Source organism: Pholcus phalangioides, unplaced genomic scaffold (genome assembly GCF_987345545.1).
Source record: "Pholcus phalangioides strain wild (caught in Gottingen) unplaced genomic scaffold, Ppha-v1.0 ptg000015l_1, whole genome shotgun sequence".
NCBI classification, from domain to species: Eukaryota; Metazoa; Arthropoda; class Arachnida; order Araneae; family Pholcidae; genus Pholcus; species Pholcus phalangioides.
Genome location: NW_028301608.1, coordinates 88597724 through 88828466, shown reverse-complemented (window position 1 = coordinate 88828466; position 230743 = coordinate 88597724). Strand labels below are relative to the sequence as shown.

The window sequence follows — 230743 nt, the reverse complement described above, 5'->3', positions numbered from 1 at the left end:
TATGTGAGACATAATTCCAGAATTTTTTGGGTGAGGGCATGAGCCTCCTATTCCCCCCTTCACGCACGTTTCTGGTCATGACGACACACCTTTTCCTCTAAAATCCTCCTAATTTTTCCAACCTGAGAATTCATTCAAAAGCATCATGCAGATGATTCATTAATGCTGGTATCATACGTTTAAAAGTTTTATGAAAAGTCTTTTATAAAACTTAAAAATTCAGCCAATGATCGTATCGGTTATATTCGAGTGAATGTATGTACTTCCGAAGAATACATTCGAGTGAATGTAAAAATTGGTTATTTTTTTTTCACGTTTTAAAAGAAATCTTTTATCAAACGTTTATAGTGTAATCCCGGCCTAATAAGAGGAAACTCAGAAGAGAAGTCATGCAAATGAATTATCTCATTATAATCTAAAAAAAAATCCACTTGATGGGGCAAATCCAATGATAAAATATATCCCTGAATTTCTTTTAACACGAAGAAATATGTGTTAAAATTAAAAACACATCGATAATTATTGTAAAGCGTAAAAAAATTGTATTTTGTTTCAATAAATTTCTGATATTTTTGATGACAAAAGTATAGTAGTATGTATGTGTACAAATATTCAGTACAATGAAAACGAAGCTGCCTACCGATACCGTCCATTATTATCTTTGTATAAGAGAAGAAAGAAACCTATAATATGATATTTATATGATATAAGTGTACGCAAATAGCAATATGTTCACACAATCAATCAATCATTACAAAACTGTTTTCATACGGAATACAATTTTAAGTGATTTCCGTTTATAACGTTTTTAAATTATGTGTAGATTTGAATGATGTAATTCTTACGTCGTTGCTTGTGCGAGTGAGCATTGAATGTGACAAGCGGTGCCATCATTATCGGATGTTGAATTCATGCTTGTAATTTATTGTTATCATCCCCCAAAAATCTCAAAACATTGAATATTGCTCCGAGCTTTATATTTTTCATTATGCAAGATATGGTTCTCGTTACATTTGTAATTGTAATGAGAACATTTCCGAGTATTCACTGTATATGCCTTATACATGATGCTATATGTGAACCAGCTGAACCGGTTATTTGTTTTTAGACCAGGAATACCACTTGAATCTGTGTTTTTATTCGTTAGGTGCTAATTTAAAACTTAGTAAATGCATGTTTGGTGAATACTATGCAATCTGTTCATGTTGCTACAAACTCCTTCAAGCTTTCTAGGCGTACTTGTCAATTGGAATTTACGTATAGGTAACATCAGTAGCCCAGCCCTGATGTTATGGAGAAAAAAAATCTTTATATTTGTGATATCATAGTTCGTGGCCTTCTTTAAATTCAAAAAAATCATCAGGGAATGAAGTAATCAAGCCTTTTCTCGTATTCAAAGAAAATATTGAGAAAAAAAATTGAAATGGATGTATAATGTTCTTTATTTTTCCTATCAATGTTCTCGATGGAATTTTTTTTTTCTAGGGAAAGCTGAAAAAAATATATATTGCGAATACAACTGAGTCCAATCCATGTTTGTTTTTTTTGGAAAAATAAATATTTTTCTATGAATTTGTATTAGAGTTTGTTCATTGCAGTTGAGGTGCTCGTATGACATTATTATTATTCATTTTCTATACGTATCGATACGACGATAGGGTGACATCCATCATGACAGGTCACATCAATAGGAAGACTACGACTCTTACTTTTCCGTAGTAGGATGCCTCAACTATTTTTATAAAAATGTCTCGTATTTTCACCAAAACCTACTTATAAATTATATACCGTAAACGCGGGTTACTTTGGCCCTAGAGCCCTTCTTTGACCCAAAGCGATGAAATAAACGCACTATAAGTACCGTAGAAAAAAATTTCAGAAATAGTTTTTTTGTAGTTTAGCCAAAATGTTTTCATTTTTTAATTACCTGAAGTTGAAAAAACCCGCTTTTCTAATTTACATACACATAATGATATAGCCTATCGATATAACAAAGGTTACTAGAACTTAGGGTTTGGCGCACCCCTCGATGATTATGAAACACACTGCCGTAAGGAACCGCCAATAAATTGTAGGTCCTGGTCTAATTAGCCTCAGTGGCGTCTTAACGCATGAGCTCACCCAGGCACGTCCAGGGGGGAGGGGCTCAGAAAAACGAGAAGAAGTTGAATGTTTCGTGAAGTTGCCAGCTAGGGCATCAGCCGCTGTGATGATCGAGTGGTCATAGTGACGGACTCACATCGCGGGGATCCGGGATCCCCACCGTTGCCGCAGCGGTGTTCGACTGAAGTTGGTATTCTGCGGTTCCCAACTTCGAGACGCGAATGCGAGTCGATATCCCTTTTAAAATTGAGGGCCGCAGAGAGCAACAGGCCCCTACAACATTACAATTATTCATTCATTATACTTCACTAGCTATGAGTTCAGAAAAAAAACTCATAGTTTAAAAAATTGATTAAAGATGGCAGCACTACACATAACAAGCATTACACAGAAACAAACTTCACGGAAGGTTCACTATACATACACCATTCCAACATGTACATACCAATTCGTTAGAAGTTCCGTAGAGGAATATGGACGAGGTGCATGGCTGGTTTAGTAGTAGCATCAGAAAAATCACTTGGCCCGAGAGCCCATGATGCTCTTAAGACGGCCCAGATTAGCCTTCGTGAGCAGATAATGATCGTGATGCGACAAAAATGATCAAATGTTTCCAGAACTAATAAGTTGTAATAATATTGGGTTTATATTGGAAAGTGAATTTTTGAAATTGTTTAAAAATGGGCCAAAGTAGCCGGCATTTATGGGTTAAAAATTGGTAGGAAAAAAAAAATACCACATGAAGCTTACACATCATGTATTTTAATATTAAAAACAAAATGAACTTCTCTTTAAACCCTTGAAAGAATAATCAACATAATGTACAAAATTTGAGTCTCTGCGATTCGCAGTAATGGACACATCCCACCATTCGCAATTTTAAAGTCAACTTTAGAACTTTGCTTCCGTTTGGCATAAATTTTTGGGCGACACACTGTGTGTGTGGTTGATTTCCCATATTTTAATCAACCAAATATGATCATCCGGGTAAAGTACCATATTTTCCCTCATAAAATATGGTCAGGCAAGCATATCTGTTAATTTTGTGCGTCCCAATTGAGATACAAAACTAAAGCTGCCATCTAGTGATATATTGGAACACTTGAGCTTCTCACACGTGCCACTAGATGGCCAGCAGTTCAAAAATGCGCATATCAACGAGCCAATTTCAAACGGTATTAATCGACACGATTTCTAATCCATAATTGATTCTTCTTTTGGTATTAACATAAAGAAAAAGAAACAACTTTCTGTGAATATTTTCAGATAACGCTAAAATTTCAATTTGAAGAAATTAGCACAAATACGTTTGAGACATAAAATTTCCATCTCATAACTTGAAAATAACTAATTTAATTATACAAGTTGTATGTATGTATGTGTTACGGTAAACGTGATAAATGTGGTTATATACATAGTAATCGGTTGTTATACATACTTACCAAGCATATAAAGGTACTAAAAAATTTTACCGGTGATTATGCATAATATCGAAGCACCGCGTCCTTGGTAAACATGATAAATCTTACTATATGATATACTATATACTAATATACTAGACATACAGGATGATTCATCCATGTAAATTGTATCATTATATTGGGGAGCGATCGTAAAATTTGTTATCATTATGTCGGGGTCCGATTATATTTATCACACATTCTTCTAGAGTCTACAATCTAGACTAATTTGGAATTTCTTTCGCATTTATCAAATTGACCAATTACATTTAGGTATGTATTACTAGGGTATTATGGATAATCTCAGATAAAGCCGATAAAATTCAAGTATTTATCAAATTTATCAACGACGCTTGGATATTATGCATATTCGCGGGTAAAAGTGATAAATTTATCAAATTTACCAAGATGATTGGTAAGTATGCATAATAACCGGTTATTATATATAGCAATTGATTTATCACATATATTATTAAATTAAGTATTATCATTATATAATAAAGTAAATGTTATCATTATAAAGTAAATATTAATAAATCGAGGGACCCGGGTTCGACTCCCGGTAGAGGCAGAGATGAGTTTTTTTCCTTCCTTAAAAAAATTAACATCTCAAATAATAAATATCTTCACAACATCCAGTCTTCTGCATATCTTGTATTAATAAATCTAATAACTTCATTAATTGTGCAGTATGTAAATTATCCATTATTACTAGGACTAGGATTCATTGACGCTGTATATGCCGAAAATGAAGACTTTTCGCAACTGCAAATTTCTTTGTCTCAAAACCAATTCAATTTAATGGGGTTTTCTTGAAAAATGAAAGCTAGCGCTAGCTCAAATTGTTTGAAGAAGTGTTCTACAAATATTGAAACTACTCAGAAAGGAAAAAAAGAACTGTTTCTGTAATTTAGTAAATTTTTCAAAAGAAATTTTTTTGTAGAATTTCATTATTTGTATAGTACAGAATTATAAAAATTGTAGAATATTTTATTGTACAGGGCGTCCATAATTAAAAAAACCCTATTTTAAAGCATCCTACAGGTGAAACCAGTCATTAGAAAATTGCGAAATTTTGTGGAGGACTTCATGAAGTGATGGGAATTTGTTTCGGGGGGGGGGGGGTTAGTTGCACATGTCACCACCAGAGGGCGTTTCACTTTGAATACCTGTAGTTAACATGTAAATTTATGTGATGTCACGCAGCAGCTGTTATAAAACCTAGAAACATTCGCGGAGATCCTGTTTCTCAATGTGTTTGCTGCTCACAACGACGATAAGTTTAGGAAATCGCGTTTTCTTGGCCAAATTGTTTTACAAAAACAGCAATTGCGCAGTAACTGCTGGTTAAAATAAAATAATAAGCCATTACGTTGTAGTGAAGCAGTTTGCTTCATGAAACTGAACGGAAGTTTTTGTAGAAAAGCAGGCTCTTCTGCGGGAGTAATCAGTGTAAGGCCGGGATTATACTATAAAAATGCAGCCGATAAGCGGTAAAAACTGAACACGGCCAACATCTATAACTCTAGCTATAGATGCCGTTGATATGACATCCTCATTGACAATTTTAGGGAAAGTAAAAAGGAGCATATCATCAATTCAGAAGAAGAGTATGGGGGTGTTTTATACAGATGCTGCATAAACCTGCATAAATATTTAGTATACAGTAAAACCTCGATAAGTCGTCACCTCATGTTATCGAAAAATTATGACGGCTTAAGCGAAGTGCCGTCAGTTTCAATGTGCAATATTGTAAAAATCGTATAAATTTAAAATATTATGACATTTATTAAAATATGAATAAAAATTACAATAAAATTATAAAATTTATAGATTTCAAAAGAAAAAAATCTTGTATTACTTAACTTATTGTGGTGAAATGGTACCGGTGCATTTTGATTAACACAAGACCCACTTTTGACTTGAGGGGAGTCCTGGGCAGAGGGAAAGTAAACATTAGAAGACCTCAATTTAGGAAATAATGTCTGGTTTTTCAACAAAGATATATTTCTTTTTAATTTGAAGCCCTAAATTAGTAGGGCCCATAGAGAAATCAGGTCTAGCTTGAATAGTCCCTAACGTTTCAAAAACCTCAGTCGGCAAATAGACTTCCCCAGCGTAACTTTCGTTACTTAAACTGTTCAGTTTTGGTGCATAGGCTTCTATGGTGACTTTTTAGCATATCTGTTCCTCTCTCTCAAACTTTTTCATAGTGACAAGTTAACCGAAATTGGCGACGAATAAACAAGGGTTTGATAACATTGTTGTCTATGAGAGCTGGAAGGGCCGGAAGAAAAACGACGACTTAACCGGAGTGACGACTTAACGAGGTTTTACTGTATTTATATATGTCCTGTATAAATGTTTAGTACTTATAGGGTAAATATTGTACACACTAATTTATTTTTATTTTATTATCAAATAATTTATTTTTATTTCAATTATGTACGAGATCGTTACATAATTTTACACATTATGCCAATTGAACCTTTACTAAGCGGAAACCTGTGTTCGACGGAAAAAATCTCGGTCCTTTGTGATTCCGTTGAAGAGACAGGATTTACTGTATTACTGTAACTTTAAAGTAATACATCCCATACGTACAGTAATACATACCCATTCATCAAAATATGAGTTGAAATTTCAATATTAATAAAATTTATAGATAATAAGATAACAAAACAAATTTTTGAACTTTCTGAAGCGTTTAGTATTCAACTGTATTATGATTAAATACACTAGTAAACTTACGGTTAAAACCAAGAATTTTTTTCAAGTTATCTCGAACACGGGGCCAAAAATTTTGACTTTCAAGTCAAAATTTCTTGAAAATCAAAATTTCTCAAGCATTCTCAACTGAGGGAAAAATGTCTGGTTTCTCAACAATGATATTTTGTTGAAATTTGAAGAAACAAATTAATGGGGAGTGGGGGGGCATGCAAGTATTAGATCCAGATCGAACAGTCCTTAATGCTTCAAGAACTTCTATCTTTTTTAGTCGGAAAATGAACTTGGTAGGTGTCACTTTCTTTGTTTGAGCTGTTCCGTTTTGGTATATAAGGATCTTATGGTCACATTCGAACATATAGCTGCGTTGTTATCAAGCTTTATCTTCAAAGGAAGCCATAGAAAAATCCTCTGTTACTTTCTTTCAAGCATTTCCATAGTCACGAATAACCGAAGTTTAATAACACTGTTATCTATGGAAACCAGACGAGACCGAACAAAAATGACGACTTAACCGGAGTGATGACTTATTAGGATGACGACTTACCGAAGTTTTACTGTCTACTAGTACACAGGAAATTTTCTGAAAAAGACCGCATAAAGAACTAGCTACTAGAGGGGAATTTTTTTCAATTAAATGGCGGAAAAAAAAGACGAGATCTAGTTGAAAATACCAAGTTGGCAACTAAGTGGTGGCAACTTTGTAGTGCGCCTCCGTTCTACCAATAAGGAAGACCCCCCTGTATGCTGACTCTCGTGGTGTTTAGAATAGCTCCTAAGTTTTGCTAAAAAGCCGAAAACACAGGGGGGGGCCTTCCTATCATCGTAAGGGACCGTTTATAACAATGCAGTACCGTTTTGTGCTGAAGCGATTCCGAGGATGCGAGTGATATTTTTAATACCGTTTCGAAGGTATATAAAAATCACAAATTAAAAATTTCTGCGCTCATTGTAACATCATGTTGTAGACACTGCGCAGCCTTGATCTTGCCTAGAGCGTAATCCCCGCGGGGGTATAGCTCAGTGGCAGAGCATTCGACTGCAGATCGAGAGGTCCCCGGTTCAAATCCGGGTGCCCCCTACCTTTATGATATTTTCCCTCTACGCAGAAACTACATTGGGAGCCCCGCAAGCTTTTTTTTTGCACACTAATATTAGAAAAAACGTAAAAAAATTTTAAAAATAATTTTTTTTCTTGTTGAATTTTTCAAATCCCTTGTGCAATTTCTCCGCAACGTAAATACCATGTGTTATAGTGCTGCCATCTGTAGTTGCATAAAAAAACTAAAGATGCAAAAAGTTGAGTTTACTAAAGAGAGAGACAAAACAAGGGGGAATTTCCCCCCCCCCCTCTTTCCCAACAGAATTGAAAACCAATAATGAACAAAAAAAAAATCATGGAAATAGTATATATACAGTCGAACCTCGTTAATGAGTCACTCTTGGGAGAGCGAAAATATGACTTAGTAAGCGGGGTAACTCGTTGAACGGAGTAAGTCATAGCTGTGCCAAACAATTGGGACTTCCAAAAAGTGACCCGGTAAGCGGAGTGATGTGTTCACCGGGTGACGCACTAACGAGGTTTGACTATATATATATTTGCTGTTTTTTTTCCGGACTTATTTGTTTATTATTTATTTCAATTTTTTTAGAAGAAAAGGATGTATATACAGGGTGATTATAAAAAAACTATCCCGACATATGGGCCCCTAACTATGATACCATTCACAGAAACTGAATGAAATTTTGGCATAAGGTATTTTTAGGTATGCGCTCAAGAATGATATGGAAAACAACAGTGTCACTCTAACAGTTACGGTTACAGTGAGAAAATTTCGAAAATATCAAATGGCAACACCAAGTTTTTTGTATTGGAATGCGATCTCCATACTGAAAAACACTAAATAGCGTTGGAATGGCACCTCCCATAATTCCCCGGAGCTAGGCAAGGAAAAAGTAAAAAGGACTTTGCCGTGCACCAGAGCATTAATGTTCGTTTCATTCGTCACAACGAGATCCCAGCCTGATTAGTCCTCCACAAGGTCATGTGGAAAATTTGTGAAACACAATAAAATGCTTTATTTTATGCTGCTTCTCTGTCCTTATTGGTTGTCCTCACTTTTAGCCTATCTACCGCCGGTGATTTTCATGCTACAGTTGCCGTTCGAACGCTATTTAGGGTTTTTCACAATGGAGATCACATTCCAATACAAAAAACTTGGTGTTGCCATTTGATATTTTCGAAATTTTCTCACTGTAACCGTACCTGTTAGAGTGACACTGTTGTTTCCCATATCATTCTTGAGCGCATACATCAAAATACCTTATGCCAAAATTTCATTCAGTTTCTGTGAATGGTATGATAGTTAGGGGTCCATATGTCGAGATAGTTTTTTTATAATCACCCTGTATTTTGAGCGTTGCATTATTATAGTTAAAAATATACAATGCATGCCACGTTAAACGAACGTGGGAATTTCTGATAACAATAATTGATAATAAGATAGGTATAACCGAATAAAATCCTGTTCGTAAGTATGATTAGCTTACTGAGTAAGCTTGATATTTTTGAAATATATGTCATCCATATTTTTATGGCCATCTTTTTCTCAGCCACCTCGTTTTGCCTGTTGTGGCGTTGTATTTGTATTTGTATGATAACCTGTTTGGTTGAACAAGACATATGAAAGCGGGACACTGCTTTTCTTTCCAGCGTAACAGGATTCGGAATGCCGTCGACGCCGCTTATTAAAATCACAGGTAATGTTATAATTCTCGTGATGTTATCACTTTTGCAAAGAATGGAACGGGAAAATATCATAACATGGGAAAAAATTCGGTTGTAGTTATTGGGACTTCGGATAATGTTATCAACTTCTTAACTCTGCTGCCGTTAAGTGTTTCAGGTCCTATTATTGTTTTATCAAGTTATCGTTATGAGTCTGCAAGACTATGTAGGAGGCTAGAAATTATTCTTCAATCCTCCCCCCCCCCCCTCCCCGTTGACAAACATTTCCGTACTTAATGTCACAATCAGTTTGTAGTAATCGCTGTGATTCACGTACGCGTAGAGCTGCTTTTTGCAATTGCCTTTCTATGGTGAAGACACATATATGAAAAAAAAAAAGTTCTTTCCTTCAGTTCTTGATCAGTTTCTTTCAGTTGGACCAGATGCAAATTTCTTTTCTCGAGAGTCTTTCTCAATGGATCTATGAAACACGTTGAACGTTAAAACAATATCGTTATTTGTGAAATACATTACACAATCAGGGCCGTCTTAAGAGTATCATGGGCTCCGGGCCAATTGTTTTTTCAGAGGCCCTACTAAACAAATTCTCGAAAATTTCAACCAGATCTCATTTTTGTGAGGCCGTTCTTCGCTTGAGGCCCCCGGGCCGTGCCCGGGTGGGCCCACGCCTTAAGACGGCACTGTACACAATTCCATTCTAACACCTTACAATGGATGAATAACGAAAATGCAGGATTTTAGCTTGTAGAAAAAAAAAGTCCCGTTGTAGAAATAGAATTTAAAAAAAAATTGGAAATAATTGAACGTTTTGCAACCAATTGTGTGGGAAGGAAAACCAGAGTTGTTTTACCAATACCCGTTTACCACACGTTCTTCTCAAGTTCTTATAACAGTCTCATTTGCATATTTCCACCGAAGTCGCTCGTACCAGCGCCACCTATCACCTTTTTCGAGTTTTTTTCCTGTCACCTAGCGATGCTAACCCTGGAAACCGTTTTCTATTTTGGTTTTTTTTTTCCAGTTTTTATTCATTTTTAAAGTTTCTACGGATTTTTTGCCCACCCTGTATACTTATTTCAGTCATCAGCTAAGTGATCTATCCCACCGTCTTAGTGCAGTTGAGGAAAAACTTTCCCCAGTAGAGGAACTCCAAAGCCAAGTCTACGACCTCTCCTCTAATCTCTCTGAACTCCAATCCTCCCTTACCAATAAAGTCATCGATCTTGAGGATCGTTCTCGACGGGATAACTTGATTTTCCGAAACATTCCTGAAGAATCTGACTTCGAGTCCTCCTCCACCCTCGAATCCAAAATCATCCAATGCTGTTCTGATCACCTTGACGTAAATATTACACCTAGTGAGATAGACCGCTGTCACAGATTAGGTTCCAAAAAGACCCACGGATCCAGACTTACCATAATAAAATTCAACAAATTTAAAATAAAAAGTGAGATTCTAAAAAATGCCTCGAAACTTAAAAACAGCAACATATCTATCTCAGAAGATTTCTCTTTCGATACACGCAAGCTTCGTGGTCAAATTTGGAGAGCCAGTCAAAAATACCGTGACGAAGGCATTAAAGTAAAACTTATCCACAATTTTGCACTCATAAATAATACCAAATATGTCTGGGATCCCGATATTAATGATATCCGCCCCATCTTCCCCGCTCATACTGCTTCGAACCTTTCTATGCCCTCCCTCTCCTCCCATATTTCCTCGGTACCCCCTTTAGGCTACTCCCCCCGAGCAACCCTTCCGTCTACACAACCTCCAAATTAAAAAATACCTACCAGTTGGGAACTATTAACACTCGCAGCCTGAAAAACAAAACTGTTTTTCTAGAATCATTCTTACTCATCCATAATCCCCATTTTCTTGGTGTTACAGAGTCATGGCTAAATAATACAATCTCTAATTCCGAAATTTTGCCACCCGATTACAATGCTTTTCGAAAGGATAGAAACTCTCGGGGGGGGGGCGGGGTCTTACTTATTTTCAAAAAATCTATCCCTTTAACTGAAATTCTATTAGATTCCGAACTCGAAATTGTTGGAGCCGAATGGCTTCAACCCAACTGTCCCCCACTTGCCATCTTTTCTGTCTATTTCCCTCCCTCTCCTGATTTCCACCTTTTTGAACAACTGGAAATTATTCTTGAAAAATTTTATAAAACACATTCTATTCTTATCTCCGGAGACTGGAATCTTCCCGGCATTGACTGGAAAAATATGGAATCCCTGTCCGGCAATCACGGAATTAATAACAAAGTCCTAGATATCTTCCTTAAATTTAACTTGGTCCAATCCATTTTTGAACCCACAAGAACCACCCTCTACTCCAGCTCTACCTTAGATCTCATTGCTACCTCCAATCGAATTTCAGTCCTTTCCACCTCCATCTTTGAGGGTTGCTCCGACCATAATATCCCAGTCATTAACTTTTCCCTCCGCCACTCTATCCCATCCTACAAACTCGCCCCTAAACGTAATTTCAACAAGGCAAATTATCCACTTATGCAAAATATTTTTCGCTCTCACTTCAATGATTTCTTATCCATATCCTCTTCTAACAATATCCACACCCTCTGGACCTCTTTTAAATGTATTATAGACAAATGCTTAACTACAGTTCCAATTAAAAATGTTTCTCCTAAGTCTTTTTTTAATCCATGGATCACCAGAGATATTATTCATTTAAAGAGGAAAATCCGCCGAATCGCCTTCAAATATAAAACTAACAAATCCAATTCACTCAAATCCATAATTTCAGCCTCCACCCGAGACCTCAGAAACCTCATTTCCGTCCAAAAGTCCAGATACCTCTCTCATTCTCTACCCCATTACTTAAAAACCAATCCAACAAAATTCTGGAGTTACCTTAGACCTAAATCTGTTGGTCCCACTTCCCTGAGAAGTTCAAATAAATATACATTTTCTCCTTCAGAGATGGCTACCGAATTCAATTTAGCTTTCTGCTCGGTTTTCTCAATAGACCCCTCTCCTCCCCAATACTCTTTTTTTGATTCTATCCACAACTCACCCCCTATATCCTTCTCCAAACAAGGTATCCTAAAACTTTTGAAAAAACTGAAACCCCATTCTGTTGGCCCTGACGACATCCCAAATTCTATTCTTAAATTCTGTGCTGATGAAGTCGCCGACTATCTTTTAATCCTGTTCAATGTTTCACTAAATTCTGCTGCCCTCCCGAACGACTGGAAAATCAATAAAATTATTCCTATCCACAAAACGGGTTCACTTTCCAATCCCCTTAACTTCAGGCCAATAGCAATCACTTCCTCCTGCTGTAAAATCTTCGAGCATATTGTAGCAAAAGAAATCCGTATCCACTTAGACTCCATCAGCTTCTTTTTCCCCAACCAACACGGTTTTAGACAATCTCTCTCTACTACCTCTCAACTGGCCCTCTTCATCCACGACCTCTCTGAAGCCATTGATAAAAACCTACAAACTGATGTCGTATTCCTAGATTTCTCTAAAGCCTTTGATAAAGTTCCCCACGATAAACTTCTTCTCAAACTCTCCCGCCTTGGCCTTAACGTTCAATTACTTAATTGGGTGGAGGCTTTCCTAAAACACCGTAAACAGTTTGTTCATTTTAATGATCATAACTCGTCATCCGCCTCCGTAAAGTCTGGGACCCCTCAAGGATCGGTCCTCTCCCCGTTACTTTTCCTAATTTATATCAATGACCTTCCTCAATCCCTCAACTGCACCACTAGACTTTTTGCTGATGACTGTGTAATTTACCGTATCATTCACCATCAATCTGATCAAGAACTTCTCCAACATAACCTGGCTTTCATCGCCGACTGGTGTTCCCTATGGCAAATGCCAATGAATATCTCAAAAACGGTTCACATGAAAGTTACCCGTAAACTTCTTCCTCTTGAATACTCCTACTCCATCAATCATTTACCGTTATCCCAAGTTTCACATATCAAATACCTTGGTGTCATTATTTCAGCCGACCTACGTTGGAACAAACACATCGACTACATTTACCAGAAGTGTCTTAACAAACTTTTCTTCCTCCGCCGCAATCTTAAACACTCTACTCGGGATATCAGACTCCTCTGTTACCAAACTTATATATCCCCCGTCCTCTCCTACGCCGCTGAAATCTGGGACCCTTACACCTCCAGTAATATAGACAAACTTGAATCTATTCAAAATAAATCCGCCCGATTTGTTCACGACTGCTGGTCATCTTTCACTTCTGTGTCCGAACTTAAAAATGAACTACATCTCCTCCCTCTCTCTACTCTTCGTCTCATCTCTCGATTAACATTGCTTTATAAAATTTTCCATGGTCAGTTCAACATGGATACTTCTGGTATCTTAGCCAAACCATCCTACATCTCTAGAAGACTCGACCATTCCCTTAAAATAAAACCTATTTTTGCTTCCACTGACTGCTTTAAATACAGCTTCTTTCCTCATACCATTGGTGAATGGAACAAACTCCCAAGCTCTATTGTTGAATCTCCCTCTATCACTAGTTTTTTATCCAACATCAAACAATATCTTTGTCATTCTCAATCGCATCCTCTTGTATAGGCCCAAGGGCCAACAATATTGTATAAATAAATAAATAAATAAATTTCAGAAGGGAAATGAGAAAAGAGTAGTGATAGAATATTTGCACTGTTTGTGAGCCTGTTGCTCTCTGTGGCGCGAGACTTTTTAACGGGGAAAATATCTCGCATTTGCGCCTCGAAGTTGGGAACTATATAAAACTGATCAACGTACTTTTGCGAACGGGATTTGTTTCGGATATGCATACCATTCGGTGATTGTTAATTAGAAACTCAGCTTCCGGATGTGATCACTAGATCCCGATGTCAAGTTCAAACTATTATTGCCTGAACATGTATATATTTTTTTGTAAAAATGCCTAATTTGAATTTCTGGTGCCGTAAATTCCTATTTCGATATTGTTTTATGTTTATTCTGAATTTTAGAGGCCATATTCTGTAGAACTCAGATATTTTTAACATTGAGAAAATTTCAAAAGAATTTTGAAAAAATAACAAAAATTTAACCCTCTTAGTATTAAGGGGCTGTGTTGATTGCTCTCCAGGTGGAAGGGTTTGAATTTCAAACGTGTTCTCCCGCAACAAGTCGATTGCTCCCAGTCTGTGATTTTCCTCATTGTAGGTGATCGAATGGAAAAAGGGGAGATTTTGGAACTTCTCAAACATGTTATTTAAATAATCAGTAATAACATGTTAAAATTATGCGTGATTTCGTTAAGAAATCGAATAGGACAATGTATAATTTGTTGACTCGACTACCTGAAAATAAATGTCCTACCAGCGTTCTCTGCTGTTGACTTAAAACATTAATTTCTAAATTAATGAATATCGTAGAAATATTTTTCCTCTGTTTTTAGAAAAATTTATGTTCTTTAATTGTTATTTTAATAAAATTCACTGCAGTTGAGTACAATTATAGAGAGATTTGATGCAGTCAGATAGTAGTTGATATAATTTTTACTTTTTATTTTGGTCAGTGGACGAATTTTGTTTCATTTCGAGTCAGTTTAAGTTTCGATTTTGCGCACGCATGAATGAATCAGTTTCGGTTTTCAGCGTCATCTATTATTAACTTTGAATACTACTTCCTAATTGTACACAATTTTGGATTTTTGGACATATTTTTTTACATTCTATAGTATTTTACTTACCCAAGAAATCGATCTCATAATAATTTAAAAAATAATTGATTATTTTCATTAGCTGTACCCACTTATAAAACAATCGGTTAAAGTAAAATATCGGTTAATAGTATATTATTTCTTTTTTTATGAAGTATTTTTAATACTATAATTATTCTACAATGTATTGTATCGCCCTAACTGTACTTGCAGTCCGAATTTCGCATTGCGGAATCCGCAATTTGAAGTAATCTCGTTACGCGGTGTGTGGGTTATATTAAATCTTTTCTCTCTTCAAATTGTACTTGTGGAATTTTTCTTCTTGGAGCTGAAACTATTTTCCTTGTTCAGAAATTGTGAGGAGTTACAAAGGAACTTACTGTCTAATGCGATAATAATGAATTACGATGCTTTTTTTGTAATGTACAGTGCGTTCCGTAAATTCCCATATAAAATTGTTCTATCCGAGGAACTATGAATGCGGTCAGTTGAAAGAAATTGACCATGAACTGAAGAAAGGGACTTGGGAATCGAGTTTGGAAATTTTTTTAAACAGGAGAGACTTCTGAGAGAGAGATCTCCTAATCAAAGGGTGCTCAACCTTTACGAGAATGCGAGCCACTTCATTGTTCTGGAAACGTGCCGCGGGTCGGTCGAGTGATCTGTAAATATGCCGCGGGCCAATTAGCTGATTTGAGAATGTCTTGCGAGCCACTTAAATCTTGTGGAAATGTGCCATGGGCCGTTTGAACGAACCGAAACTGTGAAGTCGGTAACTTGAGTGATGTGGAAATGTGCCACATGTTACTTGGGTGATCTGAAACTGTGTTGCGGGTAACTTGAGTGATGTGGAACTGCACCGTGGGCCGCTTTAGTGATGTGGAACTGCACCGCGGACCGCTTTAGTGCTCTATAACTGTGCCGTGGGTCGGTCGAGTGATCTGTAAATATGCCGCGGGCCAATTAGCTGACTTGAGAATGTCTTGCGAGCCACTTAAATCTTGTGGAAATGTGCCATGGGCCGTTTGAACGAACCGAAACTGTGAAGTCGGTAACTTGAGTGATGTGGAAATGTGCCACATGTCACTTAAGTGATGTGTAAAAGTGCCGTAGGTTTCTTGTTCAGTTCAGTGTGAACTGTATCACGGGCCGCTCAAGTGCTCTGGAACAAAGTCACAGGTCACCCAATATGTCGCGGGTCAGTTAAATTATCTGGAAATGTGTCGCAGGCCCAGTGATCTCTGAAATGTGCCACTCAGTTTATTTCTTGCAAAATTAGGCTTGAGGTCGCGGGCAACTTCAGATGACTCCGAGGGCCACATTGGCCATTGGTTGAGCATATACGTCCTACATAGCCTTTCAGGTTAATAACGATAACTTCTAAGGGAAAAAATTAGTCTGGTTCAACCTTAGCTTCTCAAAACATGCGATAAAAAAAGACTTTCGACGAAAAGAAACTGTGTGTGTGCGTGAGTGTGAGTGTGATAACATAAACTGAAGATAAATCTTGATTACTATAAAATAATTTTAAGGAAAAAGATATTTTCTAGATCTTATGCTGAGGTGATCTCGGAAAGAAAAGTCTCATCTAGACTCCACCGTCTATCTCTCTACAACGAATTTTTTCCCATGTGATGATATTGGACCGGTCCGTACTGGACCAACAACTTCTATAGCAGAAAGTCTCCGCGCGAAGTTTTGACGTCACTAAAGTCGTCCATTTCACCTGTAGCCACTGGATATATCAGTCCCACGTATGCCAAATCTTCATCTTTTTTGCAGTATATCCAATGACTATAGGTGAAATGGGCGACTTCATTGACGCCACAAACTTCGCGCGGAGGCTTTCTGCTGTAGACGGTGTTGACTGAGCAAACGTGATAACAATACCCGATTGTACGTGATTATAATAAGCGGCGCCTACTGTAATTTTAAATTCCCTCACGAAAGACGATAATTAAATGCCATTTCCTCCGGAAACAGTTAAGGAAATTGTAATTCGAACAGGAAATCTGATGTTATAAGAATTAGGTAGGATTTGAATTAATAAATTTCTTTTTCTTCATTCAATATTCAATTGTACATGCTCCAGTTCTCTCTTTTAGTCACTCACTGACATGTTTCCTTGCTTTATATGTCACTCTTTTGATCATTTACACGTTTTCACGTGCTCTAGGTCATTCTTTTGGACATTCATATGCTTTTGCCTTTTTTTAGATCAATTATTTGGTCATTCACATCTTTGCATACGTTCTAGGTCACTCATTGACCTGGTCCCTTGCGTTGTATGCCACTGTTTTGGTCATTCACATGCTTGCTCACTCCCTAAGTTATTTTTTCGATCACTCACATGCTTGAAAACTCTCTAGACCACTCTTTTGCTCACTCACTAACCTAGTACCTTGCTGTCTGAGCAGAGGTGGATTTATTCAGATTCATACAAATTTCGCAGGCAATTACACTATTTTTTGATAAAATTTGAATAATACAACTAATATGCTATTCGGCTACATTCGAGCAAATGCAACCGATTAGCTTATTGGTTGCATTTTCAAGTTTTATAAAAGTATTTTATAAAACTTTTATACTATAATCCTAGCCATATTCGTATATCAAGATCTTTGTAGCTCCCACTGACCCCACCTATCACTCATTTTTTATAGTATAGTTTTTAAGTGCATAACCGGCTTATTGGATATGCACTAGGGAAATCGGATAGGCTTATTGGTTGTAAAGCAGAGATAACGAATGAACTCAATGAGGTAACGAATACATGGATTTGACAGAGTTCAGAACTTTAATAACATTCAAAAAATTTTACTTCCTCTTTTCTCTTTACTTTTTTTTTTATTTGTATAGCTTAAAATACTTTGCAAAATTTCAAAATTTTTTCATGAAAAATTTTCGAATCCCACGAAGTATGTGCGTGCCCTAGATTAGCCATTCCCATTAGAATCGCTATACAGGAGTTTCACTATATTGAATAAGAAAATCAGTTCTAAGTAGATGAGAGTAAAGTCAAGATTTAAGAAAAACAAAACGGGTATAATCGTAGCTTCAGCTGTTAATTTATAACGCTAATCTGCTGAACGGGTCTTATGGTGTAAGATAGATAACATTAATACATGAAATAAATAACCTTGGGATATTCACTTTTTTTTCCTTACGAAAATTGTTTCTTTGAATGCAGTGCAATGAAGAAATCTACGCGATTTCAGAGATTACGCTCTTTTTTCTCTTGAGAAATTATTGCATATTTAAAACCCCCGCGAGATGTTTCCGAATGTTCATCTTCCCGTTTATCTGAGTGACGTTAGTGCTTCACACACATGATAACGTCAGTGAAGATTTTAAAGTCTTTCATCTATGAATATGGAGGAGAAGAAACGAATTTCGCGAATAATTACCGTTCTATTTTTTTTTTCTTGGAAAATTACATAAACGCGTCATCCCGTCCCACACGCGCTTCTTTTAGAACCAAGTCCACTTATATCCGTTTATGCGATGCAAACTCGTTGACTACAAAGAAACATGACATAACTGAAATGATGATTGTTTAGTAGTTCTTCCTTTTTAAATCGTAATGGCCGAAACTCATTATCATGAATTTTAATGATTACGCCCTGTCATCTACTCCGATTATGATTCTTGTAATTTGAGTAAAATGGAAAATATTTTCATTGAATGGCTGAAAGAAACTGCGGTCGCAATAAACTTCAGCAAACTGTTTCGTGTCCTGTGTCTCAAGGGACGATCAAATTATGAAAATGACGGAACGGTTTTTATTGCACAAAAATAGCAAAATTGTCTTCAACAAACCGTATTAAAATGTGTATGCTAGTTATTTTCCTATTACTACTACTACTACTTAACCGAACATGCACCTCGTACACATTCCTCTACGGAATTCCTAACCAATCGGCACGTGCTGGCGTATGTACTGTATGATTGACCCTAACGTATTTATGTATGCTGTCGAGTTGCGCTTGTTTCGTGTTCATATTCTGCCATCGGGCTTTCATTTTCTGAAGTAAAGATGGAAATGCTTGAATTTTCATGTTTTGTCAGTATCGTGTTGTAGACCTGCCTGGTCTCTGCGGGGAGATTTTTTCAAACTGTTTGTTATTTGTCTACTGCGATTTTTTTAATTAAAAAATCATGGTTCACTATGGAAAATATCTTCATTTCTAGTTTTCTCCGCGTATGTTTTTCGTCACAAACTGATATTCAAAAAATACTCAAAATTCTTTTTGAGTATTTTTTAAATCGGATTCATACCTCTCCGACGGACGGTTGCTGAGATAAAGGCCGCACTAGCACTTACAGTACATCCTGTATACAGATTTTATGTTGATCGCTATTGCGAAATTTTTGTAATGAAAAACTTGCACGAGTGGAAATTCTTTTAGTTTTTTCCAATGTTCCTTTTGCGACATTCACTTCGTACCAGATAAAATAGATTTGTTTTACGTCTGATAACGTCTTCACGTGTGACGTCGACCAATAACCCAGTGCTTTCGTACGCAAAACATCATGATTACGCCCACCCCCTTACACAACGATTTTCCAACACCTTCTATTCCAGCATTTCCACTCAGTGCCACCTTAACGCATGGGCATACCTGGGCACGGCCAGCTGGACTCAAGAAGAGGGGCCTCACAAAAATTAAAACTAGCTAAAATTCACGAGAGTTTGTCAGGTAGGGCCTCAGAAAAATTGTTTGGCCCGGGGGCGGGGGGTCCACAATGTTCTTAACACGGCCCTGCGGTACTGTAATTTAGTTCTAATTGAAAATTGATAAATTGTAGTGATAAATAGTTGTAAAATTGATATTAGCAATACCGTTTTGAGTTCAAATGGGAAAAAAAATGAAACTCCCAACTTCTGGGATGTCATAGGTCATAGGGAAAAATACGAAACATCGGTAGTTATATCGCCAGGACATGTAGCGTCGGGTAAACCAAAAACACAGCAACGTCCCGTAAAAAAACGGGTTGAATAGACTCACAACTTACTGTAAAGTGATCCGTGGAAATGTTCCAGACATTTCACTGATCACTGGACTCAAAAAGGTTGAGAGAAACGATGTTCTAAAATTACAAGCTGCAATTATTTCCTATTTGTATTTTCGAATGAGAATTCATCGCGAAACCACAGTATTTTAAGAAACTCGTACGGAAATGAAACGTAAAAGGTTTTTCAGGTTGAAACGAATTAATGCTTTATTGACACGTGTTTTTCACACAGATTATTTTTCCCTCTCAGAGAAAGGATTGACGTCTGATTAGGAATAATAATACGTATTACACTATACGCGGGACGTAAGTCTTCCTGCGGTTACTTATTGCGGCAATCTTTTGTTCCCACGAGTTTCGAAATTCAAAAAAAAAAAAAAAAAAATTAGGAGGATTTCATACAAAAAGTAGAGAAATCGGTCGGATCTTAGGATGAATGCAGATCCCAATGCTTTCTGGTTTCTACTATTTTCAAGATCTAGAAAGTATTGACAACTTAAAGCTTTCGAGTTTTTCTCAAGGAAGTGATTTGAGAATGAAGTGACCATATTTGACACAAACAAAATGGGACAAAGAGTTGATCAATACGGAAAAATATGAAATTGCTGCTGAAACAAACTATTTGAAAATAGTTTTCCTTCACTCTATAATCTGTATGCGTGGTCCCCTTTTTAGTCCCCTTAGGGGAGTCAGTATTATACGAAATTTTTTTTGTGACGGGTAATTTCCCTCCTCTCCCAAATTTTGAGGGGTATTTTTCAAAAATCAGGGGTAATTTTTTAAAGGCCAAAAATAACTTTAAATTGGAATTGAAACGCCATGAAAACCATATGAAACACCCTGACACATTCGTAGTTCATATAAAGTTCATACTACATAAATGAAAACAAGAGTCAAAACTATCAAACATTGAAAAATATTTAATTGAAACACTTATATTAAATATTGATTTGATACAAATATATAAAGAAATATGAAATAACAAGAAGCAACTTAATATATACAGTATATGTATATATTTATATACTCATTGCATTTTCGACGACCGCTACCCTCTACGAGTACCGGTCAAAGGTGGATTCGAACAGTTCAAGGCACGTCTCGTTATCATCGCGTCACGACTGCTATACTAGGCATGAGTGTCCTATTACTTATAGGAAATATCGGAATATGTCTCACTATGGACTCTGTACCCTGTGCTGTTAGATAAGCATATGATCCGTGAGAGTCCTTGAGGTCTTGATCAAAGTTCGTGATAGGGTTATATAAGAGCCAGTTCAAACCCATATCGCAGTGTACGCCTTCATCAGTGACTGTGAAAGGAGGACTTTCGCACATGATAATGTTATCAGAATGTCCAGATGGTCATCACCAAGTTGGGACCTCTTTTTGATTTTATATGATTTATTGTCGCAAAACCACGTTCACATGATGCTGTTGAAAGCGGCAAAGTTAAGGCAATTACAATCAACTTTCTGTATTCTTGATACATAAAAGGCGTGTTATCGTCACCTTCTCTGCACCCACTGATATATTTGCGAAATTCTGTCATTTTCATTCCTTTATATATTTATGTATATATAATAGATATTTTACAAATAACCATTCTTCCCTAGGTGACTCTCCTTTAGAAAAAAAAGAGAAGTATATTTTTTATCTTTATACAAGGTATTCTCATTTCTGTATTATAAAAACAAGTTAAACTGTCCATTACTTTATAAGATCTTGGGTTGTAATTCGTTTTTGAACCGTTATACAGAGGGTTATTTTTTTATCATTGTACTCGAAAGGTTTTGCACACGTTATGTCATTCATAGGATTCAAAACTGCGTCAGCTAATGGAAATGTTTTCACTGTACTTTCTTCAAACCTGTTGTCCAAGTTTTCAACCAGATGGTTTAAAAACTGTTTTTGCTTCCACTGAATTTTTTGATCTAAATTGAGCAGTTTTAATTTTTATTTATCTGTAATACTCATTTCATTGTGAAGTGAAGTGTTTCAAACACATTTCAGGCTTGTTTAGATATTTTTCTATTCAGAATTTTGTTAATTTTTCAAGCTCTCAATAAGAGTTGAAAACCTAAGGTTGTCGGCTTGAAAAGCAACCGATAGTTCGTCGACCAAGTCCAAAACATCTTTAAAGAGACAAATGCTTGCAGCAATGTTGAACTGTAAAGACTGCTTCTAAAGGGCTGGAGGATATGGTGTCAGCCCCCCTTTTTAAAAATAAAGGTAGGTAACGAGCATTATACAGGGATTAGAGCTAAGTTACAAACAAACCTGTATAATCAAGTTGAAGCTTCTACACGGCTAACCTCTAAGCCCTTGGTATTTCATTTTATGTTTATTGTCTTGTACATATATTAAAACAAAAAAACAATGCAACTTAAATTTTGATGAGTCTTTTTACCCCCTGAGAGAATTTCGGGGGTGAAATACGCATCCAAATGCATGATGGCGAACACTGAGGGGGAATGATGGTAGCGTTCTAGCCTGAAATCCCGGGAATTAATCGTTTTTGGATTTCAGGTAAAAAAATCTAATTGGACAAGGTATTCTAAATACACCAAAGCTTCCTAAACTTTTTTATTCTACCACCTCCGGCCTTCTTCGGGAATTTTTCTGTCCTCATCGTCCCATCCCCCAACCCACAGGATCCCATGTTGTATCTGTAGCTTCTACCTTCCCCCTTGAACTCTTCAATTACAGCCCAATTCGGGAAACACTCATCTAGGCTAAGAAAATCCATTATATATGATTCATCCTGAAACTCCAAGCTGAGGGTCAACGTCTTAAATATTGGGTATAGGGCAGTGGTTCTCAAACTTTTGTTACCTGAGGATCCATCATTCTGGTCAACTTTATTCTCGGCTCTCCAGGTTTCTCCCGTTTTCCCTCCATAATATGGAAAGCAGATGGAAGCACCTGTATAACAAGAAAACAAGCACAGACAACATAAAAAGAGTAATACCCCCGACTTACGTCACCCACATTCACGTCGTCTCCTTCTAAAAAAAATGATTTTTTTCCCAATTAAATCCATTTTAAACAAAGTTTGAAGACTGTACGTTAGGGCCACGCGTGTATGCACAACCAACACCATCTATAGCAGATCTGTACCATCTATAACACCAGCTGCTAGAGATGGTGTTGGCACAACACACTCCGGCATGTACCAATTTGTTAGAAATTCTCCAGAGGAATTTCGACAAGGTAATGTACGGTTAAGCACAGTAGCTGTCGTAACAGATGCAGTCAATGTGTTTTGATCCTTTTTTACAGCCCCATAATATGCATATCCCCCCTTCCCCACTGCCCTAATTACTACCGATATCCATAATATTCATGTCAGATTCATTGAAAAAAGCGGGACATCTCTTTATTAACAGCCAGAAGGTCCAAAAATTACGGGACTGTATTCAAGAATAATAGGATTTATATTTTAAGATTCCCGCTTCGTACACACCAGGGCCACCATACCAGACGTGGGGCTAGGTAAGAAAATGATAACTATAGGCCAAGTGCATTTCAACAATTTCGGGCACCGAAAATGTCTAGGTCCATCATCATCCGGCATCAAGACCACTAGGCTAGGCTCTTTGGTGGGCCCCAAAGGTTAGATGTTCAACGGACATCTAACCAGGACCTCCTAATAGAGTGAATTTATAACGGTAGAAAATATCCCACAATTGATGAAAATTCAGAATTAATGAGAGAAATTATTCCAGAATTGATGAGAAAGAAATTATTCCAGAATTGATGAGAAAGAAATTATTCCAGAATTGATGAGAAAGAAATTATTCCAGAATTGATGAGAAAGAAATTATTCCAGAATTGATGAGAAAGAAATTATTCCAGAATTGATGAGAAAGAAATTATTCCAGAATTGATGAAAGAAATCTTCCAGGATTGAAAGTTCAGAATTAGCGGAAAAAGTAAATTACTGAATTGATGAAAATACAGAATTAACGGGAAAAAATGATTCAGAATTAACGAAAATTCAAAATTTACGAAATTTCTTAAAGTACAGAATTGATGATAGTTCAGAATTTACGGAAGAAGTTGATTCCAGAATTTAGTACAGAAAATACAGAATTAAGGTAGAAATAATGACGAAATTGATGAAAATTCAGAATAAACGGAAGAAAATGTTCCAGAATCGATGAAAGAAATAATTCCAGAACTGGTGAAAATTTTATCACAATTTACGAAATTTTGAAAAATATAGAATTGATGAAAATTCAGAACCAACGGAAGAAATAATTTCAGAATTGATGAAAATTCAGGATTAATGCAGGAATTAATTTTAGAATTACTGAAGGCTTCCAATAATTTACTGTGAGTGCGGACCCCGGCACCTGCAGCGGTCCCGCACACCGCCCCCTATAGGCACCGAAAAATCACGGAAATCTCTTCAGGAATGATAGGAATTCTATTTCACGATTCTCGCGTCACATACACGCCTCGACTCGCTTCACTCGACTATACACTGTGACGATAATATCCATTTTCATTCACTGAAAAGAAAGCCCTTTTCACTGTCAGCATCCTTTCACCGTCGACGGCGACGGTGCTACACAACTGAAATCTTGACCCAGTTGCGTACTGATCAGTTGATTTACTCTTTCAAAATCATGCATCAGATCCATATCACCTGGATTATAGTTCTTTTACTCTCCCCTCAGTAACTGACATTATTATACATAACAGCATTGAATGCATCCGTAGGGAGGAAACAGCAAAAGAAATCTTTTGCGGCTCATGGCCATTCATTATTATATTAGTATTATTACTATCATTATTGCCAATTACGAACACACATGTATAACGAACGCTCTGATAAGTTTTGTTGACGATCCCGTGACCTACTTGAAATCGCACGTTGCCATTGTGAGAAAAGAGTGTACGCGGTATATATGAATATATTGAGTGAACAGTGGAATGATCGACTGATTGATTGATCGTTTTTGACGTAAGGAGAGATATATAACGGCATCATTAATTGAACTTGATCCGTGAATTGATTACCGGATGTCGTCTATGAGTCATGGCCATCTATCGACGCTTTTCCGAACAGTAGCCGGAATGGGTTATAATATATGATGCGATGAAGAGAGAGAGAGAGAGAGAAGATGCGAACAAATATCGTGGATACGATGCTGGGAACAGCGGGTGGAGAACGTGATCTTTGGTTGAATGGAGCAAATATTTCTCGGATGTGAACTCTACGCATTTTATTGGATCAATTTTCTGTGTGTGTGCGTTTCCTGCAGAGCCGGATGCAGGTCGATCGGGATGGCACAAAGTGGAGAAGAATGCGGCACAAATAGATAGAGATAGACTAGTTAAAAATGGGTCATGGGTGTTTGTACTTTAAATGTCACCATGCATTTTAAAAATTTTCACCTGTAGTGGGAACCTAGAATATCTGATGCAGGAACGATCCTACGCCGATATAAATAGATATTTTCAGATAATAATCAGCATCATTTGAAATGTCAAGCATCGTCACAAAGATTACAGTCGACGCCCGCTTATTAGAATCGCTGATAATGTTATAATTCGGGTATTTTTTATCACTTTTGCAAAGCACGGGACTGACCAACACCATAACATGTGAAAAAACGCCGTCGTGTGGGCTGTAACCCTCTAAGACCACCACCGTAAGTACACTCTACTGCTAGAGCTCCCACTTTATTATATATATACCTTACATTTTCACCAACGCCACCCTTATATAAACGCCTATTTTCTTTCCAAAACTACACAAAATTAAATAAATTAAAAAAACTACACTATAATTCCAAAAACTACACAATTTTTTTTTTTAAATTTCTGGTCATCTTGAAGATAAGGAGGGGCCGCACGAGCCCTCCTGTGCCCCCTCATTGTGTATGCCTCTGGGTCTCTCGGGGAATAGGTTCACTTATGGGTAGAAATCAAGCCTATACGCAGGGACGGGCTTAAGCATTTTGCGGCCCTGTGCTAGAAAAAAATTGCGGTCCCTCTGAACAGGGGTTTTGCAATACCCCAGGGTGTCCGGTGTCCATGGGTACTCTAGCCCGCCAGGTTCACACTGGTGTCCGAAAACGACTGTAAAACTACTTCGTGGTCATAAAAAAAAAATACCATTTGGCAATAAATATGGACAAAAGTGTGCGCTTCCCAGTGAAAAAATTGCGAGTGCTTCCCCAGGCAATTGAAGGTTTAGGGCACTCGGGGATAGAAAACCGATTATCTACCCAGGCTTCAGATTTTCCATCTTGGACTGAATTTTAAGCTATTGGTTAGTTAAGAAGTTGACGTCAAAAATGTAATCAAAACATTTTTATTCCCCTTTTGCAGCCTCAAAAATTTAGCGGCTCGGTGCGGACGCACCCTTCGCACCTGCCCAAGTCCGGCCTTGCCTATACGTTACTTGAATAGCATCAAACAAAAGTTATGCAGATAATTTTTTTTTTATTATGCCCTTTTTTTTCTATACACATAATATAAAATAGTGATTCCTATCGAAAATAGATGGCGCTGCAGGAACAAGTTGGATGTCCGATCGAATAAACTTCGTGACCAATACTTTTTCTTAGGCTCGGTTTTAAAAGACACGTTGTGTTTGTAAATCCCACGCACATGAAACTGAAAATTCATCCCAAATTTATCTAATTTATTATTTAAGTTATCGTCATTTTTTTTAAAAGGCATCAGTCTCTGAATCTTGCGATCGACCAATCAGAACGGCGGAAAGTATAAGCCCCGCCCACCCACTACCTGGTTTTTTGGCGGCAGAGATCGTAAAAAGAATACTTCAGAGATTTCTCGTGTCTCTAGTGTGTCAGACGTGTTGTTGTTATCGCCGGTGCTCATTTCTGGGATTTTTTGGATATCGACTCCTTTCAATTGGTTCTTTTAACTGGGGATGACTGTTTCTTCGATGAAAGGGTGCTCTGGATTATTGATAACAATGTAATCGATATTAGTTATGCTGCCGGAGATAATTATTGAGTGTGCAGAGTAATAATTCCATCCATGTGAAAGATCGCGACGAGGACGTTTTTCTCCCTCCCCTCGTATCGAGTGTGCACCTGGCTGAGGAAAGAAAGCCTCCTCCGCGTTGTAAACAACCGCCTCATCAGCTCTCTCTCTCTGGCCTTTCAATTATTTCTACCTGGATTTTCCTCCAACGTAAAAATCCGTAAGTTTCACAATTTTTTTATGTATATATTTGAAATTATATATTGACTAACTATAATACCCGACGCTTCCCGGGGTTTTCACTATGTGCTGGCGGGAGTGACAAACAGGGCCGTCTTAAGAGCATCATGGGGCCCCCGGGCCAAGTGATTTTTCTGAGGCCTTACTTGGTAAAATCTAGAAAAGTTTAGCCAGATCTCATTTTTGTGAGGCCCCCGGGCCGTGCCCGGGTGGGCTCACGCGTTAAGACGGCGCTGGTGACAAACCATTCTAAAGGCATAAACAGGGTGATGGATTGTAATCGAAGTTCCCGTACTCAGAGTAGTTTTTTTTCCCCCTCAAAAACTGCTTATCCGAATACATCCAAATTTTTAGGATATTTAGGATAATTTTTTTAGGATATCTAAATGAGACCGTGTGGGAGAGATTTATGAGAAATACAAAAAATAGTTCAATTTTCTACCACCAGGTGAAAAAGTGGATTTTTTTTTTAAAAAATAATTTAATTTTCTTTGAAAATCACGAACTTCACACTTTTTTTTAAATTTAAGGTGGGGGGGGGGCAATATTTTCTTTTGCGCTCGTGGTCTCGACCGACTTTAATCCGCAAGAACGGGTGCTACATAGGCCGGAGTAGTGTCGGTATTATGACGGGTGCTGCATTGGTCTGAGCCAGTTCCGTCCTAATGCATGGGCCCACCCGGGCACCTCAAGGGAAGAAGGGCCTTGGAGAAATTAGAACCGGTTGAAATTTTCGAAAATTAGTCTGGTAGGTAGGGCCTCAAAAAATCACTTGGCCCGGGGAACCATGATGCTCTTAAGACGGACCTGGTCTGAGCAGTGTCAGTATACCGAAACTACTCAGACCTATGTAGCACCCATTCTGGTAGATGTATTCTACTGTAAACTTGGTAGGCCTATATACGTTATATGGACAAGGGTATAAATGTAAAATGCAATAAAAAATCACAATTTTTTTTTTCACCTGGTGGTCGAAAATTGAACTTTTTTTTTTTTTAAATTTCATACATCTCTCTCCCATGGTCTCATTAAGATGTCCTAAAAATTTGGATGTATTCGGATAAGCAGTTTTTGAGGAAAAAATACTCCGAGTAGTTTTTCCTCAAAAAAACTACTCTACTTTCTTTATTTTAATTAAACAGAGAACTTTAATTATAATCACCCAGTATTCGCCAATACGCATCTACACGCGTGATTCACGCATCGAAATTCAATTTTACCCCTCCAAATTTCGTAGAGGAGTGAAAATACTCCTTCAGATTTCAAGTACGTGTATTTCTTTAATATAGTATCTCTTTTTTTTTTTTCATAAAGTACCACTAATTTTACAAAATCACCCCTTAAAATTTTGTAGAGGAGTGAAATTACCCTTCAGAAATTTTATTTTGTGTAATACTGCTCTGCACATGTCTGAAACATTGTTTGGGAACCTTGGAAACCAAAGTAATAATAATAATTATTATTGAAACAAAAGTAAATATTCCGAAAGTCATTGTTGAAACTTGCGAATCATTGTTAGCCTACAATTTTTTGACCGTTTCGAGCAATTAATGGGCCAGCTGTGAAATCAGTTTTATTATAGACTAACTATAGTACCCGGCTCCCTGCCCGTGTTTTCTCATTATCAGGGCCGTCTCAAGAGCATCAAAGGGCCCCGGGCAAATTGCTCTTTTTAAGCCCCCTTTTCTGACTACAAATGCCTGCTTACCAATTTACATTCTTAATCTCAAAAATCCTAACCAGGTCTCATTGGGCCCATGTGTTAAGATGGCACGCTTTTTCTATATACTAGGAGTATATCGAAGAAGTGACAAATCATTATAAAGGAGTAAACATGTCTGAAGCGCATTGTTTGGTAAACAAAGTAAACATTCCAAAAATCATTGTTGAGTCCCGAGAAGCCATTGTTGCCCAACACTTTTTTTTCTCGTTTCGGGCATGTGGCCAGCTCTCACGAACTTCGTTCAAGACGGGTCCTGCTTGCTATATGTATGAAAATTGGCAACGGTCGGCCCAAAATTGTAGATTTGTATAGAAAATTCGCGCACACGCACACAGGAAATAAATTTTATATGTTTAAAACTAGCTCTAATACTCGGCTCTGTCCGGGTTTTCCTACATATATTAACACCATTGTGGAAGTTACAAACCATTGTAAAGGAGACATGTCTCAAACGCATTATTAGGAACCACGGTAAACACATTCCAAAAGTCATTGTTGAGGCATAGGCGGAGATACTTGTAGACTTGAATAGCTGCGGTGGGGCAAGATGATGATGGTGATGTCAATTCATATATTCACCGCATATACATCACTGGCGGATTAAGAGGGGCGACCGCCCTTCCCGCAAGGGCGGATCTATAGCTCGCTGTTGGGAAGGGTAATTTTATAAATTGCAATCTGAATGAGGTGACCATGGGTCGTGCATTTTGTCCGCATTTTATTTCCCGATACATTCCCGATTTTTCTTTTTTCTCCTGACTTTTTTGAAGAAATGCATCAGTTTTTCAGTCGAAGTTTTCTTAAATTTATTCAGTCAAAAACGTTGATACAGGTAATTTTCAACAGATTGATTGAATGCAATATTATAGTGTAGAAGTTGTGAAAATTTCATGAATTATCGCATTTCACTTGGGGGGGAGGGGCACATAGATCCGGGCCTGCCTCTCCGAGAGCAAAAAAAATATTAAATATTCTCTGGGGGGGGGGGGGGGTTACCTGGCCTCTCGGTTCGTTACATTCTCCAATTAACCGCCCCCCACTAACAGAATTGCGCTATTCCGTCACTGATGTACATTAGATCAGTCGGCTCCGTCATTGACGCTGGGCCCATCCCCCCGGTATCTCCACGCGCGTGTTGAGGCCACGTAACCATTGTTGGCTGACAGTATTTCGGTCATTTGCCCAGCGGTGACGAACTTTCAAAATAGCCTGTCGATCGAGTCGGGTCCGATTGGCATATATGCAAAATTCGGAAAAGATCAATCTGAAATTGTAAATTTGTGTAGAGAACCCCCACAGACACGAACACAGAAAATCAACTTTATATACAGTGAAACCTTGCTAAAACGATGGTTGATCCAAACAATAGTTCTCTCTACAACGATCAGTGGTATCGGAGCCTTGGGTGCTGTGTCTCCTCGAGCACCCACGGTAATTTAAGTCAGGCCACTGAATTCATTCAGATATCAAAATTTCCTAGGTAAAAGATCAAGACGAGCAACCACAATTTTTAAACACTTCCTGAGCCCCTGATAAGGATATATTTTTAAATCTTGTGTGGAAATGTTTATACTCGAATGCAGGGCTGGACAACTCACAGAAAAAATCTACGTGCCAAAATTTTTTTTCTTAAAGGAAAAGAACTAAAATGATGCTTCTTTTCATTTTTTCAGGGCATAATGACCCCCCTTTCATGTTGGCAGATATGCTACTATAAATTCCACACTGCTCTCAGCAACTACACAATGAAAATTTTAGGCGCGAATGCCAAGTTTATAGTCGCCATGGTGACCCACCGCTTGGGATTCGTCCAGCTCTGCTCTAATGTTTAACTGCTGCCTCTCGATATAACGGTAATCCCTCTATAACGATATTGTTCCTTGATCTGCAGAGCATTATTATATCGAGATTTCACTGTGTATAGATGACTGAGATCTCGCTTCGTCAGTACTGTCTTAACGCATGGGCACAACGGGCATTGGCCTAGGCAAACGTGGCTATCTTCATACTCTTGAAAATTTCAATAGTAAGGGAGTATAAATTGATGGCAGGGCTACAACTAGAAGGGGAGGGGAAGCAGGTGAGTCAGGTGCCCCGGGTGCTGGACTATATGGATTATAGGGGGAGGGCGTCGAATTTACTCGTAACTGCTCCTTCTACGGAGCTGTTAAAATGCATGTTTGCCCCGGCTATAAGGTGGTGAGAAAAAGTGAAATTGACTACCCCTCAAAATCGCCATATCTCAAAAACCTGTGAATATATCAAATATATTAAATTTTTAGAGTGATAATTACAAGTGTAATTAAATATTTTTCAGTGAAAATATTTTCGATCAGTCAGTCCGGCTCTGCTTGAGAAAAAAATTGTTTAAATTATATTGAAGGCCAAAACGTGGAAAAAAGTATAAGAACAATTCAAAATTATATGAAAACGTTCTGTTTTAATCAAGCAAAAAAAAAGACATTTTTTTCTGTATAATCTTTAGGAATCAGGATGTAATCGATATAGATAAGCCATAATTAAATACTTGCGACTTCCAAACTTGTTTAATGACTGTAATAAGATTGTTTTCGTATTGCATACTATTTCTATACTCTTCATAAGCAGGGCTACAACTGGGGGGGGGGGGCACAAATTTCACCCTTTAACCACTCCAACATTACAACGGGGTGCCAAAATGCGGGCTTACCCCGTCTGACCAAGTATCCAAGTGTGGCCCTATTCATGAGTCCGAATGCAACACAAGTGCTCTACAGAAGTGTTTCTTAACTTTTTTTTGCCCGTGGCCCCCTTTGAACCATTTTTTTTTCTCGTGGCCTCCCCCCTGTCTTACCCTGAGCCTTTAACTATCATCTAGAAGCAAGATCCTTTTATACGTATTGAAATACTTTTTTCATTGAATTTATACTGAACGAAAATTTTGCAAAGAAAATTGGCATCCAGACCACTGGCCTAGAATTTATCGATCTCCCCACTAGTCCGAGTTCTATCAGAACCGTCTCAACATCACGCACCCCTCCCCCAGGCAAAGTTATACTATGTTAGTCCCATACATAGTTGGGAAATAAACAGCCTATACATTTCCTACTTATTTTCAAAATTTATTGTACTATACAAATATCATAATGTCCCTACCTTACTTATGGACATGAGGGTCCCGGGCATGACCCCTCACAAGAGTGGGACAGTCAGAGCTGCAGCCCGGGGCCTGATATTGTTTTCATCATTTTTCGTTTTTCACACTATAATTCAATATAGAGAAGGGGGTCTGTGAGAAATCTAGCCAGGGACCTGCGAAAAACTTCATCCTAGGGAACTTGTTGCAAAATGTAGGCGGTGAGGCCGGGTAGGTCCATGCCCAAAGACGGCCCTGCTTTTATGGGTGGTTTTGTTGAATTCTGTAAGTGTATAGTCACTAATATAAAAGCTTTATTTCTTCACACCTTAATTTTTCTTCTCAGCTCTCTGAAGCCCTCCAAACCACCTGTCGTGGCCCCCCTGAGGTATCCCAGTACCACTAGAGGGCCATATGGCCCCCCGGTTGAGAACCACTGCTCTACAGGATTAATAAAAGGACTTCTCAACGGCCACTCGAGAAGTTCCACCTGAATTAGCTTCAGACCAACGCGTTTTAGACTTTGAAGTATATGTGCAAGAGCATTGCCCTATTGGAACGAAAACTGTCTAAAAGTTTTGAGAGTTGCCTCGGAAAACAAATTCTGCTCAAAATGTCTTGATATGCCTGTATTTCTAAAATAATATGACTGTGTCGTTGCATAGGTCAGTAGGCCTAATATTCAAAACCATCGAGTCCATTTAAATTGCTTCTCATCTAAGAAAATATCTCATCCCATTTAGCACCGAAAGATGCATGCTGTTTGGCTAATTCACATCGTCAATGCATACTAGGCCATCTGAATTTTTTTTCCTACATTAAGCACAGAGAATTCCCCCCCCCCCTGTAAATAATGTGAATAGGTCTAATCTAATCGTCTTTTTTTTGATGAATAGTAAGAGAGAGAAGCTTTCAGTCCATAATTCTTGGGCCCCATTTGAGAAATTTTAACCAAAAGTCTTTAGTCTTTTAATTCTTCTTAAAATTTCATAATTAAGCATCGCAGTTTCTCTGAGAGCAAGTATTTTAATTTTCCATTGTCCAATAACTATGTCGTCTTTTGTATTGGCCATCTTGACACTTTCAAAAAAAAAAAAATTCGATATCACAGTGCATAGAAAATCTCGGCTGTTACTCCAACATGAGAAAAATTCTTTTTATAAAGAAAATTATCTTTATACCTTTTCCCAGATTTTGACTTTTACTATAATTTAAATAATTTTTTCTGGAGCATTGCAGCACTGATCGAAATCTTTTATTGCAAAATATGTAGTATTTTCTCTTGTAATTATCGCTCTAAAATTTTCGTATGTTTACATTCTCAAGTTTGCATGACGATTTTTCGGTTGTCCTCAAAACTTTTTTTCCACCACCTTACAAATGGAGAAATTTCTGTGTTTATATGAACAGCATGAAAAAAATTATAATAATTGTCTTTCCTTTAATTCTCTTTTACACATTTTCTTAAGCGTAACATAAGTCAAAGCGTGAAAAATGGGGGGAAATTATGCTTCAGCAAAATATTTTGGCGCCTTGGATTTGCCAAGCCGTGACTCAAATCACTAATCTATGCTGGTGAAAATGAATTGGTCTGAAAAAGGAAAACGTGCTTTGTTTCGACGTTTGTTACATATGAAGCATTATCATGTGAAATTATCCACTGAAAAAAATAAATAATAATTAACTCTTAATACATGCATAAAAGGTTGAATGAAGTCATCCATTATTGTTAAACAACTTTTTTTTTTCCTGAATAGAATGAAAGACACAGAGGGGTGAATGCTTGACAGTAGAAGCAGCACCGACGACGAGAGAGTAATGGCTTCACTGAAATCAGACTGCCGGAAGTTCGCGCCGAATATTTTCAACAAGACCAAGTGTCAGAACTGTTTTCGGGGTAAAGATGTTCATTCGGCCGAAGCCCTCGAGAGTAATCGGGTAAGTTAATCTATCTCGACAGTTTTTTTCCTTCTTCATTACAGAAAAGACACTCATTCAACAAACCAGTCCGTATGCAATGCGAGTAATTATCGACTGTCTGGAGGAATTTTTCATACATTTGCCTGGGACCACCATAATTTAGGGTCCTTATATTTGGACATATTTACACATGCTGGCCAAACATCTTTGACCGTAGTCATAGAGAAACTCCCTAATATCTGTTTTGTTAGGTAGACTCCTTCAAATCATTGTCGGGGCCTGGTCATTGATAGCAAAGTATTACCCGATCAATTCGAATTTATTTCATTGATACAGAGAGTTCGAAATTCTAATTCGCAATTCCTTAGTTATTTATATGACAGTTTCTCGAGTCGTCAATTCAGTGCAAGTATCTTTGACAAGTGTGTAGGTGAAGGTTAGTTGGTAATTAGCTTTTATTGGACTGAGCTGTAGTATGAGGAAAAATCGGAGATTCCTAACATTTTTATGTTCATTGCACCCTTACGAAATGGAGTTCATGGCATCCTTGCCGGATCTCGGAAGACTTTCAGCGGCATCCCTTTAAAACGCTGGATCTTCAGCGCATTTGAAACATTACCGGGACCATCTCAAGTTCAATGTTACGATACCAAAGCCTCCTAGATACTACTTGGAGGCTTTGACGAAAACCTCCAAAATCCTCTGGATATTTCATATTTTTCGGGAAGGAAAAGTTGCCTTCTGAAAAACAAATACAGAATTCACAGAAATACTGAAATGAAATCAAGAATCGTGAAGGAAATTTCAGAATTATCGAAAGTTATTTCAAGAGCAGGAGACAAACTATTTCAAAATTGATGAAAATTCATAACTTATGAAAAAATTTCAAAGGTATAGAAAGTTATTTCAAAATTACTCTAAAATAAGTTTGTCTACTTTTTTCAGGAATTTTGAAAGAAATAATTTCATAATTGATGAAAATGTTCATACTTAATGAAATAAATAAGTACGGTGACTTTTTTTCCCATGTTGGTGGGAACGATTTCACAAAGTCCAACAAAAAAACTAAAAAAATCATTTTGGCCATTCTTCTAAAAACAAAAGCGTGGCTCTTTCCCGGAAAATTTTGCTAGCGCCTAATTTCTTTTCTATTTGCCAATCCCTGCCCTGAAGCTCAGGTTTCCCACTAGTGGCCCATTTTTTTCGGAGTGGGGGGGGGGGAAGGGTCCGCGGAAATACTATATTTAGCAAGCGCAATTCTGACAACATATTTATGTTGTCAGAATTGTGCTACACGTATTTACGTTAGAGGGCTGATCATATTCCGGCATCGGTAGAAATTCAGTAGAGAAATGTGTATTAGGTGCATGTACGGTTAAGTAGCAGTAGTACCCTTGATTGCCGCTGTGTGGGCATCGTGCTGGACTCTCATCGTGGGGATTCAGGTTCCATTCCCGTTGGCAGAACAGTGGTGGTCAGCCGAAGAGTTAGTTTTCTGCGGTTTTCAACTTCGTGGCGCGAATGCGAGCCGGTCTACAATTTTAAAAATAAATAAATAAAATATCTCTGCAGAGAGCAGGCAGACCTTCAACATGATACTTGCATAACATGAAAATTCAAGCATTTATCATTTTTACTTCAAAATACGAAGACAGATGGCGGCACCGATGAGAATAGGCAACGAGCACAACTGACTTCAGAAACACGTTAGGTCGATGCGTAAAGCATACTCACACAACACGTTCCGATATGTACCGATTCGTTGGAAATTCCCTAGAGGAATGTGCGCGAGGCGCATGTACGGTTACATAAAAGTAGTACCCCTGATTGATCTCACGACATACCATTTGGAAATCGCTGGTGTAATGTCGGAAGTAAAGAAAAACAGCGGCGCAAAAAAGAAAATAAGAAACATGAAAATAAGAAAACATGTTTATCTTCCACTTGGTATTTATTTCCCACGAAGTGAAATGACCATCTTGTGCTCACAATGACTTCCTCTTCCACATCTAGACTGCAACCAGACAGATATAAGGCACATACAGTCGGACAAAACATGTGTATGGTAAAGCGCATTATTGCTTGTCCTCAGCCCGATCTCGTAATATAGGCCGAACGATTGCAGCAAACTTATAACGACAGGAAAAGAGCTCAGTTACTCACAGACACGGGGCTAGTGTCTATATTGTAGTATCAGCAGCACCTGTTTGACAATGCAAACAATAAAATACCAGGTCAAAAAAAAGCTTCAACTCTCAAAGAGAAAGAAAAATAAAATATTTTCTTTTCAGTTTTTTTAGAGCTATTAGTACGGTATTTATTCCTCCTAATCTGTTATAGTTTAAGATTACTTGAGCGTCACCTCGTTTTCGACCGTGTCTAGAGCACATACCGCAGTGCTGTCTTTATTATTATTTCTTCTAATCCAAAATCTTGATTTATTAGACGCACATTTTTTTTGTTGTTCCTCGAACGGATAATGATAATGGATAAGAAGAAAATGTCTGTCTCTCTCTGTGTGTGTGTGTGAAGTTCTGGATCATCAGACCAAATCGGACGATTGTTTGACCCATTTCTTTGTTGCTTTTTGAGGGTGTATTCTCACTTTTTTTTTTTTTCTACCGACGTTACTTGAAATCACGTCGTGGATCACTGACAGATTATGCCATTCTTTTCTTTTTACGGACGTGAATTTATTCTGAAAATATATAGTCGAGAACGTGTGTTCCTATCTGTTCAATGAAAATTCTATTTCCGACTTTGTTGAGGGGGGTCTCGACTCGGAGATTAGGCAAATTAGCCTTTAAATGTTCGATTTTTGTTTTCTAGCTGATAATTTCTTTTTTTTTTCATAGTTAATGACACGCGTTGAAAGTCAGACAAATCATTAAAAAAAATCTATTTCGAATCGAACTGCTTATGTAAGGCCTTGTTGGAGACGTGCCAAAAAAATCGCATATGAATTAAATGTACTGAAGTAATATTACTTTCCAAATATATAACTATCTTTGTGATTCAGACTATAGTAAGGAAAAAACATTTAAACAAATTTAGCGAAATCTCAGCCACATATGCTTTGTCATAAACAAAGAGTTGTTGTCGTTAATTGAGACATTCATCAGTGAATTCAAAATATAAAATGGAAAGAATATGGCCTCACCTTATGAGCAAAGGTGATTCTGAATTTTTATCTTCAAACTGGCTGCAGTAATGAACTCTCAAAATAACCCTTTACACATATGCTAAGCTAATCGTTAAAATAAGGGTCAAAATGAAAGATTTTTAAGTAAGAACTTATGATAAAATTTTTCAACTGTGAAAATAGGAAATTGCCAATTTTTAAACCAAAAGGCGTTCGTTCTGTCTTCGTAAAAAAGACCTTTCAGCGATTTTCCTTGCTAAAGAAAAATTCCCAGAAACTGTTGAGCGGGTGGAGGGCACTATATTATTAAAGGATTTTATTTATTCTGAATTTATTCATTTTTTCATTTTAGTAATTCTGAAATTTCATGAATTGTGAAATTTTTACCATGAAATTTCACAAGTATTTCCGAGCCTTTCTCATTGCCGGGGAGATGACGTAAAGTACGAACTGTCCCAACGAAGTGCCGGAAAAATCTCTGGACCGCAAAGGGTTAATATCGCGGTTGGTATCACAAATACAGCACTGGGAACTCTTCCTTAAATCGGAGTCCATTGTATCCGGGAGCCAAACTATATTCACATTACACTTCCCAGCATCTTGTTTTCTCTACGATGTACTAGCAAACGAGGTAGATTATTTGGTTGAAAAAAGTCGCAAAGTTGCAAATCATACAAGAATTCCCATTTTGGCATTAATTGATACGATAATAAAGCCAAAAAGATTAGATTTAAAAAAGAAGAAAATCAGTAATCATTCTATCTTCGTAAATTGTAGAAATTTCTTCGAACGGTTAATTAGAAATAGGGATTTTTAGAACTAATGATGCAAAAAGTAGATGTCTTATTTTTAGAACCCTTAAATCGGATAGGAACGGGTTCGATGTGTTAATGGCGAGGATAGATATATGAGAAAAATATTTCGACGGACACCGGAGACGCAACATGGTCGATTTCTAAATAAAGAAATAATGATACAGACGAGAGAGAGAGAGAGAGGAAGATTGAACGTGTTTCTTTCCTCCTTCCTTTTACTGTCGAGATTAAAGGAGCTGCTGGTAATTACAGTGGGACATCATTTATACGTCGCTCAGTTATACGACTTTCACATTTATACGACGTTCGGCTTCGGTCACAATTGTTCATTATACATTTTAATGTCAAAATTATTCTTTTTTTTTGTTTGTTTGACATAAAACCTCAATTTTTCGACGTTTTCACTTCAACACTCGAACTCCAATTTCTTTTTAAATACGTTATTTATATCTATCAAATGCGCGCAGTTTTACGATAGTGAAAACGCGTTTCCGGAATTGTTCCTTTTGCACATTGTCACCGCAAAAGCCATAAATTTTTGCGTGATTGTTGACAAAAACTGGAATATATTATCAGAGTAGACCATAGTTTCCCAACCTTTTTTGTCCCACCGCCCCCTTCTTCAGAATTGTTTTGTCCCATCGTCCCCCAACGCAATCTAGCTTATAGAATCCTATGTTATACTCGTAGCTTCTACCGCCCTCCTGGAACATTCCATCGCGGGCCGTTAACGCCCACGTTGGGAATCACTGGAGTAGACGCTTAAATGATTTGTTTATTGCTAGTTTCTTCTGAGCATTCGCAGACGCAGTTGATCCAAAGAAACGGGTTTCAATTGTTTGAAAGACGGCCGCATGTCCTTTCCGAATTTTTTTTTTTTCTCCTAATGTTTTCAGTGTTATCCTCACACAGAGGATGGAAAAATCCACGTTGTAAACTTTTGGAGAGTCATATACGGCACACACAGTACTGTATCAGTTCTTTCGATCATTTCCAGTAGAAATTTCTTTAGTCGTGGTTGCTTTGCTTGCTAGCTGTGCCAAGGTGGGAAATTTTCCCATGTTGTCCGGCATCACACACTATCAAAGTTTGATAAAAGATCTTTTACGAAAACATTCGATTGTATCGTATTGTTACATTCGAGTAAATTTTATTTATTTTTATCTTTTCAAATAATTACGAAAAAAAAATAAAACATCATTCATATACAAGTACAAAACAACCAAGGAGACATTAGCCCCATATTAGTTTTTACAATCGAAATGTTTGTGTATGAAACACAAATGCAACTGATGAGCTTATTGGTTGTATATTTCAAGTTTTATAAAATAACTTCTATAGTGTAATTCCTGCCCAGGCGATTTCAATTTTTTTTATTTCCCCCCTCCCCTCAAGTATGAATGAAATGATTTTTTATGACGGGGGAATTGGAGATGCTATTCAACACATTGAATTTTCTAATATTCTGTATGTCAGTTGGGGGAAGGGGGCGTTTTTTTTAAAGAAGTCTCAGTTGTGCGACTAGCGCATTCGTTTGACCATAGACTGGCTATACTATATCTATGCATTTGACGTTTTGACCCGACCTCTTGAACGTCGTATAAATGAGGTTCCAGTGTATAAGGAACTGGTCCCCAGAAAAAACACACACACTCAGGAATTTCTGATGAGAATTGCTTCGAGGGACGACTTCGCGACCAGATAAAGGGATGAGATTATAAAAGTATCGGTGAAAGGGAAGATCGATACCTTTTCTATTTTTTTATTTATTTTTGGATCCCCTTTTTTAGAGGTCGAAAGCCTTTAGCTACCTTTACTTCTGATAGGTGAAGGAAAGGTTAGAAGTGAGAGGAATTCTTGTTGTTTTTATCATTATTTTTTATATGTAGTAGTTCCGCAGGGGGTAGAGAAGTAACTAATAACGACTCAGGAAGAGAAGTTTCTAGCGGAAATCATGGTGGTATGGGTTGAAAGGTTTTCGGGAAGTTTGTGTGAATTTCAATGAATATGGTTGAGTTGCACTCTTGAAGGTTTCTCTTTTTTTTTTTGGATGCAATGTTTGTTTCACAATCCACACTTCAACCGCCTGCTCCGTGAAGCATGAAGCCGCTAGACTTTCGATTACTACCTAGTGCATAGGAAAAATGGCATATTTTTTCCCATTATGAACATTAGGTGGTAAAATAAGTTTTGGTCCACCTAATAGATCAGTTGCGTGGGGTAGTGCTGTGGCTCATCTAAACAGGATTTCGTTAATTTGGTTGGTTGATTGAAACTCAGATACGGTGTGTTGTATAAGTGGTAGAGAGCAAGGGGTCCACTGGGGAGTGTGGAGGAGAGAATCTGGGTCTGGTGCCCGGGCGCTGGAAAAGAAGTGGCGCTCAACATACCCTTTTGCTATTTTTTTACCAATACAAGGGGTGCCAAAATGCGTGTTTGCATGGCAATGGTGAGGCACACAGAATAAGATCAATTGTGGAATACCAGGTGTCTCACATAAATTATTAAGCATTTTAAAAAATTTTGAAAATCTTAAATAATTTGAGAACTCTTTCTATTACAGACCCTGTTGACTCCTCACCTGTTGAGATGCCACTTTTCTCGTATAAATGATGCTTATCTGCGATCTGTTATTATATCGTCCCTCGCATGCCAGAAGCACAATGTGCAAAATTTTCCTCCTTATTTTACCATCTGGTTGGATACCTTATTTCTCTAAGTTTTGCCTGAACCACGAATGTTTATTCCCCATTAAAACGCATGTTATAAAACATTTTAAGAAAATAACTTCCATATAATAGAGTAACATAGGTAGAGTAAACATTCAGATGTCATTTCCCACGTTTCCCCCCCCCCCCCCAAGGACATTACTACCTAGCACATTCGTACTTCTGGCATGAGGGGTGGACGATATGTATTCACCTTTTATCTACAAAAAGCTAGTAAGTTGTATCAATGGTTACAGCACACAATATGCGATTAAACGAAGTATTCTATTATGCGAGGAACAATTCTATAGTCGTTCAACCCCGTTAGTTCAGTTTGTATATTAGAAAAATTTCGAAGCATAATAAAGCTTCTGGGATAAATCAAACATTGAAATAAAAGTTCTATTAAATTAAAACGACCACAATTCTTAGGATTTTTACTTCTATCGCGTCATCTATGGGTTCAACAATGAACAACGATAGCTGGAAATAATTAAATATACTGAAAATAGCTTGAATAATTAGAGGTCGGTATCCATCCTAAAAGGCTTGGTTTTTCATATGTCTTAATTGGCAACATGTTTATCATAATTTTCAAATAAAATTTTTTTAATAGCCAAAATAATATGTACATAGTGGTTGGTGTATATTAGTAGTTATTATGTATGAATTGCAACAGTCCGTTATTTATATTTACAGCAAATCTTACTCTTCGCTAAGTATCACAGGGTGTCTCGAGTTCGATACCCAGTTCGTCTTTGTTAGGTACTTTCTTGGCGCTGAGTATGTACAACAGAAACGGTGACATGACCCCAGAGAGATTGCTATCTCGGCATGGGAAGTATTTTCTCACTGGCACGACCCAACCCACACGGGTGAAGGGGCTTAGATCACGGCTCTGGTCTGACAGAAAAATTGCGACTGCAGGAAGTCCCACATCGAGGGGTTAGCGCACGAACCTCACGGTGAGTATAAAATAAAGGCTGCCGTTCGGAATCGGCAATAAATAAAACAGCAACAAAAATTATCTATACCAGGTTAACAGCTGTCCCGTGGCCCGCGAGGTTATTTTATGCTGCCCGCGACACTGCACCTGACGACCATTATGTTGGCCCTCGAAGAGACAGAAGTTGGCCACCCCTTATCTATACAAAAACCGCAAAGGGGCAAACATTCGGAGGAGGGGGGGGGCTTCCCCTCATTACGAGGGAGGCATTGCAAAGTACGAACTGTACTAAGAAAAACCTCGGGGAAAACCTCTGGTCTGGACCGCAAAGGGTTAAATCAGGGAACTTCTACATTGTCCCAATGGGAGAAATTTCGGCTCCGGACGTTTTTACAGCTATAAACGTGGGGGATCCGCGCTTATTCGTTACCCGATTAAAGGGAACTGGCCGTATTCGAGAAAACGTCACTTTGGAGCCGAAGTCCCATATATTTCTGAGCCTTCAACAGTACAGAAGTAAACAATATTCTGTGCACAATGGGAACGAGAATGAAATCGCGTAATACGACCCCGTACTTTATTTTTTTTTATTTTCAACATATTCGAGCTCTTGACAAAATGGAAGTAAAACCTCGGCCATAAAGAAGCCCTTGGATCACGAACGAGAATAGCATCACCATGTGCTTCGCTCGTACATCTTTCCATTTGAATATACGTGCATGTATTTTAATGGAAGAGAATGAGTCGGCCGTGTTTTGCTCTTTCGCGTGGCAGGTGTACAATCCGTGTGTTTTTCGATTTCTTTTTTTGTTATTATTTTCCTCCGCAGCTTTGATTCCAAGGGCTTCTCCCTCCCCCCACCACCCTTCATTTATTATCTTTTCTCCCGAGTTGTCTCGGAAAACCTTGTCCTTGAAAAGTTTATTGTATTCCGCAGACCACGATTCCGAGATAATTTATATCAAGTTGTCGCAAAAGAAATATCATTTCCCAATCTGACGTAGCCAATACTCTTTGATAGCTCGCTGTAGAAGGAAATTCGAAGGCCCACCCTAATTACCTCGAGTCAGCCTCACCCATACATGTCAAATGCATGTTGGGTGACGATTCCGGTTCGTTTCGCTTTTTTTCTTTTTCAAATTCATTTTGTATTCAGCTCTTGTTCTTATTTTTTGTATGCCCCGTACATTTTTTTTTTTTTTTCCTATTCTATTTCGTCTGATGATTTTTTTTTTTATTCGGTTGGGATAATTAAATGCTTTACATCATAATTTATACTTTGCTGAAGCTGGTGCGAATCACAATACAGGGGTTCTTAACCTATGGGTCGCGACTATGACTTGGGTCGCCGTTAGGGTTCCTGAGATGTGTCGAATGGCTGTACGAATGCATCTCAATTTTATTATAAATCCATTTGTCGTACCAATGGTTTCAGGGGCGTCGCGTCCTAACGCTTCGTTTTAGCGGCCTGGGTTGGGACCCAAGTACTTTTGGAAACCTCTTAGGCCGGTATTACACTATAAAAGTTAGAAAACAATCCCTTTTATAAAATTTAAAATATCCAACCAATGAAGCCCATACGTTATATTCCAGCAAATGCAACCGATAAGCTCATTGGTTGATTTTTTTCAAGCTTTATAAAAAGACTTTTAGAAAACTTTTATAGTGTAATACCGGCCTTAGGCTGAGATTATGCTATAAAAGTTTGTTAAACATCTTTTGCAAAATTGGAAAAAAAAATAACCAATGATTACATTTACTTGAATGTAACCACTAGGCTTTTTGGTGTTTTTTTTTTTTTTTTAAGTACTGTAAAAGATCTTTTTATCAAAATTTTATAGTGTAATCACTATACTGTAAAAGTTTGATAGAATGTCTTTTAGAAAATTGGAATAAACAACTAATAAGCCTATTGGTTATATCCGCCCGAATGCGTTCGATGCGCTTATTAGTTACATTTTTAAAGTTTTATAAAAGAACTTTTCTAAAACTTTTGTAGCGTAATCCAGACCTAATTCTTTGAAATTGATGAAAGAAAAACACCGATGAAAAATTACTCTGAAATTCTTGAAAAATTATCTTTATATCTTAAAACAATTTCAGAATTAATGAAAATTCAGTATTAATGAATGAAATAATTTCTGTTCCGGGGGCTTTCGAAAATTTGGGGCACTTTCTTTCATTCGGGCCCTGTTGTCCCACCTGTTAAGATACCATGAACTAGTTTCTCTCACTAATTTCGCAAAAGAAACATTTAGTTAATTAGAAATATTTTTATTTACAAGAATTTTCAAATTAAAAATTTTTGCTAAATAGGTCGCTATGTTGATTTTATGTCGGGGATGAATAAAGGTTAAGAGTTCCTGTTCTAAATAACTAGAATTTTTCCGTAGAGATGAACATTTATATTAACCAGTGGGTTGAATTCAATAGTGAAATAATAATGAAAATTTCAAACACTTACCGATAACTCATAGTGCCAATCAGTATTGTATTGCATAACATCGTGGGTTTTAGGCGTGATTCTTTTTGCGGCATAAAAGCACCCTATAATCCAGTGTTTATCACTTACCTGAACCTGAAAGATCGGATCCCGCCCATCTGATTATTTGCCAGATATTCTTGGTCTATCTACGTGGGAACCGAGGACACCTACGCAGTGTCATAGTCACTAATCATATTTACATTCTTATTTCTGTTTTGCTCTGAAACACGTATGACAGACCCTGTAGCAACTTATGTATCCTCGGGTGGTTGAACTAAGTTTCGAAATTTTCAGAAATTTATGGTGTAGAAAAGTTAGAAAATTTCATTTCAATGTCATCGTCCACTACTTCCTCTTGCCGGGGAGGGTGGTGTCTGAAATGAGTTTATGAATCCTATTCAGTGTGAAAAAATTGGGACGTTGAAGCAATTTGAACCGTATTTTCGGCACGTGCAGTTGCGCAGGTTGGCAAGATTTGTTTTTAGTCGTGATACCTGCGTATTTTTGATCACACACAGGGGAGCAAGAGATCCTAAATTATATGGGCCTGCCTATTTTTTCCTCGGAAAACTGGGAATTTTTTTTATTCTTCCAGGCTCGATTACTAATTTTTTGGTCAACATGGCACCACGCATATTCTTTGGCAACGCATGCTAAAACTCAGAAATATTCATTCGGAAATAGATTTAAGTTCATATAACAACGCTCACGTTTATTCTATTCCTATAAACGTCGGCTACGATAGTCACAAAGCTTTGATTCAAGTATATTTACTATGTTCGAAAATCTCATAGTAATAATCTCTGGCAGCTTTCTTAGCTGCCTGGGAAGTCAGGGAATATGTAAAATGCTGGGTAATAGTCAGGAAAATATGCAAATATTCAATAAAAATCAGAGAAAAATTCTGTTAAGGGAAAAAATTTAAAAAAAAAACATGTAAAAGATTAAGATTCTGAATAATACAGGGTGGACGAGAAAGTCCTGGAACACATTTTAAAAAAATAATAGTAAATGACAAACGATTGACATAAAGTGCGGGTTGCACTAAAATACATATCATGACCTAGAGGTTTTTTTTTGATAAATAAAAGTTCAAATTTCACTCACTGGTGGCGCTGTAAAAGGAAAAAATCAACATGAAAAACAAATAGTGCACAATTTTTAAGACAATTTGCGTTTCATAAATCTACTATATTTCAACATGGTAGTTGAAATAGGTACTTTCACTCGTTTATATCTAGCTTGAGAAAAAAGGGCGCTCATATTGGAATGTGGTAGTTTTATGTAACGCAAATTGTCACAAACATTAATTATACACTGTTTGTTTTGCATTTTATGTGTTATGAGTTTTTTTTTTTTTCGTTTTGAGTGCCACCAGTGAGTGAAATTTGAACTTTTTTTTAATTAAAAAAAAAGCTAGGCCATGATAAGTACATTAGTACAAACGAAACTTTTTGATGTGAATTGGTTGATTTACCAATTTTCAAAATGTGTCCAGAACTTCTCGTCCACCCTGTATTCCTTTCTTTTGGTCAGAGAAAGTCAAGGAAATGACGATGCAGATTTTTCAGAGAACCCTGTGGAGGAATGGCATTATGATCGAAAAATAAAAAAAAAAGTTTTTTCTTAAAAGCCATATGCAAGTGAAGATAATGCGGTCGTTACATATTATGGTAAAAACCTCTATTGGTCATTTCCTCTCCATTCAAGATGATCACCATGTTGATAACACTAATAATCTTCAAAGACTTTCACTTCTTGATTTTCAGTCTTTATTCATTTTAAAAATACGAAGCCAAAGAAAAAAGAAGGATTTTTATCTTCTCGAAACGTGATTTCGATGAACTTAATTTTTCTACGTTAGCCTCACCATTATCTTCTCTTCAACTTCGAAGATAAAATAATTCCATTCAACACATTATTCGCTATCCGCGCTCACGACCTAAATTTTTTAGGTCGTTTGTCCAGACGTTAAAAAACACTTGTACAATCGCTAAAACGCTTCGTAAGAATAACTACATTAGCCAATTTTGACTCTCTTTTTTTCTTATTTATTCTTCAAACCATATCGAAATATGTAAAAGTGTTTATACATATATATGAGACGCAATAAGATAAGTTTTGTATGTCGGAAGCGTGATAACATGTGTTGTGTGGAATTAGGACAGCGCTTATATGAGCATGCATATGCTTTTTAATATCAATTGATGTCTTATTATTCTGGTTTTTTTCCCCCCGAATATAAATACAAGGGCATTGAGATCACGAGCTTGAATACGCTTCCTTGAGGTTTCTCTCTCGATTATTTCGGTTTATGGTTCTTCTGATGATTCCGTAATGACATTTGAATGATGGTATTATTCATCAATTTCGTTGTTTTATTATTTGTGTAGAAACATAGTGATGATCTCGCCGTATGTTTGTGAATATTATGATTGCTTGCGATATTAAATTGAATCAATCTTTCTATTCCTTTCGTATAACGCTGTTGTTATTGGTGGTGTACGTATAGTGCTGCTGATATCGATTGGAATTAGTGCCTGGAGTGGAACGAGGGTAAAATCGTGCTTGTGTGGTGGAATTGAAGAATCTATAATACACCAGTCACCTAGATAGCGGGGATTGAAATCTCATCTAAACATACTACTTTTTTGTGTTATTTACAACTCCGTTTGCTGTCGCTTCGTGAGAATAACTACATTAGTTCTATTAACGCTCCGAATAAGCATTGTTGGTATTTACATGTACAGTATATCTAACGATCCATCACTGGTAGCGAGGTGGATAGATCTATCTATAGGAATTATTGCACGATCACGGATAATATTCGTTTTTAAAGGAATAGCTGGCTGAGCCGGACTTTAGAAAAAAAAATAGTTTGTTGCCTCTGTGTGTGCCGAGAATCGAATCAATAAGCCGTCATGTGCTCAACTTTTGGAAGAAAGTATGATATCTGAGAAATTCTTTCAACATTTCTCTGTTGAGTATAGTGGAGAAATGAAAAATTGTTCAACATTTTTCCACTATACTCGCATTTGCTCTAAAACAATTCTGGTGGGCAAGCAGTCGCTGTGGTGGTCGAGTTGTCATAGTGACGGGCTCGCACCCCATCGGTGTCACAGTGGTGGTCGACTGAAGTTGGTTTTCTGTGGTTCCCAACTTCGAGGTGGGACTGTGACCGGATCTCCCCGTTAAAAAGTCTCTCCACAGAGAGCAAACAGGCATAAATAACTGTACAAATATTCAGTCATTACACTTCACTTATGGTTAGAAAAGAGTGTCACTTATGGCAGATGACAGAGCGCGCTATTAAAAGCATTACACAAAAACAAACTTCACGTCAGGTTTACAACACATACATGCACATTTTCCAGCATGGCCCAGGTCTCCTTCAACCACCTTCTTACATTTGTTGTTTGAGACATAAGCAGGCGGGCCGGGACCTGGTTAGTATGATTAGGTGAGCAGCCAAACTACTAGTACAGTCTGGACTAGGTGTCCTCAGGGATATTGCTAATGAGTTTGCGGGATCTGTATGAAGATGAAGTAGAGATGTGAAGTTATTGTGATCAACAGGTCTCAAGGTAAACTTATAATGAGAAACAGTAATTTACAGTAGGGATTGAAAAATGGTGCCAGGTTATTACAATGACTAATAATGAAATTGGTATTTACACTAAAATGTTCTGTGTGTGAATACTAAAATACTCGTATATATCCGAGAAAGCACAAAATTTTCGGAAAATATGCCATTGTGTTTGCCAACGTAGAAAAAAGTCAGTAAATGTCAAAAAAATTGAAAAAATCCTATAAATTATTTTAGACAATTTCTCTGGAAAAAAATGCTTGGTCCCCAAGAAATTCCGCTGCACCTATATACATTTTTAAATTTGACAAGAACTTATATACGGATTCCACTGCAGCGTTTCTTCGTGAAAATAGATGCACACTTTGCTCCTTGACAAATCGAGAAATAACTTGGATGCTAGCCAATTTTTTTAGGAGCCAATCATATTTCAGAATAATGACCTGAAGTATATATAATTTCTTTTTTCTATTCAATATTTCTGTGACTGAATCACCTTTTTCCAGTGACATGGTCTACAAAACTTTTGTGCCCTTCAATTTAGGAATCGTGCAAACAAAAATTTTAGGCACCCCCTCCAATGCAAGTTTTTTAGTTGCCATGGTGACCTGAGGTTAGTAAAATCTTAGCGTAGTAACTTGGAGCGGGTTTCTCAGAGTAATACTGATTAGATTCTCAGACCTGAAGAGAGAGAATTAATTCACGAGATTGCATGATGAGTTTGCTGATCGTGATCAATTTCTGAATCTCGCGCACGCACCTGGATCGAAAGCAATCTGATCACTTTCCCTCGGAGATTTGACCGTAACGTTCATGTCTCTGATATGAATTTCATGCTTTCATTTTCTCTCCCCTTTTTAATCCCATTGTCTTTCATGAACCAGTCTTTTGCGTTATGTTCGACTAGAGCACGTCACAGTTCAAAAGAAAAATTCTCATTGAGTCTGCATTTCCGAGCGAAAGTATTGTACGGAGGGAGAGGGCAAGAGTGTGTGTGTGTGTGTGCGCGCGCGCGGAAGGAATCCACCTTTTGTTCAAACGTTCATTACCTGAATCACTATGGCATTTATATCATATATAAAAGAAGGAATAATAATAATAAAAAATTCGGCCGATGGTCAGTGTAGATAACGTGTGTGTCTTAGGGCCGTGCTATTGTCTTTCTTTTGAGCTGAACTGGGGTTGACGTTCTTTTCATGTTGTGAGAGAAGCATTAACTGGTCGTTCCTAATCGCTTTTATAGCTCGCTACTGCTTTCTGCCTGGTCTATTTGTCGTGACTAAATCGCTGGACCCTGCGTGCTTTCTCCATTTCCCCCCCCCCCTCTCTCGTTGCTTCGTGTGACTGCGCTGTTTGACTTTCATAAATTGCTGGTATTGGTCCGTGAAGGGAAAGTTGTCAGTACCTTGTATATGACCGAGAGAAAGCATTGTCTGATCTCGTCCATGAGACGATTCGCGGAATGGTTCGATTCGTCCATATTGAGTTCATAAATTTGATCTTGTTCTGGTGTTTTAGACCATAGTTCCTAACTTATGTTGCGCACCCCCCCCCCCCCCCCCGAGAAGTAAGGAATTTAGTTAAGGCAGAACAGCAACTAATAAGAAAATATGAGAATCGCGCGATAGAAGTGAAACTTGCAAATAGAATTTGAAACGCGGGTACTTGATAGGATGGTGACGGATTTTAAATCAATATACATTACATCTGCAACTTAATCGTAACATTTTTAATATTATTATGTGTTCACATTTATCATGTATACACGTGATTAGTCACAATATGACCTATATAGATACTTTTGATTCTGAAATCTCCAAATATCGCTCGTATACGGATTGAACGGGAATTTAAAGAGCTTACAAAATCTCACCAAATAATTTCCCACAGCGGTTATAACGTGTAGAACCTAAATCCATTAGAGTGAGTTGCCTCTCGTGTGAGTTTAGGTTCTTAAGTAGTAAAATGATGCAAACTTTGCCGATTTCCTACACAGCGCACGGAATGAGAACCCACTCTCGTCGGCACATTTGTGATTAATGATGAAGACTTTGCTAACACATAGGATGGTGTAGCGATAAAGATTCGTTATCAGAGACTCATGTTGCAGATGTAGTAATGGAAGCGTTTCAATTTCCGTGACGATTTTTTATATATTAAACCAGTTAACTGCATCATAGCTAAAGAAGTTCTACTTCGAAAAAAATAAATAAAATGAGTCTAAAATAAAATAAAATCTTCAACCTTTCAGATATTGCGGGCCAATTTACCATGAAGCCCGCGAGCCCCACATTCTGCAATGCTCCGTCAGACTAGATATTTAACGGGCCTCTAATGAATTTACAGTGTGAATAGAACAAAAAATTATAATCATCTCGGAACCCCGGGTGGAGCTCTGTCGGCCCCCGCAATTGTAGGAGCTATGATCAAGTTATAGTGCCGCACAGTACTCAGAATTGCAAGATGGCATCCAGATTTGCTAGGACTACGTAATATACAGTGGCGTCTTAATGGATGCTCCAACGGGTTTCGAAGGGATGCCCCAAATAATTGAAGACCTATATTTATATACACTGAAATCATTTCTGTACACTATTTTTTTAATATTCCTTTTATAAATTCTGAAATTAATTTAAATAATTCTGATTATATTTCTTTCATTGATTATTTAATTATTTTCCCAAAATTTATTTTTTCAATTATTCTGAACTAATTTGTCTCTAAAATTGTCCAAAATTTTCAAAAAATTCTGAAATTATTTTATCAGTTTTAAAACATCGTGTGTTGTATACCCACTTTTTCCTGTGAAGATAATGAAATGAAGGCCCCCCAAAAAGTGTTCCCCTCCCTAACGTTTTAAGACGGCCCTGATGCTATTCAGATGCACAGCGTTAATGGCAGTGGATTGCGGGTGTCATTTATTTTACCATAATCGTATTTCAAATTTTTCAGCTATTTCCTAAAAATGGTCGGCTTGCCAAGGCAAAAAAGGTCAGAGTGTCGCATTTGACCCGCTGGTCATGCGTAAAACACCCCTTCACTAGGGCCGTCTTAACACGTGCTCGTCACGGCCCGGTGCTCTTGTGATAAGATTCGGTGCTATAATCTGAGGGTATGAGTATATAAATATTGTTAGGCATCTGATAAGTGATGGGCTTACGAATATCAATTTGCCCGAGGAGCCGATGGTTAAAACGGGACTATAATACAAGTTACTCAAATTTAGAAAATCGGCGTTCAAGGCAGCCGATTTCTCATCCAGATAGGCAAAAAATGGTCATAAAATCAAAAAATAATGGGGGGGGGGGAAAAAAATCAGAATTGTGGTTATGATATAATATACAAGAACGCGCGCAAGTCGTACACATTTCCACAGAGGTTGTGGTACAATAAAATCAAAAAATAATGGGGGGGGGGGGGGAAAAAAATCAGAATTGTGGTTATGATATAATATACAAGAACGCGCGCAAGTCGTACACATTTCCACAGAGGTTGTGGTACCTCTGAAATCGGGAATCATCATGAAAATCGGGAACCCCTGATTTAGGCGACGTAATTCCCTCTGCATTTACATCATTTCTGTTTTTATTAACTTGTTCTTCCAGATACTATGCCCAAAAAAAAAAAAATCGAAAGTGCATTTCGAGCTACTTTGAGAGCTACCGAACATCCTATTCACACGGCATACTTTCAAATTTTGAACATTTCCCAATACCCCTGCCAAATCCCGAGGCACTGCTAAGAGGCATGACACTGTGATTGAAAATCGCAGTCCTATTAATAACTTCTGTATAATTTTTATCCTCAAAATGTCTCGTGGGATATTCATTAGGGATCGTCGATCTACCTGAAATGCGTTTTATGAATACGTCCGTTTTATTTGCTTGCCATTCGAGAGAGGCGTGAATATTGATTTCTTGAGAAAATGGAATTTCCGGAATCCATACCGAATTTATAAACGTGCTTCCACGCCATTGCCACATAAATAAAAGCGAAATTGCCTTGGTGAACAGGTTTGGGTCGTAATTGGATCCATTTTTCATAAAGAAATGAAAGGCCGAATTACAATTTTGATTGATGCATAGCCAGCGATAATATCGAAAACAGTTTATAATAAGTAATATTTGCGGTTTTGAAATTCAAGAATTATTTTTCTTTTCGGATTTTTCTGCAGGTGGCGTGGAAAGTAATTCCGTGTTTTGACTTTGTGATATTTATTCCTAATAATAAATATTCTATAATTGAGTACATTCAAGGCCGTTTCCTCTTGTTTTTACTCTTTTTCTTTTTTGAAACGTGTAAATTATTATACGGAGTGTCCCGTAAGTTTGTAAATAATTTAAAAATTCATAACCATTGATGGAGTATTTGATAATTGGAATGGGGTTTGCGAAAACCTTATTCCCATGAAGAGGGAGATTTTTGTACAGAAAGAAAAATTTCAGTTCAAATTTTCGTCGATGGGGGGGGGGGGGGTCTGCACGAAAGTAAGTTACAGAATTTTTGGATCCTGAACCTTTCTTCACTTTCTGTGCCCGAGACGTTTGTAAAGCTTCAGTCGGTGATTCGTAGCTGAGATAAGACAACTTCACCGATATTGCTTCATCCACCAATGTCAATATCATTAGTCATAACTAAAACCTTATTTAAGTGCCAATAGCAGGGAAATTTAGTAATGAGCTGTTAATTGTGCTCCCTGCATTTTATAGGACTCTGATTTGCATATTTCCCTTCGTTTAGTGTTCTCTACCGGCAAAACTTTGAACTACATTTTTTTGTGCAAAAAAAAAAACCACATATACACACACACACGCACCCCTTTGTGAAAATAACCTTTTTGCAAACCAGCATTCTCCATTTTTAGTGAAATGGCTTATACGTTACATCAACTTGCTTGCTGCTTTCATGGGGGAAACGACGCGAGAGATTTGACAAGGGGGCCACTGCTATAAATCTTTGATAACTTTTTTCCGACGCAACCCTGCCTCATTTGAGGTGACGGAAGTAAATTGCTTTGCATCAATTCAGGGTTGCGAGTGGCTCTGTCTATCGTTTACCATTGAAGCCCTCACTCAGTTCATCGTGTAATATTGAACGTACTCAACCATCATTTACCAGCGGCGTTACTTGGCCACCATTTTGCCGATAACATTTAAATGATGACTATCATAATTTACCTGCAGTTCTCTCGCCCAACTGATCAATTACCAGCAGCCCCCGATGGTCATATACTCACAATACTCTAATGACAGTTGTGCAAGTGGTCGAGTAAAGTCTAATCCATACCAATCATTATGTTGCCATAAACCAGTGATTCTCAAACTTTTTCCACCCGCAGAGTCACAGAATCATTCAAATATTCAAAAGCACAAAACGGGCATATGTCAATACAGCAACTCTCCATGACGCACACTTTGAGAGAACTGCTGGTATAAAACAATATCCTCGGTTTTTTTGCTACAACTAACGCTCTTGACAAAGTTTGACGATGCCGCGAGGCACACTCTGAGAACCACTGCCGTATAATATTTCCAAACATATTTAAATATTCTCGACAGACGTATATTCATACACTTTTATTACTCTTCTACGAACATGTGCAGAAGCTGTGAATTTTATTGCGCGCTTCGAATTCTCTTTTAACACTACTTAAAAGCTACTCGAGGGTCACGTGTGACGAAATCCGGGTTTGTAGCACTAGACCACGAGGTTAACGCATCATCTTATGTACATACTAGCCGAAAGACCGCGGATAAAAAAAAAGAAAAAGACACCAATGCTATTAAAAACGAAACGGTGCACTACTTGAAGAATAAAATTGTATATTGAAAAAATGGCTTCTCTTCTAAATATAAGGCACGATGTTGTTAGTCTCATGCGCCAACGCCCAGTAGGTGGTCGCCGGTCACGTTTATAAGATACTTCTCTTCGCCTTAATCCGTTCCTACCGACCTCATTCGCCACCAGTATATGTACATACTTAAATCGAGGGACTCGAATGCCATTACTCTCCAAGTTTACGACTTCTTGTGTGCCTATAAACACTGACCAGATTTCATTCAGTGGCTTTTTTCCCCCGTTTGCCCCTTCCCTTATTATTCTTTTGTTATTCTTGCTTAGTTAGTTAGATACTTGCCTTTTTTTCCCTTTCCCTATTTCGCCTACTGTAAGTATTATTTTCTTTTTTGCATGCGTAATACTACTTCCATCGAGATTTTTTGATTTACGGTGAAAGTATGCGCGTAGCCGCAAACAGCACGTGTAGGTTTTTTCGTATAAGAATCGAAATCTTTTCTCTCCTTTGATGGAAGAGTTAGTTCTTTTTCGCGATACGCGTTTTGATGTGACTTGAGATGCGTGTGTGGGTAGTCTTGTATCCGGCGGGATTATGCATTTTCGTTTTCAAAATCGAATTATTTCTAAGATTTGTTATTTTTTTTTATATTCTCGGCCCAGTCTATCAAAGGAAGAATCTTTTCTGGATTTTATGCCGGGATGAACTCTGAAGGAAAGTGTGTTAGAGTCTACACGGGGAATCGAACACAGTCCTCTTGCAATCCGGGCAAGCGCGCTATCCTTATACGCCACAGGAGACATGAAAATTCCTTCCTTATTTACTCTTTCTAAAATAGAGGCATGTACTCCCCAACCTCTTTCTCCCTAACTTCAGTGAATGTCTCCCCCAGGTGGCAACAGTAGATAGATTGCGAGGATTTTTTATTTTTTCTAAGCCCAATATGTGAAGAATACATTGGGCTTCGGAAAGAATACATTCTTTGTGAATTCACCTCGGCATAATATAGCCGGGAAAAAAGTCTTTCTTTCATAAATATTGGGCTGACTCAGGGCAATCGCGTACCCATGGTGATGTGTCGGAAGGGACGATTTATTGTGTAGGTTGGTTTGATCGTCCCGTATTTTATGCAGACCTATTTCACCCACATAATTCGGTTCTTGGGAGGGATGGTCAACCCCTCCCCCTTTTGAATGCTAGTCTGGGTTCGAGAGATCGATCTCATTGAAAAAAAAATTTTGTTCATTAAAAATATAGTTTTGACTGAATTCAATTAAGAAAGTAGAAAGCGTCTTGCTCCTGGATGAGGGTAGCGGGCCCTCGGTAAAACGATCCGCAAGAAGAAAATATGGTCCAAAGGAATGCCATGATCTAAAAATGGGTGCGAACCACTGCCGTAGAATATCAAATTTTCCTTTATTTAAGATTTTTAAACACAGTTACAAAACATTTAGGGGCTAAGCATGCTTGTGAGCCCACAAAACAATATCCGATACATATCTGTCGGCATAAATAATGAGAAAAAAAAAGAAAGAAAAAAACACACATATATATAACACAACTGTGCGTACTGATCACGTCACCATCATTACAAAACGGTGACATTATTTCTGACCATCAAGTCATTAAATTGTCGTCAATGACATAAATAATTGGCCATTAATGAATTAATTAATAAGCAGAAAGTAAGTTCGTGTAGGCTTTCATAAAATTCTCGTTAAATCGATCGCCCAAAGACAGACGTTTTCTTTTTCTGGGCCCACATCCCCTCCAAGGAATTCAAACGGAGGACGACCTAGATTTTGCGTGAGTTTTAAAAGAAAGATCGTTGCTCAAAATGTCTTCGGGGTCGATCCCTTTCCATACGAATATTTCAACTTTACTTCCCCCCCCCCCCCACCCCTTCCACCATCACTTCAATTTCGTTTCAAGTTAAATGGGTCAAAAACAGAATGTAGGTTTAATACGACCGTTTTCACGGAATGACAAGTAGTAGTCAACACCTGCGATATTTACCGACAACGGAATGGACGGATGCTTTACTTTATAACAGCAGCAATTCTTGTTTTTGTTTCGGCGGGAAATGTTACCACAAGGTCCAGAATCACGTACCCAGACTGATGTCCCGCTGCCGCATGATTGATGCCATGCTATTATGTATTCAGTCGGAGATAGGTGGGTTTGATTGTCCCCCCTTCTTTTCCCTCCGATTAGCTTATGTCAACATGGCTAGGATTTCCCTCCTCCCTTATTCTTCTCTTTTATGTAGTAATTGAATTTTGCACATGGTTGTAATCAACCCTTTTCACGCAGACCCACTGCCACTCGTAGGTGGTCTTCGCCTCCAGTTTTTTGAATGGACGTGGCCTTGATTCGTTTTTCTTCAACTGTGGATAGCCATGGGTTGGATTGACACCCTAAAAAAGAAGGTAACCGTTTATGTAGGCTGCTGATTTTGCCGTGGAGCTCGGATGTTTCGAAACACTTTCTCGAAGTATTTGTAGAAGGAACCCAACGAGAGTAGCAGTTTCTTGGTCACGGGGTCCTGAATCTCTGATTGGCTGTTAGTTATAGGATTTAAAAAATTTAGAGTGTCACTCTTGTGAAACAGCCTCATTAAATGGGGGGGGGGTGTAAAAAGACTACTGTCATTTCTTGCTTATCGACATTTTCTTTTTCCGAATAAATCTGACCAACAGCCATTCCTTAAGATTTCATAATTAGTGAACGAAATTTGCATGTATGGCTAATGCGGCATATTGGCGTGTGCGGATTATGCGCAGATATTTACGGTATTAGGACCATTATAGTTGTATGAGCAAGAGGGTGTTTCTGGGAGGATCTAGAAACTTTCGTCTTTCTAAATTGTATAGTTGAGGAAGTAGGGAATTTTAACTGTGGCAAGCACAGGAATTTGAGCAGAAAAAAAAATATCTCTCAATATGTGTAATATTTAGCCATGATATGATTTTCTACGAATTTTAGTTGGGCTTTAAAACTTAGTGAATGCTTGCGTCGATATTGTATTTTTTTTTTTTTTGTAGCATCTTTTGAAGGAAACTTTTTATATTGTGAAAAGTTATCGATATATATTTCAACGTTACATATGAACGAGGAGTTCTGCTTAGAACTACTTGCTGGAGCTTTAGTGCCCGTAGTTCATTAAGTGAAAATGCTATCTACCAGGAAATTCAACATATTGCGGGCATTGAATCATGCACTTTGTAAACACTTTTGTATCGATATTTCGGAGCGAGAAAGTTATGACTCGTTCAGGATGACTTTTTTTTTGTGTTCTCGAATCAATACCACCGCAAAGAAATCCTTCATGTTGAGTAATTTACAAATACAGTCAATCCCCCCCCCCTTTTAACGAATGCCGTTATAGCGAAAAAATCTTGTTTTAACGAAAACTTTTCTAATCTCCCAGATAAGTTTACGTAGGAACAATCTACCAATCTAGAATTCCTTTATAACGAATGATTTCTCTGATCTCCTGGGGTTCGTTATAACGGAACTCTACTGTACAAAGACCCTAAATGAAGTCGTGAATGATGTTTTTGAACTGTCACTTGGAGAGTTCGTGAAGTTTTTAAAAAGTTATAGTTTATATGCCTTAGTTTATATGCCTGCAAATGTGTTCTAGCGGGGCATATTTAGATTAAAAATTAGAGTTTATGTAGCTTATATTGGATTGTTCGAGCTTTAGCAAATCTTCGTAACAAAAAATGGCAGCAGTTCGATACGAAGTAATAAAGGGAGTAAGTGTATAACACCAAAATTCTCGAATACGTCTCCATAAAAGAGAAAATCTATGAAAATTCTTTGAATAAATACCAATAAAATAAAATCGGTTTCCTCTCTAAGAGGTTCTGCAAATTGTATGCGTATTGAAAGGAAAAAGTAGGGCAAAAATATGTACGAATTTGGGTCTAGTGAGGAATGCGAGTTTCTTAGGATGTTCATGCGCTGAACAAACTGAGTCATCAGATAAAGAACATTCAGCTGTCCTTAAGAAAAAAAGATCATCTGATGATGTTTGCTTAAAACGACGATTTTCTGGTGTTTAAACGCGTTTTAGTTTTATGGGTCGGAGGTTATCGAACCTATTTCTTTGATACGTACGAGAACACAAACGCTGCTATTATGTAAGGTTCAGAGATATATACATAAATATAATTTTTTTTTTAGTTTATACCAGGCCAGTCTTGAATAATAATAATAATGAAAATATTACCAGCTGGTCTGTCAAAACAATTGTGACAGGTGTGTTTTTCGGTTTGTTTGTGTTCCGGCTTTCGGTCGATGACTGACTGACTTCTATTGGGTCTCTTATTTCGGTCCATCAATTGCGTACCTAGACGATGACGGTAATGATAATACGCGCAATTAAAGAACCGGGGAAAAAAAAGTTTAAAATAATATTATGGAAACCGGAAGAGATAGCTATAAAAGTCACCTTTTTTGCAGGCAGTTCAAACGCACATATAGATATGGCATGTGTATGTATTTGTACCGGAAGGAAGCTGTGTGAAGTTCGTGAAAATTAGTTTTGTGCGCATGTGTTTGTTCTTTATTGCTTCCGTGTTGTTATTGTATAATAGGAGGGAAACGTGTGCATTTTGACCCGCACTGAACAATATTGGATTTTTTTTATTTTGGGACAATCTCTTCCACAAATTGGAAGTGTCGGAGTTATTTTTTTTTTTTTCCCGAGCTTAATATTACTTACAACAGCAATATGCCAGATCAGTGTTTCTCAACTTATGGCCATGTTGCCGCCTTGTGGTACTGAGATATCTCAAGGTGGCCAAGGGTAAAAATGAAAGGAAACGGAGCATGACGTGGCTAAGAGGCATTCAGTAATATGGTATGAGATTATCATACAAACCCTCCCAGTTCTGCTGTAGTTACTTTCGTCCGTTGTAGGACGTGCCACATTTGTACATGCGCATATTTGTACAATCGCATATCGCACGATCACGTAAATAGATAGAGGATGAGAATAACTGCGAATAATTTACGAAATACACCTGCGCGAGTAATTACGGGTTAAGCATGTAGTTGTAAATATGCAACTCATAGCTGTTACCACCAACTAATATTCTTTCAGAATATTTTGAGGGGGCACTTGAGCATCACCATCACTTTGATTGAGCCTCACGTTGTTGATTGCATAGCAGAGAATATATATACCCCCCACAACAGAACCCCAAAACAACTTCACCAATAGTGCGTTATCCACTAATGTAAACATCACAATAAAAACCTTATGTAAGCTCCGATAACAGGAAAACCTCTCGAACTAATTTCTTTCCTGTACAAAAAAAAAAAAAAAAAAAAAAAAATCCCCTTCGGGAGAATAACTCCGCATTCCAACATACCCATTCCTCCAATTTTTTGTGAATTTTAAAATTATTTACCAATTTATGGGGCACCCTGTACAAAGAAAGTACAACATAGTAACCGGAATATCGTAATGCTTGGTAGCTGGACATCCAGTCTATTCTTCCGCAAAGTGTCTGTTAATGGTATTGTAACACTTAAACAACGCACCGGAGGATGGAAAAGATTTCATAGTCATTTGCCTGGAAATTCTTTTATTATATAAATTTTTTTTTGTATTTTGTGTGTGTTTCTTTCCGTTGTTATCCGATTGTGTGTATGGTCAGTTGCGTAAAGACCTTTTCTTGCTCAGAGAGCATCGTCATCCCATATTCTTAATTACTGCGCTTTCAGTAATTACGTTGGTGTCTTCAAGTGAATGTTATTGTGTACATTTTTTTTTTCTTCTCTTATTGGATTTTTTACCGGGTGGCGTACTTAAATGAATGGACGACGAAGATACGAGAGCGTATAGTGTATATTCGGTCTCGCCTTTGTGGTGATTGGGGTCAGCAGAGTTACGGACATCTCGGCACTTTTTTTTTTCATATTTTCTATTCCATTTTGGTTCTGCCCATTACACGCATACCTTATAACCGTAATTGTGTTTTATATTATTTGTTAAAAAATCTTTCTGTTCCTTCGAAATCGCTGTGTCGGAAGTATATTGCTCAAGCGTACCACAGCCTTTCAAACTCAGCTTTTTTTTTTTTGAAAACTTGCATTTATGTACGAAACATCTTTGGTAAATAATGATATCATTATATTGGATGCTATACAGATATCATGTTCTGTTGCACTTTGGTTCTCTTTTTTTGGTCGAATTTGTGCGGTTTTTTTTTATGCGTATCCTTTATTTTCTCTCTCCTTGAATAAGACAACGGCCTACTGGGATGTATATATTCTGGCGCATGTGAACGGCCGTAGAATCATTCAGAGTGCATTGTAATTTTTTTTTCCTCTGTCTTTTCAGTGAATGGCTGTAGAGATGGGCCATTCATACGCCATTATTCAGAAAGTACAATGTTCATTTGTACTTGTGTGAATGTGCCTTGAATTTTTTGACGTGAATAGGTCATTTAAATCAACTACCTCACCGAACCGAGCGCGTTTCCGAAAAGCCGGCGTTGCGTAATGAAAATATGTCATACTTTAAATGGTCATATCTCAGGAAGAGTATGAAGAGTATTTCAGGTGTCTACGGATGGATCTCATTCAGACAAACATGGCGACACAGTATTTGTGTCCACGTGACTTCAAGTTTTCGTATCAAGCTGGTCGTCTTGCAGCTTAACGAGATGAAAAATATGTATATATTTAAATAAACAGAAATAAAATAGCATAAAAGGGTATTTTCTTTGAATTATATTATATTCCAATTTTCTTCTCTGAAATTTGGCCGGCTTGGGGGGGGGGGGAGAGGGGTCGAACCCTCTGAGCATCCCCCCTCCCCCCCGTGTACGTCTCTGATGCCCTGGTTTATTAAAATTTCATTACCGGTAAATGAATCTAAGTCAAAATATAAAATTTTTCAGCCCACTCAAAGTTCCTTTTAGCCCACAGCACATATAGGTGATGTTACTCATATCCAAAAACTTTATTATCCGAAATGGGTTTATCCACCATTTCTGGTAGAGGAGGTTCTACTGCTGAACGAGCAGCATGGCATTCATGATAAAAAAAAAAAAAGAAAGAAAACCAGCTCTTCACATGTTGATAACATCGCGTACACTTAATTCGATAACCACTCGTTTATGATTGAAATCGTTCTATATATCCATTAATACGAAAACGTGTTTATGACACTATTAATTTGAGTGTTTCAAATGGGAATTTCATTTGCGGAAAAAAAAAAAAAACGCCAAAAAATAGTTAATCGTTGTTGTTTAATTCCCGCAGTTTACAACGACCTTGTGGTTGTTCGAGTTCACGTTTCATTAAGCCTCCATTTTTCGAGTCGTGTTTTTTTTTTTCTTTGCCATTGCCACCCAGCAATTACTCAATAATTGTAAACATTTATTCTCTTTCACACAAAAAAAAAAGAAGTAAAAATATGAAAATAGTGAGTGTGCCGGGGAAATGAAGTGAAAAGAACCGCCATTTTTTTTTTGTTGGTATTTTTAATGTTGGAGCGTACCTTGGCCCGTTTTACAACCGCGTCGATTCACTTATATCCTCTTCCTTGTAAGGTAAAGCGATGTTTTTTGCTCATCTTGGGTTGTAACCATGGCCTTAAAGCAGTTTGTGTCTAATATAACCTACGTGGTTTCTTTTTTTTTTTTCTCTTATTTCATTAATTTTCGTTTTCTTTTACTGACTATTTCTTCTTTTTTCTGGGTCATCGTTTGATGATAGTTTTTTTATTATGAAAAAAAAAATTTTTTTTCTCCCATACTAAATTACCCCTAAAAGCTCATATTTGAATGATTTATATGCTTTGTATATAGGAAAAGTGGGGAGGAGAGAAAGAAGAAAATACTCTTATCATCATTCATCTTTTCCTTTCGTTACTAATACGAAGAGAATGTGAATACGATGTACGGGGAATATGTAAAGAGAAGATTGTCGTAAATTCGGTTTGTGCATGGATTTGGTTCTGATATCTGTCTGATATTATTTTCTGGGATTTGTGAATTCTTTTTCTTCTGAAATTCTCTAACATACATACAGGGTGTCAGGAAATGGTATATTCTTCGTATAAATAGTTTTAAAAATTCATAAAAATTAAAGGCATAGGTATATTTGGGTACGGTTAGCCTCACAAAGGGTGAATTTTTTTATTATATAAAATCGGATTTTTATTTCCAATTCTTGTCGATAGGGAGTGTTGCACGTCAGTCCGGAGGATTTGATTGCATCTGAACCTTTCTTCAATCTCTTCTGTGCCCGAAACGTTCATAGAGCTCCAGTCAACGATTCGTGGCTGAGGTATAACGACATCACCAATGGTGTTTTATATACCAATGTCAACATCATAATGAAAACCTTATGTAAGGGCCAGTAACAGGAAAATTCAGCGATGAGCAGTTAATCGTACACCCTGCATTTTATAGGGTTCTTGATTTTCATATTATCAGTGATTTGTTTTCGTGCAGTGCCCTTGATCCACAAAAACATGAACTTTCTTCTTCTGCACCAAAAAAAAGGGATAATTTTCGTGAGAACAACTTCGCAAGTATCGCATCAAAACCAATTTCTTCCATTTTTATGAATTTTTAAGCTATTTAGGAATTTATGGGACACATTGTACTTGCAACCCCGAAGTATGGCTGAGCGAGTCCATTCGTTGATTCGTTAGCATCGTAGAATATCTCAGTTACAACGATAATCGAGTAGGTTGCAGAGCAAATATTCATTCACTATTAATCCTTGAATCATCTCGTCATAATTATCATAATTATAATGCTCAGTTAGGGGTTTTATTTTGAAGGGAAAAAATCATCAAAATACAGTGCGTATATGAATTCGGTCAGTGGTGCATAAAATAATGTAAATGGAGAGAACTACATTTCAAATGCACTTCGATGTATTATCTGTATCTTGACCTTTGCGATTGGTCATCATTAGGAAATGAATGCGTTTTATGTATATTCGATCCAGACGTGTTCCTGTCACGCTTTTTTTTTACGTTCAGTGCGTGTGATTCTTGCGCAATTTACTGGTTGCCGAAAAAGAATGGCCAATAAACCAAAGGACAAGCTAATTAAAGACAGTGTTATTACATCACATCGTTATCGGATGTCGTAATCGATTCGCTTTTGGAGCTTATAGCTGTGCGTGTTTACGCTCCGTCCGACGTTTTGGATGTTATCAGGAGCACGTGCAACCAGTGCCGTAGACGTAGAAATAAGCTCATTGGGTCTGTGGGGGCCCCCCGTTTATCTTTCACGTATTTTTACGATGCCGTCGCGTGATGGATATTGGTTTTGTTTCAAGATGCGCCGTCGAGACGATTTTTTCGATTCCGTGTCGGGTAGTTCACCTGAAGAAAGACAAAAACCAAATTGCGTACGTGCGTACAGAATAAAATTCGTACGCTAGTTTATCAACGGGTGAATGCGAAAAATAAAACGGACAGGTCCTTAAAGCCATTGTGTTTGTATAGATAAGAAATGGGAGGACTCGAGATAAAAACAACTGGGCCTCTTGTCGAATGGCGTGATAACGTCTGTCTTTTTCTCTGGGTGAAAAAAAAATAGGTTTCTTTTTTTTTTCCTCTTCACTTCATGCCCATCTTCGAAATTTGAATCTACAACAACGAGATAAATGCTTCTTCAGCAATGGCGTTTTGACGCGAATGCTTGAACATTTTCCCCCCATACACGTGAAGGACTACTTACGAATTAGATCATATCATATAAGCTTACGAAAATGCTTGAATTAAATAAAAAATGAAACTTCTCGGAATAACAATGCAGAGATTATGATTCTCTTGCTTCAGGGCATAGCCTTTCATTTTCGATGGAAGTTAAAAATGTTTGAATATTTATGTAATTGGAATTAGTTTTTAGGAGATTATAATCGTGGGGAGGGCGGGTATGCACTCATGATAGAGACTACAAGTTGTAATTAAAATACAATTCTCTTATTTTAGTGTTTGCAGAAAAAATACACGCAATGTTTAGCCTTCAGCTGCCTATTAGGTCGATAATGATTAATTAATGGTAATTGGATATCATTAATGATAACTAATCAGTGATATTAGGTGAGAACATGACAAAAAGTGCATCAGATTCCTTGTTTTCTCAGCATTCCGGATAGTTCCTTTATTTCTTATGATGTCTTTACAATGTTTTTTACCGGTAGACGGCGCTATTTGGTTGGAATGTACCAATTTTGATGGTTACACTTTCGAAATCCATCAAATTAACCTAGGGCGGTATTCACCGACATGGTTTAAGATATAGTCACAATTTTTTGATAAGAGATTGACACAGATTGGTTAAATTCAGGGTTTCAACCAATCTATGTTGATCTCTTATCCAAACATTGTAACTACAGGTTTAAACCATGTCGGTGAATACGGCCCTGGTGGTTATTTACAACTTTATTTTTTCACATGAACGTGCAGTAAAACACTGTTGGTGAAAATAGGTCTCCTCGTTCCCCCCCCCCCCCTCCCTTCATGCCTATTTTCAAAATGTGAACCTACAATGAGATGACTGCTTCTTCAACCTGCCGTTTTGACGTTGAATCAGGGCCGTAACCAGGACTTTTGCCGACCACCAATTTTAAAATTCGATAATTTTATAACTGTGTTCTATGTCCCCACTCAAAATTGTCGCCCCCAAAATTTTGCAGCCCGGGGTACTTGCTCCCCCCCCCCCTTCCCCCCCTCTAGTTATGGCCCTGAGTTGAATACTTGATTCCCAGATACGTGAAGGACTACTTATGAATTAGATCATATCATATGAACATACGAAAATGCTTGAATAAATAAAAATGAAACATGTCATATAATCTCTGCATTGTATTGTCTGCATTGAGTCTCTTGCTTCAGGGCATGACTTTTCATTTTCGATGGAATTTAAAATGCACGAGTTTTTACATAGCCTAATTGGCATTCGTTTTGTGGGAAATTATAACCGCCGGGGGGAGGGGGGGGGAAGATTACGAACTCTCTCTCTGGATAGACATTAAGTTGTGATTGAAGAAAATTTTTTATTTGAGTGTTTCCAGAGAGAAAAAATAGAAGCAAGTGAGGCGTTTAGGCCTCATTTTTGATTATTCTACAGAATGAAGAAATCTGTAATAGCTTGTAATGAACGCTTTTGTTCACTCTTCTTTTTCAGAGAGTAGTTTATGTTATCGCAGCAATATCTTACAAATACGCCAGAATATTTAAATTGATTAAGTTAATGAATGCCAGTTGCATATCTGACTACATATTTTTTTTTTTACTTTTTTTTTATCGAGTACAAATTTCAATACTGTTATAAACGTGGAATGATTTGTACTTATTGTCATTGGTATACTGAATGCGATTTTTATAGTAGTTTAGTATACTAATGACACTTTCTTAAGAGCAAGATCTTTAAGAGCTAAATATTGTCTATTAGTCAAAATGGGAGATATAACTTGTGAATACTATTTAATACTCTTAATATATTAAGGTGAAAAAATCGTATTTATTAAATTTTTTTGCAAAAAAATCACTTTTATCAACCTTGATTTCAGCTAAAAAAAAAAAGGAATTTTCTAGTGCGTATTACGTACCGCAGCGTAGTATCTGCGACTTTTCTTATGAGAGGTTGGGGTAAATATATTTTTTTGATATTTGAAAAAAAATTTCTAAATGTTATAGATGTGTACGAAAATCTTTCCGCCCCCTTAGAAAATCGTGGTAAACAACCCTTTTCTTTCTTTAAGGTGAATAAAATTTGCATATGTGTGGAATAGACGATGACATTTTTCTCAAAGTAGCGAAATCTACATCTGCGGATTGAACGAAATTGTGGCGGTCTAAATCACCCTTTAAAATGTGCTGTGGGTTCAGAATGATCCCGTATAGTGGAAATTATCATTAACTTCGTGCATCCCGTTATAATATGCAATAATATTCTTTAAAAAAAATACCTCACATTTTTTTTGTTTGTTATCCGTGGAGAGATGTATAGTGTTCCTGTAACCCCTTACTTCCTCACTGATACACAAAAGAGCTATCATTTAAACAAAAAACTTTTTCTCGTATTCTTTTTCCTCTCTCTCTCTATATATGCAGTTCTCTATTATTTGTTGCTATACACGAGACTCTTTTGTCGTTGTAAAGGGGTCAAACTGGGTGCAATTGTGTGAAGTTAAGTATGTGTGTGTGTTTTACGACCTCGCGCTGATGATGATACACCTGCTACCTAACCAACCATGAACCTGCAAGATGAATACACGCCGCTCATTTCATTCTACCTCTCTCTATAGTGGAATCATTTTTTGCAGATCCTATTTTGTGACACTCCCTGTACGGGTTTCTCACCCCTCCTTTTGCTAATAGCTGCCATACTATGTACGAGTTTGTGATGGGCATCTTTTTCTCCACCTCGTTGGGCATTTTGCTTGTCGCGGCCTTGTAGTTGTCTTATCCGAGTATTTATAAAGTAAGGCGAACTGACTTTGATAAAGACAAGGTGTGAATACCGAATTCAGTCGTTATAATAGATAGAGAAGTAAAATAGCCCCGCTCTGGATTTCTGTCTACTCGGCTGAGATGACCGTAATTTTTGATGCGTAAAATTTCATGCGTATCTTGTTATGAGAGACATCTTTGGATGATGATAATAATAACTATGTCGACATTCAATATGTATTTTAAACGAGAATCGGACCAGTATTAAATGGGATGCTTTCTGAATACAAAATGATTGTTTATTTTTGCATGACAGGTGTTGTTACTGAATCGATTTCCAGAGCATTTCTTGTAGATTTCATGCCTAGAAATCACACGGTCGCGTCGACATAGACTTCCGAAACACTGCATGCAGCTTGCAGCGTTTTTTTTTTATTCTCCTTAGAAAGAGACAGAGAGCTCAAAGTCACCCTGACGACGCGTTTACTCTGCATCTGCTGACTCGCTAAAATAATACCTAAGCTCTTAAGCAACGGGGTTTACGTGACTGAAGTCGTCTTTTTACATATGTGTATTTCGTATTAAAATACGATGTTCAAATAAATCGTGGGTATGGATAATCAATGAGCGTGTGAGAAGGATTTCGGAAAAAAACTACGTAGTAAAAATGGCGTTATGTTATGTAATCGTGTGTTCCAGTACTGAGAATTCTCAAGTTAGTGGAGATGTTATAATCTAGAATTAGATCTTAAGCATATTTTTATAGCTTTCAAATGCTAAAATATAATTCAAAATATCGATTGAAAATCCAATGAACTGGTTGCGAATACTATCTGTTATAAAAGGGTGAGGAACTACTTTCCTATACTAAAGTAGAAAAAGAAAGGTTAATTCGGAACATAGTATTGCAGGGAGCGAACTTATATTTTCTGAATATTATGTAGAGGTGAACCCGGAAAAAAAGAGTCATCTGGTCTCCGTCGGGGTGGAGGGCCAACGCATGGCAATCTTGCGAGCCGGGCAAGTATGCCACCATCTACAACGCTGGAGACACGACCCTGCCTCCCTTATTTCAAAGTAGAGGATTATAATATAATATCCAGAAACCGTTTCCTTGGCATAGAAAGCTTTTTTCTCAGCCCAATATCTCTAATAGTATTATAGAGTTCAGACCAGAAGCAACCTAAATTTTTATGGAGGGTATTCTCTTTTTAGAAAGAGAATTATGTGTATCTATCAAAGCAAGACAAAAAAAAAGCACCAACAGAATTTATAAGGTGCCAAGCATAGTTTTTCTTTCGAAAAACGGTATTTGATGTTTTTTTTCTAAACTTTTCCGAGACTTTTCCCATGCTGGAAGACCCGTTGTCATAAAATCATGAAATTTAAAACTCTAATTTAACAATCACATGTAGAACAATTTCGCATCAATGGTGATATTCCAGTCACTGTGGTGAATTGACGATTGCAATTTTTTGATACACACTTCCCTCGTCTTTAAAGAACTCACGATTCTCTATCATCAGGGTGCCCATATCCATTAGCCAAGATTTTTAACTATCCCCCCATATCGATTTCCCATTTAACTTGTACTGTGAATATTATATAATTAAGATCTTGGGATCCCAAGGCAAAAACTATGCAGGCTATCCCCTCTATTCCCACAGCTCACGGGTCCTTAACATTTTGTGTTTCTTGAATCTTTTGTGATAATTAGACGAAGGCCACGGACTTCTTAACTGAATAATATTCAGTGTATTGTCCCCCTTATGCCAAAGGTCTGATTGTGCAAATTTTCACATTTTGGGTTTATCAGCTGACTGAATGAACGCAAAAACTTTGCCAACTGGACTTGTTCCGTTGCCGAGATTTCTTCCAGCCCAGCTTCGTGGCAGAGTCCTTAACATTATCAGCTGGCTGAATAACTGACTCTCTTTAAGTTTTTCCAGAGACGCGAATATGTATCCCCCGTTGAAACACGTTTTACAAAACATTTTAGAAAAATGACATCCATAGAATACCTTCACGGGTATAAACATTCAAACGTCATTTCCCAATTTTCAGAAATTTGCACATTCATGTTTCTGGCAAGGGACGACGACAACGATGAAATAATGTAAATCAATGTTAATTGTTTTCTCATCAGAACTCACTGACTCTGTGCAATCTCTCCATGGGCCCTCTGGCTCAAAACCCCAGCTATAGGGGGGGGGGGTATATCTGTGTTATCACATGAATATATGCTACCAATATCCACAGCCCTCCCCACCCCCAAGACGGGGATACCTCCCGTATTTAGAAATACTTATTTCTGAATGCTTCTATTTTTTGTTGTTACGGCGGGGAATCATGCAAAAGCAAAAGTTTTTTTGGCATCGTGTAAATAATATGATTGGGCCATTTGAAAAGATTTCGAATCGCAATCGAGGGTGATGAAAAGCCCGCGAATGTTCCGAGGGAATCTTCCCATCGAAAATGGGGCCAAGATAGCAGATAACGTTCGAATGAGAGAAATAATTTTGTCAGCTAACGGGAAGAGAGTCTTTGCTTACAATAGTTATGCCGTTCGCGATCTAAATTAGCATTTCTCTTCTTTTTCATGCAGGTCATTGGACCGAATTGTGTTGTTTTTTTTTTCTCACCGGTGTAATCGGGTTATGCCCAGAAGCTTGTTGATAAGAGAAAAATGAGTGATGTGATCACCAGAGGATAGTTGTTTTTTTTTGCGGCAGAAATTCCGAGATACGTGTTGAATTCAAAGGCCATGTTGCGATATGGATTCGGTGATCGTTTGAACTCCATAAAGCCGACGTTATCAGTCGTTTTTAGATTAATTACATGAACTTAACGATAGATTTAGGGATGTAAACATTTTTTTTAACTTTTTTGCAAAGATTTATACCTGTATCAATGCTAATCAGCATATTGAACGTCAAATGCTTTATGATAGAAACGTTCGTTTATCGATGTTTCAATTATTGGTATTCATTGGAGGATGACAGTCATCAAAATATAAAAATGTATATGATCGATTATATAATCGATAAAAAATTTTAAATGATAGATCGAAGACTTTTATAAATTGATTAATAGAATTTTTAAACGCCAATCATTTATAACAATTTTTTACCAATTAATATTCGGTCTTATTTAATATACTGGGTGTCCGGTAAAATTGTATATAAATAGTTTAAAAAATTCATAAAAATGGGAGGAATCTGTACTTGAATACAGTTTGCCAAAAGTTATTATCACGAAAGGGAGATTTTTTTTCCTTTCCGGTACAGAAAAAACTTAATTCAAATTTTTTTCGATTGAGGGTGCTGCACGAAAGCAAATATGCAAGTCAGAGTGACAGGAATACAGGGTGTACGATTAGCAGCTTCATCTCTGAATTTTCCTGTTACTAGCGCTTACATATAGTTTTGATGCTGACAGTGTTGAACCTGTTTTACCTTGGCCGCGAATCCCCAGCTGAAGCTTTACGAACGATCGCACACACAAGAGATTGAAGAAAGGTTCAGGTCCAATCAAACCCCGATTTGCTTCCGTGCAGCGTCCTCTATCGACGAAAATTTGAAACTAAGTTTTTTTTCTGTAAAAAAAAAAAATAAAATAAAATAATAATAATAATAATAATAATCCCTTCCGTGAGAATAACTTTTCGCAAACTGCATTCAAACATATCAATTCATTCAATTTTCATGAATTTTTGGGACACCCTGTATAAATAAAATATATCTTCATGTAGAATGACGTTTTAATGATGCCGGAAATGTTCATCACTCTTAATACTACTGCAGTAGCATCTTTTGAAACGTCGAGCATTCGGTGTGAAAAAAGCCGCACATTCCGTCTCGTCTCGAATTCATTGAGTCTCTCCGGAACTCAAGGCCTTCTCTTCAGGCCTAGAGACACATAAATTAATATAATTAAACGGTTGTAATTTAACTAATGAATAGCCGGGAAATGTGTTCTTTATTTCAATCGTGAAAATGAAATCACGAGGAAAAAATCGGCGGAAAAACTCGTTTTTTTTTTTCGGTATGAGAGTAAAATAAACATTTTATTTGATCTTAAACATGGAAACAGAATAATTTATTCGACCGATTTCATGGGAAATGAATGATTCAGACTGCATATTGTATCCAGAATATTGTAGGTAGATTCGTGAATGAAAACAACAAACTGCAGTAGAGTTAATTGGCAGACGGAAGCACTATAACAAAAGCATTACACAAACAAACTTCACGTGAGGTTCACAACATGAATACGGACATTGAAACATGTACCAATTCGTTAGAGGTTCCTTAGGGGAATGTGGACGAGATGCAAGTGTGGTTTGCAGCAGAAGTTGATTGGCGTAACTGTGTAAACGGGGGGGGGGGTGATTGTAGACGCAGATTACTGACCAAAAACACATTCCACTGACCATATAAAAAAAGATTATGATTCCTTAATAACGAACACAAAACATGGCATGAGGCTTCAATAGCACCCCCATATCGATTGCTCCAGACTTCGGAATGATTCTTCTAACCCGATTCACCCCATCGTGATCTTTTTTATGGGCGGGGTATTGGGGTATTATATAGTATTAATTATTGTTTTTATTCTTTCGTGATGTATGCTTTTATACTACATTGTTGTATTTTGGTTATATTTGACATCCATATTTTTTATGGGTATCTTATTACAAATCGTTGAGCGATTTGCCTGTTGTGGCCTTTGTGTTTGTACACTAAAACCTCTCTTTAGCGTTCACCGGTGGGACAAAAAGATTCGTCCGTAAAAGAGGGGTGGCCGTTAATCAGGAGATTGAAATGCATACTTTTATCATACAAGGGGAAGTTATTATTTGGCCGTTAAAAAGAGGTATCCGACAAAAGGGATTTTACTGTATTTAAAGCTGAGTTTCAAGTCATTTATTGAATTAGTGTTCCCACAAAACTTTATTTTAAAGACATTTTTTTGACGTTCGTTTACAATCCTGATGTTTTAATGTTTGAGATTTATCTGCTGTTATGTTTCGACATGAGCTTTACCCACAAAACGTAAGTAAAAATATTCATGGAAAATCTAAATACTATAAGTGATTAGAGAAATGTATCTGTCTCACTGAACGCCTTTCGAACGCACAGGGGCCCCGCGTCTGGTAAGAACTACCCTGCCCCCCCCCCCTCCATTTGAAGAAAAATATAATTCATATCCCTTCCTGAAGTTCTAGAACTTTCGCGAGAACGACTTTTTTTTATTATATGCCGGGCAATAATATGTGCTAGGAATATTGATAGGACACCATTGGAAACTTTCAATTCTGAGTTTATAACCTTGTTGTGTGCTGTTTCATTCAGTTGAAGTGTCTTGCTGAGGTTCTAGAAAGGATTTGTGCACCCTGAGGAAAAGCTGGATCGAATGAGGTTATATAAGGGCTATGAATATTTACGTGTGGACGGGTTTTCATATATCTTCTCTTCCCCCCCGTACGCCTGATTTTTTTTACCCCTATAGGCAGAGAATGCCAACGCACTCTCCACATACGTTTCTACAGCGATGAAAGGTCGACGTATTTCGATGCCTATGTGAAGAATCCTCTTATGTACAACACTACATGTAAAAGCTATCGTCCTAGTTCCTTTTTTGCTTTAAAAAGCATCTTTCTCCTCAATTCATCCTTTCATTTGCGATTTTCTGACTATTCAAGGTCAGATTTTCTTTTTCTTTTACGGACACCCCATCCGTCCTCTTGCTCAAGGCTACCCTGGGTCAAGTATTAAAAAAAAAGTTGTGATTGGGGGAGGGGGCGAAAAAAGAAATAAAGTATTGGTGATTATGGTTATACATACATACATATTGCATGTTGTGTTGTGTGTGTGAGAAATGTTTTCTTCTTACTGTCTCACCTAATCATTTCGGCCAATTATGTACTTGTTTCGTGGTCGAAATAATGATCCAAGAAAAATAAAAGGGGGAAGGTACACATTGAAGAAGGATGGGGGAAATGTGGGGCGTGTGTTTCTCCATATTATAAAAGAGAATCTCTGTTTCTTTTTGGTGTTCGATTTTTTTTTTATGTATTTCTTCTTTATTGATAGCTATTATTTTTTTCCCTCGAAAGGTACTTCTGTGGATTCAGAGGGAACTATCATTGTGTACATGAGGACTGTTATCAGTTTAAAGAGAATACACTTCAGGGGAGTTGGGGTGGATGGATATGAGAGGTCATTTACGGATACGTTTGATGTAGATGAATCTATGAAAAAAAAAAGAAGATTTGTGAAAGCTATTCTAGCTACTTGGTGGGATTTGTATTAAACACTTAAATGATTTTTATCGCTCTCATTAAAAAAGCGTCTACATGTCTCTTTGGCCATTGAGTTACTGTGCTTCGATTAAATATCGCCAGGTTTAGTTAGTTCCCTCGCTAATAACCCTTTTTTCCTCTTTAGTTTGTATTTGAACGTTTTACCTTTGTGTAAATGGCATTGTGATTGGAATGATTTATTTGCTAATAAAGTGTGAATCGTCCTTTTTATATATCTCCCCTTTTCCAATTGAATTCTTAATGAGTATTCACGCTCATCGTCTCTACTATGTTTCATATGTTATGTATAAGTATGTTTCATGTTATTTCTCATGATAAGTATCGTTTCAATGTACGTATATGGACTGAAAGAAAAGCGACCTCTTTGAGGCTTTTCCAGTCAAATATAGCGTATACCCCCCTCCAAGTTTCAGGACAGTAGTTATGAGGTATGTTTGCATACACACAGCCTCGATATTCATCTCTAAATACAGGAAATTCCATAAGTCATATAATATTCTTATTACCTTGAACACCACCGTGACAGTATATATTCAAACAAAAGCTGAATACTTAAGGCAAAGTGTATATCGTTTGAACTCCATTCTTCAATTTGAATAAATGTGCAGTAATCCCCGGATTTGCGTGGTTTCGGAGTATCGCTGTTTTCAGCGAAAATTACACATTTCTGAAATTCGAGCGTAATCACGGGTTTATTACCGAGATAGTGCAGATTGTGTTAAGTGATAAGCAAGTAATAATTCTTTTACACTCACCCAGAAAGCCATATGTAATGAAAATACACATTGATTTTTGATATTCTAGAGTTTTTTGCTAAGTGAAAACTTTGCCATTACTTAGAAATGGAATTCCAGGCATTTATATAGTATCTGCTGTTTTTGTGGAGAAGTATGCAATTTCATACTTCAAGTCCAGCATTATTGCCAGTATTAAGTTCGGTTTTCTTAAAAATTCATTTTTTGTGCTGCTCATTATTGACAATGTACCTGGTCTGCTATTCCCAACTAATAACCAACGTAAAAGGGGCTTTCTTGCCTCCAAACACAAGCAACTCATTTCCAAAGTATTATCGAACCATTCGGTGTTCGACAAGGGATTTTCATAAGTCCGGGGTTGTGAGCGGTTCTATCTATCCAAGTGTTCCACTGCGGCACAGCTATATTAAGAAGGAAACGCGGTCGGTCCCTCTTAATCGGATATCAACGATTACAGCACACAATATCCGATTAAGAGGAGAACAATTCAATTCCAATTTTACAACGGTAGTGTATTGAAAACTCATTAAGGATCGATTTTTTTTATTAGTTTGTCAAATAAGTGGGACATCAAAAATTAAATTAAAATTTTATTCAATATTACAATGATTACAATACATAAGATTTTTACTTTTCATTAGAAAAGTTAGCGTCCTCTGTTGACTCAACAGAGAACAAAAGTGTAATAATTAAATGTACGTTTTGAAGACTACTTGTATACCTATAAGCTACTACCTATTCTCAATTTTTTTAAATCGAACTTAGTATCATATTTTTCATTAATTTCAAATTTTTCATTAAATAAAAACATTATGTGTATAGTGGTTGATGTGTATTGACAACTGACGTGTAGGGCGAAATATAGTAAGACCTCTCTTTTGCGGACATCGGTGGGACAAAAAAAATTCGTACGTAAATGAGGGGTGACCGTTAATCAGGGGTTTGAAAGGCATGCTTTTATTATGCCCGGGGAAATTATTATTTGGCCGTAAAAGAGGGTTGACCATATCTAGGGGTGTCCATTAAGAGGAGTTTTACTGTATTTTCGATAAAGCGGGGAAGAAAAAGTAGTTGAAATTATTATATTAAGCTTAATATCAATTTTAACATTGTCTCTAAGGAAAAAAATGTTGGTACCGGAGGATTTTATCCGTTTGAGCGTGGTATCCTATTTAGCGGAGCCGACTAAGTGTTTCTCCTAAGTTTTGTACCCAATTGACCAAAGTCGATATGTATTGGCATGCAAAACCGCACCCCGACTTACACTACTAAACCAGACATGCACCTCGTCCATATTCCTCTGCGGAACCTCTAACGAATTAGTACATGTTGGAATGTGCGTGTTGTGAAACCTGGCGTGAAGTTTGCTTCTATGTAATGATTGTTGTGTGTAGTGCTGCCACTTGCCACCAGTTTTTCTAACTATGAAGTGTAATGATTGAATGATTTATCGTTGTGGGCCTGTTGCTCTCTGTGGCTAGACTTTTTAACCCGACTTACACTGCTATCATCAATTCCACCTATCACGTAACTTCGGGGTCTTATTGTATGGGAGAAAAGTTACGAATCTCAGAAAAAAAAAAACTGGCTTTATTGGGAAGTGTCCTCTTTACAGGTGATGGCCCTTTCGAGAGTTTTAATTATTTTTTTTTTGCATATTTCTGTATCATTCAGTCCTTTTCACATGTTTCGGGATTTGTTATTTTTATGTGTCTCTCAGGATGTTTTTATATATAAAAAAAAGCGTGAATTAAATTCAGATTTAGAACACTAGTCATAGTGCATTCACATGTGGAATTTAGCTTTCACAGACACACACCTCTCTGAACGAACGTCGATCATTCACTATGTCCTCGGCTGAACTCACGTACTGAAAATAAAAACGCAATCAACGATCGGATCTCAAATTGCGTGTGAAGAAAAAGAGTTTTTAATGTCTTCTTTTTTATATACATATATTGTATATCATGGAGGCATCTTTATACAGTTTCCAATTGCTTTTGGAAATAGGTGATGTTGATTCACTTGGAACTCATTAGATGATTGCTGGTACAGAGAGAGCGAGAAAAAAATAGGTCATATACTCGGTCTATAACCCGAAGTTGTGATCAATTTCTATTATTTATGCACGTCGTTGTTTCTTTCATTCCTCCAAAGGTGTTGATGATATCCGAACCGATTCCCAATCTAGATATTTATGTATATATAAAAAAGCGCATTATGTGAATCGTACGCTTCTTTATTTCTTTCCTGGTGGCATCAACCGACGGACCGTACAGGAAAGCTGTTTAAAAGGAAGAAAATGCGAAAATTCGTACGCAACAATAATATATGTATAATGACTTCAGCGTTATTAATCACCTTCGTAATGCTCTTCTTTTCTACCTGAGGGTTTTGTAAGAACTTTTTTTTTGTTTTAATTGGATATCATGTTGAGGAAAACTCATGACCCATAGGCAATGCTTGTCTTTAAATATTTCAGACTTAATTCGCTTCAGTTCTTTTTTAAAGTTTTTGATGATGTCCCAGTTATGTGTAGTTCTATTTTTTTTATGTGTAGGAGACTTGCTATCGGCTAGACATGTTACAGAGTAGTTTCAGGCGCTTTTCTTTTTGTGAAATAAAGATCTATAATTAGACATTCATGCCAATGGGTGTCTTTTTCATACATAAATTAAATCATCATGTTACATTAGAGTGAATAATGATCAGAATGCCGGCAGATACAGAGTCGAGGGATTCGGAGGATCTATTTTAGAGGATCGGGGATTTCTGTGTAGAGATTTTCAACCTCTAAGTACTGGTTGATTGACATCTTTTAGAATCTGATCGATAGACAATTGGAAGATGATGGATTCATAGCATTGATGTTTAAATCACGTTTTGTACATACGTAAATCCCTTTAAGACTCGAGCATTAATTGTTTTTTGGGGGGAGAATTTCAAGATGTTTTTGCATTTTTAATGCTTAAATTTAAATACATTAAGAACTAATGTTAGAATTTTTTTTTTTTAATTATAACCTTTTTATTTTGTTTATAAGGAAATAGTTCACTTCGTTCAATTTTTTTCAGCCAAGTCGAAGCAAGGTATGTTCATCTTCGCTTAAAATTTTTTCTCCCAGAATTTTATTGCTAAATTTTATGTAATAAATCAGTTTTCCCGGAGGCAGTTTCTCCTGGAAGCCATCTTAAAAAAGCCCCAGAAAGTTCAACTTTAAGTGCTGCCCTCTGACGAAAATCCCCCCACCAAAGTTCATATTCACTGTATTTCTAACTCAAATCATGCGACCCTTCAAGTCAGGGCTTAACTCCATGGGGTTAAAGAGAAAAAAATCTGCAATGAGAAAAGTGCAACCCGCACATTTTTGCATGCAAGGCCTGAAAGGGGGATATACGAGTGCAATAGAATGTGCATTGCATAATGCAATGAAATGCCGTGCACAGAATTTCTTTCTTAAATTAAGTTAATTTTGATTGGGCAAATTTTCGAGAAATCAATCAAGTGCGAGTTTGGTACGAATTCATCCTCAACATTTTTCCCATTACTAGAAATTAAAATCATGAGATGTGTGTGTCTGTTATACATCTCATGAAATTTCTTGTATTCATGTGTGTAATTTGTATGGCAAATTTTTGAGTTTCTTATAAAGAATTTTATCTTCAAATTTCACGAGTTTTGACAGTACGGAAAAAATGACATCATAACTTTCATAATTTCAGAGAGTTTTTTTTTTTTTTTTCATTATTTCAGAATTTTTCTTTTTTAAAATAATTTCCGTATTTTTCTTTTTCATGATTTCAAAAAATTTGTTTTTCATAATTTCAGAATTTTTCTTTTATAATTTCAGAGCTTTTATTCAGAAGTTTTTCTCGAATCGTTTGCACTGGTATCAAAATGCTTATTTTCATTCAATTGTTAATTATTGGTTGTGTGCATTTTCTCATGCCTAGTGAAGCTGGAGCATATCTGCTTTGCACAGGTCTTGTGTATAAACTAATAATAACTAATTATGATTTTTAAAAATACTTGTTTCCTACCCTCTTTCCTTTGATGTCTTCGTTGCTGTTTCCCTCAAGAAAGGTTCTTTTTCCGGAGTGAAACCTTATCTTGCACAACGAGAGAGTTTTTTTTTTTGTTTGTTCTAAAAATATCCGAGAAGCCTCAGCAAAGACAGTCATTCGAAATTGGGTGTGTTTTTTTTTTTTTTTTGAGAAATCTTATAGGATCTCCACATTTTGCAGTAGCATTCGTTTCCACGTATTATATAACATTTCGCATTAGTTCTTCTGAAACTGAATCACCTGGATTGCGTTTCCGTCCATTATCTGTAATAATTATGTTGATAATTCGACTTTTACATTTATTATACATTTTTCTTTCCACGTGAAGGGAAGGAAGTGTTAACTCGTAAATCTTTATGAAGATTATATATATTAGTGATCCGTTACAGTTCAAGGTTCACTGCGGTTCCATTACGTGAAAAAAATGTATGTCTAAGAGAGAGAGAGACTGCCCCCCCCCCCCTTCATTGCCTTTTTTGGAACTTGACGCAGAGTGTCCCGACAGATTACACGCGTGTCAATTGCCTGGATTAAAAGCGTTGTTTCACGCACTGGTGGCTCTTCCGATTGAAACTTTAAATTAATCACAATTACCGGAACGAGAAATAACTGCCAATGTACTGTTTTTAATATATTTCATATTGCTTGGATCGATGAGCCTCACCGCATTTCTCGTGGTTCGATGGTATCCAAGGTCAATAATGAATAGTCATCGTGTTGATATTGGGATTGGTTGGAATATCTTTGGAAAGGCAATTTCGAATCGGGCTAGCTTTTACTGGGCCTGAGATTTTTTTTTCCTACGCAGTAGTTTACTTCTAATTATATTAGAATTAAAGGCAACCTCTGCCTAGTACTGGTATTCTGACAAAAACGAAGGTAGACACCAGCGAGAGATTTTTTTTACTATATATCTTCAATGTTTATTATTATTTTTCTATAATAATTGAGTCATAAGAATATGCTTAATGTTGTATTTCTCCACGCAATGTTCGTTTCGCGTGACATTTGTCCTGTTGCGCATGAGTTTAATGAAGCATTTCGTCAATTACGTCGGTCCATGGCAATTTCTGATTTGAAATGTGATGAAGTTTCCTGGTTGCCGTCCTTGGCATTTTTTTTTTCCTTTTTCACACATCGCTATTATAATGTAACAAACACGGTAATGTTCCAAGAAATCTAAATTTTCCAATGTTCTTTTTCAAGGACAAGTGTATTGGAAAATTACAATGCCGCTATAGAGAACGGAAATGTTAAATTATGCTTGAGTATCCATCCGAATTAAATTTCATCACAATTCAATCATGTTCTCGAACAACTAACAATTGATATCGCGCATTTTTCTTTGTCGAGAATGGTTAACCAACGATTGAATACTGCAGTGTTTCCCAAAGTGTGACTCGCGCGAGATTCTTTAAAATGTAGTATTTATACGGGAAGGGGGGGGGGCAAATTCAGCAGAAAAATCAACTGATTTTGTAATATTTTTATATATTTTTATAAATTAAAAACACAGAATGATAAGTACGTAATGAATGCGTGAATATATATATAGGAAAAATTTCTACATTTTAGATATTGAACAATTAATAACGCTAGAGTGTCGTTTCTGAAGCTCTTTTAATGAAGAACTAAAGCATGGTATTCTTGGGAAGGAGGACGGGGTTCCACAATATTGTAGGGAGTACACCGGGGATGCTCGCTACATTAGAAAATACTACTGTAGTTGAAAATTAATTTTGTAAAATAAAGTAAGTTTGGTTGTACCACAACCATGTAAATGTTATGAATATTCAAAACAAATGATACAACAAATCAAATGAAATTGTTTTTCCCTTACGAAGGAACCCGAGAATATTTTCGCACTGGGTTTGGTTACAAAGTTATCCACTCTGCACCATTGCGATGCACAAGATGACACCGTCCGCAGAGGATTCAAAGCTAAAAACATGTGGATAGTTTGAAATTTCACAATAAAACAATTCTGCCAATCTCAAATGTTAAAAAATAATTTTATTTTATTCATAATATTGATTACGGAAATCGAAGCACATATATATTAACCAAAAAAAATCTGAATGTCCCAGAAAAACGGGACATATGGTCGTTCAGGGGGGAGAGGGTCACTGATGACATTGCTATCAATAGGGGGGAGGGGGTCACGCGTCAAAAAGCTTGGGAACCACTGGTGTATAGGGTCTCCCATAAATATATAAAAATATTTTACACGTGGTTTGAACTCCCACGCGTTTTGTTCAAGCGAGTAGTCTGCGTTATAACATACTTTCTGCCATTGAAGATGTTAGACTCGAAACAGCTGTTTGGTGTTTGAAATCTTGGTTGTTTTGAGCTCCAACGCTGGACTGTCACTTACCTTTTGACCACAGTACAATAATATATTTCGTTTTCTTTATACTATTAGTGAAGTTGTTTTACTTCAGCCACAAATCGCCGGCTGAAGCTATGTGTGAATGTTTCGAGCACAGAGGAGATCGAGGATGATTCCATGTAATTCTGTGAATGGCTTCGTGCAGCTCTCTCTATCCACAACAATTAGAATTGAATTTTTTCTGTACCAAAAAATAAGAAAAATAAATAAAAATTCCTCTTCGTGAGAATACCTTTTTTTTTTTACAAACTGCATTCAAATTTCAAATGTTCCTTCAATTTTTACGAATTTATGGGGGACCGAATTTACAAGACGTATTTATATCGCCGAAACCTAGCCACATGTTTTACGGTTCACAATAAATTTGAATTTTTTTGAAATCGATTGATGCACTGCATACGACGTTCCAAAAATAGCAAACATCCCACTTATTTTATGAAGCACGGAAGTACACGTAAAGGTGTAAGGGAACACCGTTTTGTTCTTGTGGTACAACTTGTACACAACGTAATGGTGAATAAAACATGGAGTTTTAATGCTTTAATAACGACAGCGGGGGATCACTTGAAGTAAACATTCATTTCTTAATGTATGGGTGGAACGTTTTGGTTCTCTTGATGTTTCTTTTCTCGTTTAAATGTCGCATATCATGGACGAGTTCTGGTTCGTGCTGTGCTAACCTGGGTACGCCTCTGTTGAACTTTTGACGTGTCTTCCTTAAACCAAAATATGCAAAAAACATACGAGATCAAATTTTGGCGACTTGGCTTATCTATATTATGTACAGCCATCAGTATTTTGAATTTGGGCCGTGATAAACATGCTACTAAGTAGCACGAAAGCTCGCTACTTCCGAGCATATGCCACCGATAAGCAAATGATTATCACGTGTATTCGAAATAAGCAAGCTTATTGAAGAGCACGCTACTGGATCGCACGATCGTGTTTATAGCCCTTGATACACACGCAACTTAGTAGCACGGGAACATGACACTCTTTCGAGCACATGCAACCAACAAGATTATTGGTAAAATTCGCGCAAATGCCACCAATAATCTCAATTTTCGAATCAAAAGGTCTGAATTCCCATTCGCAAAGTAAACCAAACTAATGACACAATTTTGTTTTCAAATTTTATGGTAAGATTAATTATTAAAGTACTGTACTTAGTAAAAAAAATCGAGTTCAAATATGTTCAGCAAAATTACTGCCTTCGGGCTTCAAAAAGTGTAAATTATCAATATTCGCGGAAAAGTGGTGAAAATTCTCGCATTCATTCATGAAATCTAGTACATTTTGCATCTATCATATCTATTTCTTAAATTCGCAAATTACGTATCCTTACTGATCAGATATTCAGTGTGGCACACTCACAAAGCGAAGCATACATCAAAAGTATGCCTGTAACAAGGAAGCCTCGGGCTGTGCTAGGTTCTAACAAATGTATATGCACGGAGAGAATGCTACTAACGAGCACGCTTCCTAGTAGCAACTGAGTAAGCCTTTTTTTTTAGTAGCATGTGTATCACGGGCCTTCAGTTGAAATTTCACTTTTATAAACTTGCTTACGGTTTTCTGTCAATTCAACTTTGGTGATATACTCGCATCCATTCTGTTCAGATAAGAGACGTCAACGACCTTTGGAATCAGTTATTTGAAGAAAAAGTAACCTCCTTCCTTTTTTGATGATTTCTTTCGTGTTACCGTGACACGATCTTCTCTTTTTGATTGGTACGTTATCTTTTCGTCTACCACGTTTCCGAAAGGACACTCAAAACTTGAAAGAGAGATGGACCGACGTGTAGAGGCGCGCACGCGCATTTTCCGGTAGAGCGGTCACTTGAAGCCGACATGCTTCACAAGCAAATGTAATCGAAGCTTCGGGACTGACTGGGGTATCGAAACATATCGCCGATTGTTATAGAGTGGGTAGGCTGGCTGCAGCGCAGAGATACATTTTTCTTTTAATGATTTATGTGTGGCGGTACATTTTCTTAGGTGTGCCGCGTTGATGAAACGTCTATCTTGTATCTGACCAGTATGAAAAATGTTATCCTCCATGAGTCCCGTTTATAAAAGGTTCGATACTATCTTAAAGCCTTGCCAAGGCCTCGGGTCTGGTGCCGAATTCACCCAATCTATTTTTTTTTTCATCGCTCATTCAAAATTACGACGGTGTACCAATATACATCCCTGCCCTGGGAAAGCTAAATTTTTAATTTTTTTTTAAAGTTTATTTAAAATTATTTTGAATTTGTAAAAAAATGATTTACATATACAGATAGTATCAATTAATAATTTTCAGGCAATAATGCTCTGTGTGAAAATGAATTTTCAAATAATGCTATGTACAGCAAAACCTCTTCAAAAAATGCAATTTACGACAAACCATCTTCACTAATATAATTGACAAAAAAAACCTCTTCAATACTGAGATTGCGAAGAATTACTATGTGACGATTGGACTAACAATTACTCTTCAATACTGGGATTGACAACAATTCCCTCTACAGCAATGGTATCGATAACAATTCCCTCTACGACAATGGGATCGTCAGCAATTCCTCTTCATAAACTGGATCGGCAAATTTCTCTTCAATAATGAGATTAGCCACAGTTCTTCTCCAACAGTCAATTCACAAAAAAAAGTGTCACTTCAACCAACGCGAGTAAAAACAAAACTTATCCTGCAATTCAATTGACGACAAAACCTCATCAGCAAATGCGACTGAAAACGAAATCTTTTCAACAATGCTGTTGGCAATAGAATTTTTTCAATGATGCAATCGACAACAAAAACCTCTTCAACAACATGTTTCACAACAGTGTTTTTCAAACTTCAAGCGCCTTGCTTGAATCAACTTCTTGGAAACTATGTAAAACAGCTACATTTGCCATTAATTTATTTCTCACGGTATCCCTCCTACTAATGTAAGCCTTCATCCCCATTTGAAAAGAGTCTAGCTGCAATTGCCGTCTAAACAATGCTCTAGACAACAGTCGCTGTCTTTGTTGATAACTGTCTGTATCAACAATGGCAGGCAATAAATAAGAAATCGTAACATATTTTCATGTATTAAATATTTATGGCACGTGATAATGTACTGTACTAGTGCACAGTATTGTGATTTATTAGACCCACATTATAAATGAAACTAGATACGGTATTCGCGCACGCTATCAATATTTAATGCTTTTCCTCATTGATCAGTTTTATTCATGGAAGGACTTGCCTTTATTTTCGTTTCGTTTATCTGAAATCGTTTAATGTCCATATTTGCATGAAATTGCATTTGTAATTCGTAGGCACTCTCTTAGATGGTCTTTTTGTCATAGACCCGTAATAGGCTATATATTTATTGAATGTCGGTTTTTAGAATTTTATGGTGTGCAATACGGTTCTACAGCATCCACGAAGAATGGTTATGGATTTCTTTTTACCCCTAGCACTTTCAGTTGTGCAGCTATCCGTCCAAAATAGCGAAAGCTCGGTGAATCGAAACACTAGGCTCTAAGACAAATAAAAAAAAAGAAGCCGACGAGCTGCGTATCAGTAGTAATGGCTACAATTTGAATATCATTGCCCCAAGGGGGTTGAAAAGTCTTTTCTTTCGTGTTATGCGATTTAAACGAAATGGGACACTTAAATGGTTATATGATCACTTGTTCGATGATTTCTTGCTCCGAGCGAGTATCATTTGCGCATGAAAATTTCCAAAAAAGAGATGGATAAACTCACCCTCGTACCCCGTTCCGCACGTAGATAGTCGTTTAAAATAAATACAACTAAGGGGTATTTTATGCTCGAATATGTTGGAATTTTGACTCGAATTTCCTGAGGCAATAGAAGAGGTTCCAGGAACCATTTTCCGCGTCGTTAATATGATGATGATCGCCATGCGAAAGCCCAAACATTAGCATCTTTGAATGGGCGAATGGACATGCATCGAAAAGTCTAGACATTTATTGTCATTATCTTCGTTGTGTCTCTCTGTGGACCACAAATTAATATAGATATGCGATTAAACTCGAGCCAAGTATGGTTCAAGCTACGGAGAACGTTCGCCTTCATACCAGGAAATACCATTTTGAGAAAGAAAATAATTGATGTTTCTGAAATAGTTATCGATTTGATTTATGTAGATCAGGACCAAGTGTGGCGATTTTTTTTTCCCGTAAAAATCAACTAAGAGGCACATTACCAGATCACTTAAGTGTCTCGCGGTTCAGTTCTACTTTATGTTCATCCCGAAAAAAAAAACTTTTCAAATTTTCTCCAAAATTTTAAGCAATTATCTTTTGTAAAGATAAGAATGTTTAGAGTATTTTTTATGAAAAAAAACCACCATTTAAGGCAACTGACTACGTTCAAATGACGATTTCTTCGAAAATGGTTTTATAAATTCATTTGGAAGAATGTTTTACACAGAATCCAAAACTATTCCATTATTGTACATGCAATAAGTAACAAAAAAAATTATGGCTAATTTAAATCATCTGCAACAATAGTTTCGAAGGCAAAAAACAATTTTCAAACGCGTTTTTTGAAGATTCTTCTTTTTTCTTTACTTTATTTCACGTGAAATAAATTTTTTCAAAAACTATGAAAGCTATTCTCATGAAACTGCGACAGCGTTTCAGATAGCATTAGCTGTGCAATGAACTGGGATCTTGGCTACATGGTCAGAATTTAATATTTTACAGCTGTTTGATTGAAAATATTTGAATTTTTTTTGTGTGAAAATTCACGTATTGTTTCAAAAAGCTGTTCATATCTCGGAGAATGTTTCATGTATCTTAAACCTTTAAGTTCATTGCAGAGATAAGTCATAGAAGCATGCTGTATCTCAAAACTATTCAAATAAATTGTGTCGTTTTGAGTATTCAGTGTCTGGCTTAAATAACGAAAATGAGCTAATTTTGAGGACATAATTTAAAATGCCGTATATACTCGTGTATAAGCCGAGTTTTTTTGTGGAAAAATTCGTTCCTCAAGGGGGGGGGGGCGGCTTATACTCGGGTCAGTTTTTGATGAGAAAATTTTGACCTCACAATCAGTAGTCATTTTTATACCAGTGTTCGAGAAACCGGCATTATTGGTATGGGATATGTTCAAACCCCACGGAACCGATAATGTCAAATCCGAGGCAAAGAAATCGAAAACATCATTGGCTTTGATACCAGGTGGGCTAATGTCGACTGGAAAGCCTTATGTGCGCGTCGACAAGCCTTTCTAAGATTATTTGAGGAATTTGTGGATCGAATGGATGGGTTCCGATGATAAAGAAACTACAAAAAAAAGTGGTTGCCTTGAAGAAACCTAATATTGGCCTAGTGTGCCAATGGACACATGAGGCGTGGAATTCTGTTTCCACCGAAATTATCATCAGATCGTTCAAAACGTGTTGCATCAGCAATGCGATGGACGGAACTGCAGATGATATCCTCTTTCAAAATGACAATGGCGATGACAGCCCAGATGAAGATAAAAACGAAGATGCCGGACCCCCCGATAAGGATCTGATTACGATGAGCTTGGAGACACAGAAGAAACGGATTAAAAGGTTTTAATCGTTTTTTATTCTAAATTTCCGTAAACTATTAATTTTTCATGAAAATATAAGAATTTTTTTTCTCTGAAATGTATGGATTTTTTGGGGTCGACTTATACACGGGTTTTCAATTTATTGCGATTTTGGTGGTCCTGAAGTGGGGTGGTCGGCTTATACACGAGTATATACGGTATATCAAAAAATTGTTGAGGTATTTCAGAAATTTCACTGGATTTCCTCATTTCATACAGTATTTTTATTCTAACCCCACTTGTTTTGTACAAAGCACAGTGTTTAAAAAAAAAAAGTGCCCGTTACGATAGTCAGTTGCCTTATTAAAAAAAAAAAATCTGAAATTGGAAAGAGTAATTTTCACTCAACGAAATTTGAAGAAGTAAAATTGAATTTGGATGCGTATTGGCGAATTAAGTGGTTTTTAAGTGGACCGCAGACCATTTTCAAATCATTTGAGTGTGGCGCAGTTTCAAATCATTCAAGCTGCCCTTTTTTCGAACCGAGTACAACTCCGGTCTTAGGGGTCATTCAAGTATAACGTCATCATCGATGGGGGGGGGGGGGTTTGGATAATGCTTACGTCATCGACCACCCTTTATGAAAATATGAGTTATGATTCAGAGGGGCAGAGCTGATGACGAAATTTTGCTGACAAGGGGGGGGAGGGGGTCAGCGTTTTGCTTACTTTTGCTGACAAGGGGGGGGGAAGGGGGTCAAAAATGACTTAAAATTTGCTTACGTAATACTTGAACGGCCCCTTATCGCCATGGGCAATTGAATGAGTTATTGAATGAATTACTATCTAATGAGTTGTGCCGAAGGTGTTTGAGTTTTGAGTGCGTATTTGACTTATCACTGCTGTCATCTATATGTCAAATTATGATTGAAGTGTAATGATTGAGTATTTGTACCATTGTAGGCTTGTTGCTCTCTGTGGCTGGACTTTTTTTTTAACGGAGAGACCAAATTTCATCCGGAACCACAAAAAACCAACTTCAGCCGTTCACTGTGGCGCCGGTGGGGTTCGAACCCGGGTCCGTCACTATGACAATTCCACCACCACAGTGGCACTCAACCGGTCCGTAGAACATTTCCAGATCACCGATTTGAACCGCGGGGTAGTTTCACATAAGTTAGATGGCCCGAAGTGACCCACAGCACATTTGTAGATTAGTTGAATGATCTGGAACTGCGTCCCAAGTAACTCAAGTCAAGTCGCAGTTCCAGATTCCACTCAAGCGGCCCGCGGTACATTTTCAGATCACTGAAGTCACCCATGGCATATCTACAGATCACTTGAGTGACCCTTGGCGCAGCTCCAGAGCACTTACGGGGGATCACGGCACATTTACGGATCACTTAATTAACCTGTGGCGCTATCTCCGACCACTTGAGTGGGTCGCGATCCGTTTCAAACCAATAAAGTGGCCCACTCTCTCCTTAAGGGTTGAACAGCCTTGATGTATATGATGGATTATTATTGTTATGTAAAATCGACGCTATCGGTTTTAAAATGTAAATATCATCAGTTGAATTCCATTTTCTACTTGACTGCATTTTTTAGTTACATTATGGACTTCAATGAGGCACGAAAAGCGTTACTGGGGGATGATAAATCATACTGTTGTCTCAATCAGGTCACCGGGATCCATTGGATGACAATAGCAAAATATTATGTTATTAAGTATGTTTTTTTTTTGACGAGAAAATTGCGTTGATGATTGACGTCCGAACAAGAAATAACTGGATATTATGTATTTAAAATCACGTTGAAAACTTCTTATAGCTGCTGGAAGAAAAAATGTCACATTTTAGGATAAAAATAAGCAGTCAAATTGGACGACTTCCTTTGGATGTGATGATGATGAGCGTCTGAGTCAGCGTTTACTATAATGACCCCTACATTTTTAAATCTGAAGAATAAAGTAAATAAATTCGTTACGTACCTTGTTCCTCGTGACCTTTACGCGACCTCTTCGTGTCTTGTTTGTGAACTTGTCAGATGTCACACTGACGGCTTGCGAAACAAAGACTGGGAAAGAAGCGCACGGAGAAGACCTTGCTGACATTTCCTCGACCATTCAAATGAGTGAGCAGGTTATTTACGATTCTCTGCAACGACTTGATCATTTATTTATTGGTAATCACTTATTATTAATTTTTTTTTTACCAACTTCTCTATCTTTCATTTTGAAGACTAACGCAATGAAGTCAAACAGAGGAGTACGCATCGGATGCTCAGGAGTCTATGGACTTCCCCTCCTGAGCCATCCTAAAAATAAACAAAACAAATTAATATTTTAATGAAATAATTGAAGTATTGAAAGAAAAATAAATAAATATATATATATATACACACACACAACCACCCCCCTCCCTTTATATGCTATATTAACCGATTTCTGGCAACCTAAATGCTTTTTGAAGGGTGGTAACTCAATTTCTCGAGAAGAAAATTTTTGTGCTCTCCCCCTCCTCAACCCCTCTATGTTGTCGAAATCTCCAAAAGCCGGATCCTGCGTACGCCCCCGAACTCAGGATATACACCGTCTGTACAAAAATCCCCAAACCCATTGCGTGTGTTTGCAGTGCCATATACAATGGAATCCCCTCCCCGTTTTTTACGGTCACCTCTTTTACGAACGAATTGTTTTGCCCCTCCGGTGTTCTCAAAAGAGGTGTTTTACTCTATTAAACATAGGTAACACGTGTAAAGGTATTCAATCCTCTAGGTCATGGTTCCCAACATTTTTTGTCCAATCGCTCCTTAACGCAATCTAACCCATAAGATCCTATGTTGTACCCGTAGCTTCTACCGCCCCTTTGAAAAATTCCATCGCCCTTTTTGGGAATCACTGCTCTAGGTCCAGTGTATATTTTACATGATCAAAAGACCCATTATATCTATTCCTTTCTCTAATTTTTCGGTATCTTGAGAAATACGTATTTTAGTGTCATTTCAGTACGAAATACGGCTTTTCTTGTGAATACAATACTTTTTCATATACAAAGAGTTGTTTCCTTGTCGGTGTCATTTTTCGAGAGCTGCTGAAATTTTACGTGTTCAGGGATTTATAAAATCGCACCAAATTGTGGGGATCGGAAATAAAATTCAAGGCGGCAACTATCTTAGGACTTCACAACCATGTAAATTTACCAATCAAGATTTTATCTGTACATAGATAACATTAATATCTAGGTAAACTGATTACTTTAACTGCAATAAACCTTTTTAGCTTATTGAAAAAAATTTAAATTCACTTTAATTTAAATTAATTACTGAAGTATTGTGTTTCAATTAAAAATATGCTAACAGTACCCATTTAAATTCGTAATTTTCTTTTCAAAATTCAATACGTTTTTTATGCAAGTGAAACGTAGAGGGTTAACATGCCACATTTTTTTGTATTCTGTTTTCATTCCGTGCTAAATTAATTGTAATTTGTTCCTCTTAAGAATTTTTGCCGCTTCACTTTTTTTCATATGAACTGAGGGTTAAGAAATGTATATTCGTATCGAGCTCTCCTGAATTGATGTAGTTTGCCAAAGGGTATGACTGCTTATCACTAAACGGTACTAGAAGAGCCTACAAGCTGCTTCAAAACTACCCGAGAAAGGAGACGAATTGGGGTACAAGTATTATTGAGGAAAAATACAGTTTTATGAACACACAAAAATCGGCGCTTGTTTCGTTTTCTTGCTGGTGCAGATATCTGCTTCCTTGTTTTGAAGTAAAGATGGGTAAATGCCTGAATTTCCACGTTACATAAATATCGTTTTGAAGGTCTTCCTAATCTTTGCCTTTTCAATGGGCCTTTTTCAAATGGGAGAGAATCTCGCATTCGTGCCTCGAAGTTTGAAAATCGCAGAAAACCAATTTCACCCGATCACCACTGTACCGCCAACTGGGTTCGAATTTGGATCCTCACAATGAGGGTTCAGCGTGGTGCCCTACACCACCGGCCGCAGTGAATTGAAAACGTTTTCTAGGGCCACTTAAAAGGGAAATAATGTTTTCTTGGGCCACGTGAGAAAGCTTAACCTTTTTTAGCAGCACAGCAGAAATCATTATGGCCATCAAAATGACATATCTTCTTTTTAATGAAGTAGGCTTTCAACTGAATTTTGTAAGTAGAAATTCGTATTTGAATTTCGAAGTAGGTGCAAACCAAAATAAAATAAGAGGATTTTATGAAGGTGAGGTATCTCGTCATTGCCGCTTAAAGAATTGATTAATGGCGTCTTCGACGGTGACGTGAGAACTGAATGACGTCTTTTAGGGCCGCGTAAAAGCAGAACATCTTCTGTACTTGTATTCAAATACCGTTGCCAGCCACCGCTGAAAGAGTCGATTCGGAATGTTATTTTTATAACATTATCATCTCGTTAAACGTCCTAAACGACGCGAATGTGCGTTCCCTCGATTCAACATTTCTTTTTCCGATTCATCGATCATATTTACTTTCAAAACCGAAACTCGATTTGTTTTGAATTCAACTCCGATCGTATCTTATATTACGGTACACCTTATCTATCTATACAAACAAGATTTACTTCCCCCCCCCCTAAAAAAGAACTAAATCAAATTGGACTACTTTTTATAAGAAAATGAATTATTGTTAAAGGCGATTGTCCCGATGATTGACAAGTAATAAACCCTTTATTTGCTCTCTTTGCAAACTTTCAGATAGTAATTCCATACAATCCTCCTCCTCTTACTGCGATATAATCTTTTGGTATTCGATCATTAGGCTTAGTTTTTATTTTTCTTTTCCTTGATACAAAATGAGGTTTGTTTGGGGTCGGTATAATAGAGTTTTCACTACCTAATGCTTGGTACTATCGCCTATAAAAGGCTTTCTCGGGCTTTAATATGATGGGCGGGTCTTGTTTCCCACCGTTACTTATCTGTTATCTTCTGAAATTGAAATCTAAACGAGAAACATTCGGCTATTTGTGTTCGCGGCTTTCATTTTTCTTTGATGCCTAGGTTGGCACAGGCTGGATACGATGTAACAGTTAGAGGGCGGAAAAATACACATTGTGGTTTATTTTATGAGCGTTTAAAAAAATGTGAGTTGAGTAAATGCAGTTTTTTTTAATCATTTTCTGCATAATTTTCAAGTCTTATGATATATGTCTAAAATCATGAATGTGATTCGGCGAGATATTTGAACAATTACAAATTTGTTTAACTTAGACCAAAAAAATTAAGACAAGAAACACTATCTTTTTGATCATATTTTCTTACGTGGCCCGTCTAAATCAAAGGCTCCCCTTATCCAAAAGGGAAAAAACATCTCTTTTGGTTAAATTGATATCTGAATATAAAGTAATATAATTGTCTTTTAGGCCAGGATTACACTATAAAAGGTCTTTTTACAAAATAAAAACAAACAAGTAGGCCTCTTGGTTTCGTTTCTCCATTTTTTTTCAAAGAGCTTTTACAAAACTTTTATGGTGTGATCCTAGCTTTAAAATAAGTTGAATGCTACCCGATTAGAGCTTTGTCAGCCGCTTCCTTATAAGGGCTCTACTGGGTTCTAAAATTAATCTCACTTCCCCCCTTATATTTTCATTTATATTTTTTCACAATGCGTGGCGGACTTGGATTATCCCATGTTGAGGATCAGGAGTTTACGCAGCGTATTTTCAGTTTTTGTCAGCTTGGACATCTCACCATGGCCTCCACGTGGGAAAATAATATAATTTAGAGGGGCAAAAAATTAAGTTTGGTTAAACCTACAGAATACGCGCAAAAAATAAAAAATAAATAAAAAATCACAAAGAACTTTCAACGGGGAAAAAATATTGACATTATCCGAAATCCCGATAACTTTGAACGAATTTTTCCCCATGTTATTTGTTGGTTCCGTTCCTTGCAAAAGTGGTAACAATACCTGATGACATTATCCGTGATTATAATAAGCGGCGTGTCGACTGTATTGAATAACTCAAAACCCACATGTTCCTGGAATGAATTTTTCTAGCAATATTTCAATAAATACAGTGTAGTACGTTATCTTCCCCCCCACCCCGAACAAGTTTCACGACGAAAACTGTGCCTCATTCATAACTATAACCACAGCAAAGTCATCGTCCCTTCGAGGCAATTTTCAGTTCCAGCAGCTGACGTTTATTATACGAGAAAAGACGAAAAAAGTCACTCCCGGAAGCGTAGGCCGGCTAGAGAAAATAAAATAAAAATAAAGCATCAAAAACACACTTTTTTTCTCTTTTTCTTTTCCGTGTACGTCTGGCGATTTGGAAATTACAGTAATGATTTCCCTCGTTGACTAGAGAGAGAGAGAGAGAGATAGCAATGGCAGCAGTCAGCACAGTGGTGGGCTCCTCTTCCTCCATTTCTGTACGTATATCCATCTACCTTCAAAACGCATTTCTTCTCCTTATTCCCAAGCCACCTACACGCAAAAGTACTCGCAAAAAGACTACAATTTTCGCAAAAAATTTCCGAAAAAGCTTTTGGAGACAAGCCAATAGGAAAACGAAAAAGATGATGATAATACACGGAAACCCAGCGTTTAAAGACTCTTCAACCGTGGAGGTTTTTTTCCCCCCTTGTTTGTCTCGTACTTGGTGGTCATTAAAACAGCTTCGTTTCCTTAACGTCGGGAAAAAAAAAATGCTTCGGCCATTTTTTAAAACGTCTTTTTTTTGTTTTCATACGTTGAAATGCCTATTTCAGTCGTAATCAATTTACTTCATTTTCCTGTGCAAGTTTCCATGATTTTTGCGGCGGGATTTACACAGGGTGTCCTGTAAGTCGTAGTTCGGCCTTTATCTCATCAACCGTTCGTCGTAGGGGATATGGTTTTAGTTGAGGCTGACACAAAAACCTTCCACGTTTCTGAGTGCGATATTCACTGGGATATTCGAATTTGAAAAAAAGAAAAACGGAGAAAAGTTGGGGAAGAACAGAATAAATATAAGGGATAGAATCGTTTGCCCGATAATCGTTTTTAAATGTGGCAACGGAAATTATGGAATCGCCCCGTATATAAACCTCTGTTAATTTAAAAAACAAAAAAACATTTCCAAGTGCAATATACACTGAAATATTTGATTCAAAAATCGGAGAAAAGTTGGGGGAAAAGAACAATAAAAAAGAAGCAAAAACTAACGGATAACGCTCCTCTCCCTCATTAGGGGCCGTTCAAGTATTACGTCATCATCGATGGGGGGGGGGTTCCGATTTGCTGATTTTTGATGACAAGGGGGGGAGGAGGGGTTTGGATAATGCGTACGTCAGCAACCACCCTTCATGAAAATATGAGTTAGGATTCAGAGAGGCAGAGCTGATGACGAAATTTTGCTGACAAGGTGGGGGAGGGGTCAAAAATGGCTAAAAATTTGCTTACGTAATACTTGAACGGCCCCTTAATGCTATTCCCCCCTCCCTCAACTTTTCCCCGATTTTTGAATTCAAATATCTCTGCAAATATTGCGCTGAGAGATGTTTTTCCCCCTCAAGTGAGACTGGGTAGCAACTTTATAATTGGGTTTTTGAGCACAGGGTGTCCGTATAAAAATTTATACTACAGTAACCATACAACTCCTTGAAACACGAATTGCATATCTGGGTATTATTTGAGTACTTTTCTAATTGGAAGTATACCTCTAAGATCACAACAGTTCACCGGTAAAATACCATACCCCCTGTTACCTATGCACTCTGTATATAATGTATAGTCAAATATTAATGTACACAGTATATTCAAATAATATGCAACACCCTATACCTTACACGATACCCCATAAATTCGTAAATGGTTTAAAAATTCATAAAAATTGAAGGAATTGGTATGTTTGAATGCGGTTTCGAGAAAGTTATTCTCACGAAGGGGAGGAGGGGTTGTTTTGATACAGATAACAAATCTTAATTTTTGTCGATCGAAGGCACTGCGCGAAAGAAAATTGGGCGTGATTGGACTTGAATCTTTCTTCAATCTCTTCCTAGCCAGAGCATGGCCCGCCTCTGTCTCAACAAAGAGATATAAGCAGGTGGTTTCGATCTCTTCCGAAACTTCCGGTAAAGCTTCAGCCGCCGAGCTGAAGCTTTACCGCTATAACTTCACCAATAAGAATCATTAAATGGTGTTTTATCCACAAATGCCAATACAACGATGAAAACCTCATGTAAATGCCAGGAACAGGAAAATTCAGAAATGAGCTGTTATCGTTTCAATTATTGAATGTTTTAAGTGATTTTTATACAGCGACGAAAATTCCACACATCCACATATTTGAACAAATTAAATTTTTTCACCAAAAAAAAAAATCCCCCTTTGTGAGAGTAATTTTTTCCCAAATATATCAATTCATTCAGTTTTTATGAATTTTTTTTGACAGAATTTATATGGGGCTTTCGTGACCGTAAATTAAATAAGTCCAGCATTTTACCGATAGATGGCGTACTTGTAAATTAGATTCACAATTTAAAAAAAAAAGAGGAAAATTTCTGAATTATTTTTTTCTTTTGATTCACTGGGTTATCATTCTCGATATTGCGCGATGTGGTTTTGTTCCCGGATATCTTACGGTTACGAGCGATATTTCCGTGACCTCGTGATAATTTGTTGTTGGTAAATAAACTATAAGAAGGTGAGGAAACACAAAAGATTCGTTTACATTTTGGATGTTTGTGAAAAGCTTATTTTATGTTTCTTATTATTATCACGATGATGATCATCCGGCACTTTTATCTCGTTTGACCCTGTCAGGTTAAAGTCGAGAAATCCATCGCTTTTATACGTGCTTGGCCCGTTAAGAATAAAAATGAAGGCTTGTGTGTGTTGATCTGAACCTCGGTTATTGCGTTCAGATTTCGAGGTGACGATAAATAGTTATAAAGAAGCTCAGCGAGCACATAAACACGATTCGTTCGTGATCTGAATCGTTTTCTTTCTTTGGACTTGATCTGCTGCGGCGATAAAAAGCTGATTCATGTCGATTCTCACGGATTACAGGTGACGCGTCACATCGTCTTCTTGTTTTTGGGTTGTATGGAAAAAAAAAAAAGACGTATGTCGTCGTTAAAGTGGAGGTGGAAGGGGGGTTCCAGTCGTTTGCATAATGCCTTTTTGAACGTGTGGAAGAGAATTATATCTGACTGGATCCGTGTTTCGTTATATTGTATTTATAAAATGTTGATGGCGTGATTCTTTCCCCCCCACCCCTCAAACTCATCCTGGTGTAAACTGAAACTCTCGGAAGGAGATAAGTATGATTGACAGTTTGTTTTACCTCTTAGGTCATCGTCCCGGTCGTTCAATGGAGATAAGAACGAAACAGCAGCAGCTCCGCACGTACACGTAGTTTGTCACAGCTCCATTTATTTGGTAGGGGACACTTCGAAGGTTTTTAACAGCTGGCTGATGCGAAGATATATTTAGGAAAGAGATAAAATTCAACTGCACTTGAGGGGAATCGAACCTACGTCCTTTCACTTTCCGGGTGAACGCACTAGACTAGAGGCAACGAATGTCTCAATCTTTCCTTGGAGCTCGTGTGTACTGAACGGGACCGTACATAGACGGGCGAACCTAACTCAGGGTAAAGCTCGCAATTGCTGGCACAGACACCAGCGGAGAGTGACATCATCCTCTGATAAGGGACACTAGTTTCCGTCTTTTAGGCAGCGCTTTTCAATATTTTTGGGGGAGGGAGATTCTTGTCCTTAGAAATCCCTGCAATGTACATATCCCCTAAAAAACCTTTAATGAACTCATAGTAAAATAATCAGTAACAGCCGAAAAAATACATATTGGTACATACATTATGTATATAACAGACAACCACGAAGTAGTGTTTTAAAGCGTGGGCGAAGTCAAACAAAAGCTTTTGAATAATTTAATTTGTTCCCAGTTATTTTCATTATTATCAAAGTGAAACGCCTGTATAACTATACTCAAGGACGTAATTAATTTCGTTGTTTCGTAGCCTATTGAGGCTGTCTAACGACTTTCTAATATCCTTTCTGAGACGTTGTGAAGAAACACAAGTTTGCACAAGTATGCGCAAAGCACATGTTTGTGCAGAGTAATCACAAATCTAGTCCAACGTCATCTCCAAAGTACAGATCGCACACCTAGAAGAATACTGTCACAACTAAAAAATTCACGGAATGAGTTAATTCCATATTCAAAACAACAATTTTTTTTCTCCACAAGACGGCAATAATGGCATTCCTGTAGCTACAAAACTGGCATGCAAGCAGCAGAAATTTCGTTCTGGTAGGCAGCCTTTTGTATTGAAAAAGGGATGCTCAATTTCGTTACTTTGTAATTTCAGGTTTTTTGAGATGCGACAGTATTCTTCTAGGTATGCCAAATGCACTATCCAAGAAATCAAAAATAGGAGAATATTAAAATTGTCAATAGGTGGGTTGGGGGAACCAATCGCTGATAAGTAATGGGTTTCTCAAAGACATGGAAGGGAAATGTCGCTCTGAGGCATAGGCGTATTAACAGCACTACTTATGGGCAGCCAGGATTGCTTTTAAGGGTAGTATAAGAGTTGGATGACTTGTTTGAGGAACGTATAAAAGCTCAATTAAAGTCCTCCAAGCACAAGATGATACTTGGCTACGTCACTTTAAACTATTCTGTATTTTCCTACAAGAAGCCAAACGTAAAAGTTTAATTGCTGAGGAGTGATTTTCGACGTGACAATCACCCCCTATGCTGGAATCTGCGACATGCGTCGCAGAACAATCAGTGCTTCTTCATTACAATCTGGAAGAATTTTAAGAAAGGTGTAGTGAAGAAACACTATTATGGGAGTTTTTACTGCAGAACATTTCCAGTCACCCGAGGGCTCGTTACAGAACAATGCAATGCTTTGGGGACAATCATTTTACCTTAAAGGAAAAAGCAGAATCGTTTAAAGTAAAGTGACGTAGCCGAGTCTCATCTCGTGCTTGGAGGGTTGTATGACAGCTGATTTCATTCATCGAAGGTCCAATAGAAATGATTAACACTGATAAAATTGATTTAAGGTCAGGATTAGGCTATACTATAAATGTTTTAGAAAATTTATTTATAAAGCTTGAAAAATGCAACCAATAAGCGTTTCGTTACATTCGAGCGAATGTTAACCAATAGGCTTGGTTTTTTTTTTGTTTTTGTCTTTTTCAAGTTTTGTAAAAGATCTTTTATCAAACTTTTACAATGTGATTCCGTCCTAAATTTACTTCTTTTCAAATGGTACGTGGGTGGTATACGAATCTCGAATGGGTCAGATTGGCACGGACAGGAGATTGCGCACCCATGCTTTAAGACGGAACCTTAAACTTTTTCCGAGTCACGCGGGCACTGTATAAACCTATTATCAGAAAAACACGTATGGAACAACTCATTACTGGATTCATACTTCAATCAGCATATTCGTGTAGTATGAAGTAATCGGAATAAGGAGTCTATTCGGGGGTGTTGATCAATCGGTCGTGTGTGAATTGAATTGAGCACAAGCTTCTGACATTCTTGGAAGTTCCAGTGAGAACCGCGAAAAGATTGAGCATACCATCCGTAAGGCTCAATATGACTAACATAAACTGCGATGGATCGGAATGTTCGAGTAGCAATTATAGCAATTATTCCGTTGCTGTCATTTCTGTCTCGAGTCTAAAAGACACTTTTCATTGTCCTTTTTCCTTTCCTCTCAATTTTCGTAACCGAAAAACCCACGATTATTTCCGATCGGAGTAAATGCTTTATTTAAAAATATAAAAAAAAAAACCAATTTCACTTCATTGTCAAAGCTAATCTTATTATTATTATAATCGGATTAATTCCGCCGTTATGTGTATTTGGAAGTTTCTCTCGTACTCAATCATCTCGAATTTAGGTACGTATCACTTGGTGCCTGTGCTGAAGAAATCTTACCCAGTAAGTGAACGAGTTGCCCCCACGTATCCATCAAGTACATCGTATTATTAATGTATCGCTTTCTTATCTCTACGGGGGTTTCGTACGAGGCGAGCATTGCGAAATCGGGTCATTTCCGTGTATATGTTTGTCAGCGCATTCGCCCACGGGGTGTTGCATTGCGATCGTCACCTCGGGCCAAGATTCTGTCAATCAGCGCTTTAAGAGAGAATGATGATTATGATAGGAGGAGAAAAAAAACACACACACTAGCAAATAAATTACTGTTAGCACTCGGGCTTGTAACCTTCTAACCCCGCGTTGGGGCGAGGACCGCTCGCGACATCCCACGTTATGTTAAACATCTGTTCTGTTCCTTTTAATCTCTATTTATGTGGCACTCTCATTTCTCTTTAGGATGAATTCTGAGAAAATTAGTTTTTTCAAAGTTGTTTTCGTGTGTGTGTATAAATAAATGGGAATAATGTGGGACTTTGATTCGTTGCATCATTGACAATCTTTTATTAGATTAACCGGTATAAACTACACATGTGTATATTTTGTAATCGCGTTTGATCTTCCACATCTTGAATCTCTTAAAAATGTTTGTCATTCTTTTCGTAAATCTGTAGAAGGTTGGCCACTGGTCAAGAATTTCCCCGATTATAATTTTGAGCGTTCGTGTTTCCTCCACAAAAATAAAAATAAAAATATCTCACTGCTGTTCTTTCAAGGCTTTTCTCATCTCTCTTTGACTTTGCGTCTTGTTCGAGAAAGGCAGGTATGGTCATACCATACCGCCCGTTATTCAATTATACAGCTCAAAGTATTTGCGGTTTTGTTTTGCATCTGTAAAATGCAGTTGTTTCGTGGGAGGTGAAGAAATCTGAGTGTTTTTGATGCTGTATAATAGTGAAAATATTCCTGTAGTAGATTGAAATTTCGATAGCCCGACATCCCAAGAGGATCCGATCCAAAAAAAAGTTGACCTAAGCGGAGGTCTCACTTGTTCTCATGCTTCACAATTTTTGAAAGTCGTTGATGCACGCATGTACGGATGTAGCTATATAGGGGGTACACAGGAAAGTCTCTTTATCTTCGAATAACTCGTGAGCTGTTGATCCTAGAAGCATACTTCCAATTAGGGAAGTATCCAATTAAATAACGTCTAGATATCGGATAAGTTATTCATATTGCAATGGGCTGTTTAGTTATTGGAATAGGAAAATTACCTTTTTATTTGGTCACTTGAGTCCTAATCAGTTATAATTTAGTCACTTGTGTTGCAAAAAAAGTTATGCTCTCGAACACGGATTTTTTTAGTAAAGAAAAAAAAATGCTTTGAGTTTTTGTCGATAGAAGGCACTGAACGAAAGGAAATCACTGGAAATATGCAAATTAGAGTCCTAAAATGCACGGTGTACGATTATCAGTTCATTTCTAAATGTTCCTGTTACTGGCAATTACATAAGGTTTCCATTGTGATGTTGACCATTGGTGGATCAAGAACTATCGGTGAAGTTGTTTTACCTTAGCCACAATCGCCGGCGGAAGCTTTACAGACGTTTCGGACACAGAAGAGATAGGAGAAATTCCATCATGAAATTTTTTGACTTCCGTGCAGTGCCTTCTATTGACGAAAATTTGAACTCTTTTTCCTGTGCCTTCGTGAGAATAACTTTTTCACAAACCCCATTCAAATACAATAAAACCTCTCTTTTGCGCGGACAGAGACAGGACAAAAAAATGCATCCATGAGAGAGGGGTGGCCATTAATCAGGAGTTTGGAATGCATACATTTACTATGAGAGGGGGAAAATATTAAAAAGTAAAATGGGTGATCGCATCTGAGGGTCGTCCGTTAAGAGAGGTTTTACTACCGATTCCTTAATTCTTTTTTTTATAAATTTTTAAACTATTTACAAATTTCTGGGACACCCTGTATGTTTATGTATGTGTTTGTCAAGATATCTTTCGACATTTGGAACAAATATTGACTATAGAAAGAGGATAAGAGAAAGAGGGCGAATGAGACAATGTACGATTTCTGTTGACGTCTGTGACAAGATTTGCATCTATAGCGTCTTTGACTTTCGTATCTAGGATGCGGCGTTGGCTCGTTACGCAACCGCCTGTGACTAAACATCTTCGTACCCGTGCATATATTCGAAGGTCTTTCCATTGTTTTCTTCGTGTTTGGGCCGATGTGACGGCACCCATCTATTTAATGCATGTGTAAAGGAGGGAAGGGAAAGCAAATTTCTTTTAATATATTGGAATGGTTCCAGAAATTTTTTCCCGTACGAAGATCTTTGGAAACTCCCATGTGAGGAAAAATTGGAGACAACAACTAAAGAGACAAAGCTTTTTTTTTTCTTTCTTATGAGCTCGTAAGAAAACTGAAGCTTTCGAAACCCTTTTCTTTTTACAAGAGGAAAATAAATTCCTCGTGACGACATTCATGCAATGCCTATAATTTTTTAGACATTGAATTGACACATTAAATCCTAACATCTCGGAAAAATAGCGACGCTGCAAAAAACGTGGTGAGCATGGTTATTTTAGTGACGTGGGTTAGTATCATGGTTGTCATAGTGTAATCAATCACGAGTACACTAAAAAAAAGATGATACGATCGGGTATACGGAAACCCATTTGTTCACGAGATAGATATCCGTGAACAGTATTCACTAGCTGTGTTGTAGATATACACTGTTCGAAACATGTAGGGGATATGTGTTATTTATTTGAATTTATTAAATTTACTTAGTTAAAATTTAGTTGATCAACTCTATAGAATACCTAACAATGTTCTTTGTAAGTATTTTATCAATTAAAATGTTTAAAAATCACAAAAATTACATTCCCCCTAATTGTTTTCAGCAGAGTAGCAAACTATCTGAGGAGGCCACCCTGCATCAGTACGAAAAATGGTCTTTCAAAGAGTTGTTTTAAATGAGAAAAATTCCAGACCAGACAAAATCAGTCCTACAGGGAGGTCACAATTCAGAAAGGTTTCCCTATATACGGGTTAAACTCGGTTATAATTGCCTCTTTTGTTACGATACCTCGGCTGTAATGTCAATAATTTACGATCTCGTCTGATTCTCATGTAGAAAAATGCTAATGAATCTTGCTTATAACATCAGTCAAAATTATATATATCACACATTTTTCATCGCTTATGTTAGAGCGATAGAGACATCCCCCAAAAATGCTATCAATTGTTGGCCAAATCACCAAATATTGTTCATAACCAGCCCTTGGCGGTAAATATAGTGATAGAGAAAATCTGCAGTGATTTCAAATATATTTCATGAGAGGAGAGAATTGTACATGACGAATAAGTGAGATGAATATTTACAGACATGTTCGAAAAAGCACAATTAATAAATTATGTAAATCACCTCCATCCTCGATTCTAATAAACGTTACCCAATTCAAGTTAGCTTCGATGAAAAAAGCAGGGTAAGCAGGACATTCCTAGAAAAGTTGGGAAAAATTTACGAGAAAATACACGATAATTTTCCTGTACAGGTCATGTCAATGAGAAAGAAGTCGGAGTGTCTGACGTGTGGTAATTTATTTTTCAACATTAGGCATCAATAGAACGAAGCTCTGATTCTAGAAATTTCTTGTGGGAAAACGCCGTAAACACACAAATAAAAACGAGGAAAAATGTGAGAGGTCGTTGCGAATTCATCAACGTTATGAGCAAGGTTCCTTAATAATATTCTCTATGGGAATCGGCACGGACTGAAAATTATTGACGTTATAGCCAAGTTCATATAATCATGTGTAACTGTTTTTGTAAAACATTTTTTTTTTTCATGTAATAAAAAAAGCCGTAAATAAATTGATGTTCTGGTTTATGTGTTGAGCAGAACTACTTCACCAAACACCAACTCTGGCCGTATCGCTATATTGCAATTTACTGCCATTAGTGAGATGGGTTGCAAGTGAAGGCGCTGTCTACCGGTGGTCGCCTCGAGTTCGTTTGGGAAAATATCTTATCGATATCCTCCCTTGGGTTCGAACCCGGGACCCTGACAACAATCTTCACGATGGTAGACGAGCATCTTACCACCATGCCACTCGGGCACTGTTGAGCAGAACTGACTTCAATTGAAGACGATGCGATTAATTTCTTTCCCATTTCACATAATGGTGATTTTTACCTTCCAAATGCAAAACGGAAATAATTTGAGTACCCGGAAAAGTTTAAATTAAATTCTTAATTTATTCCATAGCCTTAGGGACGCACGAGGGAAAAATGTTTTCGTCCAGTTCCATGGTTATAAGTTCGTTAATTCGAATGACCGCTGCTGATTGCGTATTTCTTGCTTATTATTTCTCCCATAAAATAATTATTTTCACAGCTACATACGTACTCTTTTCTCGCTTCAATCGGGAAATTGTAATTCCACAATTACTCGGGCAAACGGGCGTTGAAATGAATCATGGGCATGTTTCGGATCAATTCGACCGCGAAATTCCGGTGCTCGTCTTCTATTACCAGCAAAGAAAAAAAAAAGAAGAGATTATTATGTGTAATATTTCGTAGCTAAAGAGTTTGCAGGCATTATATGCGCATCGCCATCTCAATCAGAGCAGAAAAAAAGGGCGATCAGGATGGACTGACTCGTCTGCGACCCAGTCGACCCTTTCTTTTTTGAACAGTGTGAGGATGTCCTGGTATGTGAAACAAAATATACTTTCATCAATTGGTAAAAGAGAGAGAAAAAAAAAAACGTAGTTTTTCGGAAGGAAATTCACACACAAAGCATCATTTGCTCATTTTACCATGAAGTGAAGTGACTCCGTCAATGAGTCGTTTCTAAGGGTTTTTTTTCTTTTCATAAAACAAGCTCCTCTGTATGTTTATACATGATGAACATGAAACCAGGAATCAACTGTTGAGTTTTATTTACTTATTTATTTTTTTTCCCATGAACCCTTTTGTTGAACTAGTAATTAGTTCTGCTAGTGCTCAATGAAGATACGTATTGGGAGACAGTTTCAGGTGTGGAAAAAAGAGCGACATCTAATCCGTTATTTCGAGCGGCAAAAAAAAAGGCATGGTCGTAAAATAGTTGATTATTCGGATCATTTAACTTCCCAGAACGGTTTGTACAAGTTTATTATTATTTTCTTACCTTTGGGTAAATTCTTATGATCTTATGACTGATTTGATCTGGACTGAAGTCCATAAAAGTTGGTGTTGAACATATTAATATAGTGATAAGAAATCGGAAATTATCCTTTAATTTTTTTTTACAGACGCTGTCGATTTACTTCGAATTAGTTTTTGTTGCTTTTCTGCTAAGGGTTTTCCGGTCGTATAAAATTGAGACTTTCCATAATGGTCTCCACGGAGATGTTATAAGACGAACCTCGTAGCCCCATTCAGAATAGCCACATTAAGACCGAAATCTATCATTTAAAGAAAGGGATGTCCAACTCGCTGGCCGTATGCGGCCCACAAGCACTTCCAAACAGTATCGAGTCGAAACATCGCCGTGACTTTTGTCATCTATATCAGTTACATATCGTGGAATCACACATTTGAATTTACATTATTTTTTTTATATTTTGAACATACATTATTCTAATACATACAGGGTGTCCTACAAATTCTAAATAGAGAGATATAGATGGCTTCTTTCTCAGCCAGAGATATCAAGGAAACAGTTATTTTCCGGATATTATGCTGAGGTGAACTCGGAAAGAAAAGTCATCACGTCTCCGCTGGGACTCGAACCCAGGCCTCTTGCATACCGGGCAAGCATGCTACCATCTACACCGCTGGAGACACATGAATCTGCCTTCCTAATTTCACGATATTTTCTTTCCGAGCTCACCTCAGCATAATATCCGGAAAATAACTGTTTCCTTGATATCTCTGGCTGAGAAAGAAGCCATCTATATCTCTCTAAACCGTCCCACCCGGGGGCCATTTCCTGAAGTTAAGAGAGGCTACTAATGCCTCTACTTCAGCGCCTCACGACACAGTGCGTGAAATTAGGAAGGCAGATTCATGTGTCTCCAGTGGTGTAGATGGTAGCATGCTTGCCCGGTATGCAAGAGGCCTGGGTTCGAGTCCCGGCGGAGACGTGATGACTTTTCTTTCCGAGCTCACCTCAGCATAATATCCGGAAAATAACTGTTTCCTTGAAATTCTAAATAGTTTGAAAATTCATAAAAATTCAAGCAATCGCACATTTGAATGCGGTTTGCGAAAAAGTAATTCGCACGAGAGGAATTTTTTTTTTTTTGCAGAAAAACAATTGGTTCAGATTTTTTTGACAAAAAGCTATGCTGAACGAAAGCAAATTACTGGAACTATGGAGATCAGAGTTCTATAAAATGCAAATACGATTAGCAGCTCATTTCTGGATTTTTCTGTTACTGGCGCTTGCATGAAGTTTCGTGATATTGGCATGGCTAGATAAAGCACTGTTGGTGAAGTTGTTTTAGCTCGGCCACGAATCCCCGGCTGAAGCTATACGAACGTTTCGGGTACACGAGAGATTAAAAAAAAAAGGTGCAAGTCCAATCACTCCCTCTTGATTAGAGTGCAGCGCCCTCCATCGACGAAAATTTGAATTTTTTTTCCTATACCAAAAAACACAGCTTCGTGAGAATAACTTTTCCGTAAACCGCATTCGAATTTTCCAATTCTTTCAATTTTTATGAATTTTTAAACTATTTACGAATTTATGAGACTCCCTGGATATTAATTCTGTTTCGGTATGATTTCGAGTAGGTCTATTTTTCTGTCGAAAGGGGGACAGCTGTGTCGTTTTTCTTTCCAATTAGAATAGTAAATTTGGCTTCAAAATGCTCTCATTTGTGTACTCGGAGCCAAAACATAAACGAACGGCTCTTCCTTTTTCCAATGCTGCCCAGAAAACAAAAAAAGGTTGAATAACTCTGGTGTGGAATTTATCAGATACTCGGAGGATTCGATATTTCGTGGCCGTGATCCGGTCTGGAGGCTGGCTGATGATTTCAAAGAAGACGAATTTTCAGCATAAAAAGAATTTTCTTCCTTTCTTATAGCATTGAGATAAGTTTAAATTTTTTGATGTTGAGAATTGTTGTGAGAAACATCTTACCTCACAGTTCTGTGAAATCCCCGGACAGGAATCCAAACAGATGTTCGCAACTGCCATGACATGCAACGAGGTCATTCGTCAGATGTAAATGAATTACATGTTGCGAAGTAACATTAAAAAGTAATTATAATGTTGATCAAGAAACCAGCATCGCGGGGACAAGTTCACGTCGTAGAAGTCAAGTCCAAAACAAGAGTCTCAATTGTAAAAAAAAAAAAAAAATTATAATATGCATTATGAAACATTCGTCCATTATAAGGTAATTATTAACAAATTATTTATTCTCCCAACAAATTATAATTGAGGTACGGATAACAGAATAACACACAGTAAGGTGGCCGCTTCAGGTGTAGGGCCCGGCGCATTACGCATGCAACCGAGCACCTTATCATTATTTCATTTCCCCCTCCAGAGGGAAGGAGGAGTCGTCATCGACCGTGTTTGCGGATCTGTTTTTTTAAAATACTGAAGAAAGTCATCATTAAAATAAGGAATGATTAAGTTCTCATTAGGCAAACATCGATGTTATTGGGCGAGACGAAGGCAAATCCTACCCTCTTTCTTCTATAAAGAAATGATCTTAAAATATATATATAGTATTTTTCCTCTCTGCTATGATCACCTTGATCGTTATAATAACGATGATATTGGTGAGAGTCTTTTTAACTCATGGACGTTTGAGGGCGAGGACCCAACCCCCTTCCTGTTTTGCATTAGGAAAATGATACAAGAAATAGCATATTCTCTGCATGAATCATGTTTTCCATCATTATTATGTCCTCGATGACAATTTCATCGAATGATTTCTGATTGACTGTTTTCGAATGTCAATCCTTGAAGTTGAAGATTTCCGGGCTTTATTTTATTTTTTTCACAGCTGCCCGATCTCTTCTGATTAGCGGACGTTTCTGTCTCATGGTGTTGCTGCTGCTACTCATTCAAATGTCATGTTTCTGAAAGTTGATTGGTTGCTTATATAATGCTACTTATATCGCTCAATCTTTTTATTTTAAAAATTCAAAAAATTTTACGTCGTGTTTTTTTCTAATCAGAAAAATTTAACTTTTTTTGGTCTCACAATGAATGGGTGAAATGAAAAATCAGCGTTAAAAGTGAACACAAACAGAAATTAAAAGAAAAAAATTTCCGGTCTTTTACAATTGTTTCTCCTATTTATCCGTTTTTTGCCTGTCCACAAATTTTTCCTGTTATGCCGGTTATTTAAAGGCTATTTTTTGCCGGTATACCAAATTCTTTTATTGTTTTTCACCGGTCCGCAGGTGTGAAAAGGTTGAACACTACTTTAGTGTGTGTATGTGTGTGATATAACTATTATAATAACTATTATTGTATGTGTAACTTGAAATTTTTTCCCCGTTACCTTTGTGAAAACTGGAAAACCAAAATACTCAGAATTGCACAAATGCATTAGGTATTTCTAGATTTATATTGTAGACTATATTTGTGTGCAACGTTGATTCGTAATTCCACTCATTCAACATGGGTTAGATAATAACTCAAAAAATTAAACGTTGACTTGAAAATGTTCAAATTGAGGGGAAGAGGGGAGGGAAATAATGGGACAAATTGATATGTGTGCCTATTTATGCTTTGAAGTGGGGTTTTTTAATTGGAAAATAAATCTACCAAACTATTCCGGAGAGCCGCAGATGTACCATATATTGAGCAAGGGGGCCGCGGGTGATGAAAGTTTGAGAACCATTGGTCTGATGGGACAAGACAATATTTCAGTGTTTTGTTTTTATTTAAATATTTTTTCATATCACATATGTTAACAATCAAACGGCTTTTGCTAATCACAAGAAATGAACCATTCCTTATTATTAGAGGAAAAAGGCGAAAATCAATTTTTAAGCAAGTTTGATTTTATTTTATTTTTTTGTGAAGAAAGACAATAATATATCACATAGTGTATATCCAATATCCAGTTTTTATGGGTTGATTTATCTTGTCCCATTCGCTCTCTAGCTTGGGGGCCAAAAGGGTCAATGGGCCAAAAGAATTGATGCATAAAATTCATCTCAGCAAAAGCAACTGTTTTTTTTTTTTTTTTTTTTGATACTTTTATCGTATATATTTCATCAATAGAAAAAAAAAAAGAAAATTCAAATTTGCCAATTTTTCTAAATTTGTATAGCATGATTATAATACGAGGTGCAAATATAAACAAACCGCAAAATATATTTTAGGTATTAAATAATATTTCAGGGAAAACTAATATGATCGCTGATCAGAAAATAAACTTTTGCAACGCAAATTTCGCGCAGCACATTTTTTTTAAGTGAAATTCAAAAAGAGGTGATAGGGGTTAAAATATCGGTATTATCAATTTTTTCCCTAAGAATATAAAAATTCAATTCTTATCATTTCAATTTTACTGAATAGTCATGACATCAACATATAATCCCCCCCCCCTCCCCCATCTAGCACCCGCAAAAAATGCTCTCCCGCACATCCGATTAAGAACCACTGTTTTAGAATGTGATGCTCACGGAAATGGCTTGAAAAAAAAAAGAAAATCACGAGTACAATTGAGGCAAAATTTGAACACTTGTTTGAGTCACTAAAAACATGAAATAAGGGGATTTCGATTGACTGACCGATCGTTTTCAGCGAAGTGAAGCTGTCAGAGAGCTGCAAAATAAAAGACCGGTTTTAGTTGATTAATCTTATAGTAGCATTGTTGTTGTTGATATTTTTCTCTCGTGTCCCTTTAAAAAAAAAAACTGGTTTCGGAAACGAAACCAGAAGGAAAAAACCTCTTATTATGGAAACGAAGGTAATTAAAGTAAATTAATAATGGTCATTGTGAAGCGATGTGTGTGTGTGTGTGTGTGTGTTAATTAAAAATTAAACGAAATTAATTCTCTTTGTTTTCTTTTAATTAGGTGGGTTTTGTTTGAATTGTATTAAGTGCCAACCTCATTCTCGATTCATGATGAGTTTTGCGATTTCTCTTTTATTGATTCTTTGACACGATTGGTGTCTTGAATGAGCATCGATACAGCGTTTTTTCCGCCTGTTTGAATGCGTTATGGGAATGTGATTGAAAAACTTTCACACACCTGTCTCTTCGTGGATTTTTGTGAATGGATACGGCAATCGAATGGACTTTTTATACTCTTTGTTATTACGGTTATTAGCAGTCATAGCTGTCACATGATTTAAAATTTCTAAAGATAAAGGGTTCATTGGTCTTTTGATTCAGTGTGAACTAGTGAATGAAATGTCTCGAAAAGAAGAACCATCTGCTTACAATCAGATTTCGTTATAATGGTGGGGGATGGGAGGGGAAGGACCGAATAAAAATTGAGTCTAAAGTGTGTGGTGACTACTGCTAAACCTCATATGAACCTAGTCCATATTCTTCTATGGCGGTGTTTCCAAACCTGTTGTGGTTCGTGGACCGCTGTGGGGTCCGTCGGTACTCTGTAAGAAGTCATACTTCCATTTGTTACTATTGCACGAATAACACGTTTTTTGTGCTGTGATATCGACTTGTTTTTTTATGGTGTGGAAATATAAAAAGAAAAGTAGGTAAACAAAATTAAACCTAATTTTTTTGGATTTTATGGGACGGAAAGGGGGGGCGTTGAAATTGACCCCTTCGGACGCTACAAGGGGTCCGCTGATTCCGCTGATCATCAATCTGGACCGCGGTGCATTAAATATATATAACATATCTATCGATTTTTGAATATATGAAAATTGAAAAGAATGGAAAATATCGAATATGAAAGAAAGAAGACTTTGAATGAAAAAATTGAAAACATTGAGAAACACCGCTCTGTAGAATTCCTAACAAATGGGTACATGCCGAAATGTGCGTGTATCTGTTCTGAACCTAACGTGGAGTGTTTCCGAGGAATTTCTTTGTCTTTTGAGAGACTTTCGAAAGTAAGACCGACTAGCATTCGCACCTCGAAGTTGAAAAACCGGAGAAACGTTTGGCGAACCACGTGCGCCAGCGTGGTTCGAAGCTGGATCCTCGCGATGCCGTTCCAACACTATACCGACATTGCCTCACACACTCAACCAAGTGGTATTATTGATTACAAAAAATGGCTGCCACTCCAAAATTTTGAATACTTCGCGATGATTCTGAACTTATGGTAAAGATGAAGATTATGCGGCCAAACATTTTGCACTAAAAAAGAATGCACGGGTGAAATTGACTTGAGAAAGTTCTATACTGGCATATAAAGTTTTTTCTCGCATCATAAAGTAAAGAATTATTTGCAGATCTTGTGTTTCCACCTGATATTCTAATTCATAGCGTAATGATGCCGGTTAGAGTATCTAGTTCTTAACCTTTTTATTAGGTCGTACCCCAGTGAATTCGAATTTCTGCACCCCAAGGGAATTGCACCCCATTGAAAAATAGTTGTACATCAAATCAAAAATATCTCATCATTGAAAATTTTCCATCTTACAAGAGCCACTATTATAGAGCTCAAACGTGTCACTTTCACCCTTGCAATTAATCTTTGACGAAAATATTTTTGCATTGCTATCCACCTCTAAATGTATTTATAATAATATACGACTGCTTTTTGGAAGAAATTGGGTTTCTATTTTTTAATTCTTTATGAAAGCCCCATTTTTTGTGATTACAGAACTGGCTTTTTGTTTTGTTTTTATGTAGCTTAGGATAGAATTTACGTCCCTTTTAGTGTTGCTTTTTTTACATACAAGTAATATGTGAATGAAAATTTTGAACGCTTTTTTACGAATCGTGCTATTTCTGACATTTTGCTTTAATTTGAAACATGATTTTCAAAAATCGATTCATTGTATCATTACGAAATTTTAATGATATTTTGTTAAAGTTATGAAGGAAAATCTAAGGGGTTATTAAATATATTTGTCTAATTACATTGTTTTATAGACAATGTAGAATGAAATTTCCCCAAAAAATTCGCACGTACATCAAAGGATTTGAGTGTAACTTATGAGCATATCATACAATCCTTTAAATTTTAGTTCATAATCTGCACCATCACTAACTGAATGTACTGTAGGGGGAAAAAAACTCCCTTCTCATAGAATTTTTTTGCAATCGTGTATCGAATACGTGAACTTTGCTTAAAATTTGACATAAAAATGGTTTTCTTATAGAAAATGGCCATAAGTAGTCCAAAATTTTGTTTTCGACATTTTGAAACTCTTTCTATCAAAAAAAGATATTAAAGTTCACTCCAGTGCCATTTTAAGTGACAAGAAAGAGTGTTGGATACCTTGAAGATTTTACCACGAGTTCACCCTGTATAGTGAGAGTAATCGTTACATCATTCATACAGTGAGCTCTCACTGAGTATTTTTAGCGTATTTCGGTTCCGTATAGCCATTACCGAGTTGTTTTTTTTTTTGCTCTTCGAGAAACTTCCGTTCCGTGTTTTTCTCGCAGATACATATCGACGTATTTATTAACCGCATTAGTATTTTAGACCAGTGCAATTAGAAAAAAAAACGAAAACAAAAATTTTTGTTTTCGTAGAATGTCTTTTAGTATTATCGCTTCCGCGTTTTACGGTGTCCGTCATACATTTCAACTAAAATTCATTCGAATTCTTCCCTTTACATGTCAAAAAAGCGAATATTATTTCATTCTTTTTTTCTCCTATCGGCACGTACCTTATTTTCTTTCTTTCCTATTCCTCGCAAGGACCAGATCGAATATGAATTACATAAATAACTGATGTCAAGGACCTAGTATAGCAGTACATAGTGAGCGAATGTCTCCAAAAATAATTCTGTGTGTGTGTCTCTCTCTCTCTCTCCTTGCGTGGACATGATTTGCTTCTCAATTTTGTTCCGCGTTGAAACCGTCTTGGTTCATCAATCTTTCTAACATGGAAGTTTTCTTTTATTTCATGGCGATTCTCTCTCTCTCCATGCTTGTATGAGAATGATGATGACGGCACGCAGATGTGGAAGAAAAATAAATAACGAGTAAAAAAAAAAGCCGTCTGTTTATTCAGTTACCATATTACGTATCTTGAGACCTGTGACATCATCTGTTTAAGATACACCACCTTTCTATTCATTATGATTTTACTTGGCATCGTACCGAGGAATTGACTATGAGCATGTTATTAAGGACGTTGTATCTATCAACGAAATACATAATTTAGCTCCATAATCTGATCTTCTAAGAATAATTACTGTAATGTGGGAAAGAATAATTGTTATTAACTTATGACGTTGTCTCGCTACTGATTCGATATTAGAAGTATCGAATACCTTTTCTATGCGTTGATTTAGTCCCACGTGTCATCACTTTTTTTCGGCGGTCTTGAACCTTCCGTTCGTGTATGGGGGTGCCGCAGATGAGATCGGTGGTCTTTCTCGATTCTTATTAAGGAATAATACAGGGTGTCCCATCAATTTGTAAACAGTTTGAATATTCATAAAAATTGAAAGAATAGTAATATGTGTGAATGCGGTTTGTGTGTGTGCGCAAAACAGTTATTCTTATATGAAGAGGGAGGGGTTATTACAGAACTAAAAAAATTAATTGAAATTTTTAACGATAACGGACACTGCAAGAAAGCAAATCATAGAATTATGGACCCGAACTTTTTCTTCTATCTCTTATGTGTCCGAAACGTTCTTAAAGCTTCAGCCGGCGATTTGTGGCTGCCGTAAAACTTCAACAATGCTATGAAAACTTTATGTAAGTGACAGTGACGGGAAAATCCACAGAAATGAGGTGTTAATTGTACACCCTGCATTTACAGGACTGTGATTTGCTTTCTTGCAACGTCCTCTATCTTGAAAAAAAGTGAGAAATTATTTTAACAACAAGACATCCCCCTTCGTGAGAACAATTTTTTCGTAAACATAATTTCAAATATTTCATATTTGAGCATGAGCAACCTTTTTACCCGTTTAGATGTAGCCGGAGCTAAAAATGATGCGCTAGTTTTATGTAACGCAAAATGTCTATATGCATTTTTTTTTGTTACACACTAAAGTGTGTAACAAAAACTGCTGCTTTAACGGCAGAATTTGTTATTGAAAATGATTTCAAGCTATTTTTTGTCGTAAAAATATGGGTAAATGTTGATGAATTTTGAAAAATTTGAAGTTAATTAAAAAAATAATAACCAAAACAAATCCCAAAAAAGATTTTATTAAATTTCATGAATTGTAGTGTTCACTGAATTTATAGTAACTGACAGTTTTGTTTTCTTTTCCCAGGCTACGAGGAAAGTGTGCTTATGCAGCTACTTATTCGTCGCACCGGACTGGGATTTTTCATTGCCGGCCAATCGGAATAAGGTGAATATTTTGAAATAACGTTGCATCTTACTCATCGTGTAGTGACTTTATTATCATTAATTCATATCATCATATATAATAATTTAGAATCAATTATCATTATGTGATATCTATTAGTTCCTGTGGAGGTGGCTGGTAACTCCTGGGGAATAAAGATGTATTTCCAGCCACATTTCAAAAATTTTTCGCCATCTTGGATATGATGTGAGATGACTTGAATTGTCATCATTCTTATTCTCTTACACCAACCATGGCTTCAACGCGCTACTGCATTTAATTGGCAGAACGATGATGAAAGGAGTATGAGCTGTTATAAAGTCTCATCTACGGCACCCCGATATACGAGCGAAGGTTCAAGTATTTTGAACTGTTTATTAATATTTTCCAGAATTGTAGTTTTTGAAAATTTCTGCAATGAGGGAGAGAGAGCCATTGTTAAGCCGTTAGTTTTGTGCAGTGTTTCTCAAAGTGAGCAATATCGCCCCCTGGTGGGCGATGGAATCATCCAGGGGGCCAATAGAAGCTGCTGGTTTAACATAGGATCCTATGGGTTTGCTTGAGTAGAGGACGATGAGGAAAAAAATTCCGAAGAAGGGGGGCGATGGAACAGAAAGTTTGGGAAACTATGATTTAGTGGTCCTTAATCTGGGACTACATTGCTTTCTCGTAGACTATACCTTAACGAGAAGAAATGAGTGCGCTCCTGACCAATCGATGGAGTATTTTTTCCTGAATGTTATGGTAACAGTCTTAGAGATGGGTCCACCATTTCAGTGCGCTCATCATGCCCCCACCCCCAATACTGGAGCCAGGCATCCTAGACAAATATTTAGGGAAGCCTCCTCTAAAGTGAATTTATAGTGAAAAAAACCGACAACTCTCAGATAAACACCCTATTCAATGATCAGCATCATGATTATTTCAAGCACATGCTAGGGTTTTTTGTACGAGAGCCCTGGTGATAGTTATAACCAAAGCTCTTGATTTGTGAATATGCCTACCAATAGGATGACGGCTCCAACCTCGCGGGTCCCTACCATGAGTAGCGACTGACTACGTTCGTACAAATGACGACTTCTCATTTTTTAAATTGTAGGAAACGGTTTTATAAACTTATTTGGAAGAATGTTTTACACACAGAATCCAAAACTGTTTTATTCTTGTGCATGCAATAAGTAAAAACAAAGTTATGGCTGATTTAAATCATGTGGAACAATGGTTCCAAAGGTAACAGACAATTTTCACGCACCATTTTTTTTAAGATTCATTTTTTCATTACCTTATTTCATGCAAAACCAAATTTCTCAAAAACTGTGCAAGATATTCTCATGAAATTTTCTAACAGCGTTCGAGATAACATATTAGCTGGCAATAAACTAGGATCTTGGCCATATGTTTAGAATTACATATTTTACAGCTGTTTGAACGAAAAAAAAATTAATTTTTTTATGAAAACTTGCGTATATTCTTTCACGATAGTTACTATATCTCAGAGAATATTCCGTGTACCTTAAACCTATTGGTTCATTGCACGGATAACAGTCATATGCTGTAGGTTTCCGTGTACACTTACGCCAGTAAGTGCTGAAAATAAATTAATTTTGATGACATAATATAAAAATATCTCAAAGTATAGAAATATTTCAAATATGTCAGTGGATTTTCTTGTTTTATACAGTATTGTGAATAACAGCACACGCGTTTTGTAAAATTCACACTGGTTTGAAAACAAGTGCCCTGCGCGTAAGCCGTTGCCTTAATTTACGCGTAGTTTTTCTCACGGCTATTTCCCCACCAATGCAAAAGAATAAACCGATGATCTTGAAATACCAAATTAACAAGATCAAGTTCAACTTTTTATCTCGGAGAGTATTTCACAGATTATTTAAGTAGCTCTTGTATGTCACGTATCTTTTTATAGTGGTTTACCGGTGAGGTTGATGCCTCTAAATATGTGTATATCCACACACCCTATACCTTCAACACAGTAAAAAAAAAAAAAAGCTGATGATGATCCTGATAAACGAGTTCACTCTCTTAGGCTCGACCTCGATGCATGAACTTATCCTTCCTCTTACCATAGAGGCGTTTCTATTCCAACAGGGCAGATTAAGTAAATGATGTAAATTGATGGTAATAAAACTCTCCTATGGGCTTCTTTTTTCTTCTCTGCTGCATCTTTCTCTCGTGGCCTCTGAGACGGTAATCAGTCGGTCAACCCTGTCCCCGAGCCATGTCAACACCCATCCAGAAAGAAGGTCTTATTTCCTGATGGGGTCCCCTCTCTGTTGTTTTGTCTAATTATTCCAGCTTTGATGACGACGGACAATGTGATTGCTTGGTGGTGTGTATTTATAAGAAGAGAAAAAAAAAATTATGGAATGGGTATAAGGTGGAACGAAATCCGTCCGGTTGAGATGTCTTCGTGTATGTAATTAAGGACAACAACACGCAGGATGTAGAACAAAATAACAAAAAAATATATATACATTTTAGGTGTATAATCTTCGTAATTTTTTTCGCTTCGGAGGCCCATTACGGGTCTTTCGTATATAACAATCGGTTAGAGGAAATCAGCTTAGGATCTTGCAGACTGGCCTCGAGGCCGTCGATTCGTGTATTACGTGCTAGTTAGCAATTTAGATCGGTTATGTTATGGTTTGGAAAGAAGAAAAAATGATATAAATGTTCGCGCACGTGAAATAATGATATTAAATATCAGAGTTAAAAAAGAAAGGTTATTATATACGATTGATATAAATGGGGTTTCCGTCTGTATAATCAAATAAATGAGGTCTTTTTTGTATTTATTCGGTAAATTGTAATTTAATATATTAAGAGGAGGTCTATAAGAGATGGTCTATTTATGATGATGGTTGTGTGTTGCTTATATACCGAAATTCTTTAACCTTCACTCGTATGTCGAGGTGTAGATGAGTCTTTAACAGCTCATATTCCCCCCCCCCCACCTCCATTATCGCTATGCCAATTGAATGCAGTAGTGCATTGAAGCCATGGTTGGTATAACAGAATAGGGATGATGGCAATTTAAGAGTAATCTCACACCATCTCTAAGGTGACGAAAAATTTAGATATGTGGCTGGAAGTACATCTTCACACTAGGAGTTACCAGCCACCTCCACAGGAGCTAATGGATATCACGTATTGATAATTGATGTTAATTAATTATGGCTAGAATTACACTATAAAAAATATATAAAAATTCTCTTAACACTTGAAAAATTCAACCAATATCGTATCGGTTACATTCGAGCATTTGTCAAGTTTCATAATAAAAATTTTACATTCGCTCGAATATAGCCAATAGACTTATTGGTTGGTTTTGTCAAGTTTTTAAAAGATATTTTATTTAACTTTTGTAGTGTATGTATTGCACTATAAAAGTTTTATGAAAATTTTCTTATAAAACTTTCGAATGTAACCAATGCGCTTATTGGTCGCATTTTTAAATTTCATATAAAAGAACTTTGGTAAAACTCTTTTATAGTGTTATCCCAGCCTTAGAAAGACAATATTCATGCCTATGGCCGGGATTACACTATAAAAGTTTGATAAAATATATTTTACAAAGCTTGTGAAAAAAAGCAATAAATACGTTCATTGGTTACATTCACTCAAATGTAACCGATGCGCTTATTGGTTGCATTTTTAAATTTTATATAAAAGAACTTTAGTAAAACTCTTTTATAGTATAATCCCAGCCTTAGAAAAACAATATTCATGCCTATGGCCGGGATTACGCTATAAAAGTTTGATAAAATATATTTTACAACGCTTGAAAAAAAAAAACAACCAATAAGCTCATTGGTTACATTCGCTCAAATGTAGTCGATGTGCTTTGCATTTTTCAACTTTTATAGTGTAATCCCGGTGTATCAGAAGGAAAAATATGAATAAAAAAGCATGCGTAGGAACAGCATATTTCAAATTTGAATGTTCATGTTTTTGGACGAAAGTTTCCTACTTTGACACATTGAAGTTTTGCAGATCTTGAAAGTACTCAGGTTCAATCTTGGTCATCTTTTCAAAAGCGAATATTTTTTTTTGCGATCTTTATATCTTGATTGATTGTTCAATGCCCATGGTGTTATCTGAATGAAACCAATGGCAATGAATTGACAGGATTTTTTCTTTCCCCTATCGTGTCAAGACTATATTTATCTTTTATTTTAACGTTGAAGGAAAACATTTTCGTACGTTGCTTCTCGTGAAATAATATTTGCTCTTGCTCACTTCCTTGTTTTCATTGGGAGATGCATCATGTTCATAAAGATGTCAAAGATCTTAAAGAAAAAATAAATAAAAGGCATTTTTTTATCGATTGTTTTTCCTTCGGGATTTTGTTGTTCGACGTTCTTGCTTCCTACGACCAGAGGGAATTCGATTTCAGAAACAACTGTCATGTCGAGGACTGTTTAATATACTTTATATATGGGATTCTAAACCCAGTGGCTCTCAACCTAAGGCTAATATGCCCCCCTCCCTTGTGGTCCCGAGATATTCTAAGGTGGCCACGTGCGAAATTCAAATGAAATGGGGGAGCCACGACAAGCGGTGACGCGGGCCACGGAGCTGTGAAGAAATAAAGCTTTCAAGTGAAAGAATTTGACCGCTTTAAGAATTCAGCAGAGCTGTCTATAAAATCATGGTCTATCTTAACCCATGTGGACCCAGGCTCGGAACCTCATTTCCATAGGGTTGGGGGGGGGGGTCCACATGAGTAGATCTGGTATCATATTTTCGAGAGTGTAAATATATAAGCTGTTATTTCCAGCCTAGAATGGGGGAGGGGGCCCAATAGATCACTTTACCTGGGTACCCATGATGTTGAGACGACCATGCATAGAACCACTCCCCACCGCCCCCCTAAGAAGGAAACTTGAGTTCTAACCCAGGGTAAGCGGGGACCCTGGGTTATTTATCGTCCCTCTCGGTTCGTTGGACTGTCTCGTATTTTCACACACATATTTTACCCATATAATTCGGCTCTAGGTCGGATGATCATGCCACCTTCCCCTTCTGGATCCGCACCTAGCCCAGGGTTCCAGAGATCGATCTTATTTATAAAATTTTTGTTCAACGCAAATTTAGTGTTGACCAAATTCGATAAGTATAAAGGTCTCTCTCCTAGATGAGGGTCGAGGGGGGGGGGGTGCTCCTGAATAAGACGAGGGCCACGAGAAGAAAATATGGTCCAAAAGGGGGGTCGTAGGCTAAAACATTTTGAGAAACACTGTTCTAAACCCCTGACCCATACTTGATTCCCAGGGGCTTCCTAGGTGAGTCGTGCCAATCCACTTACAGTCGCGCTTCTGCACTTAAACGAGCTTATTCAGCTTATTGCGTCACTTGTTTCACAAATTTCGGAAAACAAACAGCCCCATGGGTCGCAAAGCTGATCTTGTTGTTGATTTTAAGTCACGGCTGAAAAACGTTAGGACCCCCCCCCCCCCCGCATACATTCCCATTGGGTTTTCGTCTCCACATACGCTTTTTTTTAGTTTTTCAGCAAGACACTTGTTTTCACCATTTTTATTTTAAAAACTACACTTTCTGTTTTTCCTTTTATAACAGCGATGGCAGCGCCGATGGTTCGTTCTGTATGATGATGGCGAATTGGCTTATTCCGTGGACGAATGCGTAAGTGATAATATTTTCAAATAAAAGTAGAATGTAATCGTTATTAGGATCGAATCTTGGTAATGACGTCTATTGAGGATGTTCGTATACTGATGTAAAATTACCCCCTGGGCCATACATGCTCAACCCATGATCCGCGACTTCATAGTTTTGTAAAACAAATCAACCAAGCGACACAATGCCAGATCACTTAAGTGAGCCCTAGTGCAGTTCTACGTCGTGAAATCAGTCAGATCAGATCACTTGAGTGACCCGCGGCATATTATTTACAGGTCACTTGAGTGACATGCAGCACAGTTCCAGAGCTATATAATTAGGCCCGCGACACATTTTCAGATCAGTAGATCATCATCCACATCACTTCAATAGCGCGCTTACTTAAGTTGGGGGGGGGGGGCGATGAGAGGAAAAAATTTCTGAAGAAGGGGGCGATGGAACAAAAAGTTTTAGAGACCATGGTATAAATCATAGTTTTCCAAACTTTTTGTTCCATCGCCCGCCCCACAATTTTTGCGTTCTCATCACCCCCTACTCAAGGTTACCAAATCCATAGCTTCTACCGGCCTCCTGGATCATTTCATCGCCCCCCCCCCCGGGGCGATATTGCCTACTTTGGGAAACACGGGCATAAACGGTTTCAATTAGCATACCGATTGTTAAATTCAACCACTTCTAATTGGAAAAAACATTGCCTTCTCCAATGAGTCACTTTTCGGAGAGGGGGGGGGGGGGTGAACGACTGCTGCCGTATCGGTGGACCTTTGAGAACATTCTTCAAAAACTTCATGAAGAATATAAGCCCATGATGTGTGTCATCTTTACGATTATTGTCACGTCTTGAAGTTGGTAGAGCTCGATGAGGCGAACTGTTGAAAGCGGGAATTCCACTGGTGCTTATACTACTACTACTCCACCATTCGGAAACGCAAATTCTAATGAATCGGTATATGCCGAAATGTGTGTCCTGAGTTATATGTGTAGCATGGTCCTCACAAGGGGTGGGCTGACAAGGCTCCAGCCCTGGGGCCCGGGAGAATTTTAATTTTTTTTTTGTTTTTTCACGCTATAAATTCATCATAAAAGGGGCCCCCGTGAAAGTCTGGTTGGGGGGCCCGTAAAAGATCCCAGCCTGGGGCCCTGCTTCAGGATGTGGGGCTCTTTAACATGTTGGCAGAGTTGTGCTTCTTTTGTGTTCTGCTACTTTATCGCACACTAATTCGAGTCCGTCACTGTGACAACTCGACTGCCTCAGCGGCTTATGTTATTTACCGGAAGCGAACCCATGGGGCCTGACGGTAGCCTTCATGGTGGCAAGACAACCATCTTACCACTGCAACATTCAACCAACAGCACACTGTGTTTTCTGGTGGTCACCCTCCCAAGTACTAACCGAACGCTGCTTAACTTCGGTGATCGGACGAAAATCGGTGTTTTCAGCATGGTACGGCCGTTTTTATTTCGCTGGTGCTGCCATCTTACTTCCATATTTTGAAATGAAGATGGTAAATGTTTGAATTTTCATTTTATTCTGTCTGTCTGCTCTCTGCGGAGAGACTTTTTTCAAATGGGAGGGCGGTTCGCACTCACACTTCAAAGTTGGAAACCCGTAGAAAACCAACTATAGCCGACCACCACTGTGCCGCCAACAGGGTTCGAACTCTTTTAAAGACTGCATGCAGACAAAACGCCAGTTTACCAGTGCAGCCTTTGGTTATTTAGTTTTACCTCCTCCTTACTGAAGAAAGCTTTACTTACGTTCGATAGGAAGGGAACCGATTTTTGTGATGGTTAGTCCTTATACATGATTGAGTAAGAACCACAAAAACACTGAGCGGTTGACAATATTTTTATTCATCCACGACTATCTTCTCAAGAACTTGTCGATTGACCTTCGAAATAGGGCGAGAGAGCGATTCGGTGATCAGAACAAGAACTCCCTCTTTATGACTCGCTTCACCCAGGCGGACCATGACTCTGGCTCCTCCGGTTGTTCGGCCATGTTGCCTGTGGTTTGTTGCACCACGAACGGCATTGCGCCTGCTTCCAGAGGAACAGCTGCCTCATTGAACGGCACTGCGCCTGCGTCCTGCGGAACAGCTGCCGCATTGAACGGCATCGCGCCTGCGTCCGGCGGAACAGCTGCCACCACGACGTCGTGCATCGGGTAGAACTCGTCGATTCCCATCTGCTGCTGCTGCTCCATCAAGTCACCGTTGCCAGGATTCGCTGCCAGGATCCCGTCGCCATCGCCGACGTTCATTGCCATTGGCTGTTTTTGTTGCTGCTGCTGTTGAGCATCGCCGAATAGTCCAACGGCGTATGGAACGGCACCCGAAGTCGGGTCGAAACCTGGTGCCTCTCCGTTTCCGTCGGCACTGTCCATCATTTTGGGGGCGTGCAACTCGTTCTCTCGTTGGGCTTCGAGTTGCTTCCTCTTATTCTCGGCCATCTCCTTGTCGAAGCGGTCCAGCTTCATCATCACTTCGCGCTGAGTGTCGTTGAGCCTGTTCCTCGTGCGGATGTTGTCGTTCATGGTCAGGATCTGGACGTCGATTAGAGCCGTTCGTTCCGCATCGGGATTGCCCTCTATCTCGGCCTGCAATCACACACATAGAAAATCGAGCTTCAGAACAGGTGCAAGAACTCGCTACTGCGAGGGTGGCCATCGGAGGCACCGACATGAAAAAAAAAAAATTGGGGAGGTCAATTTTTCCTTATGTACGGGACTCAATCCCCTATGCAGGAGGGAAGGGAAGTGGTACGATGTATTTTATACTCATTGGGGGGGGGGGGGGTTAAATAGCCTCAGCCCCCAAATTTCGACACCTACGGTGGCCATGCATATTAGCAATAATTTTGTGAAATGATTTTACCCATGAAGCCGAGGACACACGTCTAACCAGCTGGCACAATATATTCCAAGTTTGGTCGGGGCGAATAGTCATTATAGTGTCAATTGACGATGATCGTCGACTTCACCGCACAGCAACTTCAGTCATATATCGCCATACGGCCATTTCCAAGCAGTGGAGTTGGGGGGATGAAGGCGTCATTTATGGTTGGTCGCTCCAGGCTGGGCAGGTCAATAACTTGTTTCTCATGTTCTTTCCCGGATTCGAACCCGTGGACCTCGACGGTAACCTTCATAGTGGAAGACGATATCTTACCACTGCTCCACTCGATTTCGTGACTATGATCATCTGGAAGGTAAGCATAATAGTTCCTTGTCCTGTCCCGGAGGAGTACAATTGGATTTTGTAGGTCAACGCTGCCAATAGGAGTACGGATCAAATACGAGAGGTCTGCGAAGGTAATAACAGGCTGGTCGATGGGAACGACCAGGACCTCTCCAGTAAAAGTCGAACATTGCATATATTCGCCAAGGAGCATTAGCCTCCAAGTTGGGCCAGTGTGTAGCCAGCTTATGCCGCTGTTTCATTGCAGCAGCAGAGGGAGGCAAACACTAGAGGTAAATATTTGCGAAAGACTATTAGACCCTATGCATATGGGCCCTAGCTTAAGCCTAATTAGGCATGAGCAGCTGAAGAGAACCAGGTATACATTTCAACAAGCAGATTGGCTTAACGATAGGTCGACCAGAATTGCACAAAACGAGGACTTCCAGCCAATTTTCGGCGAGTATCGCCAGGTTACTGCCTATTAACCACCATTGGGTACGTATACATTATATGTTCCCGGACAACTAACTCGAGACACTGGTCACTCCACTCAACTACGACCGTTGGGTTACCCAGGCACTCGACATTACACATCATTCGAGACAACGGCTCAAGGATGAAACCGATTCGAAGAACGAACCCTGTCCAAAAAAGGGGCCGAGGAAAAAGAAGTCCGGGAGAAGTAGAACCATACTCTTCTAATGGTAAGATACGGACTACACTGAGGGGATTGATGATTAAGTCGGTATTCAACGAAATTATTTCAACTCACCATCTTTTCGGACAAAGCTGTCTGGTTCCTGGTGACCGCTCTCCTCGTCAAATACGAATATTTCTTCTGCAAAGACACACACACAAAAAAAGACGACAATAAACCTCAAGAAATGAATATAATGTTATACAACGTGGAATGAGATATACTAGCAATAATTACAACAGTGGTCACACTCACCTTGTCGTTGTTTTCCATGGCCGCGTCCTGGATTTAGAAATTTTGACGCTGTGGGACCGAACGATTTTTTTTTTTTTACTTTTCCCGGTAATTTTATTTTTGAATTTTGACGAACTTCCTACGAATGAACCGATCGTTTTCAATATCCGAAGTGAAGTCTTCGATTTTGATCTAAAAGTTGCTCGCGGGATTCGAGACGAGCTCGCGATCCGTCCATCCATATATAATATTCTTATCCGAGTTTGCAAAATTGGAAGAAAACGCATAGCCATTCCGAAGGCATGGACGACAGTCTATTTCGGAATGACGTCGTAGGTTTTGGTTGGGAGTGTTTTAAGGCACCTGGAATGGTTTTAGGCTTAACCCATCGGCCAAGTGTGGCGCTCGAAGCCATCTGATGTGGCCCGCGACGTCAAAGCTATGTTTGTAAAAATTAACTAAGCGGCACGTTCCCACATCACTCACTTAGGTGACCCGCTGCACATTTCCTTATCAAGTGGCCCACGACACGTTTTTAAACGAATCAAGTGGCTCGCACTCTCAAAAAGGTTGAGCAACCTTGGTTAACGGAAACTTGGCCCCCGACATTTGACCTCCTCGCACGTTTCGTCACCGGGACATTTCGCTCCGACCGGAGTGGGTAAGTGACCATATAAGTTACCAACTGAGTGGGTGGGTGAACCGGTGTGAGGAACCGGAAAATTAATCGTCACCATTTCGCAATTTGCACCGAAAAGAAAATTCACCCCCACTCATTTAACTGGCATGCCAATTCAATGACAAAGTAACTGAGCCGGTGAGCGAGTCAGTGAGCAAGTGAAAGATTCAGGGAGTTGGTGAGTAACAGATGAGCAAATGAGTGAGTCACTCGCGTGCGGTAATTCGTTCATACGGCCATTCATCACTTGATCGCTCACTCAGTCAGAAACTCACCCACTCATTTGGTCGCTCACCCATTTCCCCTGGTCACTCATCATTCGTTATTCAAACTGTCACTCACTTGCTCATTCATACGGTCACCCACTCGGCCATTCGATAAATCGCCTCCTCTTCACTTGGTAGCTCGTACGTTCACACTCTCGGTCACTCATACAGTTGCTCACTCATAAAGTTACTCGGTCACTCACTAGCTTATTCGCTATCTCTTCAGTCACTCACTCGCTAACACATGCGCTCACTCGCCCAACCACTCACTGGTACCGGTGAATTTTCCATAAATCACACCAGGTGGCTAAATGAAGGCGGATACTCACCCCACTCATTTGGTCGCTCATACGGTCACTCATCATTCGTTATTCATACTGTCACTCACTTGCTCATTCATACGGTCACCCACTCGGCCATTCGATAAATCGCCTCCTCCTCACTTGGTAGCTCGTACGGCCAATCATACAGTTGCTCACTCATAAAGTTACTCGGTCACTCACTAGCTTATTCGCTATCTCTTCAGTCGCTCACTCACCCAACCACTCACTGGTATCGGTGAATTTTCCGTAAATCACAACACGAGGTGGCTAAATGAAGGCGGCGCTGCATCAAATTGCGACTTCTCGTGTGAGCAGTCAAGAGAGACATCGTCCACATTATACGTCCATATCCGCCCCTTCACGCGTATTTTCGCCTCACAAGATATTTTATTACAATACTAGTTGAATTTCTTTCAATTCTGGTCCTCTCTTTTCTTCTTTGCATTTCCTTCCTGGATTAAATATAATTATTTACAGCCCGGAAGTTTATTGTTTCTGTCGGTTTTTCTTCTTTGTATGAATTGGAAACTTACACACGGAACTTTACAGAAGGATAGAGCTTATGGGTTAATCCTTCTTTTCTACCAGAAAGAAATGCAGAACAATGGCCAATTCGAGTTGGAGTGCACACGAGTTATATTACGAACGTTTTTTTGTTTTTATATTTTTAAATGTTCTTTAGAATTGGCACTTGAACTAGACCCCGCGGTTTAACCTTTTCCCGAGAATTCGGGTTATTTTTTTTAGAATTTCTAATGAGTGGTCATACGTTGGTCACTCATTATCAGAAAAGATGATTATATCTATCTCTCTCTCTCGTAAGAGTGAAAGTCCCGTCGGGTCACCTTCCGCGTGTGTTTATCCGCTATCACTGGAATTAAGTGCTGATATTATTATCAAAGTGCATCGATCAAAGCAGCGCGTCTCTCAAGATGTCTGGAATAATCTTAGCTTTCGAGCGTTTGAAACTCGCTTGATTAAGAAGTTTATGCTAATATAATGAGAGGCCTGGTCAAGAGAAGAATGAGAGGATACAGTCTGTGCCCCGCTCAATCAGTCAACGATTCCAGTACGCAATATCCGATTAAGCGGGGTATCCGATTAATATGGGGAGCAATTTTCGTTATTTTATAACGTTAGTATACCTTGTATATTGAAAAACTGTTGAAGAATCAATATTAATAAAGGTTCTCGAATAAATCAGACATTAAGAATGAAATGAAAATTATATTTCATTATAATGATCACAATACTTAAGATCTTTACTTTTCATCAGTAGAGTTAGCGTCCTCTATTCGCTCAACAGAGAACAAAAGCAAAATAATTAAATGTATGTATTGAAGACAACTCGAATACTTGGAGGCCAGTACTTACTTTAAATGTATTTATTTGAACCCTATATGTGTGTAGTAACATATTTTTTCCCATCAATTCACAAATGTTTCATTCACCAAAACATATGTGTAGTTGTTGGTATGTATTATCAGTTGACGCGTATAATATTTAATTGAGCAAAAAAATTGCTAAGATTGTCATATTTAAGCGCAAAACCTAAACATTGTCTCTATGGGAGACATTTTGGTGCCGGAGGATTTTATCCGTTTGACCGGGTGTCTGTTTATACTTTAACTGATTAAGCGACGCCGACTGTAGTACAAAGTCAATAATTTTGAGAGTTTGTTTTGCGTATTTGCTTTCTCAGCTCGTCGAAGTTTTTTCTTAAATATAAAATTTGAATAGCGTGATGACTGCGGCAAAGTAAGCAAATGCCATAGTAAAGTTAAGAATTTATTTTGATAGCTATTATACCATACATAAGGGGCCATTCAAGTATTACGTAAGCAGATTTTCAGCCATTTTTGACCCGCCCCCCCCCCTTGTCAGCAGCTTAGAATATTTCATGTCTTCAAAAAGGGGTGGTTGATAACGTAAACAACCTTCTCAAACCACCCTCCCCCCCTTGCCATCAAAAGTCAGCAAATCCGAAACCCCCCTCCCCCTCGATGCCGACGTAATACTTGAATGACCCCTAATTGCTAACACTGTCACATTACCTCAAATAACGGAATTTATATGTAAAGAAAGGGAAAATATGTTTCCGAGGCCCGAACGTACAAGTAATGTACCCTGGGTGTCAAAATGAGTAAATACGCGGCGTCAGATTCCGAAAAACATCGTGTAGACGAGTATTTTGATATTTAACATGAGTGTGTGTGTTTGGGGGGGGGGGTGAGTTTCTGAATACCAACCTCATAAATCTCCCCCCAAAATATTAAATACAGTCGAATCCCGTTTTAACGGATACCGATGCAGCGAAAATTTCGTTTTAATAAAAACTTTTCTGATCCCCAGATAAGTTTACATAGGAACAATGCAAATACCCTAGAATTCCTTTAGAACGAAATTTCGTTGTAACGAAGTGATTTCTCCGGTCTCTTGGAGTTCGTTATAGCTGGATTCAACTGCATTTAATAGTTTGTCTCGATCTTCGGAATCTGCGGGAATCTCTGCGAAAAAAAAACAAAACCGCTGCGCGTGCCAATTGGGACACCCTGTTCATACTAGTTGATGGGGGAAGAACCATTTCAAAACAAACCACATGGAAATTGACCACCAAGGGTGTTCAACGTTTAAAAGAGTGCGGGCCACTTCATTGATTTGAAAAAGTGTCGGAAGCCACTTGATTGAGTGATCTGGAACAGCGACGCAAGTTACTTAAAAAATTATCTGTAAACGTGCGGCGGCCCACTTTAGTGATCCGGAATTGTGTGCTGTGTAACTGCGCCGCTTGCCACTTCTCTGGAATGGTCGTGGATTAATTATATCATCTGAAAATGTGCTGCGGGTCGTGAGTGATCTTGGATTAAGCAGTGGGGGGTAGTTTTTCAAAAAAACTATTGTTTTTTGGAACATTGCCGCGGTGATGAGTAAATGTGCTGGAGGTCTCATACGTGATATGGAACTGTGCTGACTGTCGCTTTGGTGCTCTGTAACTGTGCTGAAGGGTAGTAAAGTGCTCTGTAACTGTGTCGCAGGTCACTTAAGTGCTGCTCTTGAACTGTAAAGCGTGTAGCTTAAGTGCTCTGGGGCTGCCTCGGTTATCTGTAAATATGCTGCGGTCACTTAAGTGACCTATGACACAGTTCTAAATCACTTAAGTGATATTTAAATACGCCTTGGGTCACTCTAGTGATCTGGAAATGTTCCGCTTAGTTCATTTTTACATCGGAAGACTCCGAGGGGGCCACATCTCCTTTTTTCGACTGGCGTACGTAATTTTTTGTCCGTCGCCATCGAATTTCCCAACACTTTTTAGAACAACGCAGTACATGTAAATGGTCCTTTTCGCGCGTAAAGCGTTTTTCCTTTGCTAATTAGCATTCGATATCGGGAGATCACTGTGATAAACCATGACCGCGTGACTAAAACGTGACCGTGTATGCAGAAAATATTTGACACGGAAACCTTCATTTCCGAGGTATCGGGAAATTTTTTTTTTTTTTTGGTTCACCTCCGCTTCGGAGAAACAATGTTATAGCATGCGTGTGGGTGCATTACGAACACGGCTTATTCTATGCACCCGCTTTTTAGATAATAAAAAAAATATACTGATGTGTCAAGTTGTTATGTGTCGTAAGCTAAATCACCCGTGTGAGGTAAATCCTCGAATCGTGACCGTGTATAAGGTGTGGAAATTGTTTTTTTTTTTTCCTTTTTACCTGTGACACGACGATAAATGATTAGATCACGTTATTATATCTGCGTATGGTGTCTTCTCCTGCACGCGATGGTAATGTTTTTTTTTGTTTTGTTTCTTTCATGTCGCACCTGCGGTTTTGCCGTGAACTCGTGAATAATTATTTTCATAATTCTCTGAAGAGCAGGCTATGAAAACATTTGTTTTTTTCGCATTATACAATTGAGAGGTTACTCATATCTACAGCGGAAAATTCATTGGAATCTCATTTGTACGCTCACGGGTTGGGTAAAAACTTTGTAGATTATGTATATAGGGGCCATTCAAGTATTACGTAAGCAGATTTTCAGCCATTTTGCCCCCCCCCCCCTTGTCATCAAAAGTCAGCAAATCCGAAACCCCTTCTCCTCGTCGATGCTGACGTAATACTTGAATGACCCCTTAGAGATACTTGAAAGAGAGAGAGAGATCTGGATCCCAGGGACATATAATAGATTACAATATCTTTTTATATAGTGTAGGCAGCAAATCGGCGTATCTCAACCGGGGATTCCCCCCTAGACATAGCTAGGGGTAGAGATGGATTTGCGTGTTTGTCGCCTATGGGCTGCACGAATTTTGCCGCCCTTCTGTCACTATATAGTCTTTAGTCTGATTTTCTCATTCCTCGAATTCGCCACCCTGTGCTCTAACTCGCTTCGTACCCACTCCTGTTAATACGAATGTCTCTGTCGGTCACTCTTTCGATCATTCACATGCTCAAACACTGTTTTTGTCACTAACATTCTCCGCACGCTGTTTTGGTCACTCACATGCTCACACTCTCTCTAGGTTACTCATATGCTCACATACTCACCAGGCCTGTTTTGGTCAAGGAATCAACTCTTTCTAGATTTAAAAAAAAACAAAAAAACTTATAAAGACGTATTTTGTAATGAAAATAACCTCTAAAAGATGTACTTTTCAAAGTAAAAGAAATTGAAATGTGGATTCAAGGGATTTTTTTGACAATATATTTGCAATGTTTGTTCCCCAATATATCTCCATATAACCCTCTATGATATGGGTTTCCAAGTGGCAGCTTTTTTGGGGTTCCGTATGATCAAACGACACAGAACCCTTAAAAATCAAGAAACCCGAGAGCTTTCAAAGAAGAAAAACTCTGTTGGTACACTAATACTCGCAAAGTTAATCTTTATTTTGAATTTTAACGAGATGGTGGCTTTTAAAAAAAACCAGGAGCTTGAAAGAACAGCATTAGTCAGGGAAAGGAGCGTTGTGTCCGTCAGTTTATACTGCTTTTTCCGAACTTTCCTCTGGTTTTCGAATTCAAATATATCTGCGAACATTGCACTATGAAATGTGCATTCCCCCCCCCTCTCAGACAACTTTCTAATTGGGCTTTTGAGGACAGGGTGCCCGTATAAAAAGCAAATTTTTATATTCTAATAACTATATACAACCCATTGCAACATGAATGACGTATCTGCGTTCTACGCGTTATTTGGATAATTTTTTCTAATTGGATATGTGCTTCTAGGATCAACGGTTCGCCAGTAAAATGCGGCAAGAGGAATCAATCACCCTGTATATGTAACAAACATCACTGGACTGGAACTATTGCTGTAACCTACCAAACAAAACTGTTGTGATTCTTCGACTGATATTGATGACCGGTCTCATTAGGATTGAGATTGCGGGTCACATCAGATGACTTCGAGGGTCACATTTGGCCCGCGCTTCATATGTTGAGCTTGAGCGTGTATGGCCTAGTTGATAGTGGGTGAGATTAAATAACAATTTTGGGGGTTGCTGGTACACCGTCTTGGTCCATATCAGTTTTTCTCGCCAAGTCGTTTCTGTTGTGTTGCACACTGCAAGCCTAAATTTTAGGATGTCAAAGTAGCACTGAATATCAGTTAACAGGGCTGCAACTAGGTGCTTGGTCAGCAGGGGCAAGCGCACATTTTGGTGCCCCCAACCTGATTCTCTCGAGTTGCGACCCTGCCGATTAATTAATTATAATATTACAATGTCAATATTATCTTCTTGAATTTTATGGTAATACTGAGGAACGCCAATTCAGAAAAGATGCCAAAAAAAAGTAAGTTTGGCCAGTGCCTGATGATTACCTCTCGATATAACGATAACCTGTCTTCAATAGTATTTTTTCTTGTTCCTCAGAGAATTTTTATATCGAGGCTTGCGTATTAAGATCTTTGTGGTTCCACCTATCACTCATTTTTTAAATATTTCATCAAATCACAAAGTATGTATATAGTCTTCAGTGGTTAAAGCTGCTGGATAGAAAAAAGTGCATCAACATAAAATCTTTTATCAAATATTAGATAAAAAGGCTAACTTTGATTAAAAATAACTTTGACGAGAAGCAGGTGTTTTATCAAAATCGACCATTACATTATCGTATTTCGTGGTCAAACTTATTTTATAAAAGATCTGTTTCAAAGAAATTTTATAGTGTAATATCAGTGCATCTGAAACTATCTGAGAAAGTACATTGGTACAGATGTTTCCTGTCATCTTTCTTAGATGGCATCCATCGCAGATGTTTGATGTAATATCCCAGAACAACATTACAAGACGGAGAAATAGCAATAGCCCGAAGTCATCTCTGATCAGGAAGAAGCTTTTCTCTAATGTTAAAAAAAAATATATCTCTTCTCCACCTGCTCGAAATCTTTCTCTTCCCCGTGTTTTCTGTTCCATCTACGGAAGAGTAATAACCTTTTGAGTGTGTATAAATCCATAAGTGTGAGTGCGTGTGTGATCGTATAGCAGAATGATGTTCTTAAAAAATATATATATATATGTAAATCTAAAAGCAATTTTATACTGATGATTATCTGTCAATCCCTAATGTTTTTTTTTACTACCTGTGCGCTTCTCGTAAACAGCCCGAAACGGTGCCTCAAGCCGTCATCGACATGAACTGCGTTCTGGAAGTCGCCGATGCCGAGAACATCACGGGCAACCAGTTCTCTTTGGCCATTACGCTGCCTGAAAAAGTGCATTTCGTCAAGGGGACCAGCAAAGAAGAGATCCGAAAGTAATAAGATGATTCTCATTTGCCACATTAGTTCTGAATATGAACTTTTTTTTGCGTGTGTGTGTTCAGTTCTTCTAATTTTTTATTCGAGATAATACAATTTTAATAATTCTGTGACACATTTTTACGGAATGAACCATATATTTTTAGAAAGAGAAAATGTTATTTTAGAGCTGCGCCGTTTCAACAGCATCATTGGGGGGTGAGTGCAAAGTGATGTTTTGGGGGACCCTCCCCCCCCCCCCTACTCAGTTGGAAGTGCCTGTCTACGGTACTGGATTTTCCTATATTCTAAATAAGGCCTAGGGCCCTAAAGTCTGCAGAGGGCCTCAATTTTGTTTTTTAGAGAAATTTCTCAAAGTTCAAATTTGAACACATTGAATTAAGAAGTTTAGAATTTTGTTACCTCACTATCATAATGTGACTTTCACCCCTTCCTTGTTCAGTAGTTTTGGTCGGTAACGGCCCCATTGCCTTCAATAGCCCAGGGCCCCATCAAATCTAAATCCGGCCCTGCCTGTCCACCTATTTAAACACTTCCTCTCAAAAAATCATGTCATTATCACAAGGCTCTATTTTAGGGGAGTTCTCAAATTAAGTGTCAGCATCAATTTTCTTTAGTTCTGGGAGAATAATGGTGTCCGTGAATTTTAAATATAAAGAAATCAATTGCTGAATGTGCGCAAACATGAAAAGTATGTATTGCATTTGTATGACGTTGTATTCGTATAATCATGCCCGCCCCCCACATCTTGTAGCAGGACTGGGAGACCCCCCCCCCCAACTCTAGATTTTTCACGGACTCTCTACAGTGAATTGACAGCGTGAAAAGACAAAAAAAAAGTGATAAGATGCCATGGAACTCTGATATACAGTCGATCCCGCTTATAACGTTTTTGAAAACCGCAGCTAAAAAACTTAATAAGTGGGAAATGTTTATATAAGAATTATAACACATAAGTTTCCACCGAGAAGTCCCCCCCCCCCTGGCTACGCCCGTGGTCTGAAAGTCTGTCAAGTTGTGTATGTTTTGTGTCAATGTCACTCCTTTACGGCTTGATTTTGTGTCCATGGATTTCGAAGTGAATGAGAAAGACCGTCGTTTATTCCTTTGTTATATGCAATAGTCTATAACACCAATATGAGAAGATTCATTTTTTTGAAAACTATCTAATAAATGCGACGAATTTTAATAAGACCGCACCGGAAAAAAAGTAACCTCTTATGAGAACTTTTTTCTAGTTCTTATCTAATAGTCTTCCTATTCAGAGACATAACTTCGTTCAACCTTGTGCATTTGAACAGTGATAAGGGCAGTTTATGCTCTGCTCACTATTAAGGTTTAAACGCTAGCACACACATAATCACCATTTTCGTTTCTTTATATGGAAAAAAAAGTACACTGATTTTTAAAGGGAGGAAAAAGCCCGATGTGAATTTTCCGAACGTTTTAAGTGGGAATAGCAAAAAATTTAAACGTTGTATCCGGGGAAAAGTTAACATTATCAATACAGGAAAAAAGTTTAGTTCATGAAAATTAGTCGTACTAAGCGGGAAAACGTTCTAAGCAGGAACGCTGTAAGCGGTATCGACTGTAATTACAATAAAGTGAGTTGTAATGAGCTTGGATCCCATGACTTCCAAGATTATGTTGTCCTTTCTTTCATTTTCGTGCACTTTTTTTCGGTTCTCGAACTTTTGTCATTGACTCCCTTGCCCTACTCGACAATAATCAGCGATTTCCCAATGAGTCACTTCAAAACGCAGAACGGGCACCTATTAATATCACCAACTCGTCGCGATGCACATTTTGAGAACCAATGTTTTTAGAGCTTTTTCTAAGAAGTTGGCTTCTAGCGTTCCCATAATTTGTTTGTATGCAGTGTATGTAACTACTCCTTTTATAAAATATGTTAACATCTTCAGGTGGCTTGACGTACTTGCACGTTTCCCTCGCAACACTGTGTGTGGAAAGTACAAGAGAAATGCAACCTTTCCAGGTGTCAAATCTGTGTCAACGATCAAAACTGAAAATGTGAGTCATTATGAATTACTATGATTTTTTTTTCAATGATTGAGCTACTAAGAAAACAATTCTAGGATCTCATTATAATCCAATTAAAACTTCTGCAATGCCTGAAAATTATTCCAATATTTTCGTGTTGATCTGAAGTGATAAGATATTATATTCACAATTATCACCTTTATTATAATATCATGATATAATTTCAAGCCTGATTTTTAAACTTTTCGTTTCTATTGACTATTTCCTCATGAATTTCATTGATTTTATAGAATTTCACTGACTGGGTGAACAGGAGAGAAACTGTGCAAGTTCACGAATACCCAAAGACAAACGGCTACGTCAGTAGGAAAACAAATGCTCAAAATTCATCTGTAAAATATGAACCAGAGGACGTTATCCCTACCAAAGATACAAACTGCTCAACTCCAAAATCTTGCTTGGATGAAGCACGCCTTAATAGGAGCTCCGCTTTCATCAAAGACAAGGGCTCAGTCAACTGCAAGATGATGAATAAGGATTCTTATGGTTTACTTAACTCGTCGCCAAACTCGAGCGTTAACGCCATGTGTCACAAAAGTTAGTAACTGCCAATGTTTTCTTGTAATCTTTTATGAATATTTCATGTTAAAGATAAGGAGATTAACTCTCTTCCCATAGAGGCTTTTGGCAACAAACTTGGATGATATGTATTTCAAGTATCGGTGATAAATCTCAAAAACTGGTTCCCTTGTTTGCATGTTAGAAGAAATAGAGGTGAGGTGGAGAAACCTGAGTGCAGCAAATTTTTCTTTTGTGATCAACTATAATGGGACTATAGACGCTGACCTTGTATGACCTTCATCAAAAGAATGAACTCTCTCTCTTCGTGATGAAGGTCAGAGGCTATTTTTCTATGGTCACACTCATCCTTCACCTTCCCTGCATTATTTTTCTGCCCCATGTATATACAGCATCTTGTAGAAAGATACATTTTATGGAGGATCATGTATTAAACAGAAGTATAGACATATGGAGAAAAAACTTCCATTCATAGGATTACAATGAAGCTTCGCGATTGTGAAAAAGAGGTAAAGAAAACATGGGAGAGCTGGACTGAATTTCTTTCATTTGTGCTAGGCCAAGATCTCATCCCTGGTCGTTAGAGGGGTTAAAGTTTAACACGACCACTGTTTGTTAGTCGCTGCTGTACCAGGTCTTGATAGTGGTTGTGTCAATCAGCAAGATATTCTAATATAGAAATCACATTTTATTTTTCCTTCATTTAATATCTCAAACATTTCAGTGATGGCACGTGCGTTTTATCGTATACTTTGCTGTTATTTTTAAATGATACAATGTCCTAATCTTTCGACTTGAATTTTTATTACCTATCCACATAACTTGATTTTTTTTTACAAGCCATCTACTTTTAAAAGAAAAACAATGACCAGGCCATGCTGTTGCAAAGGTTCTCAGAATCACGACTAGACTATTCTACAACAAACTCCAATGGCCCAATCTCCATGGCTACTACTAGAAAATCGGTATTGGCTTATATAATTTTCTACATGTGATTGATATGTTGGAGCCTAGGGATGACACAAAATTTTCCGATTTCAAGACAATGTGTCTTCCAAAATAGAAAAGAATAGTTAAGACTGGGAAAAGAGTTAAGACTGGGTAAAAACATTAAACAGAATCATTTGAAAAACAAACACACATTCTTGGCTCACAGAATTTTGACTGGCCGTTAATTTTTTCTCCCGATTTGTTTTTTCAATGTAAATTTGCTTTTTGTTAAAACTTATTTTCAAATATTGTATGGTATTTACAGGTCCAACGAGAAGTATGAATGGTAGTGTCTTGTCTCCTTCGAGCTCAAAATCTGATATTAGGTAACTGTGATTTTATTTCTTTCATGTACAAGGTGTCCCATAAATCCATAAAATAGTATAAAAATTGAAGGAATTAATGTATTTCAATGTGGTCTGTGAAAAAGTTGTTTTCAGGAAAGGGTTTTTTTGGTACTGGCAAAAATGTTTAGTTTGAATTTTTGTCGATAGAGGGCACTGCATGGAAATGAATCACAGAATTCTGGATCTGAACCCTTTTTGATCTCTTCGGTATCAGAAACGTTTGTAAAGCTTCGGGCGATGATCCATAGCTGAGGTGAAACAACTTCACCAGTGTAATGCTTTATCCACCAATGTAAACATCGCAATAAAATCTTATGTAAGTGGTAATAACTGGAAAATTAAGAAATGAACTGTTAATCGTATGTAGCGAGGGAAGAAGAACCCGCAAGTCGGCGTCCCCTCCCCGAAATGCGAGAAAATGACTAAAAAAAGAGGGAAAGGAGACTAAAATATATGGCTAGATCTATTGCTCTATCACTTTGGTCCACCCCCTTCCCGAAATGCAAACGGCCCCCTAGGAATGAAATGTATGGCTATGGGCCTGTCATACAAACATCAGGCTATTATCATAAACAGTGAGCTGAATTTTTCATTCAACTTTAGTCATTCATACTGATCATATTCAAGTAAATTTAAGCTAATATTCTTAATTGTACATGTAGACCCTTAAAAAAAAATTTCAATAATTTGACTATAGCTCTTGTTTCATTTTTGTACAGCAGAGAGCTTTCCAAAGAAAAGTTCATTCAAGTCAATGACACGTGCCAGAAATACACAAAACATGAATCAAAAGAAAACAGGAGACATCATAGTCGCTCTGACATCACACACATGATACCCTCTACTGTGCAAGAGAATGGAGAAAAACCAGACTGGAAACGTATATCTGTTGATATCGATGCTATGAGAGGTGACAAAAACTATAACATTCACAACCCCATCTACATGCTGATGGCAGATTCAAGTTCTGGGAAACAGAAGTTGGAAACGTCCTATGAGAAATACATTAGGGCAGAAAAACCTCATCTATTGCAAAGGCAGAGTAGCTTCGGTCGAAGAAGTTAGTATCTTAATGATTATTATTTCTTTACATGCAATTTATTTTCAATGAATTTTTGTGCTTAGTTTAAGAGGAATTCATCAACTGATAATGTTAAGGTATGAGTAATTAGGCTCATTCAGATATCGGAATACTATATGTGACCTTGATGATTTAACCTCAAAACATTTTTTTCCAGGCGAACTACTCAGACAAGCTTCAACGTGGCTAGAAGATCATGTAGATAGTGGTTTCAGAAACAGGACCATTCATAAATCTGCGTCTGTGCCAAATGCTGTGATATCCGAAAATGAGAGCCATCTCAAAAGCAACACGTTTTATAATAGTCACTTTTTATCTGGAAGGAAATCTAAACACCTTGTGGAATCGAAGTACATCATGGAAAATGGCCATAGGACAGTGTCCATTGTAAGTTTACTTTGAATCAAATAACTCAAATGTCCATGAACAAGATTATCTTTATTCAATTTGTCCATTCTTACTCTTTTTATTTCAATGCTATCTTTAGATACTTAATGTACAGCGAAACCTGTCTTAAACACAATCAAAAGATAGCCTAGTCTGTGTGTCTGAAGATTAGTGCTTTGATGTGCACCTTTCATAAAATGGAAATCTGCCTAAAATGGAATATTCAGTCTCTTGAAGTTCAGTTTCGAACAGGTTTCACTGTATTTTTTTTTTTTTTCCATATCATTAAGTAAAATTCTAGAACAAATGTTATTATAGTACGCTGCTTAACCCAATAAAGTTGTATATAGCATATGTTATATCACATATTCATTTTGGCTTAATTTGCATCATTGTTTCCACGAGATCCTTGATGGATCAGGGAAGAAATGAATAACTACTTGGATTTCTTTCTAATGAGGTCTTTAGCAGGGGTATTTAACCTTATGGAAATCACTGGCACTAAAGTGTGGCCATCTAAGTTGTTAAATAGGCAGCAGCAATGAAATAAAATGAATGATTTCCAATTTTGAGTGTTGTAATGCAGGTTTTGAACAGAAAGATTTTAATTTTTGCAGAGGACACTGATTGTAGCTTTCACCAAAGGCTTGTTGACATTCACAGCAGAAACTATAATCAAAGGTCCCAATCAAAATAATCTCTGTTCAAATTATAGTGAGGTGTGAATTACAATATAGGAGTGGTCCCAAACCAGAACTCTTAGTAGGTCGTTTTCAATGATTTTTTTAAAGTGAATTTTAGTGGGGGGGGGGGGGATTGAAAACATATAATATGTCGATCCCTGGGTCTCCAACCTATAGTCCTGTCACCCTCCCCCTTAAGAGAATTAAAATATCAGGTTTAATGCACAATATATATATATCGGCAAAATTGAATTCAGAAATCTCTAATTCAATCTGAACGATTACAATGCGATTTACCAGCTTTTAGCGGTCAGTTTTCACGCCCATGGAATAGAGCTTCAATGTATTTTCCTGTGTGCATTGTGTATATCAACACTGTAGCATGTGCTTAAATTGTACGAGTTCTAGAATAGCTGTGATTGGTTCAGAATTTCATATCATAGAATAAAGACCTGCATCGAATTTCTGTTCAGTATTAATGTTTTTGTTTGATATTCGATTGCAGGAGCGAGGTGATCCAGATGGATGCAACTTAGATTCTATCCAATCTGTCTGTAGTTTTCCAAACGAAACTAACTCTGAGGTAATTTGAAATGTCTACTTAAACAAACTTAAATTAAGTTCATTTAGGAAGATAACTGACATATTTTTCTATTCCAGTCAATATTACAATCAAAAACTTGTTTTTATTGCAGAGTCTGTCTCTGAAGAAAGGTTGGCTAGTCAAACAGGAGCACAGCAAGTGGAACAAACATTGGTTTGTGCTGAGGAATTCTGCACTCACCTTCTATTCTGATCCTATTGCTGAGGATGCTGGTATACTCGACGGAGTTGTTGATTTACGGAAAGTGCAAAGTGTATCTGAAGTTGAAAGCAATAGCGGCCACACTTTCTGCATAATGGTGAGAACTGATGGTCTTTGTGGTTTCTAATGAACTTTTCACATATTATTTCTATTAAGCTTGATGCAATTATTTACTCTGACTGTGTTTTTTAACACTATTTTTTTTTCAGATGAAGGACAATGCGAAGCTCTTTTTATCAGCAGTCACTGCAAAAATGCGTAACAACTGGATACGAGCAATTCTGCATGTAGCTAAACTGAAATCCATAACCATTGAAGACGGCACTCGGAAGATAGGAAGTCAAAATTTGCTTCAATCTCCAAAGGAATCTTTCAGCTCACCTCTCACTAGAAATCCATCTCTTTCTAGTGCAGATTCAGAAATTTCACCAATTAAGAATTTTATAACCGAAGATGGCGATCACAATAGGAATCGACATAATTCAGTAGCATTACCACCTTCTCCGCCGCTCACGAGGACTGCTATTTCTAGAGTGAAGGAACGAGCTCGTAGTAGATCTCATTCCAGATCTCGAAATTCAAGGTTCAATTCGACTGAGATTCATGAATCGGATCCAAGCTATCTTGCAGACAGCGATGATGGTACAACGGATCATTCCAGTTCTAGTCTGTCTAACACTCCCGTGTCTTTGAAAAACGATGAACAGAAGCCTGTGGTATGTTTCTAATTAACATTATTTGTTAAAACAATTTAGAGATTTATTTATGTTTTCTAAATCAATGTCAATGTTCTTTTCTCTGCATGAAAGCACATGATCCCAAATACATGTTAAAGTCAACAATATTATAAAAACATGATCAATTCCTGTGAAATAACTCTAATCACAAAAATATCTAATTGGTAATCAATTTTTTACATTCAGGATCAGCATGTAAATGCGTAATTATTGGATAAAAGTAGTGTTTCAGAAGTTAAAAAGGAAATATTAGTTACAGTAGACTCTCTGTGATCCCGCACATATCACACCAGGGGTACGCTGGATTACCGAAAATGACGGATTACTGGAAGGTCTTTGAAAAAACAAAGCATTGAAATTATTTAAGCCACTGTACGCCAGATTTTTATTATCAAAATGCCATATAAAGCCAAAAATGAACTGACCTTTAGATATGAATTTATAATATTGTATATATATTTTATAAATTTTTGCTGAAATGAGTTTGTATAATGATCTGTACATTTCTTTTCCGTAGAATTTCCAAGAAATTATACTTGATAACTATTATTCCATTGGAGTAAAACGATTGGGGTTGTGGGGGAAGGGGATATATTCCTTGACAAGGTCAACCAACTTTTCCCCATTTCTCAAGCCTTTCAATAATCTTATTGTTTCGACTGCAATGACATTGCACATACAAGAGAAAAAACAGAAATGCAGAGAGAAGACACTATATCACAAGCGAAGGAGGCTGAGAACCAAATCGAAGCAAAGACTGAACTGGTATACACGCGACAGATGAGTAAAAATACTGACTTGTTTTCCCCTATGCAGCAGATGCATGCATATGACATGTGGTGACATTTTCCCTTCTCCACAAGGAGCCTATAGGGGACATGTAGTATAGTCCCTTGAGGCCACACACATAGACTATGCTGCTCTTTTTTTTTCTTTTGGCTTCCTCTTTGCTTATCTTCGTGTTTTTATTTTGTTTGTATATTTGTGGAACATGTTTTTATACATGTTTTTCCTTTAAAAAAAATGGTCTAGTGGGAGAAAATGACCGGTAAGAAAACGCTGCATTACTGGATGGGCCGGATTATCAAGAGTCTACAGTATAACTAAATTATTCAATTTAAAACTATATAAATTTGATATTATATGCAATTTGGGTAAAGTAGTAGTGGTCCTTGGAGATATTTCAGGGGTTTAATGAGGAAAGCAATCAACTCATTGTTTTACATTGCTATATGCTAAATATTATTTTGTGAAGAGGTCTGTGTTCTTCATTTTATTGGCACGAGCGGAGGGAGGGTTCACAGACTTTATGTTATCAGCACAAAGGGTCTGTGTGTTCTAACACAAAAGGCTACGAATAAGAGAGTTTGCTTTTCTCTATAACAATATTTTGAAGTTACTTGTACAACATTTTTTAATATCTCGTTCGCACAATCCACCTTTTATATATTTCAAACACCTCACTAGTTTTTCCCCTTGATTCCCACTCCCTTCCAAAAGTGTCAACGAAGTTACCGTTGTTGCTAATTTTTTTGTAATAGAAAAAATTGTGCTGTGAAACATTTTACAGGGACAACAAATCTGAATTTTATTGATTAACCAATTATAGTTTCATACAGCTAAATAAATTATCTTAAATGCATTTTCTGATGGTATTAGCAACGCCGATTTTGAAGAGATGGAAACAACAGCTTAAATTTGGTGATAACTATAATTTCTTTACTGTGATTTTTTTTTTTTTTTTCTGTAGAATATTTTTCCAATGAGATTTTATTTTTTTTTTTTTTTTGCGGAAGTGATCAGGCATCTCTATAAAATATTTTGAATTTATAATCTTTTCTTGATGCCATCAGTCATTCTTTTATTCTGCTTTTTCACAGGAGACACCTATAAAACGAGTTGATGACAAAAGTCGTCCAGAACGCAGAAGAAGTCTGAAGTTATCAAATTCTGATGTGATATCGTATCCAGATCGCAGGAAAAAAGTTCTTGACATCAAAGATAAGCTCGAAGACTCCTCATGGACTATTTGGCTCGATATATCAAAGTTTTGTAAAGAAGTTGAAGCTAAATTAGATGATATCGAGAAAAGCAATAAGCATATTTTACCACAACACTCCAATAAAAATAATGATTCTGAAATGGTGGTTAGTGGGATGGAGAAGAAAAAAGAAGTGGGACACCTCGCAGTATGCTTGATGAAAGTGGAGAAGAGACTCCATAAAGTTCACAACGAACTAGAAAAGGCTAAAGTTGATCTGCTTTTAAGCAGTCGAGAGAAAGATTTGGAAACTAGCATCAGCAAAAATGTATCCTGTCACTCGTCTGTACAATGCGATGCAGAGGTTTCTGGGATGTCTCCCCAAAACATAGCATTAGCTCAACAGTTAGCCAAAATGAAGGAAGAACAGAAACGTCTGAAGCAAGACTTGAAAGCTGCTCAAGCAACTTCTGATACATTCGAACTGAATACGATTTCTCTTAAGCAAGAGCTCAAGCAGAAAGGTGATCTTCATCAATCTCAGATGGATTTGATGGTAGCCAGAGTTGACGACCTCACCACGAAGCTTCTAAATTCTGAGAAAAATGTGAGATCACTTAGACAAAGGGTGATGAAACTAGAGCAGAGGCAAGAAAGACGGAGGAGCTCACTTAAAGGTAAGGAGGCAGTATCATTGTCAAAAGAATATGAAGCAAAACTTTCAGAGCTGGAACAAAAGATCTCTGCTGTGGAAGTTGCTCTAAAAACATCAGACGAAACAACCAATGGCTCAAATGAGGTATCTGAAAAAGCAGCGAAAGAGTCTACAAGTCTACTTGCAAGATTGCACAATTTGGATAGGAAAGTTAAAGATGTGACAGAGGTTTTCGATCAATCCATTGTGGTTGATGAATCGATCAAAGTTGAAGATTTTGCTAAACCTAAAATTTGCTTGCAAGTGAAACTGGATGAGAATGGTGGTGGTGCTGTTCCTCCAGACACCTGTGATGCTTGGAACTCCTTGTCACTTTCTGCAAGCATGACTGATCTTACCAATACAGGATCGATCAATGAGTCGAAAAGCCAAACTCTTGCATTATCTTTTCAGGACTGTCTAGAAAATTTGAATTACAAATTATCATCTTTAGTGTCTTGGTTGAAAACTAATTTACAGTTGATGTACGACGAAAGATGTTCCTCTACTTCTGATGAAACATCTGTTTCTGTAACTCCTGAAAATTCAAAGACCCTGAGGCATGTAATCAATGCTTTGGAGCATGTTTCAAATGCGCTTAATAGATCTGATGTCATTCGCCAGGAGGTTGATGATATTGCAAAAGATGTGTTGTTCAAAATGGTACTTTTGCAGGAAATCACTAATGTTGTATTTAGGATGAGTAGTTCAGAGAAATACAAGACAGTAATTTTGACTCACCATCTCCAACGAGTGAAGCAAACTGTCTTGGACTTGGAACAGTATCTTGCTCAAAAGTCTAATGTCGTTAGTGTTGGCACACAAAAAATTAGCTTGTGCAATATTGTTGCAAATTTCTTGTTTTATCGTGCTTCACATTCACCTCAAAGAACATTCACATTTTTTGGCGCCGAAAAACTTTATGAAGAAGTGGAAAGCAATAGAAAAAGAATGTCTTCAACAATCTACATATTCAAAGAGAAGTTCTTGGAAAACTTTTGCGCAACCATCTTGGAATTATCAGAAAACTGTGTCTCGGATAAACCATCTACGTCTACTCTTTCTTCATCTGATTTTCATTCGGACACCAAACCAGTTGGTCAAAAACAGTTTCTCTCACATATAAATCATATCATTACACAGGTTTCCCATTCTTTTGTATCGCATATATCAAAATCATTGAACGAAATATATTTTCTCAGTCCTGTTGTTCAGTATAGTGCTAAATGGACAACACACATCTGTAAGTTGCTACAAGAAGAACTGATTCGTTTATCTGCAGAAATCAAAACGATGTGTGTGAAATATCTAGAGAACGATTTTTACTCTGGTAGCAAGTGCGGGGTTCTTATGGAATACATGCATTGCTCTATATGGGAACTCGCTCAGATCATCTCTGTGAATTCTCTCATAGAAGGTACCTTAATCCTCATAAAAGATGCCTTGTACAGTAAGATAGAAGAGCGAAAAGATTGTCAGACCCTCGAAGATAATGGCGAACTTCTATCCTGTGGAAATGAAGAACTTGAAGCATTTCATCATAGTCTTCTTCAGAGGGTACTGGCTTTATTCTCCAATCTACCTTTCAATTCTTACACAAGCACAGGCTGGAGTTTCTGCAACTCTGGTGAAGTTAACGTGGCACATAGAAGCGTTTCCAGTCTGTTGTGCTTCCGGCAGAAACTCAAGAATGCTATGGAGAGTGAACGTAAAACATTTCAAGAGCAGATTGATGACCTCAACAAGAGGCTGAGCTCTCTTAGAGACGAGCAGAAGAAAAGAAACACAGGAGGGTGCAAATCATGTGTGGAGTTGAAACAAGAGGTCAGCTATCTACAGGCAGAACTGGACGAAAGTCAAGCAATCGCAAGATCGGGTGGCGTATGCGAAAAGTGTAACAATCTGAAACTTGAAATACAGAAGTTGATGGAACAACACGAACGGGATACATTTGTTATGCAGAAGCTTGAAGAACAAGAAATAAAGCTGAAGAAGCAGATGCAGGATGTTTTAGAGGAGAGGGTATGTAAAGTTTCGTAGATATATGTAAAGCCTTGTGTGATTATCTGACATAATTTGGACGAGTCCACATCTGTAAATCAAAATTTTTGAGTTTTCAGATATGAATCTCGATTTAAATGTTGAGATTTATGTAGTTCATAAGTAATTACCAATATTCTCTCAGCCATTCAAGTAATCATGCTAATTGTTATTCACATGATAATTAACTTTGTTGGTGAGATTTCTCTGTAAATTAATATAGGTTAAATTTGAATAATACACACAGTTTCATTTGTACTAGTGGTTTCTAATCGTTTCATGTACTCCCATCCCTAGAAAAATGCACAGGAAACTTTTATAGATCCCCTCTATAGATATGTTGTGGGCAGCATGTGTGCCCCAGATTGGAGGTTGTTATACTCGTACAGAAGGTTTTCATGCTCCTAGAAATTCCTAGAGGTGTTCATAATCCTTGAAATGTGTATGGGAGAGGTTTCAAAATCCCCTATGTACCCCTACAAATGCTTAGGAAGTGTTTGCACACCCAGAAGAGTGTAGGAAACTAATGCACACACTCTCAAATATCCTGTCATGACAAATAGTTAGTACTTTTCATTATTTTTTTTTTTTTTTTGCTGTTGCTGATTATTTTTCTTGTACAACCCTGCATCTCGTTCTCTTAGGGATACTCATACCACAGGTTGGCAGCTGCTGGTCTATACTAATTTTATTTGAATAAACATGCATGCAATGTGTTCATCCTTTGTTTTGCTGCTGCATCACAGTTTTTGTATCAACGCATTTCTGGCGGATCAGTGTTCTTAACTAAGAACCACCCCCCCCCCCAAGACCATCACTTTCTAAGCTTCATTTTTGCTTATTGGCTCTTTCAATGTTTTTTTTGCCTTCGTTAACAACTTAATTTTCATCGGTAGGAGAATTTTGCACTTTGGTGATAAATTTCTCAATCACTGAGAAAACTTGCATCAGTCGACAGTGAATTTTGGATATTCAAGGGGCAAATAATAAAGTTTTCACTGTATTGAGAAATTTAAAATTATTTCTTTTCCTTAAGATGACTTACAAAAAACTATATATTTCTGTATTAGGAAACATATTTTCTGGAGGAGAAGAAAAAATTTGAAAAGGAACTGCAGTCAGCACAGCAGATGCTTAGGAATATGGAGGTAAGTTGTTCTTACAGACATATATTTTACTGTTTGAATGTCAATTTAGGGCACAAAATATACTTTGTTGTCATTATTATACAGTCTGACTTACTTATAACTAGCACATAAATACTATGAATTTCCACATATAACAATGTTTATCCATGCCCATTGAATTTAGTATTGCTTACCATATGCTTATTTCATTGCTTATAATGAACACAAACTTCAACGAAATATGCCAATAGTGAATTTTCAACCGGCTTTCAAAAAGAATTTTCATAAATTTCTTTGTAACCTTACCTAAATCTGCTTGTCAGTAAACACTTTTCTACAATGCAATGAAACTAATGGTAATGCCCCCCACTTTCTTTCTCTAGAAGACATTATAGTCTTGAGAGTTAAGTACTGTAAGCTTTGAATCTGTACTCTTTTCTTTACTTTTTTTTTACTTTAATTTTCTTAGTTAAATCCCATATTGCTTGCAGAAAAACCTCATTAGGAAGAAAAGGCAGGTTATTCATTACGTAGAATCTACGTTCTAAAACACCTTTAGTGCACATTTGCCAATTTCTTGCTACATTAATGCCACATTGGTTGTGGTGGTGTTTTAGTGTACAAGTTAATTTTTGAGACAAGGGACAAAAAAAATGTTCCACCGATTGAGCCCCTTGGTAAACAGAAAGGCATTGTATTTTGCTTGCATATTAGGTAAAAATGATTTTTAACACAAAAATGGTTTTCACATCCACACACAATAATATCCGAGGGGAGGGGGCACAATGATTCGCAAATTATTTCATTGATGTATTAATTGCATAAATGTATTAATTGTATTGTATTAATCGCCGCTGTGGTGGTCGAGTGGTTATAGTGCCGGCCTCTTGATGCGAGGATCCGGGTTCGAACCCCACAGTGGTGGTCGGCTGAAGTTGGTTTTCTGTGGTTCCCAACTTCAAGGCGCAAATGCGAGCCGATCTCCCCGTTAAAAAGTCTCGCCACAGAGAACAACAGTCCTACAACGGTAAATCATTCAACCATAACACTTCACTCATAGTTAGTAAAACTGGGGGCAGATGACAGCACTACACATAACAAGCATTACACAGAAACAAATTTTACGTCAGGTTGCACTACACGTACACGCACATTCCCGCATGTACAGATTCGTTGGGGGGTTCCGCGGGGGGGGGGGGTGCATGTGTGGTGTAGTAGGTAGGGGCTCGGGGATCCATGATGTTCTTAAGTCAGCCACCTCGTTGGGCAATTTGCCTGTTGTGGCGTTGTAGTTGTATTTGTATTTGTTGTATTTGTATATAAGATTTAAATTTTAAAATTGCAACGTTCTTTTAAAATATAAGTTTTATCTATGTGTATTTTAAAAACGCTCAGATTATTGAAAAATACCCGTCATTTTGCTCAAGCACATCATTTTTCAAGCTGGTATGAATGTAACAAAGTTTGCATATAGCAAATAGTTTTGCTGTTTTTTTCTGACTTTTTTATAAACGGCTCTCTGACTGTATTGATTTTAGACAGTCCTATTCACAAGACTTTCAAACAACATATTGAAACTATTTTTTTTTCACTTCTACAGACTTGTTACAGTGAAGATCTGAAAAGCCTTCAAAGTCGCTATGAACAGAAACTTGCACTGCCTCAGAATGATATGTGGAGATCCCGCTACATTGCTGAGATTGATCAGCTTAAAGTATGTCAGTTTTCTCTTTTTTATCTTACCAGCATTGAGTTCATAGTAATTGTTATTGAAAATGATCCTGAATTGGCATTTACTTTTATTTGTAGGTTCTCTGTGAAAAGGGTTTGGAGGCCATGGAAGCTGCTCATAAGAAACTTATCAGCGAGTTAGAACAAAAACACCGTAAGGAGCTGGATGATTTGTCCTTAGAAAGGGAACGAGTTCTTGCAGACGAAGCTCAGGCGACAGCTGTTGGTGAGTCTAATAGCTTGAATAAAGGAAAAATTGAACAAACCTCTCTCCAATTCGCAGAATTAATTCAGTTACTATTTTTAGACCAAGTGGACTGATGTTAGTTTGAATATAGACCTGACAAGTTTCTAACACTAGTGATCGCCATCATCAGGAAATATTAGATGAAACTGACAGCAAAACGAACAGAACCAGGCCTGTAGCCAAAAATTTTGTTCAGGGGGGAGGGGCCCAAAGTGATAAAATAATATAGATTTGGCCATCTTTTTTCTTTTTTCAGTCATTTCAGGAGAGACCAGACCCCAAGTCTGCCCCCCCCCCCCGCTACGGTCTTGAACAGAACTGAAATAATATTTGCTGACCTTGATCAACTGTGTTATGTAAAAATGTCATTATTTTCAGATTGACAGGGCTTGGTTATTACTTAACCATGCATGCATGCACGTTGCAAACATTCCTTTGCAGAATTTCTAACAAATTTGTGCATGACATTGTGTACATAACATATTTATACCTAATACAGACACTGTCTGACATGACATTGCCACCAGATGGCGACTTATCCACACATGAGCGAAATTGTGAGCTTTGGCCTGAGTTAGGTCTGGCTGCCCATGTATGGTCCTGTTCAGTGCACATGAGCTCAAAGGAAAGAGAATTTGTTAGCTTTGTAGTCTAGTGTACTCACCCAGCAAGTGAGAGGATGTAGGTTTGATTCCCCGCAAGACCAGTTGAGTTTTTTTTCCTGGATTTATCTTTGCATCAACCAGCTGTCGAAATCATCATAGTAATAACAGAGAGTGATATCATCTTTGAAAATTACAAATGCCTGAATTTTTGTATTATCTAAGTATCATGTTGTTTCTCACGTGCATGTTATATACTATATCATATTTACTTCTACTGTAATCAGATAGTCATTGTGGTCTTTAGCTGATTGAAGGGCTTAACAAGCTTTTCTTTCTGCTTGAATGTTATTTTAATAATTTATCAAGATAAAACATTCAATATAGTACAACCTTGATAACTTGACATGCGGATAACTCGACTATCCCAATAACTTGAAATTTATTATTCTAATGGTTAGCTTAATACTAAATTCAATGGAGGGAAAATCTTTCTAAATGTGTGTGCATGATGACCAAATTCCACTCAAGTCTGCTGTGATTTTTATTGCATTATCACAACTCATTTTCAGAAATCACTGATATGTTGATAAGTTCTAAAAATTTAGCATTATTCTTGTGCATTTCGCAAAATTCTGTTTCATTGTTTTTGTCTTTTTTTTATTAATATGTGTCGAAGATTCTCTCCCACAACATTTGGGAAGGCTTACTTTCTGTTATTCCTCTGTTTGGTACCCAAAATCTCAACCTATGAGCTTACGAAAACAAGAGATGTGAATGGTTTCTGAAACTTTTGAACGAGAGAAATATATAGTCAAGAATTCACAAAGAACAGATCTTCCAGCAGGCAAAATATTTCTTTCCCACTAATTCTGGATTATTATCAATATGAAAACTTTGCACAGAAAATTGCAGCTCAAAATATTCTATGCATTTGTGAATGATGGAATGTAGAATTGTGTTCAACAATATACAGGCACATATGCAGACATAAACAATTTTTAAAAACTGTTAAAGGTGAAATGAAATTAAACCTTGCTAACTTAACATCTGCTCAATTCGACATGTTTTTCTATCCCCCTGCGGGTGTTGAGTTATCAAGGTTCCACTGTTTCTTTACATCTTAAATTCAAAGAAAATTTTCTTCTAAGAAATGCTTTAGTCAATTTGCTTTATTGACTTATGTTGCACATTTTACTTCTACTTCAGGTGTTCTTAACCTATGGGTTGCAGAGACTCCTGAGATAGGTAAAAAGACTCTATTTACAATCCAATTATAAATCCATTTGTTGCATCACTGGTTTCAGAGGCATCTTACTCTGACCTAGACGTTTTGAGGCTTTCTTGAGAAAGATTTTATGTACAGTATTTTTGGGGAGGGTTCGACATCAAACATGGCATGACATAATTTTCAGCATTCTATAATGTAAAATTATGAACACATTAAACGAACATGACTAGAAATTCAAATATGATGGGGATTGGAAATAAAAGAACTTAATTCTAAAACTAATAAAAAATAATTCTGAAATGAATGATAAATAATCAGAAATTAGTCAGAGAAAAATTCTAGGATTTATGAAAGAAATAACCTTAAAATTTGTGACAGTTTTCAATAATTTGGGGCATCATGGTTTGATGTGGGTCCATCGGTTCAAGTCTTGTTGGCCCTTCCATTAAATCATCATGAATTGTATAATATGTCTGATGAAAAACTGTATGAAACGTCATGATACTGTATCGTCATGAACATTATGTTTAATTTATTTTAAAAACTGAACATTTTGTTAATCAGAAATATTTGATAAGAGTTTAAATTAAAAATAGATCAATGGGTAGCAAAGTTGGTTGAGGCATTGATTTTGGGTCACGACTGTAGAAGGTTAAGAACCCCTGCTCTAGTTTTAGTTATTTTGTATGCATTATTTAAACTTTTCATTAACTCTTATGTTCTAACTATTTCAGCACTAGAAGCTGTTCGGAAAGCTCACAAAGAAGAGCTACAGAGACAAGTACAACTTTTCAAGGAAGAATTCATGAAGAAGATGACAGCCAGGTTTGAAACTGAAACTTTCAGAAAGGGCTACGAGTACGTTCACATCCATATGAGTTATCTATATTTATGACCAAACATAATGCAATTTCCAATGGTTTCTATTCATTAGAAAGTTAGGAATGTCATTCCTAAATTACAGTCGAATCCTGTTTTAACAAATACCGTTATAGCGAAAATTTTGTTGTAATGAACACTTTTCTAATCCCCCAGATAAGTTTGCATAGGAACAATGGAATTCCTTTATAGTGAAATTTCATTATAACAAAGTGATTTCTCCTGTCTCTTGGCATTTGTTATAATGGGATTCGACTATAGTTGATCTGGCATGGATTACGGTGACAACTTTTCGTATAAGCATGTTCAATCTCATCAAAAACATGTAGCAGTTAAACCGTTTACACATAATGAAACATTTCTTGTTAAGATTTATTCCTATTTGATTCCTATTTGTTTGTATGATTCTCAAAATGGTGTATCAAACAATCAGATCCATATTGATTATATTGAACCAGAAAAGGAATACCTGCAGGAAGAAAGATAAAACTTTACCTCCTTCTATGGTCCACATATGCCAAAAATAACTAGAGTGGAACTTCAGTTTATGAGCATAATCCGTTGTGTGAATAGTGAATATACTCATAATCTGAAACACTCGTATATCGAAACTTCCCCTATAGGAAATAAATCAAAACTCAAATAATTTGCTCTACAACTATCTCCCTCATGTCAGCCATAGTTCTTTTCAAAGATGCTCAGGTTGATTTATTTAAAATTATTGTATTTTTAATTCCAGTAGACCCTGGACTCTCCCATCTATTGTGTCCCCCCCCCCCGATATACAAGTACTATAATGTACTCAATATACGAGTATGGAGAATTTTTAATGGTGGTTTGTGTGTGATTTTGCATAGCCACATCCCAAAACTGCTTTTTTTCAGCTTGGGGACACTGAGAATTATGTATTTTTATATCTAAGCCAGATAGTTGAGAGTTTACTGTATTTTATATTGAAGGCTCAAGTATTTATGAAATGATATTCAAGAACAAGGAATCCTGCACTGCACTTGCATTAACATCTAACAGGAAGTTGAGACAATGTTTTTTCCCTATTAAACAGAACATGTAACAAAGACAAAAAATTCAGACAAATAAACAAAAAGGGATGTATACAATACACACACACGTGTCTCTCTCACTGGATTTCTCATTCTTCTTGACAAGGTCAATAATAATTTCTAATAAAAAAAATCATTTTTGATAAAGCAACTTGTTTATAACATCCTATATCCATATACAGTACATATATTTACACATTTATGTACACAAATTTTCTAGGCTTATATGCTAGGAATGCCACCGCGTGAAAGTCTGTGAGGTCTTAACGAATGGGGCCCAAATCAAACAAGTGCCCTCAAACTATTGAAAGATCCCATTGATACACATAAGCATACAACATAATATTCCATTGTCTTTCATTAAAAATAATAAAAAAGCACCCAAAAAATGCTTAAACATAGCAACTTAATTCGTTAAAGTGGCCTTGCCTGCAAAGAGTAAAAGCGAATTGCCGATTTTTTTGTGATTTTATTTTGATCATGTGATGCTCGACAGGCGAGACGAATATGGAAAGATTTGTGTAGAATAGTGCTGATGTAGGAGTTTTTTTTGGTGAGTGCTACTGATATCAAGAGAGATCACTTTTTCCATCAAAAAATGATTTTTTATTTTTTGCTCGTCTTGCAAATCACTCATAAGCTGAAGTTTCACTGTGCTACATAAGAACTGCCATTCAGTATTTGTGATCCTTTGTTCCAATCGCTTGTGGGATAATTGAAAATAATAATCAGGCTGCTGAAAATGATTTGCAAAAAGTATTTCTATGTCCAAGGATATTTTTTCCAAATCGTTTGTCCTGTTTTCCTCAGGGTGGAGATGATAAAGATAAAGCAGGAGATGATGGCTATCACGGAAAAATATTCCAATAAATGTATGGAAAATATCACTCTTCAAGAGAATATAGAGAAAATGGCACACGAATTGAAATTATGCAATAATCAGGTAAATATTAATATTTATAGATGTTTTACCATACTGTGAATTAACAGCCTTTCAAATTTATACATATATATATATATATATATGCACACAGGGTGGGAGAAAAAAACTTAAAAAATTCATAAAAACCGGAAAAATAACCAAAGTAAAAAACGGTTTGAAGGGTTAGCATCGCTAGGTCATGGGAATTTTTTTCAGACAGGAGATAAAAGAAACAGCCGATAGGTGACACTGACGTACACAAGTCAAAGTAAAGATACGCAAATAACGAACAGAATGCCTACAAATTGTTTATTATAGCAGTATGTGTTTCATATGACCACCACCACAGGGGATAACACATTGCAGGCGAGTCACAAATCCAGCAACGACACAGTGCAGCAGGTCCGGATGCATACATGACACCTCTCTGCAGATCGCATCTTTCAGTTCCGACAGATTGGATGGGCTGGATCAATACACCCGGGACCCATACCGCTCGTACCAGCGGCACCTATCCGCTGGTTTTTTTCTCCCTGTCTTAAAAAAAATCCAGTGACCTAGCAATGCTAACCCTGCAAACCGTTTTTTATTTCGGTTATTTTTTCGGTTTTTATGTATTTTTGAAATTTCTACAGACTTTTTGCAGATCCAGTATATATATTATGCATGTGGTATTGAATGCATAGTATTTAAATTAAAATAATGACACGTAGACTCTGCAGCAATTCTACATCAAGAAAAATGAGAATTTATTTAAATCGGTGTGAGCAGATAAGAGCTGCTGCCACCCTTTGCAAAAGACAAACCTCAACTGGTGCGAGTATATATGGGTTTCTTCTATACACTCCCGCGCACAGACAGCATGACCTATATTTACACTACTGTTCTGGAGCACGTTCCAAGAATCCGAAAACATGGGGTACATTAGGGAACGTTTCTTTATACTTAGAAAAATACAACATATTTATGTATATTTAATATTTTGGGAATTTTTTCAACTAAATATTGTTTTTTTTTAATTCAAACTTTGGAGTTTCTGAATTGACATGCAATCAGTAACAAAAATGATTCCAGGATTTCTGAGAAGAGTATCAGTATTTAAGAGAAGAAATGCTTATATTCATTATTTTCTGGTCTTGAAATAAGAAAAAGGAAATCTTGGTTATTTTTGACTGAATGATGAGGCTTAATAAGTTCATATTTTTCCAGGTGGTCGAACTCAAAGCTAGAAACAAACAGCTTCAAGCTCATTTAGCTTCTGACGCTATGCAGAAACTGGAAGAGCTGGTGTAGCTTTTGCAAGATATCAGGCAGATTTCTTGTCTTTTATATTAGGTATGTATCGATACATGTCGCCAGTTTTCATCTTCCATGTCAAAGTTTGAACAGATCATTGAATATCATGTTACTATAGCAATACTTCGAGTTATGCATTTTTTATAAAATTCACAGACAACAATTTACTGTGATGCAATTTACTGCTAGGAAAATTCACAGAATGCAAAATTCATCGCTGGGAAAATTCAGACAAGAGTTTGACATGAATGAATAAGCGATTAAGTCAATGATGAAGTGAGTGAGTGAACGAGTGAGAAAATGAGTGAACAGGTAACTCACTCACAATGTTGCTCACTATGTCACTCGGTAGTAGGCAGCTCACTCAGAAACAAAAGTAAAAAAAGTGAAAGATTATTTTTAGCAATTTTTCCTCAAAAAATTCTGTCGAGGGGAACTAAGTACACAGAATCTTGTTCCTATTTATAAAATCAATATCCCTCAAACAAAGGGATGACAAATCAAAAAATAAAGTGGGCATGGCCAATTTTTTTTTTCTTTGCAAGAAAAAAGTCCTACATAAATGTAATTTATCAATCACAAAGAAAATTCACCAATAATAGATTTTTCTAGAATTTGTGGGAACCTATTTATTCTTTCTTTTCTAAATCTATAGTTTGTCGCATGGATTCTTCGGAAACTACTTTACAGCTAAGAGTGGATAATCTTTTTGGCCAGTATTACACTATAAAAAATCTTTGACAAAGATCTTTTATAAAACTTTTATTCAGATGTGTTTTATAAATTGTCTTTTAAGACAACAAATCAGTCATATTACATTGTATAAAAGAATTCTTTTAGCTACAAAAAATATATTTTTATAGTTTTGGTTAGTTTGAGTTTACTTGTGTTGCTACCGGTAAATAGCTATGGACCAATTGCTGTAGCAAATTTATCATTTGCATTCATTATGATGGCTTCGATTTAAAAGAATATAATTTATAAACACCCATTTGTTTTTGAAGTCAGCATATCGGGCATCATGGAGAAACATATCTCTGTTATTCACATGCACTGAAACGCCAATATAATGATACTCTGCGCGGATCAAGAAAGAACATCATTGCAGAGAGGGATTATCATTATATCGAGAGGCAATATTGTCATCAGGTACCGTCAAATGTATGCTGTTGTTGACATAGCTTTTGTAATTCTGCATTGTTTGTACCATCAGAAAATGTGATTTGAAATTTTGATTCCCTGCGAAAAACAGGAAATTGATTAATAGAAATTCATTCACAAGCATCGCCTCTTAAAGAAGTTTACCATATTGCACTTGTTGGTATTGCCGCTTTCTGTGTAAGAGACATAACTTCAACATTTTCTGTGATAAAGTGATTGAAGTGGTTTTTTTTGTAATACAGGATTTCCCCCCATGTAATTACAAAACACCTGTTATTAGATGCCTTCCCTGAGGGAACGAAGCAATTTATGAAGTCAAAAATAAATTAAAGATTATTTTGAGCAAAATAAAAAATCTTTGCCGCAGGTTTCAAAATCTCTTTATAAACATTGTTATAGAGGGATTTATCATAGTAGAGGATATCGCGTTGTATCAAGAGTTCAACAATAGACTATAGACAATTCTAAACAAGATTTGAGAAAATATCATTGTAGAGGTATTTATCATCATATAGAATAGCATTGCAGTAAGGTTTCACCATATAAGATCTTTTCAGCTCCCTGAACACCTAAAAATCTTGGCAAATATTGGATAGAGAGCAACTTTGACAAAACACGTCTTTTATCGAAATTGACCATTACACTATATTTCTTTGTCAAGCTTATTAACCTATTTGTACCCGCTGCACTCATTTGAGCACAGTGAGTATTTGGCTCTGTATAATATTTTAGCCCTGCAGCTAGATGTATATTTTAGCACATATAGACGACAACCCTACTTGGAGATTAACATCGAAAAAATTCTAGAGCAGCCATTTCTGGTTTATAAATGAACTCTTGAAGTTGGTATACTTTATTATTTCGTAGGCACTTTTGTTTTCCACCTTACATTGTTGACATTATTTACATGCACGTGATTCTTTAGTTATTTAGAAAACAGTTTAATGTGAATCATATTTTGCTGTTTCCAACTGATTATTGTCCAGTGTCATACTTCCTGTTGATGCATTTAAAAAAATATCTTGAATACTCAATTGGTGCGGTTTCAACATATCCAATATCAAAATGGAATTCAAAGTGCAAGGGGGGGGGGGTATAAACAGGCTAAAGTTCCTTGTCAAAGAAATTTTTTATAGAAAAATACTGGCCTTAACCCCTCAACGTGGTGGCCAACTGCATATCTTAATTTTTTAATTCTTAATGTTATCTCACAATCTCTGCATGTTTGGTATCATTCAAAGTAATAATGTGGCTTTGTACAATCATAACTATTATATTATTTTCATTTATTTTATTGTGAGTGATGAACGTCCGCTGCTTAACACATGGGAATCCGAGATATTACTATGAAGAGCATGTTTTTCAGCCCATTGAGCTAAAATGCCCTGTATAACTGAATTAGTAGTTTTTTGTTACAGCCAGGAGGCTGTGCTATAAATTTAATTTTTGGCAGCCATAGAAATTTAAAAAAAAAAATTACCAAAGAAAATATATAGTATCACTTGTATCATATTATAGACAAGACCTTATTTTATATAAACATAAACAATTTCAAATTAATTTAAGTTTAATAGTTATAATTATTTGCTAAACATCTGCGACAACCAGTGATTTCATTTAAACCTCCTCTGGGCTTAATGATGCATTTTGAACCATAAAAAGTTCTATCAGTGATTTTATGTGCAAAAAATTTCAATCTAGATTATAGATGTAATTTTTTTTTCAGGAGCTTGAATGCCAGTAGGCCCACCAAGCATCTTGTTTGGTTTTAATATCTGCTGGACTTCCAGGTCATGGGACGCTTGAATATTGGTGCATTTCTTCGTAAGAGAACCGGTTCCAGTGCAATTTTAATGGTGGAAATTGTGAGCAAATAGTGTTAACAAGGAGAAAATATGTATTTAGGCTCGCAACATGAAGATCAACCTCATTTTTCAATGTTAGTCTGTATCATATGAATGTATATATTATTCCCATTTTGATAATAAGGCTCAAGTTATTTTTTAATATCAGAGTTTTATCAGAAATTCTCTAGTTGTAGATATATTATCGCTATTGAATTTTAATGTAGGCATCGAAAAATAATATTGTTAAATTATAGATTTATCGCTTGTGTACAAAGATATAGATTTAATCAATTAAAATTTGTTCTACGCTTCTGATTTTAGAGTTTATTCAAATGAATTTGTGAATCTTGTATACAATAAAGATACAAAATCATTATACAAAGTGTTGTTACTTTATTTGCATACAAAACTGATAATACACAAAATAAAAGCTGTTATTCTATATAGTCCAGAGATCTGAATAGATACTTGATCTGAGGCGGAGCAATGTCTAATGGAGTCTTTTTCTCCTGAAAATAAATATGAACCAAAAATTTGAAACAATATCAAATTTCAACCATTTTGAGATAGCTGCTTTTACAATATGGGAGTTATTTCTTTCAACCCCTAGCACAAAGTAGTCATCCACAAAAATTCTAAACACATTTTTTTCAGAGTGGAAAGTTTTGGTGAAAAATTCCTAAATTTATTCTCGTTCAACCTAAAAAATCAGTTTAAAAACTGGCTACACCTGGAAAAAAGTGTTCAATTAGAGCTTTCTCAGAAATGAGTGTTTATATATTTTTTTAAAAAATATGTTAGCTCGAAATATGTGAATGAAATGCTTGCACAGGAGCAGGGTAACTAGGCAATGTATAAAAAATGTGTCAATGTTAATACAAGGTGTCAGACAAAGATATCCATATTTGTAATGGGCATCATATATTTCAAAAATACCCATTTAAAAAGGCAATTATAAAACTATATATACATAAAATATTATTGGTAGTTTTATTCTAAGTATGGATAACTTCTCGATTTACCCCGAACATGTTTATGGTATTTCTTTTTAAACATGCCAATGGTGTTACAGTTTACTACTACCAGGTGGGTTAAGATATTCCATTTATATTTTTTAACTCTTTCTGAAACACTTGGAATTTTAAAAGTTGATAATTTTCATGTTGGAAGAGACAGTACAAGATTGTTTAGCTGTGCTCTAGGTACACTGGATAGATCTTTGGGAAAAAATAGAGGAATATAAGTGTTTTTTGCCACGATTGCAAGACGCTTTGTTGTCTTGTTATGCAAAGTTAATTTAACCCCAAAACCATTTGTGAACACTTGCAATCAAAAATTTTTCTACAATATTCATGTAGAACTTATAGTATGCTTCCACGATGCAGTTTTTCCAGTCTGTTGGCTGTCAGGCATGTCCAAAGTTACACAAACAACGAAGCAAATCATGTTGCTTTCTTATCAATGCGCTCATCATTGAGCTGTATGAGATTATTGTAGCCATCTCCAGTTTCTTGAGGTATCTCCCAAGCATTCATTTCACAGCTGATGTAATTTTTTACGGCATTGCAATCGAGACCTCCTCTGCTGCTAATTTGAATGAGGTTTAGGTCTTTATTTCCAGTACCTAAATCTCTCTCTTCATGGAAGCTTACTTAAAGTACATATACCATGAACTTTGCTTGCTCACTCCGCATTCAATTATTTTGTGGCGTAATGATTCTTCTTGGTAAGGGCAATGAGTTTTCCTTCATTTCACCTCATCATTCCAAGTGTACAATGAGCCAGAGGTCAATTCTTAACAGTTCTCTGATATTTATTCCAAAAACAGATAGTAGTACTTGGAGTGCAGTTAAACAATCCTGCAACTTCCCTTTGAGTAACTCCATCTTTCAACATGGAAATTATAAGCTTTAAAGGGATCATCAGAAAGATATCTTTTGGGAGCCATCTTTTAGTGCTTCAGAAAAAGTTGTAATGAAAACCCATTCCACATTCATTTTTTATACATAATCTGGTTACCCTGCAACTATGCAAACATTATTTCATTTACAAATTTCAAGCCAATATGTTTTTTTGAAACAGTGATCACAAACACTTATTGCCACATGATCAAACACTTTTTTCCCCGAGTGTTGCCAGTTCATAAATTGGTTCTCAAGGTCAAATTAGAATTTTTTTCTCTTTCATTCCATATTTGAAATGTTTTCCCTCAAAAATTTTCACTCTGAGAAAAAAAGTACTTTTATTTTTTGCATTTTAAACATAGCGTTGCTAGTGTTTTTGATGATGATCAAACATTTTCTGTCAGGGGTGTTATATGAAAGAGAAAATAATTTATAAAATTGGGCGTTCCCTTGTCAAGAGTGAAATAATCTGCTTGTATAGTTTCAACTATTCCTCTTTTTTGTTCTTTTCTATAAAAATCTTATAAAAAAAAAAAAAAGGGAAAAACCCTTCTATTTATTGATATATGGGGGGAAGTTGCAAACAGGCCTATCATTTCAACTTTTTTTTTGGGGGGGGGGGGCCCCAAGAACATGTACTCAATATATATATATTGTATATACCGTTGTAGTAAAAAAAAATCTCATTTTAATGAACACTTTTCTAATCCCCCAGATAAGTTTACATAGGAACAATGCAAAAACCTGGAATTCCTTTATAAGGAAATTTTATCACGAAGTAATTTCTCCAGTCTCTTGGTGTTTGCTATAACAGGATTAGACTGCATGCATGTGTATATATACACACACCATGTCTATTGTATTTTTTAAAGCCAGACCTCCCCTCCTCAAATGATGGGCCTGGTTGAAAATCAGTGTAATGAGAGTCAGAACTGACAGCAACGTTAAACTGTACTGTGAGTGACACACCTTTTAGTATGCATAGAATACATTACACAGTGGCATGCTATTGAAATTTCGTATGAGTCTGAGTGTGTGTCATGCTTTCTTTGGAATTTTTTCCCAGTTGGCAAAATTTTGCATGCAGAGCATAATAAAAATTCACACACGCATTGAAATCTATCAATGAAATCCTAGCTCTAGGAAGAACCCTGCAAGTACTAATAACTTTTGAAGCATGGAGCAAGTGAAAGAGACCATTATTTTACACAAGGAATTTTTTTTACAAAAGATGCCCGTTTTCCAAGGTAGTGCAAGTAACTTTCAGGGATGAATTGATCTTATGAATCTAGCTAACACAGAACAACAAATTCTATTGGATAAACTAAAATACATAACTTGCATATAATAACTTATGTATCATGAGGTATTGTCAGTCACATTCTGAATATGTAAAACGAGCAAAACGGTTCTCACTTTGTTAGCCACGTCTAAACGGGCACCTGCCTCAACAAGCATTTTTGCTACTTCCACCCTTTCCTCTTCACATGCCAAGTGCCTAGAAAATACAAAGAGGCAATATTAAAAAAGAGGGGCAGAAAATCACAACTTTCATACAGCTTAAAATTTTACAGACGCATCTATAATATAGAAAGCAAGACTGAAATAATTTGAATTTTCATGACATTTTGTATATATCAAATTTCATTTAGTGAATTTAATTTAACTTCGATAATTAACTTGACTCAATACGACTATTCATCGTAAATGTGTCTTACATAGGAGTATTTCCAACAGTATCTTTAGAATTCAGATCGAATTGGTTGCTGTAGCCACTAAGAAAAAGCTTTATCACTTGAACATTGCCCTTAGACGCCGCTCTGTGGAGAGGAGTAGAACCGTATTGGTCAGCTATGTTGACTTCTGCATGATTGTTGAGCAAAATCTCGGCAACCTGAAATAAAATATGTTAAAAAATTATCCTCCACAGAAATTGAACAAGAGTTGCACAATCCAAGAATAATTCATGTTGAATGCAAACAATGATTCTCTCATGGTTGTTCCGCAATATTTTCTCTACAACTCTGGAATATGAATAAGTATCCATGGTTGATACATATATTCATTACTAACATCAATTTTATTCTTGGATGCAGCATAGTGCAGAGGAGTTTGACCTGTTTGGTTCTGAGCATTCACTTCAGCACCTCTGCCAATCAAAGCAGCCACAATATCCGCTCGTCCCACAGATGCAGCTATCATCAGAGGTGTCCAACCTGACTGTAAAATTAATAAATGTGACTATTATTACAGTATTTCAAAAATTATAATCACAGTGAAACATCATGACAATGATACACTTGATATAATGATAAATCCATCTACAATGATATTTTTTTAAGTTTTGATTGGAAATGTCGATACTGTAATGTTGAACTACTGCCTCTTGATATAACAATAATTATTCTGCAAGGATATCTTTTCTTGGTCCGCAAAGTATCGTTATATCAAGGTTTCACTGTACAATATTTCAAAAACAATTCAGGTTAAAAGTAAGTTAGTTTCCAGATGCTTTAAAACAATATTGATGGAGGACATGGACACAACTTCATTCTGTTTGGTAGAAGTACAGTAAAACCCCTTTCATCTTATCACTTTCATCCCTCTTTTATAGCCAAATAATAATTTCTTTTTCCTTAAATTTCTTCAATAATAACTCTTTTCTTTCTTTGTTTTTGTGGTCAACCTTCTTCTATGGACAAACTGTTTTGTCCTGCCAGTGCCAGCAAAAATTTTCAGTGGTTCTCAACTTCAAGACGCGACTGCAAGCCAATCTCCCAGCTAAGCCTCAGACAGCAACAAGCCTACAACAGTACAAATACTCTATCAGTACACTTCTCCCACAGTTTGAAAAATAGATGACAGCACTAAAAATTCACTCACAACACAAGAAACACGCTGAAACTTTTAGATACACATGTTCACTTCCGGCACAGTTCATTCAGTAATAAATTGGCGATGTACCAGAGTTATGCTGTTTCAAAGGAAAGAAAGGTGTCAGCAAGAAGGAGTTTACTATACTCATAAAGTTCTCATCACACTACTAAGGGAAGTGGGAGTAGGCCATAGCAGGTGTGTCATGTGATTAGTCAGTAAAATTTTTTTTCCTTGGTTTTCCAACTTCAAGGTACAAATATGAATGTGTCTTACATTTGAAAATGTTTCTCTGCAGAGAGCAAGCAAACCTTCAACATGATACTCGCATAACATGAAAATTCGGGCACCTGCCACTTTAACTTCTAATATTAAAGACACACGGCAGCAACACGAAACTTGTATAGCTCTGACAACATAAATAAATATGTTCACACACACAAGACACTAAAAAAACACCTTCTGGTATGTATCAATTCATTAAAAATTACGCTGAGGAATGTCTACGAAGTGTATGTATGATTAAGAGTACAGTGATCTCTCACTTACACACCCTCTCATTTATACGTTTATCTTAGTTATAAGACAATTTTCTGCACTCTTAGTCAAAGATATATATCATAGCCTAATAATACTATTCGCTTATATGCCTCTCTCACTTATGCATATTTTCCTTTTTTCTTGCACCAACGGATAAGTGAGAGATCACTGTAGTAGTCGTCAGTGGAAATTGCTGCATCTGCAGTGAAGACATTTTATGTACGTTGAGTTGAGCAAAACGAAACCCCTAACTTTTGTACAACAACATTCAATATAATTGAAGAATAATAAAGTAAAGGGTGGCATCAACCAAAAACTTAGAATATCCTGCAAAAAGCCTTTAATTATGATTTTTTCATGAAAAAAAAAGGCTATATGCTCCATTTATGGACACTACTTCACCCCACACCAATTTCGGCTATATTGCTGTATGCAATTTACTGCTGTAAATAGTTGGGTTGGAAATGAAGGCGCCATCTATGGGTAGTCACCTCAAGCTTATTGGGGAAAATATCTTGTTATCTATACTCTTGCTCCTGGAATCAAATGTGGGACTTGAGGGTAACCTTCATAGCGGTAGACGAGCATCTTGCCACCATGCTATTCAGGCTCTTCACAGACACTGCACTAGAACAGACTAGTCATGTGGCACATGCACTATCACTTATGTCACTTGCCTAAACAGTGGAACATGAACTCTATCAGTATACCTGCCTAATCTGGATCACAGTTGTGGCTCGTGTCTTCAACTATTACTGTTATCCAGCACATAAAATTATATACCTCTTTATGAAACAATGTGTATTTCTCTATATGTGCAACATAATTAAAAAAACCAATAAAATATATTTGTGAGCATAATGCTTCACATCACATGTATAATCGCAACACCTTTTTCAGGATAAAATGTTTTATACATATAACATTATCTATGATCAGGTGTTGCCCCTTCAGTCAGCATCTCCATGATGAGTTTGCTGTTGACAACCCTATTTTTCAAGATGAACAGCAAAGCTGACAGGGCTGATCACATATGTGACTGGTGTGATGAGCACTCACACACCCTATGAAACCTCGACCGGCCTGACCTCAACCCCATTGAAAATCTTTGGGACCTTTTGGGAAAAGCGGGTAAAACGCTGAAATCAGCATTCTCACAATTTGGCGGATTTGCATGAACTAATCCTCAGCGAGTGGCTTAAACTGGATGCAATTTAGCTACAGAACATTGTAGACTATCTTCCTAACCGAATCCAGGCTGTTATCAAGGCTAGAGGTGCAGTTACACAGTATTAAGGTGACTTTTCAAGGGTTCACTAATTTTTTGTCTGGTGAGCTTATATTTAGGCCACTTTTATGTGATTTTTTTTTTAAACCATTTGATTAAAACCAAATAATCCTGTTTCCGGGTAAATTGGAAGCATTAGCACCTACAGTCAAACCCCCATTTAACATGACCATTTATTTTGTGGAATTCTGATGTTATAACAAGTTTGGCATTATATCAAATTTCGGTTTAACATGTACAAGGTCTAGAAATGGAAGATTTGTTTCCTGAAAATTTCTGGTGCTCAGCGAGTTTAGTGCAACATCAGGAGGCAGTATAACAGGGTTTGGCAGTATATTTATATCTATTTCAGACACACTCTACCATTCCCTCCTAGTTTTGTTTTTAAAAAAAACTTGAAAAGCGAAAACTCGTACAGTGTGCAACTCACATCATCTGCAGCATCGACAGGGGAACCTTGTTGTAATAAGTAATTTGTAACATCTGTCTTGCTTCCAGATGCAGCCCAGTGAAGAGGAATCCTTCCAGACTGAAATACCAGGCAGAAAATCATTATAGGTGCAAAGCAAAATGACAAAAACACAAGTTACGTTCCATAAGTATTGCGCAAAATGTTAAATACATTTTATAGAACTGATACATTGAGCCTCTTTCAACCGAGACTGTTAATTGTAAACTCATGAATATGTGCACACTTAAACATTCAGATTGGAAGCAGATGATTCAATCGAAGGGAATGTTTAAATACTTTTAGGAAAGGCGGTGAAGAAATATGCTCTCATCAGAGGAAGACTCTGAACAGGAAACAGGTTAAACAAGTCGACATTTTGAAGTAGAACACACTTGGACAAGTCCCCAAAGATCTCATTGCCGAAAGTGTGAACAAGTTAAAATACAGTGCAAGTCACACAATGTTATCACATCAGGAATCTAGGTTCCTGATAGCACCGATTGATAACTAAATCAAAAAAGGTCCTGGTTTCAAGTACAATGACTGTACATCATATTTTGTCAAAAAGGATGTATGGACATGGGACAACTCAGTTTTTCCGTTTTTTCCCCTGACCATTGTACAACAGAACCTGTGTACTACAAAAGTCAGAAGTCACAGATAAGCGTGGACAAGATCTCTGAAATATTTGAGCGAGAGATGGTTATGAGACATCCCGTATATAGGTAATTGAAGGGTGCATTTCAGGACAGGCGAGATGTGTTGCATTATGTACTCATAAATTAATGGGGGGCTTTAGTACTCTTTGTCTCATAATGTCTATGCTTCTACGAACAGTCAACCCTCGGTTTACAAACTCACTAATTCATTCTGGAAGTCCGTTCGTAAACCGAATTGTTCAGAAACCAAAATAGCTTCTTTTTCTCCCTTAGCAATCAATGTAAAATTCATCAATTCATTCCAAGGACTCTAAATATTTTTAGTGTGAACTTTCACAGTAGTGTTTTACACTCAAGTGCATAACACAAAACCGATTGAAATCATTAGCTTAATGCTGAAAACACTTTCCCTAAAAAAGACAATTCTTACCTCACGAGATAATGGGCTTATATCCCAGATCAAAACAAAGGCGAGGTCATGTCTATAGTTTGCTTAATATCATCCATAAGTGCAGTTTCAAGACTTCTGCTAGCAAGGCCACACTCACAGGGGCGTAGCCAGAAATTTCGTTCGGGGGGGGGGACCAAAGTGACAGAACAATGGATTTGGCCATCTTTTTCCCTTTTTTCGGTCATTTTCTCACATTTCGGGGGGGGGGGGGACCAGACCCCCAAGTCCCCCCCCCTGGCTACGCCCTTGCACACTCAGCAATGAGGCAAAAATCACAAAAGATTATGGAAAAGTATCATGAAATGCATGAAAAACCTACATTCATGTGGGTATAAATCTTTTTCAGTTCTTCCTAGGGTGGGAAAATAAATGCCGGTCAGGTTTATATTCACCAAACCACCCCATTCAAACCCTAATATTGTACATGTAAATACAGCTTCAGCAGTTCAAAATGGGTTCGGCATCCATTGGTTAGATAAAATATTGATATCGCAAAAACATAACAGTGAAATAATCCAAATAATAACTTACTAGCATAATATCTAACTTAATAGGTAAAAAGGTATTTTTTTAGCTTTTCCTGTATCAAGTCTAGGATGTTATATTTTTAATCTTGATCCCTCATTTAGCCTGAGAATGTTCTTATCGTTTGTTTTTAAACATCTTTGTTCGTCCCAATCATCATAATGTTATCCCCTTTTTTGGCGATGTGTAGGCAATTTTTTTCCTCTGCAAGAAAGACGTACAAATGCATGACCCTGTTTCACTCTTGATAAACTTCTCATCATGCTTTTCAATGTTTTTCTTGCCGAAGAAAAAAATAATCAACACATCACCAGAACTTTGCCACTGGACTTATCCCGTTGCCGAGATGTCTTCCAGCCCAGCTTTCAACACATCGCCAAAAGGGGATTATACTATAGCTATTCTAACCTTATGACCACCTTCACAGTCTTGCAGATTGATAATGATAACTTATAGAGGAAAAAGTGAGTCTGGTTCAACCTTAGCTTCAAAATATGCAAAAACAAATATCTTTCAACTAAGAAAAACTGATAAGAAAAAAAAGAAAACCCTTGATAATTATTAATTTTTTTTATCCCATGTTATGATATTAGCCTGTTCCGTACTTAGCAAAAGTGATAACAATACCCGAATGATAACATTATCAATTCTAATAAACAGCAACTGCTGTACAAGTACTATAAAGTCCATACCGACAGCTTTTGATTTCATAATTTTAGAACGTTTTTACATTTTTGCAATGGAACTTCGGTTAACAAGCTTAATTTTTACTGCAGATCATTTCCAGTCAGCCGAGGACTCGTTGCAGAACAATGCAAAGCATTCTGTTTGGTTGAGTTTGTCTATAGTCAACACACACACTCCTGGCCATAGTCTACCACTATCCATAGAGGAAAGAATAGCAGGTGAAGTGACCAGCCTGTCCGTTGAGAAAGTATGGGGAGTCAGGGTTGCCAGATGAAGCCAGTGATCGCTCTATTAAAGGGACCAACTAAGCCCAAACAAACCACGGCTTCCCATGCTTTCCTATAAGAAACATCCCTACGATCAGTGTACATATTTATACAATTGAACGAGAGCTTTTATACAATTTTAGTTATTTGTTCTCGAATATTAATTTCAACAACATGGAACCTTTCGCAAAAATAACCAAAATTTATCCATATGTTGTGCCACAAAATTTCTTCTCTCTGCATTTTAATTTTAAAAAATTATGCCAAACCATGTAACACCTCAGTGCTGAGAGATAGACAATGTTTAAAGACACTTAAACAGGTGGTGTTTGAAAAAATGACTTTTTTTTCTGAAAAACATTATATATGCAAAACATTAGCATATTTATAATGTCTTTCAGCTGTTTATATTAAAATATTGTAGAAATATTTCCAGTCCAGGTAAAACAAAAACTTAAATACAGACACACACACAATTTTAGATTTCAAATTCAATTCTGGAATAAACTGGAACAAAACCAGGACATTCTTAAAACTCTCATTGGGCGGGTATTACAGTGTAAAATTGCAAACTAACAATGCATTATGAAAATATTATCATACTACTTCTACACAGAGGTGCAAAAATGAGTAAAACATCAAGATTGGAGCCATGGTTATAAGACATCCCGTATATACGTAATTGAAGGGTGCATTCCACGACAAGCGAGATGTGTTGCATTATGTACTCATAAATTAATGGGGGGCTTTAGTACTCTTTGTCTCATAATGTCTATGCTGCTACGAACAGTCAACCCTCGGTTTACAAACTCACTAATTCATTCTGGAAGTCTGTTCATAAACCGAATTGTTCAGAAACCAAAATAGCTTCTTTTTCTCCCGTAGCAATCAATGTAAAATTCATGAATTCATTCCAAGGATTCTAAATATTTTTAGTGTGAACTTTCACAGTAGTGTTTTACACTCAAGTGCATAACGTAAAACCGATTGAAATCATTAGACTAATGCTGAAAACACTTTCCCTAAAAAAGACAATTCCTACCTTACGAGATAATGGGCTTACATCCCAGATCAAAACAAAGACGAGGTCATGTCTATAGTTTGCTTAATATCATTTATAAGTGCAGTTTCAAGACTTCTGCCGGCAAGGCCACACTCAGCAATGAAGCAAAAATTGCAAAAGATTATGGAAAAGGGGCATGAAATGCATGAAAAACCCACATTCATGTGGGTGTAAATCTTTTTCAGTTCTTCCTAGGGTGGGAAACTAAATGCCGGTCAGGTTTATATTCACCAAACCACCCCATTCAAACCCTAATATTGCACATGTAAATACAGCTTCAGCGGTTCAAAATGGGTTCAGCATCCATTGGTTAGATAAAATATTGATATCGCAAAAACATAACAGTGAAATAATCCAAATAATAACTTACTAGCATAATATCTAACTTAATAATACCTAAAAGCTTAATTGGAAAAAATATAGAAAATGACTCAATTTCATTGCACAAGCTAAAACCGGGACAAACAGGCGTCCGAAAAGCCTTCTTTGGACAGGACAAAAAACCGGGACATCTGGCCACCCTACCAGTAGCACACTATACTGTTAGTATATTGGACCAGTATCAGTACAACACTGCGAACGTGGCACTGATATTGATCTGATATACTAATGACATAGTGTGTTACTGGAGTAGTTCTTGAATGTCATCCTCATGCACCTCTAGTCCCATGGATTTCCCCTAGGGCAAAATCTCTTTGACAAATGTTTTCTCCTATTCACGAGCTACTACTTCACCACACACCACCTCTGGCCATATCGCTATATTGCAATTTACTGCCATTAATGAAATGGGTTGAAAATGAAGGCGCTGTCTATAAGTAGTCGCCTCAGACTGGCTAGGGAAAATATCTTATCAATATCCTTCTTTTGGTTTGAACCTAGGACCGTGGCAGTAACCTTCATGATGGTAGACGAGCATCTTACCACCATGGCATTCGGGCGCTGTCTTATTCATGAACTAGCCCCCCTCAAAGTCACGTTCAGTAATGCAATCCAGTCCACATACACGTGGTTATAATGCTAAATCTAGATTTGTATCGTAAATTTCACACTCGCACGTGTACACATTTTTAGCGTGAGGCACACGGACCACAGACTGTACAGGAAAGAATGTCGCCTATAATTTCCACTGTATATTTGCGGAAGAAAGCGAAACACCATCAGCTCAGTTTTAATAACGGGAAAATAAATAGGCAAAGAGCAAAATGTTTGCTCTTTTTGTGAATTGCTCGTTAATAGAAGTTTCACTGTTAAATGATTTCCAACTGTGCATAATTAGTTGATTTTAAATCGGCGATTTTCATAATTTCACCAACTGGCATCCACCCCTAGTGATGGAATGTTGAACTAAATGGTGAAATGTTTATATTTCAATACAACTCCATGTGTCATGGTAATTCACGATAAAATGATTATTATAAAGTATCTCGAGGAGGTGGGAATATAACGAACCTGGTCTTTGGCCTGAACTAAAGCTTTGTCCTTCTCAATTTTGGCTCGAAGCTCTTCGTATTTGCCTTCATAAGCTAGACTGCAAATTTCTAGCTCTGACATGTCGCTCTACCACTGATGCAAGATGAACACGAAATGCAAGTTACCGCCGATAAACAAAAACATTGACGGTGACTAAGCGAAGTTTGGTTCTGACGGCTTTGACAGCCGATTTATAGGTTTGGTACGTCGGTAGTGCCATCTATTGATCAAGTCGCGGTCTTTTTAAAAGGTAAAATTTTTTGCGATTCAAATTCACATATTTTGCCTGCTTAAGCAACACCAGCAGAAGGAAGTTCGTGCAGTACCATCTTAACGCATGGTCCTCAAGGGAGAGGGGGCCCATAGAAAAATGATAAGTAGTTGCATTTTTTGAGAATTTGCTAGGTAGAGGGCCTCAGAAAAATCACTTGGCCCGGGGGCCCATGATGCTCTTAAGATGGGGCCCTGAGCTCGTGATGACACTGAAAAATATATTTCAACTAAGGCGTCTGTATAAATAGTCATTGGATATGCTGCAAAAAAAAAAAAAGGTAAAGATATCACATACGTCGGAGTGCTATATCCAATGAGGCTTTTTGGATCACGTGATATTTCCCTCTTTCTTGAGGGACATACAAGGTAACCAATATGGCGACTTCCTGTGCGAATCATGAAAGAAACAAATCTAAATTAAAGAAACGGAAATGAATCGTTTTTTTTTCTTTTTATAATGGGAGCTAGGTGTTTCAAAATTTTTTTATAAGTTAAGTTATCGATCTGAGTGTTTTTCCTTCAGAAAATGCTTTATAAAAGCCGCGGAATTTCTTCAATGTAATTTATATGGGCCCATAATTAATTTCAAAACATTCTAAACCACATGAATTGATTCAATTGGATAATATAAGACAATACGGAGACATTAATTCTCATTTTTGCGCTTGAGAAGATATAAATAAAAAGTGGAAATCAATGTTGTTGCATGGACATCCAACTCAAAAGTGGGTCTAGCTAATTATATTATATTCAATTTTCTGGGCTTTGTATCTCTCAGCGAACTCAATATTTCGAAAACCAAAGATTCAATACAATTTTTAAAATTATTGATGCTGTGGAAAACCACACTAAATTTCTGCATTTCTCCGCTAAAAGCGGCAATTTTAACATTGATCTCTATGGTGATCATCCAGTGTTTGTCCCTCAGAGTGATGCTAATGATGATTATGACGTCTGTTCGGAAAGCCTCACGTACAAGCGATAAGTCACCAAATCAGAAAAGCTCACTAGAGTGATCAAGCAAGATGGCGGGACTGACGTCCAATTAATTCGAATTAGACTTGTTTTGTTAATTAAAAATCTCAAAATTTATAAACTATTTATGACTTAAACATGTCTTTTGCTTTAAATGCATAATAAAATAACTTACAAATCTTTCTCTGAAACAGCGATATGCCGTTACTAAGTAGCAATAATTTGCCAAACTAGGAACCAAAAACTTAAGCAATCAGAAATGTTTCAGGAGTAACTTACTTACAATTAATTCAAAATTCAACTAGTTCTATTCGTTAAAAATCATACCTACGCATCATTTCTCCATAATCAAACGGAATAGAAAAATAATGATATTGTGCATTTTAAAATCACCATAACTCCTATGCTACACACAACACAAAATCATGGCGCCAAATATCGTGTGCTATTTTCTACTGATTTTTTTACTTTCATTAATATCATTTAGTTCAAAAATTTAACGTCATTGTCACAAATATGTGTCATAAATATGATTGTAAAAAAATTTAATTCAAAAAATAATTAAATTTCACTTTTTTCGCATGGGGAAGCTCCGTTTCCCTGTGAGGAACTTGGCGCTCTAATGCACAGTTCATGATTCTTGCATTGGTCTTTATAAAACTCTACAAATCCTTTTTTTTTATCCGAATTTTAACATTCTGAAGCCGAAAATCACGGAATTTTACCAGTAATTTCGAAAAAAATTGACAAAAATGATTCAAATACACTCTAATAATATTAAAGGAAGACGTCCTAAGGATCCTACGGTAAGGTAACATTGAGCAGCGCGCTACCGAGGACCAAAATGGCGGATGCGTCGGCCTGTGTATAAAGGGGTTCTACCACGACCACCTAGATAACCTAGTTATATAGGAGGTCGTGGTTCTACTCATAGCTAGAGGTGAAATAACTTCTTTAGTGACGTCACGAGCTTCGCGTGGTGCCCTTCTGCTAGAGATGGCGTTGGCTTAGGGCAGGCGCGGATTTAGGGCGATGTGTTGGGATGGGAGGATTTATTGTTTAGGTTCTCAGAATTATCCTGTATTTTAGAAAGCATATCGATTTTTCCGAATCCCCAGCTGCAAATATAGCCAAGCATGGGAGGCAAGTCTGATGCTGCTCCCGGACAAAGAGATTGTCCTGAGGCCCCAACTATACCTGTTCAGAAATGCTTGCTTAGAAGTTTATAGGTGGCATGCTTAATCTCGGAAATCTTAAACGGATATCCGTTTAAGGTTTCCGAGATTAGGAAACTATTATACTACTACTATAATTTATTTATATAAATTATAATATTACTGCTGTTTATCATATGACATATGTCATCATCGTGAGGCCCTTTCTTTGCCATTAAGTTCACCGAGTTGAGCCAGGTGGGACCATGAGTTAAGACTGCACTGAGAGGCTGCTTAAGCGAGGGTGCAAGAAGTGCGGTGTACCAACGCCTTCTAGAGCAAGCTCTGCTTTATAGAAGGTATTGGGTGTACCCGGGCGGCAGGTTGTGAGAGACGGCCACCTAGGCATTTCTTTAGTTTTTTCATAAATTTGTAAAATTTTGAAAAATAAAAAAATCACAAGACACCAGTGCTCTAGATTTTTCGAGCCATATCTTAACAACGATGATTTTGAGAAAATTTGACAGGCGGAGCCATAATACAGTCAAATCCCGTTTTAACGGTTACCGTTACAGCGAAAATCTCGTTTTAACGAACACTTTTCTAATCCCCCCAGATAAGTTTGCATAGAAGCAATGCAGAAATCTGGAATTCCATTATAACGAAATTTCGGTATAACGAAGTGATTTCGCTTGGAGCTCATTATAACGGAATTCAACTGTACCAGAAACAAAAATAGACTGTATCGCAAAGAGCAAGTAAGGTGCAGTTTGGTGCCCCCCCCCCCCAACACTCTTCTCCAATCCCACCCAGTAGGTTTTAGAAGCTGTCAAATAAAGGCAAAGAAAGAATTCGGAGTCACACTTGCCGAGGGCATAGAACCAACATCACACTAAAGATATATTTCTAGTGTGGTATTGCTGAAGCACCAAAACTCTCTCTCACTTCTCCAGTTTGTGCCCTGGAAACCTTGTGGTAGGAATTTGGCGTTAACAAGGTCAAGTCCACGGTCGAGATTTGAGATAAATTAAGCAACATAAAAGAAAGAAAACTATGATGACTTTTCGTTAAGTCATATGGCATAATTAAGAACAATGTGAAGTAAATCTGGACTAAAAAACAAATTTCTTCAAAAGCGGTATGCATGGTCAAGAGCATCTAGGTAGGTAAACAATGGCAAGTGACTTTGGACGAATAAAACACTCAAGTTTATCCCAAATTCCTTTAGGCTAAAGCCTATTCACCCTTACACCAGCGTCGTCTTTAGGGGAGTCATATGAGGCTTTGCATCCGGACGGCAAGTAAGCATTACCTTCTAGATACCTCCTAAAACTTCTCTTGGAGGTGAGGGGCTCAAGCCATCCCTTGTTCTAGAGCAGGAATCTTCGGCTGCGCAAGTAGTAAAGGCAGACACCATCAGCTGTGAATAACGCCGAGACATATATTGAGCTTCTCATGTAGCAGAGGCAGACATTATCAACCATGAGGCGACCGCCTGGGGAGTCATTTTTAATGCAAGATTTATTATGGTGGTGTTTTCACTATCGCAGATTTTTTACACATCGATATTATAAGATTATTAAAATATTTTATATTAAAATATTTTGAAGAGAGAGCGCAAGTGGATAGCACTAGGATGCACCCCTGACCTAGCCTGTTGGCCATACAGGTAATTGTAGAACAGCAATTGTTATAAAAGTAAGTAAATACAATAGTTTTCAGTGTTGGAATGCAATGCAACTCTGATATTCATTGCTTAATTCATGTCAACACACCTCCTTTTCTTTGCATTTCCAAAAGCTTATCTCTAGAAAAGCTAGTTTCCGGAAAAAATTAGGTTCCTTCTGTTTTTTGAGGATTTTCATCAACATTTTTCCAATTGACTTTCCTTTCTTTAGTTGAATACCCTAGAACTACACTGCTGGCCACCGTAAATGCAACACCCTGAAGGAAGCATGCAAATAATATGAAATTTGAAACATGCATTAGCGGAGGTGAGATATGCAAATGATTAGAATTTCAGCGCAGACGCACATCACGCGCGCCTGTGGCGCCACTTCAAAGCGCTATTTAAGGCTTGGAGATTTCGACGATTTGAAGTACGGCAATTGTGTTTTTCTTATGGTTTTTTCAAAAAAACGATCAATTATGCCTCGTAGAAAACAGCGATCATCTTTTGATCAAGTATCCGAGTTTGACAGAGGAAGGATAGTGGCCTACCGAGATTGTGGATTATCTTTCAGGGAAATCGGTAGTCGTGTTGGACGAAACCAAACAACTGTAATGCGGATATGTGATCGTTGGATGCAGGAGGGTACGACGGACCGACGTGTTCGATCGCATCCACCTCAATGCATCACTTCACGTGATGACAGGCGTATTGTGCGTATGGCAGTCACATCACGAACCATAGCACAGCACATTCAGTCTGTACCGCATCATCCAGTGTCTGCGCGTACCATTCGACGCCGTTTACAGCAGAGTGGTTTGTCCGCAAGACGTCCATTGCTTCGTCTACCCTTGACGCAGAACCACAGACGTCTCCGCCGCCAATGGTGCGATGAAAGAAGGATGTGGACGGCACAATGGAATGAAATTGTCTTTACTGACGAGTCACGCTTCTGTCTGCAACACCACGATGGTGGTCGGATTCGAGTCTGGAGACACCGTGGAGAGAGGATGCTAGTGGGGTGCAGTTAATGTTCCGACTGCCCATTTCTGTGTACCTATATTGGTTCGTTATAATAAGGGTTTCGAATGTAAAGTTTCTCGCGGAATCCTTGCTAATTTTAAGGCTATTTCACGGAACTCAAATGAATTTTTTAATATTTATCCAATAAAAAGTGTGTCCCTACTGCTGTTTCTACAATATCATAGCCCCAGGGTAAAATGAAAGAGGGCTTAGCACCTCTTAATATACATGTTTGTTTCAGATCTTATCGTGGAAGCTCGTATTGAACCGAGATCCTTGCATCCCCCCCCCCCCCCAACGGGGTGAGTCTGGCAGGGCTGCTTCCTGTGGGCCCGAGAATCATCAGATGATTCCCTTTTTTTGTTTAACACAACAAATTCATGATATTTGTTGCCGGTGAAGAGTCTCACCTGGGAGCCCAAAAAAAAAATCTCAGCCTAGGAACTCTACTTTAGGATGTGAGGCATGGCTCCCCACAAGGGTGAGGCTGACGAGGCTCTAGCCCGGGGCTCGAGGATATTATCATAATTTTTCATTTTTTCATGCCATAAATTCACTATTAAAGAGCCCTTGAACAGTCTGGCTTGGGGGACACACCAAAGATCTCAGCCTAGGAGTTCTGCTAGAGGATGTGATGGGGGCCATGTTGTAAGGCCATTCGTCTCTGTACCGTACTCGCCGGTTGAACTCATGTTTGGGACTCACGAGGTTGAAGCTCTGTCAGCCTATTGGGAGGCATATTCACGAATCAAGAGCTTTGCTTATAACCATCACAAAAAGGAAAGCACCGGTAAAAGAACTTTGACATATGACTTTAATTGAAATAATCATGATGCTAATCATTGAATCATAGGGTGTTTATCTGAGTTGTAGGTGAATATCTCCTGTGTAAGAAATCAAGTATCTATCCTTAAGCGAGCACCATGACCTTCCCCTCCCTCCCACAAGAGTAGGACTAACAGCCTCTAGCACAGAGGACTGAAACAAATCTATTTTTTTATTCTATAAATTCACTATAGAGGAGGCATCCACCAAAGATCTCGGTCTTGGAGGGGAGGCTAGCTCCAGGATGGAGAAGGACGTGAAGATCACCGAGATGCTCGCGGTAAAATGGAAAACTTTATTCTTACTCGAATGTGCCCTCTAACTTTTTTTTCTAGATAGGAGGCACATTTTCTTTTATTTCACCTGTACAGGCTTGTTTCTGTGCTCATAGAATTTCGATATCTGTGCGGAATGAGAAAATAACATGCTGCTTTATTCAATACGAGGAATTTCTTGTGCAGCAAGAAATTCTGTGAGCACGGAAGGATTCTCAGGCTCTAAACGTCCATATTTTGTAAACTTATTCACCATGAAAAAAAATGGCGCCTTTCTCATTTACCATTTTCCATAACCAATAAACGGTAAAAATAAAATTTTATCAGGAAAAATATGCCTTCTAGAAAATACAGAAAGCAATTATACAGTGCACAGTATTATACTGTATTACATATGGAAAAACATCATTGAATTGAATTGGAGCCCCCCCCCTTCCGTCACTTATCGAATGATATTAGCTGATATTGAAAGCGATAATATTAATTAAATTAGTCTTAAAATTTTAACGGTTGAGATTGTTGTTCGAGGTTAAACTTGTGTTACGGTTTATAGACGATAGATGGCGGATTTTTCGATGGCTCTCAGAAATATCGAAATCGGTTGATACGGTTTTGGTTTGACGGAAATACTTACGATTGGCAGAGGACTGGTGGGAACATTCTAGAAGGTTCCGCTCCTCCAGACAGTGGTTCAACATCCACGTACGGTGGCGCTGCCAACTTAAACTAAAGTAGAATGTCCCTTTTCTCGAAGTTTCGACAGACCTTTAAATAGCGGGGAGTTGTGAGAAAAGGCTCCAATATATAGAGATTAGAGGGATTCGATGGAAAGTCAGTTGTGATTGAACTTTGCGCGAGAAAGTTGTTAGCTCTCTGATTAGCTTGTAGATACGTTTAAATTGCTGTTCTGCGAATAAATCTGTGTTTGTCCGTCGGACCACTTCTTGTTTTGCAATCTCGAAGTCTTGTGAAAAATTATCCGGAACACTTGCAAAGTGTCACTGTCCATGGCTTTGTTATGCAATAAAAAGGAATACGAATAGGAAACACTGATTCCAGTGTATATTTTTTACGATTAAAATTAGAATACAAGTTTTACTAATGTTGTTTTACCTAACATAAAAATCAAATGTTAAAATTTCGACTTAAAAAATTGATAATTTAACTAATATCATTAGTTATAAAATATTAACAAATATCATGTGATATTGATCATCCATTTCAATCAAAGAATTATAATAGTTTTATTTGAAAGGTGACAGAAGAAGTTCCAATTCGATGACGTTTCACCCATATGTAATATGTGCTGTAGCGGTTGCGTTAAGAAAAGAAGGCTAACCTTTTTCTTAGCCCATTGCCCTACCCCTCATCCAGGATATTGATATTATTGTTCAGAAAATATTAAGTAATATCGTATATTTTTTGTTTTTCTTTTCATGCGGCACATTGATCAAAAACCGGTAATTAAAAAAAAAATCACAACAGTTTTATTTGATAGATGGCGGAAAGGGTTCCAGTTCATTCGTGCTAGTCGCATGTAATATAGGGTGATTCTAAATCCATGGGACAAACTTTTAGAGGTGACATATGACACCTAAACAAACAAACATTTTTCATCATGGAATGTTGAATCGCAATAGCAAAGACAGTAGAGGGTGTTTTAAGAGAGTGAACAACAGCACTCCAACAAAAACAAATACAGTGAAACCTGCATTAGACGGATCTTCAAGGGAGTGAAATTGTTTACCGTTTTAGACAGGTTTCCGTTTTATAAAGGTGCAGCTAAAAATAAGTATACAGGGTGATTCAGAAAAGATGGGAAAAATTTTAAGAGCTGAGAGTACACCCACACCAATGCAAACAATTGTCATCACAGACATGGTTTAACATGAAACGCAAACGCACTAGCGCTCCGCTAACGTTAAAACGGCATTCCTGTTGAAATTTATCGGGAGAAAAAGAACACTATGTATGCACATCTAATCTGGGGAAGAATAAGAAACCGTATGCAAATCTGCGTCACAATGAGTAAAAGGCGTGGACGCCAGCCCTGGGAAGTTATTCCAGCGTGTAACAGTTCTAAAGTATGGTATAATGGCGCACTTTAGTAATATTGAAAAAGCAGACATACATTTCATTTACACATTCATTACGCAGACGTGCATTTCTTGATGACAATCGTTTGTATTGGCGTGACCTATCACCTCTTAAAGTTTTCCCCATTTTTTTTAAATTACCCTGTGTATTCAGAGGGAGAGGCATCGAGAGGATCCCGTGTCTATAATCATGGCCCCACAAGAGCGGGACTGGCAGGGGTCTAAGCCTGGGGGAACAGGCTCTGCCAAAGCCCAGGGTGCACGGGTGTTTGATGCCCAGGCGCTGGACTGGAAAGAGGCTTGAGTTATCACCTTAACGACTTATTTAAAACTACAAAGGGGGAAGGCAGAGCTGGAGGACGACCTCCTATATAACTTATATAAGAGGTCGTGACTGGAGCCCTGTGTAAGCCTCATTATTAGGAGGATTATATCGTGTAGTGGTTCTTAACTTTCGAATGCCCGGGGGCACACTCAGTTGCTATCGTTGGGCAATGTACTTGAATTTATGCCAGGTGTTTTTTACAATCATAAACATAGTTCGTAGTAAGTTTGATAGTCTCGGGTGATAATGGTAACCTGGCTTTTGTGTCAGTGTGCCGAGGATACGGGAGGATCAGGAAAAATCATTTTAGAGAAAGGCCGCAGCCGCAAAGCTGTTTTCACACCAGGGCTCAAAATATTTAAGCCCGTCCCTGTCCTCAGGCGGAAGAATTTTTAGGAGACCGGCCCTGTTATCAGCTACTAATGAAGCCATGGCAGTTACACTATATTGTCAAAAGTTTGTGTCCTTTTTTGGAATTTAGACATTTTTCCCAAATTTCTAGAAAAATACTGGACGAATCATTCTGAAATTTTGGCCATATTAACCCTTGAGTGTGGACTCATTTGCTCACATTTTCCAGTAAAAATTCAGTAAGAAGTGCATTTAGGGGACCGAGACAAAAAATGAAATAAGAAAAAAAATTTTGTGATCAACCCACGGCGATTATGACGTAGAACTTGGCCTTTGCAGAATGAAATGCCTCCCGCGATTTCGGGTTCTGAAGTAGTGAAAAATGATGCGAAGAGATTTACAAATAAGCACACGGAGTGCGAACCCATTTTCACCGTCGCAATAATGACGAAAGATGACTATATGAGACTACACCATCCCATGTGTTTAGAACGTTTTGTTATCAGAAACTTTGGGGTAGATGGAGTGATGGAAGCGTTTCAATTTTCGTGATGCTGATTTTTCAAGAAACAGATTCACTCCACCGTGGCTAAAGAAATGGCATCTCATAAACATCAAAAGAATGTGCTGTTTATCCTCATTATGCTGTTCTATAATAAGTTTATTTCGATTTAAAATGCTTATTTTCCAGGGGCTCGAAACTAAAAATATTTCTGGAACAGATTTCACCCACCCTTCTATCATGATTCTTAGTTTCAGCTGCTTGTGATCAAGATAAGCCTGGAGACACTGCGCTTGTGCAAAAAATCAAACGCACATTTTAAAAAATAACAGTGATTTCTCTCACTTATATGCGTCGGTGCAAGGAAACAGGGAGTGGAAGAAAAAGACATATAGGTGAATAGCACCATTTATCTAATTTATTAATCTTTGACCGGGAATGCAGAAAATCATTTTATAAGTGAAAGAAACGTATAAGTGAGAGATCATTGCATTGCTTGGAAAAAATGCTACCTATTTACAAATGTCAATTGAAATTAATAGGTCTCACGATAAACCGTCAGTGGATTGGTATCGAAATGAAAAATCTAAAATTGGTACTGGTCGGTTGTCAGGAGGACCCATTGGCGCACTTTTTTTTTTTTCAAATTGGCACAATTAACTTATAATTGTAGCCTGGTATTCATATTCGTGGTTGTGATTCGAGTGGCGAATTTCTTGTAACCCTCCTAACACTTCCACCACATATGACTTGGCTGGATTTTTCATTGCTAATTAGCGGTCGACGCGATAACCGACCAGTACCCAAAAATATATATTTGTGATCTCTCATTACGTTTAAATCTCTAGTAATCACATCTTCAAAAAAGAGTTCTTTTCAGATACATTTGTAAACAAATTTAATTTAAATTTATATAATAAAATTTCATCAGGCTTACTCATGTATCACCTCGATATAGCTCCTGAAACTACAAAAAAGCGTTAACGTCTTAAATGCATCACACAATCCATAAATTTTCTGAAACACAACATTGGCTCTATTTTCATAAAAACATGGTTATTCATAAGTTCAAGGACTGCATTGAAATAACATTCGAACTGACATTGAAATACATAAAAAGAATTAATAAATCAGAGTATAAGCTCCGCTACTAATATCAAAGAGTAAGTAAATACCCATTATATGCGCAATAAATAAGAAATTGGACATGAAATTTAACTTCTGGAATGAATCAAGCGATACACTTAATGATGTATATCGCGCGTAAAGGTATATATTTAACATAAAAAGGGGCGAAAAGATATTAATAATGTATGTTTACAAACCAAATCTAATTGAATTAATTCTCTCATAAAGGGAGAAAAAGATGAAACTTTTTTTTTTTTAAATTGTATTATTTTCTGATGAAAATTCAAGGCCCATTCCGGAGATGAATTATTCAAGAACTGATGTCACACAATAACGATAATATGAAGAAAAAGAACGAAATGGGATTGTAATCGTCGGAATCCACGTGGACGTTGAAATAATTAACCTCCGGGACCCGAATCAGGGCGTCACGAAAAAAAATATTTAATACATATAAGTGATACATTAAGACGAAATAAAAGAGAAACTAGTATTTTTTTTCATCATAATAAAAAGATGGGGGGAAAAAAATGATTGCAATTTATTTCCTAATGGACCTGATTGTAGATTGTTACAACAATCTCTGTTGTTAGAATAATGATCCGGGATTAATTTCGTTTCTTTATTCCACTTGACTTTTATTCAAGAAACCTGCTTTTTCTTGATTTTTGCGAGTTGAGAGGGCATTCTCTTGTGGTTTTCAATTACTATTTGCTTCCCCCCATCCTCCTCTGTATATTATTTAATTATCTTATTTCTCCCCCTTCATTTCTCGTTATTATTCGGAAGTATCTCGCGCAAGGCCGAATAAATATGCCTTTTTTTTTTTTTCGAAAGAGAATAATTAGATGTTTTTAATAAGTCGATGGGAAGTGGTTGGTCTGTTTATTGGAATGTCGTCTACGTTTGATTGCGAAGTATTTGCGGGATAAATACATGTCTGGGTATTATTTATATAAATCGATTCAGAGAAAATTGAACGTTTCTTTAAAAATATTTTTAAGTAATAAAAATTTTCTACGACTAAAAAATGATTTCTGCTATTATGAATAAATGCGAAAGAAGTTTAATTAAAAACGAATTACAAAAATTTTTGTCAATTCATTTGTTTCAAACTCTGGACCATTTTATTGAATTCCTGAGAGAAAGGAGGTACAATTTTCTTCAGGTGTAAAGGTTAATAACAGTTGTTATCAATAAAAGTTATAATATTTTCCCAAATGCGAAGAAGTAAAGCTCTACATTGGGAATTCTGTTTGTTTTACCCTTTATCTACCACATTATGAGAAGTAGAATAAGAAAAAAAAGAAGTAATAAATAAAAATATAATGATAATAATAAACAATTATTGCGTGGGTTATATTTGGCACATCATTTTAGTTCTAATTTAAGACAAAAGAAAAACCATTTTATTAAATAATTAGATAAAGGGTAAAGCAAAAATATTTACATGTACTGCATTCGTAATCTAAAAGAGTTTAGATTTTTAAGCAGTACTTGTTTTTCAAATCTATTATAAACGGTTATCATTGCAATCTCATATGATATCTATGTATATGCTCTCTGCTACAGACATACATTTAAGTATAAAACAATAAGATTCGTTTTAAGATAGATTTTAAGATATGAAGCCTTGTGGTAGAGCGATTAAAAAACAGCTTTGTCTTTTTATGAAGTGACTGATAAGATAAAGAAGATATCAGAAGGTATATCTGTTTTCTGCTTGTTAAATTTCGATTCCTTTCGCGAGATTTAAGACAGGCAACATTGTAATTCGGATGTTTAAATATTCATAACAATTTTTTCAAATGAATTTCTTTTCCCATTACAGCTATGATGACCATATTTCATTGAGCCATATTTAATAATAAAACTTTTAATAAAACTTTCCGGACACACCTATCCTTCGGGAACGCTTCGATATCTCTCTGAGATGGGAAGCGGGGTGTGCCCGGTCTTCAAAGGATTGAGCCAAATACGAGATTTTAGGACAGTTAATACGAGAAAATACAGACCACCGCCAAAACAACCACCAATCGTTCCTGAAAATGACAAAATATGTTAGCTGTCATCAAAACATTTTTCAGATGAGCAAAAAATAAGGTTTAAATTTCATTCAAGTCTGCTGCAGTCAAGTCTCAAAACATTAGGACGGTTTTTTTTTTAAATTTTTGTCACAAAAAAAATCTCCCTATGCACCACATACATATAACATAGACTGTATGTAATGGTACAAGCAGCATTCGTATTTGCCATTGAAAATATACAAAAGTAAAATGGTAATACCTTATACAAGAGAAAAATGAGTTTTCTTAAATAAAAATATAATAATAATAACAACAATAAAAATAAATAAATAAATAAAGAGCTCATGAATAAGAATATTCCAGGTGCAAGTGATCTGCAACGCACGCCAATGAGCTATTGTTGAAGATACAAACATTTTTCATCCATCGCAAGTTGGAAAATTGGGAAATGTAAAAAAAAAATTATATTTTTCTTATACGTAGAGCATAGTTTTCGTATTCCCTCTGAGGTACCTACTACGCATTTCTAAAAAAAACGCAAGATTCCTACCAGTAGCGTATGCAGGACCGACTTTTGGAGGGAATGCTCAATAAATCTCTTCCACAGAAATTTTGAGTAAATGTTTCAAAACGCATCTAAATAAACAACAAGCATCTTATGGTGAATGAGCAAGTCTTGTACATTTCTAGAGGTACGCAAGCCTTAAAAAAAATTTGTTGGGCAGTATTTGCAGCATAAAATGATGGGAACCACTGCCTTTGAATAAAACTAGGGTGAGTGACTTTGAAATACAGCAGGGAAACAGTACCAAAAGTTACTTGCAATTGAAAACTACTATCTCGGAGTACGACATGCACAGAAAATTTAATATACACGCACTTTATAAAACGAAACTATTGTTATAACTGTCTCAACAAACGAAAAAATTCAACCAGGTCACCAAATTTCGCACAATAACCCCGCGGTATCCTCTCTCAACTCCACCAGCAACAAATATTTTCTGGGAGTGAGCAAGCCTCCTACAAACTGCAACAGGTGCACGTGTCTTCTACGCATTTCAAGGTTGACACGTGTCTCGTATGTCCAGTGGTAGACAAGCATCTTAAATTTTTCTTGTGGGAGAGCAAGTCTCTTAAACACTTTTAGGTGGTACTGTATTTGAACCACATATAAAGTGATGAAAACGTGTATAAAATGTTGAAAAGCATATATGAATGTTACTAAGGCATTAAAATAAAAATAGGATGAATAACTTTGACTTACCAGAGGGTGACAATAGCTCTCCTAGTGACGCTAGTGTCTGAACAAGGGGTACTCGCATGCTGATTACTACTACTTAACCGTACATGCACGTCGAATACATTCCTCTACGGAATATCTAACGAATCGGTGCATGCCGGGGTGGTTTTCTGTGGTTCCCAATTTCGAGGCGCGATTGCGAGCTGATCTCCCCATCAAAATGTCTTGCCATAGAGAGCAACAGGCCTACAACGATACAATTATTCAACCATTATATTTTATTCATAGTTTGAAAAAACTGATGACAACACCATACAGGTCGATCATTTGGGGGTCCTCTTATTAAGGAAATTACACTAGAAATGGTATATATATATATATATACACACACACACACACATATATATATAATATGTAATATTTATGTTAACGTGATCACCGCGTATTCCCAAGAGGTCTTTACGATCTGTTCAGGGAATTTGTTAGTGTGTTAGTAGACATCTATGCCCGAACCCAGACCTGCAGAGTCAGAAGCTAGCTCCCTAACCACTGGACTGCCAGGCGGCTAATTGCTAATTTAATATATACATACATTGAGCAGGCTATATGTTCTTTGCCCCCAACCTGGAAAAAGTTGAAATGACGGCCCTGGGGCACCATAACAAGCATTGCACAGAAACGAGCTTCACATAAGGTTTAAATGTGATACATACATGAGCATTTCCCAGCATGGCCCATGTTTTCACTAGGTCACGGGAATTTTTTTAAGGAAAAAAAAAGTCAAAAACAGCCGATAGGTGGCGCTGACGTACACAAGTCAAAGAAAAAGATACGCAAATAACGAACAGAATGCCATGCCTCCAAATCGTTTATTGCAGTAGTATATGTGTTCCACATGACCACCACCACAGGGTATAACACATTGCAGGTGAGTCACAAATCCAGCAACGGCAGAGTGCAGCAGGTCAACATACGCGGTTTACAACGGCGAACTGGTTGTGGATTAGGAGCGCAAGTTCTCATAACCGTCTCATTTGCATATTTCCACCGAAGTCGCTCGTACCAGCGCCACCTATTGGTTGTTTTTGAGTTTTTTTTTCTCTGTCAAAAAAATTCCCGTGACCTAGCGATGCTAACCCTGCAAACCGTTTTTTATTTCGGTTTTTATTCATTTTTAAAGTTTCTACGGACGTTTTCCCCACCCTGTACTTGAATTTCCATGTTATGTATGTATGTATCATGTTTAAGATGTACCTGCTTTCTGCAGAGAAATTTTTTTAAATAGGGAACCGGCTCACATTCGTGCCTGAAGTTGGGGGAACGCTGCGAACTAACTTCAGCCGAGAACACCACTTTGGCGTCAACGAGGTTTGAACCTGGATCCACACGATGAGAGTCTTGCACGATGCCCACATGACTGCACAGCGGTTCGCGTGCTGATTGGAAAAAAATACCAGATCAAAGCAGGGCAGAAAAGGGGGGAGGGCAACTGCCCGGGCAGTAAAATTTAGATTAGTACAAAATCACTGTTAAATCATCGATTTGAATTTTACAATGGTAGGGCGGAAAAATCATATTTTCTTCTCTCTCTCTCACCCCCCCCCCCCCCGCTAAAATCTTAGTTACGGCCTTGCTCAAAGTATAGCATGAAATCTACAGTAGAACACACTCACCATGTACTTATATACAAAACGAAACTACTAACCTCCCTCTTTTTCCACGGTATCAACAAATGAAAAAAAAATTAAGCCAAGTCCACGTCTCTCCGAGCCTCGCTCAATACCCACGTGTGGTCATCTCGACTCAGCTCAACCAACAACAACAGATCTAAATTAAAAAAAAAAAAATAGATATGCATTAAGAAAACCACAGAAAACTTCAAGACAAATACTGTATTAGTTTCCTTACCGTTTCACATCATATCTTGGAATCACAGCTGTTATAAGGAATTCCTCACGAAGATGGAAAACTCAACTTCCGTTCGTATTTTCGACTTTTTCCACGCGAAGAAAGAAGTCTTTTCCTGTCAGGAACAAAAGAATGAGATAACGGTATTTTTTGAAAAGAGCGCCATTTTATTCCCGTCAGCTGTGTAGAGAGAGAGAGAGAGACAAGAGGCAACAACAACCTGTTGCGCCACTATCAACCAAAGGTGGTGGCGCAGGCATAGCGGGTTGAAGACTCTTCGTAAACACACACATCGCATATGCTGCTGCTGCTAAAGCCATACCACGTGATTGCTTTACCCACTCTTGAGTCCAGCCTACGCTCTTCTTTCTTTCTTTTTTTTTCCCCCCGTTCTTCTATAACTCGCTTTTTTAGGGAACGGAAAAAGAATAATAATAAAGTAATGATGATGATGGGGAAGAGAGAGGAGAAATAATAATAAGAAGAAAACGCGATCTGTGAAAAAAAAATAAAATAAATTTTTCCGCTGTCAAAATGTGGACTTTTCCAGTTATTTTGCCGTTACCGTTACTCCCAGCGTGGAAGTTGCTGTCCCTGACGTATCATGTGGATGTAAAATTTGTGTTTTCCGCCAGCTTTCCGACGTCCGCGGCCGGGATCTGCCTCAGAAATGGTGTTTTTTGAATCAGTTGTGTGGTGTTGCAACGTGAAAGAACAGCGGTGAGTGTGAGACAGGCGCTTCTTCTTCTTCTCTTCACCAACTGATTATTAATATAAGAAGGAAAAAAAAATCATAATAATAATAATAATAATAATAATAATAAGACATAAAAAAAAGTCTACCCACAAATGTGTCGCAACCAACTGTCCGTTTATGAGAGGAGTTTTGTGATATTTTGAAGTCTATGTCTTGGTATTTCGTGTTGATAAGTGCCGTTGAAGTTGGAATTGACCCTTCGTAGGAATTCGGGAAAGATAATTAGTGATTGTGATTGATTTTGGTGATCGCGTGTGCATGTGCGTGTTTGTCGTGTCGGCTCGATAACTCCACGCTCAGGTAAGTGTTCGAATTTCTTTTAGTAATATTTATTAATAATTATCTTCTCATATGATCCGGTAAATGATGTATAAATGTATTTCAAATGTCGTGTTATGGGTCGGGATACTATTTATCCTTTATCCTGCTAACAGAGTCATAACTACGCAGGGGTGCAACCGGTACCGGGGACCCCCAATCTATAGTAATCACCCCCCTCCCCAGATAATTAGATGTATGAAATTAACATCCAGGCCCTGAATATTAATCTGCTACTGGAAACCGGCAACAAACACTACAACCCTAATTTATTTTGAAATTTCAACAGTAAAACACAAAGAGATCATATTACATTTAATCGACCACAAACACATGGTAATTTGACACTGATGTTTTCCGCGAATTATACCTCTCTAGAAATAAACTTAACAGCAATTATCATTGTTCCACGAGGATAAGAAGCTGACATGGCTTCAGCCTGGGAGGGGGAAGGGAATTTAGAAATCAACATAATCAGTTTTAATTATTTCACACTGGAAAACTAATATAGGGGACCACCAAAAGTCTCTTCCCATGGATCCATTTTAGGATATGGGTGTACAGTATTATAATCTTGAAAATCAGTACTTCCCAGATTTCACAACTAATTTATGGTTTGTTCCCAAACACATCTCATAGACCTACTTTAAGTCTGCGGGCTACTTTTTGAAACCTACAAAAGCCGAAGCTAGATACTTAGCCGGGGACAAGTAAGCGATTTGCCCCTCCATGTACTGTAGAAGGAGCAGTGAATTTAGGTCCCCTCTGGTCCAGCGCCCCGGACACCACACCCTCCCTCATAGTTGCGGCGTCGAAAACAACTACAGTATGTTATAATAAAAACACAAAATAAGTGATACTTCCGCAATCCAGTCCAGTTAATACATGCGGAATGTAACTTATTTGAATCGTTGGTTTTGAATTTGGCATCACAGAAAAGCATCGACATCTGTACGTCATATACATATTACTGCCAGAGCCAACTACACATTTTGAATAATTGTGCAGAGTGTCTCAACCTTTTCCATTCATACGGAATCCTTGAATTACTTAATGGCCATGTTCTATGAAACTCCTGCATTAAAAAAAAAAACCCCCTCTAGAACTATTTCCCGCTGTTATCCATTATTACGACTAGAGGAAGCCCAAGGATATCGCGGATACCTGGTAGAGAAACACTGATCAGCTGTTTCTGGTTAAATTTTAGCTATTGCTGTACGTGAGATAATTTTTGCCGAATGTCGAATTTATATGCTTGGATATGAAATGAAATATATTTTTTTTCTTTCTTATTAATTACCGATCATTATTATTTGAGAACAAAATAAATGATAAAAGAACAAGTGAAGAAATTCTCCGCGATTCGTTCTAATATTTATTGTCGGCATCCAGTAGTGGTGCCATCTGTTGATCGCTTTGCGATTTATTTTTTGACCTTTGAGTCTGTACCTATGAGGATTGCGTTGATTCTTGATGCGTAACTTTACGTCAGATATTGACGAGTTGTTTATGTCTCCCCACGTTCAACATGTCCTCCAAATATGTTATGAAACAGTCGCCAAGGTGTTGAACGTGCAATTGAAAAAAGACACATTCTTCTTTTCTGTTGATAATAGACATGTAAATGGAGGCAAAAAAAATCGTTGCCCTCATAATATTGTTTTTGTATGAACTAGCTCAGGTTACATCAACGGTCAGCAATTCATCAGTTCATATACCTGATATATATCAAATTCAGGAGAAAAGAATTGAAAGGAAAATTAAATTCAAGTTTTTCAAAAAAAAATGCCTCATCAATTAAATCCTTATATTATTTAGATTTCCATATATATTTTGTGAACAAACACGCAGTGACGTTAAATAAATTAAAAATCTATTATTAAAAGTCAATTTTAAAAAGATATATTTTATATTTTTGACACATCAAGATTGATACTTCCCAGTAGACTCATCTGTCGCACACCCGTCCCCAAGGGCAGGTAGGTCTTCACCCTTACGTTCACTGCATCCTTGGGAATGAGATTACATTTTTAAATAATGTCTCTGACATTCCTTGACTCACCTCACAAAATACTGTTCAGGAATCACTGTCTTAGACAGCCATCGAAATTATGTCAAATAGCTAATAATAATATATTTACTAATTCTTCACTTCTTTTGTGGTCAAGTTTGAAGTTCCTCGATCTCATGACATCATATGGGGAACCAGATCCCCAAGTCCCCCCCCCCTCGCTACGCCCTTGCTTGAGTGACTTCCAGCCAGGGCCGTCTTGAGAGCGTTCTGGGCCCTCGGGTCAAGTGATTTTTTTTGAGGTCCTACCTGGCAAACGTTCGAAAAATTCAACCACTTCTCATTTTCCTGAAGCCCCTATTCTCTTGAGGGCCGTGCCCGGGTGGACTCATTCGTTAAGACGGCACTGCTCCCAGCATATTTGCAGATTACTTTAGCGATCCATGCATGGTACAGTTCCAGATTAATGAAGCAACCCGTGATGCCAACTCACATTACTTGGGTGACCCACAGCACACTCTTAAATACTTTGAGTGATCCGTAACATATTTTCAAATAACTTCAGTGACATATGACACATTTCCAGATCACTAAGCTCGTCTACCACAGTGGAAGTTGCCGTCACTGTCCCAGGTTCAAAGCCGGGGAAGAATATAGATATTTTCCCTAACGAGCTTGAGGCGATCACTGATAGATGGCGCCTTAATTTCCCACCACCCAACACATTAAAGGCAGTAAATTTCAATATAGCGATATGACTAGAGTTGGTGTTTGGTGAAGTAGTTTACTAAAGAATGACTCGAGGTGCAATTCCACATCACTTAGGTGGCCCGCGTCTATCTAAACAAAGGTGACCGCCGCACAATGCCAGAGCACTTAAGTGACTAGCAACATCACTTTTCCAAATCCCTCAAGTGGCCCGTGATACTTTTTCATACCAATAAAATGGCCCGCGCTTTCCAAAAAGGTCGTTGCCCTAAAGTAATATTTTTTATAAAAAGAGGGATTTCATTGACAATTAATGGTGAAAATACTAAATATATTGAGAAATAAGATACGAGAGAGATAATTCAATCTTTTGTCAACGGATATTATTGCTACGGATATTGCTGATGTAGTCAATCGGCATTTTTTTATTCATTTCAAACCACAAGCTGTTGAAAGCCGAAATGTTGAAGTCGGATAATAATTCCTTATAATGATATAAGGTGTCTACTTCTATTGTTATCAGTAGCAAGAGAATTCTCGATACGACGATAAAAAAAAAAGTGAAAAATATTTATGATAACGAAGAATAGTTAAAAAAAACAAAACCCAGTTGATATATTGATTCATTGAGAATGAATCCCGGCACCAACAGTTCGAGTCTTAAAAATTATTATTTTATGCAATAAATGATGTTTCTAGATCACTTCTGATTGGATCGTCACTTCTTTCCCAAAGTCACATCTTATGGGTTGATGTATCCAAGTATATTTTGTGTATGTGTGTGTGTGTGTGTGTGTGTGTGGTTGCATAATCACATTTAGTTTTTTCCTTCCCAATATTAAGGTGAAAAAATCTTGATACAAGCTATGTTCCATATGTGATGCCATTCTTTGCTATTCATACGCATAGCACACAGATACGGGTGGTGGTGGACTGCCCTCCCCTGTACACTCATAAGTTGATCAGTTTTTGTCGCAACATGGTCATTTTCTGCACACGAGGGGCTAATATGACCGAGACATACAATTTATTGCCGATTCCGAACGGCAGACTTTTTCATACTCGTGAGGTTGTTGCGATGTTGAACTCCCAGCGTTCAATCTTTTTCTGTGGTCATGTCGCCGTCTATGTTGTACCCCCCTGTGTCTCCCAAAAGTTGTATTATTAGCATAAGCGGATACAGGCTTTTCGAACGGAGGGGACGGATTAAAAGTTAACGGAAGGGGGGGGGGGCAGATTTTCCACCTCCACCCTCCCGCCTATGCTAATAATACAGGAAAAAACAACGTATGTTCATCAGTGTTTCTTGAAATTCGAAAAGGGCGTACATTAGTGGTTCTTAAACTTTTTTGTCACCCGTGTGTGTGTGTGTGTGACTCCTTTACCTAATTCATGGTTCGTTGGGTGCTCCCCAGAATGCTTTGGTAGATATTTTTGCCATGTGAAATAACCGCTTCAAAGCATAAATACACACACGAATCAATATCGCCAGCTCGTCGTGACCCCCTGACAAAGGTTGGCGATGCCCCTAGGAACCATGACGCGCACTTTGAGAAACATTGGCTTACATGATTCACTCATCTTGGAAGCTTTATGAATTTATTTCCCAACGGGATTCGTTCACGTCCTATATTCAGAGAAATCTCTAATTAATAACCTCCAAAAATCATTTTAAATAAACAGAAATCGCACATAAAATAGCACGCGTGTAATGGTATCTTCTTTCGATGTTTTAATTTTCTTTTCGTAAAAATATTTTCGTCTCGGAGGGATTCGGTCCCCGAAGTTGGGGCATGACTGTGCTTTGTAGCAAAGAATCCCAGCACCTCGGAATGCGACAGAACTGTGGATTACTGTAGGGGAATGCATGGCACCATTCTTTTGTCTACTGAGTACTTCCAGAAGCTCGTGGATTTCATGGATCTTTGCAGTTTGGGGGACAAGTTTATAGGTTCAGAACATGCCAGGACCTTCAGTAATTTCTTTAAAGCATGAGTAAAAGAGCGGGGTTAGATGGGTAAGACTAGAGCTGAAATTCATTCTAGAGCAGAGTTTTCTAACCTTTTTTTCCCGCTAGGCCCCACCTAAGCATCTTGTAAAATCTGATACCCCGCCCCCTACAAAAGACACACACACACGGAAGGGGGGGGGGGGAAGCAGACCAAGATAATATAAAATTGAAAAAAAAATTAAATATTGAAAAAATGTCTTTAACCCTCACAGTGGCAATCCCGAGATATCTCGTCAAACATGATCGGCTTTATTTCGGTCACCCCGAAATATTTCTGGTTTTTAACACGTTTTTATTTTCGTAATGTTGAACAGAATAATCTTAAAAACCGCTTGAAAAAAGGGTGAAATGCTGTTTTAATCTATTACCGTGAATTTGAAACTCTTTTTAAAGGTAAAAACTCAAAATTCTTCTTTGGAGGAATTTTCTCTGTGCTCTTTTGAAATCTTAAATTAGCCTGTGTGCTCCCCGTCTCAGAATCCACGTGGAGGAAACCCAAAAACCCGGAAAGCCCTATAATCTGAAGCCCAAAGCCCCATGACCTGGTCCAGAGTATGAGTTTTCAACACTTAAGACAGCGCGGGCCAAAAAAAATTAATGTAGTCCACTGGCCAATAGCCAAGTTTCGCAGTGGAGTCTTAACGGGTAGGTATACCTAACGGGGTACAGGGCCTACGGGGTACTTCGAGGCCAATAAGGAGCCCTACATTACTGGAGAATTTTACGTATTCTGAGATAATTCTTTTATTAAAATTAAATTTTTTTTATTAAATATGAATTTTCGTTGATATTAAATTATTTCCTCATTAAATATGATATTTCATTTATTTGTGTGAATTATTTTTTTCATTGGACATAGATTTCTTTAATTCGGAAATTATTTATACATTGAATGCATGGATTTTCATAAATCATGATTGCTTCCTTAAAATATCAAAATCGCCCCCCCCCCCTGAAATTCATATTGCCCCTCTGCGGATCGTGGGTTCCATGTTGGGAATCACAGTTCTTCTAGAGAGAGCCAATCCTAGCTGGATTTTAATTTTCATATGTGACATCATTGGATAACAGGAATTGACATGTCCCAGATGCCTACAAAATTGGTATTAGCGCCAAAATTTTTCTATCATTGATTACTAAATTGGAGTCGGAGTACAACACAGCATTTTCTGAGTTTATGCGCGTGCTTCGGCTGGTAAAAAAGGTCACGGAAAAGTTAAAATAAAGGTTATTTTTGGTCACTTTTCTCTCTTCAAATACATATATTTGGTTTTTAAGAGTTTTAGCTGTCCAATAAGTTGTTTTTAGATTTGTGAAGTCCTGGCTAGCAATAGTTTTAGGACGAATTCAAGAGCGAAAGCGTGTTATATATTCTCAAAAAATATAATTTCGAAAATAAAATCGATATGATCTCTTGCCAATAAATTTTATGAAATAGTGGTGCTGATCTGCATAACCATTGTAAATTAAGAACTTTTCACGTGGGAATTCCAGATGGGTTTATCAATAAGTTCTAACGTTCCTTTGTTTTGTGATACTCTTATAAATATAGATAATGTAAAATTGGCTACGTCAAAAAATTAAGGCTGGTCCGATTAATCGATTAATCGGGTCGGTTCATCGAACACTTGTTAATCGCAGTTAAAAGTTTTAGTTGAACTAATCGACTCGATTCAATCGACCCGATAAAACTTCGATGAAAATTTTAATCAAAAGTTTATATTTTAACTTGATTTATTTAACTAAATATGTCATAAATTATGTTCCTATACAAAACATTTCAGATAAGTGACCGTATTTAAAAATATTTGAATCGATATTTTGATCAAATTTTTCGACACGAGGAAACAAGTCGATTCAACAAAAACCAATGATTATTTATAAAATTACTGATAAAAAAAACCCACCAAGATCCAAATTAAGAAATTCCAGGATATGATGAAAATGTTTAGCATATCGCCCCCCACCCCCCATACCAGAATCATAGAAACATCAAATTTTCACCTTTGGGTTTATCAGCTGGTTTGGTCACTTATTTTGCTATCTAAGTTTTTTCAGAAACGCAAATGTGTATCCCCTGTTGAAACACATTTTACGAGAACAACTTCCATATAGTAACACGAGTAGAGTAAACATTAAAAAATCGTTTTCAGAGTTCTAGAAATTATCACGCTCACGTCTCTTACAAAGGGGAACGATATTAAATACTTCAAGCGGGCGGCCTTTATTTGTTAATCCATTTCTTTACATCCATTCGGTAGATAGATGCATGATATGAACAGAATATATTTTCATAGCATCAATTGTTAGCACATAGTTGCCAACACTACTTTTGCTAGAATGAATAGCATTTGAAAGTTCAGTAGAACCTCGTTTATCCGAACAACTCGGTCAACCGAACACCTTTTCAACCCCTAACTGATTTTCAGTTTTCTATAATTGGTATTTTCTTGGAACTTGAATCCTCTTCTCTCCCAACTCGATACCTTTGCTCTATTGTACAATAATTCACTTCGAAACAATTGTACATACCGTACGTGTGAGCTATAGATACGTAAGTAGGGAGCAGATCCGGGTACAGTGTATATAGTTATAAACGATCGACAAGCAAATAAACGTGTGAATAGGAGCAGATTTAGCTGTCATCTTTTTTGTCGTCTGAAAATTCATCTTAAATTCAATCTATTAATTTGCTTCATCGAATTAGTTTCGAAATCGATTTTACGAACTTTTCTCTTTCCCGATCACTCTTCGGTCTCGATGTGTTCGGATAATCGAGGTTCTACTAATGTATTCGATTAAAGTTGGATTAATCGATTAAAATTTTTTGATTAACCAGTTAAAAATTTTAATCGATACCCAGCCCTACAAAAAAAAAAAAAAGCGCGATATTTAGGTTTTGGTTGTGAAAAGTTTAACTTCAAAAAAGAAGACTTGTCTTATTTACTCAACTTTACCGCAAAGGTCATGCGTTAACAAGAACTCTATATCGTTAGCAAATAGCTTCACTAGCCACTGGAATGCTTCAAGTAGGTTAGTCGTGTTTTTATTCCAACGAGGCTTATTGCTTTTTTTTCCAAAAAAAAATAATATACAGTATAAAAAAAGGGTTGTTCTTGGCCTACGCAAATGTTAGCTTCCTTTATTATTTTTGTTTTCACTCTAGATGCTGACCCAAAAAAAAATCTTCAAGTGTATACATATAACCTTCTTCACATAGCGTTCTGTGACAGTTGTGGCAGTTAATGCTACTGGAAAACTTTTGGGGTGTCATCAAACTGTTAAAAAGAGTGGTGATGTGTGCGTGACAGATAAAGGGAGACACACAGCTGGTCTCCTATTTTTATCGGATAATAAAACTACCAAGTTTTTAACGGATGAAATAACGGGACAAATAAACTAGGAATGTATTCTGAGAATCAGCTCGGATATTGCTACATAGAAATGTAGAGGGACCAATTATGAGTCAACAATATATAGTGAGATTCAAAAAATGTTTACATTTCATATTCACAAACATCGTTTAAATTTATGAATTATTTTGAATATATTTATCATTTATAATTGGAATTGACACTAAAAATTTTGTATAGGGTGTCCCAAAAATTCGTAAATAGCTTGAAAATTCATGAAAATTGAAGGAGAATTGGTATACAGTGGAATCTCGATATAACGATATTCGGTGGACCAAGAAAATATATCGTCGTACAGGAAAAATATTGCCATCTAGCCACTAATGTTATGCTATTATTGGCATCTCTTTTGAATTGGCGTTGTTGCCACAAACATAAAATGCATTTATAAGCATTTATTCGTAACCCAAGGATAAACTTGTTTAATTGATTAAATAAAATTCAGTTGTGGTTGTTCCACACTGTGTATTGGCTTACCGCACAGCACTTTGAGTACTGCACAAAAAGTAGCTTCACGGCAACTTCGTTTACACATTCGTAGATGGTGAAAAGTATTAAAGTATTTAAAAAAAAATTAGCTAAAATTTGAAGGAGTAAAATTGACTTTCGATACGTGAATCACGCAGCTAAATGCGTATTGGCGAACACTGTATACGACCCCTCAAACAAATTTTAAGATTTCAAGTAACTGCAGGTCATTTGAAAACTTTTGTAATTGAAAGTATGTTTCTCTATAGTCAAATACAGAGATAGCTGATGTGCAAACAATTTGGGACACAACCTGTATATACTTTTTGGATCTCTAAATATGCTTCTCTAATGCAACTACTGATGAGTATTGGGGATGACAACAGTTTGAAAGATTTGAAGTGTCATTGCGCGGTAAATACGTAAAATGAAAATACCGTATTTTCCAGAGCAATTAGGTGCACCCTTGGCACGCTCATACTTGGTGCCGACGATTAAAACACACTCACATCCAGTACTTTAACCGATTCATTTAAGAAAAATTTGTGTATTATATATACACCGGCTTATTGCAAAGAATAATTAAAATTTTAATGATCAATTACAAAATAAAAAATAAAAAAACATCTTCTAAAAAATAAATTAAGGAAAGAAACCCCGACCACATCTATAGTTCCATTGAGTATTTCGGAGTTTTACCTGTGGGTTTTTTATGCAAATAATCTCATAATAAGTAATTATAAAATTTAATGAATTATTAAAAATACAATCAAAATACAATCAAACTAGGAAAAAGTACCGAAATACAAGGGGAAAAAATACATTGAAAGAAAACAAAATATGTTTCAAAATTGAAAATAAATAATTTCCACAGAAATATTAAAATGAAAAATAAACTCATAAAAAAGTTTAATAATAAAGAAATTTCTATATTGTTGCTTATAAATTCCATATAATTTCTATATAAGCAATTTATAAAAACGCATTTTACGTACTAAACGGGCATTCCTTTGTAAATGTCTTATACGAGAGTCTCTATCCCGAGTCATTTTAAGAGCTAATTATAATCGCCGGTTTGCATATTAAGCATCAAATCATGGAAAAATAAATGAGTAAGAGGGTGTCGAACCTATAACCTTTTGCAATAAGTTTCTACAGTTAATATCGGTCAATTAATGTTGATAATTTTTTCTTTTTTTGTGTGGCGGTTCCAGCATTTAACCCAATTACCAATGAAAACTTATAGCTCTTGTATGTAATGTTTCTGTTTTTATTTATTTTCATGATTTCATTCATCACGAGAAACATTTCTTTTTCGTAGCGACTATTAGATTCGTGAAAAAAGCTGTAAGGCGAGTGTGTATATATTTTGTTCTTCTCTCTCTCCTCCATCTTTAATTGCTATGTTCGTCACATCAAGCTAATTTATTTATTGTAATTTTCATTTTTTTTTTCGTCTCTCCTCGTAACATCATTAAGGAACGTGATATGAATACTATTTATTCATCCGCGTACGGATTAGACGATATTAATCCTCGACTGATTAATATAAACTTGGGTTTCGTGACCTTTTATTTGTATTCTCAGTTTGGTTCGAATGTAGCTACAATTTTTTTTTTCATTTTAAGATTATCATTATTAACCCTAAGTGAAAAAAATAGAACTTATTTTTATCTGTTAGATTGTGAAATAGGAGATGTTTTGTCTTTTGTGCTTTTAACGATCCGTGTGACGAATAAGGAACCGTGTGTCTTGCTTTAAGTGTACGAAATGAGTTTAATGGTATTAATAGACAACAGCTTTTTCGCTCAATATGTTTAAAAATTTATAATAAATTATGTAGTTGAAATAACATAATTAATATTGAACAGTTCATTTTATTTGATAATTAACTAATTACTCTAATTTGCGAGAGAGGGAGTAACATTTAAACATTCAAGTAGTATTCTTCAAAAAAGAAAAGAAAGAAAAATAGAGATAGATAGAGAGAGAGAGAGAGAGAGAGTGTCAATTTGGGTATTGAGTACTATTGTTTAATGACCATAATACCCGACGCTTCCCGGGTTTTCCCAGTATACTGGGAAGCGTTGAAGGAAAAAAAAATGTCTAATTTACATTGTAAAAGAATAAACACGTCTGAAACGCATTGTTTGGGAACCTCAAGTAAACATTCCGAAAGTGATTGTTGAGGCCGAGAAACGAATGTTGCCCGATTGTTTACCGCCCATTTCAGGAATTTTCCCACCTCTGACGAACTTTTAAAGTAGCCTATCGTTGAAGTCGAGTCCTGTTTGGGGTATATATATACATATGAAAAAATTTTTCAACAGGATGAATACTCTCTCTCTTCTTTTAAAATCGAAATGATGAATATTATTTTTGAATTGCGGGATAAACACCATTTTTGAATCGTGTAATGAATACTGTTCTAAAACCCATGATAAAAACTCTTTTTTTTTTAAACGCACGATGACAACTCTCAGAATTGTATGATGAATATTCTTTTTGAATCGTGTGGTGAACACTTTTTTTTTCAATCCTATTAAGAAAACAATTTTCTGAATCATATGATGAATACTATTTTTTGCATAGCGGGATAAACACCATTCTCAAATCGTGTGATGAGTACGTTTTTGGGTTCATACCATAATCTAAACAGGTGTGATGAGTATGAATAGAGCGGTGAATATTTTTTCAATATTGTGGTGGATACTATTATCAAGTGATGATGAAAATTATTTCTTATTCTGGTAGTGTGCGATAAATACCGTTTTTGATTCACGTGATGAAAATTATTTTCGTTTCTGATGTGCACTCAATATTTAAATCATAGGGTGGATATATGTTTTGTGATTAGTAATATTTTTACCCATGCTAGGAACACCATTTTTCATTAGCTATTTCATTTTTATTACTTCCGAATTATGGGGTGAATTTGTGAACAATATTTTTGTATCGTGGGGTGGAAACCATTTTCGAATTCTGTTTATTGTTATATCACAAAAGCATCGAAAAAAACGAGCACAGAAATTAAATAGCGCACTTGCCCGGCTAAAAAACGGCATTTTTTTCCCCTCCCTCCAAATACTTTTATTACCTTTCTATAATAAGTTCTTTAAATAGGGAACGCTTTAGACGCTGGCAATTTTTTATTCAGGGAACGAAATATGCACCAGAAAAGTGGATTGCGTAATACGCAGCTAACTATGAAAACAAGAATATATAAAAACGATTGTTACTCTGTGTAAAATCTTGCACGAAACAGAAAACCGTGTTACGAATTCTCCATGTAGAGCCGAAATATTTTTTTGATTCGAAAATTATTGGATCTTATATGAAAATTTAATTCCCTCTTTCAGATTTTACACCTGTAGAACGTGCAATTATATTCGTGTGTGATGTTATCACCTGACGTTTGAAAGTTGAAGAAGATGCTTATACTTCTTTTGAGCGTCTTAAAGCCTTTTTCATTTGAAATAGAAATCCGTTTCATTTGCAGAGGAATAATTGCTGTCAAGGGATCGCGTTTTATCTTCCATTTGGAAAGGAGCATAAATATTTCGTCTTAAAGTTTCGCAGATAAATCCTTTCTTAACACCGGAATAATAATAATGGAAAACAGCAGTACGTGTAACGGCATCTATTACGGTTATACACTTAAAGAAAACGTAAACAAGCTCCTACTACAGCATCTAATAAATCTAGAGAGAAAACACAAATTTTATTTTGCTTTTTGAGTTCAAGGGACAGCTTCGAAACATCGCTTCAAATATTCATAGACTTTAGAAAACAAAGTTGAACATTTCACGTCAAGGTGAGAAATTTCATATTAGATGTTACATAATGTAAAATATATATATATATATATATATATACATGGCTGTGTGTATAAATTTTTAACCTAAAATTGTCTCACTTCTATTACGGGCATATCTGCGTATCTAACGGCGTCATTGCTGATTGTGCGTAGGCTCCGAAGAAGTCGTAATTTCTCACTATTCTTTGTCACACGAAATGTCAAAATCTGCGAGTGACGTGAATTGAATTGCTTGAATTGTTTCTCGAACACACGTCTTCTTTTTTTTGAGTGAATTCAAAAATGCATACTCAGCCCCATTTTTTTTATATTATTCTGTCAAACCTCGTTAATGAGTCACTCGTAGGAGAGCAAAAATATGACATCGTAAGTGGAGTGACTCGTTAAACGGAGTAAGCCATGGCCGCGCTGATTCCTGTCTCCCTATTGATTCATTTATGCAGAAAGAAACAATTTTAATTACTCAAACGAGTTCAGCCATGATAATTGATAACTCGGCATTTTTCTTAATCAATTAATGGTTATTTGCTATATAATTAATCAATTGAATAACACAAAATAATACCTTTTTTTGATTTTTAAAAATTCGCAAATTTTTCATCATGCTTACGAAAATTGTCGTCTTGTATGGCAGTTTAATTCTTTTGGAATAGCATAAGTGAAAATCAAATATTTTTTATGAGTTCGGAAGAAGAAAAATTGTTTGTTTCAGCGAAAAATAACACTGGCGAGTTTTGTTCTTGTGGAGTTGAGAGTTGAAGCGATCCTTTTCTCCAAAGAAGACGGAAATTGGAAGTCTCTGTTTGTTGTGCGTTCCAGTACCGATTCAAATTTTAATAATAAGTCGATTTTTCATATTCTTCTGCTGTAACGCTGATTTGCCTTTAACGGTGAACGAACTTTTTTCTTTAAATTTAGGAAACATTTTGACACACGGCCGGGTGAACACAGGGTTGCAGATGCTCGACAATCGTCCAGCTAAGATTTGTTTAAAACGTCAAAAAAGAACTGACAAAAATATTGAACGTTTAAACTAAACATTTTCTCTCTCTTTCTCTCCCCCCTCTCCCTCTCTCTCTCATTCTCTATCTATCTATCTATATATATATATCATCTCATATATAAACAACAACAAGGGCGAATATCTGCCGTGAAGACCTTTTCAGCAAAAGCTAACTAAGAACACCACGAAAAATGAATTCAAGCTGAACCATTCAGAAATAAGAAATATCTCAATGTTAGAAGAATATCTCAACAAGCTGTAGTGAAAGGTAGGGCTTAAAATGGTAATTAGATCCTTGACGTGATAGGAGGAAATATTGAACTTATCCTGTATATTCTACGAAGAATTTCCGATTTGAATGATAATTTTCAAAATAATGCTTTCATAAAAAGTCACTCCTTAAGCGGAGTGGGGCGAGGCATTATCAGGTGTTTAATAACATTAGAACCCCATAGAGGACAATTGGGATTTCTAAAAAGTGACCCGGTAAGCGAAGTGGCGCTTAAGCCGGGTGAAGCACTATCGAAGTTTGACTGTATTCAGATATTTCCCTAAAAAAAGTTTTTTTGCCCACAGATTTGACAGTTGGCTTAGATTAATCACATAATCATACAACGTTAAATACAATATAATCAATAGACTTTGAATGATGTAATATGATTTAATGGTGTAAGATACAAAACTACTATTTATTACTTAACCCTACATGCAACTTGAGCACATTTCTCTGCGGAACTTCTAACGAATCCGGTATGTGTGTTCTGAATGCATGTGTGGCCCCCTATAACGTATTTATGTTGTCAGAGTTGTGCTTGATTCGTGTATTGCCATCTTTCAAACCGAGCACAACTCAGATCTATCACCATCTATGTGGGCGATTTACTACCTTGTGAGTTGTGCCGGAAGTGTAACTGTGTGTGTGCCTAACAGTTTGAGTGCGTATGTAGCGTTGTTTTGGATTTTTCAGTGCTGCCATCTACATTTCAGAAGAGAAGTGAGTGATGTGTTATGATTTAATTACATTTGTACTGTTTGTATGTGTGTTGCTCTTTGTGGCGAGACTTTTTTAAAGGGGAGATCGCCTCGCATTCGCGCCTTTAAGTTGGGAACCACAGAAAACCAACTTCAGCCGACCACTACTGTGGCAACGGTGGGGTTCGAACCCGGGACATCGCGACGCGAGTCCGTCACTATGACCACTCGACCACCAGAGCGGCGGCATTGCCATCTGTCTCCCATACGTATGTGGCGCAAATGGTGGGGCGGGGAATATGATCTAGGTGTATAAAATTTTCTACTCGATGGATAGGGTTCACCCATCAGTTATTAATAATAGTCATTAGAGTGCTCCGACATCGATTAGTAAGGGACAACTCCAGGTTGTGGTGTCGCAGAGATTTTTTTTCTCTTACAGTGTTGTGAACAAATGGAATAGCATGACCCCCTCCCTGGGAGTCGTGAGTTCTACTACAATTGACACGTTTAACCACTTCACGTACAAACGTTTGGCAAGAAATTTGGACTATCTCTATTCAACGAACCTTCCATAAATATGGTAACCTTGTCCTAAAATAACCGCACGTTAGCAAATCGAAGAAGGGGGGGGGGCATAAAAGAAAAAAATGTTATAGATAAGAAGATAAGATGTAGAAAAGAGAGTTTTTTAGAGTCCTCTTTTCACCCTCACCCTACGTGTTCTCTTTCGCTCTTACATGTATATATTAGAAAGGTGCATTATATGTTTCTATAAAGCTTCCGATGGTGAACAGGGAGGATAGAAAACACAGAGAACTTGTATGAATTTATTCTACTTTAGTATGGACGTAATATTAAGCCTGTGATCGTAAAGAAATTAAAAAAGTAATACATTCGTGAATCCCGGTTTAACGAATACCGTTATAGCGTAAATATCGTTTTAGCGAACACTTTTCTAATCCCCCAGATATGTTCTCATAGGAACAATGTAAACACCTAGAACTCCTTTAAAACGAAATTTCGTTATAACGAAGTGATTTCTCCGGTCTCTTGGAGTTCGTTATAACGGAATTCGACTGTACGATGTTTATTATGGAATGAATCGCGCAGCTAACCATACTTGAATGATGCAATTTCTTATGGGCAGTGCATTATATAGAGTGTTCCTTCAAGTTCCAATTCGGCATTTATCTCATCAACCGTTCGTCGTATGGTTCTCATTTAAAAAATGCTCGAATGTACAGCGAAATCCCGTTATAACGAACTCCAAGAGACCGGAGAAATCACTTCATTATAACGAAATTTTGTTATAAAGGAGTTCTTGGGTTTTACATTGTTCTGGGGGATTAGAAAAGTGTTCGCTAAAACGAGATTTTCGTTATAACGGTATTCGTTAAAAAGGGATTCGACTGTATCTTTAAATCACTATGTACCAGTTTCGAGAGTGAAAATACAGCATGCCATAAAATGAAAATCTACATTTTTGTAAGGTTTCCTTGTCCTGTAACTTACAATGATAGCTGCTGCCCTGAATGAATGAACGCCAGAACTTTGCCACTGGACTTATCCCGTTGCCGAGATTTCTTCCAGCCCAGCTTCGTGGTAGACTCTGGAACAATTATAGTTGCTGCCCTGTCTTTCCTGAGGCCGAATCAGGACTTACAGGATACCCTATATAACATCGTAATCATTAGGGTTTTTTCCGTAATAAATGCTCTCATTTTGGGTTGCTGTATACCAGTGTTTCCTAACGTGGGCGTTAACGCTCCCTGGGGGCGATAGAATGTTCCAGGGGACGGTAGAAGCTACGGGTATAGCATAGGATCCTATGGGCTGGATTGCGTTGGGGGGCAGTGGGAGAAAAAGTTTCTGAAGAAGGGGCCTAAAAGGTTGGGAAACTATGCTGTATGCAGTCAAATCCCGTTATAACGAACTCCAAGAGACCGGAGAAATTTCGTTGTATAGGAATTCCAGATCATACTATAGTGTTTCTATGTAAACTTACTTGGGGGGGGGGGGATTAAAAAAGTTTTTGCTGAAACAAGATTTTCGCTATAACGGTATTCGTTAAAACGGGAACTGACCGTATTAGCTTTATCTAACATCCATATTTTTTTATCGCCATCTCTTTTCAGCTACCTTGCTGAACATTTTGCCTATTGCGGTGTGTATTTGTATTTGTATGAATCTCTACGAAACGTTTGAGTTTGATCTGCCTTTCGCTGAAGAAAACTGAAAAATAGGGAAATTATTTTCCCAGAGAGGGACTATTTGCGCAAGCAAAGGGTAAATTTAATTACCCAAGCATGCTATTGAACAAAAAAAAAAAAAAAGGGACTTTCCTATTATTTCGTACAATTTTATTTGATCGATAACAGATATCCACGTATCCGATAAATTTACATTGTATGTCAATGTCGTCCATCACTAAGATGAAATGAAATAATGTGTGTATGTAGCGTTTTTCTGCTGTGTGAGGCTGGCTACAAAGAGCTTTAATGTTTCTCGAACCTTTTATTCTCGTTACATGGGGTTAGAGGACATCCAGAGGTTAACATTCGTGTTGGTTTTTGTAGCTCGGATCGTGACTCACGATTCAGTGTTTAAACGGTAGTCGATGGTGGAAACAAGAAAGAAGAGCTGATTTCGGGGTTTCCTCCCTTTTTATACCATTTTTATTTTGTTTTTGGTTCAACTTGCTACCAGAAAGATTTGCTGCTGCTGTTGCTGCTGCTCGCGGTATATAGAGATGCCGTATCCCTTATCTTCTCCTCCACCTTTTCCGTCTGATTCTACCAAGGAACTGACTTTGTTCCATTGTGTTCCGAATGGCGTTTCCTTGACTGATGCGCTCTCATTCTTGTCCTTTATTTATTTAATTTCTTTTTTTTCCCCCCCGGAATCATTTGATTCATTTGCGAATTGTCAGCTAAATGCGAGTGGAATGGCCATGAATGATAACTTATCCTTTCTCCTCTGATTCAGTGTTACACATGCCTTTCTTTTATTGCTCTTTGGTGAATTTTTGCCAGGCTATCAGTCGTTTTAGCTTCCTCAGATGCGCATTGAAGACGTTAGAAGAGAATCACCATGATGGTGAAACTTCGCGACTTTTCGAATCTTTGCTCTGGATAATAGTGGAAACGAAACTGTGCTGTTATTTATTGGGAGTGGGGGGGGGGGGGGACATCTGGTCTTACATGTGAAAACTGTGACACTATTCAAGTTTTTCTATGCTCATTTTGTCATTTTGTAGATACATACATACATGCGGTGAGAATTCTATTCAAGGCTGGAACTATGGGGGGGGGGGGGTAACTGCATGGGTATAAGAATTTAAGGTGCGGCAGTTTTACATAGGAACAAATAACACAATTATAAAATTATCGAATTTTAAAATTGTGGGGGGGGGGGTTGCAAAAATCACAGTTATACGTAATCACTACTACTAATTTATCGTACATGTAAATCGTGCGCATTCCTTTGCGGAATTTTTAACGTGCCAGAATGTTTAGCCATAACGAATTTATGTTGTCGTAGCTATGCATATTTCGTGGTCTGGTGCTGCTGCTATCTGCATTCCATATTTTGAAGTGAAAATGGGGAGAATCCTCTTATTTTCATGATATGTGAGTACCGTGTTGAAGTTCTGCCTGCTATGTGCAGAGAGACTTTTTCAATTGGAAGACCAAAACGCATAATTCTTTGTACACCACCTAGACAAAAATAAAAAATCTCTTACTCTCTAACCTTGTTGGATCACCTTTAACAAATGGACGCGCATTCACTGTGACATTAATATTACGAGATCATAGAATATCATTTTCAGACACATTTGCGTTAATTTTTCACGAAGATCCTTGGTGGATCCAGGAAAATCCGAATGGCCCTGTCTCCTCTCGAACAAGTTCATTAAGCTTTCGATTGGATTTGGGGAAGGGAGCTGGTTAACGACAATCTAAGTTTCTAAGTGATGACTCGTGCTCTTTCTCTTCAAAGTTTGTGACAAATGCATTTCGGAATCAGCATTTTGGACCATGCAAAGAATACAATGTCCATCAATGAGTGAAAATATTCACACTAAGTACACTAAAATACTCCCCAGACTTCATTTTATTGCCGACCTTAGTCCAGAACAATAAAGCAATTCCAGATCACATTATTCCTGCCACATCATATATTGAAGATTTACAGCAAACTACCTTTTGCATAGGTAAAACGCGACAAAGAATAAGCTTTGTTTGGGCAAGGGGATGTATCTTTCACGTTCTTTGGCTTCAAATGTTCTGCTACGGGTTAAGGGCGGTGTTATTGCTAGTGGACGGATAGCCTGATATGGAACCTGGGATAAATCAGATATTGATAACTTTACTTTCTTACATTGGAGACGGGGCTTGGAATTGCCCTAAAGCGTGAGCGGTCTATGAATAAAAGCCTGTTTACACGCGTCCAGTAGTTTAGTAGTTAACTAAATTTTAGGTTGTCTTGCGCTCAAAAAAACTGTCAGAACGTAAGTGATCAAGAAGTCAATATTCATTGGATAATACGAGGTTGCGCTCACTGGCGCATGCGAATAGGGCCTACTTAACCGAAAAAAAAATGAAAACGGATCTATCTATTTGTTTGCTTGATAACTAAACAACTTAACAACTAAACGACGTGTAAACGGCCCTTAACGTCTGCATACATTTTAAAGTAGTTAAAGACTTAAAATTTTGTTAATAACTAAATTTAACGCGTGTAAACGGGTCTACAGAAGCAATTGTCGAAACGTAAAGCGTGTAACTCAGAATTTTTTTTTGCATTAGAGGAAACCTATGCAAAAACTTCCGGCATATACCAATTCATTAGACGTTCTTCAGAGGAATGTTTACGAAGTGCATGTGTGGTTTAGTAATACCAGCCTGAGTTTTACGAATTTACGATTAGAAAGGTGCTGGATTTGGCTTGTGTCTATTTTTTGGCCCTTCAAAATCGGCTCTAAACTGGTCCCAGCTCATGTGAGTGCATGAAATGCTAGAGACGAATCACCTAAGAAACCTCTTATCTCTGACTATAACGTCGAAATTACACTAGCTTATAAAAGTTTGATAAAATAGCTTTTATAAAACTTGAAAAAAACTAACCAGTTGTTTACAACCAAAAACAACCAGCCTGTTTGTTATATTCGCTCGATGCGCTTATTGGTCACATTTTTCAAGTTTTATAAATGAACTTTTTTAAATTTTTATAGTGTTGCCGGCTTTAAATCGATTTCTTATCTCGAAGGGAGGAACTTCTGCTTTATCTTTCGCAGAGTTTTGTGGATATTTAACCATTCCTATATCTAAAAAAAAAAAGCTATGCAAATGAGATGTTTCTTCTCTAATGATAAGAGAAGGAACAACAGTTATCTTGCGTATTTATAGAGGAAAAACACGTGCCCGTACTTTGTTAATCAATAACGGTAGTAATGAATGATAACTAAAGAAACCATAGCGATAAGCATCGTAATAAACGGTCAAGTGATTTCATTCGCCGCCCGTGTTGTTATCCTTATCGGCTTAGTTTAATGAGAATACTATTATAATTCTGGAATTGTATATATTTCATCTATCTCTGTGGGTGCGGGTTTCGCCCCGAGGTATCATCGGATACCTTGTTTTCACTCGCGAACCCCTCACTTTTCCGATGGTTTATGTGCAAACACAATTACGCATTTGCCTGGCAGTGTAATGCTCAAACTCATGTAGGTATAGGTTTATGCGAATTATGACCACTCCCTTTTTTATATATTTCGTCCAAGTTATTTATTGTCCGTATAGCAGCATTATACTCATATATGTTTTTTTGAAAGAAAAATGCGATTGCGATATGCAGATTAGACCATTCTCTCCTTGTCGAGATGTTACCCCTTTCACGCGTATTTTTACATGTATACATAGTGGAGATGGCGCTTATACACTCTTTTGAATTCTGACCTCCCCAATGGAGGGGTCAAATTCGCCCAATGAACATATCGAAAGAGTTTATCATGAGCACGTGGGTTTTTGGTGTATCAATATAGGCTTATACGGCACCCTTATACGGCTTATAATAAACACGTAAATATTCAAATAAATTTTCGGGCGATCAGAATTGGTATCTGTGTAAAACAATAGTTAGTTATTTTTCCTGTTTACCTATTGGAAATGAGTAGTAGGCTTGCGTATCTCTAGAAATAAGCAGAAAAGCTTCGTATTCGTAGAAATGTGTGAAAGAAATCATAAAAGGAGCTACCAGTTTCGTTTTTAGATACAAATAAATGCAGAAACACGATTAGAACACAAGAATGAAAATTCTGCTTATGAAGTAGTGAAAGGGTGAAGGTCTTTTGTCAAATATAGAATCCAAGATATACAGAAAACTGGATGTTGTGAAGATATTTATTTTTTGAGATGTTAATTTTTTAAGGAAGGAAAAAACTCATCGCTGCCTCTACCGGGCATCTCAATTAATAAATATCTTCATAACATCCAGTTTTCTGTATATCTTGCATTAACAAGTGGAGAGCGACATCATGTCATATAAATACAGAATCGTTGCTGCGAACTCTGTTGTGTACGGTGGCTCCAAAGCTCACGGATGGTCACTCACTGATAATAACAAAGTTGCATTGTTCACAGAAATCTTCAATTTTCTTGGCAGCAGCATTTCTGATGGCAAAATATTGCGCTTTCCAATGAGTTACATTTTGCGTTACGTGCTACTTCCCATAATGGATACTTTGCATGTCCAGTGACAAACTTACAGGAATAGATATATTTTCTCAGTGCTCTTTCCAATTTTAAAATTTTCTTCTGCTACAACTACTTGAAGAGAACAAGCTGATTCCTTATAACGTTATTGGAAATTGTCTGTAAATGCTGTGGTATTGTCTGACCACACTACTGTTATGAAAAGAAATTTCGACCGATAGAGTTGTGGACTCATAGTGGACTTACAGGTAGATGACGTACATAGGTAAATATTGGTTTCTTTTATTATTTTTTCGAAATTATTTTTCCGCGGTTCTCTATATATACATGATATATACAGGGTGGGCAAAAAGTCCGTAGAAACTTTGAAAATGAATAAAAACCAGAAAAAACCGAAATAAAAAACGGTTTGCAGGGTTAGCATCACTAGGTCACGGGAATTTTTTTGACAGAGAAAAAAAGTACTCAAAAACAGCCTATAGGTGGCGCTGGTACGAGCGACTTCGGTGGAAATATGCAAATGAGACGGTTGTAAGAACTGCGCTCCTAATCCACAACCAGCTCACCGTTGTGAACCGTGTATGTGACCTGCTGCATGCACTCTGTCGTTGCTGGATTTGTGACTCACCTGCAATGTGTTATCTCCTGTGGTGGTGGTAATGTTGAACACATACTGCTGTAATAAACGATTTGGAGGCATTCTGTTCGTTATTTGCGTATCTTTCTTTGACTTTTGTACGTCAGCGTCATCTATCGGCTGTTTTTCTGAATTATTTTTTTCCCCTGTCTTAAAAAAATTCCCGTGACCTAGCGATGCTAACCCTGCAAACCGTTTTTTATTTCGGTTATTTTTCCGGTTTTTCTGAATTTTTAAAGTTTCTATGCGCGTACTTTTTGCCTACCCTGTACATACATATACATTAAAATTATCAGCTCGAAAAACAATATAATCATTCATTTAAGGGTTAACTAAGGGAATCCTTAGTTTCACTAAAGTCATTCAAATTTAAAACAGATCATCCCTTGCTATTCAGTATTGTCAATTGAACCCAAAGGATGCCTTCAGTAATTCCGGTTGATAAATGCTATATCTTGGTTGTCACCAACATCACGGCTGCTCTTGGAGAAGATTTGTTTTCTACTTCCAGAAATTCACTCGGGCGAGTTTTTAAAAGAGTTTAATTATGGGAAGAGAGCGAAATAATTAAAAAACTAACCGCTATATTTATCGCAAGTGTTGCATTTTATTGTTCTGTGCTCATTTTTTTAGCTGGTGATTCTTCCCGGTGAGATGAGGCGTTATTTTTCCAAAGATTATGTGCCAGATAATATGGGATAATATTTCAAGTACTATTTGTCTTGGCAAGAATATCTCTTCAAGACGGAAAGTTTTGGAAGATACTCGTAGAAGATTAGGGGTCTGAGAGTTATGTGTGCCAGTTCTCTGTGTGCCATCTCGACTGTTTTAGAGCAGAGGACGATTGCATTTGTGCCGCTTGTAAATAGACTACGACACCACGACATCATCAACTACATAAACAAACGATTAAATTTTCATTTTTCTTTGCTCAATAAATCTTGGTTTTGAACAATTCGAATTAGTTTTCTTCATTTCGGAAACTCCCCCCCCCCACTCCCCATTTCATATTTCCCGACGAAATGATTTTTTTTTTAAAATGCCTTTTTTCTCAGATAAATTTATTTTTAAATACGGTACACTTGTCAATGCAAAGACAAGAAAGCAAATTGTATAGAAATGCAAGTTTCAGGGTTTCTATCATGTTTTATATTGGAATAATCGAAAAAAATAAAACTGGTATGCCGTATTCCAGAGGTATCCAGTCCGTGTGGACAATGAGCCGATACTGCCATATGGCGATGTGGCCTGGGTATCTTTCGATTTGACGGTATTCCATATCTCACCCGAGCTTCCTGTATATGGATGGCTTTCTCAATTGCACATGCGAATTCGAGGAATCCTCATCAGTTTCAAATACAAACAAATACAAATACAACGCCACAACTGGCAAAATGCCCAACGAGGGGGCTGAGAAAAAGATGCCCATAAAAATATGGATGTCATATATTTCAAAAATATTGCATCCATATTTTTATGGGCATATTTGGAGTCGTTAATTATAAAATGTCAATTAAAAAATTCGGGTAAATATCTCTTTGAACATTCGAAGAGTCGAATGACTAGTTATTTCTTAATTCACATGTCATAATTCGATGTAGTGATCATGTAATGATTCATCTTCGTTCACGCTGAGAATTGTCCCGAAATGATCATCACCAAGGAGGGAAAGGAGAAGAAATACCGTAATAATAAAAAAAGAAAGAAAACAGTCTTGTTTATTCCGATTCCAGCCCCATCACGTACGCTGCCTGTTGAGATCGCTCTTCTTGTTCGTCGTCGTTGTATGAGATTGTGCGTATCATAGCGGTTAAGGACAAAGATCTTTCCGGATAACATTCTTAAGAAACCAATTGAAAAAAAAAAAATAGAGAGAAAGAGGCCACGCGGTATCGGTGAAAAAAAAAAAAAAAAAGGGTTGAGAAAAAAAAGATAACATAGCGCTGCATGATATCAGGTGTAATCAGTTTATAGAGCCGTATTCAGAGAAAGAGAGAGATAAAAGTAATTCTTATAAGGTTTTTTTGGTTATCTTTCAGGTAGGTGAGTAACCTTTCCCGTTTTTTTTGTCGATTTTATTTTATTTTTTTTACGTCATCCCTCCTTGAGGAGACGCTTAAGCCGAAGAAAGTGAAGTAATTATTATCAAGATTTTTTTTTTTTTTTTTGCGTTCATTTGGCTTGAAGTTTTCTGCACGTGGTTTGTTCTAGAAAATAAGTTCCGTTCTCTGGTATTGTCATTGTGCCGTGCCTTAGAAATTGTATGCATGTGTGCGTCGACATTTGGTGGTTCATTAGCAAGATTTTGTCATCACTTTTTGGCAGTGCTTACGTTTCTTGGCATGTGTCCGTAATGCCTAAGAAAAGATCCAATCGCCTACTAAATGTGAACTAAGACCTGGAATACTAAGCAGCACGAAAGTGCGCTACATTCGAGCAAACACAACAAAAGAGCTTATCCATTATCCCCATGGGGGGGGGGGGAGCCCGAGAGAGCTCAAGACCAGGGGCCCGGAACGATTTTTTTTCCACACTAAATTTACTATGTAATGGGCCCGTGAAGTCTTTTCTTGAAGCCTGCCGACGATCCCAGATCCCAGCCTAGGGTCCCGTCCGAGTGGTGCAGTGATAAGATGCTCGTCTTCCGCTATGAAGGTTACCATCAAAGTCCATGGGTTCAAATCTGGGTGTAGAACGTCAGATACAAGTTCTTTACATACCGAACCTGGGACGACCACCGATAGACGGAACCTTCATTTCCCACCCAACTTTACTGGTTGGAAATTGCCGTATGGCGATATGTGACCTATATGACCGGAGTTGGCGTGCTGTGAAATAGTAGCTTAGGAGCCCTGATGCTGGAGGCCATGAGCTTATAAGTAGTATCGCTCGAATGCAACTAATAAGCTTATTGGTTGTATTTGCTCTAAAGTACTCGTGCTTTTGTGCGTCTTAGTTGCATGTGTATTCTGGAAGCCTATTATCTTATTCTAACAGCTAATGAGTGTTGCATATTTACGTACTTAATCTAAAAAATCATAGTACACCATATATAATTTTGTAGCTCTTCTATGGTCGCGAGACCCTCTACTAAGGGGGGGGGGACTGTCTCAACAGCAGCATCGGCCTCCGGGTAAAATCATAGTCTAGAGTCCTCCACCTTCCTGGCTGGAAATACCAGGCCATCAATTTAAAATTTAAAAAAATCACAGTATCATATCTAATTGTCATGGAGATACCGTACGTATCCTAGCGCGGGTTGAGATAGCCCTGATTCTAGAGCACTTATGATAAATTCTGAAAGTAGCCATACTTTTTCTCACCATATTTCACTTAAAAGGTTTAAATTTTCACAACCGAAAGTTTTTTCACTGCTCTCTGGCCTCCCTTGGCACCTGTCATGGCTCCGCTTCCCTTGCCCCTCCCGGAATGTCCCAGTACCACAACGCGGTCATGTGACACCAGGTTTGTGAAACACTGTGTGGGATCATGGGATCGAGCAGAGCATATGGTTGGTAGTTAGTGATGATCACCAGCACCTAAAAGATCTTACTGACCAGAAAACTAGCTGGCAATAAGCGGAGTCAGGAAAAAGGAAGTGAACCAGTTCAGAATCCATAAGATAACGGGTCAAAGATTAAAATTATAATTAATCAATCGATTATATTCCGACACTGTATGAATCGTAGATCACGTCCCGGCCTATTTCGTGTGTGGCTCTTGTCCTCGTGTCCTGAAATGACACATATCGTGAATTACTTCCCGTTCCCACAAATACTTTTCTCGTTGAATTATAAAGTAGATCTACTTGAAAAACCATATATTCACACAATTTACGGAAAATTCACCTCTATAATTCATCGCCATGCAATTCACCGGTAGGAAAATTCACTGACAACAGTTCGTTACCAGCGAGCGAGTGATGTGAATGTGAACGAGTGTGTGACAGAATCAGTTGGTGAATTGGCTCTCGAAAAAGCTAATGGGTGACCATATGAGTGACCGAGCGAGTGTTCGTACCAATGACCTAGTGAGCGTTTTAGTGAGTGACCAAGTGAGTGGGAGAGAAAGCTATTAAGTTATCATTTGAGTGAGTGAGTCAGTGATCATGTGGGTGACGAAGCGAGTGGGCGAGTAACAGTATAAGAGTGACTGAGTGAGTATAGGTGATTTACCGAGTGAGTGACTGATACAATATCTCTGGGGCGCGGTAGCCCAGGTCAATGAGATCGCCTAAAGTACCAAAGGATGGTTTGAGGTGTCGCGAGTTCGATACCCGGTTCGTCCTTGTCAGGAAACTTTCCTGACACAGGGGTGCAACAGAAACGGCGACATGATCGCAGAAAAAATTGCTACCGCAGGTAGTCCCCCATCGAGGGGTTAGCTCACCAACCTCTCTACGAGTATAAACAACAAGCCTGCTGTTCGGAATCGGCAATAGATTGTAGGCCCCGGTCTAATTAGCCCTCGTGTGCGGAAAATGACCGTGGTGCGACAAAAAATGATATAATATCCCTACATATAATAGTGATTACTTACCATATGAGTGACTCACTCACTTGCCCATTTTCTCACCTGCTCACTCACACACTCATACGCTCACTCATTAACTCCCCTACTGTCCTGGCGATTTTTAAATTGACTGATGACAAGGCGAAGTCGGCTAGGAAGATAAGGCATCAAGAAATCTTAATGACGGAGCCTTACTTTGACCTTTGACTTGACCCCCACCCCCATGGGCAAAGCATAAATCGGGGTCTTCCTGTGATTGGAATCAAAAAGGTCTTTGGCTAGTCAGGCAATACATATTGTTAAAACTTTGGGGCCCTATACGAATACTCCACTTGGCCATGCCTGGAAATCGGTCCCTACCATCTCGGGGTAAGGATGAAAGTTATTCGGTCAGTGAGATATGAATTTCTAATGAAACGGTACATGTCGGAACGTGTTGTGTGAGTGTATGTACTGATATTGCATGGCTCTAACGCATTTATGTTGCGAGAGCCGTGCTTATTTCAGGTTCACTTTAAAGTGAAGATGTTAAATACTTGAATTTCCATGTTATGTATAAGTACCGTGTCTGCGGAGAGACCTTTTATAAATGGACGACCGGCTCGCATTCGCTCCTCGAAGTTGGTAAACCGCAGAGAATCAACTATAGTCGATCACCACTGTGCCGCCAACAGGGTTCGAACTTGGATCCTCACGAAGAGCGTCCAGCATGACGCCAACACGACAGCACAGCGGCACCCAACCGCATACTGTAATATTTTCCCTGGCCTAGAATCTTTTGCGGTCTTCTGATCGGATTTTTCACGGGCACCACACTTCTGTGTTACAGTGTTTGTCCCGGGCTAGAGCCCTGTGAACCCTATCCTTGTGGGGCCATGGTCAGCGAGGAAATGTACAGTATATTGTTCAAATTTTAGTCTTTATTATGAAGACCCTTACAAATGAAGTAGAGTTTTTAGTGGAAGGTTTGAAAAAAAAGTGGAATTCAGGCCTGTTGTCTTAGGGGGCATTCAAGTATTACGCCAACATTGATGGGGGGTTTCCGATTTGCAGACTTGTGATGACAAGGGGGAGGGAGGGGGGGGGGTTGGATGATGCTTACGTCATCAACTCCCCTTTATGAAGATATGAAATATTCTTAATGGCATCTTATTCGGTTAATTTCAACTTTTTATAGCTTGAAACGGCTTTACAGAATCGGAAATAAGAACGCACCATGTTCACACCTTTAAAAACCAATGCCGAACCAATCTTAATCCAAGTTTGATGTCTTTATGCCTGTGAAAAAAAAAGTTCACTCACCAGATGAAATCTTATAAAATAGGTTTTCTTTTATGCTAGCATCGAATACCTTTCATTTACAGAGTCAATTGATTATACCATTGTAGGAGACGAAATAGCAACATTATTTTGAGCGATAAATTGAATTGATATCGGTTTCCGCACCACTCTAGAGCTAATGATAAGTATCATATAGCACAGGGAATTTAGCATTGAATTGATATCGGTTTCCGCACCACTCTAGAGCTAATGATAAGTATCATATAGCCCAGGGAGTATGATATCGCGGCGCTTTATCCCTTTTTTTTATGATGGAAAGGGTTCCCCGATAGGACTACTCATAAACCATCGTCCGCCTTGCTAAAGATCTTATGCATCTGACACGACATTCTTTCATTTTTCATGTTGGAGATTTCGTTTCGCTCAGGGATGATTTTCTGGTCGGAATTGATCTCTTTCACTTTTACCGTCTCTACAATCTTTCAATACACGGAAATCCAATTCCGCAGTCTTCGAGAAACTCGATGAATCCGTCAGTGATGCGAAAGTTGTTCCAGGAAGTTCCTCTTTAATTCATCGTTGGCTCATATAATTCTGTTAAACTAATCACTAAAATGGCTTCATCACAAGGTGCCTGCCCTTATTGAAATGAAACATCCGTATTGTTGTTTCAATACCTGAGAGAATATTTCTATCATGGCTGTGTTGGAAAGCACATTTGAAGCAAACAATGCAGTTTGTCTGGTTTAATTGTTGGTGTATTAACCAAAAGTTTTTTTTTAAACAAAATTTAGAAACACAGGAAACTTCCGGATTTCTTATGTATAACTTATTTCTTACGTTCAAACTATTCCTGATCACAGTTGATCACATATAATGTTATCAGATATACAAGGTGAACAAAAAGTTCTGGACACATTTAAAAATTAATAACAAGTGAACTAATTGACATAAAAAAGAGCGATTTGCACTAAAATGCTCATTATGGAAACGATTTTTTTTATAAATTAAAAAAAGTTAGAATTCCACTTACTGGTGGCGCTTTAAAATGAATAGATCGACATAACACATAAAAATGCAACACAAACAATGCGCAGTTAATGTTTATGACAATCTGCATTACATAAGAGTTGGTAATACAGAGAGGTTGGGTGCAGAGATTAATCACGCGAGCATTAATCTCTACGGGGAGGTCTCTCTCTCTGTCGTGGATCCTGCTGTACCACTACAAGGAGGTCCGCGACACCAAAAACGTTGAGAAACACTGGTGTGTACCATGCAGGCAGTTTATAGACGCTCGTACTAGTCTTCACTCTTCAGTGGAGCCCTGCTTATCTCTGACGCCAAAAAATGTCTCGACTTCGTTTCCATTTTTCTTATACCAATGATAGTTCTTGAGGAAATCGATATTTCATTTAATCAATCAATTTTTTTTTTCACGAGTAAATTTCAATCGATAATGAAGAATGTGGATCCACATAATATCCGAACTCCGAATTACAAAAAAAAACAAAAAACATCTGGTACTTCCGAGTATAATTAGCAATAGATCAACGTCGTCCGTAGTTAGATAAAATGATCTGTGAAATAACACGGGGTGAAGTTTAATACAACATACCCGTAACGCCCACTTATTTATTGCAGGACACTCCTCGTCGATATTTGTCAATCATTGGTTGTCGGTCAAGATTAAGCAGTGGGGGGGGGGGGGAATGTAAACTTATAATGAATCCGATATCAGAGTCGATTCCCATTAAAGTGATAATAGAAAAGATGATATATCGGAGTTAAATACTTCCAAAGCATAATCGAACAACACCGCGGGACAAGAAAAGTGTCTTAAACTCCGCGACCACTCACGGGTGGTGCGTTGCCAAATTTGATCTATTACATCACATTCTTATTACTTATATATATTTTTATTTTATTTATTTATTTATTGAACACACAATTTTTTATTTGGCGAAGGGGTATAATTATCTCGAAATTACATCAACTATCGCAGTATCCCGTAGCGTATGTTTGCCATATACGCGTCCAAGAATACGGTCTTTTTCATTACTTTATCTTATTAATATTTTAATGGGCGTCCTATTTTTTTTTTTTTTTTACTCTCGTCCTCAATCAAGCTTAAGACTAAAGGGTTGAATGAAGAAAACGCGAGATAGATACCTGCGTGTGAGTACGAACTCATACAAGAGATATTGTTGTTATTACATATGTTTTTTTTGTGACTTTGTGAATTCGTCTAATTTTTCTTCGTGTTACGAAAAGCGTTATTATTTATGCTCAGGGCGCGAGTCGTGGACGCGACTGAAATACCTGATTGGCTTTAGGTCTTACTTACAGGGTGGTCTAAACCCCTTCGGGTCCGTGATATTTTAGAATTATTATAATTTTTTTCGATGTTTACTACGGGGATATGTAAGGATGATGGAGATGGGTGTTTTCGAGAGCTTGATGCTTCTGACGGCTTTTTTGAACATCTCCAAGTGTGCGGGGGTGGCTCTTGTGTTAGAATAGACTTGAAGACTAAGGACTAAGTCAATCTCATTAGAAAGGGCGTATTAACAACACGAGAAGAGAGTATTAAAGGGGGTTGGTATACTCAAATTTTCCAAAAAACACATTTTCAAATTTTTTAATTTTTAAATACTTTCAAATTTTCTGCGTCTGACTGAGTTCAAATTTTTGTTCTACCTACACTAAAAATATTTTTAAAATATTTTAATATAAACTGCTGGCAGGCATTAAACATGCTAATGTTTCCCACTATAAAATATTATTTTTTTCTTCTAAAAACTAAGTTTTTTTGTTAGATAACGAACATTTTTTCGAACACCACTCATTCAAATGTCTTAAAATTTTGTGTCTCTCAACACTGTGGTGTTACGTACTTTAATTCGGAGATTTTTTTTATTAAAATTATTTAAAAAATATTTTATGGCACAAAAAATATGGGTAAATTTTGGCGATTTCTAAAAAAGTTGCATGTTTTTGAAGATGAAATTCGAGGAAAAATAACTAACCAACAATTGTTTTTTTGATTGTATGATTTTTTTTGAATGTATGCTGCACAAGTTTTTTACATTTCTTTGGCACCTGTCCTGTGTTAATTTCCGTACGGGATCACCTTTTCGATATCTTTCTTACCTTAATCCCCTTTCCTTTCTGATCTAATCAGCTTCTTGAACCCCCAGCCCCAGGTCGACTTCGCGGTTCTATCAATTCTGTAAAAACACGCATTGGCAACTCTTATATGTAAATTTGATTAGTTTTTTTTCCTCAAAAATGTATATTGACAATTTTATGGATTTTCTCAATGTTTTTGACGATTAGATGTTCTTCTCACCGGTTTCAAACACGTGGAATCATCTTAACTTACCCCTTTTTTTCAGCTGTCTAATGTAATCTTGTGTTTATTTGCTCACGCGCTTCGGCCTAAGCAGTTATAACTAAATTAACTAATCAACAATTAAAACCCTAAATGCTCTTATTAAATCGTATAAAAATGTTCATAGTATTTGGTGGGGGGGGGGAATCGAGTGTCTAAATTGGATAGAAAAATTTTAAATGTTCCTTAAAAGAAAGATTTTTCCCTTAGGAAAGCAAAGATCGTGCACCAACTCCCTTAATAAAATTAAATAATACTCGGATAAGAGCCGCAGTGAGCTAGAAATATTACAATGTATTTGTGTTGTCTTCTTACGTAAGCTTCGCATTTGTCCAGGATGAAATTTAATTGTTTTCTCGCATTCTGCAAACAAATATTTGTTTAAAAAAGTGCTTGCTAAATACTGGGAATAAGTTTTGAATGGTTGAAGAGATTGAATTAATTTGAATTTGTGTGAATGCTCTACTTCATTATTACTTTTTAAGGTAAAAATGAATGTACATGCCGTCAGTGTAGGCATGGCAAGCTACCAAAATTTACGGGGTATGCCAGTATCTTTTGATGATTTTGGCCTTCCCCACTCATTTTTTTAATAATCCGCATTTTTAACGAAGATTACTTGAAGTTTTACTTTACTCAAATCAAGGATAAAGATTTTTAGCATAATTTATAAATTATATGGCGATAATTATGGTCATAATTACAATAATATAGTTGAAAAGTTAAGTTGAAAAAAACTCTCTCTCTCTCTCTAATCACAATCATATAATTCATCTCACCTAGTAGTCAAACTAAACGCTCTTTCCGTGAGTTACATTTTAATTCCACTGTGATTTACAGTAGCCTTTCATTTCCCACCGTTGTCGATTTTTCGGATGATTAATGACAACTTTGCCTGTCTTTGGAAACTCTTATGCCCCGTAAGAGTTATTAATTACTGCCGTAATAATTACGGCAGTAATTAATGATGCCCTTTCCCCCCCTCCCCTCTTTTTAGAGGAAATATGATTACCCTAGTCATACTGTATATCGTGTCTCGTGTATTGATACTTTTCTTCCGGAACACTTTCCGCTGTGCCGGATTGAAATTTTCGACAAGTCGCATTTGGCCCGTGGACCGGAGGTTGTGCACCCCTGGACTACATTTCATTTGAAGACATTGTACAAAACATTTTCATGTTTTATTTATTGCTGAGTCGTGTTCAGAACAAAACGCGACATCAGAACACTTCCTTTGGGACTTGAACAAGGTTGTACTACCAAATTATTTGAATTGAATTTTTTGGACAGGCAGTGCCAGTGCCGTATTTAATGGGGGGGAAGGCTTAACGGGCTATTGCTCAGGGCAGCAAATTTGAGGAACGAATGGCCAAGAAAACTGGTACAATGAGAGAAGGCGAAGAAATTTATATAACCATTGTGCGACCAAAAGAGTGACCTAGAGAGTTTGCGAGCACGTGAGAGAGCAGAAGATTGACATGGAGAATAAGCAAGCACGTGAATGATCGGAAGAGTGATCTACAAAGTGAGGGATGAAGTCAGTGAGTAATCTAGAGCCTGTGCAAGCATATGAATGACCAAAAGAAGGATCTATAGCATGTGTAAAAGTGTAAATGATCAAAAGAGTGACCGATAAAGCAAATAACCATGCCAGTGAGCCAAAGGAAAAGTGACTAGGGCGTTTGCAAGCATATGTGTGAACAAGACTGTGTGCAAGCATGTGAGTGACCAAAACAGTCTGCATGCATGTGAGTGAGTAAAAAGTGTGCAAACATGTGAATGACTAAATGAGTGACTTAGAGACACAGGTATAATTGCAGAAGCAGGGGGAGGCCAAGTGGGTTATAGCACAGGGTGGCGAATTCGAGGAAAGAGTAGTCTAGGAAACTTGACCAGAATGGCAAAAGGGCGACAAAATTCGTGTAGCCCACAGGCGGCAACAAACCGTAAATGCGCCTCTGATCAGTGCGTATCTTGAAATTTAACACTATTGCCAAGTTCTAGAAGGAAAAGTATTCAGCATTACGGATGCCCAATCCGGGTGTAACGGATTCTTGCATTAATAGCCTTAGTTAAGCTATGATTGTGGATCATTATGGAATCAAAAACATCATTTTAAGAATCGGGAAAAGATACGCAAATGACTTCTTTTCTACGTAACTTCCTGCATGTCTTGGCATGGTGGAACGCCTCTCTATGGCCTTTTTCTACTATAAATCCATTTGCTATTGACAGAAACGAATTAATAAGAATTTCTTACGAACGCCATTCGAACAGGCGCTGATACTTGATGCTCTCTTGGAATATCATCATCATTATTTTTTACCTTAGATACAAGAAATATAATAGACCATCAATTCGTTATTAATGATTATTAAATCGAGTGGCGTTGAATATTTAAAATGAAATTAACCAGGATCAGAGTCTATATATATGTCGACGAAGATGATGATGAAGGCCCCCCCCCCTCTCTTTTCCATTTTTGTTTTTTGGTTACCAACTTAATTAAGGTGCTGACTTCTCCAAGTCATATCTCGGTTCTTACAATGAAAGAGGAGGAGCCGGAAGAGATGGAGCCATTTAATAGACAACGACGAGGACCCCCTTAATTTTTCTTGGAAGAAAATCGCTGGTTCTTTTTCTTTTCTCATTAATGTTGTTTATTATGGATTGTCTTCGGTCGATGAGGAACGCGCGGGCCTCCCTCGGGGAATCGAACACAAATAATAGCTTTGCATTTGTGTGGCCTGATGGGTTCTGAAGGTCATGTTCCAGTTGTTTCTTAGTTGATTTCAAGATATTTTTTGGTTTCAAAGTTCATTTGATTAACTATAACACACTGTGTGCTTAGCAGAAGAAAAAAAATCCATGTTCTTAAGAAAATTTTGATGGTTTTTGGATATATTGAGGATGCTTATTTCAAAGCTGGTGTTGCTTTTTGCAGAATTGGCTCTAGTGTTTGAGATAAGGCAAACTCTCACTAAACCGTTGAAATTTAATCTTGACTTTATTTGGAAAACTAGAGCCAATTCGACAAAACCAATGCCAGATTCGGAATCAGCGCCCAAAAATCACCCTAAAATCATTGATATATTTTTTGGCAATGATTTACTGTATTTATTTATAACGCACAATTTCATAGTAATTTGTACGATGCTTATGTACAAATCACAATGAAACTGATGATGCGTTACTATTGAAATATAATTTCCACTTTATCTCAAAAACTAGAACCAATCTGATAAAACATATGCCAGATTCAGAATCAGCGCCCCAAAATAATCCTACAGTCACTGAAACATATTTGTGAAGAAAATTGGGGTTCATCAGTGTAATTGTTTTTAATATTGAACGGTGTACTGAATTTTTACAACTCTTTCTCTTTTATACGTTAAATTTATAAATTGAAATTTTTGGGAAGAAAAAAATCAAACACATAGGGTGTCCCATAAATTCGTAAATAGTTGAAAAATTCATCAAATTTGAATGATTCGGTATACATATTTGAATGCGGGTTTGGGGCCAGGGAAACCACTCCGGGAGGAATGACTAAACCCCTGAACTTTTTTATAATTGCATCTGAAACGTTCATACACCTTCAACCTGAGATTCATGGCTGTGGTAAAACAACTTTATCAATACTGCATCATCCACCAATGTCACAATGAAACCCTCATGTAAGCGCCACTAACCGGAAAATTCGGAAATGAGTTGTTAATTATGTACCCTGCATTTTATAGGATTCTGATTATCACATTCCCCTTCCCCTCAATAATTTTTGTTGGTACAGCGCCATCTACAAACAAAATTTTAACTAATATTTTGTTCTGAAAAAAATCTCGGTACGTAAAAAGTAAATATTTTTCAAACCGCATCTAATTTTTTTAGTTTTCTATTAAATTTTAAACTATTGAGCGAATTTATGGGACACCTTGTATTTTTAGTTAAAGTTATATAGATATATCAAAAAAATGTATTATTATTACGTTTGGCCGTGTACACTGGTGTAACTAATATATACCATTACTATGGTATGAACAAATATTTGTGTCAACGAATTATGTAGATTATTTTGCAAAATGCACAAATGATGGCAATGTTAATCACTATGAGGAAATTATATATTAAACATAGTAGGGTTGGATATTTTATGTAAATGCATTTATTCACGAAATTGAATATTGTAACGTCCAAGGTACATAATGTAAATGCTTTGTGCGTGAACTACACACAACTTATTGGTTGTTTGAAAAAGCGTATTGGTTACATTGGAGCAAATGCAACCAATAAGCGTTATTGGTTGCATTTTTCAAAGTTTTATAAAATAGTCCAACTTTATATAATTATTATTAAATATATAAACTTTTCTAAAAAACTTTTATATTTTTCTTTTAGTTTTATTAACTTTTAAACCAGACATATCTCTTTTTCATTTGTCAAGTTTTTTTTATTATTATCACAGAAACGCTGTGAGTAATTTTCTTCGTATTTTTAAATAAAATTCAGTCTCAAATTTATCTGTTTACGTAGTCGTTTGTTTACCTGTCGTCGAAGGAGGCCCACTTGGGTGTTGACGAAAAATTAATTTCTTTTTATATTATAATTTATTTCAAGTGTAAATTTCCACTGGCGTTTGGACGCAATATTTCGTCCGTAACCGTAAAGGGGTTAAAAAATCTATTTTGAATGGTGCTGTTTATACGGGGTCTTATTGAAGACGCGCAAAGCCTCAAAAATGATACACAACATAAATGTATTGAAGTAATATTATTTTCCGAATGTATAGCCATCTTCTTTAAGATTCAAACTGTGGTAAGAAAGAAAAGAAAAAAATTCTGATTGCAAACTTCATAGTGAAACCAAGAAAGAAATGCAAACAAAACACTTTAACAAATTAACGGAATCGCAGTCACACATGCACTGAAACAAGCAAAGAAAAAATCGATGAAATACTAGTTCGATTGGTGTTGATTACCATTTTCCCATGGAGAAAACGATGCTGATTATAATACTGATTATATTCAATATCCACAATAATGACTATTTCCTAAACTGGTGATGGAAAAACTTTTTTTAGAAGCGGGTCCCCAAACGAAAAGAAAACAATTTTTGCGGGCCGGAAAAAAAGAGTTTTTGTTAATTGGGACATCTACCAGCCAATTCAAAATATCAAATGGAATGAATATGACATCTTATGCGAATGCGATTCTGAATTTTTATCTCCCAACTTAATGCGGTGATCAACGTTTGAAGAACCCTTTGCATACACGCAAAGCTACGCAGTTAAGGGTTAAAATTGTTTAGTATAGTCATGGGCAAACTACGGTCCGCGGGCCAAATCCAGTTGCTATCTGGCTCACCGAAGAATATGCGGTACTTCACTTCTAAGCATAAAAACTCCCATTATGAATAAATGTCAGAATATGTCCGGCCCGCGAAATTTTTTTCTTTTCGTTTGGTGACCCGCTTCTAAAAAAAAGTTTGCCCAACCATCACCGGTTAAGGAAATAGTCACTATTGTGTATATTGAATATAATCAGTATCGTGATCAGCGTCGTTTTCTCCATGGGAAAATGATAATCAACACCGATCGAACTAGTATTTCATCGATCTTCTCACGATTTACTAGAATCGCAACAAATTTGCGTAATCTTCATTCAGTCACGCTGGATAATTTCCGATAATGTTAATAACAATGGTAATTATATTCAAGCGTTATGAAAGAGGCTTGTAACTTGTTGATAGATAATTATCCGTCCCGCCCAGTCGATTGACGTTGCATCGTATCACGTGGTATTTATAGCGGCAACTAAAATGATAAATTTAAATATTATTATACAGCAGGACCTCCGAAAATCCGGACTCCTCGGGACTTGGGTGGCTTCGGATTAGGGAATCTTCCGGATTATGGATCGACTTTTGTTTCTTTCGCAATTTTTCATATTTAAAGCAATAACACACTTCTTTGGGCACTTTGATTAATACTTTCTTTTAAAAAACATTAATAAAGCAATATACAAGGTATCCTGTAAGTGCTAATGTGGCTCCTCGAGCACCCCTCCGGCGCGTATACCTCTGCTAGTGCTCCTGAAGCTTTACAAATGTTTTGGATACAGTAGGGATTGCAGGCCTGACATTCTGCGATTTTTTGTACTGCACTCTCTATTGACAAATTTGAACTAAATTTTTTAAATCTATGCCGAGAAATCCTCTTTCGTGAGAATAACTTTTTCGCAAATCCGCATTCAAATGTAATTATTCCTTCGATTTTTATGAATTTTTAAACTATTTAAGGTGTGTGATAGCGATACATCCAGTTTTATGTATTTTCAAACTAATTACGAATTCATGGGACACCCCGTAGGTACGGAAAATGAATTTTTTCACTCGAGATGGTCTGAACTCTGATTTTTTATGTGGCGCAAATAGTTCTCTCCGAACTTATTATTGCAATGATAAATGATTGTGCACCTTCTGATTCATACAAATTGTTAGGGGTTGACAGCATACGGTGTAGAACCACTCTTTATGGTAATTATGGTCCGCGAATCATTATATTTACTCTACTAATTATGGTCCCCAAGGTGCGATGATAGGCGATTCCTTGCTGATCGTCGTGAGGGCTATTAAATGCATGCGAGCTTTCTTATTCATCGCTCACGCTCACGAGGAATACTCCTCGTGCTCACACGAGTCGTCTTTCAGGCCTACGGCAATCGGCACTTGCACACGATTCCAATTTGTCAAGCTCATGAGCTTCTCTTTGAAGTGATAAAGTGTACGAGTGGCAATTTTCCTATTTAAGTACCCGTGTGGCGTCGCAATACATCATGGACGTGTATGGAATTTCCGATTTTCGGTCCATATGCGACGCGATTCACTGCTTGATTTTTTGGCGGTCACGCGCGTATCTCATAAATATGAGCTTCCATTATGTCGATGATATGGATAACGGTGTTCTCACATTGCCATTCTCACATTTTTCTTCCCGATTAGTTAATGCATCGATAAAAGACTTGAATGTTCGGGGTCTATAAAATGTTGAGCAGTTCTGGAAGCTCACGTAGCGTGATGTATATGAGTTTTAGTGAATGATTTCCGCCTTCTATAATCCGACGAGTGCTGTTTGTTAGCTGTTTGTTAGAACAATGCTGGCTGGCTGTGCATATATTAGAAATTTGACGTGTGAAAATAAACAGGTCATGCTATGTAACACGATTTTTGTAATGAGTGATGGAACTACTCGGCCATCCATTTAGAAAAGATCTGATGATGATTTCCGTAACGATGTAATTCCTGGAAAACTATCATATTTGGGTTTGTTTTGGTGGGCCAGAGGTGCACAATGCCCTCAAAAAATTAATATAAAATAAACCAGTTAGTTTATAAGATTATGTTTTGCAGTAAAATGCTTGTGATGGTTAAAAAGAAGCTATTTTAATTTATACAAAATAAATTTTTGTATAAATTAAAACCAGGCAAAGTTACTCATTTTTTGTGATAAGAAGCTATTTAAAAATTGAAAAAAAAATACATCACATACACAAATTTCTGAGCTACACATAAAACATGTAAATAAGAGCAGAAAAAAATTGTCCCAGCTACAGCAAATATTAGAACTTACATTTTTTTGCGAGCCACTACCGAGATTCAATGTGTGCACTCTTTGTAGTTCGAACCACATCCGAATGATACTTGATTTTGCTACAAACATTTGCCAACGTAAATTCCGGGAGAGTCTCGTTTACTGGCGGCAGTGGTTCCCAAAGTGTGTGTAGTTGTGGGTAAATGAGAGAGATAAACTTTTGTAAAATAAATAGAAATAAAGTACACGTGTATATCAAACCAATATAATGCCTTAATTCTTACTTGAGCCATTTGACATAGATGCAAATTGAAATTCTACGTCCGCAATTATCGATATTAAATTTAGATGTCAAGTTATAAATTAATCAGCTATTCGATTAAAGAAACTGTTCGATAGAAGTGAAGCGCAGTGACAGTTTTATTCTAAAACGCATGAGGAGATCACCGATAAAATTCTTGTCAAAAAAGGAGGAGGGTGTTGACGGTAAAATTTTTATCGAAAGAAAGGTTACACTTCAAAAAAAAAAAGCACAGACTCAGATAAAATTCAACGTCGGATAATTTAAACGGCACAACGCCATCTTTGCGTTAAAATTTGGAAGACATTTCAATCTTTATTTTTTTTTTTCAGGTAAAATTACCGACCATGAACAGAAATCTACTTCAGACAGCACTCTAATACGCCAATATGATATTTTATACTGATTTTTTAAAAAGTTGTTCTGGATTTTTTGACCGACCTTGTATATATTACTTCATGCACGCGAGACTGAGAAATAAATCCCTAAATATTTCCAGCAATAAAATTATGAGACTAAGAAAATTTGAATTTATTCAATTTCAAGAAAACTTTCAGATTTACATCTTGAATTCGTAACGATTCACTTATTTTTATAAACGAAATTGAAATACATCGTGAAACACATGTGGAAAATAAGAATTTCGATGATGCGTGTTGGTGTCTTCAGCCTTTATTTGAATGCAAAAATGCTAATGACACACTCTTCTCTCATTTGTTCGATCACTTGATAAGAATCTTTGGAGGGAAAATAATTTTCTAATAAAGAATATATTTCCTGGATTCGGTTGGGAAAAAGGGGAAAGGAAAATGTGGTGATGATCTCAAACAGTCATCAATAACAAGCAGATTTCGCGTTTATTCCTGTTTTGTTTTTGTCTTGTTTTCTGGCGTGAAAATCGAGCTTCTTCGTTCATCTTCGGAGAAAAAGCCTTCTTCTTACCCTGCCCCGATAATTTCGGATTCATTAATAATTCTTTCTCTCTCTCTGTATCACGTGTTCCGGCCCTTGTAATTCTGAAGGAGGTGAGTTATCACAAAGGATCACCAATTGGATGTAGATAAACGATTTCCGTACGCGACTTGCACTTTTGAGCAGTCATTTCTTTTTCTTTTTTATGCATGTGTGTAGATCGTCGTGGATTTGTTTACTATCAACTTATTGGGCATATTTGCTGTATAAAAGAAACGAGACGTGGGAAAAATGTGTTATATGTGAAAATTCATAATATACGTGTTCGTTATAAGAGAGTCTGCTTGAATAATACAACGCACTCGTTCTTCTTAACGAAACTCTGAACTTTTATCCCATTCATTTACCACCAAAAAATCTACTAATCGCGAAAGCACTCAATTGTCCGGGAGGGGTACAATGGACCCGTAATTTCGTAAATAGTTGGAAAATTCATAAAATTGAAATAATTGCTACATTTGAATGCAGTTTGCGAAAAAGTTATTCTCACGAAAGAAGGGGGGGATTTTTTTTTTATTAAATTTCTTCTGTGTCCGAAATGTTTCTAAAGCTTCAATCGACCATTCATGGCTGATCTGTTTGGCGATTTTTTTTTATTCGTTTTTCTGTGGTAGAAAAACTTCACAAAAATTGCTTTGTGTCCACCAATAATCCACATCACAGTAAAAACCTTGAGTGAGAAATAGTAACAGGAAAATTCAGAAAAGGAGCTGTTAATCGTATACCCTGAATTTTATTAATCTCTGATTTGCGTATTTCGTTTAGTGATTAGCTTCGTGCAGTGCACCTACTGAAAAAAATTGAATTAATTTTTTCTGTATCGAACAAAATCCTCCATGGTGAGAACAACTTTTTCGCTAACCGCAGTCAGTCAATTCCCACAATTTTCATGAATATTTACGAATTTATGGCCACCCTATTTCCATCCATAATGATACGATTCTCTGGTTCCTTGAGTATCGTTATTAATACCTCCGATGATTTGCTTTCGTGCAGTGTCCTCTATCGACAAATAAGTATTCGAACTAGATTTTTCTCTGTACTTAAAAGAATTAATGGATGAAGCACTATTGGTGAAGTTTTTTTTGCCTTTGCCACGAATCACCAGCCGAAGCCACGTTCGGACGTTTACGAGCGTTTGGGATACAGAAGAGATTAAGGAAAAGTTCAAGCCCAATCATCCCCGACTTGTTTCACGCAGCGCCCTCTATCAACGAAGAACTTAACGAATTTTTTTCCTTCCAAAAAAAAACGGCCTTTATTAGCATTTTTTTCGCAAACGGCATTCAAAAATACAAATTCCTTCAATTTTTCTTTCGAATTCAATAAACAGTCGAGTGTTAAAATCACTTCGCCCGCCCGGGGCCAATGATGCTTCTGGATGAACGACTCCTTCCTGTGATTTCGTGACTAGAAAAAAATATATGCAGGAATTAAAAAGTTATGCCTAACACATTTAGAAACTTGGCAGACACCCTCTGCTGATTTACCAAGAAGAACGTATATCGATCCGATATATGGGTGGTTTCAATTATATACGTATAGACACTATTAACAAGATCCATTTTCAGAGAGCTATAGTCCCTAGGGAAGTCCAATTAATAACAGTCGGGCCCTGATCATGATTAAACGAGATTTATTCCCGCGGAACTAGATTTAGTAAACAAAATGAAAAATATCGCTGAACATATTATTACGGCGGGAACGCGTTTGTTCCCCATTTAAGAGACGAAAACGCCCTCTTTAATATTTACCGTGAACATTCGGAAGACACGGTATTCGCACAGTAGCATTTTTCATGAATTATACCGTGAAAACTACGCGGCCGGTTTCCTGCTCTATCCATCCTTTGCGCGGCTGTGAACTTTGCAATAAATAAAAACGGCTCTCAAGGGTGAAAAATTATATCAAGCACATAATTAAAATTATTTTTTTTTGTAATTATCATTAATAAACCATCAATACTGTTAGATTATTATTATTTTTTAAATTCAAAGTAGTGTGAGGATACGAATCTTGAAGCTGTAGATAGAGCAGGGGTCTTCGTATTACGAGCAATATTTATGCAAATCATCAGAAGAGTACCCCAATATGACATATGTTCGAAATATGTTCTGAATAAGCATAATGCAAATGGAATGACTGCCCGAGAGTCGAGATCAATATTCACGAATACGATATCGAACACTTTTTGGTGCTTGAGTGAGCACTAAGGCCCTCATAGTAAATATGCTGAAATAGTAGTATATCTCATAAAAAAACGGAGAAACAACATGAAGACTCAAGGAATCTCATCTCACAGTGTACAGGGTGTTCCATAAATTCGTAAAAAGCTTAAACATCCTTAAAAGTGAAGGGATTGTGGTCTCCGGCCATAATGTGCCATTGGGCGCACGTGCAATTTTTCTCCCTAGTCATTGCGTTCAGCTATCCATTTTCGTCAAATAGCTTGTACGTTGCATCGAGTTCATGGGGGAGAACAACACGAGTGATTCGATACTTGCGAGCACAGGGCAATGGAGCCACTGCTATAAATCTTTGCTAACTTTTCCGACACAACTCTGCCTCTTTTGAGGTAACGGAAGTAATGTGCTTTGCATCAGTCCGGAGTTGTGATCGATCCTATCTATCTATCTATATCTGAATTCGGTTTTTTTCTTGCGAAGAAGTTGTTCTCACGGTGGGAATTATTTTGGCATAGAAAAGAATTTGGTCAAAATTAAAATTTTATCGTTAGAGGGCGCTGTAAACTGTTACGGCAGGAATAATTGGATCTGAAACTTTCTTAATCTATTCTGTCTCCAAAATGCAGTGGAACTTCGGTTAACGAGTTTAATGCGTTCCATGAACGAACTTGTTATCCGAATCAATCGAGGAAATAATGGAAACTCGCGCGCGGATGATTCGTTCCACAATTATTCATTCACATAAAAACGACTAACAAAAATGGCATTCAGTCAACAATGTAACACAATAATATTATACTGAATAGTACAATTAAATAAATATAGTATAATAACTTCATAAATGAACATGAAACGAGTTTATAGAGGAGGAATATCATTTAGGACGATTTAACGGACTCTGTTGTTCGCACACTTATTCTTTTTGTATGTCTTTGAAAAAGAACCTATCCAATGACCATGGACCCCCACAAGGGTGGGGCTCACGGGGCTGTAGCCCTGGGGCTCGGAACCATTCTAGTCATTTTTTGTTTCTCGACGCTTAAATTTACCATAGTGGAGTCGATGAAAAGTCTGGGCAAGGGGCCCGTCGAAGGCCCTCGTCTAAGGGCCCTGCTCCAAGACCATGGGCCATGCTTAGTTTATTAATAGACTACTAGCACACAAGAAATTTTTTTGAAAAAGTCTAGAAGAACAACCGGCGCAACAATGGATATTTTTTCCAACTGAATGGCTGAAAAAAAGACCAGATCTAATTGGAAACTAGCTAAGTTCGAAACACTGCTCGGGAGTCTATAAGGTCAAGACGACCCGGTATAGCGCCCCAAAAGAGAGCAGCCATAGGCGTAAACTTGTACCCGGCCCATTGGTCCTCCCCCCCCCTCCCCCCTATATCTATAATAACCTATGGAAATATTAGGTTCGAGCCTCCCCTTCTTCCGACAGAAAAAATATTCTGAGCCCTCCCAATCTTTCCAATAATTTTAGGTCTATGAGAGCAGCTTATTGAACTCTAGCCCGGGGCTCCAGAGATCAGTTTTATTCATAAAAGTTTTGCTGCCTATATATATATTTAAATACAAGATTGGTCAACCATGTTTGCATATGAAATATGTTGCTTGTTTAAACTAGTACAATTTCGGATTTTGTGGCCCGTGATGCCACCATGTGGTCTACCACGGATATTGTTCTCGTGTAATTTTTTTTTTTGCTGTCCAGCACGTCCCCTATACGTTAGAAGTTCCTCAGGAATATTAACGTGGGGCCGCGTTTGGTTTAATAAAGGACAAGATTGGTAGCAACGAGACGGATATATGGTCCGCTTCGGTTATAACGAATATAATGTCGATGAAAACGTAACGACCTCGGATATAACGACACATTTTCCGACGCATTTGCTTCCATTTTTATGGGCTTTCCCTCCAAGAAATGCCTAGGATTAGAGCTTATCCTGTGAGACAATGTTTGTTAATCTAACGAAGAATAATATTGAGAAAAATATTTCTTACATGTTTGACGCTTTGACCTCTTGCTCATTCATATGACCAGTATACGGGTCATTTCCGTATTGTTCTATAGCTTTCTCACTTCCCACCTTTTTTTTTGAAAAATAAAAATGTCCCGTTTTTCCAACAAAAAGCTTGTTTTGATTCATTATATTCACTGGAATCAGGGAACAAATTAACTTGCATAATTTATAAATCGTGTTATTATAAATAGGACTATAACTATTACAACCTCACGAATTTGTCATGTTGAAATTTTTTTCCCGTGAAATACATTTTAAATCACTGCAGAGTTGCTGTAGCACTGCATTTCTCACTAATGGTTATTTATAAGCAAAATTTGGCAATATCGTCGACGAATGACGTTATTTTTGGCCGGGATTGTCGATGGGAGCGCATTTACGATCCCAATTTCTCGTAGTTTTATCGATCACATTTGGTCTTCTATAAATCACAATAAAACAACACACAAATCATAATAAACAAACAATTCACAGTGTTTGTACAGCAATTGATGAAATTTTTAGTCAAAAAAAGTTCAAGAAAACATCAACCTCGGTTTTAACGATACCTTGGTTATAACGACAAATATTCATGGAATTTCCCATATAGTTATTACCGGGTTTGACTGTAATTCTACATCCACTACCCAATGAATAATTACAATTTCATGACGTTCTTTTCTTGGTCGATGATTCGGTCAATATCCGGTTATAAATCCGCGAAGTAATTACCTTATACTTAGTAGTAAAGCAGAATTTACGAATGACGTGGAAATAACAACAGCAATAATAATGATAACGAATACAACGCGGTTCAGCTACGCCCAATGAATATTTCAGGCGTAATCGAAGCCCTATGGTCAATTCGCTAGGGGCTAAAAAAACTCAAACGCAGCACGAATTCATGTTATGGTAGCACAAAACATTCACGATTAGCGATCGGGCCCTAGTGTACCATGCCATATTTCTCACAAGGAGTGAACTCGAGAAATATTAAGCCATTATAGCTTGGCTGGCGAATGACAAGCGAGAGAATTTGGAAATCGATGATGGAAGAGTTGTTGGCGGATTCGACGGCTAATGTCATGATAATCGTGCGCAATTACACTAAAACGGGTTCATAGGAAACATTCATTTTTCGAAATTTATTCTCAATAAATACATTTACAATGAGTTATACGCAATTTATCACTTGTAATAAGGCTCCAGTACCGGCCTGGAAAGCAGTTTAACTAATAGAGGGGGGGGGGGAAAGTCACAAATAAATATGAATGGGTAACTTTTCAAAGGACTGAGTTATTAAATGGATTAACACTCTTTTGCACGCTCCGAAAAACTTAGTATCTAATAGGGTTTTGTCTGCATCATTTTTGTGTGTTTTGAGAGTGACAACAACACTGGACAACAATGAACTGAATAAAATTTTGACCTGCTTAACACGAATATCACCACGGAAAAGGTTTACTGGCTCTTATTTTCGTCATATTATCAGCTATAAACGAATTTATACGAGGGTTATTGTATGGTGGAAAAAGTGTTGAGGAACGTGGAAAATGCTTAACTTCGATGCTACTTGGACAATTGTAAGAGATACTCCAGTACAAGTGTAATGCAAAACGAAGAAAACGGCCAGACGCAGATAAATGGACTATTGTGCTGAAATACAGTAAAAGCTCTCTTTTACGGACACCGGCGGGACAAGAAAATTCGACCGTAAAAAATGGATGACCGTTAATCAGGAGTTTGAAATTCTTACTTTTGTTATACAAGGGGAAATTATTATTTGGCTGTTAAAGAGGGGTGACCGCATCCGAGTTTCTGTATATTTGCGCTTCTGTGTATTTCTGTTTGGTTTTTATTAACACATCGAACCGCAAAATACTGGCGACCTGTTGACGCTAGAGGTACTATATTTTCAATTAGAAAAGTATCCAGACAACGTGTTAAACTCAGATACAATTTTGAAATATTCCTGAAGGAAAACCAAAACTGAAGTAAATCAAGAGCGTGGTGTTTAATGTATACGGATTTTTTACGCTCTGGGACGAACCAAGTGTGTCCCTATGAGCTGCATAGTGTATGCATTGTTTTTCTGTTGTGTTGTCTTTCATTTGCATTTTTACCTTTATTTTTGCTTTGTATTGTGTGGTATGGTCTCCATGTTGTGTTGTTAAATAAAAAAAAAAAGAAGAAGAAGATACGTTGTGTTCATACTTCAAGGAGTTGTTTAGTTATTTAAATGAAGAAATCGACTTCTTATGCAGACGCCCTGTGCTCAAAAACCCAATTACAAAGCTGTTGCTGGTCTTCTGAGGAAAAAAAAAAAAACACCCACGGTTTCAAGTGCAATATTCGCTGAGATATTTAATTCAAAAGTCGGAGAAAAGTTGGGGGAAAAAACAGCATAAATGGGAGGAATAAGCGTTTTCCGTTAGTTTTTGCTGTCCCCCAAGTTTTCTCCGGTTTTTGAATACAAATATTCCAGCGAACTAGATTTAGAAATGCGGAGCTTTTTTTTGTTTTTCCTAGGAGAGACAGGACAACAACTTTCAAATTGGGTTTTCAGCACAGGGTGTCTGCATAAAAATTTAATTTCTTCATTTGAAGGAATATACAGTCAAACCTCGTTAATGAGTCACTCTTGGGAGAGCAAAAACATGACTTAGTAAGCGGAGTGACTCGTTAAGCAGAGTAAGCCATAGCTGTGCCAATTCCTGCATGAGGACAATTGGGACTTACAAAAAGTGACCCGGTAAGCGGAGTGACGTGTTAACCGGGTGACGCACTAACGAGGTTTCACTGTACAACATCTTGCACTATGAATGACCCTATATCTCAGGTCCACACGTTATTTGAATACTTTTCTAAGAGGAAGTATGCCTCTAGGGCCAATAGTTCAACCAGTAATCTGAGGTGCTAGCTGTGTATCTCGTATATGTATCGCATGTGCAATTTCAGAGAAAACCGTAGATTATCCAACTTCTTTATGGTGAAATTCGTGTTCCACACACCAATAAATAATACCTGTTTTAATTCAGGACGCAGAATAATATTGTTCATGATTGATTGTTCGTTAATTAACCCTTTCAGTGGCAATCACGAAATATCTCGTCAAACTTGATCTGTCACCCCGAGATATTCCTTCTTCTAAAAACGCAATGAAGCTGTTTTTAAATAAAATACGTTTTCCTACCCCCGCCCCAACCAATCAACTGCCAGCGGGGGGGAGTCAGCTCTTGTTCAAAGTTAGATAAAAAGAAGCGAGATAAGTAGAGAGAAAGAAATATATACGCTCCTATAGAAAGCCACAACACACATCATGGCAGGTGCTTTTGTATCATAGTCAGGGAAATAAAAAGAAGTCAATTTTCTTGTTGTGGAGGGGAGGAAGCTGTTATCTGCTCGCAATCGGAAAAAAAAAATCTTAAATTACGTGGCAATTTAGGAAGGTTTCGCAATTTCAAATGCGGCAGTTATAATGCGAAACCTTTATCAGGTAAATTTTGAAAACTGTTTAAAGGGTTAATACAAATGAAATATTTGCCAGGTAATAATTTGGTAACAGCTTATTATATTAAGAAAACATCGACCTTCGCCTTCAATTTATTTAATTTAGAATCCATTCTTTGCAGAACTTTATAAATCCTCCTGTAGCAATCGCGACCGTGAAGTCTTGCATTTTCCTATGTATCCGTACCAAATAAATCATGTTTTTTCCAATAAAACCTTCTATTTAATTACAGAAGACAACCATACTTTATTTTGATAGTTTATTGTTACTGTTATTTAGTTGCTCGTTAACATACCGCTTTATAAATTTTAATTTTTTAAAATAAGAACTTTTATTTTAAGTTGATGATTTTTTTAATACACCTGGTGTCTCATAAATTTATAAATAATTCAAAAATTTATAAATATCAAGGGAACTGGAATATTTGAATGCGTTCTGCGAAAATTTTATTCTTACAAAGAGGGTCTTTTCAGACCACCGAAAGAAAATTCAGTTCAACTTTTCGTCAATAGAAGACGCTGCACAAAAGTAGATCACTAAATGTCCTCACAGAATCTTTCTTCAATATTTTGTGCGGCTGAAACATTCATAACGCTGCTGATTCGTGGCTGAGGGAAAACAACTTCACCAATAGTGCTTCATCCACCAATGTCATCATCACAATGAAAACTTTATAAAAGCGCCAGTCATTAAAATTCAGAAATTAGCTGTTAATCGTACTACCACCATTTTGTTGCCGTTGCTAGTTGATGCGAAGTACCGAGCACTGAGCTTTTCCACCATTTTGTGCTAGGATTCGTGTATGTATGTATATATATATATATCAAGTGCTACATATCAAGTGCAGCGCCTCCTATCGACAAAACTTTGAACTAATTTTTTTCTGTGTCTAATACAGTCGAATCACGTTTTAATAACGAACTCCGAGAGATCGGAGAAT

At 37.2% G+C, this 230743-nt stretch overlaps 3 protein-coding genes and 1 non-coding gene across 6 annotated transcripts; 2 read left to right on the top strand and 2 right to left on the bottom strand.

Moving 5' to 3' along the window:
- Positions 1-7299: 7299 nt before the first annotated feature.
- On the top strand, positions 7300-7371 carry TRNAC-GCA (transfer RNA cysteine (anticodon GCA)). The gene has a single exon. It is a non-coding gene; the product is annotated as a tRNA-Cys (tRNA).
- Positions 7372-26542: 19171 nt separating this feature from the next.
- Positions 26543-153647, top strand: LOC149076976 (uncharacterized). 3 transcript variants are annotated; one of them, XM_089244707.1, is made up of 22 exons: positions 26543-26927; positions 33543-33723; positions 110954-111034; positions 116630-116695; positions 128686-128837; positions 130764-130872; positions 131133-131439; positions 132677-132737; positions 133478-133818; positions 133997-134226; positions 135415-135492; positions 135605-135811; positions 135924-136430; positions 138332-141148; positions 142237-142314; positions 143894-144007; positions 144103-144250; positions 146083-146121; positions 146839-146962; positions 148855-148987; positions 150176-150301; positions 153150-153644. In XM_089244707.1, the coding sequence occupies exons 2-21, from the start codon at positions 33565-33567 to the stop codon at positions 150257-150259; spliced, it is 5835 nt and encodes a 1944-aa protein (XP_089100833.1). In that variant the 5' UTR covers positions 26543-26927; positions 33543-33564; the 3' UTR covers positions 150260-150301; positions 153150-153644. The 3 variants fall into 3 exon arrangements, with proteins under 3 accessions (XP_089100833.1, XP_089100831.1, XP_089100832.1); XM_089244705.1 differs by having other exon boundaries at positions 133481-133818; positions 153150-153284; XM_089244706.1 differs by lacking the exon at positions 146083-146121 and having other exon boundaries at positions 153150-153647.
- On the bottom strand, positions 118489-122683 carry LOC149076977 (uncharacterized). Its single transcript, XM_089244704.1, has 3 exons — positions 120827-122683; positions 120647-120712; positions 118489-119291 (listed from the first exon to the last, which is right to left on the bottom strand). Exons 1-3 carry the CDS (start codon positions 120842-120844, stop codon positions 118617-118619), a joined length of 759 nt encoding a protein of 252 aa, XP_089100830.1. The 5' UTR covers positions 120845-122683; the 3' UTR covers positions 118489-118616.
- Positions 153641-165623, bottom strand: LOC149076975 (uncharacterized). Its single transcript, XM_089244709.1, has 6 exons — positions 165431-165623; positions 160307-160405; positions 157248-157394; positions 156893-157068; positions 156591-156672; positions 153641-153779 (listed from the first exon to the last, which is right to left on the bottom strand). Exons 1-6 carry the CDS (start codon positions 165530-165532, stop codon positions 153705-153707), a joined length of 681 nt encoding a protein of 226 aa, XP_089100835.1. The 5' UTR covers positions 165533-165623; the 3' UTR covers positions 153641-153704.
- Positions 165624-230743: the final 65120 nt, after the last annotated feature.

What these genes read in the sequence shown, in the direction of transcription:
- LOC149076975 (XM_089244709.1), bottom strand. Translation starts at nt 165,532, where the DNA reads ATGTCAGAGCTAGAAATTTGCAGTCTAGCTTATGAAGGCAAATACGAA. An exon ending in CTGTCGATGCTGCAGATGAT is followed by an intron (nt 157,395 to 160,306) that starts GTGAGTTGCACA and finishes TTAATTTTACAG; the next exon opens with TCAGGTTGGACACCTCTGAT. An exon ending in ACTGTTGGAAATACTCCTAT is followed by an intron (nt 156,673 to 156,892) that starts GTAAGACACATT and finishes TGTATTTTCTAG; the next exon opens with GCACTTGGCATGTGAAGAGG.
- LOC149076977 (XM_089244704.1), bottom strand. An exon ending in CAGCTTTGTCCGAAAAGATG is followed by an intron (nt 119,292 to 120,646) that starts GTGAGTTGAAAT and finishes GTGTGATTGCAG; the next exon opens with GCCGAGATAGAGGGCAATCC.
- LOC149076976 (XM_089244707.1), top strand. Translation starts at nt 33,565, where the DNA reads ATGCTTGACAGTAGAAGCAGCACCGACGACGAGAGAGTAATGGCTTCA. An exon ending in AAGCCCTCGAGAGTAATCGG is followed by an intron (nt 33,724 to 110,953) that starts GTAAGTTAATCT and finishes TTCTTTTCCCAG; the next exon opens with GCTACGAGGAAAGTGTGCTT. An exon ending in ACGATGAACAGAAGCCTGTG is followed by an intron (nt 136,431 to 138,331) that starts GTATGTTTCTAA and finishes GCTTTTTCACAG; the next exon opens with GAGACACCTATAAAACGAGT.